General features: G+C 46.1%; 8 protein-coding genes and 1 long non-coding RNA gene across 20 annotated transcripts; 6 read left to right on the forward strand and 3 right to left on the reverse strand.

Moving 5' to 3' along the window:
• The first annotated feature begins 21,991 nt into the window (after positions 1 to 21,991).
• Positions 21,992 to 26,654, forward strand: RPL38 (ribosomal protein L38). 2 transcript variants are annotated; one of them, XM_069952443.1, is made up of 5 exons: positions 21,992 to 22,069; positions 22,235 to 22,259; positions 23,894 to 23,954; positions 25,202 to 25,324; positions 26,583 to 26,654. In XM_069952443.1, the coding sequence occupies exons 2-5, from the start codon at positions 22,257 to 22,259 to the stop codon at positions 26,606 to 26,608; spliced, it is 213 nt and encodes a 70-aa protein (XP_069808544.1). In that variant the 5' UTR covers positions 21,992 to 22,069; positions 22,235 to 22,256; the 3' UTR covers positions 26,609 to 26,654. The 2 variants fall into 2 exon arrangements, with proteins under 2 accessions (XP_069808544.1, XP_069808545.1); XM_069952444.1 differs by having other exon boundaries at positions 22,066 to 22,146.
• Positions 26,655 to 45,334: 18,680 nt separating this feature from the next.
• On the forward strand, positions 45,335 to 93,563 carry TTYH2 (tweety family member 2). Its single transcript, XM_069951530.1, has 14 exons — positions 45,335 to 45,563; positions 60,568 to 60,740; positions 69,385 to 69,496; positions 71,860 to 72,080; positions 73,137 to 73,232; positions 76,630 to 76,702; positions 84,921 to 84,990; positions 85,187 to 85,242; positions 85,325 to 85,417; positions 87,371 to 87,463; positions 88,060 to 88,202; positions 89,484 to 89,669; positions 89,799 to 89,877; positions 92,720 to 93,563. Exons 1-14 carry the CDS (start codon positions 45,435 to 45,437, stop codon positions 92,798 to 92,800), a joined length of 1,605 nt encoding a protein of 534 aa, XP_069807631.1. The 5' UTR covers positions 45,335 to 45,434; the 3' UTR covers positions 92,801 to 93,563.
• Positions 93,564 to 94,322: 759 nt separating this feature from the next.
• LOC138771662 (uncharacterized) lies at positions 94,323 to 98,599 on the reverse strand. Its single transcript, XR_011359670.1, has 2 exons — positions 98,554 to 98,599; positions 94,323 to 94,534 (listed from the first exon to the last, which is right to left on the reverse strand). It is a non-coding gene; the product is annotated as an uncharacterized lncRNA (long non-coding RNA).
• Positions 98,600 to 98,730: 131 nt separating this feature from the next.
• On the forward strand, positions 98,731 to 112,984 carry DNAI2 (dynein axonemal intermediate chain 2). Its single transcript, XM_069952462.1, has 14 exons — positions 98,731 to 98,795; positions 100,297 to 100,484; positions 102,518 to 102,679; positions 103,144 to 103,265; positions 104,865 to 105,007; positions 105,089 to 105,202; positions 107,697 to 107,836; positions 108,239 to 108,361; positions 108,500 to 108,723; positions 108,846 to 108,981; positions 109,630 to 109,776; positions 111,334 to 111,570; positions 112,292 to 112,330; positions 112,853 to 112,984. Exons 2-14 carry the CDS (start codon positions 100,302 to 100,304, stop codon positions 112,856 to 112,858), a joined length of 1,776 nt encoding a protein of 591 aa, XP_069808563.1. The 5' UTR covers positions 98,731 to 98,795; positions 100,297 to 100,301; the 3' UTR covers positions 112,859 to 112,984.
• Positions 112,985 to 123,947: 10,963 nt separating this feature from the next.
• On the forward strand, positions 123,948 to 167,572 carry KIF19 (kinesin family member 19). Of its 5 annotated transcripts, XR_011359736.1 has the most exons (21): positions 123,948 to 124,208; positions 130,100 to 130,180; positions 143,491 to 143,601; positions 149,526 to 149,613; positions 150,760 to 150,896; positions 154,275 to 154,400; positions 154,733 to 154,927; positions 157,048 to 157,194; positions 157,290 to 157,412; positions 158,064 to 158,220; positions 158,305 to 158,479; positions 158,692 to 158,890; positions 159,012 to 159,282; positions 159,525 to 159,646; positions 159,840 to 160,009; positions 160,510 to 160,615; positions 161,562 to 161,646; positions 162,129 to 162,529; positions 162,816 to 162,966; positions 163,827 to 167,051; positions 167,088 to 167,572. XR_011359736.1 is itself a non-coding variant. In XM_069952556.1 (20 exons), exons 1-20 carry the CDS (start codon positions 124,170 to 124,172, stop codon positions 163,988 to 163,990), a joined length of 3,048 nt encoding a protein of 1,015 aa, XP_069808657.1. In that variant the 5' UTR covers positions 123,948 to 124,169; the 3' UTR covers positions 163,991 to 167,572. The 5 variants fall into 5 exon arrangements, 4 of the variants coding, with proteins under 4 accessions (XP_069808657.1, XP_069808660.1, XP_069808658.1 ...); XM_069952556.1 differs by having other exon boundaries at positions 163,827 to 167,572; XM_069952559.1 differs by lacking the exons at positions 162,129 to 162,529; positions 163,827 to 167,051; positions 167,088 to 167,572 and having other exon boundaries at positions 162,816 to 162,910.
• An 863-nt stretch (positions 167,573 to 168,435) lies between these two features.
• Positions 168,436 to 176,082, reverse strand: BTBD17 (BTB domain containing 17). The gene is made up of 3 exons (XM_069953029.1): positions 175,941 to 176,082; positions 171,129 to 171,405; positions 168,436 to 169,895 (listed from the first exon to the last, which is right to left on the reverse strand). Exons 1-3 carry the CDS (start codon positions 176,017 to 176,019, stop codon positions 168,815 to 168,817), a joined length of 1,437 nt encoding a protein of 478 aa, XP_069809130.1. The 5' UTR covers positions 176,020 to 176,082; the 3' UTR covers positions 168,436 to 168,814.
• Positions 176,083 to 176,724: 642 nt separating this feature from the next.
• On the forward strand, positions 176,725 to 209,695 carry GPR142 (G protein-coupled receptor 142). 6 transcript variants are annotated; one of them, XM_069953032.1, is made up of 5 exons: positions 190,285 to 190,418; positions 197,205 to 197,795; positions 199,511 to 199,569; positions 200,032 to 200,199; positions 208,552 to 209,695. In XM_069953032.1, exons 4-5 carry the CDS (start codon positions 200,055 to 200,057, stop codon positions 209,427 to 209,429), a joined length of 1,023 nt encoding a protein of 340 aa, XP_069809133.1. In that variant the 5' UTR covers positions 190,285 to 190,418; positions 197,205 to 197,795; positions 199,511 to 199,569; positions 200,032 to 200,054; the 3' UTR covers positions 209,430 to 209,695. The 6 variants fall into 6 exon arrangements, with proteins under 6 accessions (XP_069809136.1, XP_069809134.1, XP_069809137.1 ...); XM_069953035.1 differs by lacking the exons at positions 190,285 to 190,418; positions 197,205 to 197,795 and adding an exon at positions 176,725 to 176,899; XM_069953033.1 differs by lacking the exons at positions 190,285 to 190,418; positions 197,205 to 197,795 and adding an exon at positions 187,009 to 187,069.
• A 22,134-nt stretch (positions 209,696 to 231,829) lies between these two features.
• On the forward strand, positions 231,830 to 251,133 carry GPRC5C (G protein-coupled receptor class C group 5 member C). Its single transcript, XM_069952753.1, has 5 exons — positions 231,830 to 232,053; positions 243,110 to 244,145; positions 246,072 to 246,166; positions 247,304 to 247,435; positions 249,034 to 251,133. The coding sequence occupies exons 2-5, from the start codon at positions 243,113 to 243,115 to the stop codon at positions 249,061 to 249,063; spliced, it is 1,290 nt and encodes a 429-aa protein (XP_069808854.1). The 5' UTR covers positions 231,830 to 232,053; positions 243,110 to 243,112; the 3' UTR covers positions 249,064 to 251,133.
• Positions 251,134 to 275,233: 24,100 nt separating this feature from the next.
• CCDC137 (coiled-coil domain containing 137) lies at positions 275,234 to 280,621 on the reverse strand. Of its 2 annotated transcripts, none has more exons than XM_069953059.1 (6): positions 280,516 to 280,621; positions 278,127 to 278,266; positions 277,773 to 278,007; positions 277,320 to 277,402; positions 276,881 to 276,960; positions 275,234 to 275,831 (listed from the first exon to the last, which is right to left on the reverse strand). In XM_069953059.1, the coding sequence occupies exons 1-6, from the start codon at positions 280,524 to 280,526 to the stop codon at positions 275,634 to 275,636; spliced, it is 747 nt and encodes a 248-aa protein (XP_069809160.1). In that variant the 5' UTR covers positions 280,527 to 280,621; the 3' UTR covers positions 275,234 to 275,633. The 2 variants fall into 2 exon arrangements, with proteins under 2 accessions (XP_069809160.1, XP_069809158.1); XM_069953057.1 differs by lacking the exon at positions 280,516 to 280,621 and adding an exon at positions 280,274 to 280,463.
• Positions 280,622 to 288,358: the final 7,737 nt, after the last annotated feature.

Here is a 288,358-nt window from a genome sequence, read left to right on the forward strand (position 1 = left end):
CGCTGTGCCGGCCGGTGCGCGCGTCCCTGCCTCCTAGGGCGCGCGCGCCGGCTGTCTCAGATTTAAAGGGCAAGTCCGTCCCTAATTGGAAGTTACACTGAATCACTCCCTCTAAATCCCAGCATGCCCTGTCCCTCGTGTTGGAGCCTCTACATGCTTCCCATAGCGTTTGGCCCAGCTCCCTGTTGTTCCTGACCTCAGTCCTTGTTCCTGTTCGCTACCCGGTCCCTAGTCCCTGTCCGCTGCATTCCTATTGTTCCTGAGTACTGTCTGCCACCTGCGAAAACCAGCGGCCCCTTAGACTCTGCTCCTTGGTGAGGTTTGTGCCATCGCTGGTGACGGTTCAATGGATCCACGACTCCAGGCGTTACAATCTCCCCCTCTTCCCCCTCCCTGCTGATGTAAAAAAAAAAAGAGATTCTTTGTTATGCTGGTGATGCTGGTTATTTTCAGGTCAAGTTGCTGATGAACTCACTGCCATTAACCCTCCCAGCATTACAAAGAAGCTACAATGTTGCAGATACAGCCAATCAGGGACTTGTTTACATCAGCCGTCTCAGAAGGGAGGGGGGAGGAGGGGGAGACAGAGAGAAAAACTCACACACAGATTTTTGTGTCTTCAGCAGAATGCAGCAGCTAAGAACTGGGGGAAGGAGACTGAATAGATAATAACAAGTATGGAAGGAATTGTTAGTCTCACCATGGACAGCAACATAGCAAAAGTTATGTTTGAGTTGAATACTCCTAAGGTGGAAATACCTTCAATATTTCTTGGTCAAAAGGCTACTTATCCTGGTTCCCCCCCATAAAGATGGATAATCAGCCCGGCTGAGCATTCATGTCTTCTCAGTATGGAATGGAAAGACTCCTCAGGGGGTGGTACACTTCTAGGGAGAACAAAAGTATCAGGCAGTTGTCACTGATCGCTGTCGCTCATCACGAGCCGTACACTTTATACCAGGGATTTTGCAACTGTCGCAAAACCACAATCCCTATCATGCCTGGACAGCTGGCCTGTGTGTCTCTATGGTTACAGACTACAAGCAAACCGTGTGTAGTCAGATCCACATAGTTCCAAAACATCCTCTCTCTCCTGTTCTTGTTTGCCTATAGACCAACCCTTGGCCCTCCAGCTGTTGCAAAACTACAATTCCCATCATGGCTAGACAGCCAAAGCTAAAGCTTTGGCTGTCCAGCCATGATGGGAATTGTAGTTTTGCAACAGCTGGAGGGCCAAAGGTTTCCCATCCCTGCATTATACGGTCAGTTGTCTGGTCCTATGAAAACTGTTGTCTTTGAATGACTTTTCTCTTTAAACACTTTGGTGCACTAGGTCCCAGAGGATTGTGAAATTAACCCCTTCATTGTCCTAAACCACTAGGGAATTTTTTGTACGCTAGTATTATTTGTCGCTGTATGGCGGCAACAGTTAGGTGCATGGATGGATGGATGTTTAATAAAATTAGAGGCTTCACTTATTTATGTAGATTTCTTGCTGTTATGTAAATGGCCCCCAAATCTAAGCGTGCGCAGCCTTCTATGTGAATGTATTACCAGGAGCCGGCGGTGTTACCGTTCCTTTAATTAATTACCAAGGGAACTATTCGCCCTCTGCTAGAACAAGCGAGCGGCTCCCGCAATCTCTCCGCTCTCGCAACCTTTACACAGGCATCTACCTGGTCTGCATATTTTTGGATGTTACCAGGCTAATAATTTTTTTCCCCTCGTCTCCTCCATGTCGAAACACAATTAAAATGTTTTGCCAGCTGGCTAACGACCTGCATCCGATATAACAAACCTCATTAATGAGCCGCGCGAAACTGACAAAGCCGCAAACAATCCTTTTGTGAGAGGAGGAAAAAAAATGGAAATACTGCAGAGCTATAAAAACTAACTTTTCTTTGAGTTCTGAAGATTAAAAAAATGGTGAAACTCTGCTGCCTCCTAGTGGCCAGCGTGAGATATTGCAGCTATTCTGAAAAAAATAAATGGTTTACAATTAAAGGAACGGTACGCCTAATATTAGAGGTTTATTAGAGTACAATAGTATAGGGACATCTACATATTACACCAATTAGGGCATTCTAAGTCTATAGGTATTATATGGAGTTGCTCCCCCTCCTTGCAGGTATAACGGCTTCCTCTCTTTGGGGGAGACTTTCTACAAGACGTTGGAGGTTTCTGTGGGAATTTTTGCTCATTCTTCTGTGGCGTGAGCCCCCGGTGATGTTGTGTTGGAGGATTGGTCGGTCACTTGCTAGATGGTGAGGTGTGACTACACGCCGGAGGTGGATGGCCGAGATACAGCCGGACCTTGGGGTGTTACTTTGTGACGCCAATGCAAGTTGGGCACACAGGTATGATGGCACGCCTGCTTTTATTCAAGGCCGGTTGTACCTTTTTCCCCTGTGGTCAGTGTCCTGCCGGGTTGCTACCGGGTCCCTTGGGATAGTGTTATCACAGATGGCCAGAACGGTGTAGTGACCCTCCCGGACTATTGGACGCGCCACCCACAGAAAGGGGAAGTGTCCCAAGGTGTCGGTGTGAGGCGCAGAATCACAGAGTCTCTTTACCATAGATAGCTTGGTTTTACTAGAAAAGTACGTGCTTGCAGCCAGTCACACGATTATGAGGTTTCTCTTGATAAAGCACTAGATAATACACTTGATAACACTTGTAGACAAATACTTGACAATACAGCAACCGAATCTGCGATAGGAATATAGTGTAGGATACAGTCGTGCCAACTGAGTAGCGTGCTAAGTGATACAAAGAAGCAGAGTAGCAGAGAGGAGGATGACGTGAGAGTCTTAACCCAAGTAGTACTGTGCTCTGCCGAGATGTTGGAGGATGAGGTAGAAGAATACGAAGAAGAAGAAGAAGAAGACTTGTGCCCGTGTATTGACCTTTTGTTAGTCTTCACACCACCTTATGCCAACTAGGTTTGGCTGAACCATCTTAAAGAGTAGACCAAAAACAAAAAATGCCCAAAATATATAGTCCTTAACGCATAACAAGATACAAATCAAACGAAAAGGGATCCACAAAGGGATACAAAGAATGCAGGACAATCAAAAATCAATATTATTGTAATCTTTATTTAAATAATTAATAAAATTCATTAAAACAATGAAAAAAGATGAAACAGAACCATACAATAAAGGAATTGGTGAGGGGACATACATATATACTTTATGGAATAATATATTGCACATGCATAGAGAATGCTCATAGGAAAAAGTATGGATGTTGTAATGCAGGCAGCCTCCACTAGATGGCGAACAAATACAAATGCAGGAAGAAAGACATAGAATGGCAAGAGAAAAATAGTTTTTTCTTCAAACAGGCAAAAACCTATAAAGTGCCAGGGGTACTGGAAAGGTACCACACAACAGGTGAAGTTACCCAATCATATTACATGTATACTAACCCAGGAGGATGCGTGTATTCAGCCAAGTCCCTCTCACCCACTCACCCTACGCAGGTTTCGCTTAGCTTTATCAAGGGATATCATCCCTTGATAAAGCTAAGCGAAACATGCGTAGGGTAAGTGGGTGAGAGGGACTTGGCTGAATACACGTGACTTCCTACCCCAGCGTGACTAACGTGCGCTGTGAGTGGGTGAAGAGTGCAATAGAAGTAGTAAGGAGAGTGCCGATAGGAGAGAAGAGGAACACATTCCCATTGGTCCGCAGATCCGTGTGACATGCAAGGAAACAATGACCCTTTATACACTTCAGCTGTGCAGCATCTGAACACACACAACTAATACAGCGACATCTAGTGGCGAAACTTTAGCACTACTTTCATCACCACATAAGAACAATAAGTACAGACTTTTGCAAGGGGTGTATACAGTAGAAACACCCGTGGTAGGATACCACACATTAAAAAGAGAATTAAAAAAAAAAAAATCTTACTGATTGGGTCCAACTCACTAATTGCCTTCGGGGGAGTCCAGCCTAAAGGGAGCAAACAACCTACAGGGGGCAAACTAAATACAGGGGGGGATAATCGCCAAGAGACTTTATTCCATACTGTTAAAAAAAAACAGCAGGTCGGGAAATTCAACTCTCATAAGCAATGGGGCCAACATAGTAAGGGCACCTACATACACGGAGGGCACCTGCATACAGGGGGGCACCTTTAAACAGGGGGGGGAAGCTTCATACATGGGGGGCCCTACATACAGGGGGCACAAACATACAGGGGGGCACCTACCCAGTAAGGAAATTTTTTTACTGAAGCAACATATTTATCTGATGGGGGACCTACCTGTCCCACCCCACCAACCCATTACTTACTGACTTTACTGAACATGACACTAAACAGCGAGATTATTACTGCTTTGGACTTTATAGATGGAGAGAAGGAAGGTTCTGGAAAGGAGCCCGGGGCGGCCTAATGTGTGTAATCTACATAGCTGACAGAAATCCACAGGTATGGGGCGGCTGAGACCTGTGAAGGAGAAGATAACAGGAGTCTGAGCAGTGGAGGAAGAAGAATTCTCCTCTGATAAGATATTTTACATACATGGGAAGATTTCAGCAATGTATATATTAGTTAAAGGGGTACTCCCGCTATATGTTTTTTTTTTCCTTCAGAGATTTGTAATTTACTTCTATGAAAACCTCTCAAGTCTTTCAGTACTTATCAGCTGCTGTATGTCCTGCAGGAAGTGGTGTATTCTCTCCAGTCTGACACAGTGCTCTCTGCTGCCACCTCTGTCCATGTCAGGAACTGTCCAGAGCAGGAGAGGTTTTCTATGGGGATTTGCTGCTGCTCTGGACAGTTCCTGACATGAACAGAGGTGGCAGCAGAGAGCACTGTGTCAGACTGGAGAGAATACGCCACTTCCTGCAGGACGTACAGCAGCTGATAAGTACTGGAAGACTGAATATTTTTCCTAGAAGTAAATTACAAATCTCTGGCACTTTCTGACATATTATACTAGTCATGTTTCTTACCCTAGCTACTTTCTTGCAAACCAGCGCCACCCTTGTCCTCAGGTTGTGTGATGTATTACAATCCAGCTCCATTTTGGAAGAAGGCACTGAGCTGCCAAACCGCCACACCCCAACCTGATGGAGAGGAGATGTTTCTGGAAGAAGGCGGCCATGTTTCTGGATAATGAGAGTACAATACATAGATGTATCCCAGTATATCAATAGTTAATGTAGAAAACAAACGCTGTGAGAAGATGAGCCTGTCTCTGCACATTGTGTGATTGGCTTTTGCCGCTGCAGACTGACACTGAATACAAGTCGTCTCTTCATGTCACAATGACGGCTTTAATGTCTCCTGAGGTTTTAAGAAGCTGCTGCACATCAAGCTCCCGGCTGCCAGGTCTCCTCCGGAGCCGTCAGATCTGACTAGGATGCAGAAATACTAAGATAATAAGCAGATAGAAGCTTAGCACAAAGGCTGACGGAGGCGCCGGCAAGAACTCAGAGGGTGGAAGAAACAGGATGGAAATGTTGGGACATCAATGGCGCTATAGACAGATTACTGACGTGCCCTGAATGATGACCTGGCGTAGTAAGGGTAGGCCTTAAAGGGGAACTCTGGAGAAGACTGGTGTCAGAAAGTTATAGTTCCATTGTGAAGTGAATGGAGCTTAAAGGGGTACTCCGGCAAAAATATTTTTCTTTTAAATGAACTGGTTTCAAAAGGTATATAGATTTGTAATTTACTTCTATTTAAAAATCTCCAGTCTTCCAGGACTTATCAGTTGCTGTATGTCCTGCAGGAAGTAGTGTATTTTCTCCAGTCTGACACAGTGCTCTCTGCTGTCACCTCTGTCCATGTCAGGAACTGTCCAGAGCAGGAGAGGTTTTCTATGGGGATTTGCTGCTGCTCTGGACAGTTCCTGACATGGACAGAGGTGGCAGCAGGGAGCACTGTGTCAGACTAGAGAGAATACACTACTTCCTGCAGGACATACAGCAGCTGATAAGTACTGGAAGGTTAAACATCCCTGGTCCACAGCGCAGGTTGCGCTTTGCTGATATCACCCAACAACCGCATTCATTTCTATAATGTTCCTCTGGTTTGTCTGATAATCCTCCCCATATAACACAGTTTATTCCCCATTCTGGAGTCATTTCCCATGTGTGATGGAGTGTCCTCTCCATTTATCATCATTCATGGTCAGTTTGGTCATTTATAACCATGTGTATGGGATCTGTATGGCTCTGGCCTTCTATAATGGCATCTCTGTGATGAATCTAATGTTCGGCTAGTAGCTGATTCTGCTGATGTGATATCCAGTATATAAGATGGGTCACTGTATGTCTGTACACATCTGCTTTATGTATATAGGAGTCACAGATAAGGTGATCTGTAGCATCAGATCAGAACACTATATTTGTTTGAATCATATATATATATATATATATATATATATACCCGTTCATTTCAAAGAAAAAACTTTTTGCTGGAGTGCCCCTTTAATTTCTCTGATATCTTCTCAGATAGGACTAAGTGAGCCAGGTCTTAAAGACTACATGTTCTCAGCCTGAGGAGCTGACCACCACCATCTAATCTTCCCTTCTCCCACAAACCAGAACTTTCTATAACGCAAACCACCTACAGTAATGTTAGTGAATAGGGACCTCACTCATAAGCGCTTATGAAGATTTGCCACTAGATGGCAGCATACTACCGCATTTACATTTCCAGCCCATGTCAAAAGCAAACAATAAAACACATAGGAATACACAAGGTAATAAATAATAATACACAGTAATGACCCCGCAGACCTACAACAACCATCTTGTTTTATACAGCAGGATCTGTACTGAAATACTGCACTATGAATGGTGGCTTTGATGCTTAAAAGGGGTACTCCAGCCACATTTGTTTTTTTAACTTTCAAATCAACTAGTGTCAGAAAGTTATATAGATTTGTAATTTTCTTCTACTTAAAAATCTCCAGTCTTCCAGTACTTATCAGCTGCTGTATGCCCTGCAGGGAATGGTGTATTCTTTCCAGTCTGACACAGTGCTCTCTGCTGCCACCTCTGTCCATGTCAGGAACTGTCCAGAGCAGGAGAGGTTTTCTATGGGGATTTGCTGCTGCTCTGGACAGTTCCTGACATGGACAGAGGTGGCAGCAGAGAGCACTGTGTCAGACTGGAAAGAATACACCACTTCCTGCAGGACATACAGCAGCTGATAAGTACTGGAGAATTTTATATAGTAGTAAATTACAATCTTTGTAACCTTCTGACACCAGTTACTTTGAAAGTAAAATAGTTTTGCCCCTTTAAAATGGTATCCCCCCCCCAGCTCCTTGTTCACAATAAAAGGAGAGATTTCTGTGTCGTTCTGTGATCTTGTCGCCCCCCATCTTCTCATCTTCTCACTCGTTCTGCGCCGCCATAGCTCTCATATACTTCCATCTAGTCGATCAGTCATTACGGTCGGGAATAACACAATAAAACCACCATTACCCCCTCCCTCCACTGTACAGCCAGGCCGGACTACTCCCACAACCCATGAATAAAAGAAGTGACGGCGCCCTTTTAAACAGATTCCGAGGCCACTTTATAAAGAGCTTTGTCAGCAATATATCAATCCCATTATTACTAATCCAGATGTAGCAATCAATAAAGCCGACAGCTCCAAAACATAGAACAGATAACCCAGGTATACAATTACCCTTAGAAGATGTTACCTATTGATTTCTCCCCGCCCGACTGGAAAAGTAACATTTTAAAAATCTATTAGTATCCTGAGTGCATCACTCAACAATGGGATCGCTTTATAGCGAGTCAGCGGATCCCGAGCCATGTGATTAAGCGGGCGAGTCTTAAAGGGGAACTCCACATGAGGAAAATTTGTTTTCTATTAAAAGTACATTAAAAGTTATATAGATGTGTCTATACAATGTATTACCGTATCTGTGCGGTTCTGCCACACTGGTTGCTGATAAAAATCCAGGAAGTGAAGAAAAACGGCATCTTTTCCAACTCACATTGCCTCCTGCTCCTGCTGCTCTCCCCCCTTAGGAGACAAATCTTCCATGCCTCTGTCTCACATTGTGTGTGTTTGCTGAGCACAGGCTGATGAGGCAGACAGGGGGCAGGATGTGATGTCACAGGGGGCGGGGCTGAATCCCCCAATCCCCTGAGTGATTCACCATCTCTGATGGACTGTGGTGAACAGCTGAGGGAAAGCAATGCATTCTGGAACCAGTACTGCATTCTGGGAACTGCTCAACCAGGAAGTACAGAAACACAATACAGAACAAATTGATTTTTGGTAGTTTCAAAACTGGGATAGACAGGTAAGTAATGCTTATGCAGAAGTTTCATATTTTTAACCTCTACCTGGAGTTCCCCTTTAAAGGGGTCGAATAGTGGGATCATTTTATATTTTTAAAGGGGCAGATTCTTTGAGATTCCTTATGGCCGTTCCCTATAGCTGAACTCTGCTTCCTGGTTTCCTCTTGTCACACAGGAAATGCCTGGGCAGCCAATCACTGGACGGAATGGGCCACCACCCTAGCCAGTGATTGGCCAAGCAGGCATTTCTTTCTATTTCCTGAGTGTCAAGTTTGGTTTCAAAAATGGACATCAGATTGTTAGAGCAGCAGCGGCGGTGGCAGGGGATCAGGGAAGTGAGTACCGCTTACTTTTTCTTTTTCCCCCAAAAAAGCACAAACACCCCTTCACATTGATAGGGTTTATAATCACAGGGGAACCCGCAGAACAGACCTGGCTGTAGAGAGTAGTGCAGCACAATCCTATTCAGGGGGCAGTGTCCCACTGTGAGGTGTTTGTACTGTTTTTTTTTGTTGTTGTCGGATGTGATCACACTGTAATCTGCACTTAGTGCAATGTAGTCCCCCTTCCCAGCTCTCCCTCTCCAGACCCGCAGGGTACACACAGTGCTGAGAGCCGGGTCATCACCCACCTTGTCCAATACTAAAGAATAGAGAGAAGAATCATTCTTTAAGTCAATAGAAAGAAATCCTTTAATGACCCCATTGCTATAAAATCACAAACATCACTGGTTACTATACAAAGAAACATATATATAGAATATATATATATCCATGGATCGTGTCTGGTATTGCAGCTCAATCATTGTAGCCGTCTGCAGTACCCTACACAACCTGCTGAGAAGTGTGGCGCTGTTTTTAAAAGAAAGCAGCCATGGTTTTCTTATCCTATACCTTTAAAAAATAGGCATAAATCGATGTTAAAAAGGTGGAGGTACTGGAGAATAATCTACATGACACTTTGCCCCATTGACTCAGCGGATATAAGAACCATCAGAAGTTTTCGGCTCGCAGCACAGAATGAGGCCATTGTTTACCGCTTTTGTTCGCTTATTAATTTCGAGGGCATAAATTTGTAATTTAAACAAGGGAAATGTCATGTAGAACGGCGCAGACGATGCTTCAGTCTGAAGTGTGGGGCAATAAAGCAGAACACAGAGTAATTGTATTCTACATCCAGCGCTATACGCTACAACGCGGTAAAGGCTTATTACACCGCCACAATGATGTTCTCTTTCCTAATAATTTAAGAATAACAACTGCGGAGAGTTAAAGAGGCACTCCAGGAAAATCTGATACACTGTGTTATGTCTAGAGAAGGGTCTGCGGGGAGGAGCATGAGAGGGAGGAGCCTGGGGGTGGGGAATGACACAGCAGGGTCTGCGGGGAGGAGCATGAGAGGGAGGAGCCTGGGGGTGGGGAATGACAGAGCAGGGTCTGCGGGGGCGGAGCATGAAAGGGAGGAGCCTGGGGGTGGGGAATGACAGAGCAAGGTCTGCGGGGGCGAAGCATGAAAGGGAGGAGCCTGGGGGTGGGGAATGACAGAGCAAGGTCTGCGGGGGCGAAGCATGAAAGGGAGGAGCCTGGGGGTGGGGAATGACAGAGCAAGGTCTGCGGGGGTAGAGCACGAGAGAGAGGAGAATGAAAGAGAGGAGCCTGAGGGGGTGGGGCATGACAGAGAGGAGCCTGAGAGGGTGGGGCATGACAGAGAAGAGCCAGAGGAGGTGGGGCATGACAGAGCAGAGCCTGAGGAGGTGGGGCATGACAGAGAGGAGCCTGAGGGGGTGGGGCATGACAGAGCAGAGCCTGAGGAGGTGGGGCATGACAGAGAGGAGCCTGAGGGGGTGGGGCATGACAGAGCAGAGCCTGAGGGGGTGGGGCATGACAGAGAGGAGCCTGAGGGGGTGGGGCATGACAGAGCAGAGCCAGAGGAGGTGGGGCATGACAGAGAAGAGCCTGAGGAGGAGGGGCATGACAGAGAGGAGCCTGAGGGGGTGGGGCATGACAGAGCAGAGCCAGAGGAGGTGGGGCATGACAGAGAGGAGCCTGAGGAGGTGGGGCATGACAGAGAGGAGCCTGAGGAGGTGGGGCATGACAGAGAGGAGCCTGAGGAGGTGGGGCATGACAGAGAGGAGCCTGAGGGGGTGGGGCATGACAGAGAGGAGCCTGAGGGGGTGGGGCATGACAGAGCAGAGCCAGAGGAGGTGGGGCATGACAGAGAGGAGCCTGAGGAGGAGGGGCATGACAGAGAGGAGCCTGAGGGGGTGGGGCATGACAGAGCAGAGCCAGAGGAGGTGGGGCATGACAGAGAGGAGCCTGAGGAGGTGGGGCATGACAGAGAGGAGCCTGAGGGGGTGGGGCATGACAGAGCAGAGCCTGAGGGGGTGGGGCATGACAGAGAGGAGCCTGAGGAGGTGGGGCATGACAGAGCAGAGCCTGAGGGGGTGGGGCATGACAGAGAGGAGCCTGAGGGGGTGGGGCATGACAGAGCAGAGCCAGAGGAGGTGGGGCATGACAGAGTTAGAACCATAGGGGTGGAGCTGGACACAGTCAGGCCTGATGGGATAGAGCATGACACAGGGCCTGAGAGTGGTGCAAGATGACAGAGTAGGGTATGCAGGGATGGAGCATTATAGAGCAGAGCCTGAGGGGGTGGGCAGCAGAATCTGGAGCATGACAGAGCGGAGCCAAAAAACACCTTATTGAGAGTCCCGGTGTAACTTTCCGTAGAGAGAATTCCTTTAAACCTGATTCCTTTAGCATCTATACATATAAAACATACTGATTTCATCCACCTCCCTTACATTACGGTGACAAATACAACCGCCAATTAAAATTTTTCCGTCTAATTCGCCTGGCAACCCTTAGACCCCCCCATTGTCTAGTTTCCGACTTCTATACTAACGCTTCCCACTCGCCGCATTGCGTTGCCTCCGATTCGCCTTTGTACATAGCGAGCCGCCATCTAACAAGCCCCCTAATCACCTTCCCTCTCGCCAACATAAGAGTTAATGGCCGCCTATAGGTGACGCTATATGTTTATCCAGGACCCTGTACGAAAATGAGTCTTTCATCTCAATGATATATGGAGCCCGCCGCGCATTTTAGCCACGTCCGTCGCCAACGGTTAAAAAGCCGTATTGATTTCATCCTATAATTGCATTGTGCGCTATGAATAAATTTGAATAATTGCTTTTATATTTAGTTTCACACAAGAACATAGTTAATAATATGCTGTGCGGGAAAAAAAATTAAAATATAAAAAAATTTTGCGGCTCGGCTAATTCTCCGGCGAGGAGGGGAAAAAAAATCTTTCTTTTGTGTTCGCGCACGAGTTCACCTTTAACGTATACAAAAGCATAAACCGCTATCAGCAATTTGCATTACAAAGGTCAAAAGGAGAAAAAAACCCTATAAAAAGCCACTATTTTCGCCTTTTTTAGATAAGAAATTTCCTCTTCTGCTTTAATTGTTTTTAATGTCAAGTGCTGCTACTATACCGTTAGCTTCAGCGTTAATGTGCTGTTTCCCCTACTGCTTGTTCAGTGTCTAAATATAGATATATAGATATCATACTATATATAGTAGTGCAGAAGTGTTAGCGTAGTGTTAATGAGCATGAGGTTTGAGTCTCACAATATCATAGGATCAGTATAACAGTACATCAGCAGAATGAGCCACTGCAGACACTGAACAAGCAGAATATGATGGGATATGTGAACTCTGAACCCTGCACAAGTGTTAGCATAGTGTTGATGAGCATCAGCTTTGAATCTCACAATATCACAGGATCAGTATAACAGTACATCAGCAGAACGTGCCATTACAGACCCTGAACAAGCAGAATATGATGGGATATGTGAACTCTGAACCCTGCACAAGTGTTACCATAGTGTTGATGAGCATCAGCTTTGAATCTCACAATATCACAGGATCAGTATAACAGTACATCAGCAGAACGTGCCATTACAGACACTGAACAAGCAGAATATGATGGGATATGTGAACTCTGAACCCTACACAAGTGTTAGCATAGTGTTGATGAGCATCAGCTTTAAACCTCACAATATAACAGGATCAGTATCAGTACATCAGTTGAAATGTGCCATTACAGACACTGAACAAGCAAGGGGGTAAAAAAGGAGAAACAGTCTGAAACCCACAGAATTGTAAACACAGAGGAAGAATAGGGTGATAGGAGTGGTGGGTACTGCAACATTATGAACATAACTGTTGACGAACATGAACTTTAGGACGTGACAGGATCGATGTAAGAATACAGATCAGCAAAACAAGCAGGGGGAGAGCAGGTGTGAGCTTTGAAGTCTTCAGAATTGTGACCACAGCTATTATTGAGGATAAGCTATAAGCTGCATGTTTTGATGGGTTGGAGTAAATGTCTTATAGCTCATGACATCAAGAGCTGTGTTTACAATGCTCCTGTTGTCTCCTGTCACCTCCTGCTTGTTCAGTGTCTGTATGTTGTATTCATTGATCAGAGTAAATGTCTTACTGTGGTGCACTCCTGTGAGGCTCGACCGGTCACTTGCCAGATGGTGCTGTGTGACGCCACTACTGTGGTGGTTGGTTGGAGTATAGCTCAGCCAGATGTTGTACTGTCGTGACGCCAGTGCCTGGTGGGCACTCAGGTATGGGGGCACGCCTGCTTTTATTTTCCCCTGTGGTCGGTTACCTTCCGGGCTGTGAGGGAGTCCCTTGGGTACTTATTACAGTGGTCCGTAGTGGAGTTGTGGCCCATCCGGACTATTGGTACCGCCACCCACAGAAAGGGGAGATGACCAAAGCATGTGGTGTTAACTGTGTAGGTGCTTGAGTAATAATCACTGAGTCCCATTAGCATAAATAGATCTTCTTTACTATAGAGATACTTTGTACAATAGCTGATAACAGACTGTAGACTTGATAAGACAGAAGCTGTACTGAGGACCTTTAGGAGCTGTGAGTAGTTGAGAGTCCAGAATGGTGGAGAGAAGTTTAGACTGCAGATTCAGAGTAGAGGAGAGGAGTGTGTTGTGAGAGTCCTAACCCAGGGTAGAAGTGTGTTCTGCCGGAACTTTAGAAGAAGAAGAAGTAGTAGAATACTAAAGACTTGAAAATAGACGTTTACTTGTGCCTGTGTTTCGACCCTTGTCGCTATACCACCTTTTGCCCACCAGTGTCGGGTGACCCGTCCTAGTGGGTGACGCAAGCCCAAGACCTTGTTACCTGGGTTAAGCACAGTGGCCAATATTTCCTGGTTACACCTGCGCTGTGAGATAGAGTTCGTAGGCTTCTAGCAACTTTTCTCTATCCGGATCAGTTCTTCTGCTATAGAATACTGTCCTGCACCTTTAGACTTGTTCTCAGGGTGGGTTGGGGTTCCTCTGACTTGCTTCTCCCTTGAGTAGCTTAACACTGCATAGTGTGTAGAAGTGCTGCTTTTAAGAAGAAAGTGTCTAATTCTCCCATGTGCGTCTGCTCTGCTCAACAACCAGACAAACACTACTGGGTGTAGCTCTGGAGTGGGGATCTGGACCATAGTAGGGACCAACTTGTTCTGTGTCCTCTCTGTTTAACGAACAAACCAAAACTTCTGACTAAAATGGGTGTATGCTTCATTTTCCTAGTGACAACCTCCTACAGGTGGTGTAATATCCCCTGTGAGTGGTAGAAAAAAAAGCATAGAAGAAAGGAGCTCAGAGATAGGTAGAGAAGAAGAGAAGGTCCTTATTGGTGTACAGATCACAATAAACAATAACCCTTTGGTGACCTGCAGCTGTGCAAAACAATAGTGACATACAACATACAAAAGTGACATCTTGTGGTTAAACCTAGGTACTGCTCCATTACCGCAGTTTACTTAGAGTACAGACTTTTGCGAAGGGTGCAACGATAAGCAACACCCGTGGTGGGACACCACATTACAGCTCATGCTCCTCACCAGTTGTGTTCACAGTTTAGCAGGCATCAGAGTTCACATCTTCTGTAACCTCCTGCTTGTTCAGTGTCTGTCTATATGTTGCATGCTTTGATCAGAGTAAATGTCTTACCGCTCATGCTCAAAGACAGTTGTGTTCACAGTTTGGCAGGCTTCAGAGTTCACATCTCCTGTCACCTACTGCTGGTTCTGTGCTACAGATATATGCCATGATCATGTGCTGATCTTGTGATGCCACCTGTCTTATAGCCCATCCTCTTCAACAGCTATGCTGATATTTCTCTTATTTCAACAGCTATGCTTCAGAGTTCGAACCTTCAGTCACCCCTGCTTGTGTCTGTATACAACATACAACTCATACTCCTATACTGATATTACAATGCCATTCTTGTTAAAGCTCATGCTCACCAGCAGCTGGGCTCACTACTTTGCACGCTTCAAAGTTCACATCTTCCATCACCCCATGCTTGTTCAGTATCTGCAGACAACATGTTCTGCTGATGTACTCTTATACTGACACTGCAGTGTCACTTGTTTTATGTAGCTCATGTTCATCAACAGCTGTGCTCACAATTCTGCAGACTTCATAGTTCACATTGTTCATCACCTCCTTCAAGTTCAGTGTCTGAACACAACATCCTATGCTGATGTATTCGTACTCAAACTGCAATTCCACTTATTTTAAAGCTCATAGTCATGAACCACAGGCTTAATAATTAATATTACTGTAGGCGCCTATACAAGATTAACTGCTTTCTTTCAGAAACAGCGCCCCTCTTGTCCTCAGTTTATGTGCAGTATTACAGCACAGTTCCATTGAAGGTAATGGAGCCAAGTAGTAATACCACACACAACCTGAGGACAGGGGTGGGGCTGTTTTTGTAAAATAAAAACTATGGTTTTATAATCCTGAATAACCCCTTTAAGATTATAAAAAAAGAAATTTGGTCTACGCTTGTTAGTAATAATATAAGGGCACAGCGGGCGGCTGACACGGCTGATTATGGCTGATTATGAATCGCTATAGATTACGGCGGCGGCGCTAATATGAATATAATGGAAAATTTCTCAAGGTCTGAGGTCTGCCAAGGTATAAACAACATAAAAGGATGGCTACCTGTGAGATCAGCAGTGGCAGGATGGCTACAACACACAGCATGTCTTATAGAGGCTGGTGCTCTTGGGTGGCTGGATTATAGGGGTTATCCAGGATTAGAAAAACAGTGCCTCTCCTGTCCTCAGGTTGTGTGTGGTATTACAGCTATGTTACATTCACTTTAATGGAGCTGATCTGTAATACCACACACAACCTGAGAACAGAGGTGGCGCTGTTACTGGTAGAAAGTAGTTGTGTTTTTCTAATCCTAGACTCTCCTTCAACCCCATCCCAAAGAAGCACAAGTAAGTCCGTCCGTGTCTGGTGGATATTTGCAGCTGACCAGCATTGAGGGTAACTCACACTCCAGTTGTTTAACCCCCTAGATGCCAGGATCAATAGTGGTTGTGGCATCTAGGGAGTTCGATGATGGGTGCTTGAGTGTGATAACCCTGAAATACAATCACAGAGGGCCTATTGGTCATCCTATTGATTAGGACTCCTGTCTTTAGAGATCAGCAGGGACCTGTATGATATCAGTAAGGTAAGTAATGCTGAATTAAAAAAAAAAAATGTATTGGAATGGACAATCCCTTTAAGCTAGACATATATGATTTGAAGTGTTTCTGTAATTTGTGATAACTTTCGATCCTCAGATACAGCTGGGAAGAGTGTGAGGCAACTTGTGTCTCTTTCAGGCTTACCATTAAAGGGGAACTCCAAGGGGAAATGTTTGTAAATCAACTGGTGTCAGAAAGTTATATAAATATGTAACTTACTTCTATTTATAAATCTCCAGTCTTCCAGTACTTATCAGCTGCTGTATGTCCTGCAGGAAGTGGTGTATTCTATCCAGTCAGACACAGTGCTCTCTGCTGCCACCTCTGTCCATGTCAGGAACTGTCCAGAGCAGTAGCAAATCCCCATAGAAAACTTCTTCTGCTATGGACAGAGGTGGCAGCAGAGAGCACTGTGTCAGACTGGAGAGAATACACCACTTCCTGCAGGACATACAGCAGCTGATAAGGACTGGAAGACTGGAACATTTTTAAATAGAAGCAAATTACAAATCTATATAACTATATAACATCAGTTGATAATTTTCCCCCTCAGAGTACCCCTTTAAAGAAAGGAGCTTCTCCTTTGTTTCCCCTTATTCCTATCGGAAAGCTGCCATCACATCAAATGTGTCACCTGAAGTCACTTCTTTCTTCCTGACTCTTCACCAAACCTAAAAATATACCCGTCTCTAATCCTGTGGCTGTTCGGGATCACACCAGGCGTCGCGTATCTCCAGAGATCCGTCCCAGACTTCACCTGTTCTGACAAATTGACTTCTCGTCCTTCCTGATGTGCTGCGTGGGTGACGATCTGACAATTACCTGTCTGCATGGAGATGGGGAGAACAATGCGGTGATGGCTTCCCTGTCTATGGAGCCATGAGCAGCTCCCCCGTCCTACCACACGGCCTACATAGATGATACACATTCTAGGCTGTCAAAATAAAGATTTCTGCATTGGTTTAAACTTCAGGTTTTCATATGATTTCTAAGAGATTTATTAAAAGATGGAATAACGGACGTTATTTGGCCATTAAATGACGGGCGCCTAAAAAGAAGCTGTTATTTGCCTTCACTTTTACAATGTGGGAACATGTCCTCATGGTGTATTTCTCACACTGACATCACACTCCGCAACTCCTGCACAATATAACACTGTATTTATATGACCGATTCTGTATGATAGTCATGTACGATATTGCTGTAAAACAAGTAATGACCACTAGGTGGCGGTACACTACATGCAGTACAATTACTACACACGGTATGTGTCTCAAATGTGGCCTCACAACACAACAGTGCCTCCAAAGAGAGCTACTTCAGTGCCCCCTAACAGATAACCATCTCCAGTGTCCCCCAACAGAGCCATCTCCAGTGTCCCCTAACATAACCATCTCCAGTGTCCCCCAACATAACCATCTCCAGTGTCCCCCAACATAACCATCTCCAGTGTCCCCCAACATTGCCATCTCCAGTGTCCCCCAACATAACCATCTCCAGTGCCCCCAACATAACCATCTCCAGTGCCCCCCCAAAATTGCCATCTCCAGTGTCCCCCAACATAACCATCTCCAGTGCCCCCCAACATAACCATCTCCAGTGCCCCCCAACATAACCATCTCCAGTGCCCCCCAACATAACCATCTCCAGTGCCCCCCAACATAACCATCTCCAGTGCCCCCCAACATAACCATCTCCAGTGTCCCCCAACATAACCATCTCCAGTGTCCCCCAACATTGCCATCTCCAGTGTCCCCCAACATAACCATCTCCAGTGCCCCCCAACATTGCCATCTCCAGTGCCCCCCAACATAACCATGTTGTGTCCCCCCAACATAACCATGTCGTGTCCCCCCAACATAACCATCTCCAGTGTCCCCCAACATAACCATCTCCAGTGTCCCCCAACATAACCATCTCCAGTGTCCCCCAACATAACCATCTCCAGTGCCCCCCCAAAATTGCCATCTCCAGTGTCCCCCAACATTGCCATCTCCAGTGCCCCCCAACATAACCATGTCGTGTCCCCCCAACATAACCATCTCCAGTGTCCCCCAACATAACCATCTCCAGTGTCCCCCAACATAACCATCTCCAGTGTCCCCCAACAGAGCCATCTCCAGTGCCCCAAATAGCACCGCTATAGTTTACTGTCAGTTACTGTACCCTTATCTGGGCTCCTCAATGTGTGAGATACTTGCGCACACCCCCAGGAATATGGCTACGAGTCTGCTACCCACCAGGATCGTAACATTTTAGATGGAGCTTCCTTCAAATTTAGTATATGATTACAAGTCTATATCGCCCTGTGGTGACACAATGTCCCTGTGAGGCAGCGCACACCATTTACATTTCCCATCAATCCTGATTTCTTTACACACCGTAATATTCATGTGGTCTGGCTAAAATGTGAGAAGAAGCTGCCCCCCGACCACCCAGAGAAGCCCCCTGTCCATTAGAATCCGCCATGATTGATGATTTGTCTGTGGAGAGGACGGCGGATGGATTCGGCCCTGTATTGGTTATGACAGATCATTTCGCCACCTTTACCTTCCCAGCGTCTACAGAGAAGCGAACTCCTGTCCCTGAGACACCTGGTACACATGGCGGCTGATGGAGTCTGAGGAAGGTCAGAACATTGCAGGAGGGGAGAACAGCGCCTTCATATAGATCAAGCTGACATAGGCTGCAGCCCAGACCAGAGCCCCGATATACATACAGGAGACCCCGCACCAGACCCCTATATACATACAGGAGACCCCGCACCAGAGCCCTATATACATACAGGAGACCCCGCACCAGACCCCTATATACATACAGGAGACCCCGCACCAGAGCCCTATATACATACAGGAGACCCCGCACCAGACCCCCTATATACATACAGGAGACCCCGCACCAGACCCCTTATATACATAGAGAAGACCCCTATATACATACAGGAGACCCAGCACCAGACCGCCTATATACATACAGGAGACCCCGCACCAGACCCCTATATACATACAGGAGACCCCGCACCAGACCCCCTATATACATACAGGAGACCCCGCACCAGACCCCTATATACATACAGGAGACCCCGCACCAGACCCCCTATATACATACAGGAGACCCCGCACCAGACCCCTATATACATACAGGAGACGCAGCACCAGACCCCTATATACATACAGGAGACCCCGCACCAGACCCCCTATATACATAGAGAAGACCCCTATATACATACAGGAGACCCAACACCAGACCCCCTATATACATACAGGAGACCCCGCACCAGACCCCCTATATACATAGAGAAGACCCCTATATACATACAGGAGACCCAGCACCAGACCGCCTATATACATACAGGAGACCCCGCACCAGACCCCTATATACATACAGGAGACCCTGCACCAGAGCCCTATATACATACAGGAGACCCCGCACCAGACCCCTATATACATACAGGAGACCCCTATATACATACAGGAGACCCCGCACCAGACCCCTACATACATACAGAAGATCCCAGACCAGACCCCTATATACATACAGGAGACCCCGCACCAGACCCCCTATATACATAGAGAAGACCCCTATATACATACAGGAGACCCAGCACCAGACCGCCTATATACATACAGGAGACCCCGCACCAGACCCCTATATACATACAGGAGACCCTGCACCAGAGCCCTATATACATACAGGAGACCCCGCACCAGACCCCCTATATACATACAGGAGACCCAGCACCAGACCGCCTATATACATACAGGAGACCCCGCACCAGACCCCTATATACATACAGGAGACCCTGCACCAGAGCCCTATATACATACAGGAGACCCCGCACCAGACCCCTATATACATACAGGAGACCCAGCACCAGACCCCTATATACATACAGGAGACCCCGCACCAGACCCCTATATACATACAGGAGACGCAGCACCAGACCCCTATATACATACAGGAGACGCAGCACCAGACCCCCTATATACATACAGAAGACCCCGCACCAGACCCCTATATACATACAGGAGACCCCGCACCAGACCCCCTATATACATACAGGAGACCCCGCACCAGACCCCTATATACATACAGGAGACCCCGCACCAGACCCCCTATATACATACAGGAGACCCAGCACCAGACCCCTATATACATACAGGAGACCCTGCACCAGAGCCCTATATACATACAGGAGACCCTGCACCAGAGCCCTATATACATAGAGAAGACCCCTCACCAGACCCCTATATACATACAGGAGACCCAGCACCAGACCCCTATATACATACAGGAGACCCAGCACCAGACCCCCTATATACATAGAGAAGACCCCTATATACATACAGGAGACCCCGCACCAGACCCCTATATACATACAGGAGACCCAGCACCAGACCCCCTATATACATAGAGAAGACCCCTATATACATACAGGAGACCCCTCACCAGACCCCTATATACATACAGAAGATCCCAGACCAGACTCCTATATACATACAGAAGACCCCTCACCAGAGCCCTATATACATACAGAAGACCCCTCACCAGACCCCTATATACATCCAGGAGACCCCTTACCAGACCCCTATATACATACAGGAGACCCCGCACCAGACCCCTATATACATACAGAAGATACCAGACCCATATATACATCCAGGAGACCCCGCACCAGACCCCTATATACATACAGGAGACCCCTCACCAGACCCCTATATACATACAGAAGAGCCCTCACCAGACCCCTATATACATACAGGAGACCCCGCACCAGACCCCTATATACATACAGGAGACCCCTCACCAGACCCCTATATACATACAGGAGACCCCTCACCAGACCCCTATATACATAAAGAGCAGACCCCCTAGTCTGTAGTGGTTACAGGGGTGAAGACGACAGCAAACTTGGGAAGAGGTGAGTATGGTGGGGACACGACCCGCAGGATACTGGGAGGTTTTCTATTATATGTTATTCAATATAAAGAAAAATATATCATACCCCCTCACATACAGAATGTATACTCTAATCTATAGTAGTGTAACTCTTCCCCAGCACAGCGGAGCACTATGTCACGGCACCGCGGAGCACTATGTCACGGCACAGCGGAGCACTATGTCACGGCACAGCGAAGCACTATATCGCAGCACAGCAGAGCACTATGTCACGGCACAGCGAAGCACTATATCGCAGCACAGCAGAGCACTATGTCACGGCACAGCGGAGCACTATGTCACGGCACCGCGGAGCACTATGTCACGGCACAGCGGAGCACTATGTCACGGCACAGCGGAGCACTATGTCACGGCACAGCGGAGCACTATGTCACGGCACAGCGAAGCACTATATCGCAGCACAGCAGAGCACTATGTCACGGCACAGCGGAGCACTATGTCACGGCACAGCGGAGCACTATGTGACGACACAGCAGAGAGCACTATGTCACAGCACAGCAGAGCACTATGTCACGGCACAGCGGAGCACTATGTCACGGCACAGCGGAGCACTATGTCACGGCACAGCGGAGCACTATGTGATGACACAGCAGAGCACTATGTGACGACACAGCAGAGAGCACTATGTGACGACACAGCAGAGAGCACTATGTGACGACACAGCAGAGAGCACTATGTGACGGCACAGCGGAGCACTATGTCACGGCACAGCGGAGCACTATGTGACGACACAGCAGAGAGCACTATGTCACAGCACAGCAGAGCACTATGTCAAGGCACAGCAGAGAGGAGTATGTGACGCACTGTTCTCTACTACTGCCCAGCTCTGGTCCAGAATGAGGAATAGCTGCGCACCATGGACACAGAGGGACAATTCTACAATACAATGGCATATTGCACCCCCCCCCCTTCTTAAAAAAAATGTAAGTTGTTACATGTACCTCAATTGAAAAATAAACTATAAAGAATTAACTATAAATAAGGGTTATTTCTATAAATGTTGGTGGTAGTAGTAATAATAATTATTATAATTATCATTATTTCAAATAACTTTATTCCTATATTCACAGACTAGTGTTCATCACGGATCACGTGACGCCCGGCCTGTTCACTTCCGGGTAGCTTCGCGTTTCTCCTCTGGTTTGACCCTCGCCGGCCGCCGTCCGGGGTTTAAGTCTCGGAATCCGGAAGTGACGCTCCTTTCTTTTTTGGTTCCCAGCGGCTCAGTGGTGAGTACCGGGCGCGGAGGATCTGTGTCCATCCTCGGTGTTCGGGCCCGGCGGGAGGTGGGCGGAGGCGCCCGGGGGTAGGCCGGCGGTCAGGGGGGCAGATGCGGGGGTATTCTCTGTGTGTTGTGTCTTCCCGCTGACGCCTGTGTCTCTTCTCCTCCTCAGGTCTCTGGATTACGGCTGCAGCATGGTGAGTAACGTGCAGGGAGATAGGAGGCCTAGCTCATCACTGACTGGGGATGCTGGGGGTTGTAGTCATACAAGTGTCCCTGGTGTAACATGCTGGGAGTTGTGGTACTGGGCAGATGGGTGGAGTCTTACAGTCACTACAGGGAGGCATGCTGGGGGTTGTAGTCCTGTCATAGTGCCTGATGGGGCTGATTCGTAGGTTTGTGTGGCAGCTATTGCCACCAGTTAGCAGGCATGTGGGTGGGATTCCTGGACCTATAGATCATGTGACTATTATACAGGTGTCAGAGCTGCGGCCCTCCAGCTGTTGTGACACTACAACTCCCAGCATGCCTAGTGCTCAGGTGTGATGGGAGGGATTGTTCTGCAACAACTGGAGGGATGAAGGTTTGGCTCCTATTAGGTCTCACAACACAATTTCTAGCATGGCAGGTAGCTGGCCGGCTGGGACCCTACCCTGACTGCTGGCATATGATGTACCTGTATGATGCTGGGAGACTAGGCTGCTGGCATATGATGTGCCTGTATGATGCTGGGAGACTAGGCTGGTGGGATATGATGTGCCCGTATGATGCTGGGAGTCTAGGCTGGTGGGATATGATGTGCCCGTATGATGCTGGGAGTCTAGGCTGGTGGGATATGATGTGCCCGTATGATGCTGGGAGCCTAGGCTGGTGGGATATGATGTGCCCGTATGATGCTGGGAGACTAGGCTGGTGGAATATGATGTGCCCGTATGATGCTGGGAGCCTAGGCTGGTGGGATATGATGTGCCCGTATGATGCTGGGAGCCTAGGCTGGTGGGATATGATGTGCCCGTATGATGCTGGGAGCCTAGGCTGGTGGGTTATGACGTGCCCGTATGATGCTGGGAGCCTAGGCTGGTGGGTTATGACGTGCCTGTATGATGCTGGGTATCTAGGCTGGTGGGTTATGACGTGCCTGTATGATGCTGGGTATCTAGGCTGGTGGGTTATAATGTGCCCATATGATGCTGGGAGCCTAGGCTGGTGGGTTATGTGGGTTATAATGTGCCCATATGATGCTGGGAGCCTAGGCTGGTGGGTTATGATGTGCCTGTATGATGCTGGGTATCTAGGCCATGGGTTATGAGGTGCCTCTGGAATGCTGGGACTCCATGCTGGTAGGCTGGTGGGTTAGGGTTTGCCCGTATGATGCTGAGTACATAAGCTGGTGGTCTATAATGTGCATGTACATTGCTGGGGCTCTGTGCTGAAGGATTATAACATGCATGTGTGATGCTGGTAGAATGGTGGGTGATGTTGTGCCCGTATGATGCTGGGTTGCCGGTTGGTTATGGCGTGCTCGTATGATGCTGGGTTGCCGATGGGTTATGTTGTGCCCGTATGATGCTGGGTCGTGTTGTGCCCTTATGATGCAGTGTCGCTGGTGGGTTATGTTGTGCCTGTATGATGCTGGGTTACCAGTGGGTTATGTTGTGCCTGTATGATGCTGGGTCGTGTTGTGCCCTTATGCTGGGTTGCTGATGGGTTGTGCCCGTATGATGCTGGGTCGTGTTGTGCCCATATGATGCAGGATCGCCGGTGGGTTGTGTTGTGCCCGTATGATGCCAGGTTGCTGTGATGTCTGACGTTTTGGCTCTTTATGTTTCAGCCTCGCAAAATTGAAGAGATCAAGGATTTCCTGTTGACAGCCAGGAGAAAGGATGCCAAGTGTAAGTAATGGGGAGCTGTGGGCTGCGCTGACTGGTACCTCATCTCACAGGACTGGCTTGCCATTAGTGTCTGGACAGGAGCTGTAGCAGTGAACCCTTTAAGTAGGGCTGGGCGATATTGGCCAAAATCAATATCGCTGTTTATCGCACACGTAGCCGCGGTAACGATAATTGAACGATTATTCTGACACTCCCCTTTTGCAAGCCACACCCACTTGCCATGCCTAAGTGGCAATATTTTGATTCACAAAAATGAAGAAGAAAAAACTCGCTTAGCAGCAACACAAGGCTGAGCCATGTCGTGTATAGTCATTATTATTTGTCGCAGAGTATATGGGTCCAGCACACTGTATATGCACACTATATGGGCACGGCACACAGTATAGGCACAGTACAGGGGCACCGCGCACAGGCTGGGGGGAAACAGCAGCTCCAGCACCTCGGCACTGGGCACATACAAGGAAGAGGATCTGCAGGGGCTGGCAGCTGCTTCCTTCCTGCGGGGTAGTGACAGCTCCAGATCACAGTACAATCTTCTACAGGTTCTCTCCCTTGTGCTACCGCTACCTCCGCTCTCATGGGACAGGTGCTGGGGGGGGGGGGGTAAGCTCTGATTGGACAGGTGCATGGAAGAGGGCATAGCGCGCTCTGATGGGACAGGCCGGGTGGGGAAGCATGACGCGCTCTGTCATGCCGTGCACGGAGCCGGAGGGGGGGGGGGGGCGCTGTCATGCCATGCTCTGACATGTCGGCATCCCTACACAGACGGCGCACAGGGTGGTGGGGGGGTCGTGCTGGGTGCGGAGGGGGGCGCTATGTCATGTCACACTTCACTGCTCACGGCTCAGGCGGGGAAAGTGAAAATACCGCACATACCGTCCTGGCAATGTTAAGGTCGGTTAACCGACGCCAGAGACGGTATCGGTATTTTCACGGTATACCGCCCAGCCATACCTTTAAGGGTGTGTTTACACGTACAGGATCCGCAGCATCCTGCGCCATCAAATCTGCGGCGGATCCTGTGCGTGTGAACGCACCCTGAAGAGATACTGGTGTTTCCTGTTACTGATCTTGATCCTGAGACCTGCTGCTGGTGGTAATAATAATGCTCTACCTTCCCGGCTGCCTGTACATCCGACTTGTACGAGAGTCAGATTTAGTTGACAGCTGTAGAGAGAAGCAGAGCAACTGCCCCTATGACAACCCTCCCTGTCTCTATGTATGTTTACACTCTGGTGTCCCCACAGCTGTCAAGATTAAGAAGAACAAGGACAATGTGAAATTCAAGGTTCGCTGCAGCAAGTACCTGTACACATTGGTCATCACAGACAAAGAGAAGGCAGAGAAACTTAAACAGTCCCTTCCTCCTGGTGAGTGAGACCCCCGCCATGTGCTGCCTATGCAGGGTCTAATGTAACTGTCTGCAGACGGACTCCTTCACGTCACTCAGTTCAGGTTCAGTCTCACTTCTCCGGAGTTCCCCTTTAACCCCTGAGGTCACTTCACAGAGGGTGAGAATCGGCTGCATTACTCCATTAAATCCCACAGTTTCAGGATATATGTATCCGTGGAAAGAGTGGCTCCTGTCACTGATTGATTAGAAGCACTATATTGTGGTTATGGGGGTCCTGATCGATTTCTGCCTGCCGGAGGTATAATACTCCGATCAGTGATCATCTCAGTCTGTGCAGAGCTCCAATAGCACTGATCAGTACTGTGCCATGGCATAGTTTTATAATATGTGCATGGGCATCATTGTAATCTGACCGACCAATAGTGTTGGTTTTACTGTAAAGTGCACTGTGCAAACCTTAAAGGGATGCTCCGTTTAGGTCCTGCTTTACGCTATTACATCTGCCTACCTTGCTCCAGTGCTGCCACCCACATTCAGCTACTCCGGTCCGGCAGCTTCCTGGATGTGGGCGGCAGCGCTGGAGCAAGGAAGGTGAATGTGAAAGTTTTCACCCCCTCCCTGGCGATTGTAGAAAGCCTCCTGGCTGGAGTACCCATTTAACCCCTTCCCAATTTTTTTTTTTTTTTTTTTCCTTGCTGTTTATCATTAAATCATTATAAAGTACAATAGATTCTGTAACAATAATCCCTGATACAGCGCTGTACATGGAAAATGAAGTTAACGCTTTGAGGGAAAAGAGAATGCGAAAAAGGGGGTTAAAGGGGTCTTGTCACATGTGACACTTAACTCTCTATGGGGTTTGTGATCTGATAGCATCAGTGTTATGAATGTCAGACATGTCCAACGTTTTGATTGGTTCTGATTCTAATCCTGCAGTGAGATTCTGCTGATCAGGATTGGTGCGTTCCATTCTATCGAATAGTATTTTTTTAGTAGTAGTCTAGACTGGGCTGAAACTACTGGGGTTCCCAGACCTCTTCCTGATGTCTGACCTGTCACCAAACTGGAGGTCACATCACTGAGCTGCTATTGTTTAGGATTATTACTATGATACCCTTCAGCTCTTTGTATACAGTGATCGTCGTGAGGGCGGTGTGAGGGGAAAGTGACCTCTTGCGTTTGCTGAGTTGGTGTCTGTGCAGATTTAGGCTACATGTATGAATATAGATATGTGTATAACAGTATACGTCTCTAATGATTCTTCTTTCTTGCAGGTCTGTCCGTGAAAGAACTGAAGTAAATTTTCTTCCTGGCCTCTTGTACAATAAAAATGTAAAAAAAAAGAACCCTGCTGTCCTGTGGTTATTGGGGGAGCAGTGGGGTAGGGGTCATAAGTGAACTTAAAGGGGCTCTGTAGGTGATTGGTCTATTGACGGTTCTCCATGTAATCTACAGAGAATGCTGGCCTTGTATTGTATGGTCCCACACTGGAGGCGGCTTGTTCCTTATGGAAACCAGTAGGTGTGAAATCTGACTGATGCTTTGAGTTACATAGGAATCTTTCTGCTGTACGGACGTTTGTATATAACAGAATATAGGGGAAGGTGTTACCCACCCCTGTAAAGCGTTTTCCCTGAAAGGACTCTGGTTGTGAAATTGTGCTCGAGCAATATCCCAAAGACACCGGCCTTGCTACAGAGCTTAAAGGGAATCTGTCAGCACTCAGCACTGTCAGCACTGACCCGAGTTGCTGACAGTGTTATGTTACACCACCCTATACAGGAAGAGGAGTTGTGGTTCTCTGGATGTGCCGCTCTGTCGCGCCTCATCCTTGGTGGTTTGTCCCTCCTCCTTTTTGAATATTTCATCTTTGCCTCCAATTCCCGCACCGCCGATGTTACGCACGTCCTGTGTCCTAAACTTGTTCAAGTGCCGGGCACTGACTGAAGCTTCCCTGCTTGGCACGTATGCGCTGCTCTTCTTGGCTACGTTGCTCGAACAAGTTTAGGACACAGGACGTGCATGTCATCCGCAGTGTGGGAACTGGAGGCCAAGATGAAGTAATCAAAAGGAGGGAAGAACCACTAAGGTGTGACAGTGGCCGGAGAGCCCCGACTCCTCTTTGATACTTGGTTGCACGAAGAAAATGAAGATTGTACATTTTCTGCTACAAGTACCATGTTGAGTAGGGTGTTGTGACTTAAAGTGACTGTACCACCAGGCCCAGGCTGAAGCACTGGAGGCGGGCTGACCCACCCTTAGTGGGAGGAAACCCTAGCCCCTCTATGACAGGGTTCCATTGATTCTAATGGAGTCACGTCATGGAGGGGCTGGGGCTTCTTCCCACTGGGGGTGGGTCGGCTCGCCACCAGTGCATCAGCCTGGGCCTGGTGGTACAGTCACTTTAACACTGTAAGTAACTTAGGGCGTGTCAGAGTGCTGACAGATTCCCTTTAAGGGTGCGTTCACACCTACAGGATCTGCAGCTGATTTCATTTAAATAACTGAACACAACATTAAATCTGCACCATCAAATGTGCTGCGGATCTACTGCAGATCCTGTAGGTGTGAACGCACCCTAAAGGGGTATTTTCAATACGTCCAGTCATGACAGCACCACCTGGAGATTGATCCCATTAGTCCTAATAGGAACAGGAAGCACAGAGAAGTTAAAATAGGCCCCTCCCCGGGCAAGCCTCAGTGTTTTTCCTGTTCCTATCAGGACTAGCACGGAGTTGTTACTCTCCTGGTCCAGGGGGCTGGCAGACTGGATCAGTGTTACTTGCCAGGCAGGCCGGGTCGCTCCTCCGAGGTCCCCCGTTACTCTCCTGCACCGGATCGTGGTGTCCTGGCTGCCTTCCGGTCCCGAAAATACCCCCGCTGCCGCGCTCCAGGAGTTTAAGCAGCAGGGGTGCAGCATGGACGCTGCGGCCAGTCCTCGGGCGCACATGGTGTTTCCCCTGGTCTCTTCCGGTCCCGGCGACGTGCGCAGCGTCTGACGTCACGCGTATGTGCCGCATGGAATGCTGGGACCGGAAGCTCCTCCCCCAAGATGGTGCCCATCGGAAGCGTTCAGAGGATGAGGAGGGCGGGGATGTGCTCGTTGGCGCCACGTTCAACCAGCTGATCTGGGGTCTGCTATTTAGGTAAGCTTGGCTCACTTGTTTGCTGCTTGTCAGCATGGAAGGAGCCCGCTCTGACTCTGCGGAGCACGAGTCCTCTGGTAGCCCAGTGAGTACCTGTCCCCCGGGGGGGGGGGGGGGGGGTTCATTTACCTTTAAATATATATAAGCTTACTGGGTCCTTCTCTATCCCCTTAGGGAGACAAGGACCCCCATGGAAAGCACAAGCTTATAACAAAGAGATGTCCCATGTGTAACATCAAACTATCGGACAGCTATGATAAACCCCTCTGCAGAGCCTGCACTGCCAGAGTGGTTCAACAGGAGTCTCCCTCCTTATTACAGCAACTAAAAGAGGCCATCAACGAGGAAGTTAGATCCTCGCTCTCAGCAGCCCTAACTAATCAACCCGCACCTATACCTATATATGAGCCCCCTGCCAAAAGAGCTAGGCGCATCATTATATCGGACTCTGATTCTGAGGATGTCGAGTCTGCGGTGGTTAGTGTGGAAGGATCTTTCCAGCAAACTCGAGATCCTCCGGTTGAAGAGGCAAAAAAGTTTTATTTTTCACTCGAAGATAGACATTTTACTTAATGCTGTAAGGAAGGCTATGGACATTACGGACATAGAAGAACAAATTACCAAACAAGATGCTATGTTTGCAGGCCTTAGACCTGAAAGGAAACGTGCCTTTCCCGTCCATGAAAGTATCAAAAATATGATTTTGGACGAATGGAAAGAACCAGAAACGATTATTTATCCCTAAAGAATTCAGGTCTAGGTTCCCCTTCGAGGAAGAGGACACTAAACTTTGGCTTGAATCTCCAAAAATAGACATCCAGGTCGCTAAGGTTGTTAAAAAGACATCCCTCCCCTTTGAGGATGCTTCCCAATTAAAGGATCCTATTGACCGCAAGATGGACAGTCTATTGCGCAGATCCTGGGATGCCTCAGCTGCCGCAATAAATCCTAACATTGCTGCTACTACAGTGGCCAGGTCCCTTTTTCTTTGGTTGGAAGAATTAGAAAAACGCATTGAAGATAAGACCTCCAAAGAAGAGTTACTCTCCTCTGTTCCCATGCTTAAGTTAGCTACGGCCTACCTGGTGGATATTTCAGCTGAGTCAGTCCGGTTTGCGGCCAAGGCTGCAGCCTTAACCAACTCCTCTAGGAGAGCTCTATGGTTGAAAAGTTGGCAAGGGGATAACCTTTCAAAGACTAAACTTTGTGCTATTCCTTTCGAAGGTACCCAGGTTTTCGGCTCGGTCCTGGACACTATTCTTCAACAGGCAGCGGACAAGAAGAAGGATTTTCCTAAAGACAGCGCTCCTAAAAAGAAAGGAAATTTTCGTCCCTACTCGCAAACCCAGAGCAGATCCTACAGGGGTAAAGGTAAAACCGGTAGGTGGAGCTACCCCAAAGGAGGAAAGGGGAGAGAGTTCTTACTCAATCCCAGTTCCTCCGATAAGAAACAGTGACGCCATCCCTGTGGGGGGGAGACTTTCCCATTACTACCACCAATGGGAAAACATTACAAAAAATCCATACATTTTAAACACCATCGAGAGAGGTTACAAAATAGATTTTTCCGACTCCCTGCCACAAAAGTATTGTATTACCTCTCTAGCCTCGGAAAAGTTGAACAGTCAGCTCTGGAGTGGCATCCTGGATCTGATAGATCTTCAGGCGGTCATACCAGTTCCTCAAATAGAGGAAAAACAAGGGCATTATTCCAAATTGTTTCTGATTCAGAAACCGAATGGATCCTTCAGGACCATAATCAATTTAAAACCCTTGAACCATGCTATCGCATACAAGAGGTTCAAGATGGAGACTTTAAAAACGGCAATTCCTCTAATTCCCAAGGGAGCATGGCTAGTCACCTTGGACCTGAAGGACGCGTATTTTCATGTGCCAATATACGAATCACACCAAAAGTACCTGAGATTTGCCATAGTCCACAACCTGCAAACACTTCACTACCAGTTCAAAGCTCTGCCTTTTGGGATAGCAACAGCACCTCGAATATTTACGAAAATAATGGTGGAGGTGGTGGCACATCTCAGACTAAAAGGGGTCATAATCATTCCATACCTGGACGATCTACTGTTGATCTCTCACACAAGGGACCAACTACTAAAAGACATCAATTTAACTATCTCTTGTCTCCAAACCCTAGGCTGGATCATCAATGTGGAAAAGTCCGATCTTGTCCCATCCCATTCAAAGAAATTCCTAGGAATGATTCTGGACACAGAACGGCAGATGACCTTCCTACCTCCAGCAAAAGTCGCCTCACTCCAGGGAAAATTCAAGGCGTTTACAAGGAAAAGGTCAGTCACAATCCGAGAAGCGATGTCCCTTCTAGACTCCATGGTGTCTTGCATGCAGGCTGTTCCCTGGTGTCAAAGCCATTCCAGAACTCTTCAATCACAAATACTAAGAGTATGGGACCGGTCTCCACTGTCCTTAGACAAGAAGATGTCAGTGTCACCGCAGGTAAAGGGATCGCTAAAGTGGTGGTGTCAGGAAACAAATCTAAACAAAGGTTGTCTATGGTTCCCTCAGCAGGTAGTAGCTCTGACAACGGACGCAAGCAGGTGGGGCTGGGGAGCCCACATTCAAGACCTCCTGTTTCAAGGAAAATGGGGAGAACTGACTCGACAGAACTCGTCCAACTTCCGCGAGCTAAAAGCGGTATACAAAGCGTTAAAAGCAGCAAAAGATCATCTGTGGCATCAGCATGTAAAGGTTTACTCCGACAATGCCACGACAGTAGCCTTCATAAATCACCAAGGGGGGACCAGATACCGACCGCTTCAGTTTCTAGCAAGAAAGATCTTCGGCTGGGCAGAACTCCATCTAGTATCCTTGTCCGCAGTTCACCTCAAAGGCTCTCAAAACATCGTAGCCGACTTCCTAAGCCGCCAAGAGATACACCCCGGAGAGTGGAGCCTGAACCCAGAAGTATTCCAGACCCTGATCTCAAAGTGGGGGGTTCCAGAAGTGAACCTGTTCGCCACCCAAAAAAACACAAAAGTGAAAAAGTTCTTCTCCTTAAATCCCAAAGAGATGCCAGAAGCAGTGGATGCCTTAAACCAACGGTGGACATTCAACCTAGCTTATGCATTCCCTCCACTTCCTCTGGTAGCAAGGGCGCTACAAAAAATACTGTCAGGCCAGACTCGAGTGATATTCGTGGCCCCCCTGTGGCCAAAAAGAAGCTGGTTCTCTCTTCTTCAGCATCTTCGTCTAGAGGGTCCATTCCGCCTTCCTCTAAGAGACTATCTCCTTCTACAGGGCCCTCTAAGACATCCGGGCCTACATCAACTACATCTGTCAGCATGGCTGTTGAGAAGTCCTACCTTGCCAACAAAGGACTCTCATCCAAGGTAATTGACACGATGCTGAAGAGTAAGAAAGAAGTAACTTCCTCCATATACTTAAAATATTGGAGAAAGTTCTCTTCCTGGTGTGGAGATAACCCACCTGACCCAATGAATCCAAATTTTCCACAAATTTTGGATTTTTTACAGGATGGCCTAGACAAAGGACTCGCATGCAGTACCCTTAAAGTTCAGGCGGCAGCACTAGGCTGTTTTTTTGACACGCCCATCGCAGATCACAGGTGGATTAGGAGGTTTTTTAAAGCAGTAAGCAGAATGAAACCTAAAATATCAAACCTAACACCACCTTGGGATTTAAACCTGGTACTGCAAAGTCTCACACAAAAACCTTACGAACCTCTGGAAGAAGCGTCCATAAAACATATCTCACTGAAGACAACTTTCTTAATTGCGATTACATCAGCAAGGCGGGTTTGTGAGATACAGGCTCTTTCTTCCCAGGAACCTTACCTTACAATCTTAGACGACAGAATCATTCTTAAACTCGACCCTTCCTTTCTTCCGAAAGTTGTCACCAACTTTCATCGATCACAGGACATAATCTTACCTTCCTTTTGTGATTCCCCAAAAAATGCGAAGGAAAGAACCTTCCATACACTGGACGTACGTAGATCTGTGATTGCCTATTTACAAGCCACCAAAGAATGGAGAGTAGACTCGAACCTTCTTTTACAATTTCAAGGGCCTAATAAAGGGAAAAAGGCATCCAAGGCTTCCATTGCTAGATGGATGAAATCTACAATTGCTGAAGCCTATAAACTAGCAGGTAAAGAAGTACCGGAAAATTTGCGAGCTCATTCTACTAGAGCAATGTCGGTCTCCTGGGCTGAGAAGTCATCAGCATCGTTGGAGCAGATATGTCGAGCGGCAACGTGGGCGACACCACATACCTTCTTTCGTCACTACAAGCTCAATGTAGCATCGTCTCAAGACCTGGCGTTTGGACGTAAAGTGCTACATGCTGTGGTCCCTCCCTAAGTCAGGTAATCTGGTATATCTCCAGGTGGTGCTGTCATGACTGGACGTATTGAAAAGTGGGAATTATATCTTACCGATAATTCATTTTTCAGGAGTCCATCATGACAGCACCTGTTTATTGTCCGCCCCTTGTGTGGTTGTATTGTTGGCTATGTGGATAGTAATTTATAAAACACTGAGGCTTGCCCGGGGAGGGGCCTATTTTAACTTCTCTGTGCTTCCTGTTCCTATTAGGACTAATGGGATCAATCTCCAGGTGGTGCTGTCATGATGGACTCCTGAAAAATGAATTATCGGTAAGATATAATTCCCACTTTAACACTGATTCTATAACTCTTCCTCTCCTGCAGCTGAGCTGGGGCCTGTATCCTGCAGCAATGCTGTTCTGCATAGTCCCTGCTTCCTCTGACTTGTATAGGTTACTGCTGTTCCTAGTGACTGTCTGTGTACGTTGGGGTGGGATCAGGGTAGGAGAGTATTCACACCTGTAATTCATGTAACTGGCAGCCAGTGGGTAATGTCTTGCAGCTCTGGCACAGTAGAAATTAGCCAAGGAAATCTATTAGTCTATTACAACTTACAGTAACAATGAAGAGAATTGCTGCATTAGCTGATCAGCCGACTGTCATGACTCCGTGTTGCTCTTTGTGCCTGGAAAAGCTGGATCCAGTCCTGGGAAACAGAACAAAGGGATTCAGCTTTACCAGGCACCCGGGCAGGAGCGGCAGCAGGCTGATGAGCCGATCCCTAAGCTAACAGTAATCCCTGTTACTGTAAATTCTCTCATCTCTAGTATCTACATAAGGTTTGTAGATTAGTGAGTTTCCTCCTATGTATTGCAGATAAGAAACAATAAGTGAACCCTGTGATGGATGTGGAAACTGATCTGGTATTGAACAGGTTAATAAGCAGAAACTCCTGATATGGTGAATAAACAGTAGCATAGGCCTGCGGGGACTGAGGCAGACGAGGGCCTAACATCCTGCGGCCATGTGACCTCTTCTAGGAGGTGAATCCCATTAGTGTCTCCTAATAACATAACACAGTAATGTAACTCAAGTGATCCTCATCCCATCCATCTCCTGTGTCCTATGAAAGCTGTTACAGGGTGAGGAGTGGCTCAGGTTACAGAATATCCGCTTCATATAGGGATACTCCGAGATCGGATGAGCGATTCCTTATATGTGAGCGTCTTCATTATACCCCAATAGCTGCCCTGCTGGGGTATCATAGAGAACAGCGCCATAACTGCTTATAGGGTGCATGTGGTAGTGCGCCGCTGTCCTTTTCCTATTTATCACTTTAAGGATATATCTGTCATGATGAGTCTATTCTGGATCATTGGTGAGAGTGTCTGCTAATCTAGAAGTTAAAGAAGTCTGTCTAAAATATTAAAGTATTGTATTGCCCCCCAAAAGTGTTACAAGTAACCAATATACGCTTATTACGGCAAAATTCTTATAAAGTGTTTCTTTCCCTGCACTAACTACTGCATCAAGGCTTCACTTCCTGGATAACAGGGTGATGTCACTTCCTGGATAACAGGGTGATGTCACTACCTGGATAACAGGGTGATGTCACTACCTGGATAACAGGGTGATGTCACTTCCTAGATAACAGGGTGATGTCACTTCCTAGATAACAGGGTGATGTCACTTCCTGGATAACAGGGTGATGTCACTTCCTGGATAACAGGGTGATGTCACTTCCTGGATAACATGGTGACGTCACAACCCAACTCCAAGAGCTGTGCGGGCTGTGGCTGCTGGAGAGGATGGTGGCAGGGGTAACACAAAATAAGAGAATGGTGTGCTCAGCTCACTGCCTAGTGGAATATCATATTTTTTTTTTTTTTTTACCATGGTGGTACTGTGTGCATAATCCTTGATGTATTGTTTGCTTTTTCTTGTTTACATTTTATGATGGCAGGGGGACACGGCACTGGAGGGACACTGAGCATCATCCTCTCCAGCAGCCACAGCCCGCACAGCTCTGGGAGTCAGGTCATGACGTCACCATGTTATCCAGGAAGTGACGTCACCATGTAATCCAGGAAGTGACATCACCATGTAATCCAGGAAGTGACATCACCATGTTATCAAGGAAGTGACATCACCATGTTATCCAGGAAGTGACATCACCATGTTATCCAGGAAGTGACATCACCATGTAATCTAGGAAGTGACATCACCATGTTATCCAGGAAGTGAAGCCTTGAAGCAGTAGTAAGTGCAGGGAAAAAACACTGTATAAGCATTTCCCGTAATAAGTGTATATTGGTGATTTGTGTAACTTTTGGGGGGCAATAAAATACTTTAATAAAAAAAATTGCTGGACTTCTCCTTTCAGGTCTTCATGGATAAGGAGATGCACAACCCCCATTGGATCCAAAGGAAGATGCGTGGATTATAGTCCCATTGTGTCTCCATATCCATAGAGACCCCAACGTCCAGATTATTAGATGATCCGGAAGCGGCGTGATGTGACATTAACACTTTAATTTGGGAGAAAATTTGCTTGGATTTATGCAGACAGAATACATAGAGCCCAACTGGCAACCCCCCCATTATTACCTGTAAGGTAATTGTGCCAAAACTGTACTGTACTTTATTCTGAGGGCCGTCTGCGGTGATGCAATACAGAAAACAGCCTCTAGATGTCAGTGTGGTCACAGTCCTACATTACAGTGAGAAGAGCCCATGATACATGAAGCAGTGCTGCTGAATAGATTTACTGCTAAAAGAAGTGACTTTGGCGCAGTGTATATATATATATTTGTAATCTTCTTACACGTGTTGCACCTTATTTTTAGTGCTGTAAACTTCACACAATCTTCAGACTGGTAGAAAATGGGAACAATACGTCAAGTCCCAAAAATACAACTATAGCCTCATACTAAAGAGTTACCCATAATCCTACCCAAGACAGGAGTCTGACCCCGCCCCCCACTCATCGGGAGGAAACCCCCTTTAAGAGGACCTGTGATTGCGCATTATTCCCCGATACGCTATAGACACGTGGTGTCAAAATCCAGGGTGGCTGAGCCCTTGTAGAGTGGGGAAGGAGACCCCCATAGCAAAGATTAAAGTGGTGCATTATGGTGCCAAGTGCTGAGCCCCTTATCATGCTGCGCCAGGGAATTGGCACCATGGTTGGGCCCCCCTCTCTGAGGGCCCCGCAGCAGCTGCCTGCTCTGCCTAACAGTCCCATTCACTTCATGTATCCCCCTATTGTCTGCTGGTAAGAACCATAATCCTTATGTTGTCACCGGCTAACAGACAGCTGCCTGCCGTTATAACATCCAGGCGGGCGCTGCCAGGAGAGAAGCGGGGGCTGTCCGTATAGCGTCTGTGATGTGGCTTCTTCTATATAATGAGCCTGTATCTGCCGCTGCCAGATGAAAGTCTCCAATCGCCCGTCTTGAAGTGACGTCTCGCTCGCTATGCTAATACCAAGCGCCCCAGCCTGTGTTCCTCTCCAGATAAAACCGATTGTTCCTAATATAAATGGAGGTGCAGCACCTGGCGGATCACCCCCCAGACAGCCGCAGCCGCTCATGTGCCAGGAAGCTGCTGGGAAAGCCCCCAGACTGGAGCGGGGGACGGTGGCTAATTGCTTGGCATGGTTCCTGAGTACTGAAAACGAACGGCTTGTAGGATGCTGTGGGTGAGGTGTAAATGAGGAAGACCGCCATAAGCTCACCGCCGCAACGTCTGAAGAACAAGAGAAGAGGGGACGTGGTGGAAATATGGTCACCTGGACTCGAGATATGACATGGTATTAAAGGGGAACTCCGGCGAAAATTATTTTTCTTTCAAATCAACTGGTTTCAGAAAGTTATATAAAATTGTAATTTACTTCTATTAAAAAATCTCGTCTTCCAGTACTTATCAGCTGCTGTATGTCCTGCAGGAAGTGGTGTATTCTCTCCAGTCTTCCAGTACTTATCAGCTGCTATATGTCCTGCAGGAAGTGGTGTATTCTCTCCAGTCTGACACAGTGCTCTCTGCTGCCACCTCTGTACATGTCAGGAACTGTCCAGAGCAGCAGCAAATCCCCATAGAAAACCTCTCCTGCTCTGGACAGTTCCTGACATGGACAGAGGTGGCAGAAGAGAGCACTGTGTCAGGCTGGAGACAATACACCACTTCCTGCAGGACGTACAGCAGCTGATAAGTACTGGAAGACTGGAGTTTTTTTTTTTTTTATAGAAGTGAATTATAAATTTCTGGCACTTGCTGGGACCAGTTGATTTGAAATTTATTTGCAGTTTTATGGTGCGTTTACACAGAGAGATTTATCTGACAGATTTTGGAAGCCAAAGCCAGGAATGGATTTGAAAAGAGGAGAAATCTCAGTCTTTTCTTTATGACCCATTCTCTGTTTATAGTCTGTTCCTGGCTTTGGCTTCAAAGATCTGTCAGATAAATCTGTCTGTGTAAACGCACCATTAGTCTGGGTGCTGAATTAGGATCGGTGGGGGTCCCTGTGGTCAGAAAGTGTTCGCACATCCTATATAAAAAAGGAAGATTTTTGGTTTTTTTTTTTAGCTAGTGCTACAATAACCAATAAGTGACCCATAAATGAGAAACCCGTCGGTGCCACAAGCTCCAGTAGTGACCCAAGTCCTTTCCAATGGGAGAAGAAGGCGCGGTCACCTGACTCCTCGGGTCACAAGACGCCTCTTTCTCTGTATTGCAGTTACTGGAAAAGTTGCCTTATTCTTGTTGTGCATTTATAATCAGCTGACCGCCCGGGGATTGTAGCTGCCAGACTGGCCATGGACAGCCATGGGCTGCTTCCTTATTTCAGGGACACTCACTTTAACCCTTTTAGTCAGGTATGAGAGTGTGTGATCTGCAGCCATACTCATCACATAGGACCCTGGGTACTAGAAGGGGGGAGGGGTAGAGGGGCAATAGCTGCAGAGTATATATAAGGCAGGGATGGGGGGGGTAGAGGGGCAATAGCTGTAGAGTATATATAAGGCAGGGATGGGGGGTAGAGGGGCAATAGCTGTAGAGTATATATAAGGCAGGGATGGGGGGTAGAGGGGCAATAGCTGTAGAGTATATATAAGGCAGGGATGGGGGAGGGGTAGAGGGGCAATAGCTGTAGAGTATATATAAGGCAGGGATGGGGGAGGGGTAGAGGGGCAATAGCTGTAGAGTATATATAAGGCAGGGATGGGGGGGGGTAGAGGGGCAATAGCTGCAGAGTATATATAAGGCAGGGATGGGGGGGGGTAGAGGGGCAATAGCTGCAGAGTATATATAAGGCAGGGATGGGGGGGGTAGAGGGGCAATAGCTGCAGAGTATATATAAGGCAGGGATGGGGGGGGTAGAGGGGCAATAGCTGCAGAGTATATATAAGGCAGGGATGGGGGGGTAGAGGGGCAATAGCTGCAGAGTATATATAAGGCAGGGATGGGGGGGGTAGAGGGGCAATAGCTGCAGAGTATATATAAGGCAGGGATGGGGGGGGTAGAGGGGCAATAGCTGCAGAGTATATATAAGGCAGGGATGGGGGGGGGTAGAGGGGCAATAGCTGCAGAGTATATATAAGGCAGGGATGGGGGGGTAGAGGGGCAATAGCTGCAGAGTATATATAAGGCAGGGATGGGGGGGGTAGAGGGGCAATAGCTGTAGAGTATATATAAGGCAGGGATGGGGGGGGGTAGAGGGGCAATAGCTGCAGAGTATATATAAGGCAGGGATGGGGGGGGTAGAGGGGCAATAGCTGCAGAGTATATATAAGGCAGGGATGGGGGGGGTAGAGGGGCAATAGCTGCAGAGTATATATAAGGCAGGGATGGGGGGGTAGAGGGGCAATAGCTGCAGAGTATATATAAGGCAGGGATGGGGGGGGTAGAGGGGCAATAGCTGCAGAGTATATATAAGGCAGGGATGGGGGGGGTAGAGGGGCAATAGCTGCAGAGTATATATAAGGCAGGGATGGGGGGGGGTAGAGGGGCAATAGCTGTAGAGTATATATAAGGCAGGGATGGGGGGTAGAGGGGCAATAGCTGCAGAGTATATATAAGGCAGGGATGGGGGGGGTAGAGGGGCAATAGCTGCAGAGTATATATAAGGCAGGGATGGGGGGGGGTAGAGGGGCAATAGCTGCAGAGTATATATAAGGCAGGGATGGGGGGGGTAGAGGGGCAATAGCTGCAGAGTATATATAAGGCAGGGATGGGGGGGTAGAGGGGCAATAGCTGCAGAGTATATATAAGGCAGGGATGGGGGGAGGGGCACCACACCGATGGCAGATACAAAAACCCACGCCGCCTCCCAGATGAGCCCAATATGGAGAAACTGTCACCTCCAAATTAGTTTTTTATCTCAGGTAAGCGCTATAAACTCACAAAGACTGGTAATCCAGAATATCTGATAATCCGCCAATCTGTGAGGTCCCATTAAAGTGGAACTTCAGAGTTTTTTTTTTTTTTTTTTCAAATAAAATCAACTGGTGTCATAAAGTTAAACAGATTTGTAATTTACTTCTATGTGAAAATCTCCAGTCTTGTGGTGCCTATCAGCTGCTGTATGTCCTGCAGGAAGCGGTGTATTCTCTCCAGTCTGACACAGTGCTCTCTGCTGCCACCTCTGTCCATGTCAGGAACTGTCCAGAGCAGGAGGAGTTTTCTATGGGGAATTGCTCCTACACAATGAAAGTTATTGGGGGAATAATTAGAAGCAACATAAGAAAATATTACTTTACTGAATGAGTAGTAGATGCTTGGAACAAACTTTCAGCAGATGTGGTTGGTAAATCTACAGTAACAGAATGTAAACCTGCCTGGTGTATACATATATCTATCCTAAGATAATAAGGTTCACACTGCGTTTTTGCAGTCCGTTTTTGCAGTCCGTTTTTTTGCAGAAAAACGGATGCATTTGTGTGCATCCGTTTTGATCCGTTTTCCTATAGACTTCCATTGTAAAAAAAAACGGATCAAAATGGATCCGTTTTTTTAACGGACACAAAAATAGTGTCAGCTACGTTTTTGTGTCCGTCAAAAAAACTGATCCGTTTTGATCCGTTTTTTTTTTTTTACAATGGAAGTCAATGGAAAAATGGATCAAAACGGATGCACACAAATGCATCAGTTTTTTTTCATCCATTCTTTGAAAAAAACAGATTGCAAAAACGCAGTGTGAACCTAGCCTTAAAAGGGCCGACTAGGCGGACCCAGGGGTCTTTTTCTGCCAACAATCTTCTATGTTTGTAATCTGGACAGTTCCTGACATGGACAGAGGTGGCAGCAGAGAGCACTGTGTCAGACTGGAGAGAATAAACCACTTCCTGCAGGACATACAGCAGCTGATAAGTACTGGAAGACTGGAGATTTTTTAAATAGAAATAAGATACAAATCTATAGAACTTTCGGAAACCAGTAAAATTAAACATATTTTTCTCTCTGGAGTTCCCCTTAATCAGCAGTGGAGCTGATCCCCCCCTGTTTGCAGTGTGATGGATGGGACGTTGTTATCGCTGTTTGTCCGGTACACGTTAATGATGTTCGAGGGGCCAGAGATGAGTCACACGAGCGATAGAACGAGGATTTAATTATTGTGGGGATAACAGGAAACTCCTTGTGAGTCTACAGGGTTTCCATGTCCGCAGTGCAGGGGGATGGTTCAGATATAATTAATGGCCTGATTAGAGTCCTGTGACTCTGATCGGGTCGGAGGGACATGTGACCCCACGTACACAGGCGTCCCGTGATATCATATCAGACCCTATAAGTGCCCTGAATAGTCTTCACCATCAAAATGTTATAGGAAAGACCAGGCGCAATCTGACCTGGGTACCTGCCACTATCCGGGGGCACCAGCAGCGTGCAAGGTGCCGATTATTAAAGGGGAACTCTAGAATTTTTGTTTTTTTTCAAATGAACCAGTGTCAGAAAGTTATACAGATTTGTCATTTACTTCTATGTAAAAATCTGCAGTCTTCCAGTACTTATCAGCTGCTGTATGTCCTGCAGGAAGTGGTGTATTCTCTCCAGTCTGACACAGTGCTCTCTGCTGCCACCTCTGTCCATGTCAGGAACTGTCCAGAGCAGCAGCAAATCCCCATAGAAAATCTCTCCTGCTCTGGACAGTTCCTGACATGGACAGAGGTGGCAGCAGAGAGCACTGTGTCAGACTGGAGAGAATACACCACTTCCTGCATGACATACAGCAGCTGATAAGTACTGGAAGACTGGAGATTTTTACATAAAAGTCAATAACAAATCTTTATATTTTGGAAAGTTTATTTTTTATTTTTGCCGGAGTTCCCCTTTAATAGAATGGGAGAAAGTGAAAGTGGAATGTTCTGTAGCTTTCTCTAAAGTTGTCATCTAGCCTAAATCCATCTCCATGAAGATATCACTCTCATTATTTGTTAGACCCTAAAATGTTAGTCTATGGGGGCGCTCCGCATCCACTATGTACATACTATGTAAGTCTATGGGGGCGCTCTCCATTCACTATGTACATACTATATAAGTCTATGGGGGCGCTCCCCATCCACTATGTACATACTATGTAAGTCTATGGGGGCGCTCCCAATCCACTATGTACATACTATGTAAGTCTATGGGGGCGCTCCCCATCCACTATGTACATACTATGTAAGTCTATGGGGGCGCTCCCCATTCACTATGTACATACTATGTAAGTCTATGGGGGCGCTCCCCATCCACTATGTACATACTATGTAAGTCTATGGGGGGGCTCTCCATTCACTATGTACATACTATGTAAGTCTATGGGGGCGCTCCGCATCCACTATGTACATACTATGTAAGTCTATGGGGGCGCTCCCCATCCACTATGTACATACTATGTAAGTCTATGGGAGCGTTCCCCATCCACTATGTACATACTATGTAAGTCTATGGGGGCGCTCCCCATCCACTATGTACATACTATATAAGTCTATGGGGGCGCTCCGCATCCACTATGTACATACTATATAAGTCTATGGGGGCGCTTCCCATCCACTATGTACATACTATGTAAGTCTATGGGGGCGCTCCCCAACCACTATGTACATACTAAGTCTATGGGGGCGCTCCCCATCCACTATTTACATACTATATAAGTCTATGGGGGCGCTCCCCATCCACTATTTACATACTATATAAGTCTATGGGGGCGCTCCCCATTCACTATGTACATACTATGTAAGTCTATGGGGGCGCTCCCCATTCACTATGTACATACTATGTAAGTCTATGGGGGCGCTCCGGATCCACTATGTACATACTATATAAGTCTATGGGGGCGCTTCCCATCCACTATGTACATACTATATAAGTCTATGGGGGCGCTCCGCATCCACTATGTACATACTATATAAGTCTATGGGGGCGCTTCCCATCCACTATGTACATACTATGTAAGTCTATGAGGGCGCTCCGCATCCACTATGTACATACTATGTAAATCTATTGGGGCGCTCCCCATTCACTATGTACATACTATATAAGTCTATGGGGGCGCTCCGCATCCACTATGTACATACTATGTAAATCTATTGGGGCGCTCTCCATCCACTATGTACATACTATGTAAGTCTATGGGGGCGCTCGGCATCCACTATGTACATACTATGTAAGTCTATGAGGGCGCTCCGCATCCACTATGTACATACTATATAAGTCTATGGGGGCTCTCCCCATCCACTATGTACATACTATGTAAGTCTATGGGGGCGCTCCCCATCCACTATGTACATACTATGTAAGTCTATGAGGGCGCTCCGCATCCACTATGTACATACTATGTAAGTCTATGGGGGCGCTCCCCATCCACTATGTACATACTATGTAAGTCTATGGGGGCGCTCTCCATCCACTATGTACATACTATGTAAGTCTATGGGGGCGCTCCCCATCCACTATGTACATACTATGTAAGTCTATGAGGGCGCTCCGCATCCACTATGTACATACTATATAAGTCTATGGGGGCACTCCCCATCCACTATGTACATACTATGTAAGTCTATGGGGGGTGCTCTCCATTCACTATGTACATACTATGTAAGTCTATGAGGGCGCTCCGCATCCACTATGTACATACTATATAAGTCTATGGGGGCGCTCCGCATCCACTATGTACATACTATGTAAGTCTATGGGGGCGCTCCCCATCCACTATGTACATACTATGTAAGTCTATGAGGGCGCTCCGCATCCACTATGTACATACTATATAAGTCTATGGGGGCGCTCTCCATCCACTATGTACATACTATGTAAGTCTATGAGGGCGCTCCGCATCCACTATGTACATACTATGTAAGTCTATGGGGGCGCTCCGCATCCACTATGTACATACTATGTAAGTCTATGGGGGCGCTCCGCATCCACTATGTACATACTATGTAAGTCTATGGGGGCGCTCCCCATCCACTATGTACATACTATGTAAGTCTATGGGGGCGCTCCGCATCCACTATGTACATACTATATAAGTCTATGGGGGCGCTCTGCATCCACTATGTACATACTATGTAAGTCTATGGGGGCGCTCCCCATCCACTATGTACATACTATGTAAGTCTATGGGGGCGCTCCCCATCCACTATGTACATACTATGTAAGTCTATGGGGGGGCTCTCCATTCACTATGTACATACTATATAAGTCTATGGGGGCGCTCTGCATCCACTATGTACATACTATGTAAGTCTATGGGGGCGCTCCCCATCCACTATGTACATACTATGTAAGTCTATGGGGGCGCTCCCCAACCACTATGTACATACTAAGTCTATGGGGGCACTCCCCATCCACTATTTACATACTATATAAGTCTATGGGGGCGCTCCGCATCCACTATGTACATACTATATAAGTCTATGGGGGGGGCTCCCCATTCACTATGTACATACTATATAAGTCTATGGGGGCGCTCCCCATTCACTATGTACATACTATGTAAGTCTATGGGGGCGCTCCCCATCCACTATGTACATACTATATAAGTCTATGGGGGCGCTCCCCATCCACTATGTACATACTATATAAGTCTATGGTGGCGCTCCCCATCCACTATGTACATACTATGTAAGTCTATGAGGGCGCTCCGCATCCACTATGTACATACTATATAAGTCTATGGGGGCGCTCCGCATCCACTATGTACATACTATGTAAGTCTATGGGGGGTGCTCTCCATTCACTATGTACATACTATGTAAGTCTATGGGGGCGCTCCGCATCCACTATGTACATACTATATAAGTCTATGGGGGCGCTCTGCATCCACTATGTACATACTATGTAAGTCTATGGGGGCGCTCCCCATCCACTATGTACATACTATATAAGTCTATGGGGGCGCTCCGCATCCACTATGTACATACTATGTAAGTCTATGGGGGCGCTCTCCATCCACTATGTACATACGATGTAAGTCTATGGGGGGGCTCCCCATTCACTATGTACATACTATGTAAGTCTATGGGGGCGCTCCGCATCCACTATGTACATACTATGTAAGTCTATGGGGGCGCTCCACATCCACTATGTACATTCTATATAAGTCTATGGGGGCGCTCCGAATCCACTATGTACATACTATATAAGTCTATGGGGGCGCTCCACATCCACTATGTACATACTATATAAGTCTATGGGGGCGCTCCGAATCCACTATGTACATACTATATAAGTCTATGGGGGCGCTCCGCATCCACTATGTACATACTATATAAGTCTATGGGGGCACTCTGCATCCACTATGTACATACTATATAAGTCTATGGGGGGGCTCCACATCCACTATGTACATACTATGTAAGTCTATGGGGGCGCTCCCCATCCACTATGTACATACTATGTAAGTCTATGGGGGGGCTCCGCATCCACTATGTACATACTATGTAAGTCTATGAGGGCGCTCCCCATCCACTATGTACATACTATGTAAGTCTATGGGGGCGCTCCCCATCCACTATGTACATACTATATAAGTCTATGGGGGCGCTCTCCATTCACTATGTACATACTATATAAGTCTATGGGGGCGCTCCGCATCCTTTATGTACATACTATGTAAGTCTATGGGGGCGCTCCCCAACCACTATGTACATACTATATAAGTCTATGGGGGCGCTCCGCATCCTTTATGTACATACTATGTAAGTCTATGGGGGCGCTCCCCAACCACTATGTACATACTATATAAGTCTATGGGGGCGCTCCCCAACCACTATGTACATACTATATAAGTCTATGGGGGCGCTCCGCATCCACTATGTACATACTATATAAGTCTATGGGGGCACTCCCCATCCACTATATAAGTCTATGGGAGCCATATGTCTATGTGAGGTGCTGCTCCCACCATTCTAACAATAACAATGGTGACACAATCTCCTATACGTCCCTATTGTTAGAGCCATAACCGGCCAATAACCCTGCCCCTCCCCCCTCCTGTGAGTGGTGCGCGCTGCGCGGTCACGCCCCTCCTGTGAGTAGTACGCGCTGCGCGGTCCCGCCCCCTGCTGAGTGTACGCGCTGCGCGCCCCCGCCCGTCTCCTCACACTCAGGCAGTCAGTGTCCGGCAGCGCGGGGATGTGAGCTCCGGAGCCGGGAGATCAGCGGGGGGGATGGCGGCTGCACGCGTGGAATATATCACTCCCTGGTGGGTTTACTGGCTGCACAACATCCCGCACCTGGAATTGTCGCTGAAACCCCGGAGCAGCGACTTCAACCCGACGGACCCGGGATACCGGGAGGTGAGTGCCCCAAAGCGGCAAAGTGTGAGGGGAGTGCGGGGGGCTGAGCTCCGGGGTCCGGTATGGCGCTATAGGGAGGTGGGGGTCATATAACTGTATGTCTATGTATATACCACCACAGGGCAGTGTATACACCACAGGGCAGTGTATACACCACAGGGCAGTGACTGTATATACCACCACAGGGCAGTGTATACCACCACAGGGCAGTATATACCACCACAGGGCAGTGACTGTATATACCACCACAGGGCAGTGACTGTATATACCAACACAGGGCAGTGACTGTATATACCACCACAGGGCAGTGTATACCACCACAGGGCAGTGTATAGTGACTGTATATACCACCACAGGGCAGTATATAGTGACTATATATACCACCACAGGGCAGTGACTGTATATACCACCACAGGGCAGTGACTGTATATACCACCACAGGGCAGTGACTGTGTATACCACCACAGGGCAGTGACTGTATATACCACCACAGGGCAGTGACTGTGTATACCACCACAGGGCAGTGACTGTATATACCACCACAGGGCAGTGTATACCACCACAGGGCAGTGTATACCACCACAGGGCAGTGTATACCACCACAGGGCAGTGTATACCACCACAGGGCAGTGTATACCACCACAGGGCAGTGTATACCACCACAGGGCAGTGTATACCACCACAGGGCAGTATATACCACCACAGGGCAGTGTATACCACCACAGGGCAGTGTATACCACCACAGGGCAGTGTATACCACCACAGGGCAGTGTATACCACCACAGGGCAGTGACTGTATATACCACCACAGGGCAGTGTATACCACCACAGGGCAGTGTATACCACCACAGGGCAGTGTATACCACCACAGGGCAGTGTATACCACCACAGGGCAGTGTATACCACCACAGGGCAGTGTATACCACCACAGGGCAGTGTATACCACCACAGGGCAGTGTATACCACCACAGGGCAGTATATACCACCACAGGGCAGTGTATACCACCACAGGGCAGTGTATACCACCACAGGGCAGTGTATACCACCACAGGGCAGTGTATACCACCACAGGGCAGTGACTGTATATACCACCACAGGGCAGTGTATACCACCACAGGGCAGTGACTGTATATACCACCACAGGGCAGTATATACCACCACAGGGCAGTGACTGTATATACCACCACAGGGCACTATATAGAACTGTAGTGACTCTATATACACTATACACCACTACAGGGCAATAATGACTGTATATACACAATATATCACTACAGGACAGTATATAGAACTATAGTGACTACATACATCATATATAATCCACATATATCACTATTGTATGGTATGGTGTATATAGTTACGGTGCTGCTTTTCTTACTATAGAACTGTATATATAGTTATATAATCCTTGTCTTACTATAGAGCTGTTTATATAGTTATATACTCCGTTTTACTATAGAGCTGTATATATAGTTATATGCTCCTTGTCTCACTATAGAGCTGTTTATATAGTTACATACTCCCTGTCTTACTATAGAGCTGTGTATATATATATATATATATATATATATATATATATAGTAATATACTCCTTGTCTCACTATAGAGCTGTATATATATATATATATATATATATATATATATATATATATATATATATAGTAATATACTCCTTGTCTCACTATAGAGCTGTATATATATTTATATTATATGGTTTTCTTTGCTACAATGTTGTTCAGTCCAAACCGTCCCCTGTGTGTAAAATACATGAGCAGCACCGATCTGTCTTATGCTGGTGGTCTGTTACAGTGTATAGGTGCAGGGAGTTCAGACTGCTTAAAGGGGTTCTCCAGGACTTTGATGATAATCGGATCCATCATTTTGAGCGAGGTGTACCCCTCAGCTGTCCTCATTATTGTTTATTGACCTGGGACTGAGCTGCAGTTCCTGGCACAGCCTCTACTAAAGGTACAGCGCTGTGCCCCCTAAATAGGAGGAGCATGTGCTCCAATCACCTGTAGGGGAGGTCTGGGAGTCGTACCCTCCAGTATATCGATGGCCGGTCCCAAGTCCCTGTATATTCCTGTAACTCTTAAAGGTTATCTAAACCTATGACATTTTGTCTAAACCCTCTGTGACCACTTATAAAGCCCCCAGTTGTTGGAGGTCCCCCACCAATACTGAGAATGGAGACGCTGCATGTCCTTCTATGTCGTCCCTGCTCAGCAGCTGCAGTCAGAGCCATTGACGTCAATGAACAGGAACATTTCCTTTACCTATGTATGTTTCACAGCTACGGATGCTTCAGAGCTGAGTTTGCTTGTGTAATGTCTCACTCTGTAATACTGCAGGGTTACATGCAGTCCTATGTAAGACCACAGCGGAGATTGGACTGGTGTAATGTCTCACTATACAATACTGCAGTGTTGCGCGCAGTCCTATGTAAGACCACAGCAGAGCTTGCAGTTATTCTCACTCACTGTCTCAGCTCTGCCACATCGGAGTCCCTGATAGTAAATTTCTTGATTTCTCGGTTTTCACACCTCCTGTTGGAGCCGCAGCCGTATAGTGTGATATCAGTAAATCCCCCCAAATCTGCCGAGATTCTCACCCGCAAAGTGTCAGCTCTGCTGCAAAGTTTATTGGAGGTGTTGCTGGATATATATATATTATATTATATTAATCACAATAGAGCGCACTCCCAGTTTCAGTGCTGGAGTGCCTAGCAACGGAGATTGGATTAAATCTCCAACTAAATAAATCCAAGAATTTTGCGGCACATCCGTATAGTGAAAAAAGTTGTGGTATTTTTTGGTACATCAAAAAGCAAGTGCAACGTTTCAGTCTCATCTCGAGACCTTTCTCAAGCCTTGAAAACGTTGCACTTGCTTTTTGATGTACCAATAAATACCACAACTTTTTTCACTATACGGATGTGCCGCAAAATTCTTGGATTTATATATACACATATATATATACACACACACACACACACACACACACACACACACACACATCTATCTTGTATTCTTGCACTGGCGACAAGTCTAGGTAGGAGATGTGTGGTCACCCTGCGAATCCAGGCCTAGGGGAGGAGAGGAGGCGAACAACCCCTTTAAAGCAGGACAGGACATCCCCTTTAAGCCAGTTGTGTGATGTCCAATCCTCCAACCTGAAATTTAAAGGAACTCTTCTCTCAATATTTTTATTGTCAGATATGGACAATGTTACAAGCATCGGTAAATCGCAACGTGTATGTCGCTTCCTGGCCAGTGCCTTGAAATTTCTTGGGGCAGTGTAAGGACAATAGAGGGGATGACCGGAGGAGGGTGGGGCTTAGTCAGGCTCCTCCTTGGAGCTGGAGAATACATGGCTTTGGGTCTTGCTAGCCATTTGCCCCGTGGAGGGGGTGGTAGTCACTACGAACCTTGTGATTCTAAATCTCTGGAAGAGTCCTGGTTATGCCATTGTTTGCCAGCCCTGCAGGACCTGTGTCCTGTCCTGTGGCAGCCTGTGCGGATTATACTGCCAGACCAACACAGTGGGGTCAGTGTGAGTGTGACCACTGCCAGAGACATGTCACTCACTTCAAGAAAATGTGACTTCTGACAGCCATGATGCTCGGCCGTATTGTAATCCTCAGACTGAAATAGAAACCATCAAGAAGGAGCAGCCAAAAATACTCTGCGCTATAACATAGGATTATAATCCACAAAGCAGAGTTGTGCAGCCCCCCTGCCTCCCACCAAACCTGACATTGTGAGCGGAGAGGCATTGCTGCATGCTGGGCAAGGCAAACGCCACGCTGTGTGACCTGTCCAGAGGTCATTGTACAGGGAGCGGGAGGCTGAGCTGTGAGCTACAGCTATAGTGATTGACTCTCAGCTTAGCCTCCCCCTCTCTGTACAATGACCTATCTAGACACTGGTGTCACCTGTCACTGTAATCCAGTCTGTGATTAGGAGGAGACTGCTGGAAGGTGATCTGTGCATGATAGGAGGTCTCTGCCTTTTTACAGGGGATGTGCGGCCGATAACCATAAATTTAAACAAGTCACTCAACAATGGTTTTACGGCCGCACTATTGATTGGATCTCATAAACCGCTGATTGTCGCCTGTTTGCTGCTCCCGTTATAGCCGTGTACAAGGGCCCTCAGATTTACAACTAGTGACCAGAATGAAAAGTACAAGATTATGGGATTATTTTCAAATACAGCTGATAAAATAATAATAAAAATCAGCAAAAAACATAAAAACACGATTTTTTTCGATAATTTTGTGATGGAACTTTTCCCATTTAAAAGGGTTTTACGGCCAAAATTGACAGATAAGTGATCCACAGGATGACTGACCAATCACTTACCGTGGGGAGATGATACCTGCCACCCACACCCGATCAGCTGCTCGATGCCCGCACTACATAGTGTATGAGGTCAGCATCCTCAGATCAGTCCATTTTGCCATAAAATTCCTTTAAGGTGTCAATCTAGCTTTTCTTGCCAGTCTAGACAACCATAATACTCCCAGAAAGCGTCATACATTGATCCCTCTCTGTCTCTTTGTCCCCCTCTCTATCTGTCTCATCACCCCCCCCCCCCCCCCCCCCCTCCCTCTCTGGCTCGTTGCACTACCCCACATGGATGCTAAGCTCTTCAAAGGTGACACTATGAATAACCTATATATCCTGTATGTCCTAACCCCCCTCCCCCTGTGCTGTATAATAAGGCTGCTTTACCATTCAGAGCTGCAGGGAAAAGGGTTAAAGGGGTACTCCGGCAAAAATGTTTTTCTTTTAAATCAACTGGTGTCAGAAAGTTATATGGATTTGTAATTTGTCTATTTAAAAATCTCCATTCTTCCAGTACTTATCAGCTGCTGTTTGCCCTGCAGGAAGTGGTGTATCCTCTCCAGTCTGACACAGTGCTCTCTGCTGCCTCCTCTGTCCATGTCAGGAACTGTCCAGAGCAGCAGCAAATCCCCATAGAAAATCTCTCCTGCTCTGGACAGTTCCTGACATGGACAGAGGTGGCAGCAGAGAGCACTGTGTCAGACTAGAGAGAATACACTACTTCCTGCAGGACATACAGCAGCTGATAAGTACTGGAAGACTGGAGATTTTTTAATAGAAGTAAATTACAAATCTATATAACTTTCTGACACCGGTTGATTTGAAGAAAAGATATTTTCACCGGAGTACCCCTTTAAGTGCATTAATGGTGGCCATATTGGTTGTCACCCAGCTTTCCCAGATTCCTATTACACTAAAAATGACTTCATTGGAGTTAATGTATCCGCTCGGCACATAAAGTGTTAAAGTATGGGCTAGGATGGAATACAGCGCTGTAAATTCCCACAGTTCTTAGCATTGTTAACATCCCCGCAGGTAATGGCGCAGTAATGACCGGCTCAGCTCCTATAATGGGTCCTAATGAGCGGAGAGGGAGCGAGGGCATTAATATTCAACGGTCCATCTGATCCGAGGCCGCCAGTAATGGGGGGAGGGGCTTCTGGCCGTCATTCAGGTGCTTTACCTAAAGTGAACCATTTACTGTAACCGTCTCCAGGCCACACACAGCCGTTATCCTCCTCACCATGTAAAGATCTAACAGACTGACGGGGGTCCGAACGCCCACACCCCGACTCAACCACCTGTTTCAAATTAGTTTTTTGAAGTGACAGTGCCCATTTAAAGGGGCACTCTGGGGGCTGGGCTAGAGATCAGAGACAAGAACCATCCACGGCTACTGGGTAAACAAGGATGCTGTGCTATCAGGGGGGAATTGGAGGAAACACTATATTACTAGATATATCATGGGGTGATAGTGGAGTACCCCTTTAAGCACAGGCCCAGTAGGAAGTCAGAGCACCTTATCTCCCATTGGAAAATCATGAGTTTGCAGCATCTAATGCAGCCTCATACGGAGCTGCTGTTCTTCCTTGATGGCCACCTGGACCTCATGAACTTTCTCTCCTGCGGATGTCGAACAGGGGTGGGGTGGGGGGTCAGTATATACTAAAGGTCAGCGTCCATCAGAGGGCATGAATTAATAATGTGAGGTGGTTTACATATGATGAGTTATTTATACATGATGCAGAGTGTCTCTCTGCACTACAAGATGTAGCAGAGTTTTGCAGTAACCAGACCAATGCAGCCTATATACTTGAGTGAACCCCTGGTTAGGTGGCGGAGCCGTTGTTAGGTGGTGGAGCTGTTGTTGGGTGATGGAGCCCTGGTAAGGGGGTGGACGTAAAGCCCTGGTTAGGTGGTGGACCTCTGGTAAGGTGGTGGAGCCCTCAGTTGTAGTAGTGTTGATTCTTGGAGTGGGATCCATTAATCTGGTGTCTGATAAATAGGTAAGGGACACAATAAATTCCATTGCGGGATTAAAGGGCCAGTGCACATATGGTGAGAGGTATATACAGTATATACACACACAGTGAAACCTTGGATTATAAGCAATTTGGTCTGAGAGTGTTTTACAAGACAAGCTAAGAATAATAACAAAAAAAAAAAATAGTAACTTGGCAAATGGGCAACATTTCTTAATATAAGCCCCCCCCATATCCCCAGTCTGATAAAGACCCTCATTTTAAAGGGGTACTCAGGCGAAAATCTTTCTTTCAAATCAAATGGTTTCAGAAAGTTTATGTAGATTTGTAATTTACTTGTATTTAAAAATCTCCAGTCTTCCTGTACCTATCAGCTGCTGTATGTCCTGCAAGAGGTGGTGTATTTTCTGTTCTGTCCATGTCAGGAACTGTCCAGAGCAGTAAAGATTTTCTATGGGGATTTGCTGCTGCTCTAGACAGTTCCTGACATGGACAGAGGTGGCAGCAGAGAGCACTGTGTCAGACCGGAAAGAATACACCACTTCATGCAGGCCATACAGCAGCTTATAAGTACTGGAAGACTGGAGATTTTTAAACAGAAGTAAATTACAAATCTATATAACCTTCTAAAACCAGTTGATTTGAAAGAAAAAGATTTTTTGCTGGAGTGCCCCTTTAAAGAAGCAGTCTGGGCTCAAGTTTTATTTTCAATAGAGACAGTGGAGGAGGTGGCTGAACATAAAAACATGCACCTACCTCCCCGGCTCTAGCACCAGAGTCCGCTCTCCTCCTCTCCGATTTTTGGTCCCCCCGGCCGCTGACTGGCTCAGACCAGGAAGCGGCCTGGAGACCTGGAACTGGAGCGGAGGACAGCAGACCCTGGTGCTGGAGCCGGGGAGGCAGAGCCCGGACTTCTCCTAGGACCAGCACCAGCAGGTGTGCCTCTACTTGGGGAGTTGTGTGCGGAGGGAGAGTTAACTGATTAACCCCTTCCTTACTGATAGCGTTCTGTATTGGTTCAGTCGTCTATATTGATGCAGAACACCTTACCTTATTTTTAAGTTGTCGAACGAATTGTCTGTGCTGCAAGTATTTGGATTATTAGCATGTTCCTGGAACGAATTCTGCATACGTACACACATACATGGACGTAGAGATTGTGTATAATCTAATATGGCCAATGATGTGGTGTGTAATGTGATATAGTGTATAATCTAGTGTGTAATAGGAGGCATGATGCAGCGTGTCATATCATGTGTGTAGGATGTAATAGGTGTATAATAACACACTTCCACATGCTATGTCATATGTTATTATGTAAGGTCCTATCAGACAAAGTGTTTTTTCGTTTTCACCGATAAACGATCACAAACGAACCCTTTTGCTAATGACCTAAAATAGTTCTCCATAATAAACAGAACGATAGTTGTTGTTTCGATATACTCCCAGCGAATGACTAAGCGATGTCTAGAGACACCGAAAGATTTGTGACCGATTACCAATTACTTTATCGTCAGCGCAAAAGATGCGATCAATGACCCGTGAATGACTTTTCCTTAGTCATTTGATTGTTGCCTGCATACACACGGAAAGATTATTGCTTTAGGGTACGTTCACACTTACCGGATCCGCAGCTGATTTTCTGCTGCAGATCCGCGGCAGATTTCATTTAAATAACTGAACACAGCATCAAATCTGCTGCAGATCCTGTAGGTGTGAACGCACCCTGAAGGAGAACTATCAGCAGGTCAGATGAATCCAACCTGCTGCTGGTATGTCCCTACTGTGCAGGAGTGTCTCCTGTGCCGCGTACCTTCCTCCTCGGCTCTGTTTTGATGTAGTTAGTAGTTTGTTCCATGGTCCAATAATACCATTAGAGCACCGTCCCGTCTCCAGCAGGCTCACTCAATTGATTATAATTAGAAAGGGACAGCTTCCTGGTACGGATCAGCACTATGGGGGAGGCAGAGTTCCTAATGATCTCACCGGACCATGGAACACACGACTAAATGTAACAGAATGGCGCTGAGGATGAAGGTAATAGACATACCCTCCTCCTCGGCATCTTCTCTTTACTCTTGGGAGTTGCTGTTGCTGATGGTGGGTCATCACCATAGAGGAGGGGGGGGGGGGGGCGGTGACTGCAGCTTTAAGGGGGTCTGCATGTCATGATGCTTTTTTTGCGGAGGTTAACCACTACATCATGATGTTTTTGTGGCAGTTTTAGAGCAGTAGCCATTGTTTATCATCATAGTGGAGAATCTTAATGCCAGGAGGGCGTCAGGGTGAGACATTTCGTCCTTTAGACTTTCGTCCTTTTGTGCCATCCGCTCCGAGCTGTTATTACTTGGCAGACAGTAAATGCCACACACGTTTCATGCCACGGCGGCATTTTATACCCTGCCCGCAATTACTGGGGCCATCACATCATACACCTTCAGTCTTTACACAAACGCCTGTGTAAATTAAAGGGGAATGTCAGGCTCTATAAACATTATTGTAGCGCCTGCCCATTGGTTATGTGTGTTAGTGCAGCTCGAGTCAATGAAGGTGAATGGGGCTAAGATGCAGTACCAGACATAGACAGGTGTGGTGCTCTTTTATTCTTGTAGTCTCTAGTCGTTTTTAACTCCATAAAGTTGCACTAAGCACTGAATTGCTGCTGCGTTGCATGGGAAGCCTTGATATACCTTTCAGGAACAGTGTGGATCCTCTGGTGGATGAAAACAGGTCCACAGAACTCAGGTACATAGCACTAGATAAGGCCCGACCCCACATAATTTTTTTGTGGAATGAGAACATTAATGGGGAAGTTCAGAAAAAGAAAATTATTTTCAATCAACTGGCGCCAGAAAGTGCCAGAGATTTCTAATTTACTTCTACTAAAAAAAAAAAACACATCTCGCAGTACTTATCAACTGCTGTATATCATGCGGGAAGTGGTGTATTCTTTCAAGTCTGACGCAGTGCTCTCTGCTGCCACCTCTGTCCATGTCAGAAACTGTCCTGAGCAGGAGAGGTTTTCTGCTGCTCTGGACAGTTCCTGACATGGACAGAGGTGGCAGCAGAGAGCACTGTGTCAGACTGGAGAGAATACACCACTTCCTGCAGGACATACAGAAGCTGATAAGTACTGGAATTCTCGAGATTTTTAATAGAAGTAATTTACCAATGTCTGGCACTTTTTGGCACTGACTGCCACAGAAAGCAAATACACTGACGTGTAAAGAGGCCTCATGGCTGCAGCTATCAGTTTTCTTCCCCATCCGGACTGATGACCAAGCTGTAGTGTCCTTTGACCTTCACTTTATACTGGAAAACCATAGAGTTCTGGTTATAGGTGCGGAAATTAATTTAATGGCCAGGCTAGTGAGCAGGGACTGATGGGTAATGTGTCTTCTTGAGGAGAGGGTCATAAAGAGGTGAAGACTTCTAGACCATTCATGCCCCATTAGGAATTCTGCATAACCTTTGGGAAGGGAAGGATCAAAATGGACAGTCCCTCTAAATGTTGCATACTTCTATCTCTCTCCATCTCATTCTATACATTTTCTGCCTTTTTAACTCTTTTTTTTTTCCCCCTTTCCCCTCCTCTTTCTCCTGGTTACTCTCTTGTTCTTGATATTCTGGATAAGTGAGTGCCCATCTGCTAGAGCGGGCTCGCTTACAGAGCCTGTATATGCTCCAGCATATATATAAATATTTTTGTATTTTAGCGATTTAGGCACAGCCCCTCCTGTATATAGAAAATAAAGGTTTTCTGTCCATGCTCTTCTAGCTTTTCCCTGCTGTCAGGAACCTCCGGGGATGCTTCTACACCCGTCTCTGTAGTTGACAGATCACTCAGCCTGTCACTGATCTACCAGAACGGCCCTTACTTACACACTCCTGGTTGAGCTGTCTAAGGGCCTGTTCACACTATGGAATGGGCATCGAAATTCCACCTCCCCACCTCTCCGCTCAAAGAATTGACATTAGTTTGCTCGCCCTCTTTTCTATCCCTCGTTCGCTCACACCTTTCATTTTCCCCCTTTGACTTGTGCTTTTCTCTTTCCCTCATTCGCTCGCTCCCTTCTCTTTCCCCTGTTTGCTTTCTCTTTCCCCCATTTGCTTGCCCTCTTCTCTTTTCCCCCACTCGCTCACCCTCTACTCTCTTTTCTTTACCCAGCTCGCCGGCCCTCTTTTTTTGCCCCCATTTGCTTGCACCCTTCTCTTTCCCCCGCTCGCTCGCCCTCTTCTCTCTTCTTTCCCCCGCTCGCTCGCCCTCTTCTCTTTTCCCCCACTCGCTCTTCTTACTTCTGCTCGCTCACCCTCTTCTCTCTTCTCTCTTCCCCGGCTTGCTCGCCCTCTTCTTTCTACTCTTTCCCCCGCTCGCTCGTCCTCTTCTCTTTTCCCCCACTCAGTCTCCCTCTTCTCTCTTCTCTTTTCCCCCGCTCGCTTGCCCTCTTCTCTCTTTTCTTTTCCCCCGCTCGCTTGCCCTCTTCTCTTTTCCCCCGCTCGCCCTCTTCTCCCTTCTCTTTTCCCTCGCTTGCTCGCCCTGTTCTCTTCTCTTTTCCCCCGCTCGCTCGTCCTCTTCTCTCTTCTCTTTTCCCCCGCTCGCTCTCCCTCTTCTCTTTTCCCCCACTCGCTCACCCTCTACTCTCTTTTCTTTACCCAGCTCGCCGGCCCTCTTTTTTTGCCCCTATTTGCTTGCACCCTTCTCTTTCCCCCGCTCGCTCGCCCTCTTCTCTTTAATTTCCTCCGCTCGCTCGCCCTCTTCTCTTTTCCCCCACTCGCTCTTCTTACTTCTGCTCGCTCACCATCTTCTCTCTTCTCTCTTCCCCGGCTTGCTCGCCCTCTTCTTTCTACTCTTTCCCCCGCTCGCTCGCCCTCTTCTATCTTCTCTTTCCCCCGCTCGTCCTCTTCTCTTTCCCCCGCTCGCTCGTCCTCTTCTCTTTTCCCCCACTCGCTCTCCCTGTTCTCTCTTCTTACTTCTGCTCGCTCATCCTCTTCTCTCTTCTCTTTTTCCCCGGCTCGCTCGCCCTCTTCTTTCTACTCTTTCCCCCGCTCGCTCGTCCTCTTCTCTCTTCTCTTTCCCCCGCTCGTCCTCTTCTCCCTTCTCTTTTCCCCCGCTCGCTTGCCCTCTTCTCTTTTCTTTTCCCCCGCTCGCTTGCCCTCTTCTCTTTTCTTTTCCCCCGCTCGCTTGCCCTCTTCTCTCTTTTCTTTTCCCCCGCTCGCTTGCCCTCTTCTCTCTTTTCTTTTCCCCCGCTCGCTTGCCCTCTTCTCTCTTTTCTTTTCCCCCGCTCGCTCGCCCTCTTCTCCCTTCTCTTTTCCCTCGCTTGCTCGCCCTGTTCTCTTCTCTTTTCCCCCGCTCGCTCGTCCTCTTCTCTCTTCTCTTTTCCCCCGCTCGCTCTCCCTCTTCTCTCTTCTCTTTTCCCTCACCCGTTCGCCCTCTTCTCTCTTCCCTCACTTGCTCGCCCTGTTCTCTCTTCTCTTTTCCCCGCTCGCTCGCCCTGTTCTCTCTTCTCTTTTCCCCGCTCGCTCGCCCTGTTCTCTCTTCTCTTTTCCCCGCTCGCTCGCCCTGTTCTCTCTTCTCTTTTCCCCGCTCGCTCGCCCTGTTCTCTCTTCTCTTTTCCCCGCTCGCTCGCCCTGTTCTCTCTTCTCTTTTCCCCGCTCGCTCGCCCTCTTCTCTCTTCTCTTTCCCCCGCTCGCTCGCCCTCTTCTCTCTTCTCTTTCCCCCGCTCGCTCGCCCTCTTCTCTCTTCTCTTTCCCCCGCTCGCTCGTCCTCTTCTCTTTTCTCTCGCTCGTTCGCCCTCTTCTCTCTTGGGCTGGGTTTAAAAACTGCAAAAAAATAAAAGCATAAAAAACAAAACGTTAGAAACAAGAGTTTATTGATGGTGTTTTATGAGCAGCAGAGGTTAGAAGCTGATTTGGCGGGTTTCATAAACAATCTGACGCTCCCAATACTGATGACATTATAGAATCCAGTCGTATGTAAACAAAGAAACTAAATGTGTGAACACGGCCTAACCCCCTCCTTTCCTCTCTTGTTCTCTATTACTCTCTCTTTCGTTACTTGCTTTTTCCCTGTTTTCTCTCTATCTTTCTCTTTTTCTCTTTTTTCATACGTCCTATGTGTAATTGATTATCAGTGGTTTCGGCCCCTTTAAGCCCCGGCTCACACCTGATATCTCGCCTCTTTTCCTTCTCGCTCTGTGCACTCTCTATGTGCTGCTGATGTTTTTGTGTTATTTCGGCTTTGCCCCTTTTGTTGCGGCTCTGCCCCCCGACACACACCAGGACACTGCCTCTATAATTGCCTGTCTATCCCCCCGTCTTCCTATTGTAGACTATGAAACATACGAGGAAGGTCAGGGGTCCGCACACTCAGGGCCCGGCCCTTTGATGGACCCATTATCTGCTCCTTCATCTCTTTATATCTCTGGGGGGTTCCCGGCTGAAATGACAAACAAGCTGGATTCTCTATTAGGAGCAGAATAGAGGAAGCGATGAGAGGCAGGAAGCAGGAGGAGGGCGGAAATTCTTCTAAAACATAAAGGTCTATATGTATCCCCCACCCCCCAAGACCACCGCCTTCCTCCAGATTCCCACAGACATCACAAGGTTTGGATATTTTGTGTCACGAGGGGAGGGGGGATTGGAACGAGGTCACAGGACCAAATCCTTACATAGAAGCCACAGAAAATCCCGGCGCACAAGAGATGAGCAACACGGGATGTGGTTAACGGGCGACAGCACGCCAGCGACATGAGTGGGGGCATTATTTATGTGTGACATCAGACATATATGTCCCAGTCCGACTTTATGCCATGCTTGTATAAATTTGCCGAGATTGTACCATGGTACGCCCCTGTTCCTTCATGCCACCCAGCACAAGGATCTTGTTGTTGGAGTTATTGCATTTTCAAGATCTCTCTTTGCTATGAGTGAATGTAAGCAGTCCTGATCAGGTCCAGAGGCTGAACACCCATAGGATCCTATTACACGGAGCGATTTTTAACGACGAACGATAAACGATCGCAAACGAGATTATAGTTAACCTGAAATCGTTAATCATATTACACAGAGCGATAATCGTTAGTTACGATCGTTATTGTGATCGTTACTATGATCGTTTATTCCTTCCGATCCCATCAAAACAATGAACCATGTGCAATTACACTGAACGATTAGTGAACAAATGCGGAACTTGAGCGAACGAATGTGGAATTACAGCAAACGATTAGCGAACGATTAACAATCATTTTAGGTTCAGATCTAAATCAACGACATACGAACAATTTAACAAAGTTTCCTTACACAGAACAATTATCGTTTGAATTCGAACGATTTAACGATTGTTCGCACGATAATCGTCCCGTGTAATAGGGCCCATACTGATGTCAGGCTCTGTTCATACGGTCATGGATTCCATTTACAGAAGTCACAATAGGGATGATAGATCAGTTGCAATCCCTTTCCTGTCTAGTTTGGCAATTCCCTAATCCGTTGCACAATCCATTCCCTTCATGATCTCCTTCCTGGTCAGTTGAGCGCCCCGCCCCCCCCCCCCCCCCCCCCCCCCCAGTCAGTTGCAGGATCCCCCTAATTATTATCTGCAGGATCCCCCCTTCCGTTCAGTTTCAGATCCATGCGACCGGAGAACCCCCTAACCCATCTCCCCCCCGATCATCTGCATGATCCCCCTCCTAATCGTCTGTGGTATCCCCCTCCTGTTCGGTTGCAGGATGCCCCTCCTGATCATCTGCAGGATCCCACCTCCTGATCAGTTGTGGTATCCCCCCTCCTGGTGTGTTGTAGTTTCCCTCCTGATCAGTACATCCTGTTAAGTTGCAGGTTTCCCCCTGTGGGAGCCCCCTCTCGATTAGTGGGATTCTCTTCATTGTGAGTTCCAGGTTTCCCCCCTTGTGGTCTGTTGCAGCTTCGGCTGTCTGCCCCCCTATCTTCCCCAGCCACTTGCAGGAGCCCCCATTACAATCATCTGCAGGATGTCCTTTATAGACACTTCCAGCCCCCCCCCCCCCCCCCCCCCCAGTCAGCTGTGGGACCCCCTCCTGATCAATAGATACCTTTCCCTGGTTATCTAAAAAGGAAAATAAGGCAAATCATCTTAAAAATCTGCCATTATTTTGTATCTCCAGCTCCTATGTGTTTTTATGGCAACGCACTCTGAAGAAACCCTGTGTAGTCTGATCCTTACCTCATGTATCTCTCATCTACTTCTTCCAAACACACATCTGGTAGCAAGAGGTGACATACAGGTAGAGGGGAGTACAACTCTAGCATCAGACTACACCGGATTTGGTTGTAGTCTGTTACTATGGAAACTCATAAATTTGTATTGGAACTTTTGTTTTTTTATTTTTTGATTCATTTCATCAACTAAAATTACATCACAGTTATATACTGAATATTTAAAATGAACGAGTCAGGTGACATGGAGTCCTTTTGTGTATCCAAATCCCCATCAATATCAGTATGTACATCCTCCATCTCTGTATATATGAGGACACTGATGCATTTGGTGATTTGGTTCTGCACAATGTCTGTATGACCAGATGTCAGTAGTGCAGCCTCAGGCCTTTGGACACAGTACAACCACAGACCAAAGAATGAGAACTACCCACATATTATACACCGTTTTTTTACCCTTTTTTTTTTTTGTTTCCTGCAGTCTCTGCTCTTCTGGGCACTGGTCATCGCCATCTGTGCTTTCTTCAATCTGCTATTCATCACCATCTATCTCATCTGCTTCTGCTGCTGCAAGAAGGGAGAAGACACCGAAACCAAGAAAACCGGTTCCTGTTGTGTCACGTGGACCGCCACCGTGTCAGGCCTCCTGTGCTGGTGAGACTCCTGTTTTACAGTGGCGTTCTGGGTCCGTCATCAGGAAATAAAAAACATGCTTGTAGATGTGGAGAAACCCAATGCTTAAGGCCCTAATTAAAGGAATATTCCAACCATTGACATTTGTAGTGATATTATGTCTCAGAGCTGAAAATCTTCACTTCAAATCAACTGGTTTCAAAAGGTTTTAGATAGATTTGTAATTTACTTCTATTAAAAAATCTCCAGTCTTCTAGTACTTATCAGCTGCTGTATATCCTGCAGGAAGTGGTGTACTCTCTCCAGTCTGACACAGTGCTCTCTGCTGCCACCTCTGTCCGTGTCAGGTACTGTCCAGAGCAGGAGAGGTTTTCTATGGGGATTTTCTGCTGCTCTGGACAGTTCCTGACATGGACAGAGGTGGCAGCAGAGAGCACTGTGTCAGACTGGGAAGAATACACCACTTCCTGCAGAACCCCTGAAGCAAACCGGAGCATGGAGCAGGTACAGTATGCTCCGCCCAGCGGGGGTTAACGGCCGGCATTTACATACATACATCCCTCTGCGAGTATGTCTTCTCATTCAAAATAAGTGGCAAGGGATGCGTTGTGCATGAAGCTACCCTTAGACTGGAGATTTATTAATAGAAGAAAATTACAAATCTGTATAAATTTCTGACACCAGTTGATAGGAAAGAAAATGATTTTTGCCAGAGTACCCCTTTAAAGGTCTTATCCAGGTTTGCAAAAAACACAGCTACTTTCTTGAAAAAAAAAGAAAAAGTAAAGCCACCCCTAGTCTCAGGTTGTTTGTGGTATTACAGTTCAGCTCCATTAACTTTAATGAAACCACACCCAAACTGAGGGCAAGAGTGGTGCTGTTTCTGGTAGAAAACTGTCATCTTTTTTTAAGCCCGGACGACCCTTTTAATCACAGGTTGGTCAGCACAGCACATGGAGATCCAATACATCATAGTATTAATGGGGTATACTGCTGCAGTGGAGCGCCCCCTTTGATAAAATCTAGGCGAAGCTATGTTAGATGGGTGTGCAGCGTCTCTACCCCCGGACGTCACGGCTGCAATCCCTTACTGTACACAGAGAGTCTCCCGGCCCGAGCCCACGAATCTCTTTGATTAGATTTTTGCTCTCTCCTAGGGCTTAGCGTGAGGATTGTGTGTATAATCCCGGAGCAGCCCGTGAAGCGCTCATCTGCACGTCAGGATCAGGGGGTGTGCAGGAGAAGTGACAGGGCAGCAGTCACATCATAATTCCCTTTTACACTACTGCCACAGGAATTAATCCCATCTGTCGGCGATAGGCCGGAAGGCATAGACTCCGGCCACGGTGGGGTTAATGTATGGCGCAGAATTACATTATATAATCAGGGAAAGGGAGGCCATGCTTATTTACATGTCATGTGCTTAGAGTAGCTTATATGGACGCACATTCTGCCCCCTCCTATAGCGTCCACCATTCAGCAACTTTCTACAGTCTGTATAGTCATAATCTGCACAAAAAGCTGCGTCACTTAGTAAATACATCGCATTATAGTCTAGAGCTGCAATCCTAGTTCTACTGGTTGTCAATGGAAACAGTCAGACACAAGTCCTATAGCTTTGCACATTCCCTATTACACGAGGAGCCGCACTGCTATGGAAAGATATTTGAAGGGGTACTCCTGCGAATTTTTTTTTCTATCAAATCAGCTGGTGTCAGAAAGTGCCAGAGATTTGTAATTTACCTCTGTTTAAAAATCTCCAGTCTTCCAGTACTTATCAGTTGCTGTATGTCCTGCAGGAAGTGGTGTATTCTCTCCAGCCTGACACAGTGCTCTCTGCTGCCACCTCTGTCCATGTCAGGAACTGTCCAGAGCAGCAGCAACTCCCCATAGAAAACCTCTCCTGCTCTGGCCAGTTCCTGACATGGACAGAGGTGGCAGCAGAGAGCACTGTGTCAGACTGGAGAGAATACACCACTTCCTGCAGGACATACAGCAGCTGATAAGTACTGGAAGAAGGGAGATTTTTAAATGGAAACATTTTATACCTTATAACCTCTTTAAGCAGCTCGGAATGAAGCGATTGACCGATGCTACTTTGACTTCTGAACACTGACCCTGACCCTGTTGCAGAGGGTAGTATTGACCAGTTCAAGCAATAATGGCTCTGTATTATAGGGCCCTAACCTTTCCTTCAAAAAAGACAAAGGGATGCTGGGAGTTTTTAGCGCTGAGGCCTGCAGAATTATGACACTGATGGAGGGAGGACTATGTGGGTAAAGTCCCATAGGCAGACTGTTTTCTGTTCCATGGACTGGAGCACACAACAATGACAGATCAGAGCGTGTGGAGTAAGGAGTGTTATTTTCTTGCAGAATTCTTGGCTTGCCCCCGGCCCCCCGCAGAGTTCCTCCACATGTGGGGCCTCCAGTGCTTCCTGTTGTGTGGATCATTTGTGTTCCCCACAGTAGGGGTCGGGCCGGCTGGGACGCTATCAATGAATAATAGAGTGTGGGATGTATATAGTGTGTTATGAGAGAGGACATGTGACCCACAGACCTCATAACACTGTACTGCCGAGGGGCTCATCCTTCCCCATATTCTTCTCTGTAGCTTCTGGTCGGCCTCCCTTGTCTCTTCTCACATTCTTACATTATAACATAATCCCTGTTCTTACTGACCTCATCTTCTCTGGTCAAGATTAAGATGTTGAAACACTCTGTGCTGCTGTGGGCTACTTACAGAATCAGGCTGCGATCCCACCTTTGTCTCCACTTCTCCTGCCGTCATAATGTCCGGTAATTATATGAGTGGATTGGTCAGCACAGTACAAGTGCAAGATCAGCAGAAACAGCGCCACCCCTGTCCTCAGGTTGTGTGTGTGGGGTATATCAGTTCAGCTACATTGACTTCAGTGATTCTAAGCTGCAAACCCCCACGCCCAACCAGAAGTCGTGCTTTTTCTGGAAGAAAGTGGTCATGTTTTTTTTAAGCCTGGAGAACAACTTTGTTATCCAAACCCGGGGGATAAGATGAGAGAGATAGAACATGCAGTTTGATAAGCCGTCTGAGGTGTCTGGCAGCGGCTCAGTCCCCTTTCTGTATATGATCAGCTCAGTGTATGGGGACTTCAAAAGAGAGAACAATTGTTTTAAAGCTACAGAGCGCCATATTAAAGGCGCTGTGTGTATTGTCTCTAAGGATCTATCAGCCAGGTAGGACAAGTGATGTGTTCCTATGGGCCGCCCAGTCTAGATCCCCTGCCACGTGCGCCTTTACTTTTTTAGGAATTGAGTTAACCCACTTTTTTATTTTTGCTGTGGCCGGAATCCAGGGTGACCACATGAACACAGGGCGGACATGTTACTACTGTGCACTTGGTTTCCTGGGGGGTGGCAATGTGCCGTCCTGTGAAAGTTACCTTCCTGATATCAAACTGTATGTCAGGGTCCTATTAGATGAAGCAACTTTTAACGATGATTGATTGCAAACGAGATTGTACAAAGTGATAGTCGTTACTACGATTGTTTCCTCCATCTGATCCCAGCAACTGACGGAACGATGTGGAATTACAATGAACAATTTCTCGTTCAAACGATATAATGATCATTCTCACAATAATAGTCGCGTGTAATAGGGCCCGTAGTTTATTGTAGTGTACAGCTGCCTTCACAATTATTGATATCCATACATAGCTTGCCGTAGTCACTGTACAGTAATCCGATATATGGAAACCACTTATAATTCAGCCCTGGCACTGGGACAATTGGCCAAATCCTCCTCCACCCCATAGGACCTAGTTTCTTGCAGATTCTACCAATAACCCACACCTTATTGTCCATTGCATTATTGGGGATGAGCCGAGCTGTTAGAGGTGTGACTGACAGCAGGCTTGTTGACAGTTTCCAATGACGATCGGCAGTATTATGAATGCAGCTCTGGACTATACACAGACTGAACCCCCTATTCAGGGGCCATAATAAGTGCTAAACTGGTGCACAGTGTTATACCTATTGTAGGATGAGAGGACTCTGTCATATCGTCCTCTACAGACCTAAAACTGGATATAACCCAGTGTATTAAAGGGGTTGTTCATCCCAAAAAAATTTCCTTTAAATCAACTGATGTCAGAAAGTGCCAGAGATTTGTAATTTACGTCTATCAAAAAATCTCCAGTCTCTCAGTACTTATCAGCTGCTGTATGTCCTGCAGGAAGTGGTGTATTCTCTCCAGTCTGACACAGTGCTCTCTGCTGCCACCTCTGTCCATGTCAGGAACTGGACAGAGCAGGAGAGGTTTTCTATGGGGATTTGCTACTGCTCTGGACAGTTCCTGACATGGACAGAGGTGGCAGCAGAGAGCACTGTGTCAGACTGAAGAGACTATACCACTTCCTGCAGGACATGCAGCAGCTGATAGGTACTGGGAGAATCGAGATTTTTTTTTTTCCGTATTCAGGAGAAGCAAGATTCTTACATAGAAGTAAATTACTAATCTCTGGCACTTTCTGGGACCATTTGATTAGAAAGAAAAAAATTTTGGTGAACTACCTCTTTAATGTCACCCGCTTGGTCCCTTTAAGACCGTCCTCTTTAGCGACCTTCACTCCCAGTAATTCTGTAACGTCTTTCATCATCAAAGTCCTCACTGAATCAGTCTTACTTGGCGCTCAGCGTCCACAATTCTCCTTACATTAGCGACATTACCTTATCAGTGTCTAGACAAATGCTGGAGGGGGAAGAATCGGCTGGCAGCGTGACAAGGCAGAGGCGGCAGAGATTGTGAGCTCCTGGGGGTCAGGACCTGCTTCCTCTTAATGATGCCAGGCTAATTGTGTATTCTAATATGATTCAGCCAGCGTACTGCCAGGATGGTATATAGATACTGCCCGGCCTCTGGGATGGCAAAGGAGGTCATAAAACATATGGATGTCTGTAGACAGGAGAGACCGTCAAAAGAAAGGGCCTCATTTATTTTCTCTCCCAAAAACAGCACCACCCTTGTCTTTAGGCTGTGTCTGGTATTGCACCCTTCCCCCACTGAAAGACAACACAAGACACAGCCCATAGATAAACAAGACAGACTACATACACATATACGGTCATGCTAAGCGCTACTCAGGTTGGGTAACAGGGCCAGGTTATAGGACAATAGGGAATTGACAGGTTCCCTTTTAAAGGGGTTGTCCAAACCAAGGGTACTATTACACAAAGCGATTTTTTTTTTTTGACGATTAACGAGAACTCAACGACCGCTATGGCGAACGACCTGAAATCGTTCACCCAATTACACGGAACGATGATCATTACTTATGATTGTTATTGCATTCGTCTTGTCGATGATTTGCGAACAATCAACTATAAAAATAGGTCCAAATTCTATTAAATGACCAACGATTTCTCGTTGGTCGTTTAATGGTTGTCTGCTGTTTCAATAAACGATTATCATTCAAATCCGAACGATTTAGCGGTTTTTCGAACGATAATCGTTCCGTGTAATACCACCCTAAGAAAAACATGGCTACTGTCTTCCAAAAGCAGCACCTCTCCTGTCCTCAGGTTGGGTGTGGTATTACAGCTCGGTTACATAGAAATGAATGAAGCTTAACTGTAATACCGCAAGCAACAAGGACAGGGGTGGTGCTGTTTTTGTAAGAAAGTATCTGTGCTTTATCTAATCCTGGATAACCCCTTTAAAGATCAGTATGTATTCATAGATTGTGTACATCCCTTAAAGGGGTATTCCCCTCTTAGCTAATATAGTTATACGTGTAGGACTCGTCAAGTTATATATTTTTGTATATACAATCATTTAGCAAATATCTCCTCTCCTCCTGATATGCTGCTCTAGGTTGACCAAGTTACTGACCACCACTCTGCTCTATAAGCAGTGGTCTGGCTGGAGTATATATGTGTGTATGTGTGTGTGTGTGTGTGTGTAAGATAGATAGATAGATACATATACACATATATATATATATATATATATATATATATATATATATATATATATATATATATATATATATATATATATATATATATATATACTCCAGCCAGACCACTGCTTTTAGAGCAGAGTGGTGGTCGGTAACCTAGGCAGTGAGTTGTCAACAATGGGGTTGAAAACCTACATCAGAAGAAGGTTCGCTAAAGAAACGTATTTGCAAATCTTGATGAGACCTACAAGTCTAACTATGTTAGTTGACATGGGCAATATCCCTTTAAGACAAGAATGTGGAATGTAATGTTGTGATCCCCTATTCGTAGGTAATGTGGACCCTTTATGGCGTCCTTGCCATCTAAGCACTCATTACTGTGCATGGTGGGAATATCCCTTTAAATTGCCCCAATTGCTGCCAGCGTTCAGAGATGTCAGTTCTCACACTGTAAGAATAAGAGATGGTTCTAATAGGAGAATACACAGGAAAGGATACAAAGGAACAGCAGCATCCATCGGCCAAGGCTTAATAATCCAAATGGACGGCTAAGCCCGAACCTCACCTCCTAATCTAATAAAATCATGTTTTATGGAAATGTTTTATAAACTCTGCAGTATATAGAGTCAGATTTCAGGCATTACCTAAAAACAAATAACATATTACATACTAAAAAATTAAAGTACATTTGTTGTACGGATGCAGTAAATAATGTATTTGTGAACATACCCTTACCCACTGAAAAGGAAAAAATACAGTATGTGTGTGTATATATATATGTGTATGTGTGTGTATGTATGTGTATATATATATATATATATATATATATTATTTATTTACTGTGTATGTGTGTGTTTTTTTTTTATGTATACATGTCCAGGGCTAATGACAGTTCTGGGTTTTAGAGCACATTGATGGTGGATCCTATGTGAAGGATCGTCCTTGCTCCGTCCGTCTTCTATTACCCTCACTTTGCAGTATTGATATACTGTTTTTACGCAAACCGTGTGAATTACTGGGAAAAGAGTCAGCACCATTGATTATTGTCACTTAGAGATGACAGTCGGGGACCAGTCGGAGGGAGGAGGGGTGGGAGGGTGGCTTAGGTTCACACTCCGAGCCTGTAAATGGGCTGTCACAGGGATCTTGTTATATAACAAAACCTCAGGGCGTTTTTTTAGCAGCCATTCCTTAAAATAGCCGTCTGTACAAAAGATTCACTGAGGGCTCAATTATTCAGGCAGCGCCTGAGCAGAACGGACAGGGGTGCGCGACCGGCGCAGGATGGGCAGGTCCGTTATCATTGCTGGAGAGGATCAAACACCAGAAAGGGAATAGAATACATCTCTATCATGCACCCTATGGTGCTTGGGGTAGCATGACCCACCCTCCACACCCTGCCCATGCATGGTTAACATTGGCCTTATTTCCATTAAATACTAATGGGTTGATATAAAAGCCACAGCAGGACCAAGTGACCACGAATGGCATTGTGCTCTGCTTGACCTCATACACCATATTCTTGTAGGGCACCATTATATCCATAACTAGGGAACCCTCTGGTATCCATGTAGTCTGTAAGGAATGGAATATTACATGAGATAAGTTTACTTTTGAGAAACAGCGCCATTCCATTCAGAGGTTGTGTCTGGTATTGTAGTCCTTTCAGCTAATGTGCTGGCAGGTATAACGTAGCACTGTAATCATAGGCCGTTTCCATTCATCTCTCATAATAGGACTAGATAGCAGGGCTGTCAATCAATCAGCTGTTCAGCCATGCTTAGCTCTTCACCTTATAAACATCGGGGACACAGGGAATAAATACATATACAGAGGCTTGTAGGCTCTGGCCTCATCCAGCTAAGTGGCATACCTTGCAGCAGGAAGTGACCGCTTGGGAAGCAAAGAAGAGTCTGGCTCATATGATCCAGTATGGCCAGGGGCAGATGATATGTACCCCAACTCCCACCACGGACTGTCAGCAAGACATAATGGGGGTTGTAGTCTTCTACTTGGAGAGCCACAGATTGGAGAAGACAGCCCATATAAGTGTGCCCTCCCCCTGGTAATGCTCACCCCTCTTGGCTCCTGCTGTGCTCCTGTGGTCTGGCCTCTTCTGCTCAGGTCTGCATGGTGTGTAAAGGGGGCGGGGCTAATCACTGCTTACATAGGAAGTGGCAGCACCATGAGCACAGGGCTCCCCTCCTCCTGCCAGCACTCGTCTGTTTAGTTGTATCAGAGGAGTGCTCTGCAGTGCAGCACATCACTTTGGACGATGCTCCGGTGTGTTTCCTGAGTGATGTGCTGCACTGAAGTGCCATTTTAACAGCAGTGTATTATAATGTGGGTGGTTTAGACGGCTATGGGGCCCCGGGCCACTGCCCTAACCACCCACATTATAATCCACCCCTGGCTGACAGGAAGTGGCATCTCCTGCAGCAGGAAGTGGCAGCTGCTTGTGAAGCCATGAGGAGTCTGGCACACAAACAGTTACTGTACCTGAGGATTCAGGGGGCACAGACCAGTCTTCTCTTAAAGGCATTTTATACTTAATCAGTCTATAAAAGCCCCTTGTCTGCTCCCGCAGTGACGGCCATTGTTTCATTAATCCATTGTTTGGCCTCTACCACATTTGTTTCATGTGTCCAATGTTTCAGATCACTGTAGAGTATATGAGACCACAGGGATCAATATTGACCCCCCCCCCACGCCTTGTCTTTTATACAGTGCTGCGGTTGGCATCGGTTTCTATGGCAACAGCGAGACCAATGATGGCGTCTACCAGTTGACGTACTCCCTGGATGATGCCAATCACACCCTAGCAGGAGTCGACACTCTGGTAAGTGCCAAAAAATAAATATGTGCCTCTCCGATGGCCGGCCATAAATTGCAAAGAAAACATATGTGCGGCGCTCATCCATATGTCGCTGGGTAATTTTTTATATTTTTTTTATTATTATTTTGGGCCCGGTGGAAATTAATGATACTGGCAGCTGTGGCTGGAAATGCGGCGGAGTCCAAGCGGCACAATAGCTGAAGCCACTTCTGTGAAATTCCTATGGACTGTGACTAATGGCGAGAGGAAATGTGTTGCAGAGCCGTCTATACTGAGCCATCTGTCTGTAAGAGGAGAGACAGCGAAGAGGGGGCGGCCACTTATAACTTACAGGGCTCTATGAGATTTTGGACAAACCCAAAACAACAGCGCCACTTCTGTCTGTGGTCATGCCTGGTATTGCAGCTCAGCTGCATTCATATCCCTTTAGTTGCAATACTAGATAAGGCCAGTGATTTAAAGGGGCACACTTTCTTTAGGAAATTACTAAGAATTATGTCAGAGAAGCTGCCGACTGCTTATGAGAACTGAGCCGCAATGCCTTATGTGGCCATGGACAGGAGTGGTGCTGTTTGTATGAAACAAAAGAACCTTCTTTTCTACAAACTTTTTAAAGTCGAAATGATTAACTTGTGTTTCCCTAAATAATTTGCCACCCAGCTTTTCCTGGTTCCTAAATGGCCAGGGTGGCAGTGGTGGGCACTGTTTTCAAGTCAGTATAGGTGGCAGAGTGTCACCTCCCCCACTGCTGCTGCCCTGATAGTGTCCAATCATACTGTACTGTACCAACCCCTATAGGAACTCTATGGGACCATCTCAGCCGTGTGCTTCTCCATGATTGTTCTATCTAGGGAAATTGATATGGAGATAGATAGGGAGATGGAGAGATGGATGGACAGATAGTGAGATGGAGAGATGGATGGACAGATAGTGAGATGGAGAGATGGATGGACAGATAGTGAGATGGAGAGATGGATGGACAGATAGTGAGATGGAGAGATGGATGGACAGATAGGGAGATGGAGAGATGGATGGACAGATAGGGAGATGGAGAGATGGATGGACGGATAGGAGAGATGGATGGATGGACGGATAGGAGAGATGGATGGATGGACGGATAGGAGTGATGGATGGATGGACGGATAGGAGTGATGGATGGATGGACGGATAGGAGTGATGGATGGATGGACGGATAGGAGTGATGGATGGATGGACGGATAGGAGTGATGGATGGATGGACGGATAGGAGTGATGGATGGATGGACGGATAGGAGAGATGGATGGATGGACGGATAGGAGAGATGGACGGATAGGAGTGATGGATGGATGGACGGATAGGAGAGACGGACGGATAGGAGAGAGAGAGAGACGGGCGGATAGGAGAGAGAGAGAGACGGGCGGATAGGAGAGAGAGAGAGACGGGCGGATAGGAGAGAGAGAGAGACGGGCGGATAGGAGAGAGAGAGAGAGAGAGAGACGGGCGGATAGGAGAGAGAGAGAGAGAGAGAGAGAGACGGGCGGATAGGAGAGAGAGAGAGAGAGACGGGCGGATAGAAGGAGACAGAGAGATGGACGGATAGCAGAAGAGAGAGAGAAAGGGACGGACAGGAGAGAGAGCTGGTGTGGTGTCCCCTGTTTTGTTCTGCATACAGAACCTCTGCCAGTCCCTATGATGCAGCTGTGAGTATAACCTTTAGCGGAGAGCTGGCGGCATCAGATACGGCCGCTCCGGGCTTCTCTGATTGACTCATTATATGGACGGCTGGCTCCCAGCACAAAGCCCATTTAATTCCCTGTATGAGGATGTGAAGTGCAGTATCCAGTGCAGAACCTATTAGATCTGCGGGGAATCGGCCTCACCTCTCATTTCCTCTCTCTCCAGACCACAACACATCCCCCACCCCCTCTCTCTATCGTGCCCGCCGCCGCCACGGCTTTATCCCAACAGCTGGGCATCTTGGCTCCCTCCCCCACTGCTTTCTAGCCATCAGCCTAATCCTTAACCCCTGGGGATGTTTCTATAGCTGCAGCCTGTGAATGACCCACTCTAAGGAGGGAGTGAGGATAGCCAGACGTTTGGCAAGAGTCGCCCGCTTGGTTGGCATATTTCACCTTCTATGCCAGTTGTGGGATCTTCTTTTCTTCATACCCTCTCTGTAGTCTGTGTGGCAGTGTCTGGTACAGCACACAATTGGGACTGAGCTGCAGTACCATGTACAGCCACTATGTGCATGGCGCTGTGCCTGAGTAAACGAATAACAAGTGGCACATGACGATTTAGGTATCTAAATGAAAGTTATACAGTGTAACAACTGAGCGTTACCGCACACTGTGCCATTGTTAATGGATTTCGACTCTCTCGACAGGTGTCTGGCACCAGCTACAAGCTGAAGGAAAGTCTGGATCAGCACCTGTTGCGCCTCAATGAGATCTTTGCAGCACATGGAGATTACGTCCAGACCCTGCGATTCATGCAGATTATGGCCAATAATGTCATCACTCAGCTCTCCACGTTGCCAAACTGGCAGATGACCAGCGGCCAACTTTCCCTGATAGCCCGGAAAGCCAGTGTCATTGAGTACTACAGGTAAGGGGGTATGCAGTGTATACAGCGTGTCATTGCAGGGCTTAAAGAATATCATCCCTTAAAGTGATACTGTGTCCAACCCTCCATATCAGGAGTTCTCAGCACCCTTCTTAAGCTCCCCTCAAAAATGCATGTTGTTGTTGTTAGTGGACAGTGCCGTATGGGCGGGGCTTCACGGCCGTGGTGCCCCATATCCCCACCTACAGCTGCACCGTAGGCCCCGCCACTCTGAAATGTCATCACAATGACTCTTGAGAAAGGAACCGAAGCGGTTCCGAAACGCGTTGAGTCTTTACATATATTTTATACATATTTTTTAGTTTTATCATTTTTTTTGTTGGACCTGCGCCCTCACACCCGTGTGTTTGTGGTTGGAGGAATCGTTGCTCTATTAATCCCTGGAGGATATCGGGAGTGGCTGCGATCTGTCTCGCATGTGCTTCTGAGTGTTGTGCCTCCTAGCTAGCACAACCTTACCAGGTGAGGGTTACCTAGTTTTTTCCTCCCCTTCGTTTTATCTGGTTGATCCTCGCCATGGAGCGCTGTCTCCTTCTTTTTTGTCTATCACAATGGCCCGACCTAAAGGCATAGGCCCTGCCCCTCTATGCTGGCTGAATCAGAAGGAGCGAGGCTTGGGTCTTTAGGTCGGCCCATTCCGATGATGTCATGGAGGGGGTGGGGCTTATGTGCCAATAACTTCACTAGCGACCTACTGCGCCAATGCAGGCAGGGATATAAGTCCTGCCCACACGGCACTGTCCACTATCAATAACATGTGTTTTTGAGGGGAGAGACCACCAAGAAATCCTTTATACGGTGAGATATGAAATGTCCAGAGTATAAGCTTAAGAATTGTGCTGAGACTCCTGATATAGAAAGGGGGCCACAAGATCACTTTAAACTGCAGCCCCCTCTGTTATGTAGAGCCCCCCGCACAGAGCTTTCTCCAGTCCATGTGGGCCCCCTGCAGTGAGGCACAGCACCTGCAGCTTTGGTGGTCCCCGTGTGAAGTGCCTCCAGTCCCCATATACAAGTTGTCTCCTCTTTCTATTTCAGATGGCTCGCTTACCTATTTCTATTCATCTTTGACCTGGTCATCTGTCTCATGACGTGCCTGGGGCTGGCCAAGCGCTCCAAGTGTCTCCTTATTACGTAAGTATAATACAAATGGTGTTCATCCTGATCTTCCTAGTTCATGAGTAAATAGAGGTCACTAATATTGCAGCTCATCCTGATTCATGTGAATGCGAAACTGCACTACCAGACTATGGACCGGTGTGCTGCTGTTACTGGGGGGAGGGGGGGGAGCAGATCTGAGTCTCTAACTCTGGACAACCCCTTTAATTCTACAATGTGTGGACTGTGGTCACTTACCTGTCAGCATGTGTTGCCTGAATAAGATGTACACTCCGGATCCAGGGAGTGCAGGGATCGCAGATAGTGGGATGTCTGCTCTCTGCCTGATCTCCAGATATCCCTATAGGGGGGAGGGGGAGATACGGGAATTGTTTATCAAAGAACAAACTGCGTCAGTAATGGCAAAGAGATACAATCGCTAAATTCTCCATGTTCTTTTATCTCTATATACAGTATTGATTAATTATGCTAATACTTTGCTTTATCCTCCACTCACACCCAGAGCTGCATGCAAAATTCATCTGTCTTCTCCAGGTTGGAAGCACTCGCATATTGCTACTGCCCCCTGCTGGCACAGTGCCTGCACACAGACCCCACCTGCTGTCTCCTCCTTCCATTTTAGAACAGAACAGAGATGACATACATCATAAATGAATATAATGGGGAAGTGCTGATCATTCTCTCCCCAGTGCTGCACCGCCCTACATCTCTGTCTACCAGTCTATCCATGTTCTACCAGTGACCTTAGACTAAGGCTTCTCCATATGTTAGTAATTTATCTTCCACATACTGTAGGACCCATTGTATTCTGTGTGCCTAAGGATTTCACGGTCTGCGCATTTGGCTCAAAAAAGTGCAGACATGTGATTTTACGTCCCGTTCTATTCATAAAATCTGTGAGGGCATGCTGGGAGTTGTAGTTTTGTAATGGCTAACGAGCCATGGGCTGAAGACCACTGCTGTACGGCAACACACACAGCCCTCATATGTTTCTGCATGTATTATATGTGCCGCCATATAGGGCTGCGTTACCCACCATGTAATATCCAGCAGAATATTGCCCTATTGTTTTTTTCTTTGTCTCACATTGCATGTCCTTTCTGAATAGCTCTCACAATGAGGGTAAACCCTTACAATATCATATAGCCCAAACTCATAATATTAATCTTTGGATCAGTTATGGGGATCCAGAGATACATTAGAGATTTAAAGGAATTCCTCGGCGAAAATATTTTTAATCCAAATGAACTGGTTTCAGAATGTTCTATAGATTTGTAAATTACTTTAAAAATCTCCTGTCTTCCAGTACTTATCAGCTGCTGTATGTCCTGCAGGAAGTGGTGTATTCTCTCCAGTCTGACACAGTGCTATCTGCTTCCTCCTCTGTCCATGTCAGGAACTGTCCAGAGCAGGAGAGGTTTTCTATGGGGATTTGCTGCTGCTCTGGACAGTTCCTGACATGCGACAGAGGAGGCAGCAGAGAGCACTGTGTCAGACTGGAGAGAATACACCCCCTAATGCAGGACCTACAGCAGCTAAGTACTGAAAGAGATGACTAGAGATTTTTAAATAAAAGTAAATTACCTATCTATATAAATTTATGAAACCATTTGATTTGAAAGAGAGGTTTACCCCTTTAGGGTCTGTTCACACGTACAGACTCGCTACGTAAAACTCGCACAGAACTCGCATCAAACTCGCATAAAAGTAGCTGCGTTTTTTGTGGTGTTGAACTTGACTGTGAAAATCATGTGAAAATCAAAACTGGCATGTAAAAATCGCACTAAACACGCAGCGAGAATACACATACATTGACTTGATAGCAATCAGTATCGCTGTGGATTTATGTGCGAGAAACTCACAGCGATAAATACGCAGCGAGTCTGTACGTGTGAACAGACCTTTAATAGCATTGCAAGCAGATCTCAAATATGGTGTCTAACATCAATACCAGCAATACCAGACATAGACAAGGGTGGCGCTGTTTATGGAAGAGAACGGCCGTGGTTTTGTATTCAGGGTTTCCATGTGAATGTATTCGTAGCTGTTGTTTTTTTTTTTACACGTTTGGTCTCTATACAGTTTTCTATGCATGCAGGTCTATAATCACATTTATAATACGTCTAAATATAGATATTAAAGTTAATCATAGGAGGACTCCTGCCCCGTAACGTGCCATGGGTTAGTCACGGCCAGCAGCCTATGTGACGGTAATTGCCTTGTTATAGAGGAATCCTGGAAGCCTTTAGTGTCTCTGGGAAGGAAGAAGCAGCAGATAAGGGGTTTGATGGTTTCCATCTGCTGAGGGATTCTCCCGGGAGTCTCTCATTACGAGCTCCTATGTCTTGCTGCTTTCTCTGTGCTGCACCCATTGATTTCAGATATTCTTATCCGAGATGTGGAGTGAGAACCAGGAGAGTGAAATTAATGGCCGAGGAGCCAGAGATCTGCAGCGCACATGAATAATAGAGCAGCGGCAAAGCAGTGGGCAGGACTGGCCAGACCTTGTAGGGGAGATCCATGGGGTATTGTAGGCATGTGTTCTGCAGGTGCCCAGACCCAAAATTGCTTAAAGAAACTCCCTGCTTCAATAAGACATTCTGCAGCGCTGATGCTTTTCACATCACAAAGGGGTTGTACATCTTTAGGAGCGCTGACGCTTTTCACACCAGAAAGGGGTTGTATGTCTTCAGGCGCACTAGGCTTTTCACACCACAAAGGGGTTGTATGTCTTTAGGAGCTCTGACTCATTTCACACCTCAAAGGGGTTGTACATCTTTAGGAGCGCTGAGGCATTTCACACCAGAAAGAGGTTGTACATCTTTAGGAGCGCTGACGCTTTTCACACCAGAAAGGGGTTGTATGTCTTCAGGCGCACTAGGCTTTTCACACCACAAAGGGGTTGTATGTCTTTAGGAGCTCTGACTCATTTCACACCTCAAAGGGGTTGTACATCTTTAGGAGCGCTGATGCTTTTCACACCACAAAGGGGTTGTATGTTTTTAGGACCTCCAATGCATTTCCCACCAGAAAGGGGTTTTACATCTATTGGAGCGCTGACTCTTTTCACACCACAAAGGAGTTGTATGTCTGTAGGAGTGCTGACGCATTTTATACCACACAAGGGTTGTATGTCTTTAGGAGTACTGACGCTTTTCATACCACAAAGGGGTTGTTTGTCTTTAGGAGCGCTGACGCATTTCACACTACAAAAGGGTTGTATGGCTTTAGAAGTGATGACGCTTTTCACACTACAAAAGTTTTCTCCCCCCCCCCCGTCTTTTGGAGCACTGATGCTTTTAACTCCACAAAGGAGGCACTGATTTGCAGTGGGGCGGGAGGGACAGAGCAGCAGCCTGATCCTCCGGTGAGACACAGTCCAGTAACGCAGTGCTTTTTGCTTTTTCCCCAGGATGTTGAGCTTTGGGCTGATAACGGTGTTAGTAAGCTGGGGCTCCTTGGCTCTGGATACATCATCCGCAGTGGTAAGTGATAGAGGGAACAGCATGATTATTTGTGCCGCACTATTGGAATTTTTATTTTACCTCTTTGGTCTTCCTGTTTCCTTACTTGCATTAGGACATGTTTATACGTAAGGGATAGGCTGCAGATTTTTTATAGATTGTTGTTATTGAATAATTTTCTTAGGACTAAACCCCAGTATTTGGTGCTGATCCAGATGATCAGCACTGATCCAGATGATGAGCACTTGTTTCAGGAACTTTTTACTCTACTCAATTACTTTACAGGCTGCTTGCACAAATTTCTTAATAGTTTATTAATTTTGTCATTTTTGGCTCCACGTACGTTTACACGGAAAGATTTGGGGCCAAATAGCCAATGCATTAGTGTTTAGCTCAGCTGATCGCTGGCCTTTATACATAGGCCAATTGTTCCTATGAACCGATGCACAGTAACTGCTGGGGGCTCTAAGAAGAGACTACACTGATAGTGGCAGACCTGCATTATCAGTGTAGGCTCCGTACTTAACCCTTTGAGGACCAGGCCCAAAATGACCCAGTGGACCGCACAAATTTTCATCTTAGTGTTTTAGTTTTTTCCTCCTCCCCTTCTAAGAGCTCCAGCACTTTCAGTTTTCTATCTATACAGCCTCACATGGGCTTGTTGTTTTTTACAGGAATAGTTGTACTTTGTAATGGCGTCTTTCATTTTACCATAACATGTATGACGGAATCCCAAATATATTATTTATGAAGATATAAATTGGTGAAATTGATAAAAAAGAATGCAATATGGTAACGTTTGGCGGGTTCCTGTGTCTACGTAATGCACTATATGGTAAAAGTGACATACCATTATTCTATAGGTTCCAACACAACCATATGCAGTTTTATGCAGATTCTCTAATGTTAATTTTTTTTTTTTATGAAATCCTTTTTTTTGGCAATTAATTATTAATGAAATGGGCCTATTGTGACGCATATAACTGTTTTATTTTTTCACCTACGGGGCTGTATGGGGCGTCATTTTTTCCGCCATGATCTCTAGTTTTTATTACCACCATATTTGTGAAGATTTGACGTTCTGATCACTTTTGAATATTTTTTTTTTATTTAATGTAATATAAAATCTGTAATCTGCGCATTTTTTCCCCCCTCTTTTCGTCTACGCCGTTCACCGTTCACAATGACGCTTGTTATATTTTAATAGATCGGACAATTAAACACGCTACGGTATATTATATGTTTATTATTTTTTAAATGTTTTACTTATATAATGGGAAAGGGGGGTGATTTTAACTTATTGGGGAGGGGCTTTGGGGTAGTGTATTAGTGATTTTAACTTTTTTTTTTTTTTTTTTTGTTACACATTTTAAGTCCCTTTGGGGCACTTTCACATACATTAGTTTGATTTCTACACTGATCATTGCTATGCCATAGGCATACCATCGATCAGTGTGATTGGCGATCTGCTCATTAAGCCTGCCTGTGCAGGCTCAGTGAGCAGATCGCCGATCGGACCGCACAGAGAAAGGTGAGCGACCTCTGGCGGTCCGTTTCAACAACTTCCCCTGTCACTTACACCTAAACGCCTTGGCCGAGCCACGATCGTTTAAGGAGTTAGTGACATGCTGCAGCCTGTCATTAACGGTGAGGTGCCGGCTGCTCACTGCACCTGGCCCCCACCTCCTATGAAGTGCACTCCGCTCCGGAGCGCGCTTCATAACAGGAGAAACACCCTGGCGTACAGTTCCGCCCAAGGTCATCTGGTGACAGACTTCCATGGCGTAACTGTACGTCCAGGGTCGTCTAGGGGTTAAAGTGTCACTGCCGTTTTTTGTTTGTTGTTTATTTGTGCAGAAATCAATAGTACAGGCGATTTTAAGAAACTTTGTAATTGGCAAATATGCCATTCATTCTGCATTCAAAAAGACTTTCCCCAGGTCTCCCCTCCACTTTCTCATTCACTGCTCATTATCAGGAAATCTCGACTCTTTTACATCAGTCGGGCCCTGTGTAATCTATGGAAAGGGGAGGGGGGAGATTAGTCGGCAGCAGAGAACAAAGGATTACACAGTGGGAGCTGTATGAAAGCCGTATTCAGAGGTCAGTGCTGACTTCAGAGGAGAAAGCCCGGTGATGTAGCTGTAAATTAACTCTTTGTTTTCCTGTTTTGGTGCCTCATCTCCCTCCACCCCTCCCCTCTCCATAGAGAACCATGAAGACAGGGGGGAGAACTTCAAACTGCTCTTTCATGATAAAGATGCATTTTTCAGCTAATAAACCCAATTACAAAGTTCCTTAAAATCGCCTGTTCTATTGATTTCTGCAAAACAAAATTTAAACGATAGTGACACTTTAAAGTAAATCAAGGGCCTGTGATTGTCATGGTCACATTAACATGTTCTCCCAGGTCCTTTACCCAGAGGGTAGTGCAACTGAACAAGGAGATGGCAGGGGAACAGAAGAGACTCTCCTCCCCCTATCCTACCTCCAGCATCTCCTGGGCAGAGGTGAGAGGAGCTGACCCTCCTCCTCCTCCAGCATCTCATGGGCAGAGGTGAGAGCTCCTGACCCTCCTCCTCCAGCATCTTATGGGCAGAGGTGAGAGCTCCTGACCCTCCTCCTCCAGCATCTCCTGGGCAGAGGTGAGAGCTCCTGACCCTCCTCCTCCAGCATCTCCTGGGCAGAGGTGAGAGCTCCTGACCCTCCTCCTCCAGCATCTCCTGGGCAGAGGTGAGAGCTCCTGACCCTCCTCCTCCAGCATCTTCTGGGCAGAGGTGAGAGCTCCTGACCACCCTCCTCCAGCATCTCCTGAGCAGAGGTGAGAGCTCCTGACCACCCTCCTCCAGCATCTCCTGGGCAGAGGTGAGAGCTCCTGACCCTCCTCCTCCAGCATCTTCTGGGCAGAGGTGAGAGCTCCTGACCCTCCTCCTCCAGCATCTCCTGGGCAGAGGTGAGAGCTCCTGACCCTCCTCCTCCAGCATCTTCTGGGCAGAGGTGAGAGCTCCTGACCACCCTCCTCCAGCATCTTCTGGGCAGAGGTGAGAGCTCCTGACCCTCCTCCTCCTCCAGCATCTCCTGGGCAGAGGTGAGAGCTCCTGACCCTCCTCCTCCAGCATCTTCTGGGCAGAGGTGAGAGCTCCTGACCCTCCTCCTCCAGCATCTCCTGGGCAGAGGTGAGAGCTCCTGACCACCCTCCTCCAGCATCTCCTGGGCAGAGGTGAGAGCTCCTGACCACCCTCCTCCAGCATCTCCTGGGCAGAGGTGAGAGCTCCTGACCCTCCTCCTCCAGCATCTCCTGGGCAGAGGTGAGAGCTCCTGACCCTCCTCCTCCTCCAGCATCTTCTGGGCAGAGGTGAGAGCTCCTGACCACCCTCCTCCTCCTCCAGCATCTCCTGGGCAGAGGTGAGAGCTCCTGACCACCCTCCTCCAGCATCTCCTGGGCAGAGGTGAGAGCTCCTGACCCTCCTCCTCCTCCAGCATCTCCTGGGCAGAGGTGAGAGCTCCTGACCCTCCTCCTCCTCCAGCATCTCCTGGGCAGAGGTGAGAGCTCCTGACCCTCCTCCTCCAGCATCTCCTGGGCAGAGGTGAGAGCTCCTGACCCTCCTCCTCCTCCAGCATCTCCTGGGCAGAGGTGAGAGCTCCTGACCACCCTCCTCCAGCATCTCCTGGGCAGAGGTGAGAGCTCCTGACCCTCCTCCTCCAGCATCTCCTGGGCAGAGGTGAGAGCTCCTGACCCTCCTCCTCCAGCATCTCCTGGGCAGAGGTGAGAGCTCCTGACCCTCCTCCTCCTCCAGCATCTCCTGGGCAGAGGTGAGAGCTCCTGACCCTCCTCCTCCTCCAGCATCTCCTGGGCAGAGGTGAGAGCTCCTGACCCTCCTCCTCCAGCATCTTCTGGGCACAGGTGAGGGCTCCTGACCCTCCTCCTCCAGCATCTCCTGGGCAGAGGTGAGAGCTCCTGACCCTCCTCCTCCAGCATCTTCTGGGCAGAGGTGAGAGCTCCTGACCCTCCTCCAGCATCTTCTGGGCACAGGTGAGAGCTCCTGACCCTCCTCCTCCAGCATCTTCTGGGCAGAGGTGAGAGCTCCTGACCACCCTCCTCCAGCATCTTCTGGGCACAGGTGAGAGCTCCTGACCCTCCTCCTCCAGCATCTTCTGGGCAGAGGTGAGAGCTCCTGACCACCCTCCTCCAGCATCTTCTGGGCAGAGGTGAGAGCTCCTGACCCTCCTCCTCCAGCATCTTCTGGGCAGAGGTGAGAGCTCCTGACCACCCTCCTCCAGCATCTCCTGGGCAGAGGTGAGAGCTCCTGACCACCCTCCTCCAGCATCTTCTGGGCAGAGGTGAGAGCTCCTGACCACCCTCCTCCTCCAGCGTCTCCCGGGATGTCATGGTAATATATTATTGGAGATACAACCCAGTACTGCCCTTAGGCTATGAGTGGTTTAAGTGGTGAGGAGGGGAAATAGGGTACGGACAGGGTAGCCTCCATTGGAAGCTGAGGTAATGGAGGTCTATGGGGCTTTTAGACTAGTCAGTTTTAATGTTGGCCATTCTGTTTAGCTCACAGAGGATGGTACACACTCGGTGCAACTGTATCAAACACTGAGCTGTGAAAGAAGTATCAGGTGTGTACAGGGTCTAACCTGTGGACATACAGACCAGGTACAACTCACAGCTGAGAATTTGTTATATCCAGTCTACACAATCCTATGAGTTTACCAGACAAGTAGATGTCTCTCTGGCTCTTAAAGACACAGGCACTACAGTAATCCAGACAGGAGTGAAGATTTTGAGACTAATAAGTGTTGAATTGGAGGTCACCCTCAGTAATGGGGTTACAAGCCTGTGAGCAGAGTGTAATAGGTCCAGAGATTCATCACTGTCTGTTGTCAGCCCTCTCCTGGATCATCTGCTCCATCCCAGGGTGTTAGAAGGTCAGCCACTATTATACCAGATTCACTTTGTCCTCTCTGGGGATTTCATACAGTTTTAAGCATCCATTTAATTCCAGTCCGTCACTTAGCTGAGGTCCTTGATCCTGTCTCCGAGATGTCAAGATCTGTAAAAGACGAAAGTAAGAAAAGAAATAAGAACAAGAATATAGGGAGTACTGAGAAACTTGTGAGGCCAGCGTGCAAAGCAATAAGTAAAACAATAGCAGATTTAAAGTGACGGTGCGCACACAGAGTTCACATGCAACATTATGATTATTTACATTTTTTTTTATATGGTGTTTTTTGTGAAAACTTTTGACACCTCTGCTACATGTAGCGAGCTGTGGAGGCTCACAGTTTGCAGGTGCACAGCCCAGGGTACTCTCATTCTCTCTCTCCCACCCCTGGCACATGGTATGCCTCACCCTTCCTGCATTCCGTCTCGCTGCGGCTGTAACTAAAGACAGATTTCCCCTAACAGGCAGTGAACAGCAGATTATAGAGAAGGGTGACACCTAGTGGACAATACTTTAGAGCTGTTTTTATGGGGTTAAGGGTTTGTTCTTCCTCTTCCTGAGTTGTCGTGGAATTTGAACACAAAGCCCCAATGAAAGCAGATCGTCGGCACAACATTCTGTGCATAAATTCTGCTGTGTGAACAACAGAGAGGAAATACCATAGAACACAACAGGACATAGCCCTGTACATATTGTACGGGCAGAATTTCAGGCAGAATATGCATAAAATAAAGCGCGGATTTAGCATGGACTTCCTCGCCTATTCTTCAGTGTGAACATACCCGAAGGAGATATTTTTGGTCCATGAAGTGATTTATATAAATGTAAGGAATCTTATTGGCCATCACATGGAGGGAAGTTGTATGAAAAGACAGCGACACTTTACTTTTTTTTTATTTTTATTTTGTATTTTTATATTCGTATTTAGTAGTTTACTTTGTTGCATTTATTTATTTTTTTTGTTGTAAATATTTGTTAACATGGAACATAAATAAATAAATAAATAAAAAATATTAAACACAAAATAAATAATATAATCAATATACAAAATAAAAATGAATAAAATAGATTTTGTCCTTTTTTTTATGCATTTTTTTTTTCTTTATTATAAGATGGTGAAATTTTTTGCGTTTAATGTGTAAAATGTAATTTTACCCCCATACACGACCAGGAAACATCGATATAATCGCCCCTTGAACATGCTCTTTTAGGAGGTCGTTCACCCACATTTTTTTTCTTTCAAATCAACTGAGGTCAGAAAGTTATATAGATTTGTAAATTACTTTGAAATAAAAATCTCTAGTCTTCCAGTACTTATCAGTTGCTGTATGTCCTCCAGGAATTGATGTATTCTCTTCAGTCTGACACAGTGCTCTCTGCTGCCACCATGTCAGGAACTGTCCAGAGCAGCAGCAAATCTCCTTAGAAAACCTCTCCTACTCTTCAGACTGGAAAGAATACAGCACTTCCTGCAGGACATACAGCAGTTTATAAGTACAGGAAAACTGGAAATTTTTTAATAGAAGTAATTTACAAATCTCTGGCACCAGTTAATTTGAAAGAAAAAAAAAATTGTGAACCACCCCTTTAAGGCCTTGGTCTGCTCGGGGATTTTAAACTCTCTCCAGCTGTTGCAAAACTACAGTTCCCATCATGCTTGAACAGCCAAAGCTTTAGCCTGAGTTGGACACCTGTGCTTTAGATGTCTTTGTGCAGATCAGACGGGAATATTACAGATGATTTTCCCCTGTAACATACATGCAGGTTAGTGCTAGTCATAGCGCCCCCCCCATGTGCGGCAGCTGAACTACAGCTTACTGTATCTCTCATCAATCTGCAGAAAGATAAATAAGATTTACATTCAGCCCCATCTGTGGCCACAGTCGCTCCGGTGTCCCTAAGTGGATCACGTCACCCCAGAGCCACACATCACAAACCTTTATAGCAGTAATGTGCTGCCGCGTGTGTCATGTTCTCCCCAGGGAGGTGGCGAGGACCATCTGGGTGAGAAGCCTTGAGACGTATTGATTGCACATAAAACCTTCAGCCGGTAATACATTAGTTAGATTATCAATTAACCTGTTACAGCAGCGGGGACCTTGTCATGAAGCGGCTGCCGTCATATGTCAACAACGGCCCCCTGTCAGCCATGCACACTTACTGTGTGACATACAGGATATACTAATGTTGCTCGTCTTTTTAATATTACACTATTTAAGGGGTACTCCGGCAAATTTTTTTCTTTCTAATCAACTGGTGCCAGAGATTTGTAATTTATTTCTATTAAAAAAAAATCATCTTCCAGTACTTAACAGCTGCTGTATGTACTGCAGGAGGTGGAATATTCTTTCCAGTCTGGAGAGCATGAGAGGAATTTGCTTTAGCTCTGGACAGTTCCTGACATGGACAGAGGTGGCAGCAGAGAGCACTGTGTCAGACTGGAGAGAATACACCACTTCCCGCAGGACATACAGCAACTGATAAGTACTGGGAGATAATTTTTTTTTTATAAGACGTAAATTACAAATCTCAGGCACTTTGTGGCACCTGTTGATTTGGAAGAAAATTCTTTTTTGTGAACGACCCCTTTAAGTAATGACATCTCGGCCTAGGAGAAAGACATTGCTAGGCAGCTTTCACATTCTTCTAGTACGTTTTGGGCGTTGTTGATCCGGTAGGTCAGGTGAAGTGCAGATCTGCAGACTCTGATGTATCGCATTGTGTATGTGGAACAGGACACCGGCTGTGAGGTGGCTGGCAGCGGGCGCTCTCTAGGAATACAATATGTCAGTGATATAGGCTGTGCTCCCACGTGGTCTGAGCTCAGCAGTTTTTGCCCGTTTCTCTTTCCTCCGGTCGTTACTAATTGGGTTTCTTGGTTTTCTTGAGCTCCGGACGATCCTGCATCCTTGTCTGGTTTATATTCATCTCCTTCCTCCAGAGGAGTAGATTTGTTCAGTGACATTAAGTCTTATTTAAAGGGGACACTCCTCCCCTGCCATAGGGGTAAATAGGATCCTGGGCCATGTAAGGGTGAGTTAGCGTGGGTTCTCTTAAAGCGGCCACATTGTCATTTACAGGAAGAGAAAGAGCTCTGCTGTGAATTGTATTCTGCATGGAATAACCCGTTTTGGTTCAGTGGGAATTGTATTATTTATCTGTTGTTTCTCCTGGACAATCAGCTGCTGTATGTCCTGCTGGAAGTGGTGTATTCTCTCCAGTCTGACACAGTGCTCTCTGCTGCCACTTGGGAGCCTGGCCCTAACCAGTAATACTTTGTCTTGTAGGGCACCAGTGACTTCTGCGTGGCACCTGACAAATTCATCATGAACATGACGCAAGATCACATCAGTTCAGGTAACGTCCATCCTCTGAGCAGCCAGGGACGGGAAACTTTGGTCCTCCAGCTGTTGGACAGCAAAGCTAAAGAATTGTAGTGCAAGTATGATGGGAGTTGTAGTTTTGCAACAGCAGGAGAGCCGTGGGTGGACTAGAGGATGTCTCCATGCCACCTGTGATACCCAGTCATCGTATATTGTCTTTGTCTTTACAGAAGTCGTCCATTATTACTTGTACTGCAGCCAGAGCCTAAAGAATCCTTTCCAGCAGGTACATAGAGAACACCCCAAACTAAACATCTATATATATATATATATAGCCTAAAATTACACAAGCCCATCTCTCTTTCCAGGCCCTGAACGTCTTCCAGAAGTCGCTCACCACCATGCAGGTCCAGATACAAGGCTTGCTGCAGTTTGCCGTGCCCATATTTCCTACTGCCCAGGTAAGATTCCTAAAAGTCACGCTGAGGATGAGCCAACAGTGTTACTGCTTCAGAACAACCACCCTCCCCTTTAAAGGGGTACTCCAGGCAAAATGTATTTTTTAATATGTAATTTCATAAGGAAAGTTATACAAATCACTAATATACACTTATTATGGGAAATGCACATATAGGGCAATTTCCCTCAATTTAGTACATCAGGCAGGCTCACTTCCTCAAAAAAAACGTGACGTCACGTCTCAAGTGTATGCACCAGCAGGGGGCGCATGTAGAAGTATAGAATTAGAATAGCCGTAGATGAATCAGTGCCTTTCCCTCCCTTCCTGTGCTTGCAATGTCCCATCCCACTGCCTGTCTCCCTACGTGCTTTCCGGTCCTGATACACCCGGTCCCATGCAAGGGGGTGAGCGCTCCTTATTTGCCGCTCACCTGGCTGCAGAGGCCGTCCAGGTGCCCGTCTGCTCACGCCGCCGCCTGGTCCTATACAGAAGCACTCACCCCATCCCGGTGCTGGCGGGCTGAGCACTCCTGCACCCCCTCCCACCACCTGCCTGTGTGATAGCCCCCGAGCTCTCAGCGCTCCTGCAGTTCCTCCCGGTCAGCAGCTGCCCGTGCCCGTCCTCTGAGTCTGAGATACAAAGGCGCAGCGGGGCACAGATGTGCTGTGTATCTGCCGCCGAGACTCAGAGAGGACGGGCACGGGGAGACAGGCAGTGGGATGGGACATTGCAAGCACAGGAAGGGAGGGAAAGGCACTGATTCATCTACGTCTATTCTAATTCTATACTTCTACATGCGCCCCCTGCTGGTGCATACACTTGAGACGTGACGTCACGTTTTTTTTTTAAGGAAGTGAGCCTGCCTGATGTACTAAGTTGAGGGAAATTGTCCTATATGTGCATTTCCCATAATAACTGTATATTAGTGATTTGTATAACTTTCCTTGTGAAATTACATATTAAAAAATACATTTTGCCCGAGTACCCCTTTAAGTGCTATAATCTGCCTGCGGCCACCACTAGGGGGAGTGTAGGATATCCGAGTGATCTGCCTGCTGCCACCACTAGGGGGAGTGTGAGATATCAGTGTATAATCCTGACTGCTGCCACCACTAGGGGGAGTGTAGGATATCGGTGTATAATCCGCCTGCTGCCACCACTAGGGGGAGTGTGAGATATCAGTGTATAATACTGACTGCTGCCACCACTAGGGGGAGTGTGAGATATCAGTGTATAATCCTGACTGCTGCCACCACTAGGGGGAGTATAGGATATCTGAGTAATCTGCCTGCTGCCACCACTAGGGGGAGTGTAGGATATCGGTGTATAATCCGCCTGCTGCCACCACTAGGGGGAGTGTGAGATATCAGTGTATAATCCTGACTGTTGCCACCACTAGGGGGAGTGTAGGATATCGGTGTATAATCCGCCTGCTGCCACCACTAGGGGGAGTGTGAGATATCAGTGTATAATCCTGACTGTTGCCACCACTAGGGGGAGTGTAGGATATCCGAGTAATCTGCCTGCTGCCACCACTAGGGGGAGTGTAGGATATCCGAGTAATCTGCCTGCTGCCACCACTAGGGGGAGTATAGGATATTAGAGTATAATCCCACCTGCAGTCACCACTAGGGGGAGTGTGTCGGTATAACCTACATAGTCGACCGCCCTGGTTCTGGTCATAGACATCTTGGGTAGCTTTCTTTTAGTTTCCGCTAATGTTTCTCATGAACATCCAGCACAATGGAGCTTTTGTGTCTGGTCACAGCTGGGAGTTTGTTACTTGTGACAGTAAATAAAAGGTTGTATGTAATGCATTTAGCGGATGCTGTTCCGTCTAATCACCCCCTATTGTATTCTACTATAATTGGATTTGCATGAAGCCCAAGGTATAATTTCCTGACCTGATCCATTTAGAATAAAAACACAATGCCGTCCCTCGTTCTCCTTCCAGAAAGATCTCCAGGGCATCCAGCTGCTGCTGAACACGTCGGAGTCCAACCTGCACCAGCTTACTGCCCTGCTGGACTGCCGAGGACTCCATAAGGTATGGACGGCATGATGACCACCATGGGTTGTGGGATTTATTAAGACTGATGCAAATCTAAAGAAGTAATCCCCTATACCTTGTTTCCAAAATCTACCCCCCCCCCCCCCCTTTAAAGTGGAGAAATCTTTCTTTCAAATCAGCTGGTTTTCATAAAGTTATATAGATTTGTAACTTCTATTTAAAAATCTCCAGTCTTCCAGTACTTATCAGCTGCCTTATGTCCTGCAGGAAGTGGTGTATTCTCTCCAGTCCGACACAGTGCTCTCTGCTGCCACCTCTGTCCATGTCAGGAACTGTCCAGAGCAGCAGCAAATCCCCATAGAAAACCTCTCCTGCTCTGGGACAGTTCCTGACATGGACAGAGGTGGCAGCAGAGAGCACTGTGTCAGACTGGAGAGAATACACCACTTCCTGCAAAACATACAGCAACTGATAAGTCCTGGAAGACTGGAGATTTTTTAAATTAAAAATCTGTATAACTTTCTAAAACCAGTTGATTTTGAAAGAAAAAAAAATCACTACAGTACCCCTTTAATCATTTACAATAAACCAAAATCTGTGGCCTTGTAATACATGTGACCTCTCATTCTCAGGATTACTTGGAGGCTCTTATTGGAATCTGTTATGACGGAGTTGAAGGGCTTCTTTATCTTGGCCTCTTCTCTATCCTGGCAGCATTTGCCTTCACTGCCATGGTATGTGCCGTGCCACAAGCTTGGAAGCACCTGGTCGCGAGGTGAGATGTTCAATCTATTTTTATTATACAGGTTCACGAACCTGGCATGTGACATAAGGTATGATACAATGAACACAGCAGTCCTGAGCTGGGAATATCACGTTCAGTCATTTTTCTGGGTCGCAAGACCTCCCGCTATTTTTTTTTTTCTTCATGATCCGTGGAAAATCACTTTGCGTCCATTTCCGTATCCGGAAAATGTTAACAGTCTCGTTTGCCTAGTTTATCCATGTTTCTATACACGTCACGAATGTAAAACATACGGATCCCATAGACTTAGCCCGATGATATTGTCCCAATATACCATTAGGCCTTAAATCCTACCAATAACCTAGCATAGAGAGAAAAGAGAAAAAAAGAGCAAATAGATAAGTGTCTAAAGAAGAAAAAGAAAAATATTAGATAAAAAGGAAAGGAGAAGGGAAAGAAAAGTGGGCAAAGGGGGGCTCCACCCCAGAAGTTCACCACACCAGCTCCTGGAACTCAAGGATCAGCCGCCAAGAAAACCAAACAGCCTTGAATTTAGTGAGAGCTGCAGTTCCACTATTGTCCTCAGGGGGCAGCACTGTATTAAAGCTACTGTCCTGCTGCACAAAATTATAGTGCAATGATGTGAAACCTTCGGTCCTCCTGTCCAGGCATGATGGGAATTGTAGTTTTGCAACAGTAGGAGGGTGACAGGTTTCCCATGCTTGATGTACTGTATGGGCTTGGGGCCTACATTATAAAAATAAACATACTTGCTGCCCCCCCGATGGAGCTGAATTGCAGTACCAGGCACAGCCACATGAAGATGGATGGCGCTGTGTTGTTAACTGTAGTTAAAGGGGTAGTTCACAAAAAAAAAATCTTTCAAAGGAACTGGTGCCAGAAACTGCAAGAGATTCGTATTTTTTTTTTTTTTAAATCTCGTGTCTTCCAGTACTTATCAGCTGCTGTATGTCTTGGAGGAAGTAGTGTATTCTCTCCAGTCTGGAATAAAGTACAATTTTGGGGGGGGATTTGCTGCTGCTCTGGACAAGTCCTGACATGGACAGAGGTGGCAGCAGAGAGCACTGTGTCAGACTGGAGAGAATACACCAACCAATTCCTGCAGGACATACAGCAGCTGAAAAATACTGGAAGACTGGAGATTTTTTAATAGAAGTTAATTACAAATCTCTGGCACCAGTTGTTTGAAACATTTTTTTAAATCTTCTTGACTGTTGTTCTACTATGTTCTTAGCATAGAATCCTGATATATGTGGTCCACCATGCTATGCCCATGTGTTTGTATTTCAGAGACCGAGATTACAACGACATGGATGAGGCAGACCCCTTTAACCCTCAGGCCCGTCGTATAGCGGTGCACAACCCCAACCGGGCGCAGCTGAGGAGTTTCTGCAGCTACAGCAGCAGTCTGGGCAGCCAGGCCAGCCTACAGCCGCCAGGGCAAACCGTCTCCAATGCACCGGTTGCTGAATATATGTAAGTCATTCCCTAAACCTACAGATATAGTAGAAACAGATACAGCACATACAGATATAGCAGAGCTGAGTTTGTCAGCTGGTACAACTTTTAGACCCCCAACTATTTCCCCGTTGCTTTTTCTTCCAGGAACCAGGCAGCTCTTTTTGGCGGTAACCCTCGCTACGAGAACGTTCCGCTGATCGGAAGAGGATCGCCCCCACCCACGGTACGCTGGGCCTCTGAATCCAAATCCTTCTTGTAGTCTACAGCTTGTACTACTGTCACTTAAAGAGTCACTGTCATATTTTTTTTTTTTTTTTTTTTTTGCAGAAATCAATAGTCCAGGCGATTTTAAGAAACTTTGTAATTGGGTTTATTAGCCAAATCTGCCATTATCTGCATGTAAAAAGCCTTTTCCCAGGTCCCCCCCTCCTTCCTCTTTTCCATCCACTGCAAAAAATCTGAAAATTGTGACTTGTTGCATGAGTCACACTCTGTCTATTCCTATAGAGAGGGGAGGGGGGAGGAGGAAGGAGGGAGTTAGCCGGCAGCAGAAAGCAGATAACAGAGGATTACAGGCACGGAGCTGGGTGACAGCTGTAATCTGAGCTCAGAGAGGTCAGTGGTGACTGTCCCAGGAGATAAGGGTGAGGGATTTGTAGATTAACTCTTTGTTGTCCTGTTTTGGTCTTTTCTTTAGCTCTCTCCATAGGAGAACAATGAAGACGGGGGAGAGCTTCAAACTGCTTTTTCATGATAAAAATGCATTTTTTTTGGCTAATAAACCTAATTACAAAGTTTCTTAAAATCGCCTGGACTATTGAATTCTGCAAAAAAAAAAAAATTGACAGTGACACTTTAAAGCGATACAGGATCGTGTAGCAAGGCTTCAGTGTCTCAGCACTGTATCTGAATACCTTGACCAGGGTAGAGGGAATTGTTGGCACCTCCCATTGGCACCTAGAACCATCCCCTCCCCCCTGCTGGAATTACCAGTACACACTACTGTTACCTTTCAGAAACTTTCTGTTCCCCACTCTTGTTCACATATGTATATATATTAGGAATTTACTTCATTTAATTATATCAAGTCTACTTTTGCCACAAAATGCCAGGAATTTGTAATTTACTTCTACTTAAACATTTCCGGTCTTCCAGTACATATCAGCTGCTGGATGCGCTGCAGGAAGTGGTGTATTCTCTCCAGTCCGACACAGTGCTCTCTGCTGCCACCTCTGTCCATGTCAGGAACTGTCCAGAGCAGCAGCAAATCCCCATAGAAAACCTCTCCTGCTCTGGACAGTTCCTGACATGGACAGAGGTGGCAGCAGAGAGCACTGTGTCAGACTGGAGAGAATACACCACTTCCTGCAGGACATACAGCAGCTGATAAGTACTGGAAGACTGGAGATTTTCAAATAGAAGTAAATTACAATAATATATAACTTTCTGACACCAGTTGATTTGAAAGAAAAAAATATTTAGCTGGAGTTCCCCTTTAAGTTATGTTTGTTCTCTTAGAATTTTTAATTTTATCTCAGCAACCCCAAAATTCTGACATCTCAACCCCCCCAGATATCAAATGGTTGGGATGCACAATCAGGCATCATAATGCAGCTTTGACCTTTCTGCCATATCCTAATCTGTACTATGAGGGGGTCATCTGGTGTAAGGGTCTATAGGTGACAATTTCATCTCATTACTAAATATTAAGTTCCCATATGTGCTTTAAATGTGGGTAAATCCCCACTCCCTCGCCTCAATTAGGGGGCGTTTACACAGACAGATTTATCTGACACATTATTATTGAACCCAAAGCCAGGAATGGATTTGAAAAGAGGAGAAATCTTAGTCTTTTCTCTATGACCTGTTTTCTGTTTATAGTCTATTCCTGGCTTTGGCTTAAAAAAAATCTGTCTGTGTAAACGCACTGTTAGACTTTATGGTCTTTGAAGGAGTTATCCCGGATTATAAAACATGGCTGCTTTCTTCCAGAAACAGAACGACTCTTGTCCTCAGGTTATGTGTGGTATTGCAGCTCCATTGACGTGGATAGATCTATACTGTAGTACCGCACATAACCTGAGGACAGGGGTGGCGCTGTTTTTTTTAAATTTTTTGGGGAAAATAAAACGGCCATGTTTTTCTAATCCTGGTTAACCCTTACAGAATGGTGTCCAGTATCTGAGCTCCGGGTTGTAATGGAGCTGCCAGGTATGAACTCTCTAGAACAGGTATAGCGCCTTTTCATTGATCCGTTGGATTTTCTAGTATTTTTGCTCACCCTTTGCCGCCCGCTCACATGTATCCTCTCTAACGCGTCTTTTGTTTTTGCATGCTCGTTTTGGAGCTTTGTAATGTAAAACGTAAGTTGTATCACTGTGCGTAATGTGACCCCGTCCCTCTGTGTCCATCCACCCACCCACAAGGTCTTAAAGGGGCCTCTATAGGATTGTTCAATGGGATTCAGCTACACGGGAGCCACACCTATTCTGAGAATATAGTCCTGTTAGATTATAGGGGTCCAACCTGCGGTCCTCCAGCTGTTGCAGAACTACAAGTCCCATCATACCTAGACGGCTAAACCAAAGCTTTGATGGCAAGATGGGACTTGTAGTTCTGCAACACCCAAAGCTCCTATTATACGACTGCATTCAGCACACATAGGGTGTTCCGTAGGTGACGTCACCCTGGGATGTCCTGAAGACGATTACTGAGCCGCTTCCTACCCACCGCCTCCTGTTCATTAGCTGCTCCATTAAATATATAGGACGTTAAGTGCTGCGGTATTCCTGGGGTTAAGGACAGGATGATGCAGCGGAGTAGCATATAGAGCGATAGATCACCAGCTAACACCCCCCCCCCCCCCCCACTGTGACTAGCCAGGAAGGGGGGGGGGGGGGGGGTTTCTCATGATCTTTCTGTGTCTTGGATCTCTATGGGGCCCCCATGACTTCTGTCCCCCAGTCATTACTTTCTCACAGTTTCTGTATACGCCCCCTATGTCTCATCCACGATATTTACACGTAATCTGATTTCTCCTGATTATGTATTTTTTCCCCCTTTAGTATTCGCCAAGTATGAGGGCGACCTATCTCTCTGTCGCCGATGAGCCATCCAGTATTTATGGCAATGAGTATCCAGCCTAGACCCCCCCTTGTCTACCAATGTCCGACTGATGGTGCGGCCACCCTGCCAAGAGCTAATGGAGAAGAGACTGCAGTGCTGCCTGGCTGATAACAGAGAGTAATAGTAAATGGGGCCAGACCAGAAGAATAGCCTATCCTGCAATGGATAAAGGGGAACTGGACTATGATCATCAACACAACTCGGAAGGATGGCGTATAACGGTTTTAAGGACTTTGTTTGCGGGAAGGGGGGGTGTCTGGTAGGAGGAGGAGGGGTAAGGTGGTACTACCCAATTTTGCAAATAAATATTGTCACATTGCAATATGTATGTAAAGTATGTGCGGCATACTGAGAATACTCCGGCTCCTTGTAGGTTTGTATATCCAGTTCACCCTAAAATAGTTAAGTGGTTGAGGTTTAATGGCTCTTGGCTCTATGGCCAACTGGGGTACAACCACTGAAGTTTTTTTTGTTTTTTTTTTTATCTATCTAAAATCTTACCAGTATTGCAGGGGCAGAGGAAACCCCGTCAGCTATGAAACTGATGTAACCTAAAACCGTCTGTTTTCTATTTACCACGATCATCCCCTGCTGCGTTTTTACGTATCTGGGTGGTGGTGACGCTGTATAGACTGATCGATGGTGACTACTTGTATTGTTTTTACTTGTTTAAAAAAAAAAATTGCTGCCCAATTTTTTGGGGCACCTGCTTTATTTTTTATTACGTGCAACTTGTTCTTTCTTCCAGCCCCTGGAAATAAACCGCTTAAGGACTGACTGTAACGTTGTCTATGATTTACGGAAGGGGTGGGGGGGCAGAGAACTGAAATATAAATCTAAGCTGCAGTACCCTACACAGCCTGTGCATAAGAGGGGCGCTGTTTCATGGAACATGTCTCATACAGACCCATTAGTCATTCCAGAAAAAGTGATGATATGTAGAGAGACCCAGGTTGGAGATCGCTGCCATAAAGCATAACTGTGGGTGGCCTGGGCATCCAAATATTCCAGTAGGTGCTGAGCAGCAGTACCTGATTCTTCCTGTAGAGGCACTGTTGAAAATAAATACACTAATACCAAGTTAAGTGAGATGACCTCACCTATTTAAAAATCTCCAGTCTTCCAGTACTTATCAGCTGCTGTATGTCCTGCAGGACATACAGCAGCTGATAAGTACTGTAAAGTAAATCTATAATAACTTTCTGACACCAGTTGATTTGAAAGCATGTCTTTTTTTCTGGAGAGCCCCTTTAATGCAGCCTATATTGAATCCAGAAAGGCCCCAGCTATGGCCGTAATATACACAGATTCAGATATATGTACTCTAGTCACATCCAAAGCTGAACATGGTTTGTGTAGACCAAGGGTCTCAAACTCGCGGCTAAAGCTTTGGCTGTCCAGGCCTGATGGGAATTGTAGTTTGGCAACAGCTGGAGGGCCGCGAGTTTGAGACCTCTGGTGTAGACAATGAACCAGCAGAGGCTGCAGTGAGCTGTGAAGTCATGCATAATGCTTAATGCAGCTTTGGATGTGATTGGAGGATAAGATGTAAGTGTTTATTGTAGCTTTCTTATTTTTACCATAGAAGCCGGAGAAACGAAACAATCTCATCCACGGTTATAAGATCTGACAGCGGATGAAACCTTCTGTTAGAGTTCTCCAGCTTTTCTGGAGTCCTGAATGGCGAGTTGACAGCAGAAGGATGGACGGTAGTCTTTCAGGACTGACTGTTCCTATGGTCGCCATTACTGCAACTACAGAGAGTGTCGCCAGTCAGTCCCATTGGTAACTCTAGAAAAACTACATATGGGATGAGTGCTGGAGGGTATATAGAGAGAGGAGGAGTGCTGGAGGGTATATAGAGAGAGGAGGAGTGCTGGAGGGTATATAGAGAGAGGAGGAGTGCTGGAGGGTATATAGAGAGAGGAGGAGTGCTGGAGGGTATATAGAGAGAGGAGGAGTGCTGGAGGGTATATAGAGAGAGGAGGAGTGCTGGAGGGTATATAGAGAGAGGAGGAGTGCTGGAGGGTATATAGAGAGAGGAGGAGTGCTGGAGGGTATATAGAGAGAGGAGGAGTGCTGGAGGGTATATAGAGAGAGGAGGAGTGCTGGAGGGTATATAGAGAGAGGAGGAGTGCTGGAGGGTATATAGAGAGAGGAGGAGTGCTGGAGGGTATATAGAGAGAGGAGGAGTGCTGGAGGGTATATAGAGAGAGGAGGAGTGCTGGAGGGTATATAGAGAGAGGAGGAGTGCTGGAGGGTATATAGAGAGAGGAGGAGTGCTGGAGGGTATATAGAGAGAGGAGGAGTGCTGGAGGGTATATAGAGAGAGGAGGAGTGCTGGAGGGTATATAGAGAGAGGAGGAGTGCTGGAGGGTATATAGAGAGAGGAGGAGTGCTGGAGGGTATATAGAGAGAGGAGGAGTGCTGGAGGGTATATAGAGAGAGGAGGAGTGCTGGAGGGTATATATATATAGAGAGAGAAGTGCTGGAGGGTATATAGAAAGAGGAGGAGTGCAGGAGGGAATATAGAGAGGAAGAGTGCTGGAGGGTATATAGAGAGAGGAAGAGTGCTGGAGGGTATATATAGAGAGAGGAGGAGTGCTGGAGGGTATATAGAGAGAGGAGGAGTGCTGGAGGGTATATAGAGAGAGGAGGAGTGCTGAAGGGTATATAGAGAGAGGAGGAGTGCTGAAGGGTATATAGAGAGAGGAGGAGTGCTGGAGGTTATATAGAGAGAGGAGGAGTGCTGGAGGGTATATAGAGAGAGGAGGAGTGCTGGGGGGGTATATAGAGAGAGGAGGAGTGCTGAAGGCCCTTCAGCACTCCTCCTCTCTCTATATACCCTCCAGCACTCCTCCTTTCTCTATATACCCTCCAGCACTCCTCCTTTCTCTATATACCCTCCAGCACTCCTCCTTTCTCTATATACCCTCCAGCACTCCTTTCTCTATATACCCTCCAGCACTCCTCCTCTCTCTATGTATCTACCCTCCAGCACTCCTCCTCTCTCTATGTATCTACCCTCCAGCACTCCTCCTCTCTCTATATACCCTCCAGCACTCCTCCTCTCTCTATATACCCTCCAGCACTCCTCCTCTCTCTATGTATCTGCCCTCCAGCACTCCTCCTCTCTCTATCTACCCTCCAGCACTCGAGAGAGAGGAGGAGTGCTGGAGGGTATAGAGAGAGAGAGGAGGAGTGCTGGAGGGTATAGAGAGAGAGAGAGAGAGAGAGAGGAGGAGTGCTGGAGGGTATAGAGAGAGAGAGAGAGAGGAGGAGTGCTGGAGGGTATAGAGAGAGAGAGAGGAGGAGTGCTAGAGGGTATAGAGAGAGAGAGGAGGAGTGCTGGAGGGTATAGAGAGAGAGAGGAGGAGTGCTGGAGGGTATAGAGAGAGAGAGGAGGAGTGCTGGAGGGTATAGAGAGAGAGAGGAGGAGTGCTGGAGGGTATAGAGAGAGAGAGGAGGAGTGCTGTAGGGTATAGAGAGAGAGAGAGAGGAGGAGTGCTGTAGGGTATAGATATAGAGAGACAGGAGGAGTGCTGGAGGGTATATATAGAGAGAGAGGAGGAATGCTGGAGGGTATAGATATAGAGAGAGAGGAGGAGTGCTGGGTATATACAGAGAGTATATTGGCCATCACTCCGCCGTCTCTCTACCACCCGTTCCCTATAGTGAAATCTTGGAGGAAATACAGATGTGCGGTGGATTTGCCCCCAGGACCCCAGAGGCTGATGGGAAGTGACGTTGCCCAGGACGGAGAATCCTCAGCCATAGAGGGATGCTGGGGGGCAGGGGAAGCATGGGGGGCGCCCCCAATGCCTACAGGTCACATGGTCACCATTGTGTAATGTGGGGGACGCCGCATGTGCCAGAACAGTCAGTGTTTGGATGAACAAGAAAAGTGCTACCGACAGCGAGGAAAATTCTCATCAATGTGTGAGGGGTCTGCACAAAAAGCTGGAGTGACCCCATAACACTGACCATAACAGCTCCCTATTACAGTGATGGCTAGAGTGACCTCATAACAGCACCCCATAGCAGTGACAGCCATAGTGACCCCCACAACATCAGAGGCCCCTGTAACAAGCGCCGTGACAGTCCCTATAGCATGGCTAGCCGCAGTGACGGTCCCTATAGCATGGCCAGCCGCAGTGACGGTCCCTGTAGCATGGCTAGCCGCAGTGACGGTCCCTATAGCATGGCTAGCCGCAGTGACTGTCCCTATAGCATGGCTAGCCGCAGTGACGGTCCCTATAGCATGGCCAGCCGCAGTGACGGTCCCTATAGCATGGCCAGCCGCAGTGACAGTCCCTATAGCATGGCCAGCCGCAGTGACCGTCCCTATAGCATGGCTAGCCGCAGTGATCGTCCCTATAGCATGGTTAGCCGCAGTGACCGTCCCTATAGCATGGTTAGCCGCAGTGACCGTCCCTATAGCATGGCCAGCCGCAGTGACAGTCCCTATAGCATGGCCAGCCGCAGTGACCATCCCTATAGCATGGCCAGCCGCAGTGACAGTCCCTATAGCATGGCCAGCCGCAGTGACAGTCCCTATAGCATGGCCAGCCGCAGTGACCGTCCCTATAGCATGGCTAGCCGCAGTGACAGTCCCTATAGCATGGCCAGCCGCAGTGACCGTCCCTATAGCATGGCTAGCCGCAGTGACCGTCCCTATAGCATGGCTAGCCGCAGTGACAGTCCCTATAGCATGGCCAGCCGCAGTGACAGTCCCTATAGCATGGCTAGCCGCAGTGACCGTCCCTATAGCATGGCTAGCCGCAGTGACCGTCCCTATAGCATGGCCAGCCGCAGTGACCGTCCCTATAGCATGGCCAGCCGCAGTGACGGTCCCTATAGCATGGCTAGCCGCAGTGACGGTCCCTATAGCATGGCTAGCCGCAGTGACGGTCCCTATAGCATGGCCAGCCGCAGTGACCGTCCCTATAGCATGGCCAGCCGCAGTGACCGTCCCTATAGCATGGCCAGCCGCAGTGACCGTCCCTATAGCATGGCCAGCCGCAGTGACCGTCCCTATAGCATGGCCAGCCGCAGTGACGGTCCCTATAGCATGGCCAGCCGCAGTGACAGTCCCTATAGCATGGCTAGCTGTAGTGACGGTCCCTATAGCATGGCTAGCTGTAGTGACGGTCCCTATAGCATGGCCAGCCGCAGTGACAGTCCCTATAGTTTGGCCAGCCGCAGTGACGGTCCCTATAGCATGGCTAGCTGTAGTGACAGTCCCTATAGCATGGCTGGTCTTGGATCTGGGGTATAGTCGCCCATGTGTTTTTGTCCCCATGTTTTGTTGCCCGTATAATAGAGTCCCGTATAACAGAGTCCCGTATAACAGAGTCCCGTATAACAGAGTCCCGTATAACAGAGTCCCGTATAACAGAGTCCCGTATAACAGAGTCCCGTATAACAGGGTCCCGTATAACAGGGTCCCATATAATAGAGTCCCATATAAGAGTCCCATATAAGAGTCCCGTATACCTGGCGCCTCTCACAGCTCTCAGTGTTAGAGACATTTACAATCAGCCATGAGACATTTTGAGCATCGCTCATATGAGACATAGAAGAGCCTGATCCTGTCGCAGTCTTCCTGGCAATTATTCTAAAATGTCTCCAAAATGTTAATCTCATCCCAGAATAAACCTGTCCCCAAATCTCCTAATCCTTCCCTCTACAGTGCTAGCCCTATGATCAGTGTACATACACTGCCATCTAGCGGCGCATGCTGGAACTACACGCAGTAACAACCAGCGTTTACCTGAACGCTCTAAATCAGCGTCAAAGTCGTATGGCACGTGTCTGACAATCGTATGAATTATATTATGCGTTTTATGGGCGTTTTTAAAAGTACACGTTCCCTACTGCCAACATTCAAAATGGCGTCTGTAAGGGCGGAAGTTCTCCCATGAGCATGCGCAGAGGAGTATGTAGGCATTTCCGGCGTTTGCATTGCTAGGATACTGTACACACCTGATCTACAAAAGCCAGAGCACAGCAGAGGTAATGGAGATAGCGGGGTACTGGTGATATTTAGGGTTTTTTGGGGGCCTCATCAGCTCAGGAGCCCCTCACCCTCCAGCATCTTGGACTGTGACACCATAAGTCCCAGCAAGCATGCAGGGTTATGCCATATGGTCAGATAGGTTACACTGTGGCGCCTATGAAACATTTGACCGTCGCAGTGATCACATGATCGCTGGAATACCGCCACATATAGATCGCAGCGACTCCGCCCTGTGGTTTATATTGGTTTATGTGTTTCTAATGGTCACCCAGCTTTTCCAGACTCCTGAATGACCAGAGTATATAGAGTCACATGGCTGCAGAGCTTAGCGGTTTCAGTGCACAGGAGTCTGAGGGGTGTCGGTCACTGTGGCAGCCATTGCAGCTGTCACTGCGCTGTCACCCAGCTTTCCTGGAGGCCTCAGTGGCAGATCTGTGTAGCTGTGCAGTCATCCACCTGTTCCTATATCACTGTGTTACTCAGGAAAGCTGGGTGATAAGATTCAATGGAGGGTACATACTTAGATGGTTATCACCCAGCTTTCCTAGACACTGAAGGGAATCTGACCCGAGAGAGCTTGATGACAGCCAATATGGCTAGGGGTGCGTTCACACGTACAGGATCCTCAGCAAAGGGGCACCCAGGCTAAATGTTTTTTCTTTCAAATCAACTGCTGTCAGAAAGCTATATAGATTTGTAAATGACTTCCATTAAAAACCCCCCAGTCTTCCAGTACTTATCAGCTGCTGTATGTTCTGCAGGAAGTGGTGTATTTTCTCCAGTCTGACACAGTGCTCTCTGCTGCCACCTCTGTCCATGTCAGGAACTGTCCAGAGCAGCAGTAAATCCCCATAGAAAACCTCTCCTGCTCAGCAGAGAGCACTGTGTCAGACTGGAAAGAGAACGCCACTTCCTGCAGGACATACAGCAGCTGATAAGTACTGGAAGACTGGAGGTAAATTATAAATCTCTGTCACTTGCTGACACCAGTTGGTTTGAAAAATTGTTTTTTTTTGTTTTTTTTTTGTGGACAACCCCTTTAATGTAGAAGTAGGCAGATTTGTCTGCAGCCTAGAAAAAGCTGAGTGACCGACTTCCATACAGCTCCTGCAGAGGATCCACAGTGACAAGCCCAGGAAAGCTGGGTGACTATTAATATGGCCGTCATCACAACGTCACCCAGCTTTCCTTGACTCCAGAATGACAGATTGGTCCAGTTCTGCAGCGCTGTATACCAGAGAAGCAGTGTCAGACCCCAGTGACAGATGTAAGCAGAGTTCTCAGGAGTTTGGAAAAGCTGAGTGACTGGCGCCCATTACACCTTCCACACAGAATACTCAAGGAATTGTAAAAAAAAAAAAAAAAAGCTGGGTGACAGCCCCTGTTGGCAGCCATATTGGATGTCACCCAGCTTTCCCAGTACTAAGCATTACATGAGTTGTCATTGGCGGAACAGGATGAATCAGTGATCAGTATATCCGCTTTCCTTCCCTCCAGGCATCATGGAGATCGTGTACGTCTACACGCGGAAACGCAGCGAATTTGGGCGACAATGCAACTTTTCGGATCGCCCGGCGGAGCTGCACGTGGACATTCTCCCCGATCCGTCACAGGCACTGAACTTTATAGAGAGGAACCCGTGTGACATTGGCATCCAGTGCGCCCACGACATGTCCGAGCACGAGGTAATCAGCCGGACGGTCTCAGTGAGGCGTCATATGCTTATTAGCCTGCAGGTGTCACTGCTGTATCCATCTTTCTATACGGACATACTTGTGTGTTTATATATATATATATATATATATATATATATATATATATATATATGGGCCAGTAATATTTCTAGCCTAATTTGCCATGTAATAGTATGATTCCCTTATACCCAGTGCTCCTATAATAGTGCCAGCCTTACTGTGACTATAATAGTGCCCACCGTTGTGTCTGTGTAATATTGCCATTATAGGGACTGTATGAACGTATAAAGTCCGGTGCCTATGTAATTGTGCCAGACTTAGGGCCCTATTACACCGAACAATTATAATTGAAAAATCATTAGATTGTTCCGATAAACATTTAGTGTGACAGTCCGTTTACGCGGAGCGATAATTTGCCCAATCGATCGTTTAACGATTTTGAAGCAACAATTTGGTTTTTATAACGATCAGCGTTTACATGGAGAGATCAATCGTTAGGCAAAATAGTTTTAAGCTCACTTAAGTCTGTCTCACACATAGGGTGATTCTGTAAAAGATTGTTTACACGAAGCGATCTGCAAATTTTCAGCGAATGAACAACAGTGATTTGAAAACATGTTGAAAGATCACGATGAACGATTTCTCGCTTGTTGCTTCATCGTTGGCTATATTTACACTAGCCGATTATCGTTCAAATGCGATCGTCATCGCGAAATTCAAACGATAATCGTGATAGTTAAAATTCAAACGATAATCGCTCCGGAATTTGGACCTATTTTTATGGTTGATTGTTTGCAAATCATTCGCATGTAATAAGTCGTTATCCGGTCGTCGCAGTAGCAATGACAGGACGACTGCAAAAGCGATCATAATTAATGATCATCGTTCTGTGTAATTAGGTGAATGATTCCAGGTCATTTAAGATCGTTTATCGTTAGTCGTTGATTGTCGAAAAATCACTTTGTGGAGTACTGCCAGCCTTAGGGTGATTATAAGAGTGCCCACCGTAGTGTCTGTTATATTACCAATGAGGTGCCCGGGTGCCTATATAATAGTGCCAGCTAGAAAAATCAATAAAAAGAAAGTTGATAAAAAAAAATAATAGTGCCATCTATAGTGGCCATACTATATTGTCAGCCCCAATGTCCATATATGCCCTTGTGTCCATCTAACAATACCATCCCTAATGTCTGTATAGTTGTGTCAATTACAGTGGCCATGCCATGGTGTCCGTATAATAGCTCTGGCCCTATAATAGTGCCCATAGATTATTGTTACCCACCTGTATCACACCTACCTGCTTCTGGAACATTGGATGTTCCCTTCCTGTGCCGACTGTGACATTGTAAAAGGATGGACTACAGGGTGAACTGAAGTCATGTGCTGTCCATGCCCCTTTGTTATACAGGGATCAGCCACTAGGGGGCAGAGGAGCCCCCCCCCCCCCCCCCCTATTGCCAGCTCTGACTCCGAGCCGCTGGCAGCCTCATGTTATCTAATGCCAGGGGGACGAGATTACAGAGAGACGGGTATAAATCAGGCCGAGGACTATGTAATTGATTGGCGAAAAGCAATTAGAGGAAATCCTAATTAGGGATGTTAATAAGTTAATCATCATTAAGTCGCTGCCGCTAATTACACTATAGAGAGTTTTCTTAGTCGGCCGAAACCTCCAAACGATTGGTTTTCTGTTTACCGAGGCTGAGATTACCGGGGGGGGGCGGGGGGGGGGGCGGTGCTGCCGCTTCTGTGGTGCACGCCACACGGGGGCCCCTAAGTGTGTACGATCTGGGGCAACAACTGCAGTGTGCCCCCCCCCCCAAACATCCCGACATTGGCCTCCTGTCACAGCGGCCGTTCATTAACTGGGGGTTATCCAGGATTAGATAAACATAGCTACTTTCTTGCAAAAACAGCGCCACCCTTCTCCTCAGGTTGTGTGCGGTTTTACAACTCAACTCCATTCACTTCAGTGGAGACTTCATAGAGTATAGACTTTCATACTAACCTTCCATCGTCTTTAGGTGAACACCGAAAGGTTCGAAATGGAGGCGCGAGGGATAAACCACGTGGAGGGCGGCTGGCCGAAAGACATCAACCCGCAGGAAATGGAACAGACCTCACGTTACAGGAAGAAAGTGGAGAAGGACGACCATTACATCACCACCATCACTCAGCTGGGCAGCGTAAGGATCTTCTATCACATCTATGAGTTATGGGACGCCATGTCAGGAGACTTGTGGTCACTTTACACCCCATACACATGCGTATTCTGCTCGGCTGAGCGTGCATGTGTCTCCATTGGGCAGAGAGGAGGAGATTGCAGTGAGACATTTTTAGCAGCAGCTGAGAACTGGGGGAAGGAGACTGAATAGATAATAACAAGTATAGAAGGAATCGTTAGTCTCACCATGGGCAGCAACATATCAGAAGTTTTGTTGGAGTGGAATACCCCTTTAAGCTTAAAGCCCCATAGGAGCTGATGCTATAGGAATAGGAGGCATAAAAGCTTGTTAGGTTTCCTGGTAGATATATCGTAGCTGACACGATGGGAAGTCCGTCCACGTTCATTCCTGCAGACCACAGAGTGAGGAGTCGGGAGGGGAGGAGAGTCATGGCTCCTGATTTACAGGCCATCTTGTCATACTAGGTGATGGAGCACTGCATCAAACAGAACAACGCCATCAATATTTATGAGGAGTACTTTGAAGAAGAGGAGGAGCTGGAGGGGATGGACGAGGCGCCTTCTGCAAAGACCATTAATGTCTTCAGGTACGGCTCTGGGCTCTCTCGCAGCTAATAGACGCTAATAGGCAAGGTGTAAGAGCGTAATCCACATCGCATCGGGAGAGGAAAGCTTTAACCCCTCAGAGAACTGTGGATATCACTAGCAAGATTCCTGCTATTGCAATGGGGTTAGGGCATAGTTAAAGTACAAGTCCAGCAAAAAAAATTATCAAAGTATTGTATTGTCCCCCAAAACTAATACAAATACCCAATATACACTTATTACGGGAAATGCTTATAAAGTGTGTTTTTTTCCCTGCACTTACTGCATCAAGGCTTCACTTCCTGGATAAAAATGGTGATGTCACTTCCTGGATAACATGGTGATGTCACTTCCTGGATAACATGGTGATGTCACAACCCGACTCCCAGAGCTGTGCGGGCTGTGGCTGCTAGAGAGGATGATGGCAGGGGGACACTGAGGGACACAGGGCACTGGAGGGACACTGAGCATCCCCCTGCCATCATCCTCTCCAGCAGGAACAGCCCGCACAGCTCTGGGAGTCGGGTTGTGACATCACCATGTTATCCAGGAAGTGACATCACCATGTTATCCAGGAAGTGACATCACCATGTTATCCAGGAAGTGAAGCCTTGATGCAGTAGTAAGTGCAGGAAAAAAAACACTTTATAAGCATTTCCTGTAATAAGTATATATTGGTAATTTGTATAACTTTTGGGGGGCAATAGAATACTTTAATAAAATTTTTCTTGGACTTCTCCTTTAAAGTGTACCTGTCATGTAAATTTTCAGAAATCAATAATTATCAATAGTACAAGCGATTTTAGGAAACTCTGTAATAGGTTTTATTAAGCAAAAGAATTTCCTTCTGTCCTCAGAAAGCTGTTTTCCTACCTCCCCCCCCCTCACTTCAGAAGAAGCAGGATTTCTGAGTCCATTATGGTCTATGGAGGGGGGAGGGGCCGAGGAGGATGAGGGAGCACAGAGAGGAGAAAAGGCAGCCCTGAACAGCACAGTATCCTGTAATCTTCTCTCACCAAGCTCCCAGATAAGCACTGACCTTTCTGACCTGTGAACCTGCGTTTTATGTGCCCAGACAGTCTCCAAACTGTACAGCTGCTTGTCTGCTCTCCCTGCTCACTCCATAGGTTATAAAGGACTCAGCAGAACCTGTTTTCACTTTGCTCCTCTGTAATGAAGACGGATTTGTCTGATAATGAGCAGATTGCAGGGGGGGGGGGGGGGCTTGAAAACTGCTTTTTGAGTACAGAAAGGGGCTTTTTTGCCTGATAAAACTTATTACAGAGTTTCAGAAATTCACTTGTAGTATTGATTTCTGCCAAAAATTTTTAAATGACAGGTTACACTTTCAGATGTTGATTGGTCGGTGCCCATATATGTCACCATACGGCACAACCAAACTGAGCTACAACAAGCCATGTCTCCTGGCTCTGGTCAGTGCTGTACTTCTCATTGCCTGAGGGATAACTAATATACCCACCTTGTATCCCGCAGACCTCCCAGTAGGTGGGCACTGCCAATGGAGATCTGAAGGGAATGAATCTGTCAGGGAATTCTGGGGATTGTAGTTTTATTATTATTATTATTGTTTTTTCCCACAGAGACCCAAGTGAGATCAAGCGCACTGCCACCCATCTCTCCTGGCACCCTGATGGCGGCAGGAAGCTGGCAGTGGCGTATTCTTGTCTGGAGTTCCAGAGGGCCCCCAAAGACTTGAGCTACGACTCGTATATCTGGGATATAGGTGAGGAACGTTACCTGACTCCACAACCTGCATAATACTTATATCTATTCATGTTTCCATCCTCCTTTATGTATGATACAGAGAATCCGAACAGGCCGGAGCTGACTCTGAAGCCGGTGTCTCCGCTGGTCAGCCTGGAATACAACCCCAAAGACTCCCACATCCTGGTCGGAGGCTGCTACAATGGGCAGATCAGTAAGTGAAGTACTGTTAGGACTTTCCATAGTCTGACTGTGTAGCTGCTGCCCTCTAGTGGTGGAACAGGAGAACACACACAATAATAAATCACATCCCCTGGGGACCACAGCCAATAAGCTTCATGGAGTGCATGGAGACGCTGACATTAACACATCGCTCCCTGTTATCAGCCAGTTTAGGCTGACCAAGATCTTTTTCAATAAATGGCTGCTACCTTATCCTATAAATATCCAGCAGAGAACATCTGCAAACATTTAATTTCCATCCCATGCAAATGTTTAGGCCTTGGAGTATCACTGGCTCTGTTTTATTATTATTATTATTATTATTATTACTTCATTACTTTTAATTTGGCGTGTAAAAAAAGGTGGAAAACATCATCAAGTAGGTTAGATGCTCCCAGTGTATGAATAAGTTAAGCTGATTACTCCCCGCTGCATCCAGCACCACCGCCCCCATCCTTCCCTTCCCTTTGTTTACATGGCCGCAGCAATGATATACCCGTATACCCACATCAACTCTGCTTCCAGAGGTCTCGTGCTGTATACTGTAGAGGTCATGTGAGGTGGTATATAGGCATGTCCTTGCCACAGCCCGTGGTCTCATGCTGTATACAGCAGAGGTCATGTGAGGCTGTATATAGGCATGTCATTGCTGCATCCAGAGGTCTTGTGCTGTATACTGCAGAGGTCATGTGAGGTGGTATATAGGCATGTCATTGCTGCATCCAGAGGTCTTGTGCTGTATACTGCAGAGGTCATGTGAGGTGGTATATGGGCATGCCATCACTGCAGCCGGTGGTCTCATACTGTATACTGCAGAGGTCATGTGAGGCTGTATATAGGCATGTCATTGCTGCAGCCAGAGGCCTCGTGCTGTATACTGCAGAGGTCATATGAGGCTGTATATAGGCATGTCATTGCCGCAGCCGGTGGTCTCATACTGTATACTGCAGAGGCCATGTGTGGTGGTATATAGGCATGTCATTGCTGCAGCCGGTGGTCTCATACTGTATACTGCAGAGGTCATGTGAGGTGGTATATAGGCATGTCATTGTTGCAGCCAGAGGCCTCGTGCTGTATACTGCAGAGGTCATGTGAGGTGGTATATGGGCATGTCATTGCTGCAGCCGGTGGTCTCATACTGTATACTGCAGAGGTCATGTGAGGCTGTATATAGGCATGTCATTGCTGCAGCCGGTGGTCTCATACTGTATACTGCAGAGGTCATGTGAGGTGGTATATAGGCATGTCATTGCTGCAGCCAGAGGCCTCGTGCTGTATACTGCAGAGGTCATATGAGGCTGTATATAGGCATGTCATTGCCGCAGCCGGTGGTCTCATACTGTATACTGCAGAGGTCATGTGAGGTGGTATATAGGCATGTCATTGTTGCAGCCAGAGGCCTCGTGCTGTATACTGCAGAGGTCATGTGAGGTGGTATATGGGCATGCCCTCGCTACAGCTAGTGGTCTTGTGCTGTATACTGCAAAGGCCATGTGAGGTGGTATATAGGCATGTCATTGCTGTAGCCGGTGGTCTTGTGCTGTATACTGCAGAGGTCATGTGCGGTGATATATAGGCATGTCATTGCCGCAGCCGGTGGTCTCATACTGTATACTGCAGAGGCCATGTGCGGTGGTATATAGGCATGTCATTGCTGCATCCAGAGGACTTGTGCTGTATACTGCAGAGGTCATGTGAGGCTGTATATAGGCATGTCATTGCTGCAGCTGGTGGTCTCATACTGTATACTGCAGAGGCCATGTACGGTGGTATATAGGCATGTCATTACTGCAGCTGGTGGTCTCATACTGTATACTGCAGATGCCATGTATGGTGTTATATAGGCATGTCATTGCTGCAGCTGGTGGTCTCATACTGTATACTGCAGAGGTCATGTGCGGTGGTATATAGGCATGTCATTGCTGCAGCCAGAGGCCTCGTGCTGTATACTGCAGAGGTCATGTGAGGTGGTATATAGGCATGTCATTGCTGCATCCAGAGGACTTGTGCTGTATACTGCAGAGGTCATGTGAGGTGGTATATGGGCATGCCATTGCTGCAGCCAGAGGACTTGTGCTGTATACTGCAGAGGCCATGTACGGTGGTATATAGGCATGTCATTGCTGCAGCCGGTGGTCTCATACTGTATGCTGCAGAGATCATGTGCGGTGATATATAGGCATGTCATTGCTGCAGCCATGTTGAGAGGACAGATGTGGCTGCACTGGGCACATAGAGAATAAAACAGGTGAGTATGGCTTCTGTCTTTATTCTGACACAAGGAGTCAGGGGCCAGACTATAAGATAATGTAGACAACCCCTTTAAATGACTACAGAGGAATCATTGGTGTTGCTTCCCAGGGTTACTGCCTCTATTGCGTTTTGGGATGTGGTTGGCAGTCATTGGGCAGGCCAAGGCGTCTGCTACACAATGGACTTCTATTGGCTTCTTGTTATCTCTATAATGTCCTGTCCTTCTCTTCCAGCTTACTGGGACACCCGGAAAGGGGGGCAGCCAGTGGAGCTGTCTGTCATCGAACATAGTCACCGAGATCCAGTGTACAAGGTGATATGGCTGCAGTCAAAGACCGGCACCGAGTGTTTCTCTACTTCCACAGATGGACAGGTGACTTTCTTATACAGAAACATGGAGGTTCATATAGAGGTGTACATGGTACTAAGGACGCCATAGTAAAATCAACACTGAGCCTCCTGGTGGCGGATCACACATCTGCATGAAGGAGAGAAGAACAACATGGCGGTCTAGGCCTCTCTTGTAGTTTATGGGGAGGAAGATGTTGAATTGGTTCTTATATAGGAACGAGGAGGAGGCCGTCCTGGGCTTCTGTTATCCCCGGGTCTGTTACCAGCAGCAGAACCCACCTATAGTCACCTTAGATACCAGCCACATTAAAGCGGTTATACATAGTGGACAGCCCCTTTAAGACCTCACCTCATGTAATTGCCAAAAAAATAATATCCAGAAATCGATTTATGTTTTTTTTTTTCTTATGAATTTTGCCTACAGGTCTTATGGTGGGACATCCGAAAGATGAGCGAGCCGACGGAGAAGCTGATCCTGGACATCACAAAGAAGGGGAACCTTGACCTGGCTTTAGGGGGCATCTCCCTAGAGTTTGAGCCCACCATAGTAAGTGCATGGTACATGACTGGGCGGCAGACAGACACTTCGGAGACTATTTCCAGGACATATGTGTGGTTGTCACCTTACTGACATGATGCTAGGCACCTGCTCAGTGTGTCACTCCTCTTCTGCTATTTATCATAGCCGACCAAGTTCATGGTGGGGACAGAACAAGGCATGGTGATATCCTGCAACCGAAAGGCCAAGACCCCTGCCGAAAAGATTGTGTGCACTTACAGTGGTCACCATGGCCCCATCTACGCAGTACAGAGGAATCCATTCTTCCCCAAAAACTTCCTGACGGTCGGAGACTGGACAGCTCGGATCTGGTCAGAAGACTCTCGGGAGTCGTCCATCATGTGGACCAAGTAAGCTGAACTGTGATGCTGAGAGTACGTTAGGGGGCCCTGCCCGCAGCTCCAGTCCTGCCAGGGTGTCCTTAGAGGAAAGTCGTCCATCTACCCAGAGGATCTTGTTTTCTTCCCTCCAGGTATCACACAAGTTACCTTACAGATGCCGCCTGGAGTCCAATACGACCGTCTGTGTTCCTGACTACCAAGATGGACGGCACCCTGGATGTCTGGGACTATTTATTCAAGCAGAACAATCCCTCCCTGAGCCTGAAGGTACAGACCAGGTGCTGGGTACACAGCGGTACTTATGGGAACAACCACGCTGCCCCCTCCTACTAATCCTAATACTTCATTACCATCTAGAACAGGGGTAGGGAAGCTTGTCTCTCCAGCTGTTGCAAAACTACAACTCCCATCATGCCTGGACAGCCAAAGCTAAAGCTGGAGAGCCAAGGTTCCCTACCCCTATTCTAGAAGGATATCATTCACAGGGATCCTGACAAACAACACCTTATACCTTAGCATCCCAGAACTCTGTAATTGTGCTCTATGGGAATGAGTAGGATATAGAGTTTAGTAAAGGGGACTCTGCAGTGCCCCCATTGAGCCCCCAGTCCCCGAAACTGAGGAGTAAGTGCAGGGTTAGGTGCTCTCCTGTTGTATAGATGAAGATGCCAACCCTGTCTGTGCCCCATTTTGGGTTCCATGCTAGTACTAAGAGGCACCAGTGCCAACCACAGAGTCACAGCTGGGACCTAATGGTACAGAACCCCTGACTGACATTTTATATGTGGAGATTAGGGATACTTGCTGTATTGGGGGCATACTGTCTATCTATAGTACTTGGTGTTGGTGGTCACTCTGACCCGCTACCCTCATTATAGGCCCCCATTGACTGTGTCCTCCGTCTTCCTCCCATAGGTGTGTGATGAGGCGCTCTACAGTCTCCGCTTACAAGATAACGGGCGCTTTGTAGCTTGCGGCTCTAAGATGGGTCTCACGAGTCTGCTGGAGCTGTCTCCTGGCCTGTGTACAATACAAAGGAACGAGAAGAACATTGCCACCGCGGTGAGTTCATTCAGCTGGATTCACAATTCTTCAGGCTCCAGGGCTGAAATCTCTGAGCATTCCCTGCTTGTTCAGTGTCTGTGCAGCCTGACACCAGAGCCTGTATAGTCATCTGATGCAGGAAGCCCAACTGTCCCACTGTATTATGGGAGCTGATAAGCTGTTACAGGTGACAAGCTTGCTGACTGTTTCCAGCGATGGCGAGCAGAGCCGTGATGACTGGCGCTTATTTGTTGTTATGATATATTACCAGCCGTAGGTTCTTTTTCAATGTCAGTTTTTGGGACTTGAAGGTGAAACTCTGACCATTAACATTATGGTAAACAGAGTCAGCGAAGCCTCATTTAAGAGTCTTGAAACACAGGACTAGCCTGATATCCCACAAGGGAAGAACCTAGCCAAGGGGTGGCTCCTGTGCGGAGACCACCATATTAAGTGGTCCTTTCACTTATTGTCCAACTCAATTACTAGTCTAAGGATATCACTAGGAAAATACCAAAGCCAGATATCTGTCCACAGACAGCTGTTTCGGGATGTTGCCCCTCATCAGTAGGATTCTGGCTAGGCAGGAGCAATGGCTAGTAGACTACCATGGTAAAACGATCACTGATCTTAGGGAGACCAGCTAAAGAAGACACCGTAGGCCACTAGTAAAAGCGCTCAATGCAGTGAAAACCTAGGTGCATTGACCCACGGGAAATACAAGTATGCAAAAGAGTCCGCAGAGCCTCATTTAAAGGGAACCTGTCACCAGGACAATGCTATCTAATCTATCACCCTCATGTTATAGAGGAGCAGGAAGAGATGAGCAGATTGATATATATCATTGTGGGAAAAGATTCAGTATAAAGGCCCTATTACATGAAGTGATTATTGCCCATTATGGCCGATGATTGCTTAGTGTAATAAAAGGCAACAGTAGCGGCAGCAGACCACCGCTATCTTCTATGGGCTCCTCCCTCCCCCCTCACAGCGCAGCTAATGGGGGAACGAGGAGCAAGCAGGTGGCATGAGGAGGATCCCAGAGCTAGGTGGGCTATTAAAATACAGGTGATCAAGAACAACCTATAGATTGCTTACTGAGGTACTAGAATCAGAGTCCTCTAACCACAAGGTGGCAGTATTATACTGTACAGCCACTATACTTTTGTCAGTCTGACCTAAACTAAGGCAATTTTTAATTTTTTTTTTATTTCAAATCAACTAGTGTCAGAAAGTTATACAGATTTGTAATTTACTTCTGGTTAAAAATCTCCAGTCTTCCAGTTCCTATCAGCTGCTGTATGTCCTGCAGGAAGTAGTGTATTCTTTCCAGTATGACACAGTGCTCTCTGCTGCCACCTCTGTCCATGTCAGGAACTGTCCAGAGGAGGAGAGGTTTTCTATGGAGATTTGCTGCTGCTCTGGACAGATCCTGACATGGACAGAGGGGGCAGCAGAGAGCACTGTGTCAGACTGGCTCTGGTTCTCCTATAGTCTATGAGAGATATAGAAGCAGCCAGCAGATAGATAGATATATATAGACAAGTTGCAGACGTTCTCACTCCATGTTCTTAGATGTTTGAACGAGAGACAAAACGAGAGAAGATCCTGGAGGCTCGACACCGAGAGATGCGTCTGAAGGAGCGGAGCAAAGCTGAGCCGGGCAGAGAGGAGGAGGCCAAGGACGATAAACCTGAGGAGAACATGGAGGAGCTGGTCGCCAAGGCCGAGAAGGATTTCTATGAGATGATTGAGGCTGAGCGCAAGCGGAGAGAGCAGGAAGCCAAGAAGCAGGAAGGGGAGGAGGAGCAGGTAACACCATCACGGCTTCTCATCATGATCCGGTTGCAAGAGCTCCTAGTTTTCTTATTTACTCTGTGCAGGATCGGTCATGTCTGCTGTGTATTCGGAAGTAGGCACAACCCTTCCATGTCGAGTTTCTAAAAAGGGGCAGACAGGACAAAATGTTTGGCCTTAGGCCTCACCTGTTTATATGAGACCCCCCCTCCCATCTAAAGTACATATCACACCTGAAATAAATAGAGACCCCCCCTACATGAATATATACTCCAGACCCCCACTAAAAATATAGAAACCCCACCTTCATGTGGATCCCAAACGAAATCACCAGATCCCACAGACCAGACGTATGTACAGACACAGGATACTCACCTCTCCCTGTTCCCGCATCCTCCTCAGTCTTGGGCACCTCCACAGACAATGTCCTCTGCTACTGTGTCTGGGTCTGTAGAGGATTGCAGGAATTGGGAAGAAGCGTCAGTGTCACATCACGAGTACGGATCGTTCAGGGTCTCACGATGACTACAAGACAGAATAGCCAAGCACATACCAAGCAAAACTTTTGACAAGTCTATATATCATGTCCAATTTAATGTGACTAGACGGGTGACTAGAAGCCGGCCATTGCTCCATTAGTCAGCCATACCATCCCGAGTCTACACGGATCTCTCCCCCCCCATGGTGGCTTCTTCATCTCTATCTACAGTCATGTACATGTTTATATCTTTTACAGGAGAAGGAAGTGTCAGAGGAGAAGGATATACTCACCCAGGTCAGTTCTACATACACATCGCTGATCACACTCACAGGTTATCAATAAGGCGGCATTCACACATCCGTAATCACGAACCTGCAGTAGCTATGGTCAGGACTACAGATGTAAAGCCACCTGTCTGCAAGGGCACCGACCCCTTCATTCGAGATACGGATGTGTGTATGGGGCCATAGAAATTAATGGGTCTGCAAAATTAGAATTAGCAGATGTGTGAACACTGGATACATATGTCTGTGACAGAGAAAGCAGGGTCGCCATTGCTTCTCTTACTAGAGTTTCTCACTCAACTTTACCTGAATTCTAAAATCTTCCTAATTGTACAGTGATGTGTCCCCTGCACCCTGGGGGTGCTTGGAAAGCTGGGAGACATCTGGGAAAGCTGGGTGACAGCTGGGAAAAATCAGAATCACATCTAGGAAAGCTGGGTGACATCCATTGTGTAAACTGTAATTCCCATGGATTACCCATGCACACTGTGTCCATTACCCATATTAATCCCTATGACTGATTTCTCTACAGGCCTGAGCCCACATGTGATGCCACAACCGAACCATAAGAGACTGCAATCACCTCGTCTTATTTTCTATAGGACATTATGTTTTTCTCTTTTTTTGTATTTCAAATGTGAGAATAAATAATTTATTGCAATAATCTGTGACTCCATCCCCGATTATTATTATTATTATTATTATTATTATTATTATTATTATTATTATTATTATTATTATTATTATATGCCTTCTCTATATCTCTATCTTACATCTCTCTGCCGCCCCCTGCTGGTTCATGTTTGTAAGAAGCGTTTCAGCAACCTACTGCTAAAATTTCTTACATCTGTTGGCTCCACCTCTTTCTTGTCCGGTGTTATTTCTATTATAAAGGGTGATAGCTATAGGGTGCAGTATATGTATAGGGGGCAGTATATGTATAGGGGGCAGTATATCTATAGGGTGCAGTATATGTATAGGGGGCAGTATATGTATAGGGGGCAGTATATCTATAGGGTGCAGTATATGTATAGGGGGCAGTATATCTATAGGGTGCAGTATATGTATAGGGGGCAGTATATCTATCTATAGGGTGCAGTATATATATAGGGGGCAGTATATGTATAGGGGGCAGTATATCTATCTATAGGGTGCAGTATATGTATAAGGGGCAGTATATCTATCTATAGGGTGCAGTATATATATAGGGTGCAGTATATGTATAGGGGGCAGAACAAACAAGGCAAGAGGCGGCACTCCAAGTTTTAAAGTGAACAAAAAGTGGTGTTTATTCACCCAGTATGCAACGTTTCAATCTACTCATTGAGATCTTTGTCAAGCACCCGACCGGAGCCTTGAGCCACGCAGTGCCGTTTAGCAACTATACACATTTCTGTATAGGGGGCAGTATATCTATCTATAGGGTGCAGTATATGTATAGGGGGCAGTATATCTATCTATAGGGTGCAGTATATGTATAGGGGGCAGTATATCTATCTATAGGGGGCAGTAGAGATAACTATAATAAAGGGGTATTCCACTCAAACATAACTTTTGATATTTTGCTGTCCATGATGAGACTTCCATACCTGTTATTATCTATTTCCTTCCCCCAGTTCTGAGCTGCTTCTTTCTGCTGAAGACGCAATGAGCTTTTCTCTTTGTCTCCCTCTTCTCCCCCATCTTCTGAGACGGCTGATGTAAACAAGTCCCTATCTGCAACTTTGTCAAAACTTTGTAATGCCGGGAGGCAGTTCATCAGCAACTTGACCTCAGAATAACCCTTTCAGCATTAGGATATGTGCACACTACAGAATCCCGACAAAACAATTGTCACAGATTCCACCCCCCACCCCCCCATGCTCGCGGCCCGCGCTCGTGCCCATCTCTCCTGCTTCCATAGGCTTCATTCTGTGGTTTGCCAGATTTCGCCGTCCTCCCGAAGAATGAATCCGCTTATTCTTTAGACGGACGGCAGAATCTTGCAAATCACAGAAAGCAGCATGGTCACCAGAATCCGTTAGTGGGTTGGAGCTGCGGAATCCACGATGGGTCTTCCGTCAGGATTCTGTAGTGTGCACATACCCTTACAAAGAATCTACAATGTTGCAGATACAGCCAGCCTGGGACTTGTTTACATCAGTCGTCTCAGAAGGGAGGGGGGAGGAGGGGGAGACAGAGAGAAAAGCACAGATTTTTGTGTCTTCAGCAAAATGCAGCAGCTGAGAACTGGGGGAAGGAGACTGAATAGATAGTAACAAGTATGGAAGGAATTGTTAGTCTCACCATGGGCAGCAACATATCAGAAGTTATGTGTGAGTGGAATACCCCTTTAAGCTCCAATGGCATTTTATGATTTTCAGAAAGTTTCATTGTTGTATAAGGAAAAACTCTGCAGCTATTTCATATACTTTGTATCTTGGTTTGTCACCATTTTCAATATCTCTTCTTGCTTTCAGTGAGGCTGAAAACCTGTACAGAAGTGATGGTTCTCAGAGCTGAGGGTTTGTTACAGATGCATCCAGCTATAGGGTGGCTCTCTAGATGTCGCAGAACTACTACGGCTCCTGACACGCTCTGACTGTCATGATGGGAGTTGTAGTTTTGCCGCAGCTGAGAGCGAAAGGTGGAGATAACAATAATGGGGGATGCGGAGGTAGTAATCACATCTGGGTCCTAGTGCCTCTGCCACAGAAGAAGACACCAAGGAACATGGTAGCTGGAGGCCTATTAAAGGGCTTAGAAGTTACTGGTACATATGGGGCAGAAATAACTCACTATGAAGCCTGAAGAACTTTCCCCGGAGTTTCCCTTTAAGCCGTGTTGTGCTGTTCATCCTTATTACGGCCTCAGCTCTCTGACCTTTGTGTGACATGTTAGAGTCTATTCTGAGACAATCTGCTTTACTGTACCTGACACCGACACAAGGCTCTTACCCACCGCGCTAATACCGTCTCCATTCACAAGATAAACAATAACACGCGGCCTGCGTCATGCCATCTGCATTGTGCCGGGTGCCATCCGCTGGGGACCATCTGCGTCTCTCCTGGCAGGAATGATCACACACGCAGAAGAGAACAAATTGGAAATACCCCATTATAACTGGATTTTAGCATAAATTTATATATACCCTGTTTCCCTGAAAAGAAGACCTAGTAGAGGTTTTGCTGAGTTGCTAAATATAAGGCCTCCCCCGAAAGTAAGACCGAGCAAAGTTCTTGTTTGGAAGCCGCCGCACATAACACCAGGACATGCAGCTGGGATTCTTTTTTAACGCAAGTTGCGTCATCAAGATGGCGGCGCCCGGCCTTGCTTACACAGAAACAGAGGATTAGGTAAAGTAGAAGACTGTAAAGGCAGTCTGTATCTTCATGAAGTCTATTTATGAAGATACAGACTGTCTTTACAGTCTGTATCTTCTACTTTACCTAATCCTCTGTTCTGTGCAGCAAGGCCGGCGCCGCCATCTTCATGACGTAACTTGCGTTCCAGCGGTGGAACGCAAAGACGCAATCAAGATGGCGGCGCCGGCCCTGCTGCACCGGCACAGAGTAGTAGGTAAGGCATAAGATACAGACTGCAAAGGCAGTCTGTATCTTCATAAATAGACTTCATACTCTTATAGTCTTATACTTTACCTAATCCGCTTGTTCCAGCGGTGGAACGCAAGTGACGTCATCAAGATGGCGCCCCCCCCCCCCCCCCCCCCCCCCGGCCTTGCTGCCACTCTGCATGACGGGAGTTTCCTGTCTCACGCCGGCTCTTTTGAAAAGAGCCGGCGCGAGGCAGGAAAGTAAAACGGGAATATTTAAAAAACGCAGCTTTAAAATTACTTAATTATATTTACAAATATTGTTAAAATTAGGATTTACCTCTAATTAGGGAATAAAAAAAAAATTCATTTTCGCCTGTGATTGGTTCCCTTTAAAGGGGTAGTGCGGTGGTAAAGAATTATTCACAGAATAACACACATTACAAAGTTATACAACTTTGTAATGTATGTTATGTCTGTGAATGGCCCCGTTCCCCGTGTCCCCCCACCCCCACCCGTGTACCCGGAAGTGTGGTTCGCTATACATTACCTGTCACGTGCCGACCACGGTCTCCGATCTTCAGTCAGTGATGTCTTCTTCGGCCGGCCGGCGAACAGCTCCGACTGTTCCGAATACCGGCCGCCCTCTGCAGCGTCATCCGATGCTCAGCCGCGATTGGCTGAGCATAACTGTGCTCAGCCAATCGCGGCTGAGCGGCTGAAGACGCGGCAAAAATAAAAAATATCCTGGAGAAGAATTGGTCTATTCTACAAAGAGATCTCTTCTTACGTGAGTGTGTAGGGAAAGGTCCGAATATGAGATATAGAAGAGCCCAAATGGTAGGACAACAAATAGCTCCCTCATATCCAAAATTAAACTAAAAAAAAAAAACAGGCAGAAAATAAGATACAAAAAGGTAACAATGGGATTTTTAAATGCAATAAAAAAAAAAAAAAGCACAGTGAGTACAGTGTCCAAAGTGAAAATAGATATCTCAGACCATCTAGATTGCGGTTCAGATTATGTTATATATGTCCCGGAGTGCCCATGTGGCCTCCAGTACGTGGGTAGGACAAGTCAAAATCTGCCAAAAAGATTTAATATAAGACACAAATTTGCTAAACATAGCGCGTCCCGACACTTTGCGCAATTCCATAATGCTGATGATAGTTTATCCACTAGAACAAATTCATTTTCAGTTACATAGGTTCACCAAGCACCAAGAGAGAAAGTTTTTGGATTTTTAAATTAAATACTTTAGTGCCCAACAGATTGAATGAAATGTTAGAGAGGGTATAGTGCAATAAATGCTTTTATTAGTGTAGTTTTAGGCCCCCTTCACACGTCCCGAAAAACCATCCGGACAGATTTCCGGACCCATACACTTTAATTAGTCACGGACACCCTTACGGATCTTTCCAGAAGGGTGTCCGTTCCGGAAAATAGATCCGGAAAAAAAAATAGGACATGTTCTATTTTTATCCGGAATTCCGGCCTGGACGCCCCCATAGAAGTCTGTGGGAGCCCCGGAATCACGGGCACTTTCCTGATGTACATCAGGAAAGTGCCCGTGATTCCGGATAAGTGAGAGCCTGCCGGCCCCCGCAACCACTGGCGCCCCTACCTCCCCCCCGGACCGGACAGCTTCCACTGCCCCCCTTCCCCGGACCGGACAGCTTCCGAACCCCCCCCGGAACTCACCACTTTTCTTCTTCCCTGCACCTCCGGACCGGACAGCAGCCGCCCGATCGCCCAGCTCGCCATTCTTCTCTGCACCTCCGCCCGCCCGGGACTCACCACCAGCTGCCGCCGCCGTCATGTGAGTTGAAGCATACCGCGCCCCCCCCAAGAACTAAAACTCCCATCATGCAGGCCATGATGGGAGTTGTAGTTCTGCTGCCTGTGGCTATCCAGGTTGCAGAAGTACAACTCCCATCATGCCTCTGCTGGCAGGCCATGATGGGAGTTGTAGTTCTGCAGCTTGAGGCCAGCCAGGTACACTAGGGGCTGTGTGTTGGCATACTAGACCATTTTTTTTTTCTCATCAGGAAATCCTGAAGGTTTTTCCTGATGGTTTCCTGATAGTAAAAAACGGATTACTGTCAGGAAATCCTGATACTTTCCTGATGACATTTGAGGTCTCCTGATCAGGATTTCCTGACAGTAAAAACTGACACGGACGTGTGAATGGGGCCTTATAGTGTTATAATGTAAAAAGAAAAATGTGGAGAAAAATAAATAAATAAATCCCGCAAATGAAGTCATAGGTGGGAGAGTCATACATAATCGTACGTGTAAACGCAGCGAACGATCAAACGACGAACGAGAATCGTCGTTGATCGTTCGCAAAAAATTTGCAGATCGTTCCGTGTGTACAGTCGTTCGCTGATATAACCAATGTGTGAGATAGGCTTAAGCGATCGCAAAACGAATTTTCCATACGATATAGCGTACCGTCTAAACGCTGATCGTTATGAAAAAAAATCTTTACTCCAACATTGTTAATTGTACAATCGGGCGAATTATCGTTTCGTGTAAGCCAATTCAAGGAGTGATATCAGTGTTCTGGGCGACGGCGGGGAGTAGGTCCATCTCCGAGAAGTGAGTAGAATTATATGCAATATTTCATGGTTTAGAGTCGGTATTAAGAAAAAGAAATCGCTCCCCATTTTTCTGGCTTTTTATTGCTTTTTTCTCTGCACACCTGCTGTGCATGTGACTTTTCAATTCTTCTATTTAGAAAAACTTTTTTAGGATTTTTTTTTTATTATTATTACAGATTACAAATTTGTAATTTACATGTATTTCAGAATCTCCAGTCTTCCAGTACTTATCAGCTGCTGTATGTCCTGCAGGAAGTGGTGTATTCTCTCCAGTGTGACACAGTGCTCTCTGCTGCCACCTCTGTCCATGTCAGGAACTGTCCAGAGCAGGAGAGGTTTTCTATGGAGATTTGCTGCAGCTCTGCACAGTTCCTGACATGGCAGGTGGCAGCAGAGAGCACTGTGTCAGACTGGAGAGAATACACCACTTCCTGCAGGATGTACAGCAGCTGATAAGTACTGGAAAACTGGAGATATTTAAACAGAAGTAAATTACAAATCTGTATAACTTTCTGACACCGGCTGATTTAAAATAAAAGCATTTAAAATCACCTCTCAGTTTAGGTCAGACTGAAAGAAGTATAGTGGCTGTATATTACTGCCACCTTGTGGTTGGAGGACTCTGATTCTAGTACCTCAGTAGGCAATCTATAGGGGGTTCTTGATGTGCCTGAAATGCGTTGTGATCACCTAGCTCTGGGATCCTCCTCTTGCCTATAGGGGTCTCTTCAGCAATATTGGAGAATAGCAGTACCATAAGGAACCGCTCATAGCTCAGTCTCCTCCATGTGAATGGCTGCAGTACCAGGCACGGCCACAACACTTGGTACGGCGCTGATGAACAATCAGGGGACATGGTGCTGGCTCTAGTCGGACTCTCACAGATAACAGACCAATAAGCCATTAGTGTTAAAGTCCTGGAAAACCTAATGAAAGTTTCACCTCTGATTCCGGTCCATCAGGTCAGAAGCCAAACGTCTGGGATTGATATGATGATGGCGCCAACCCTGTGTGTGGAGAAGCCGTCGCCATTGTCTGAGATGTGTGCACTGTGCAAACACCAGACCTGATTTATGGCTCATCCCAGTGATCAGCCATGGGAGCGGCCGTTCTTCTCACCATGAGCAGCTCACAGGACAGATACTCCGGCCGTCGGCTGCGGCACAAGCATTGTTCCTGATATCTGTAGCAACCGGCACGCTGAGCGCCAACATGAGGACGGGGAGGGAATGGGAGCGTGAAGTCACCCCCAAATATACTACAAAGATGGTCAGAGTGTAATCCACCAGGAACAGAGGCCTCCATTCACATTACACACATTACACCTGCTGATTATGGTAGGAACTTAAAGGGGAACTCCTGCAAAAAGTTATATAGATTTGTAATTTACTTTTATATGAAAATCTCCAGTCTGACACAGTGCTCTCTGCTGCCACCTCTGCCCATGTCAGGAAGTGTCCAGAGCAGCAGCAAATCCCCATAGAAAACCTCTCCTACTCTGGACAGTTCCTGACATGGACAGAGGTGGCAGCAGAGAGCACAGTGTCAGACTGGAGAGAATACACCACTTCCTGCAGGACATACAGCAGCTGGTAAGTACTGAAAGATTAGAGATTTTTACATAGAAGTAAATTACAAATGTGTATTTTTGCCAGAGTACCCCTCCAGTACACATGAAAGCTGGACAAAGCCAAAAAGCCAACTGATTGATAGAGCGAGAGAGAGAGAGAGAGAGAGAGAGAGAGAGAGAGAGAGAGAGAAGATAGATAGATAGATAGATAGATAGGAGATAGATAGATAGATAGATAGATAGATAGATAGATAGATAGATAGGAGATAGATAGATAGGAGATAGATAGATAGATAGATAGGAGATAGATAGGAGATAGATAGATAGATAGATAGATAGATAGATAGATAGATAGATAGATAGGAGATAGATAGATAGGAGATAGATAGATAGATAGATAGGAGATAGATAGATAGATAGGAGATAGATAGATAGATAGATAGATAGGAGATAGATAGATAGGAGATAGATAGATAGATAGATAGATAGATAGATAGATAGATAGATAGGTGATAGATAGATAGATAGATAGATAGATAGATAGATAGGAGATAGATAGATAGATAGATAGATAGATAGATAGATAGGAGATAGATAGATAGATAGATAGATAGATAGGTGATAGATAGATAGATAGATAGGAGATAGATAGATAGATAGATAGGAGATAGATAGATAGATAGATAGGAGATAGATAGATAGATGATAGATAGATAGATAGGAGATAGATAGGAGATAGATAGATAGATAGATAGATAGGAGATAGATAGATAGATAGATAGATAGATAGATAGATAGATAGGAGATAGATAGATAGATAGGAGATAGATAGATAGATAGATAGGAGATAGATAGATAGATAGATAGATAGATAGATAGGAGATAGATAGATAGTAGATAGATAGATAGATAGATAGATAGATAGATAGATAGGAGATAGATAGATAGGAGATAGATAGGAGATAGATAGATAGATAGGAGATAGATAGGAGATAGATAGATAGATAGATAGATAGATAGATAGATAGATAGATAGGAGATAGATAGATAGATAGATAGATAGATAGATAGATAGGAGATAGATAGATAGATAGATAGATAGATAGATAGATAGAAGATAGATAGATAGATAGATAGGAGATAGATAGGAGATAGATAGATAGATAGATAGATAGATAGATAGATAGATAGATAGGAGATAGATAGATAGATAGATAGATAGATAGATAGGAGATAGATGGATAGATAGATAGATAGATAGATAGATAGATAGATAGATAGATGATAGATAGATAGATAGATAGATAGATAGGAGATAGATAGGAGATAGATAGATAGGAGATAGATCGATAGATAGATAGATAGATAGGAGATAGATAGATAGATAGATAGATAGATAGATAGGAGATAGATAGATAGATAGGAGATAGATAGATAGATAGATAGATAGATAGATAGATAGGAGATAGATAGATAGATAGATAGGAGATAGATAGATAGATAGATAGATAGATAGATAGATAGGAGATAGAAGATAGATAGATAGATAGATAGATAGATAGATAGATAGATAGATAGGAGATAGATAGGAGATATATAGGAGATAGATAGATAGATATATAGATAGATAGATAGATAGATAGATAGATAGGAGATAGATAGGAGATATATAGGAGATAGATAGATAGATATATAGATAGATAGATAGATAGAAGATAGATAGATAGATAGATAGATAGATAGATAGATAGATAGAAGATAGATAGATAGATAGATAGATAGATAGGAGATAGATAGATAGATAGATAGATAGATAGATAGGAGATAGATAGGAGATAGATAGATAGATAGATAGATAGATAGATAGATAGATAGATAGGAGATAGATAGATAGGAGATAGATAGATAGATAGATAGATAGGAGATAGATAGGAGATAGATAGATAGATAGATAGATAGGAGATAGATAGATAGATAGGAGATAGATAGGAGACAGATGATAGATAGATAGATAGATAGATAGATAGATAGATAGATAGATAGATAGGAGATAGATAGATAGATAGATAGATAGATAGATGGATAGATAGATAGATAGGAGATATAATGTGGAGGAGCTATAGAACTTTCTAGATTCGTTCTAGATATGGCGTTGTATTCCTGTGATGTTGTTGCGATTATTTATCTGGTGCGGATCCGGCGCAGTCCCATGTAAACCCCCTTCAGCCCTGTGAGGAGCCCACGTCCTGGATGACATCAGCCGCCCATCTGCTGTTACATTAATATCTTGATTTTTGGCAGAATGTGAATCCCCGGTGTCTGCGCCAAAGAGAATGCTGTGATATCATTAGAAGTCTGATGGTGGCGGCTTATATGAGAAGATACAGGAAAGGGTCGGATTTCCTTCACCAGAAACAGCGCCACTCCTTCCCTCAGGTTATGTGTGGTATTACAACTCAGCAGTCCATAACCAAAGAAATTGTGTGGTACAAAATAGTAGTATAATCTACTAGGCGATATTACCTTGTCTTCCCGTAGTTCCCGTTAAAAAGCCAAGAAAAATAAAAAGCAACAAAAGTGCCCACTGAGTATGTGAGGGACACCGCACTAACGTGGAACTACGGGAAGACAAGGTAATATCGCCTAGCAGATTATACTACTATTTTGTACCACACAATTTCTTTGGTTATGGACTGCTGATGTTGCGGAGTCGTGGAGTCCGTACTGTGTGGGGTTGGATTGTTATCCGATGCAGTGCGAAGTTGGTTGGTTGATAATAGTATTACAACTCAGCTCCACTCACTGCAGTACCAAACCCAAAATGAGCCAAGGGTGGCACTGTTTTTGGAAGAAAGCGGCTACGTTTTTTTCTCATCCTGCATCACCCCTTTAAAGAAGTACTCCGGTAAAAATGTTTTTTCTTTCAAATCAACTGGTGTCAGAAAGTTATACATATTTGTAATTTTCTTTTATTAAAAAATCTCCAATCTTCCAGTACTTGTCAGCTGCTGTATGCCCTGCTGGAAGTGGTGTATTCTCTCCAGTCTGATATAAAGCACTGAGCCATGTTACAGTGAGAATCCTTATAGCAACTGGTTTCAGAAAGTTATATAGAATCGTAATTTAAAATTTAAAAATCTCCAGTCTTCCAGTAGTTATCAGCTGCTGTATGTCCTGCAGGAAGTGGTGTATTCTCTCCAGTCTGACACAGTGCTCTCTGCTGCCACCTCTGTCCAGAGCAGCAGCAAATCCCCATAGAAAACCTCTCCTGCTCTGGACAGTTCCTGACATGGACAGAGGTGGCAGCAGAGAGCACTGTGTCAAACTGGGGAGAATACACCACTTTCTGCAGGACATACAGCAGCTTATAAGTACTGGAAGACTGGAGATTTTTACATTTTAAATTACGAATCTATATAACTTTCTGAAACCAGTTGCTATAAGGATTCTCACTGTAACATGGCTCAGTGCTTTATATCACAGACTAGGAAGAAAACTCTTCCTTTTGGAGGAGAGCTACTTTCCCAGGGTGCATTGCATGACCTTTCCTTCTTCCTAAAGAGAAACGTTACCTAAATCTTTAAATTTCGGATAACCCCTTTAAGACCCATTTCCAATTATATGGTCATACCGGTCTAGCATTACTTAAAGGGGCCACACGCCTCATGTCCGCTGCATTGGGTATATAAAGTTATGATTATTGGAAACGGCGCAGAATCTTTGTTATCCTATTTCAGGCCATATTACGGTCAGCATAAGGTGGCTGATACCAGAGAACAATAGGCAGCATCAGTCCAGGTATAAATGAGATGGGCTGCAGTACCAGGATTGGACACCAGGGGGAGCCTGTGAGCACTGCAGTGACAGCTGGGGTTGGTTTGTTGTGTTGGGTTTCCAAATCTCCAGGGAATCCATGAGAGAGATGAAGGAGTGAGAGGAACCTGGTGAGGTGCTCGTCCCCTGCAGCCCTGCACACACATGACTGCCCCCCGCGCCTCCATCTTCTCCTCCTCCTCAGACATGTGCTGTTATTCCACAGGAGCTGTAAGGGGGGCTTCTAGCTTCTGGGGGTCACATCTCCGCCTGGAGAACCTGCTGTGAACTGTGACATGTACGGATAAAGCCCCTGCATCGCATCCAGCCATGAAGGACGGAGGCGAATCCAAGGACCAGCAGCTGACGGTAAATCCATACGTCCCCCATAGCCCTATCTGTATACATGGCCCCTATATACACTGCCCAGGGGTCCGCCACTGTCAGGTGCGATGCTCTGCAGCCCTGGGGGTCACCGGCTGCCTCACACTTCACATTGATGGGAGATATAACTCTATATACTGTGCGCTTTCGTATATATATATATATATATATATATATATATATACTGTGCGCTTTCGTATATATATATATATATATATATATATATATATATAAATAAAATTACACTGTATACATATACGAACCATATATACAGACATTATGCACATTCGTATATATATATATATATATATATATAGTAGTGATAGTGGCTACAATTGTATATAATATATATATATATATATATATTTACACTGTATACATATACGATTACGTACTATACATACAGACATTATGTGCATTTGTATACTGTATATATATATATATATATATATAGTAGTGATGGTGGCTACAACTGTATATTATATATATAATTACACTGTATACATATACGTACAGTATATACAGACACTGTACGCATTCATATATGTATATAGTATTGATAGTGACTACAATTGTATATACCATATACTCTCATATATATATTTCCACTGTATACATATGTAGTTAGAGACACTGCACATGTGTGTGTGTGTATATATATATATATATATATATATATATACTGATATTTATATTGACGTACCTATACACACAGCAAGCCATACTTATACACATACTGTATACTATATATTATAGGAGCTATAGATCTGCATATACATACTCACATATCCTCATATACACACAATTCCACATGCTTACACTTCCACACATATTTACACTTTACTGTATAGACACGGTCTTATGTATACTGTATATATATGTATTGTGCTGGACAATTTATTTTGTATTTCTCTCTATATATAGTCACATATATACTGGAAAAATCCTCCCATTCTCATATACACACAATGCGAAACATATTCAATACTTACAGTATATACAAATGTATACAATATATGTCAGATATATACTCTCATTTCCATATATATGTGTCTTTATACATACATACATAGATAAACATTCATACTCACACTTCCACACGTGTGTATATATATATCTCACAGGTCACCTATGTCTTCTGTATATTCCCATATATTCCTTATATAACCCCATAGGTCGGCGGCACCATACAGCTCAGGGGGCACCGTCACCGCACTTCACGTCCCTATGTGACTCCGTTGTGCGGCCACTCTACACTTGTCAAACCATTCCCTCATATCCTGGTGTCATATAGTCATATCCCTGCATGGTCCCTGGTGTGGCGGGGGCCCCAGTCATATCCCTGCATGGTCCCTAGTGTGGCAAGGACCGGGTCATATCCCTGTTTGTTTTTATTTACTCTTTTGTTTGTTTTTATTTTTTAGTCTTCCACCTCTCATTCAGACTTGCCAGTAAATCTGGTGCCTTTTTTTTTTTCTGGTCAGGTCTGGTATGGCAGTGTTATCCAGTCACAGTATGGCGGTATTGGTCAGGTCTGGTATGGCGGTGTTATCCAGTCACAGTATGGCGGTATTGGTCAGGTCTGGTATGGCGGTGTTACCCAGTCACAGTATGGCGGTATTGGTCAGGTCTGGTATGGCGGTGTTACCCAGTCACAGTATGCCGGCATTGGTCAGGTCTGGTGGTGTCCAGTCACAGTATGGTGATATCAGGTCACAGTATGATGATATCAGGTCGGTTATGGCGGTGTTATCCAGTCACAGTATGGTGGTATCAGGTCTGGTGTGGCGGTGTTATCCAGTCACAGTATGGCGGTATTGGTCAGGTCTAGTATGGCGGTGTTATCCAGTCACAGTATGGTGGTATTGGTCAGGTCTGGTATGGCGGTGTTATCCAGTCACAGTGTGGCGGTATTGGTCAGGTCTGGTATGGCGGTGTTATCCAGTCACAGTGTGGCGGTATTGGTCAGGTCTGGTATGGTGGTGTTATCCAGTCACAGTGTGGCGGTATTGGTCAGGTCTGGTATGGCATTGTTATCCAGTCACAGTATGGTGGTATTGGTCAGGTCTGGTATGGCAGTGTTATCCAGTCACAGTATGGCGGTATTGGTCAGGTCTGGTATGGTGGTGTTATCCAGTCACAGTATGGCGGTATTGGTCAGGTCTGGTATGGCGGTGTTATCCAGTCACAGTATGGTGATATCAGGTTGTGTATGGCGGTGTTATCCAGTCACAGTATGGTGGTATCAGTTCTGGTGTGGCGGTGTTATCCAGTCACAGTATGGCAGTATTGGTCAGGTCTGGTATGGTGGTGTTATCCAGTCACAGTGTGGCGGTATTGGTCAGGTCTGGTATGGCGGTGTTATCCAGTCACAGTATGGCAGTATTGGTCAGGTCTGGTATGACAGTGTTATCCAGCACAGTATGGCGGTATTGGTCAGGTCTGGTATGACAGTGTTATCCAGCACAGTATGGCGGTATTGGTCAGGTCTGGTATGACAGTGTTATCCAGCACAGTATGGTGGTATTGGTCAGGTCTGGTATGGCGGTATTGGTCAGGTCTGGTATGACAGTGTTATCCAGTCACAGTATGGCGGTATTGGTCAGGTCTGGTATGGCAGTGTTATCCAGTCACAGTATGGCGGTATTGGTCAGGTCTGGTATGGTGGTGTTATCCAGTCACAGTATGGCGGTATTGGTCAGGTCTGGTATGGTGGTGTTATCCAGTCACAGTATGGCGGTATTGGTCAGGTCTGGTATGGCGGTGTTATCCAGTCACAGTATGGCGGTATTGGTCAGGTCTGGTATGGCGGTGTTATCCAGTCACAGTATGGCGGTATTGGTCAGGTCTGGTATGGCGGTGTTATCCAGTCACAGTATGGCGGTATTGGTCAGGTCTGGTATGGCGGTGTTATCCAGTCACAGTATGGTGATATCAGGTTGTGTATGGCGGTGTTATCCAGTCACAGTATGGTGGTATCAGGTCTGGTGTGGCGGTGTTATCCAGTCACAGTATGGCAGTATTGGTCAGGTCTGGTATGGTGGTGTTATCCAGTCACAGTGTGGCGGTATTGGTCAGGTCTGGTATGGCGGTGTTATCCAGTCACAGTATGGCGGTATTGGTCAGGTCTGGTATGGCATTGTTATCCAATCACAGTAAGGCGGTATTGGTCAGGTCTGGTATGACAGTGTTATCCAGCACAGTATGGCGGTATTGGTCAGGTCTGGTATGGCGGTATTGGTCAGGTCTGGTATGACAGTGTTATCCAGTCACAGTATGGCGGTATTGGTCAGGTCTGGTATGGCAGTGTTATCCAGTCACAGTATGGCGGTATTGGTCAGGTCTGGTATGGTGGTGTTATCCAGTCACAGTATGGCGGTATTGGTCAGGTCTGGTATGGTGGTGTTATCCAGTCACAGTATGGCGGTATTGGTCAGGTCTGGTATGGCGGTGTTATCCAGTCACAGTATGGGGAAAATTTGTTTATGTTTTAAGCAGTTAAAAACAATGAACAATCCAATTCAGACAATGTTTCTACAGGGGGCATCTTCAGGTTTAATGCCTATGGCAGCAGCAGCTGTTAATACGGCCCTGGTCATATCCCTGTATGGTCCCTTGTGTGGCCCGGTCATATCTCTATTGTCCCTGCTGTGGCGGGGCCCGTTTCATATTCTTGTATGGTCCCTGGTGTGGCGGGGTCCTCAGTCATATCCCTGTATTGTCCCTGGTGTGGCGGGGGCCCCGGTCATATCTCTATTGTCCCTGCTGTGGCGGGGCCCGTGTCATATACTTGTATGGTCCCTGGTGTGGCGGGGGCCCCGGTCATATCTCTATTGTATCTGCTGTGGCGGGGCCCGTGTCATATACTTGTATGGTCCCTGGTGTGGCGGGGGCCCCGGTCATATCTTTATTGTCCCTGCTGTGACGGGGTCCTCGGTCATATCCTAGTATGGTCCCTGGTGTGGCAGGGTCCTCGGTCATATCCTAGTATGGTCCCTGGTGTGGCGGGGTCCTCGGTCATATCCTAGTATGGTCCCTGCTGTGAGGGGGTCCCCGGTCATATCCTTGTGTGGTCCCTGGTGTGGCGGGGCCCCGGTCATATCTCTATTGTTCCTGCTGTGGCAGGGCCTGTGTCACATTCTTGTATGGTCCTTGGTGTTGCGGGGGCCCCGGTCATATCCCTGTATTGTCCTTGCTGTGACGGGGTCCTCGGTCATATCCTTGTATGGTCCCTGGTGTGGTGGGGGCCCCGGTCATATCCCTGTATTGTCCCTGCTGTGACTGGGCCCCGGTCATATCCCTGTATGGTCCCTGGTGTGGCGGGGGGCCCCGGTCATATCCTTGTATGGTCCCTGGTGTGGCGGGGGGCCCCGGTCATATCCCTGTATTGTCCTTGGTGTGGCGGGGGCCCCGGTCATATCCCTGTATTGTCCCTGCTGTGACGGGGTCCTCGGTCATATCCCTGTATTGTCCCTGCTGTGACGGGGTCCTCGGTCATATCCCTGTATGGTCCCTGGTGTGGCGGGGGCCCCGGTCATATCCTTGTATGGTCCTTGGTGTGGCGGGGGCCCCGGTCATATCTCTATTGTCCCTGCTGTGACGGGGTCCTCGGTCATATCCCTGTATGGTCCCTGGTGTGGCGGGGGGTCCCTATCTCCTCATATACAGGTGGATATGTGAGGTATATTAGGGAATTGTCCCCTATAGGTCCAGTGCTCATTCCTGTAGAGACTTTAGCCCGGTGGTGAATGGGTTAATCTCGGGGTTACACGGTGGTGATACGTTCTCCTTGGCGAGTCTGAGCTGTGTTAGTGCTTGGCACAGCTCCGTCCGCTGCCACGGCTCTGCACAGTCATTGTGCCTGGTAATCCCCCGCTGGGGGTCTCACTATGGGATTAGTAATGACATGGAATTACGTCTGAGCTGTAATTACCGACCGAACCGCTAACCTGGACAAAAGGGGATTATCTGCTCCTGGGAAAGCTGGGTGGCATCGGGTATATGGCCGCCTTATAGTGGGGGATACCGAGTGCTGAGGGGACAAACCAGTACATAGAAAATATGGCTGCTTCCTTTACAAACAGCGCCCCACCTGTCCACAGGTGGGGTTTGGTACTGCAGTTCAGACTTATGTAGAGCCGAGCTGCAATACCAGAAACAACTCATGAACAAGGTGGCACAGTTTTTAGCAAAAAAAAAACTCCAAATCAACTGGTGTCAGAAAGTTTTTTTTAATTTGTAATTTACTTCTGTTCAAAAATCTCCAGTCTTCCAGTACTTATCAGCTGCTGTATGTCCTGCAGAAGTGGTGTATTCTCTCCAGTCTGACACAGTGCTCTCTGCTGCCACCTCTGTCCATGTCAGGAACTGTCCAGAGCAGGAGAGGTTTTCTATGGGGATTTGCTGCTGTTCTGGACAGTTCCTGACATGGACAGAGGTGGCAGCAGAGAGGGCTGTGTCAGACTGGAGAGAATATACCACTTCCTGCAGGATGTACAGCAGCTGATAAGTACTGGAAGACTGGAGATTTTTAAATAGAAGTAAATTACAAATGTATAGAACTTTCTGACACCAGTTTATTTGGATTTTTTGTTGCTGTTGGAGTTCCCCTTTAAGAAACCGTGATATATGATTACGGAAAGTACAGTGGAGAGTTGTATAACTTTATACCTATATAACTAACTTTAGACCCCAGTGTAACCATTATTTTAGGGGTTGTATAGTAATACTGTATTATAGCTATGCCCACTGATTGGTTACGTTGGGTTTTGTAGTCTTCTATAGAGTAGAATAGAATTGTGTTATGACCATGCTGGGAGTTGTAGTGGTTACGCCATTTGTTCCACACCATTAACACTACTCCTTTACTACCACAGGTTGCTCTCCGCATCCGTCCGATCAATGAGACCGAGCTGGTGGAAGGAGCCACCATCACAGCGCACAAGGTGGATGAACAGGTGAGGCCTATATTGGGCAGTAGTCCTGGGGTATATATCGGGCAGTAGTCCTGGGGTATATATCGGGCAGTAGTCCTGGGGTATATATCGGGCAGTAGTCCTGGGGTATATATCGGGCAGTAGTCCTGGGGTATATATCGGGCAGTAGTCCTGGGGTATATATCGGGCAGTAGTCCTGGGGTATATATCGGGCAGTAGTCCTGGGGTATATATCGGGCAGTAGTCCTGGGGTATATATCGGGCAGTAGTCCTGGGGTATATATCGAGCAGTAGTCCTGGGGTATATATCGGGCAGTAGTTCTGGGGTATATATGGGGCAGTAGTCCTGGTATATATCGGGCAGTAGTTCTGGGCTATATATCGGGCAGTAGTTCTAGGGTATATATCGGGCAGTAGTCCTGGTATATATCGGGCAGTAGTCCTGGGGTATATATCGGGCAGTAGTCCTGGGGTATATATCGGGCAGTAGTCCTGGGGTATATATCGGGCAGTAGTTCTGGGGTATATATCGGGCAGTAGTCCTGGTATATATCGGGCAGTAGTTCTGGGCTATATATCGGGCAGTAGTTCTAGGGTATATATCGAGCAGTAGTCCTGGTATATATCGGGCAGTAGTCCTGGGGTATATATCGGGCAGTAGTCCTGGGGTATATATCGGGCAGTAGTCCTGGGGTATATATCGGGCAGTAGTCCTGGGGTATATATCAGGCAGTAGTCCTGGGGTATATATCGGGCAGTAGTCCTGGGGTATATATCGGGCAGTAGTCCTGGGGTATATATCGGGCAGTAGTCCTGGGGTATATATCGGGCAGTAGTCCTGGGGTATATATCGAGCAGTAGTCCTGGGGTATATATCGGGCAGTAGTCCTGGGGTATATATCGAGCAGTAGTCCTGGGGTATATATCGGGCAGTAGTCCTGGGGTATATATCGGGCAGTAGTCCTGGGGTATATATCGGGCAGTAGTCCTGGGGTATTTCAGTATACTGAGAACCCACCATGATATCCGTCCTCTATACATATATATGGTCATTGACAGGAACGGCTCCACATTCTCCCACCAGTCCGTGACTTGTGAAAGATGCCTGATCCAACCAAGGTTGTGCCACCATCTCCTCGTATGGAGGCCGCCATCTCCTCGTATGGAGGCCGCCATCTCCCCGTATGGAGGCCGCCATCTCCTCGTATGGAGGCCGCCATCTCCTCGTATGGAGGTCGCCATCTCCTCCTATGGAGGCCGCCAACTCCTCGTATGGAGGCCGCCAACTCCTCGTATGGAGGCCGCCAATTCCTCGTATGGAGGCCGCCAATTCCTCGTATGGAGGCCGCCATCTCCTCGTGTGGAGGCCGCCATCTCCTCGTATGGAGGCCGCCATCTCCTCGTATGGAGGCCGCCATCTCCTCGTATGGAGGCCGCCATCTCTTCGTATTGGAGGCCGCCATCTCCTCGTATGGAGGCCGCCATCTCCTCGTGTGGAGGCCGCCATCTCCTCGTATGGAGGCCGCCATCTCCTCGTATGGAGGCCGCCATCTCCTCGTATGGAGGCCGCCAACTCCTCGTATGGAGGCCGCCATATATCTAACATCTGTTGGGATCTATGGGGCACAGGAAGCCCCAGTAAATACTTCAGGTCAGTTGGAACAGGTGAAACCTGCCGGATGGGAGTGATGGGAGTGATGGGAGTGATGGGAGTGATGGGAGTGATGGGAGTGATGGGAGTGATGGGAATGATGGGAGTGATGGGAGTGATGGGAGTGATGGGAATGATGGGAGTGATGGGAGTGATGGGAGTGATGGGAGTGATGGGAATGATGGGAGTGATGGGAGTGATGGGAGTGATGGGAGTGATGGGCGCCTGGTAGACATAAGATCAGAGCACGGGGTCTCCCTGAGTTCAGCTATCTGTTTCTCTTATGGCTCTACTAGGCATTGCTCCCACCTAGCCAGAATCCTGCTCCACACTGATGAGGGGCAACACCCCGAAACAGCTGTATGTGGATGGATACCTGGCCTTGGTTTATCCCTTGTCATTACATTGACTTATAGGGCCACTTAATATGGTGGTTTTGGTGGTTTCCTAACAGGAGCTGCCCCCTGGCTGGGTCCTTCCCGGAGGGATATCTGGCTAGTCCTGTGTTTTGAGACTCTTCAATGAGGCTCCACGAGCTCCTCTTTTGCAGAGCACGGGGAGAGGCGCAGATGGCGGGAGTTTTCTGCAGCGCACAGCATTACTATGGTTACAACCTGGACAGACGGCTGAATGAATTGTCTGAAGATGAAAAAGATGGTCAGATATAGTCTGTGCAGTGAATAGAGCTGCCTGCGACAGGTGCCGACCGCCCCTCCCCCACCGCCAGCTATCAATGGTGAACAAATCACATAGAACACTACTGAAAAAGATACCCCAGACCAGACACCAGACCGGACCATAAAAAATAATACAGACCCCAGATGGGACCACCGAAAATATTACAGACACCAGATGGGACCACCAAAAATAGTACAGAAACCAGACGGACCACCAAATATAACACAGACACCAGATGGGACCACCAAAAATAACACAGACACCAGATGGGACCACCAAAAATAGTACAGAAACCAGACGGACCACCAAATATAACACAGACACCAGATGGGACCACGAAAAATAACACAGACACCAGATGGGACCACCAAAAATAATACAGAAACCAGAAGGGACCACCAAAAATAATACAAACACAAGACCGGACCACCAAAAATAATACAGAAACCAGACCGGACCACCAAAAATAATACAGACACAAGACCGGACCACCAAAAATAATACAGAAACCAGACCGGACCACCAAAAATAATACAGAAACCAGACCGGACCACCAAAAATAATACAGAAACCAGACCGGTACACCAAAAATAATACAGAAACCAGACCGGACCACCAAAAATAATACAGAAACCAGACCGGTACACCAAAAATAATACAGAAACCAGACCGGACCACCAAATAACATAAAGACACCAAACCAGGCCACCAAATATAATACAGACACCAGACCCCTAAACTCTTATATTTATAAAGTAATAGACACAGGTCCCCTAAGCAAATACAGACCACAGACCAGACCACCCCAAAATACACATAGACTCCAGACTGGACCACCAAAAATAATACAGACACCAGACCAGACCCCTAAACTGGTACATACATAGAGTAATAGACACGGGACCCCTAAGCCCTAAAGTAATACAGACCCCCTAAAGTAATGAAGACACAAGACCCCTAAGTTAACATAGACACCAGACCAGACCCCTAAACTGATACATACATAGAGTGGTACAGCTAAGACAGACCCCAGACTAGACTCCCTAAAGTAATAAACTCATCTGTGAAATAAATATACGGTAGAAACCAAACCAGAGTCCTAAACTGATACATATGCCAGAGCAGACCCCCTAACGTAATAAGCGCCAGGCCCCTAAGATAATACAGACCCCAGACCAGACACTATACCAGACCTGTAAAGTAACACAGACTGTAGTATAGACCCCCCTAAACTAATACAGACCCCATAAAAAATACAGAACTTAAATCAGACTCCCTAAACTAATAGAGACACAAGACCCTAAATAACTAGACCCCCCCAAAGTAATGCAGACCCCAGACCAGATCCCCTAAAGTAACTTAGACTCCAGAGCAGATCCAAAACTAGACCCCCCTTAAGTAATACAGACCCCAGACCAGACCCTCTAAAGTAATACCGACCCCAGACCAGACCCTCTAAAGTAATACCGACCCCAGACCAGACCCTCTAAAGTAATACCGACCCCAGACCAGACCCTCTAAAGTAATACCGACCCCAGACCAGACCCTCTAAAGCAATACCGACCCCAGACCAGACCCTCTAAAGTAATACCGACCCCAGACCAGACCCTCTAAAGTAATACCGACCCCAGACCAGACCCTCTAAAGTAATACCGACCCCAGACCAGACCCTCTAAAGTAATACCGACCCCAGACCAGACCCTCTAAAGTAATACCGACCCCAGACCAGACCCTCTAAAGTAATACCGACCCCAGACCAGACCCTCTAAAGTAATACCGACCCCAGACCAGACCCTCTAAAGTAATACCGACCCCAGACCAGACCCTCTAAAGTAATACCGACCCCAGACCAGACCCTCTAAAGTAATACCGACCCCAGACCAGACCCTCTAAAGTAATACCGACCCCAGACCAGACCCTCTAAAGTAATACCGACCCCAAACCAGACCCTCTAAAGTAATACAGACCCCAGACCAGACCCTCTAAAGCAATACCGACCCCAGACCAGACCCTCTAAAGTAATACCGACCCCAGACCAGACCCTCTAAAGCAGTGCTTCTCAAACTTTTTCTACTGGAGCCTCACCCAAGAGACAAAATGATGCCTGGGCCTCACCAGACTGACCGAGAGGAAGCAGGGGCCTCAATATCTATGGTGAAAGTCCATAAAAATATAAAAACTATTGCTCAGTCTACCCTTCCTTTGTCTTCTAAACTCCGTATACCATAAAAATAAGTATAAAATAGGTCAATAATGTTCCTAAACCAGAGGATGTTGCAGCCAGGGAAAGGGCTGTGCAGTGTTTAGTCACTTCTGTGAAAACTGCCTCCCCAGCTGCGCCTCACCAGGAACTAGGGGGCGCCTCACAGTTTGAGAAGCACTGCTCTAAAGTAATACAGAGCCCAAACCCTGTAAAGTAATACAGAGCCCAGACCAGACCCTCTAGTAATACAGACCCCAGACCAGACCCTCTAGTAATACAGACCCCAGACCAGACCCTCTAGTAATACAGAGCCCAGACCAGACCCTCTAGTAATACAGACCCCAGACCAGACCCTCTAGTAATACAGACCCCAGACCAGACTCCTAAACTAATACAGAGCCCAGACCAGACCCTCTAGTAATACAGACCCCAGACCAGACCCTCTAGTAATACAGACCCCAGACCAGACTCCTAAACTAATACAGAGCCCAGACCAGACCCTCTAGTAATACAGACCCCAGACCAGACCCTCTAGTAATACAGACCCCAGACCAGACCCTCTAGTAATACAGAGCCCAGACCAGACCCTCTAGTAATACAGACCCCAGACCAGACCCTCTAGTAATACAGACCCCAGACCAGACCCTCTAGTAATACAGACCCCAGACCAGACCCTCTAGTAATACAGACCCCAGACCAGACCCTCTAGTAATACAGACCCCAGACCAGACCCTCTAGTAATACAGACCCCAGACCAGAGTCCCTAAACTAGTACAGACCCCAGACCATTTAAAGTAATACAGACCCCAGACACTAAACTAATACAGACAGCAGGAAATAACACACACACATATATATATATAGTCATGGGACTGGGCAATTCCTGCAGTTGCTTCCAAGCAGAATGAATTTTTTAGCATCTTAATCAATGAAAGGCGAGGTCTGATTCCCCAGCACAATGATGAGGGTGTGAGTAGCCGTGTGCAGATCAGCCTTCCTTCTGTCACCACGGGCACGCTCTAGTGCCCCACCACCCCTCCATAACAGGTATAAGACCCTTAAGGTGTAAGACTCCAGACGGGATTACACAACCACCCATGTAACAACCAGATGGCTTCTTGAGACATCTTACAACCACAGCTCCTTGTCATCTGCAGAAGGATAATTAAAGAGATAGTATCTAGCGTAGGCTTATATATCGTTTACCCAAACTATATAGGATATGGAATATAGGGAGGGTATAAGAATAGAGGGATGATGCCAGGTCAGGCTGGTCATACAGGCAGCAGGAGGGGGATCCTTGGTGACTCTATACGGTTGGAGTTAGATGTGGACCCTTTGTGTCTCTATACGGTTGGAGTTAGATGTGGACCCTTTGTGTCTCTATACGGTTGGAGTTAGATGTGGACCCTTTGTGTCTCTATACGGTTGGAGTTAGATGTGGACCCTTTGTGTCTCTATACGGTTGGAGTTAGATGTGGACCCTTTGTTTCTCTTTACGGTCAGTGTTTGATATGGACTCTTTGTATCTATAGAGTTGGAGTTGATGTGATCCAATAATGTCACTGTAAGATTAGTGTTGGATGTCGCTGTAATGTTGGATGTGAAACCATTGTGTCTCGATAAGGTCTGCATTGGTTTGTGGACCTTTTTGTGTCTCTAAGATGGTGTTTTAGGACCACTTGATGTTACAAGTGATGTAATGGATCCTGTTTGTCTGTATAGTTGACCTTTGATTTGGGGCTCTTATTTCTCTCTGGTGTAAGATGTGGACCCTTTGTCTCTCTATATTGTTGGTGTAAGGTGTGATTGGTGTGAGGTATGGTATAAGGTCAGTAAGGTTGGTGTTCTTCACCCTTGACCTTCACAAGGGGACATGGATTAGTCAGATGCCCCAGTTGTTCTCTAGTAGGGCAACAACTGGCATGGTATCAAGCCTAAGGGGGAGATTTATCAAAGGGTGTAAAATTTAGACTGGTGCAAACTGCCCACAGCAACCAATCACAGCTCAGCTTTCCTTTCAGCACTGCCTAAAGCTGAGCTGTGATTGGTTGCTGTGGGTAGTTTGCACCAGTCTAAATTTTACACCCTTTGATAAATCTCCCCCTAAGGGTTTAGCTGGTTACGAGACTAAGCTTAGTGCATGATGTTTGATCAAGGTGTAACAAAGTCTGAGGTTAATGTTAATGGAGCTTGGTTCATGTCTGGAACTAGTAAGCCAGTACTTGGTGCTAATAAGTCCCATCTCTGAGATCATAGACCTTCAGACCTTGTCTTTGCACCTGGTGTCTACCTACCTGAAGCCCACCTACCCCATTGCCCACTTTCAGCATAAACGTAGGCAGCAAATCAGTCACTAAATGGAAAATCTCCCAAAAATTCCTCTGTATTTCCTCCGCTAACAGCTGGGGTCGGGTTGTATAGTTGCTTTTGTTCGAAGTAGAGCTGAGGTAACACCATCTGGTCTGGAGTGAAGGCGGCCATTGTCCGGTTACCTGCTCTCTGGCACAGAACTGTGTCTGTGTGAACTGGCATCATTTCTGGAATAATCCCTTATCTGAATTAGAAGAATTTAGAGACGATAGAGTCTAATGCCATCTGCTCACAGAGTCCCCACTCATCCCTTGACGTGAGGCTTTCCTCTGAATAATAGATGGTTTGGGCTGGAGGAACGCTTGACGCATTATATCTGCATCTTAAAGGAGCAGAATGTGAAAGTATTCAGGCTGACAGTAGAAAGAGACGGACTGTCTACTCTTAAAGGATTCTCAAAGGTAGCAAAGGAACCTTGAAAGTGGGTGAAGAGTAATGTTGAGTGGGCTTGCCGAGCTGTTCGGGTTTGGCAACGTTCTTCGAACCCAAATGCTCGGTATTTGACTCCTGGTGGCTGGAAAAGTTGGATATTGCCCTAGGGATGCCAGGAAAACATGGATAGAGCCTATGGCATCCAACGTCTCCAGCCGGTGGGAATCAAATGCCAAGTGTTCGTGTTTCTTGCCGAACCCGAGCAGTTCGACAAGTCTGCTCAACACTAGTGAAGAGGAAAAATTTGCAGAGACGTGGCAATGCAGAAATATTGGGCACTGGATTGATTTAATTGGTTGGCAATACTAATTAGATGGGCAAACCATCCCAGTTGACTAGAACCAGTAGAACCAGTTGACTATGTAAAGTTAATGGACTTGGTCCATCCCTTACCCTAAAAGCACATGTTGGGGGAAAGAAAGATTGGGCATGCTAATTTGATATACCTGAGTCTTCGTTCCTGCGGGAGATAATACCTAAGTGAAATATCTTGCTCACCTTTCCCTGTCTATCCTTTCCCCTATATACCTGCCATGGGAGTGGCCAGTTTTGGCAAATGCTGCCAAGTTGCATAAATGATTCATCGTCTTAATAAAAGCGGAGATCTGATTCCCCAGCACAATGATGAGGGTGTGAGTAGCCGTGTGCAGATCAGCCTTCCTTCTGTCACCACGGGCACGCTCTAGTGCCCCACCACCCCTCCATAACATATGGCAGGTATAAGACCCTTAAGGTGTAAGACTCCAGACGGAGATTACACAACCACCCATGTAACAACCAGATGGCTTCTTGAGACATCTTACAACCACAGCTCCTTGTCATCTGCAGAAGGATAATTAAAGAGATAGTATCTAGTTCTATTAACATAACTACCAGGTAGGGTACGATACTGACTATCTATAGCAGCTTTGCCAGGCAAGTCTGGTCATACATTGGGGTAGGATGTGGACTCCATAGGGTTGGTCACTCTATAGGGTAGGGTTGACGTTGTATGTTTTGTGTCTCTATGGGGTCTTTTATTGGATGTGGACCCTTTGTATCCCACTAGGGTTGATATTTGATGTGGACCCTTTTGGTCTCTTAAGGATTGGTGTTGTATAAGAGTTAGGGATTAATGTGGTCCATTTGGGTCTCCATACTGGTGGTCTTAGGCCTCATTCACACGTTCAGTAATTTTTCTGGACTGCTATTTTTACTCTGTTGTCCGTATAAATCAATCCGTATTGCATCCGTTTCAGTAAAATGTGAACAGTACTAGTTTGCATATATCTGATCCGTGTTTTTTACGGACGTCACGGGATTGACGTCCATGAAAAATATGGATCCCATAGACTTCTATTGGTAATGCGTTCTGAAATCTGCACTCTGCAGAATCTGCACTTGAGCATGTCTTTTTTTTTTAAGAAACGGAATACGTATCAAAATTGAAACTGACTGTGTGAATAGCCCAATATAAATCAATGTGATCTAAGTTGAACCGTGAAAACGGATTCGCAATTACGGACAACTTTACTGATCGTGTGAATGAGGCCTTAGAAGTAGAATCTTTATCCCTGTTAGGACTCGGGCTGTACATTCGGCTCCATAGCAGCTGGACTGCTTCTCAGGTTTTGCATTGCTCTGCTATTCCTTGTTGTAGCAGTGGCCAGTGTGTTACTCCCTGGCCGATCAGCAGAAGGTGTAGGGAATTTACTGATTGTTGATTGACAGCTAACACAGCCGTCGGTATCTGGCCAGGTTGCACTTGCTTAGGTTAGGGAACGCCGCCCAGTTGTCCGCTGCCATTTTAGGGCTGATGTGGCAAGTAGGCAGGGACGGCTGGGGCGGGTGCAAGTTCTAGGGCTGCACTTATTCATTGTCTTCCCTGGTCCCAACCTGACATTATCACAGGCCAATACAAAAGTCACTCTCGGCGGTTCGGCATGAACTTCGATTGCCGACCGCCTGAACGTGATGGATACCCGACTGCAGGGAATTTCTGGGTTGGTATCTCAATTATCCAACCAGGTGGATACCCTAACCCAGACTATCCCCCAGCCGTCTGTGTCACTTGTCTTGGTGTCTGCACCAGTTCAGCTAGTCTCTCACAGACCTAGTTCTAGGGCTGCACTTGTCTATTGTGTTCCCTGGTCCCAACTAGGGATGAGGTTGGGGTTTGTATGAACCTGAACTCTCGGCTTCTGATTCCCGCTGTCTGCCTGCTCTGTGGAGAGGGTGGATACAGCCTCAAGGTTGTATCCACTCTCTTCACGGAGCGAGCAGACAGCAGGAATCAGAAGCCATTAGTTCAGGTTTATACGAACCCGAAACTCGGCCGTTTCGCTCATCCCTAGTCCACACCTGACAATCCCTCTATAGCAGCCCTGTCAAACTCTGGGCCATGGGCCAAATCTGGCCTGTGCCATTATTTTTGGCTTGCCATGCTTTCCCATTGCTGTGTTAAATTTGGCCCACCTGACGTTGCAGCAGATTATAATATGGACCACCCATATTATAATCTTGTAGGCCGCAGGCAGTTTTTAGCCCGTGGCCTAGAAGTATCTCAGTAGTGCCCCAACGCTGGCAATGTGGTGAAGTCATTGCGTGCAAGAGACTGTTGGGGAGGACTGGCTACTATATAAGACTATTGGAGAGGGCTGACTACTATAAAAAAACAATTGGGGTGGGCTGGCTACTATATTAGAGACTATTTTAGGGACTGGCTTCTTTATAAGACACAATTAGGGAGGGCTGGATACTATATAAGAGACTATGAAGGAGGGCTGGCTTCTATATAAGACACTATTGGGGAGGGCTGTCTTCTACATAAGAGACTATTGGGGAATGCTGGCTACTTTATAGGACACCATTGGGAGGGCTGGCTACTTTACAGGACACCATTGGGAGTGCTGGCTACTTTATAGGACACAATTGGAAGGGCTGGATACTATATAAAACACTATTGGGGCCTGGTTACTATATGGGACACTATTGGGAGGGCTGGCTTCTATGTAGGTCTCTAATAGTAGACCTGGCTAGTATGTGGGGCTCTATTTGGGGTGGCTACTACATGGGGCACAATTATGGGATTACCTACTGCTTGAGGGATATAATGGGTAACTTTCATGTTGGGAAAATTACTTTAAGATAGACCGTGCCAGAAACGCTGCATGCAATCTTCATTAAATATTAGGGTTGGCCCGCGACTTTGTCCAATTTTTTAATTTTGGCCCACTGTGTATTTGAGTTTGATACCCCTGCTCTATAGGGTTGGGGTTGGATGTGGGCGCATTGTGTCTCTGTAGATTGGCATTGGATGTAGACTCTTTGAGGGACGTTTATTAAGGAGTCTAATGTGTGCAACTTTTCTAATGTCACAAAAATTGTGCAATTCTATTAACCTGATACTGACCAGACGTACGCCAGCACCTGTTTGTGCGACTTTTTAAAAAGTTGCAAATAATAAATTGGGAACTAATCACGGATTATGTGAAGTTGCATCTAAAAAATAGTCACACGTCGAATACTGGCTCATAAATAGAACTTAGACCAAAAATAGGCGAAAATCCAAATATTCACCTAAAAATAGGTGCTAAACCCTTGATAAATTTATCCCTTTGTATCTTTGAGTTGAGGTTGGATGTGGAGCACTTGTGGCTTGGTGTTAGGTGTGGACCCATGTTGTTTCTACATGGATGATGTTAGATATGGACCCTCTGTGGTGGTGTAGGGTTTGACGTAAGAAGTGGACTCTATATGGTTGGTCTAAGATGTGGAGCCCTTGTGTGTCTATAGGGTTAGTGTTAGGAGTCTTATTTCTTTACAGGGTTGGAGTTGTAGCCCCTTTAGATAGGCCAACCCATGAAAATTACACAGATTGGCACTCGCCTATGCTACTTCTTACATGGCCGACTATGGCATGGGCAAGGCCACACACACATGATCACTTTAAGAGGTGAGTTCCTCACATCTCTTTACGATTGGAGGTGGCTGTGCACTCTTGGTCGCTATTGGTTTAAACTATATGTATTCTTAACCCTTTTACCTTTACAAGGGGGCATGTAGTTTTCAGATGCCCCGACTGATGGGCAGGTGTCTAAAATATGGGATCAAGTCACAAGTTGGTTGCAAGACTTAACGGGTGGGTTGTGTTTGATCAAGGTGGAATAAAGGCCAATAACATGGTAGAACCTGGTGCCCAGGTCAGAGATCAAGGGGAATGAATATCAAAAGTGGAGTCAAAAAGTCAGAGGATCAGTCATTGCCTCGCTCTTAATAATAAATGAGTATGTTCTCACGAGTCTGCACTCAAAGCTAATAAAGTCATTCTCTGAGCTAAGAAGTCATTGACCAACACTAATAAGTCAGCACCTAATGCTAATAAGTCCATTCTGGGAGCAACGTCAGGGCTTGGAGCTAATGAGTCGTTGACCAAAGCTGATAAGTCAGCGCCCTGTTTCTAATAACTCAGTTCCTACAGCTAAGAAATCCATATCCAGAGCTAATAAATCCATGTACAGAGCTAATAAGCCATTGACCAAAGCTAATAAGTCAGCGCCCTGTTGCTAATAACTCCTACAGTTCCTACAGCTAAGAAGTCCTTATACAAGTATGGAGCTAATAAACCATTGACCAAAGCTACCTTAGGTCTGTATCCAGAGCTGACACGGCCATAAGCCCATCTTTGTAGTTAATAATTCAGTGCTTAGAGCTAATAAATCAGTGTCTGGAGCTAAAAAGCCCTTCTCCAGTCAGCACCTAGAGCTAATAAGTCCATACACAGCACTAAGAAGTCCTATAGCTAACAAATCTATACCTGGAGCTAATAGGTTCCTGTAGAGAAACAATAGTCAGTTCTTGGAGCTAGTCAGTCAGTGCCTAGTACTAGTAAGTATTTATGAGCGAACTTGCTGAACATTCAGGTTCGTCCAAACCTGATCTCTCGGCATTTGACTCCCAGGGACTGGAGAACTTGGATGCCGCCCTAGGGAGTCATGGAAAACATGGAAACAGCCTATGGCCTATGGTTCTGCTGGCAACCCTACTATCCTTGCACCAGGAGTCAGTTGCCAAGCGATGAACGGACCCGAATGTTCGTCAGCTTTGCTCATATTGAGCTTCTGACCTTATTTTTGAACCTACTTGTAGTGTACCGATCCCATGGCACACCTGCATAATCTAGCCAAAAAAAAATTTTTTTCAAAAATTCCTCCATGTTTCATCCGCTAACAGCTGGGGTCGGGTTATATAGTTCAGGGCTGAGATAACACCATCTGGTCTGGAGTGAAAGCGGCCATTGTCCGGTTACCTGCTCTCTGGCACAGAACTGTGTCTGTGTGAACTGGCATCATTTCTGGAATAATCCCTTATCTGAATTAGAAGAATTTAGAGACGATAGAGTCTAATGCCATCTGCTCACAGAGTCCCCACTTAACCCGGACGTGAGGCTTTGCGCTGAATAATAGATGGCTTTGGCCTGAGCAACACTTGACGCATTATATCTGCATCTTAAAGGAGCAGAATGTGTAGAATATCACGGGTAGAAGGTAGATAAAGATGGACTCTTTCCCTCTAAGGGTGTCCATACATGAGATGGGATTAGTGCTAAAATGGCTAGCCCTAATTGACTATCTTGACTACTATGTGTATTGGGAGGCCCATCTACCCTGATAGCAGATATCAAGGAAGAGAAGGATCAGGCATGTTAGATTTCATAAAACCATAGCGTTGTTCCTTGAGGAGATAAACGGTCACCCCCTTCTCCCATAAATGCCCCAAGAGGGCCATCTATATCCTCTGTTGTCACCCCCTGTAGATCATCATACGTCACTTCGCAAGGAATAATGTAAAAAGTAAGACTCTGCTCTTAGGGGAAAGGCATGGTTGGCCTTTAGACAGCCCATCAAAGGAGATTTACAGGTCATTTGGAGCATATATTGTCTTCTCCAATGGTCCATGTGGTAGAGAAAAATCATCAAAAGGTTTCCCATGATTCAATGATCTGTCTCTTTGCAGATGGTGGTTCTTATGGATCCAATGGAAGACCCAGATGACATTTTGAGAGCCAACCGTTCCCGTGAGAAGACCTACATGTTTGACGTGGCTTTCGACTACTCTGCAACCCAGGTACAGTGCTTAGATTTTTGTATAGATGTCCAGAAGAGGTGTCTATGTAGAAATATATCAAAGAATTAAATCTTATAGCTTCTGGGTGTCCCCAATATAGTGAAAAACCAGTGATTAGTGGCCCAACGACCATCCCGAAAGTAACTCCCAAATGAGAACCATCCGCCGGGCTGGCCTGTTGCAGTTTCGTGGATCATTCTTTAGTTTTGTTTGGTTTTAGTGAATATTTTGTATAGTAAAAATAGGTGGTTCTAACCACCACAGGCCAAAGAATGGAACCTACCAGAGCTGGGCCCCCACTCTCCAAGGGCTCTATAGCATCCACATTACTTACTCCACTGGTATCTATATCCTTGTATCTCAACGTGTTGGTGGTAACGATCTGTCAGAAAGTCTTCTATGTCCAATGGTATAACTGACCATGAACGCCCTGAACCTTGCTTTGTTACATTCTGTAAATTGTCTATAGAGAGCATGGTGCTCAGGTGGCAAGTACAAAGAGAGCGCACATTAGACGTGTCTTTCAGGAATGAATCCTCAGATGCCGCCTCCCTGGTGTCTCCATGGCCGGTAATTATTTGTTAGCTGCTTCAAGGCTTGTACTGAACTAACATGTCTACTAGCCGAATAATAACATCAAATAGGCAGTATTATAGTACTTATATTCCTGTACATAGGAGCAGTATTATAGTACTTATATTCCTGTACATAGGAGCAGTATTATTGTAGTTATATTCCTGTATATAGGAGCAGTATTATAGTAGTTATATTCCTGTATATAGGAGCAGTATTATAGTACTTATATTATTGTGTATAGGAGCAGTATTATAGCAGTTATATTCTTGTATATAGGAGCAGTATTATAGTAGTTATATTCCTGTATATAGGAGCAGTATTATAGTATTTATATTCCTGTATATAGGGGCAGTATTATAGTAGTTATATTCTTGTACATAAGAGGCAGTATTATCTTTTGGGCAGTTCATACTTGGTAAATTAGACAATAGAAGGCAAGAATGAGAACACTCTGATTAAAGCTCTGGGGTTAGAGGGGCACAGCAATTAGTGGGTTATAGACAAAGGTTGATGTCACCAGTAAAGCCAGTAATGCGTTTCATTGCTCTTGGTTATTGTTATTTTTGGCCCATTATGGTCACAGGCCAACAATAAAGCCTAAGAAAAAGCTTGGTGCATACCTGTGACAGTAGTGGGACATCAATGTCTGTGTGTTGTACCATCCATTTGCCATCACAGTCGACTAGTCTGGTGGTGACCATGTACAGTCAAACCTTCCAGAAGGACACGCCGTATCTTTTTCAGGTCACTTCTCATAATATCCTCTGTCCATTAGTCTTTTACTTTCAGAGGACCAGAAGGTCATTGTTTATAGCAATTTTTGATGGACACGTCCAAGTGTAATTCTTTTGTATTGTCTTCATGTTTCTCCTTAGCCTTGACACTTACTGCTTTGTGACCAGATCCTTATTCTTGCCGACTGCCTCTGACCTTGTAACTGGACATGACCTTATTTTCTCTGACACCTTTAAACCTACCCTTGGGCTTTTCTTTTCTGTATCATCTATTGTTATCTGCCCCTACTCTGCCATTAGGATTACTTGAACAGTAGCAATAGCGGGTTCCAAATGCTTTGGGCATGACCAAAGACACAGTTACCATATGGCAGATGTCAATTGACAGATGGCGTGGAAGCTTGTAGAGGTCCGTGGACATCTGATAGTGAGATGTCTACCTGTTATTACCCGCCCTAAGAACCTATAGCTCAGGTCAATACTGAAGTCAAGAAGTCTCCATTAGGAATGTTGGTCCAGTCTACATACTGATGGTTTCCCAGTCCCAGGTGACCACTCATACCTCTTAAATCATATCAACGAAGATTTACAGTCAACTGTCCACTGTGCTCTGGAAGCTACAGGGATTGGTGGGAGTCCAAAAATGTCTGAGTACCACCACATCTTATTTATGTGCCCCCTTTAAGACACACCCTTTAAAGAACTCGTATCCTGTCTAGCTTTACATGGCGAGTATTTTCAACTTTTTGTGCCGCTTATATTTATTGCTGTTGGCCAACTTCAGCTGGACCGTTCACTTATACATCTTTCCGGCCATTAACCTTACATAGGCTTTAGAAATTTTTTGATGAGTGGACACTCTCAGATTTGCAATGGTAAGTCCTGCCTAAGTCACTTCTGCCTCTATGTATTTGGATATTCTAGAGAATTACTAGAGGCGTAAAGTATCTCCATAGAGGCGCTCCACCGGCAATGACTCCCAATCTGGAGGTTGCCTTTGTTTTTGTGTGGGCTCATTCATGTGTAGAGGTGACCTCTTGATTTACAGGTTTGCCTCCTGTTGTCTTCAGTCACAGGTCACACATTCCCTGATCACCCCCCCTGCTTGGTCATTGTCCTCGTCATTATTTATGGTCCTACCCGCTGGCCCTGCTTTCCTTCATTCCTCTTCACTCTCACAGTAGCCTTCGCTTTTACTTTCCCCTGCTGCCTTCTTGAGGCGTCTTTGCCCTTTGAAGCCTGTGAGCTAAGAAAGAGGACGGAGGAAACACAAGACCGCTTGGAGATAGTGTTACCTCCTTGATGGGATCGTGTTGCCTCTTTGTGCTTTGGGTTGTGTTACCTCTTTACCTGCGCCTTGATGTATATGAGGTTGTCATTGGGTATTACTGGTCAACTGAGAATGCAAACAAATCTGTCACTCCTAAGATTACTGCCGTGACGTAGTCACTTTTACTGCTTCCTCCAAGCAATGGTATATCGAGACACATGGACATGGTCCAACCAAGAAATATTACCCTGGTGGCATCAGTAGCTTCCATGGCTGTTTTTTTTAGGATTAAGAGATAATAGAACCCATAGAATCTGTATGTTCTTGTATAGCATCACTTCTGGAGCGTCGTCATCAGAAAGCCCTGGTAAATATGAGTCAGGAGGCTCCAGTGAGCGTTAATGGCCCTCACATACAAATGGATAAGCTCCGATAACATCTTAAGTACATAATAGCTTGGAGATTACTTCCTTATGCCGTGTGCCTGACGTGTAATCATTACATTAAAGAATTCTCCAGGATGGACCATGCCAAGATGCTATATGAATCTATATGAACGTCCCCGAGTCATCTGTTCTTGGTAAAGTTTTTATTCGGCGATTATTTGGTTGTAATATTTCTGGATATGGCCCTCAGGGTTATTGGAAGAGCCTGAAAAGAACAGGACTAAAGGTCCAAAGGCTTGTGTAGTGTATGGAGTGCTTCCTCTGTATACAGTGCCTTGGTTAGGTATATGGTGACCTATGAAAGACATATAGTACCCAGTGGTATGGCTATAAGGGTCAAAGGGGTTGCAGCTGCATCAGGGTGGTATATAAAGAGGTCATGAACCCCCCCCCCCTCCCTCACCTATTTACAGTGGTCTGCTATAATGCCTGATCAGCTCCAATGCTCAGCAGTATATGTAGGTCTGTGCAGCAGCACTGACAGGAGCAGAGGTGTCACAGGTTAGAGGTCAGAGAAGTAAAGCCATAGAAGAGGCAACACTGAGGGGAGCAGAGGAGATGAGTGGTGTATTAACCCCTTCCTCTCAGTTTATCTGCCTGTTCACCCACACGAGCTAAACATGAATTATTTTTGTCTCTTCATTGTATAGATTGGTTTTACAGATCATGGCAATGGAAGGGGCAACTCACTGTCTGTCGGACACGATATCACTTTTGGGGTCACTTTCTGTCGGACACTTTATCCCTTTTGGGGTCACTGTCTGTCAGACACTATATCCTTTTGGGGTCACTGTCTGTTGGAGACCATATGCCTTTTGGGGTCACTGTCTGTCGGACACTTTATCCCTTTTGGGGTCACTGTCTGTTGGAGACCATATGCCTTTTGGGGTCACTGTCTGTTGGAGACCATATTCCTTGTGGGGTCACTGTCTGTCGGACACTTTATCCCTTTTGGGGTCACTATCTGTCGGACACTATATCCCTTTTGGGGTCACTTTCTGTCGGACACTTTATCCCTTTTGGGGTCACTGTCTGTCGGACACCATATCCTGTCACAGTGAGTTTCGCTTTCCTCTCATTTCTCTGGTAAAATGAAAGCAGCAGAGCTGTGATTGAAAGATACTCTTACCATAAGACCCCATAGCGTCCAGTAGACCGTAAATTCCCCCCAGGGGTATCGGGGAGAGGTATTAAAGTATAGTGTCCCTATGTTGCCGGTAGCAACCAATCACAGCTCAGCTTTCATTTTACCTGAGTAGTATGAGCGATGAAAGCCGTGATGTTGCTATGGGCAACAAAGAGAACCGTACTATAAGAGAGAGCGATACATCTCCCCCATAGTTCCTCACAGCAACCCTAAAAGCTATATCACAGCCTGAAATAGTACCAGACAGTGACCCCAAAAGGGACATAGTGCCTGACAGACAGTGACCCCAAAAGGGACATAGTGCCTGACAGACAGTGACCCCAAAAGGGATATAGTGTTCAACAGACAGTGACCCCAAAAGGGATATAGTGCCTGACAGACAGTGACCCCAAAAGGGACATAGTGCCTGACAGACAGTGACCCCAAAAGGGACATAGTGCCTGACAGACAGTGACCACAAAAGAATTATAATGCCCGACAGACAGTGACCCCAAAAGGAATATAGTGCCTGACAGACAATGACCCCAAAAGAGATATAAAGATTGTGACCCCAAAAGGGACATAGGGCCTGACAGAGAGTGACCCCAAAAGGGATATAGTGTCCAACAGACAGTGACCCCAAAAGGGACATAGTGCCTGACAGACAGTGACCCCAAAAGGGATATAGTGTCCAACAGACAGTGACCTCAAAAGAATTATAATGCCCGACACAGTGACCCCAAAAGGAATATAGTGTCTGACAAACAGTAACCCCAAAAGGGATATAGAGATTGTGACCCCAACAGGGATATAGTGCCTGACAAATAGTGACTCCAAAAGGGATATAGAGATTGTGACCCCAAAATGGATATAGTGTCCAACAGAGAGTGACCCCAAAAGGGAGATAGTGCCTGACAGACAGTGACCCCAAAAGAATTATAATGCCCAACAGACAGTGACCCCAAAAGAATTATAGTGCCTGAGAGACAGTGACCCCAAAAGAATTATAGTGCCTGACAGACAGTGACCCCAAAATAAATATAGTGCCCGACAGACAGTGATCCCAAAAGGAATACAGTGCCTGATAGACAGTGACCCCAAAAGAAATATAGTGCCTGACAGACAGTGACCCCAAAAGAATTATATTGCCTGACAGACAGTGACCCCAAAAGAGATATAATGGTCAACATATAGTGCCTATCAGATAGTTTTATTAAAGGGATATAGTGTGTTATGTGGACCCTAAAAGCTATGTTGCACTCCTAAAAGGAATATAGTACCCACCAATTAGTGCCCTCCAAATGGGTTATAGTGCCCACATATGACCTGTATGTTCTGCAGCCTCCTCCTCTCCAGATTCCTGTATTTGCCGCAGGCCGCCACCTTCCCCTCCATACAGGCTTGTGTGTTTGTCCCAGTCAGACATCAATGGTTTCATACATCCAGTCTGTACAGTGCCGGTGTCGGAGAATTCCTTTGCCCTCAATTTAGTTTTCATAAGGATCCAGCTGCATCCAGACTGTCGATCCAAAGATCAGAGGTGTGTAGGCCCAGAGGTCGGATGCTGGTGACACCACAGATGGCCGCCATTGCAGCAGGTCGTTGTTCTCCCCGTCTCATTGGCCAGATTACCCATTATTAGCCTGATGTCACTTTTTGAGAAACCCCAAAAGGAAAACTTTTTAACAACTAAGAAGACTTGAAGACATCTACCTACAATCTTTCATCATTTTAATTGTGTTTTATTCACATATGATTTCTTCCTCTAATAGGACACTGTGTACCGCCTCACCACCAAAGGGTTGATAGAAGGAGTCATCTCGGGTTATAATGCCACTGTGTTCGCCTATGGCCCCACCGGTGAGTTTTATCAAGAAGTGCTTGACTGTGCTTTGAGGTACCTCAATGGGTTAAGTGCAACCTTTTGGCACCAATGGAGGTAGACCGGCTGGATCATAGGTCAGCTGGCATCGGCGAGGTTAGGCTGGGTTCACACTACGTATATTTCAGTCAGTATTGTGTTCCTCATATTGCAACCAAAGCCAGGAGTGGATTAAAAACATAGAAAGGCTCTGTTCACACAATGTTGAAAGTGAGTGGATGGCCGCCATATAATGGCAAATATTTGCTGTTATTTTAAAACAACGGCTGTTATATTGAAATAATGGCCATTATTTACTGTTATATGGCGGCCATCCACTCAATTTCACCATTGTGTGAACAGAGCCTTTCTGTGTTTTTAATCCACTCCTGGTTTTGGTTGCAATATGAGGACCACAATACTGACTGAAATATACGTAGTGTGAACCCAGCCTTAAACAAGAAGCTTATTCATGTGTGTTTTCTAGCCGAGGTTACCTGCATCTTCTGTTACTAAGACAACAGGACAGACGATTCCTGAGGGATCTGTATTTTTGTGACTAAACGGGGAAACTGTGTATCTCATACAATAGTCCACCCTAGAAGGTCAGGTTTACCATTGTCGTTAAATACTTCCCCCCTAGATGAGTGGGCGCCCATTGAAAGGAATCAAAATGGGGCAAATCTTCAGGTTGCGGAACCTCTTGGCCAAACTTGGCCCAACCAGGTGCCAATTGTCTAATTATTGCATCCCCCCCCCCTATATAATCCAGCTCTTCCCCTTTAAGTCAGGGCCAGATTGTCACCACTTGACCATAATGTGGGCTAAGCTGACTACTAAGCCAAGAACTGATTTTGGGGTAGAAAATATTGACGATGTATCTCCAGGGGTGCACGTAGAAGACAGAAAGCCCGAATGTGGCCCCCAATGGTACTGGATAACATAGGAAGGCTGAATATCTTAGCACTTGTTTGCACCATCTCTTCCATCTTTTGTGAACCTTGGGTCAGGTCTTCCTTCTGTGCAGATAACATTGATGTAGGGGCTCCTGTACTATGGTGATGGAGTCGACCTTCTCTGTATTATGTTTTAGGTATGTCTTTTGCCTTTATAGTACTCAATGTCCAATTACTTTCTTGTGACAGGATGTGGCAAGACCTACACCATGCTGGGCACAGACCGGGAGCCTGGGATATACATCAGGACCTTGAATGATCTCTTTAAAGCCATTGAGGAGACCAGCGATGATATGGAGTATGAAGTCCTCATGTCTTACCTGGAGGTTAGTGGCGACAATGATAAAATCTGAGAAAATTTTACAGTGAATTTAACAACAAAACAAATTCTGTGTATATATAGGACTGAGGAGGCCATAGATGTGAACTCATTGGGGTCCAATGGGCTTATTCGTAAGGGGGATGACTATGGACAATCCTAGGCAGTGACTTCTCTGGTCATTCTATCTCTGTGTTTCTTAGGTATGAAGAAGCCATGGGCATATGAAAAAGATAGAGGGGGTCAGAGAAAAATACAAATGGGTGTTCACTTGGTCCTCATTCACACAGGAACCGTCTGTGATTTCCTCCTCAGAAAGCTGTGGTGTTAAAATACAAATAAGTTCCAGTTCTCTTCCATCATTTAGCCCTCACTCCCCGAAGTGATAACAGAATGGTAGACATCTTTACTTTATTGAAAAGGAAAAACTAAAATCTCCCATGACCGTCGGTATTCGGAGAGGTTCCTCTGCATTACGTAAAGCCTCTTTGCCAGTAATTCGGCCTCCAGTCTTCTTGGCGATGAGGCCACAAGGATTAGAGCTGGATTTTGGGATTTCTTCTATTCTTCCCTGCAGATCATCTCACAATTTGTCAGGATGGATGAGGCCGGTGGTGGACACCATTGTCAGGTCTCTATAGAGATGATTAATTAGGGTCAGGACCAGGCTCTCTCTGGGCCACGCAAGGACATTCACAGAGTTGTCCTGAAGCCGCTCCTGCCTGTCCTGGCTGTTTGTTTAGGGTCATTGGGGGAATTTATTAAGACCGGTATACCCGTCTGTTGGTTTTAAATAAAGCCCCGCCCCTATGCACCCCACCGGCGGAGCGGCAATCGCAAAAATCTACCCTGCTAGCAGGCGTAAAACCTGATCAATCGGGCACGGGAGGAGGCAGAATGATGGGGGAAAAGTTACCGGGTGCAGAATGATGGGGGAAAGGTTACCGGGTGGGGAATGATGGGGGAAAGGTTACCGAGTGTAGAATGATGGGGGGGAAAGGTTACAGAGTGGAGAATGATGGGGGAAGGGTTACCGGGTGGAGAATGATGGGGGAAAGGTTACCGGGTGGAGAATAATGGGGGAAAGGTTACCGGGTGGGGAATGATGGGGGAAAGGTAACCAGGTGGAGAATGATGGGGGAAGGGTTACCGGGTGGAGAATGATGGGGGGAAAAGGCTACCAGGTGGGGAATAATGGGGGGAAAGGTTACCGGGTGGAGAATGATGGGGGAAAGGCTACGAAGTGGAGAATGATGGGGGAAAGGTAACCAGGTGGAGAATGATGGGGGAAGGGTTACCGGGTGGAGAATGATGGGGGGAAAAGGCTACCAGGTGGGGAATAATGGGGGGAAAGGTTACCGGGTGGAGAATGATGGGGGAAAGGCTACGAAGTGGAGAATGATGGGGAAAAGTTTACCGAGTGGAGAATGATGGGGGAAAGGTTACCGGGTGGAGAATGATGGGGGGGAAAGGTTACCGAGTGGAGAATGATAGGGGAAAGGTTACCAGGTGGGGAATGATGGGGGGGGGGGGGAAAGGTTAGCGAGTGGAGAATGATAGGGGGAAGGTTACCGGGTGGGGAATGATGGGGGGAAAGGTTACCGGGTGGGGAATGATGGGGGGGAAAGGTTATCGGGTGGGGAATGATGGGGGGGAAAGGTTATAGGGTGGGGAATGATGGGGGGGAAAGGTTATAGGGTGGGGAATGATGGGGAAATTAGATTTTTTTAAATAATTTTTAGCTCAAGGTTGCAATATAATAAAATGTCTAAAAAAAAGGATTGTAAGTTTATCTGAGTGCATTGTATAATGCCGAGACACCCCTGACTTATACCGCCATATAGCATCCAAAGAGTACTTCCTTAAAGAGCCCATATGGTTCTCACATAATACGACAATTGAATGATGGAATAATATGCCCTTTAAGACTGTAGTTCCTGTATGCGTACACGGCTGCCATGCCCTGACATGTTACCGCTATATCAGGATGTATACAGAGTACATAACATAATGTACTGCAGCATAAGGACATGGCGTCCACATGAAGACTAATGGGGATCAGATTTACTAGATAAACACCCATCCCTGTGGCTTATGGAGCTGCTATCTGCCTTCTCCCTGCGCCTCCGGCTTCTCTTGTTTCGCGGGCAGCGGTGATAACATTTACTGCTTGTTTGGCTGCATCTTCCATGTGAGCGGCACAGATAATTCCCATGGTGACGGATAGGCCAGGCCTGGTACATGCGCCATCTCATCTGGCCGAGATGACTTTATGAGCTTGTACACTGTTTGCACAATACACGATCTGCAGCAACCAAGACGACAAACATGGAGCCGGGAAACCGCAAGAAATTAGTGATGGCCTATCCTGGTACCAAAGGGCATATAGACTGTCGGAGGGCATATAGACTGCCAGAGGTCATATAGACTGTCATAGGGCATATAGACTGCAGGAGGGCATATAGACTGCAGGAGGGCGTATAGACTGCAGGAGGGCGTATAGACTGCTGGAGGGCATATAGACTGTCGGAGGGCATATAGACTGCAGGAGGGCGTATAGACTGCCGGAGGGCATATAGACTGTCGTAGGGCATATAGACTGTCGGAGGGCGTATAGACTGCCGGAGGGCGTATAGACTGCAGGAGGGCGTATAGACTGCCGGAGGGCCTATAGAGTGCCGGATGGCGTATAGACTGCCGGAGGGCATATAGAGTGGAGGGCATCATGGGCTCTGTCTCTACTGACATGCCACCCAGAGGGGCACAAAATCAAATGGAGCCCGTAGTACAATGTATACACACATATATATAATACACACACACACTTATACACGATATACATATATACATAAACACTAACACATACTCATTTATACAAAGACATATGGTACACACATATATATATATATATATATATATATATATACATTCATACAAACATACATACACACACTGATAGATACACTCATTTATGCAAAGACATATGATACATATGGTGTAGTAGATGTAAGACCCCCACTATCCACATATACACCTATACACTATCCACATACACATCTATACACCTATACACTATCCACATTTACATCTATATACCTATACACTATCTCCATACACATCTATACACTATCCACATACACATCTATACACCTATACGCTATCTCCATACACATCTATTCGCTGTTCACATACACCTCTATACACCTATACGTTGTCTTTATACACATATGTACCATATAATATATACATACTATGGTGTATTGCTGCCTACATATGCACATTTGCCACTCAGGGGTCGGGGAAAGTTGGGTGACAAGAGAGTAAATGGCGCCTGGTTAATCAGCGTTGTGTCTTAGTGGATCAAATAATTTTATTTATTTTACAGATCTACAATGAAATGATCCGAGACTTACTGAACCCAGCCCTGGGCTACCTGGATCTACGAGAGGACTCAAAGGGGGTCATTCAAGTAGCCGGCATAACGGAGGTGTCCACCATTAACGCCAAAGAGGTGCCAGGATGATGCTCTGTGTAGTAATATTTTTGACCTGCAGAGGGCGTAAAGACTTCACTGTGCATTTTATGCAGTCTCACTTTACAGCTGTTGAAAATCGTTGTAACCCATTATATATATATATATATATATATATGTATATATATATATATATATATATATATAATATTTATTTGCATAGCGCCAACAAATTCCGCAGCGCATAATGTGCTATATAGAATCCTCTCCTGATGTGTCGGTCCTCCCAGCCCCATGGTATCATGCACACACCGCAGTTGCCCCTTTTGCCCTTCTATATTGGGAAGTCTTATATCTTCTTATCCATTCAGATTATGCAGCTGCTGATGAAAGGAAACAAGCAAAGGACCCAGGAACCCACTGCGGCTAACAAGACCTCGTCCCGCTCACACGCCATCCTCCAGGTCACCGTAAGGCAGAAGAGCCGCGTCAAGAACATCACACAGGAGGTCCGTGTAGGCCGACTCTTTATGATAGATCTGGCCGGGTCAGAAAGAGCGTCCCAGGTAACTCTCTATAGTGCCCCCATAACAGAGGCAGCCATAATGACCCCCATAACAGAGGCAGCCATAATGACCCCCATAACAGAGGCAGCCATATTGACCCTCATAACAGAGGCAGCCATATTGCCCCCATAACAGAGACAGCCATAGTACCCCCATAACAATGCCAGCCATAGTGCCCCTATAATAGAGCCAGCCACAGTGTCCCCATAACATACCCCAATATAGTGCCCCTATAACATACCCAGATATAGTGTCCCCATAACAGAACCAGCCATATTGCCCCCATAACATACCCATCAACAGTGCTCCTACCCTCCTAACCATACCAGCTGTAGTGTAACTCAAGTAACCCAGGGTCCCTTAGGGATATATGTAATGGAGTGTTCCTCATCCTATGGCTTTATAGCGGTTGCAGAACTACAACCAAACCATTTTTACCAAATCTGCAGATTTTACCGTTGACTTTAGAGCAGCTTTACGTGTTCTATGACTATAGAGAAGCGCCTTCTAATAACATTGTTGCGTGGCATCCCCAACCAACAAAAGGCTTTGAGAATTCGCTCTGTTCCTCCGTAACAAGGGCCGTCCAGGCGTTTATTGAACGTCTCCTTTTATTTGAAACCTGACACCTTGTTCAGGACAAAGAGGCTCTGCTGCTCGGTGTAATCCTGAGCGAGGTGACTGCACCTACACTGCCAGAGAGCGACACCTGCTGGGTCTAGGCGGTACTTCTCTCAGCTGTGTGAGAGTGTTAGTAATATATACATGGAAGCACTGGGCGCAGGATGGAAGAGGTTACATTGGTTCGAGTATACAGTATTTCTGTGCCTGCATGACAGTGCCAGCCATAGTACCCCCATAACAGAACCAGCCATAGTGCCCCCATAACATACCCAGCCATACTGTCTCCATTACAGAGCCAGCTAGAGTGCCCCCCACAAAAGAGCCAGCCATAGTGCCCCCATGGCAAAGCCAGCTATAGTGCCTCTATAACAGTACCAGCTAGAGTGCCTCCATAATAACAGTCAGCCACAGTGCCCCCATAACAGAGCCAGCCATAGTGCCCCATAATATACCCAGCCACAGTGCCCCCATAACATACCCAGACATACTGTCTCCATTACAGAGCCAGCTAGAGTGCCACCCACAAAAGAGCCAGCCATAGTGCCCCCATAACAGTCAGCCATTATGTCTCCATAACAGAGTCAGCCATAGTGCCCCCATAGTAGAGCCATTAATGTGTCTCATAACATGGACAACTACAGTGTCTCCAGAGCAGAGTCAATTACAGTGCCACCATAACATAGCCAACCAATGTACCCCCATACCAGAGCCATCCATAGTTCTCCCTCAACAGAGCTACGGTGCCGTCATACAAAAGTAATTTATTGTGCCAAAAAACAAAAAAACAGTGTCTTCAATGCCCTCCTAACCATAACAGCTGTAGCGCCCTCATAACCATACCAGTTGCAGTGCTCTCCTAACCATACCAGCTGCAGTGCCCTCCTAACCATACCAGCTGTGTGGCCCTCCTAACCATACCAGCTGCAGTGCCCTCCTAACCATACCAGCTGTAGCGCCCTCCTAACCATACCAGCTGTATGGCCCTCCTAACCATACCAGCTGCAGTGCCCTCCTAACCATACCAGCTGCAGTGCCCTCCTAACCATACCAGCTGTATGGCCCTCCTAACCATACCAGCTGCAGTGCCCTCCTAACCATACCAGCTGTGTGGCCCTCCTAACCATACCAGCTGTGTGGCCCTCCTAACCATACCAGCTGCAGTGCCCTCCTAACCATACCAGCTGTGTGGCCCTCCTAACCATACCAGCTGCAGTGCCCTCCTAACCATACCAGCTGTATGGCCCTCCTAACCATACCAGCTGTAGCGCCCTCCTAACCATACCAGCTGCAGTGCTTCTATAACAGTGTCAGCCTCAGATATGTGTGCCATGGCAGATTATTTAGTGCATGCCACAGAGCCACCATAACCGTGCCAATCACACTGGCCTCATAAGTGACCTTGTCCTGCAAAGATGAACCAGCCACAGTGCCCCCATGGAGGTCCCTATGATTTTACCATTTTTTAACCAAGCAAATTATTATTTTCCCTGATGCAGACTCAAAACCGAGGTCAGCGGATGAAGGAAGGGGCGCACATCAACCGCTCCCTGCTGGCACTGGGCAACTGCATCAACGCCCTCAGCGACCGAGGAGGCAATAAGTACGTCAACTACAGGGACAGCAAGCTGACCAGACTTCTGAAGGTACGTTCCATCCATTAAGGTCATCCACCAGCAGTGGCTGGGGTCCAATATGGATTCTCATGGTAACGTTTTCATGCTTGCTCTCTCGTCATCAGGACTCTTTGGGTGGGAATAGCCGCACTGTGATGATCGCTCACATAAGTCCGGCCAGCAGTGCCTTCGAGGAGTCCCGGAATACCCTCACCTATGCTGACCGTGCCAAAAATATCAAGACCCGGGTAAGTACAGGTGCCTACACTAAGAGGGAGAGTCCATCAGTATCTACTATTGTCCATACTATGATGAAGAGGGATGAAGATCTGCAGAACAATAGTAACTCTTGCTGGTCCATGTAGACTCCTCAGGAGCTGAGCGAGTGTCACTATGTGCCAGGTGCTGATGGAAAGACGTATCAGCTGGAGTGTAGAGACGAAAGGAGTATGGTAGACAGCAGAAGTCTAGAATGGCAAGGTAAACCAGTTGGTGCATAGAGACAGCTGGAGCAGAGTAGATAGGTAGATTGGTTGACACACTGGGGTCGCTCTCGAAGACTGGTGAAGTATATGATTTGCAGCAGAAGATGGAAGTCCGCAGTGTTGGGCACACTAGAGTGGCACCCACAGATTAGTGAGGTGAACCAGACAGAGCAGAGCCAGGTGGAGCAGAGTAGATAGGTAGAGTGGTTGGCACCCTGGAGTAGCACTCATGGGATGGGGAGGTGTATGAGTAGAGTATGGTAGGCAGCATTGGTATCCTTCGGGATTGGTACTCATGGACCGGTGAAGTATACCAACTGGAGCAGTGTATGATAGAATGCAGCACCAATATTAACGAAAATCCCATGGTGCACTACAAAGACATGACATAGTATTCCTTTCCCTATCCACCAGGTAAAGCGGAACCTTCTCAATGTCTCCTATCACATTGCCCAATACACCAGTATCATATCGGACCTGAGGAATGAGATCCAAAGACTTAAGGAGAAGATTGATGAGCAGGGCCTGAAGCAGATGAGGAACGAGAGGAGCGATATTCGCAACATCCAAGGTAACTTTAGGATTATTCCAGGAGGTATGTCCTATAAAGTCCAACCATTAGGTGCCCTAACATCTCCGATTCTACGTCCACCAGCTGAGGTCCAGCTCCATACATTACCCTATGACCGACGGGAGATGGACCAGCTCAGGGAACAGCTGATCCGGGCTTTTAGGGAACAAATGGACATTCGTAAACAGCTGATGGACCTGGAGAACAACCACATGGAGATACAGATGGAGACCTCCCGTCACTTCCTCATCATTGCTGAGTAGGTGAAGACTTACATAGGATTCTCTTTGTACGCACACAGGAGCCATTTTGTGGTCATCCTAGTGAGCTCCTTGGGTCTTTAAACCAATTATATTTTAGTAGTTTTGGCAACTATTGGTTAGGGGATTATGTAAATGACACTGTATAGGTGAGGTCCATAGCAGAACTTAATAGGGGTCACAAATAAAAAAAATGATCTTATGGTTACAGCTGGGAACAAGAGAAGTCACGTCGAGTCCGCAAGTGGCGAGAGGAGCTGAGGAGGGAATCTTACGTCAAGGACGATAGCGAGAAGGACTCAGACACTGGAGATGACCAGTCTGACATCATGGAGCCACCAGAGGTGATGGCAGCCAGAGAGAACGTTCATGCCCTGGTGGTGGATCAAAGCAAGTTACGTCGCCAGAAGGTATCAATCGGAGCATCGCTAAGTCACTCCATTGTGGTCACATTTGGAGATACATTGAGAAATTATATTGGGCATGTGTTGGGATAGAGACTTCCTTCAGCTTCTGTCTTGTCATCTCTAGATTGAGTTGGAAAAGCGATTTAAAGAAATCCGTCAACGAGCGAGGAGACTGGAGGAAATTCTACCGAAACGAATCAGCTCGGAGGAGCAGCGGGAGGTCTTAAGTCTCTTATGTAAAGTCCATGAACTGGAGATTGAGAATACAGAGATGCAGTCCCACGCGTTGCTAAAAGACAACATGATCCGGCAGAAGAACTACATGGTGCAGAGATTTGAGCAACATCGGTGCCTCTGTGATGAGATCATCAAGCAGCAGAGACGCATCATCGCTGGTAAGGATTCCCATTGGGTTCTAAGTATGAATACAACCTTTACCCTAGCACCTAGGTTTTGTCTTTGGTCAACCAAAGCGGAACAAGAACATTCTCAAAAAGTGATGATTGATCTGAAATTAAGGTCACCAAGTTCTTGACCAGATTCATTCCACCGTAAGTTGCAAAAGATACTTGTATACTCATAGATGATAGGGGATAGGTCCTTGTTGGGTTCTCACTAATGGTTACTTTGTTTTCAGACCACAACCTGACTGTTCCTCACCGCCTTGAGGATCTGTATGAGCTCTACCTGCGAGAGCTGGAAGATGGCACTTTGGACCGAATAACTATAATTGACCGAGCTTCTGTTATGGCCCTAAAAGTAAGTAAGGCAGGGTTGTGTTCCCCTTTAGGTTACTGGGTAATGATCAAAGGGCACCCAGCTCCTTTAATTCTACAAAGTTAGTCAACCATTAGTGAAGACACCTGAACTTCCTCCTTTCATAGCATCCTGATGAAAATTGGTTGTAAGATATCCCATATTTTCTTATAACCACTTTTCTTATACCGTGCAGGACAGTCAGAACTCATTGCCGAAAATTCCTCAAATCACAGCAGAAGAGACATCTCAGGAACCAGATTCAGACCAAGAAAGCGTCCAGACGTTTGGATCAGACAACAGAAATCTGAATCAAAGAGAGTCCTACAGGAGAATACTTCCCCGACTACTATCCGAGACCGAGAGGTTGGAGACTCTTTTTATTGCCCGTACCTTATAGATCCTGAGTCAGGCAAATGAGACCTCTCTGATCCTTCTTGATCCTTATGTAGGAGATGGAGACCAGTAATGGAACCCCTGAAGATCTCAGTTGGTGCTCAGCTGGTTTATCAGTGTGTCAATGGCTTTAGTTTGGTTCCACCAGTAAGCATACTGGAAAGGACAAGTTATCTAAGATGCAGAAGAACTGGATAATCAATATTGACCACTGGTAAAAGCAGTGTACAGTTTAAGAAGAACATGGCTGCTTTCTTCTTAGCTCCACGCTTGACCTTGGGTTGTGTCCAATTTGGCAGAAGAAAGCAGCCATATTTTTCTCATTCTGCACCATCCCTTTAAGAATCCCTTTAAGAATGTTCATCATCTATTTGATAGAATGATATGATGGGGGACAGTTTTAAAGTTACAGTCATACTTCTCGGATGAGAAGTGTAACCTTTTGTTACATATCTTTTGTTTCTTGTTAGTGATGCAAATAAAGTATTTAAGACCAGTCCCCGCGCCCGGCACTTTAAGAACTCCACAGTGGTGACTCCACCTCCAATACATGTTAACGGGATGGTCAGCAAAGAGGTAGGTAGGAAGGTTCTCACCTTTGCGGTTGCTTATTTGGGGTGTGGAAACATGAGGGTTTAGTTTCGTAGTTGCACATATATGTTCACCTGTAACAATGGTTCGGCCAAATTCCTATATCATTTTGTAGCTTCCATAGACTTCAATTTGGAATGTCACTATGGGGGTTGGTAGGGAAGGAAGAGACCCAAAGAATACTTATTTATAATATTGGGCACAATTTGCCAATCATATAATAAAATGTATCTTTTATTAGTAAACAGTCACTAAAACTTTAAAAACCCCGTTATGTATGTGTAGATATAGCCCACCAGGAGGGTGCGTTTATTTGGCTTTTTATTTGGATGACTAAATGCTGTGCTGATATTTAGACCAATGGCAATGCCCAACACGTTTCACCGTCAGCACAACCTTTTCAGGGGCTAATGAACCTTCTTGTTTTTTAAACTTTTAAAAACGGTTAGCTAATAAAAGTTAGATTTTGGTATATTGTGGGCACTTAGTTGGGACATTTATCCACATAGGGTCTAAGTGGTGCACTTCACACGGATAGGGAATGTATTATTGTGTCAGCACTGGGATTGTGATTATTGTCTGGGAGGGGGAGGAATCCCAAGGATTGTATCTGTAAGGGGAGCACGTTTTTGCTTCCATTGAAAACCATAGTGATGCTTCCATAAGGACATGATATAGTGAAAGCTGAGCAATCTAAGCAAGGTGGTAGTAGGTGTGATGTAAATAGTGATGGGTAGTTGATTTCTCACCACCAGGTATATAAATAATTGTATGCATCATTGTGTTATATGACCTGATGAAGAGGGAAATTAGTCGAAACACGTAGGGAAGCCCCTATAGGTTTGGATGGGGACTAGCACTGTTTTTGTACCGCAGGCTTGTATAGCTCCTATAGGTTCAGATTTATGGCTCCAATGTATTAATCTTTCAGTCTTTTCCACGGGACAGTCTAATAAGAAGCAGCCACATCCACTCTTCTCCTGATAACAGTGACAAGGTTGCGTTAACTCGGAAAGGTAAGTGACATCGGATGGGGAATAAAAGGACAAGTCCATATAAACTTTTTTTCAAAATGCAGGGACATGGTGGAACATGCAAAACTATGCAGACTCACCTTTCCCCATGCCTCTCCAGCGTCTGATCACCGCTCCAGGACCCCCGCCATTCTTTGGAATCTCCACCAGAGTTGTCGCCAAAATCCGACTGATGGACTGGCCGCTCATCCAGTCAGTGACTCAGGCGGGACGCCTCTCCAGTCACTGATTGGCTAAGCGGCCATTCCATCAGCCGGGGCGAGCTGCCCTTCCGGCAGGGTCCCAGGGCCAGTCCTGGGACCTACTTCTCTAGTGTCCGGTCCTGGAGATGATACAGTACTGGGGTTACCTGGTAGCCTCCCATGGTCCTGTACTGACCCTATTCCAGAACATTTGGAGCAATGTCAGGAGGTTATAGGAGCTTTGATGGTGACAAGTTGCTAATATAATTTTTCTTTAATCAGAGAAAAAAGAAATCCTAAGCAGCATTAAAAGTATTTCAGTGAAGGCCGCCCGGAGACGTTCTCGGGTCATTGAGGGTGACCGGCTACAACTACTTCAACCTATGAAAGAAAGAAGTAACCTGTCAGTCCATTCTCTGAGCGAGAGTGAGGACAATCCTTTCAGAGATCAGCAGATCCTGAGCTCACCGCTCCACCATGCTGCCAGTGAGGACAACCTTTCCACCAGCACTGGTGAGATGGTGACGGCCCTGGTAAGAGGAGGCGTCCAGCCGAGAGACTCTCCAGGACTCTGGAACCAAGCACAGAAGAAAGGAGCCCAAAAGCTGGAGAAAAGGGAGGAGTCTTTAGAGGTTAAGCGTCGAAAGAAGAGGTCAAGGTCATTTGAGGTCACCGGCCAAGGGGTAAGGGCAAAAAAGCATAGGAGCCCCTCCACCCCAACAACCAATTTATACCTTCCAAGGGAGAGAGGAATTATTGGTAAATGCCCTGGTGGTCTAAGGAGGTAAAGGAGTCAAGTAAATTCATTTTTCATTGCTCTTGGGGATCCTTTCTGCAGATGGGGACCCCTGTCCCCATCTTGGCCCTACCTAGCCGGTAGTATCCAATGTAGTCCCAAGATTTAGCTTCATTGATCAGTGCTGAAAATGGCAAAAGGAGTATATTTATTGTCCCTTCTTGTTTCTGTAGCTCGTGCGACCTAAAAACCATCCTTCTCGAAACAGAGCCCTCGAGAGCAACTCGGACCACAAGATCCAGAGTAACATCCCTCAGAACATCAATAGCCGGGGAAAACTTGTGCTGCCTATAGCACAGGTCAAACTTCCTCAGAACCAAGCTGGTGAGTGTTACGTAAAGCCCAGAAACACCTTCTTCTTAAGGAGTATGGATGTTATAGAGTCTCTGAATCCACTCTATGACTTAGAAATAGCGTTAAGCGGACTTGCTGAGCACTACGGTTCAGAGATTGTTGCCGAATCCGTACAGATCGGCAAATCTGCTTAACACAATTTAGCAATCTCAGACGATCAAGTAGCTGTATTCATCTGTCGGTCCATCTGCATGGGGAAAAAGGGTAAGCTGTGGACCCCTCAGCTATCTTCAAGGAACCCTAGCCCCTGGGGTATACTTTTCGTCTACCTGTAGGAGGGTCAGCTTCCTTGTCTGCCTGTTTCTAACCCTGGAGAAACCTGTACAAGCTGTAATGTAAATATAGAAACTGTTGTTTGGGGAAGTGGGCATGGAATCCAATAACCTAACGCCTTTATAACCTTGATGTGATATGATAGTGATATGATACTTACCACATGTCATTTTGGAATGTTTTCTTCTAAAACAAGCTTATGGCGGAAGTGGCATGCAGCCCTATGGCTGGTTGAAAACATGGATACAGCCTATGATCTATGGCTGTATCCATGTTTTCCCTGACTCCCTAGGGTGGCATCCAGTTTCTCCCAGGAGTCAAATGCCAGGTGTTCAGGTTTGGAAAACATTGCCAAACCTGAACAGTTTGGCAAGCTCGTTCAGCACCACTTAAGAAGTAAGAATTTATTTCAGTTCTTTCATTTGGGCCCAGAAATCCCTAGTGTGGGTACCCCTATTCTTGGGGTCTCAGTGGTTAACCTCCTGTCGGTCAGAAATTGATCAATATGTCATTTATACTAGTGCTAAAAACCCTTTAACCTTCTTTAATGTGCACAGGAAACATGGCTAAAGCTGGAGACCATCAAGGAGCAGGATCCCAACACAACCAACCTGGTAATACCAAGAAGCAAAACTCCACCAACCAGAGGCCACGCTTTAACTACAACACTGGAACCACTGGTGGCATCAATGGGAAGGAGATTCGGGTACGGAAACATTAATGGGTTGGGACGTTCCTATGAGGCCGAGCAGGTAGTCCCAATACAAGTCTTTGAGTAGGCGTTTTTGAAAATGGATGACCACTGAACTTCACGAGGAGGCGTCAGTAGGGCGCCTGGTCACCAGTATGGACATTTTGTATTCCGGAAGGTATTTCCCACCACTCCTTAACCTGACAGATCTGTATTATACCTTACCTGCTATCTGCTATGGGGATAACAATGCAGAATGGCTGAGATCCTACTTGGGCACCGCTGGAGACTCTGACTTGCTGCTATGTAGAACTGACCGACTATTCTGTTCCATAGAGTGCCTGCTGCTTCTCATTGGATTTCACAGTAATATTCAGGCAAACCTTTTATTAGAGCTTCATCCTTTGTAGATTTTTTGTGCACTTTTTGTATTATCACTGGACTGTTCCCGACTACTGTATTTCACCAGAACTCACCAGGGCACTGACCTTTGATATTGGATACTTTGGGCATTATGGTATTACCACAAGAAGCAACTTTTTCCCGCTGTGAGCCTTTGTGCCAATGTGTTGGAGGGCACACAATCCCAGGATGATGCAGCTAAGCGTCTCATATATGCAATGGATTGAGGCTTGTGGAGATGATGATTGAACTACAGTGCGCACCGTGGGCAACCATTGGCTAAATACCTCCGCAGGGTCTAGGAAACCTTGATACTATGCAAATTCACTATAACTTTGCTGTGAAATGTCTACTTTTCTGGTCAAAGTTTTTGCAACAATGGGTCACGGTAACAGCCGTGTGGTCCGTTATAGGAGGATATAAACTTTAACCCATTGTACTTATATATGTTCATATTTAGTCTTTATACACACACTTTCATGGAATGAGGTGGAGGGCTGATCTCAGAGTTGCGGCATGTACTACAGGTGGTGCAGTGTGGTATAGTATATGTCCTCGGAGTATGATGGTATTGTTAGGCAACTGAAGCCTTTACCACTGATCCCAGGTCTAAACCACACTAAGACACCAGGGATATTATAGGCTAACTCATAAACCATCACACCTACACATGATACTAACCCATAAACCATCCTACACCACCAAGGATTCGACCCATAAACCATCTCACACCACCAAGGATACCGACCCATAAACCATCCTACACCACCAAGGATACCAACCCATAAACCATCCTACACCACCAAGGATACCAACCCATAAACCATCTCACTCCACCAAGGATACGACCCATAAACCATCCTACACCACCAAGGATACCGACCTATAAACCATCCTACACAACCAAGGATACCGACCTATAAACCATCCTACACAACCAAGGACACTGACTCATAAACCATCCTACACCACCAAGGACACTGACCCATAAACCATCCTACACCACCAAGGATACCGACCTATAAACCATCTCACACCACCAAGTATACCAACCCATAAACCATCCTACACCACCAAGTATACCAACCCATAAACCATCTCACACCACCAAGGACACTGACCCATAAACCATCCTACACCACCAAGGATAATGACCAATAAATTATCCTATACCACCAATAACACTGACCCATAAACCATCCTACACCACCAAGGATACCGACCCATAAACCCTCTCACACCACCAAGGATCCACCAAGGATACTGGCCCATAAACCATCCTACACCACCAAGGATACCGACCCGTAAACCATCCTTCACCACCAAGGATACTGACCCATAAACCAACCTACACAACCAAGGATACTGACCCATAAACCATCCTACACCACCAAGGATACCAACCCATAAACCATCTCACTTCACCAAGGATACTGACCCATAAACCATCCTACACAACCAAGGATACTGAACCACAAACCATCTCACACCACCAAGGATACCGACCAATAAACCATCCTACACCACCAAGGACACTGACCCATAAACCATCCTACACATCCAAGGATACTTACCCATAAACCATCCTACACCACCAAGGATACCGAACCATAAACGATCCTACACCACCAAGGATACTGACCCATAAACCATCCTAAACGATCCTACACCACCAAGGATACTGGCTCGTAAACCATCCTACACCACCAAGGATACTGACCTATAAACCATCCTACACCACCAAGGATACCGACCCATAAACCATCTCACACCACCAAGGATACCGACCCATAAACCATCCTACACCACCAAGGATACTGACCCATAAACCATCCTACACCAACAAGGATACCGACCCATAAACCATCCTACACCAACAAGGATACCGACCAATAAACCACCAAGAATACCGACCCATAAACCATCCTACATCACCAAGGATACTGACCCATAAAGCATCCTACACCACCAGGGATACTGACCTATAAACCATCCTACACCCTTAAGGATACTGACCCATAAACCATCCTACACCACTAAGGATACTGACCCATAAACCACCCTACACCACTAAGGATACTGACCCATCAACCATCCTACACCACTAAGGATACTGACCCATAAACCATCCTACACCACTAAGGATACCGACCCATAAACCATCCTACACCACCAAGGACACTGACCCATAAACCATCCTACACCACTAAGGATACCGACCCATAAACCATCCTACACCACCAAGGATACTCCGAACCAACTTCTAAACCACTCTGTATTAATGCCTACTCTTGATGGTGCCCTTTATATACCACCAGTAGTATTAATATGAACAACTAAACAATGCTAAATCACCAGGGATCTTCTAAATTTGCCTCTAAATCACTCTACATCACCAGGGCTATTAATGGTAATGCCTGAGCCACTATTATATACCAGGGATGTTATGGATTAGCCCCTAAACCACTTTTATACACCTATAGATTAACCACTGTACCAGGAGTATTACCCCCCCCCCCCCAAACAACCCTAAACTACCAGGGATTTTCTGTATTCACCTCTAAACAACCCCTCACCACCAGGGCATGTATTAATACCTAAACCACTATATACCACCAACAGGTATATCATGTATTAACCCCTGAACCACCCTATCTTACTAGAGGCAATTTAATTCTTTATACCAGAGGTATACTCTATACCAGAGGTATACTCTATACCAGAGGTATACTCTATACCACCAGGAGTATTAGAAACCTAGAAACACCATAACCACCCAACACCTCCAGGGATATTATGGATTCGCACCATCAGAGGCATTTCTATTAACCCCCATCCCACCAGTATTGATAGTCACATCTGAAGCACCCTATACCAACAAGACTTTTCTAGAGGAGGAGATTTCTAACCAGACAAGCCCTTCAAGATACCTTCTGTACCACCTTAGACCACAATGCTGTTAATATTGACATCTAAGCCCCACTAGACCACCAGGGATCTCATTATGTTATGTTCAATGACTTCACACCATTGTAAACCAATGTGTTTAATGATAAACCACAATCAGGATCTCTATTATGCGAGAACGGACGTCCGTACAGTGCGAGCACTTTGATTGTCCTCTCCGGTCGGAGGGGAATAAGGTTCCCATAGGTTTTCTTTGTATTCTTTGTACTGATTTTTTTTTGTTCACTATCTTTTTATATAAATTAAATTGGAATAAAATAATTTCAGTGACATCATTGGACTGAACCTTATTTTTTTTTAATCTTAAAACTATATATACACACTATATACTTAAAGGGGTAGTCCAGGATTGGAAACTTCCTGCAAGTGAATACAGTTGATGGGCAATACCACATACAACCTGTGGACAGGCGTGGCACTATTTTATTTATAACCCTGAACTTTCCCTTTAACTTACATTAAAATAGCTTTGTCAATATAGTAAAGTCCTCTACAGGCCAAAATGTTATCCTTTTACCTTGAAGGGGTCAGGGTTTATAAACCAAATATCGAAGCTACTTTCATCCAAAAACAGCGCCACCCCTGTCCTCAGGTTGTGTGTGGTATTACAGCTCAGCTCCATCCATCTCAATAGAGCTGAGCTGCAAAACCGCACTTTACCTGAAAACAGGAGTGGTGCCATTTTTGGAAGACCGCAGCCATGTTTTCTGAATCGCGGCTAACTTTACAGGGTAAGTGGTCCTGTATACATTATCTATCTTTAAAGGGGAACGTCTGCAAAAAAATTTTTTTACATGAACTGTTATAAGATTCATAATTTACTTCTATTTAGTAATCTCCAGTCTTCCACTACTTATCAGCTGCTGTATGTCCTGCAGGAACTGGTGTATTCTCTCTAATCTGACACAGTGCTCTCTGCTGCCACCTCTGTCCATGTCAGGAACTGTCCAGAGCAGGAGAGGTTTTCTATGGAGATTTGCTGCTGCTCTGGACAGTCCTTGACATGGACAAAGGTGGCAGCAGAGAGCACTGTGTCAGTCTGGAGAGAATACACCACTTCCTGCAGGACATACAGCAGCTGATAAGTACTGGAAGACTGGAGATTTTTAGATAGAAGTATATTACACATCTGTATAACTTTCTTTTTTTGCCAGAGTTCCCCTTTAAATTGGTTAGGGTTTATTAGCCAAGACTGTCACATCTAGTGAGTGTGAATAGCATTATAATTAATGGGACTATAAACCCCATCATCCTCACCCATGGGGCATGTTGTCCTATGAATTGATGGTGGTCCCAGCTCTCAGCTTCCCACCTAAAACACCTGTTAGAACATGTAAGGTTCACAAGCCCCTTCAAGTTTCGGGATCTGGTAAATCTGGGGTTTCGATAGGTGGCCGATCCTAGCCAGCTGTATTGTATTGAATAGAGCGTTCACAGTAACGTCCATTACGGCCCAGATGAGCTGACTATTACAGTAGGTGGCTATCACTTGGCCTTGATTATGGAATGGTAGATAGGCTTGACGATAATGTGGAGATGTAGGGAGTTGTCGATCAGATACTCTGATGTCCGTTTCTGCAGATCAGCATGGACCAGGAAGTCCGACACCTCGTCCGTGCTCTGGTGGACGCTGTAGACGTGTTTCACAAACACCTTGCCTTGCTGCCTCCTCACTCCAACCAGTACAGTTTTCTGGAAAGTGACACCTGCAAAATCTAGACCGCTCATGGCCGAAGTGACCACCAGCCGCGGCCTCCCCTCTTCGAGACGGTTGGATTGAGAACCGCTGGACACCGACTCGGAGTAGACAGGACGGAGACTGACGGGAAGCCACCGGGGAGAGAAGAGGGCGTTCCAGGTGATCTTCTTACTGGAGTCATAGTTGCTTGGGCCGAGCTGGGTCTGAAAGCTGAGGCTTCGATCGTCCCTGGCCGGGTTGTTGATGATCCATTGGGACCCCCAGGAGGAGGAGAGGTAATTCCGAGGGATGAACATGCTGCAGTTGACCTCAAAATACTTGGCGAGATGGAGAGGGGAAGCTGAATGAAACTGGAAGGCTTGGAAGAGGAGATCCTGGACAAAGTGTTGGTGGGACATCAGTAACGCGGACTGCTTCTGGATCTGGAAGAGTTGGCTTGGAGGAATCATGGGGTAGCGGATGGACCTCAGGACCTTCTCAATGATGGAGACGTTGGGATTGTTGCGGTTCACCCACTCTTCAACCGCAGCAAACAACTCTAACTCGCTCTGCAGCACCAAGTCCGACCTCTGTAGAAGCGAGATCATGAGGTCGTCGCTCACCGTCACCCACTCGTTGCTGCTCATCACGGTGGAAAGGTTCCAGGCCAAAAACTTCAAGCAGCTTTCCTGCAAGGTTTCATCGCCAGTCCCTACCGCGTAATGGTACCAGCTCACCACGTGGCCCTGAGACGACTCGCTGGCAAGATGGGTCTTCATGTAATCGGTGACGCCTTTCTGTAGGGCTGAGACCCGGTACTTGCTGGCCAGACGATGCAGCGGTATAGCTTGGTTTAACTGGAGCGTGATCTCCCCACAGTAAAAATACCTACAAGACAGACATCATTACTGAGATAGGAGTTTACTGTGCATGGCCTCTGTTACCTACGGTAATTATTTATCAAGACCCTTAAAGCGGCACTCCGTCAAGAATAAAAATCTTTCAAATCAATTGGTATCAGAAAGTTGGGGTATTCTTTCCAGTCTGACACAGTGCTCCCTGCTGCCCCCTTTGTCCATGTCAGGAACTGTCCAGAGCAGGAGAGGTTTTCTATGGGGATTTGCTGCTGCTCTGGACAGTTCCTGACATGGACAGAGGTGGCAGCAGAGAGCACTGTGTCAGACTGGAGAGAATACACCACTTCCTGCAGGACATACAGCAGCTGTTAAATACTGGAAGACTGGAGATTTTTACATTGAAGTAAATTGCAAATCTGTATAACTTTCTGACAGTGACAATTATCTCTACCGATCCTTTTATGTGTGTATATATATTGTTAGCGAAGTCCGTGAAGCTCTTGCTGTATATAGTAAATAAAAAGTATATCCGTTACCTCTCCATGCTCCTGGTGTTCCGCTCGCTTCTGCCCACTGTCCATAGCTGCTGCTGGAACTTCAGAGCTGGTCTCCGCAGTGACAACCTGCTCAGCCAATCACTGGCTGAGACAGGACAGCACTGTGGCCAGTGATTGGCTGAGCGAGCTGTCACTGCAGTGAGCGGGCAGGAGCAAGAACAACATTGGGGGTGTGCAGAGGTATGTATAAAGTTTTTTTTTTTACATAGTCATCAGCTGTGCATCGCTATTACACTGTGATGCGCGGTCAGCAGGACCTAAAGACGTGATCAGTCGCTGATCGTTGTCTTTATTACTTGGAGCGATAATTGTAGCAGATTATTGTAATAGGGCCCTAAGGCTATGTTCACACTGCATTTTTGTAGTGGTCAACCACTTTTTGTGTACATTTTAAAAAAAACAAAAAAAAACTTTTTTCAAACTTTTTTTTTAATAAACAGATGGAAAAAAAAAAAACAACCACAAAAACACAGTGTGAACCCAGCCCTAAGTCCCCTTTAAGCTCAGGACCTGAGCAGCTCAGGAGGCCATGGACTGTCTGCAATATGAATGGACGCCATGTAATTCTACGCTACCCCTTTAAGATGTGGATGGGACCAGTACAGACTGAAAGTATTACTCCCTGTAACAGAATAACAATCTGACCCGTCAGCAGCAGCTTGCTGATGGTTTCCATCTCTTTTCCATTGAAGTAGATGGGAATTTACCTTATAAATTTCTCAAACAGAATGGCGCACTCCGGGGGCTCCTGCAGGGTCACCGCACTCTTATTTCCTAGCAGTCCCTCGAAGACGTCACTCTGCAGGGTGAGCAGCAGCTGGTGGGTGTGGATGACCTTCACCTCATCCGAGTTGCTGGTGCGGATACGTAGCGTGCTGTCGCTGGCGTTGCCGTTCTGTAGCAGCTCCTGGAGGCGCTGGATGACCATGGAGGAGTGATTGATGAGGGTGGTCGCAGCATCGCCCCCTGTGTCAGATTTGTGAGCTGCAGGAGGAAGAAAACAAAGATTTATTTGGGTATTTGGATATTTTCACACCTTGAGATTTCTAGGTTACAGGGGAACTCCGGCGGAAAAAAATTATTTTAAATCAACTCGTGTCAGAAAGAATAGATTTGTAAATTACTTCTATTAAAAAATCACCAGTCTTACATGTACTTATCAGCTGCTGTATGTCTTGCAGGAAGTGGTGTATTCTTTCCAGTCTGACACAGTCCTCTCTGCTGCCACCTCTGTCCATGTCAGGAACTGTCCAGAGCAGCAGCAAATCCCCATAGAAAAACCTCTACTGCTCTGGACAGTTCCTGACATGGACAGAGGTGGCAGCAGAGAGCACTGTGTCAGACTGCAGGACATACAGCAGCTGATAAGTACTGGAAGACTGGAGATGTTTAATAGAAGTAAATTATTCATCTCTGGCACTTTCTGACACCCGTTGATTTAAAAGAAAACCATTTTGGGTGAACTGCTCCTTTAAAGAATATGTCCTGCTTCCTGGAAACCATCAACAAGTTGGGTGTGTATGCCTGTCCTGTTGGTCAGTATGGCTTCTATACCCCTGAATACTGGGTTGGTGATCACTAGTAGTCGTGTTATATTGAGATAAGTTGCCTAACAACTGATAAAGCAGCTGCGATGAGATCCCTGACAGGCAGCTGTCAGGCTTGCTGATGGTTTCCAGGTAGGACAGGCAGCAATGAATGAAATGTGTGAAACAGGAGTGACTGCAGTAGGGTGGATGCCGCCACCTAGATGCCCTGTGTCATACCAGGGCCCACAAGGTCTCCGGATTTATATGCTAGTTTGGACAGGAGCATAAACAAGTGGGGTGCTACAGTGGTAACACGCTTCTGTGTTTGCTAAACAGTTTGGTACTAATGAGTACAGTATGGCGGTACTATATGGTAAAATTACTATTATATAAAATATGGCAGTATTGCAGGTTTGGCGTCAGCACAGGGATTACACGGGCAAGTGTCGGGGCCCACAGCGCCTCCAGGGGCCCAGAGAGGGAAAGGGGCCTCGTCTTCTTATGTGCAGCCTGATCATCAGAACGCTGAACATCAGAAGACACAGAAGGACCTGCACAGAGAGAAAGGGTGAAGGACCTGATCACATGACCTGAAGGTCCTCAACCTCAGAGTGTGGAGAGAAGCCTGACAGAGAGGAATAGGGAGAAGACTGAGCTGTAACTGCTGTGTGCCAGTGTCTGACTGTGTCAGTGTCAGTCAGTGTGTGTGTGTGTGTGTGTGTGTGTGTCAGTCAGTGTCAGTCAGTGTGTGTGTGTCAGTCAGTGTGTGTTTGTGTATGTTAGTGGTGTCTCAAGTGATTGTGCATAGTGGATGGATGATGGGTGCATGGTGGATGGATGAGGGGCCCGCTGAGGCTTTGTCGCCTGAGGGCCCGCATAAACCTAGAGCCGGCCCTTCAGTAATGCATGGTAGAATTAGTTATGTTGTGTACACTATGGCAGTACTATATAGTAGAATTGTTTGTGTACACTATGGCAGTACTATATAGTAGAATTGGTTGTGTACAGTAAGGCAGTACTATATAGTAGATTTAGTTGTGTACAGTATGGCAGTACTATATAGTAGATTTAGTTGTGTACACTATGGCAGTACTATATAGTAGATTTAGTTGTGTACAGTAAGGCAGTACTATATAGTAGATTTAGTTGTGTACACTATGGCAGTACTATATAGTAGATTTAGTTGTGTACACTATGGCAGTACTATATAGTAGATTTAGTTGTGTACACTATGGCAGTACTATATAGTAGATTTAGTTGTGTACAGTATGGCAGTACTATATAGTAGATTTAGTTGTGTACAGTACTGTATGGAAGAATTAGCTACTGTAAGTTATGTACAATTTTTCAACATGTACACAACTGTGAACATGTTAGTCTGCATACAGTAAAGAAGAAGTATATGATATATACTAGATATGTCGTGTACAGTATGGCAGTTCTGTATGGTGGAATTAGTTATATATGATGTGGCAGTACTTTATGGTACACTTAGCTGCGTACAAAAAGGCAGCACTGTATGCTGTGTACAGTATGGCAGTATTGTATGGTAGAGTTATGCTGTGTACAGTATGGCAGTATTGTATAGCAGAATTAGTTATGCTGTGCACAGTATGGGATTATCGTATAGTAGAATGTTATGTTGTGCACAGTATGGCAGTATTGTATAGTAGAGTTAGTTATGCTGTGTACAGTATAGCAGTATTGTACAGTACAGTTAGTTATGCTGTGTACAGTATGGCAGTATTGTATGGTAGAGTTAGTTATGCTGTGTACAGTATAGTAGTATTGTACAGTACAGTTAGTTATGCTGTGTACAGTATGGCAGTATTGTATGGTAGAGTTAGTTATGCTGTGTACAGTATAGCAGTATTGTACAGTACAGTTAGTTATGCTGTGTACAGTATAGCAGTATTGTACAGTACAGTTAGTTATGCTGTGCACAGTAGAGCAGCATATTGTATGTGCACTGTATGGCGATATTATTTACTACTATGTAGGCACTGACAGGGATGTGCTGGTAGGTTTGGCCTCCATTTACCTCGTTGTGCCCCTATCAGCCCTGTAACACCTGCCGGGTGTCTCCTTCAGCGGTTATGGAGCTTAATTGCAAACCGCACCTGAACTGGAGACAAGAGATGGGGGAAAAGTGGCCATGTTTTTGTAGCGCTGGATAACCCCTTTAATGGGACTTTGGAGTCTCCACCTGTAACACCTGACTGCAGAGAACCACCAAACCTGCAGGAGCGTCCCTGCTATACGGCCTGCTGGTGATAATATCGGCCAGACAGCTTCCCGCACTGCCGTCCACTGAGGATGACCATGAGGTGAGGGCGGCCTTCAAGGCTCTGGGCCATTTAACCTACTGAAAAAAGTATTGCTTCTTATCAACAACCAGCAGAACTACAACTCCCAGCATGTCAGCACAGCTGCCTTTAGAGTCTTGTAATAGCTGCAGGTTGGTGATCATTCCTATAAGTTGTTGGTTTAGTGTCAGGTGTTGAAGGGGTTAAATCTCACCTCTAAGTTCTGTTTAATAGATGATCAGAAATAGCGCCCCCCAGTCATTCAGTTTGGGGGTGGTATTGCAGGGGCATAAATCTCCCCAAATATATCTCCGTAGCCCTTAATCGGACACAGAGCCCGCCCCCCCCCTCGTATACGATGACCCGCTACCCCATGACCAATGGCATCAATGGCCAAACAATATTCCAGGCCGCACAATCCCCTCTCCAGCTCCGACTCATTTACATCCTGTAAGTGACAGCTCAAAAGAGGTTCCCAACCCAGTCACCCATCACATTCAATGAGTCCTTCTCATGGAGGAGCGGGCACCCCCCCCCATCCTGCCCCCCCCCCTCCTGCCTGCCACCACACTTCCCTTCCTGCCCGCCTATCCTCACCCCTCGCCCCTTGTTCCACTTTCTCAAAATTTGGCTTAAAGAGTCAACTGGGCATCATACAAAGCCTGACTGAGCATCTATTCACTGCCCACCGGGCCCGTCCCCAAATCCCATTCTCACTGGCGGATAGATGGCACAATGCAATGGCGTTGGGATTAACCCCTTCCATGCTATAGCGAGAAAAATAGTTGGACAACTTGCTATCACTCCATTCTATTACAGATGCAATTTTGCAGTTAAAAATGTGGTCAAAGTCGCAAGAAGGTGTCAGTCATGCTATTAAGGTCGATGGTGGAAAAGTTGCAGGCTGCCACTAATACAGAGGTGGGGAACCTTGGCTCTCCAGCTAAAGCTTTGGCTCTCCAGGCATGATGGGAGTTGTAGTTCAGCACCAGCTGGAGCGGCAGGTTCCCCATCCCTGGACTACAAGATGGATTTTTGCATCTGTCGCATGTTGCATCCCGACCGCATTCAGTAAGATTGATGTTACGGCGCAATGCTGCGCTCTCTGCATCATGCGGCTAAAGTCGCCGTGTAGCCCGAGGTACATGGACGACTATGTTGATGCGGTCGCATTATGTGACGTATTGCAATCCCATCAGCAATCAACATACAGAATGCGACGTTACATTCTACATGTGAAACGGAAAATAGACGCAGCATTTCTTATAGTTTAGTGTGTGTGTATATATGTATATTTATAAATAAGGTAAATTAAGATATAAAAAAAATAAAATATAAAAAAAATTAAATCTACAAATGACAGTTCCCCTTTTTATAGACAAAAACAAAATAAATAATTTTATTTTAAAAATATTTATATATATTTTTTTAAGATATTTAACTTTTCTATATAATTTTAATAAAAGCAAAATGTTATAATATCTAATAAAAAATGTTGCCGTGACCACAATATAACTTTTTTTTTTCCTTTTAAAAACTAAAATGTTTAAAATTTTTTACATAATGAGAATGAGCATAAGTTGATATAACGGGGCTGGGGGGCAGATGACGTATTCATGAAGCTGGTTATTAGGAAGGATTGCTGAGACTTGTAGTGCCCATGCTAGCAGTGCGGTGGTCTTACCTGCGTGCGCTGTGAGGAGAAGCCATGGCAGCAGGGTCAGCCACCTCCGTCCTGGGTGCAGGCGATGTCCCCTCTCCATCCTCCTCTCTGATCATCTTCTGCCAGGGGACTGGGCGGGGGCCCCTTATATAGGGCGCTGGTCCTCCCGGGTTGTCCCTCGGCAGGGATTGGTGCCTCTGCCGGTTGCTATGGAGACCAGTGTTTGTGTTCAGGCGGCCATGAAAGTTCTGTTTTCTCATCCTCGTGCCCCCTCCCCGCCGGGGGGATTAAAACTCATCAGCATTATGGACACAGTTCTAAGAGAGTCCATTTAAAGAGATACAAACCCAAATCTGTGCTGTGAATGTTCTTAGCACTGGAAGCAGGCAGGGATATGGTTCAGGATTTTGGGTGATAACAGGGAACAATAGATACAAGGGGACAATAAGCAAGCAGTGAGGCGGATGTTATATCGCTGTGTCAGTCCTCATTGTATCTCACATTCTCTTCTCTTATGGCTGGGATACCCCTTTAGCTGGCACCCACCACAGCCCTGTCACAGTAAAGACTGATGGACATTAAATTACACAGTGATAGATGTGGAACAGATACAGAATCTGTCACTAGGTTTGTACTCCGGCATATATATATATATATAAAATATTATTATTATTATTAGTAGTAGTAGTAGTAATTTATTTATTTTTTTCAAATCAACTGGCTTCAAAAAAATTATACAGATTTGTAATTTCCTTCTATTTAAAAATCTCCAGGCTTCCAGTACTTATCAGCTGCTGTATGTCCTGCAGGAAGTGGTGTATTCTTTCCAGTCTGACACAGTGCTCTCTGCTGCCACCTCTGTCCATGTCAGGAACTGTCCAGAGCGGGAGAAGTTTTCTATGGGGATTTGCTGCTGCATAATGGAGAGGACTACTTATTGTCCATGTTATTCAGGAGGAGATCTCTGGATCAGCTGCACAGTAAGTGATGCATCATTCTGCTCAGCTTCTCTGTCACTGGTTTATTCTACCCTGAGATAGGACACTATAAACCTACTGATAGAGTCCCTTTAAGGCAACTCCAGTGATACGGGCCAGGCATAATCATGAGTATATACATGCCCTTTAAGGGTCTGATAGGAGGGCTATGAAAAGGAGGCAACCAGTCTTGCAGTTTAACAATGCTGTACGTGGGCTCGTCTTATGTGAGCACTATGGGGTGACATCACAGGTAGTTGGTGACATCACAGGTAGGTGGTGACATCACAGGTAGGTAGTAACATCACAGGTAGTTGGTGACATCACAGGTAGTTGGTGACATCACAGGTAGGTAGTGACGTCACAGGTAGTTGGTGACGTCACAAGTAGGTAGTGACATCACTGCAGCCAACAATTGGCGAGCAGGTCTATAATACCTCGTCACCAAATCCAGTAGCCTGCTGCCGCACTAAATTGAAAAAACCCTTTAAGGCCAACCAAATCTGAGGGCTCAGTCTAAACTCACTGCAAACATAAGACCCCATTTAAAAGAAGATAAGTGCAGACTAGAGATGAGCGTGACTGCGGCATACTCCAGGTTCCATCGCTCGGCTTGTGATTACCAGTGGCTGAAGAAGTTGGATGCAGCCGTAGAGAGTCCCGGTGGATACAGCCCTAGATCAGGTGTAGGGAACCTTCAGCCATCCAGCTATTGCAAAACTACGACTCCCATCATGCCTGGAGAGCCTAGACCCAACATGGCGCCACATCCCACCGCCGTGCGTCACCAGTAACAGATCAGGAGCGATCGCTAATATGGTGTATCATCACACATACAAGTATATACAGAAATGGGCTCCATAGCTGCACCCCTGACTGGCACAGGGTCACCCCTGTGTATATAGAGTGCATTATAAGGTCAGGAGGACACGGTGGTGGTGGAGTAGTTATAGCAGGGCACAGCTGCACATGGGAGGCGGCGGCAGCAGCAGATGGAGCGCACCCCCGGGGGGCAGTCTGGGTCAGCTTAGGATCATTGTCTCCTGGGAATGAGCCGCCCTCCTCACAGACAGAGCTGGCAGCGTGCTCAGGGGGGCGCCACGTCCCATGTCTCTAGCCAGAGGGAATGTCACCCAACCAGAGAGATTTACTCTGCCATTAACTCTGCGCTCCAGCCGGCCGTGAAGATCCAATCAATTTCCCCTCCATGAGCAGCGATGTAGTAATGTAAGGGGGGGGGGAATCGCTCCACGACCCATCGTGTGTGTAATATATACATATATGTATATGTATGTGCGTGTGTATGTATGTATGTGTGTGTGTGTATATATATATATATATATATATATATATATATGTGTTCTCCTGTCCTTTAAAGGGTTACTCCCACTTTACCATAAACACAGTGGGGGAGATTTATCACACATGGTGTAAAGTGAGACTGGCTCAGTCGCACCCGGCAACCAATCAGATTCCTCCTTTCATTCCTCACAGACTCTGTGGAAAATGAAAGGTGGAATCTGATTGGTTGCCGGGGGCGACTGAGCCATGGTCACTTTACACCAGGGATGGGGAACCTTCGGCCCTTCAGCTGTTGCAAAACTACAATTCCCATCATCCAAATCATCATCCAAGGCTGTCCAGGCACGATGGGAGTTGTAGTTTTGCAACAGTTGGAGGGCGGAAGGTTCCCCATCCCTGCTTTACACCATGTTTGATAAATCTCCCCCAGTATGTACATATCCCAGAGAAGCCTTGCAGCTTCTTTCTCGCTGCTCTGAAGGGGTTAATGGCGTCTGGCGCCCTCTGTTGCCCTCTAACGCTAAGCGTCCTGCTTTCCATTGATCGGGCGCTGTCAGATGCGGCCGTCCTGCGGGCACTGTTTGTTATGCCGACCCGAAGCTGACAGCTGCTCTCAGTGTCTGTGTGCCTCCCTGCCATCAGAGATGCCAGCTGGTGAGACGGGCAGAGCCAGGACGGATAGAGGGGCACCGACTCCTACAGACACCCCAATATACAGCCGTAACCTCACAATCCTATGTGGGGGGTACCCAGGGGTTCCCAACCTCCAGCTGCTGCAAAACTACAACTCCCATCATTCCTGTCCTATAGCTTTAGCTTTGACTGTTCAGACATGATGGGAGTTGTAGTTTTGCAGCAGCTGGAGAGCCGAGGTTTCCCACTCCTGGACTTTGATCAGTCGGGGTCCGGGGGTTCAGATCCCCATGAATTGTTAGATAGAACAGGAGAAGCCACTCTTTTCTTCCCTCCCCGGATGTCGGGTCGTGAGGCTGGAGACATTCTCCATAGACAATGAAGCCCATCTCCTGCAGGGAGTGAAGAGCCTAGTCAGGTGCTTTCCCCATCTCTAACAATCAGTGGGGTCTGAATACCCACTCCCTGATCAAAACATGTGATATGTCAATTTTTCCCCCTTAAAGTGACAGTGCCCATTTAACACATCCATAACCCATTAATGGGGGAAAAAAACTGGTGTCAAAAAGTTATACAGATTTATAAATTACTTCTATATAAAGATTTCCAGTCTTCCAGTACTTATCAGCTGCTGTATGTTCTGCAGTAAGTGGTGTATTCTCTCCAGTCTGACACACTGCTCTCTGCTGCCACCTCTGTCCATGTCAGGAACTGTCCAGAGCAGCAGCAAATCCTCATAGAAAACCTCTCCTGCTCTGGACAGTTCCTGACATGGACAGAGGTGACAGCAGAGAGCACTGTGTCAGACTGGAGAGAATACACCACTTCCTGCAGGACATACAGCAGCTGATAAGTACTGGAAGACTTCAGAGTACCGATTTGAGGGTAAGGCTAGGTTAAGGTCTGCGTTGCAGAGTGTGCTGCGCATATATATATATATATATATATATATATATATATATATATATATATATATATATATATATATATATATATATATATATATAATATATATATATATATACAGAGCCCTCCAAACAGCATCCTATATCTCAGCTTGAATTATCAGTGTACCATAGGTGAGGGATATTTAAAGGAATCTGTGCTTGTAAAATCGATGGTCTATCAATATTATCGTTGGATCCCAGTCGATCAGTTCCTGAAGAGGCTGCCGCGTTCTCAGCTGTAATATACATGTGACCACCAGATGGCAGTAGCTGCTTGGAAAACACATTTCAGAGGCCTGAAGGAGAATATTAGGTGACAGTCTAATCACTTGTAGCAGACGCTTAAAGGTGAAGTATCATCAAATGAGATTATCTGGAAATTCTAATCATTAAATTACCCAGATTGGCTTCTGTGAAGAAACACTGTGTTGTGTTACCTCTCCTACGGGATTATGTCATGAATAATGCATATACCAGGATGCTTAACTTATAAGGTATACTGTGTGGTGCCCTATCCCCTCATTCCTGTATATGTTGTATTGTCATATGGCGTAAGAATAACCATGATGTCTAGTTAACATCTTAAAGGGGAACTCCAGAAGAAGAAAAAATCTAATCAACTGGTATCATCAAGTTATATAGATTTGTAATTTACCTCTGTTTAAAAATCTCCAGTCTTCCAGTACTTATCAGCTGCTCTATGTCCTGCAGGAAGTGGTGTATTCTCTGCAGTCTGACACAGTGCTCTCTGCTGCCACCTCTGTCCATGTCAGGAACTGTCCAGAGCAGGAGAGGTTTTCTATGGGGATTTGCTGCTGCTCTGGACAGTTCCTGACATGGATAGAGGTGGCAGCAGAGAGCACTGTGTCAGACTGGAGAGAATACACCACTTCCTGCAGGACATACAGCAGCTGATAAGTACTGGAAGAAGTAATAGAAGTAATACTGACACAATGACAGACATGACAGCTGACCCAATGTTGGCGTGATGTGGCTTCCCCTCTAAATTCAGGGCCTTGGATCACAGGAAAGTGGCATATTCAACTGTTTTTGCCTCTTCAGGGTGCAGACACAGCTAAAATCTATAACAGAGCTGGGAGCCCAAGGCTCCCCGTCCTGCCAGGATGCTATTCTGCAGCCAATAAGATTGTGAGATGATGAAATCACTACATTAGGCCGTCGTACTGTGACTGTAAAAACTAGGAGGCTGTAGAAGAGAAACTAAGTGTAATTTTAATAAAGACAACAAGTACAAAGAATCCATAGCATTGGGCACAGCTGCCCACCATACAGCCATGAGGTCACATCTGTGCCCCGTGCCACCTCATAAGCCACATTTAGAGGGTCTGCAGAACCAGATGTGATTACTGACAGATGCCAGAGGCTTAATGTGCGGCCATCAGGCACCAGGGCTCCTTACAGACCGCCCATCATGTCACATGTCACCAGAACAGAACCTTGGAATGAAAACAAAGAGGAGTAAATTGAGTTTCCATCACATTTGGTGACCTCAGCGCTGGTGACGCGGTCCGTCCAGGAAGAGTTATTATATCTCAGATCCTGGTCTGCTGTGTAACACAGGGAACATCTCCTCTCTGCTCTGTAATTGGGAGATGATAGATAAGATGGTCCAGGGACGGAAAAGATCAAAGCCACAGATCTGGTCTTATCACTGAAAGCGGTATAGCAGTATTATGGAGGATGTATATGGCAGCAATATAGCAGTATCATGTTGGCTGTATGTGGTCCTATCATAATGAATGGCAGTCCTGGGTGGATAATATATGGCAGTGTTATAGGGGTATTATATGGTGGTAGTATGGATGGATACTACATATTGTATGGCAGTATTATTTAGGCACTGGGTGGAAATTATTGGAAGTATCAAATTGCGTTCATACTGAGCAGTGATTTCGTATGGTCGTCGGACTCCTCTCTGTTTATTAGCATAGTGAGCGCAAAGACGAGCGCTGGGGATTTCTTGGCAACGCAAACGGCATTCAGAGCGTCACCGGGAGGAGAGGGTTAGTAGCAAAAGCTTTATTACGGGGTAGAGTGGGTTTTCCTGCATGACTGGTTCCCTTTAATAGATAAGAAGATCACATAATACCACCATACTGTAACCATACAATACTACTGTACTAATACAAATAAAACATACTGTACACAGACAAATATTACCGCCACATAGTGGTACATACCAGTCCTGTACAGGCTTTGCAGATCATATAGGTGACAGTGCGCTGCACTCCACCTGTGTCCGTTCTCTGTTCAGCCCTGACTACCACAACTTGTCTTTGTTTTCCATGCAGATGGCTTTGCTTCTAAGAAACTTTACCTACTCCACACAGTAATATATGTCATAGTAGTAATAGTGCCCCTTCTGTACCTCCACACAGTAATAGCATGTCATAGTAGTAATAGTGCCCCTTCTGTACCTCCACACAGTAATAGCATGTCATAGTAGTAATAGTGCCCCTTCTTTTCCTCCACACAGTAATAGCATGTCATAGTAGTAATAGTGCCCCTTCTGTACCTCCACACAGTAATAGCATGTCATAGTAGTAATAGTGCCCCTTCTTTTCCTCCACACAGTAATAGCATGTCATAGTAGTAATAGTGCCCCTTCTGTACCTCCACACAGTAATAGCATGTCATAGTAGTAATAGTGCCCCTTCTTTTCCTCCACACAGTAATAGCATGTCATAGTAGTAATAGTGCCCCTTCTGTACCTCCACACAGTAATAGCATGTCATAGTAGTAATAGTGCCCCTTCTTTTCCTCCACACAGTAATAGTATGTCATAGTAGTAATAGTGCCCCTTCTTTTCCTCCACATAGTAATAGTATTTCATAGTAGTAAGTGTCCCCATGCCTCCACACTGTAATAGTATGTCATAGTAGTAATAATAATAATAGTAATAGTGCCCCTTCTCTGCCTCCTCACAGTAATAGTGTCATAGTAGTAGTAGCAATAATAGTAATAGTGCCCCTTCTGTGCCTCCTCACAGTAATAGTGTCATAGTAGTAGTAATAATAATAATAATAATAATAATAATAATAATAATAGTAATAGTGCCCCTTCTGTGCCTCCTCACAGTAATAGTGTCATAGTAGTAGTAGTAGTAGTAATAATAATAGTAATAGTGCCCCTTCTGTGCCTCCTCACAGTAATAGTGTCATAGTAGTAATAATAATAATAATAATAATAATAATAGTAATAGTGCCCCTTCTGTGCCTCCTCACAGTAATAGTGTCATAGTAGTAATAATAATAATAATAATAATAGTAATAGTGCCCCTTCTGTGCCTCCTCACAGTAATAGTGTCATAGTAGTAGTAGTAATAATAGTAATAGTGCCCCTTCTGTGCCTCCACACAGTAATAGTGTCTTCCTTTTTTGCCCTCATACAGTAATAGTTCTCTGAATACATGTAAAGTGCCCTCGCACACAGTCAGTGCCTACACGTTACCCGCACAGTCAGCGTTAATGGCGGCCATGTTGGCTATGAAGCAGCTTTCCTAGAAGGAGACATAATTAAGCAACAGCTCATTAGAATCTTCACCATATCGACAAGCTGCCAGCGGAGAGATGATGCAGTGAGCGCCATTGGCCGTGTACTCCGCAGCCTCCGCCGGCCTCTCATCTTACAGCTCGGATACTGATGGCTGAGATACTGTGATCCACTGATATCACCGCAGGGATTTGATACGTTAATTAACTTGGGGTAGAGGAGCTAAGGGGTGAGAATCTAATCCAAGAGCGGCGTGAAGGTGACCGGGACATAACCAATCCGCCATCACCGGGAAACATAGGAGAGCTGGGATGTTCAGCCTTATGAGATACCATCCTCAGCACAAGAAGAGTTAAAGGGATTGTTCACTAAAAAATTTCACATCAACTGGTTCCATAAAGTGCCAAAGATTTACTTATATTAAAAAATCTTCAGTCTTCCAGTACCTATCAGCTGCTGTATGCCCTGCATGAAGTGTTGTATTCTCTCCAGTCTGACACAGTGCTCTCTGCTGCCACCTCTGTCCATGTCAGGAACTGTCCAGAGCAGGAGAGGTTTTCTATGGGGATTTGCTGGTGCTCTGGACAGTTCCTGACATGGACAGAGGTGGCAGCAGAGAGCACTGTGTCAGACTGGAGAGAATACAACACTTCCTGCAGGACATACAGCAGCTGATAAGTAATGGAAGACTGAAGATTTTTTAAATAGAAGTAAATTACAAATCTGTATAACTTTCTGGTACTATATCATTTGGAAAAAAGGATTTTTTCCCGGAGTATCCCTTTAAATTCGGACTGGTTCCAGACTTCACTCTTCCGTCCGGTTCCTGATCTTCCAGCCTAATAACAGCGACCTGTAGATTCGGGTCAGAGAGGCGGCCATGTCATCTGGGATTCCCGTAAGCCACAAAGACGACACTTGTGATTTCTAGAAGAATAATAATTAGAGGATTCCATGTTTGGCGACTCCGTGTGGAGCGGGGGTGAGTACGGGGGCGGGGGTGAGTGCGGGGGCGGGGGTCGCACTAAACACTACTACAAACAATCGCGGTTGCGGAGACATATTTCACTCCAGGCTCCATGACAACCCATCAGTCCCAGCAGGGGATCCATCCGTGTATCATTTCTGTAGGTGCAGGAATACGTCACATTTGTTTGGCCTGTATTTAAAGGGCACGTCCACCCTGGAGACTGTGTGCTGACATATTATACAAGAAGACCATAGGGCATCCAACTACTTCAGCCACCGCAAGTCAAATGCAGAGTGTTCAGGTTCGGATGAATCCAAGCGTGCTGGAGGCGCACTCATCTCTACCCCTAGTACTTGGATTGGTCGGACATTGCAGGGAGTGAGCTGATGGGACTAACAGCCAAAGAACCCAGGAGCAACTGTTCAATATCCCCACAGTGCCCCCACAGGAGAAATGAAGTATTACACTCTTACTATTGAAATCTGAGTAACGGATGGAGCTTCTCTTTCCACTATGGCCAATAGATGAGGGTCCTGAGATAGTAACCTACCTCCCCATGTGTATATAAAGGAGAATCAATGAGAAATCTGGACTGCTATATGCTGCTGACCCAACAGGTGTGGACACTGAGACCTCCAGTGATGGTGGCTTTGGTATCTGGGCCCATCCATCCTCCCTTTGATACAGTGCAGTCGTCCTGTTGGAGGTTGGAGTGTGATGAGGTGATTATTATACAGGTGATGAGATGAAACAGGTGCAGGTTATTCTTACTGAGACACTGACCGCTCCGTGAGCGTCTGGTCGGTCGCTGATCAAATCCTTATTTCATGTGATAAAAAATCAATTATTTATAAATTCTACAATGTGACCATCTGGAATGTTCTATAGATTCTGCCTCTCAAAGGTGAAGTTACCGACCCCCTCTCCATTCTGTGTAGGTGGTCGGCAGTGGATTAGATACACATTTACACAGAAAGATTATCTGCCAAAGATTTGAAGCCAAAGCCAGGAATGGATTTGAAAAGAGGAGAAATCTCAAGCTTTCCTTTATGACCTGATCTCTGTTTATAGTCTGTTTCTGGCTTTGGCTTCAAATCTTTGGCAGATAATCTTTCTGTGTAAATGGACCCTTATCCCCACCCCTATATATACTAGATCCCCTGTGAGTAGCAAAGTCTCTACACTTATGGTACTTTTACACGGAGCGATAATTCGCCCGATCGCACGATTAACGATTTGGAATGAACAATGTTTTTTTCTATAATCATCAGCGTTTAGACGGAAGGATACATCGTACGGAAAAATCGTTATGCGATCGTTTAAGCCTATAGGGGAAATCATCGAAAGAATGTTTACACGGAACGATCTGTGAATTTTTTGTGAACGATCAACGATGATTTGAGAACATGTTGAAAGATCAAAATGAACAATTTCTCGCTCGTCGTTTGATCGTTCGCTGCGTTTACACGTACGATTATTGTTCGAATTCGATCGTTATCGTGCAAAAACGAACGATAAATCGTTCCGTGTAAAAGGACCATTAGGGTCCTGTTACATGGAGCGATTTGTTATGATTAAAGACTAATGGTGCGTTTACACAGACAGATTTATCTGACACATTTTGGAAGCCAAAGCCTGGAATGGATTTGAAAAAAGGAGAAAGCTCAGTCTTTCCTTTATGACCCGTTCCCTGTTTATGGCCTGTTCGCAAACGAGATTGTTTATCGTTAACCTGAAATCGTTCATCAAATTATACACAGAACGATAATCTCTAGTTATGATCGTTACTATGATCGTTCTTGCGATCGTTATTACGATCGTTTATTCCTACTGATCCCAGCGAAACAATGAACAATGTGCAATTACACTGAACAATTAGTAGAAAAAATGCGGAACTTGCGTGAACGAATGTGGAATTACAGCGAACGATTAGCGATAATTTTAGGTTCAGATCTAAATCAGCGATCAACGACATACGAACGATTTTTTGATCGTTGCCTGCAATTACACAGAACGATTATTGTTTAAATTTGAATGATTTAACAATTTTTTGCACAATAATCGTCCCGTGTAATAGGGCCCTTAGTCCCGTCAGGTGTATGGTGGTACTATAGTCAGCCAGGGGGTCACCATATAACAGTCTCTTCCAGATGACTAACAGTCTCTGCTTCGGCACCACTGAGGTCTGTCTCCAGGAGACATCACCACCACCTCTGCGTGCGCTCTCTGACATTCATGGGAGTCCCAGTCTCAGAGTCCTTACACAATCATCCTCCTCATTGTGAACCATGGGGGTCTCAGTACCCCGACCTTCAAGGTCAAAGGAATGACCCTTTAATTCTGAGCACGGGAGAATGGGTCCCCCTATATCACCATATAACTCCATAGAGCTGGGGTAGGAAACCTTAGCTTTGGCTGTCCAGGCATGATGGGAGTTGTAGTTCTGCAACAGCTGGAGGGCTGATAGTTCCCCATCCCTGATATAGAGGGTTATATGGTATCAGACACCTCGTCTGCTCTTATACGGGGAAAGTTGGGTGAAAATCAGTAAGTTAGTAATGTGAGAATACAGATAGAGCCGGGAGGCCAGTGCGGAGCAGCTGTGTGTGCGCTCCATGTATCCGTATATACAGGGATGGAGGAACACACCTCCCCCTGTCACACACCTCTCTGCTGTCACTACCCCCAGCATCCACATCCCGCAGCCTCTCTGCTCGCAGCATGCCCAGGAATAATGTGCAGCTCTGCTAACCGGCAGCTCCAGCCAGACAGCAGCCACCGCCAGCATGGAGTGACAGCCGCAGCCAGGTGAGGGGAGCCCTGCCAGGTACCATGTCTATACGGGGGGCAGCGGCTTATACTGGGGGGGCAAAGTGAGGTACAGGGGGCATTGTGTACTGATGTTATACAAGATGGATAATACAGGGTAACATCTATCTATCTATCTCCTATCTATCTATCTATCTATCTATCTATCTATCTATCTATCTCCTATCTATCTATCTATCTATCTATCTATCTCCTATCTATCTATCTATCTATCTATCTATCTATCTATCTATCTATCTCCTATCTATCTATCTATCTATCTATCTATCTATCTATCTATCTCCTATCTATCTATCTATCTATCTATCTATCTCCTATCTATCTTCTATCTATCTATCTATCTCCTATCTACCTATCTATCTATCTATCTATCTCCTATCTATCTATCTCCTATCTATCTATCTATCTATCTATCTATCTATCTCCTATCTATCTATCTATCTCCTATCTATCTATCTATCTATCTATCTATCTATCTCCTATCTATCTCCTATCTATCTATCTATCTATCTATCTATCTATCTATCTATCTATCTCCTATCTATCTCCTATCTATCTATCTATCTATCTATCTATCTATCTATCTATCTATCTATCTATCTATCTATCTCCTATCTATCTATCTATCTATCTATCTCCTATCTATCTATCTATCTCCTATCTATCTATCTATCTATCTATCTATCTCCTATCTATCTCCTATCTATCTATCTATCTATCTATCTATCTATCTATCTATCTATCTATCTATCTATCTATCTATCTATCTCCTATCTATCTCCTATCTATCTCCTATCTATCTCCTATCTATCTATCTATCTATCTATCTATCTATCTATCTCCTATCTATCTATCTATCTATCTATCTATCTATCTATCTATCTATCTATCTCCTATCTATCTATCTATCTCCTATCTATCTATCTATCTCCTATCTATCTATCTATCTCCTATCTATCTATCTCCTATCTATCTATCTCCTATCTATCTATCTATCTATCTATCTATCTATCTATCATTCTCTGCATGTTTGCATATATATCTATACTATATCTATTCTAATAATAATATTATTATTAAGTATAGTCTTTATATTGTGCAAATAAAATGCAACATAGTAATAAATGTATCAATTCAAACAATAGGAGCTGACACTCTACAAGGAATTATGGGTGATGTAAGAGGGGTGAGGGTCCTGTGTACAAGAGAGCTTGATAAGAGACAGCAGGACCCTCACCCCTCTTACATCACCCATAATTCCTTGTAGAGTGTCAGCTCTTGTACACAGGACCCTCACCCCTCTTACATCACCCATAATTCCTTGTAGAGTGTAAGCTCTTGTGCACAGGACCCTCTTACATCTATCTGTAGTTTACAATCTATATGGAATCAAGGGTGATGTGTGAGGGTCCTGTGCACAAGAGCTTACACTCTATGAGGAGCTCCGCTTGGGTTGTATTATGCACCGGCTATGTATTATTATCCAGGCTGGTGCATACAATGCTGCGGCCCCCGGCCTGTACCTGTGTAAGTGCATGGAGTGCAGGACAGCCGATAAGTGACGGGGTCGGGGTCTTATAAGGGGGGGAGGGGGGCAGTAGGAATAGGAATCTGTTGCCCCATAAACCCCTCATACTGCTGTAATGGCCGCTGGAGAGGTAGAAATGATAGGATTGGAATCAGTGTCTCTGTCTATGACAGATCATGCGCCAGATGCTGATGAAGCACGTACAGAGCCCCCCCCTATCCACAGCTGAGTGGTGGGGGTCCGACTGCTGGGTCCCCACGAATCCACAGATCAGGGACATAAAAATGGATAAAGTGCACCACACGGCCATCACTCCACTGCTGCTCTAAGGGGGCTGCCAAACATTTTCTAGTGTTAATGAGTTTAAAGGGGTATTCCAGCTCTCTGCTGCCACCTCTGTCCATGTCAGGAACTGAGGAACTGAGCACAGAGAGGAGAAAAGGCCGCCTGCACAGCACAACCTGCAATCTTCTCTCGCCAAGATCCCAGATAAGCTCTGACCTTTCCGACCTGCGAATCCAGTGTTTTATGTGCCCAGACAGTCTCCATACTGTACAGATGCTTCTCTGCTCTCCCTTCTCACTCATCCCCCTCAGCCCCTCAGACTTACTTTGCTCCTCTGTAATGTAGACGGCTTTGCCTGATAATGAGCAGATTGGGGGGGGGGGGGGCAGCTTTTTGAGGACAGAAAAGGATTTTTTAGCTAATAAAACCTATTACAGAGTTTCTTAGAATCACTTATACTATTGATTTCTGTAAAAATATTTTGGATGACACTTTCAATCTTTGATCAATTGATCTAAAAAAAGAAACTTTCTCTATTTCTCGAAGTGTGAGGTGAGGATAAGAAGCTACGTCACCACAGGAAGGTTCGTATAATCAATCAGAAAGTTATATAACATGGGGGGGGGGTAACCTTTATCCCACTTATTGTGACATGGACAAGTGCAGGGGCCCCCTGGTTGCTATGGATTTGGCTTTGGGTTAAACCGGGGACTAGAGTCTAAGGATTTCACATTCTTTACCCTTAAAGGAATTGTTCACCAAATTTATTTTTTTTTCAAATCAACTGATGCCCAAAAGTGCCATAGATTTCTAATTTACTTCTATTAAAATCTCCAGTCTTCCAGTACTTATCAGCTGCTGTATGTCCTGCAGGAAGTGGTGTATTCTCTCCAGTCTGACACAGTGCTCTCTGCTGCCACCGCTGTCCATGTCAGGAACTGTCCAGAGCAGCAGCAAATCCCCATAGAAAACCTCTACTGCTCTCCAGACTGGAAAGGATACACCACTTCCTGCAGGGCATACAGCAGCTAAGTACCAGAAGATTGGAGACTTTTTAATGGAAGTAAATTACAAATTTCTGGCACTTTCTGGCACCAGTTGATTTGAAAGAAAATAGTTTTTGGTAAACAACCCCTTTAACCCAGGGCAGGTATAGGGCTATAGGGAATCCCAGATTATTGCCCCAGAAGTGGTATCATTTGGTGGGTCTCGCGTGAGCTTACACTTAGGGTCCTATTGGATGATATACCGATTTTTTTTGCACAATAATCTTTCCATGTAATAGGACCCTCAGTTGTCAGGCAGAAGTTGTCAGGTGACGCACGAGTTGTTGTAGGCGGTGTTAATGATGGTGGACGGGCAGAAGGTCGGGGCAGGTGGCGCACATATCGGGCTTAGTCAGACAGAAAAACCAGGTCAGAGACATCCAGCCAGGAATAGTACACCGCCGCACACATGGAGTAAAAGTGTGGACGTGAGGAAATAACGGACTATTTTTAAGTCCTGGCCTGACAGGTGTGAATCCGGCCTTACTCTCTATGAGATCCTGGGGTCTAGATGATATAATGATCAGGATGCACTATACCACTCTGCCCATCGCTTACTAGGGCTATTCACATGGTGAGAACACAGTATGGCAGTGCTATTACTTGAGCACTTCATTGCGGTATTATGGCCCAGTACACTCAAGGCTATCCTCATCCACTGTCCTGTATACTAACAGCACAGCAAGAGGACAGGGGTGTCAGCTATTAGTAGACTGTTGCACTCTGCTGGACTGCTATATGGCGGTATTATTTAGGAATGATTATTTATGATTTTAAAAGCCTGTTATTTGAGCACTGTATGGCAGGATGATTCAGGCACAGTTACTGTAATCTTATGGCAGCTTGTGAGCACTCTATGAAGGTATCTGACAGCTGTATGGCAGTACATAGAGCACCACTGGCAGTGATTATTGTACACTATTAGAGCACTGTAGAGCAGTATTATTGGAGCACTTGTTTCTGCAGCACTCTATGGCAGGATTCATCAGGCATTGGTGTTTCCATTGTATAGTAGTATTATGAGGCCCTGCTGTGTTATTTTGGTATTGTTACTGTATAGCAGTATATCTCGGGCGCTGTAAGGCTCCATTCAGTACATGTATACGTTCACACACAACTCCAGGACAACAATGCACAGGATTCTTTTCAGTATATATGTATAACTAGTACTGCATATTCTTTTCTCAACAGTTGAATGAGATTATGCCCATAGAAAGTTTCGCCCCTGGACCCTAAAGCCCTGTATATGTACAGTGCGCTATATATTTATATACTCCTATATGTACATAGTGGGCTATATATTTATATATTTCCATGTTCCTATATGTGTACAGTGAGCTATATACATATATATGTTCCTTTAAGTGTATAGTGCACTATATATATTTCCATGTTGTACAGAGTACTATATAGATATATTCCCCCCCCATGTTCCTATATGTGTACAGTGCGCTATATATTTATATACTCCTATATGTGCATAGTGGGCTATATATAATATATATATATATATATATATATATATATATATATATATATATATATATATATAATATGTGTATATTGCGCTATATATGTATATGTTCCTATCCATGTACGATCAATCTCATCGATTACTGTGGCTCTTGTCGGGGAGGACTGGTCGGGATTTCAGTAGTTCGGTTCTCACACGTGTATATAAAATTTCACGGCACATCAGCTCTGGGAGATATGTGAGCGGAGTCTATTCCTGCAGACTCGGCACTTAATGAGAACATATATAAGAGTGGCTGTCACCGGAGATCTAGGCAGTGCAGGCTGCCCGTCATTACTCCTGTACAGTGGGGAATATGGAGACCGCAGGACTGGAGCTTAAACAAGAGACGACATTCTCCAACACCATTTGGTTATTTCCAGGAAAGATGGGACAATCCTTTAAAGGAACAATATCACCTTCTTTTATCTGGTTGTAATTTTATTTCATTTTTCTGTACATTTTGCTTGAGCTGTATTTTACAGCATTTAGTGGTATGCTTTACGGCAAGCCCCATGGACCCAGGCAACAGTGGACACAGTGGCCATTGGGAGGGGGAGGCTGAGCTGTGAGCTTACTTACTGTCTATCTACTGGTGTCACCTATCTGAGAGGATCCCTAGCTCCTGTATACTGAGAGGATCCCTAGCTCCTGTATACTGAGAGGATCCATAGCTCTTGTATACTGACTGTGTCCATAGCTCCCATATACTGAGAGGATCTATAGCTCCCGTATACTGACAGGATCCCTAGCTCCTGTATACTGAGAGGATCCCTAGCTCCTGTATACTGAGAGGATCCTTAGCTCCTGTATACTGAGAGGATCCCTAGCTCCTGTATACTGAGAGGATCCCTAGCTTCCGTATACTGACAGGATCCCTAGCTTCTGTATACTGAGAGGATCCCTAGCTTCTGTATACTGAGAGGATCCCTAGCTCCTGTATACTGACAGTGTCCATAGCTCCTGTATACTGAGAGGATCCCTAGCTCCTGTATACTGACAGTGTCCATAGCTCCCGTATACTGAGAGGATCTATAGCTCCCGTATACTGAGAGGATCCCTAGCTCCTGTATGCTGAGAGGATCCCTAGCTCCTGTATACTCAGAGGATCCCTAGCTCCTGTATACTGAGAGGATCCCTAGCTCTTGTATACTGAGAGGATCCCTAGCTCCTGTATACTGAGAGGATCCCTAGCTCCTGTATACTGGGAGGATCCCTAGCTCCCGTATACTGACAGGATCCCTAGCTCCTGTATACTGAGAGGATCCCTAGCTCCTGTATACTGAGAGGATCCCTAGCTCCCGTATACTGACAGGATCCCTAGCTCCTGTATACTGACAGGATCCCTAGCTCCTGTATACTGAGAGGATCCCTAGCTCCTGTATACTGAGAGGATCCCTAGCTCCTGTATACTGAGAGGATCCCTAGCTCCTGTATACTGAGAGGATCCCTAGCTCCTGTATACTGAGAGGATCCCTAGCTCCTGTATACTGAGAGGATCCCTAGCTTCCGTATACTGACAGGATCCCTAGCTTCCGTATACTGACAGGATCCCTAGCTCCTGTATACTGAGAGGATCCCTAGCTCCTGTATACTGAGAGGATCCCTAGCTCCTGTATACTGAGAGGATCTATAGCTCCCGTATACTGACAGGATCCCTAGCTCCTGTATACTGACAGGATCCCTAGCTCCTGTATACTGACAGGATCCCTTGTTCCTGTATACTGAGAGGATCCCTAGCTCCTGTATACTGAGAGGATCCCTAGCTCCTGTATACTCAGAGGATCCCTAGCTCCTGTATACTGACAGGATCCCTAGCTCCTGTATACTGACAGGATCCCTAGCTCCTGTATACTGACAGGATCCCTAGCTCCTGTATACTGGGAGGATCCCTAGCTCCTGTATACTGACAGGATCCCTAGCTCCTGTATACTGACAGGATCCCTAGCTCCGGTATACTGACAGGATCCCTACCTCCGGTATACTGACAGGATCCCTAGCTCCGGTATACTGACAGGATCCCTAGCTCCTGTATACTGACAGGATCCCTAGCTCCTGTATACTGACAGGATCCCTAGCTCCTGTATACTGGGAGGATCCCTAGCTCCTGTATACTGACAGGATCCCTAGCTCCTGTATACTGACAGGATCCCTAGCTCCTGTATACCGCTGCCACTATAATGGACAGATCATGAAAACAACAATTTTCCAGTTCACATTGAGGATCTTGAAAATAGTCAAAAATTATAACCCAAACCCCCAATATACAGGATATATATATAAATAAGTATATTATGTGTCTCCAAGAACAGGTCGTTCATCAACATATAGGGGGAGATTTATGAAAGGGTGTAAAGGTGTAAATATACATCTGGTGTAAACTGCCCCCAGCAGCCAATCACAGTTCAGCTTTCAGCTCTGGTAAAATATAAGAGGAGCTGTGATTGGCTGCTGGGGGCAGTTTACACCAGGTGCATATTTACACCTTTACACCCTTTCATAAATCTCCCCCTATATGTTGATGGTATATGGCAGTGGTATCCTGACACTATATGGATTGTATATGGCAGTGGTATCCTGACACTATATGGATTGTATATGGCAGTGATATCCTGACACTATATGGATTGTATATGGCAGTGGTATCCTGACACTATATAGATGGTATATGGCAGTGGTATCCTGACACTATATGGATTGTATATGGCAGTGGTATCCTGACACTATATGGATGGTATATGGCAGTGGTATCCTGACACCATATGGATTGTATATGGCAGTGGTAACCTGACACCATATGGATGGTATATGGCAGTGGTATCCTGACACTATATGGATGGTATATGGCAGTGGTATCCTGACACTATATGGATTGTATATGGCAGTGGTATCCTGACACCATATGGTGATAGTATATAGGCTGTATATGACGGTGGTACCTAGATACGTTATTGATTGTAAATGTCAGTATTTATACTATGAGTTGTAAATAGAAGTGTTATTATGGCACTATATGGTGGTATAATATCGATTGTAAATGGCAGTATTACCTTGGCACCATATGGTGATAGTATATAGACTAATTTGGCATTGGTACCTTGAAACTTAATGGTGGTATAATATAGATTGTATATGGCAGTATTGTTGTGGCACTCTATGGTGATAGTATGTAGGCTGTATATGGCAATGGCTCCTTGATAATACTATATGGTGGTATAATATAGATTGTATATGGCAGTATTGTTGTGGCACCATATGGTAATATGATATAGATTGTATATGGCAGCATTATTGTGGCACTCTATGGTGATAGTATGTAGGCTGTATATGGCAATGGCTCCTTGATAATACTATATGGTGGTATAATATAGATTGTATATGGCAGTATCATTGTGACACTATATGGTGGTGTAATATAGATTTTATATGCCAGTATTATCTTGGCACCATATGGTATAATATAGATTGTATATGGCAGTATTATCTTGGCACCATATGGTATAATATAGATTGTATATGGCAGTATTATCTTGGCACCATATGGTTGTATTATGTGGATTCGGTAAAAAGCGAGCAGGGCCTCACTTCCTTTAAAACCATCCCTGTCCTATAATTGTCACTGTGTAAAACAGCACCTCATATCTCAGCTTCCAGAAGATTTACAAGTTTTTGAGGGTGAAGGATTCTCTGACCCCCCCCCCCCCCCCCCATATCCTGATCACACATAGGGAACGTGAATCTATTGACTGTCCCCCTCCCTGCGGGCCGCTTCTGGAGCGGAGAACACACATATTAACAGCATCAATTATTGCTAATGTCTTTATTTACTCCCAGCGGTCGATAATAATTTGTGTATTGGCTTTAATGAGATCAGCCGAGTGCAGCGCTGTGTGGCCGAGTTAACCGCTTGTTTCCTGGCTGCTGGCGTATTAATGGTCAAAGAAATATATGAAAGCCCATATATGCAAATAACTCCCCAATAGATGATAGAAACAGATTTTAAAGGCATACTTCAGCGAAAAACGTTTTCTTTCAAATCAACTGGTTTCAGTAAGTTATATAAATTTGTAATTTACTTCTATTCAAAAATTTCAAATACCAGTACTTATCAGCTGCTGTATGTCTGGTGTATTCTCTCCAGTCTGACACAGTGCTCTCTGCTGCCACCTCTGTCCATGTCAGGAACTGTCCAGAGCAGAAGAGGTTTTCTATGGGGATTTGCTGCTGCTCTGGACAGTTCCTGACATGGACAGAGGTGGCAGCAGAGAGCACTGTGTCAGACTAAAATACCCCACTTCCTGTAGCACATACAGCAGCTGATGACCTTCTCTGTCCCTGAAGCTATCCCTAAGGAAAATCCTGACCCTAAACACTAACAGGAGGGCACTAGGACCCGGAGTCAAAAACCAAGGAGGAGGTTCCAACTGACACTGATCTGACTCTTCCTTTAATATGTTTACTTTGATCTCCCATTAAAGGGGATCTCTAGCATTGAATAGATTGCCCTATAAGTGGGGTAATATTATAGAGCAGGAGGGGCTGAGCAGATTAATGTATCATTTAATAGAAGAATAATCACTATAACTCGTAATTCAAACATTTAAATCCCTAATTGAGTCTGGAAGGCGGAGTCTCCCATAAGGGGATAACTGTCAATCATTCCGCAGGACCACCCACCAGACTTTTATTAAAATTAAATTAAAATGTAACCGTTTTTTCCCCACACACAACAGACCTATATATCAAACCGCTCAGCTCATCCGGCTCTAGAAGGTGGCGGGCAATATCTTCATGATTCCCTTTAAGAGAACTGGAAAGCATTTTTACTGCAGACAAATTTTCTTCTCATAGTAGGAAACCATAGCCATGGGCAATTTGCAGGAGCGATCGTCCTAAGCTTGTTATGGCGGAGTCATGCTATCTGGTCGGTCATGTGGACATCACTTTAATGAGGATAATATGATTTGCCTCCATTCACGCCCCATATAGAGCCCATCTTTACATAAAGCAGAAGAGATAGACATTTAGGCTTATTAGAAGGTTTGAGGAAATGAAGGATCTTCTTAAGACTTTTTGTGTGATCTTCTTCTTTTCCACATAATGAACAATTCGACATAGAGGAAAGGAATGGGAAGCGTCAGGGGCACCTTGTACAATGGGGGAGAAATTCTCGAATCTTCGGTAACCTTACTATCATTTATTCTCTCAAAGTTTTCTTTGGACCCTACAAAGCTTGGGTTGGTCATTGAGGTACTGGTATCATACAACATGGAGCCATGGACCTCCAGGAGAAGCAAGAATACCAAGAAGCCACCCCTTGGCTGGGTCCTTCCCTGGAGGGAGATCTGGCTAGTCCCGTATTTCGAGACTGCTAAATGAGGCTCCACAGACTCTTTTTGCATACCATGACTTGGCAATTATTAGTAGTGTTGAGCGAATTTCCCGAAAGTTCAGGTTTGGAAACGTTGGTCTGAACCGGAATGCTCGGCATTTGACTCCTGGAGTCTGGAGAAGTTAGATGCCTATGGCTGTATCCATGTTTTTCAGGACTCCCTTAGGCGGCATCCAACTTCTCTAGATGCCAGGAGCCAAATTCAGGTTCAGACGACCATTGCCAAACCTAAACTTTTGACACGTTTGCTTAACACTTATAACCAGCTATTGTAGACATAAGGAGCTTAGTGTGGTCATACATCTTTACCCCTTGCTTTCCTCTTTTTTTTCTCTTGCTCTGTCTGTCAGTCCTGTGTGTGTTACTCCCATAGTCACGGATTAGTACACAAGAAGAAGATCCAACACGTTGAGGTTGTAATGTAATAAAATCTTAAACTACATGTGTACATATAGGAGTGGTACTGCTAGGTGGAAGACCATATCTCATACGGTGGTGAAGATGGAACTTCTAAACCAATGCATGCTGGGAAATAGTCAATTTGAGAAGTTCAGGATTAGGTGAGGATCAATGACTGAACAGACCCTGGGGCCTGGTCATAGGTACTTTACAGAATCAGCCTGACAAAGCAAAACTTCATCTAGTAAGTCCATGGTAATGGTTTGGGGTTTAGGGTTTTTGATCTTAAGAAGCAGAAGGTCTTGAGATGGGAATGCAGATAATCTCAAGTCTCATTTTATGTTCCTTTAACCATAAATCCTTTAAAATTTAAATAAAACCCGACTACACATTAGAGCTTAAACTTTCTGAGGTTTATATATGTTCTTCAACCACTTGGCTTGACTTGATAATGGAGCCCGGATACAATGGCCGGTGAGGACAACCTCAAGTGAACCTGACTTTGAAGCAGATCTCTTGCTCCTTGGGCCGAGAACATACAGGTCAGCGGTTATCCAAATAACCTAATTGAGTTGTTATGGGTGAAGATAAGTCAAGGGTGTTCAGCTCCGATTATAGGTACCATAGTATTATGTAGAGAACCAATATTGTACAGCAGTTCCATCTTCTCTTTGGTGGCCTCTTGTATACATCTACCATGTCGGGAAGAAAAGAAGTGGTGAAGGAGCAGGTATGGGTAGATTAGACCTAGTAGACTCCATGGCTGGTGGTAATGCTGAGGCGTAACCTGTAGGCCACCACCCTCCCCATTGTCCACTGCATGATGGGGGTATAGGGCTTGGCATCCAGCACCGAGCCCTGTTCATCAATTAGGCAAGACAGGGAGTGTTGGGGGAGGGAGGAGGCGTGCATTCTGCTGCTCAGCACCACCTCCGTTACACTTGAGTTTTTAGCATGATCTAGAACTTACATATTCCCTTTTTATTGTGGCTCTTAGAGGTCACACCCTTGTCCGACAATATGGCCTTCTTACTAGAAAAGGATGTGAACCCCAAACTTCCATTGGTCGATGGCTGGCTGGTTGGTGCTCTAGGTTGGTTCTCAGGACTCTATGCAGCGCTCCGCTCAGTATTGGCTATATTTTGCCTCTATTTGAGCATCTATGTGTAATTGGGAGTAAAGTGGCGGTAATATATATAACGCTATCTCTACTAGTACTATTTTTACCCGTCAATTGATTTTCACATTTAGCCGGCCTGTAATGTGAGGTATTAATGGAGGCCAGCCAATTATAAAATCACTACTTGTAATCTGAAGATATCGTGAAACAGATGGGCGGTGAATGAAATGCAAACACTCTTAGGGTAGCGTGTGGGACTGTGCACTCTAAATAGCAAAGACATGATAAGATCCTCGTCGGAGCACTTATCAGGGGTTTCCCAGTGAATAGCTTTTACAGCACCCTTGGGTGCACTCGATGGACGTGTTTTTTGTCAACCATACTCTGTAATCATGTAACTACCTGTAAATCGGAGGTACAGGGATACAGCTGGGATCCTTATAGCCAAGTTTGGTGATGAGGTGGCCACTCAGGATCATTCTCCATTAACCTTATGGCCATTTGCCATGAACAAGAATAACCGCCCTTTAAGAGTTAGTGGTAGACCAAGCCCTGTGTTCCCCCAAGGAGAAGTATATGGTGGTATTATTATACGTCATCAGCGATAAGTGCAACTGGCACATGCTCAAGTCCAATCTTTTGGTATTTGAATACTGGTGGATGAAGATGTTGGATGCAGCCTTAGGGAGTCCTGGTGGATACAGCTATAGGCCATAGGCTGTATCCATGTTTTCCCGGATTACTTAGGGTTGCATCCAACTCCTTCAGCCACCGGTATTCAAATACTGAACCATCAGACTCGAGCGTGCTCCAAGTGCGCTTATCTCTAATGGTGACGTATAATAATACCACCATATACTTCTCCTTGGGGGGACAGGAGCATGGTCTACCACTTGAAGGGTGGTTATTCTTGTTTATGAGGTTAATGGAGAAGGATCCTGAGTGGCCACCTCATCACCAAGCTTGGCTGTTAGGATCCATTCCCAGCTGTATCTTTGTACATGCTCAAGTTGTGCTTATCTCTAATGCCCATGTATAAATTGTTGTACTGCCCAACCGTGCAGACTGATATACTATATATATAGTATACTATACTTTATATGTGGAACTATCATTTTGAAGTTTTTATCTTTACAGCACTGGGAAAACTAGACTTCAAGATGTGACTGCAGATCTGAATGACTCTATTTTACATGGTAAGAAAGCTTGCGGGTCAGTAGATCGCTCCATGAATCCAGGAGAACATGTCTCAGTTCCTCTGTAGATTGTGGTCATATTACTTGATTCTGTCTATGTGTAATATCCAACAAGGGCTGCGAGGAGCCACCACCATTTGTATAAACTAAGTCTATGTGTTTCGAGTCACTCTCCTTCTTCTCCAGAGAAAAGTTAGGACCAGTTGGAGGGTTCCATTCTCTATCACGTCCCTAATGCTTCATGAGTAGATGATAACCTAAGAGCAGTTTCCTCTTGGGATTGGTTAAAATTCTGTTGGCTACTCAGGCTAGTCTAGTTTATTCCAAGTAGACATATGTGTGTTATAGTCCAGAAACATAAGGTGGACCTCCTCCACTAAATTCCTTCCTAAGGATGAGATATGGTATTAGTTATAGATTTTGTCGGCAACAACGCCAACATCTCCATCTTTCTCTTCCCAGGGCTGCACCTATGACATCCAACGATGATCCCTCTACAGAATAACAGCGAAAACAAAACCTCCTTGTTGGCAGTTGAAGATGAAGGCCAAAAAACAGACCCTTCCCCCTGTGTACTTGGCTATATACCAGTTATATATTATAGCATACTACTTGGTCTTGGCTTACCAGGTGAGTGTAGTTGTACCCACACACTAACACCTTTAACTCTGATAACTTCTACAATTTGGCTCCATTGTTGGAAGAGGGTTCAGGGGTTGGCGAAGTTTGCAAAATATTCTACAAAGCCGACTGGCTACTCACCAAACCAGACCATGGAGGTTGCTGTACCTCACTGACTAACACCACCAAATAGTCACCACACTGTCCACCATGGTGGACCTTCATGCTTAGTCATGGTTCCATCATACTCAGTTGTTTCCTATTCTCCACGTGAGACATCTTCCCTCCAATGAATTCTCTGGAGTTTGGATGCAAATGCTGAGCCTTCACCCAGAGTGCCCATCCCATCCCACAGACTCGTACCCCAAATATCTTTACACGTGTAAGAAACAGAAAACAGGATGGAGATCCTATAGTATACCTAATCCTTCTTCTTGCTCTTTTTTCTCCTCCCTTCTGATTCCTTTGTCCTTTTTTACCTCCTTCCTTCCTAATTTCTTTACTTCCCTTTTCTTATTTCTCATTTTCTTTCCTTCCTTTGATTACTTTCTTTTCTTCTGCCCTTTCTTCCTTCCTCTCCCATTCTCTCTTCCTCTTACCCTTCCTTCCTTTTTTTTCTTTCTCCATTCCCTTCTTTCTTTCTTTCTTTCTTTCTTTCTTTCTTTCTTTCTTTCTTTCTTTCTTTCTTTCTTTCTTTCTTTCTTTCTTTCTTTCTTTCTTTCTTTCTTTCTTTCTTTCTTTCTTTCTTTCTTCCTCTTTCCCTCTCTCCCTTCCTTCCTTTCCCCTTTCCTAACTCCCTCCATCTCTCCCTTCCTTCATTCATTTATTCCTCTCTTTTCCTGCCTTCTTTCCTTCCTATCTCTCTCTTCCTTCCTTCCTTCCTTTCTTCCTCCCTCTCTCTCCCTTCCTTCCTCTTTTTCCCTGCCTTATTTCATTCCTTCTTCTTTCCTTCCTCTCTCTTCCCCTGCCTTCTTTCCTTCCTCTCTCTCTTCCTTCCTCTCTTCCCCTGCCTTCTTTCCTTCTTCTCTCTTCCTTCCTCTCTCTCTTCCTTCTTCTCTTCCCCTGCCTTCTTTCCTTTCTCTCTCTTTCTCTTCCTTCCTCTCTTCCCCTGCCTTCTTTGCTTCCTCTCTTCCCCTGCCATCTTCCCTTCCTCCCTCCCTCCCTCTCTCTCTCTCTCTCTCTCTCTTCTTTCCTCTCTTTCCCTGCCTTCTTTTCTCTCTCTCTCTCTCTCTCTCTCTCTCTCTCTCTCTCTCTCTCTCTCTCTCTCTCTTCCCCTGCCTTCTTTCCTTTCTCTCTCTCTTCCTTCCTCTCTTCCCCTGCCATCTTCCCTTCCTCTCTCTCTCTTCCCCTGCCTTCTTTCCTTCCTCTCTCTTCCCCTGCCATCTTCCCTTCCTCTCTCTCTCTTCCTTCCTCTCTTCCCCTGCCTGCCTTTTTTCCTTTCTCTCTCTTCCTTCCACTCTCTTCCCCTGCCTTCTTCCCTTCCTCTCTCTCTCTCTTCCTTCCTCTCTTTCCCTGCCATCTTCCCTTCCTCTCTCTCTCTCTTCCTTCCTCTCTTTCCCTGCCATCTTCCCTTCCTCTCTCTCTCTCTTCCTTCCTCTTCCCCTGCCATCTTTCCTCTCTTTCCCTGCCATCTTCCCTTCCTCTCTCTCTCTTCCCCTGCCTTCTTCCCTTCCTCTCTCTCTCTTCCTTCCTCTTTCCCTGCCATCTTCCCTTCCTCTCTCTCTTCCTTCCTCTTCCCCTGCCATCTTTCCTCTCTTTCCCTGCCATCTTCCCTTCCTCTCTCTCTCTTCCCCTGCCTTCTTCCCTTCCTCTCTCTCTCTTCCTTCCTCTTTCCCTGCCATCTTCCCTTCCTCTCTCTCTTCCTTCCTCTTCCCCTGCCTTCTTTCCTTTCTCTCTCTCTCTCTCTCTCTCTCTCTCTCTCTCTCTCTCTCTCTCTCTCTCTCTTCCTTCCACTCTCTCTTCCCCTGCCTTCTTTCATTCCTTTCTCTCTCTCTCTCTCTCTCTCTCTCTCTCTCTCTCTCTCTCTCTCTCTCTCTCTCTCTCTCTCTCTCTCTCTCTCTCTCTCCCTTTCTCTCTCATTTCCTTCCATGACTTCCCTTTTTCTTATTCCTGCTTTTCCATCCTTCCTTCTTTTTCCTTCTACTTTTATGTCTTAATTTTTTTTTCTTAGTTTTCTGCTTTCTTCTTCCTTTCCTCTTTTTCCCTCTTTTTCTTCTTCTCCCCTATCTTCTATTTCAATTACTTTCTCCGGTTTTCCACCTTCATCCATTTCCTCTTCTCCTCTTTCTTCTTCCTACTTTTTTTTTTACTATTTATTTTCTTCACTCTTCATTGTTTTACCTTTCTCCTATATATTCTGCTTCTTCTTTTCTTCCTTCATCTTTTCTACCTATTTCACTTCCTTTTTTATCTTTTACTACTTTTCCTTTATTTTTTCTTCTTCCTTTCTTTTCATTTTACTCCGCCTTTCTTATTTTCTTTTTTCTCCTAATTTTTCTTTACATTACCAATGACTCCACTATTATTATTAACTTCTATAAGTTTAATATATAATAATGAGAAAATATTACCATAGTGAAAGAGTAGTAAATACATGGAACAAACTTCCAGCAGATGTGGTAGGTAAATCTACAGTATGTGAAGATAACCTGCCTGGTGTACACATCTATCTTCCTCTTTCTTCTGTCAATCTTCTCTGTTTCTCCAACCTTCTCAGCCCCATCCCGCTCTCTTCCTGCGCACGTTGGTGTAATTGTACATTAATTCAGCTACATTTCCCCGGTAACGCGCAGCTGATTACGAGGAGGACGCCCGATAATTATCACATTATTCCTAACTCCTTTATTAAATGCCTGTAAAACATCTGAGGGCGAGGGCAGGAGACATGCGTCGCATTATTTATCAGTTCCTGCAGGAAGCACGGACCAGTTGCATCAGCCTTGTTAACCCCTTTAAGAGTGGTAATTCGGGGCACTTAACCTGCAGTCTGAATGCACAATGAGTGTAAGGGTCATACAGAACCACAGTGAGCGCCGTGTACCATGCCCCGAGCACGCCTCACACATTACATAGAGGGAAAGGTCACCTATATGTCTATATGTATACAACATTGCACAACTGTATAGATATAAAGGCAGCGGCAATACAAATCTATTATACCCGTCACTGCCGGGGGCTTTAGGGACATAAACTGGCCTATAAATTATCTGAAACTGAACACCTTGTTAAAGGGGTACTCCGGAAAAAGAAATCTCGTATATGTCGTAATGTCACACTTTATAAGGATAACCATGATGCCTAGTTAAAGGACAACTCCGGCCAAAATGTATTTTTTTTATATGTTATTACATAGGAAAAGTTAGACAAATTCCTAATATACACTTATTATGGAAAATGCACATATATTGCTATTTTCCTCAATTTAGTAGATCAGGCAGACTTCAATTTCGCTAAAAAAAACGTGATGTCACGAATCAGAGCAGGGCTGGGTGTAATTCCTATGAAGCGTCCAGCAGGGGGCCCAGTATATGGAGAAATTACATTGTAATTTCGGCACAGGTTGCAGTTATCCATAGCAGCTTGTGCACTCACCTGGTGGCAGGAAGAGGCTCTCCATCCATCCCACACCAGCTCCCCTAGCCCCACAAGGACCCCCTGTCCTGTGTGTAGCAGGGAGAGTGCTGCTATACCGTGGTTCCCGCTGTCTCTCTCGAGCCACATAATCATTGACTGCAGCGGGAGAGAGAGAGGGGAGGGCGGCCGTTGGGATGGACGGGTGCGGGGGGGCTAGGGGAGGGTGGTGGGCGGCATGGACGGGTGCGGGAGGGCGGCCGGTGGGATGGACAGATGCCAGGGGCTGGGCGGCTGGTGGGATGGACGGGTGTGGGGGGGTCCTTGGGGGCTAGGGCAGCTGGTGCAGGATTGGCCGCCCTCCCCTAGCCCCCGCACCCGTCCATCCCACCGGCCGCCCTCCCCTCTCTCTCTCCCGCTGCAGTCAATGATTATGTGGGGACCACGGTATAGCAGCACTACCCCTGCTACACACAGGACGGGGGTCCTTGGGGGGCTAGGGCAGCTGATGTGGGATTAATGGGTGCCAGGGAGCCTCTTCCTGCCACCAGGTGAGTGCACAAACTGCTATGGATGACTGCAACCTGTGCCGAAATTACAATGTAATTTCTCCATATACTGCGCCCCCTGCTGGATGCTTCATAGGAATTACACCCAGCCCTTCTCTGATTCGTGACGTCACATTTTTTGGGAGAAATTGAAGTCTGCCTGATCTACTAAATTGAGGAAAATAGCAGTATATGTGCATTTCCCATAATAAGTGTATATTAGGAATTTGGCTAACTTTTCTTATGTAATAACATATTAAAAAATACTTTTGGCCGAACTTCTCCTTTAACATCTTTAAAGGGGTACTCTGGAGATAAAATGTTTTCAAATCAACTGGTGTCAGAAATACAGATTCTATTTAAAAATCTCCAGTGTATTCTCTCCAGTCTGACACAGGGCTCTCTGCTGCCACCTCTGTCCATGTCAGGAACTGTCCAGAGCAGCAGAGGTTTTGGGGATTTGCTGCTGCTCTGGACACTTCCTGACATGGACAGAGGTGGCAGCAGAGAGCACTGTGTCAGACTTGAGAGAATACACCACTTCCTTCAGGACATACAGCAGCTGATAAGTACTTGAAGACTAGAGATTTTTAAATAGAAGTAAATTACAAATCTGTATAACTTTCTGGCACCAGTTGTTCTGAAAGAAAAAACAATTTCGCAACTCATCACTTAACACACGCAAGAACCTTCATGTGATTGTCTATAAACCTTGGAATAGGTTACATTTTATTCAAACTATTTTTCCCCCCCTAAAGGCAGTGAGCACAGGGTCTAGTAATGTCAGCGCGGTCCTCCTATAGGGTCACATTACATGTGTACCAGGTCCGTGTGACCACTTAAGGTCGGCGCTATATACATATATCGTGAGTTTATTACGTTTGCAGTTTTATTGCTCCATCTTGAAGCCGAGCTGAGAAGAACAAATCTACTTAAGTAGAAGAACAGCACCAGCCTGGGGCCACACACTCCAAGACAAGGCTTTATTGTCTGATTACGATGCCTAAGCGCACGCCGCGTGTTTATTGCTGATTCAGTTTAGTCCCCTAATTTGGTTACATGATGCAGCAGTGACAGCTGTCCGAAGAATGACAGGTGACGGCCATGACGGACAGGGCGACTACATCTGCCCCCGAGCAAGTGCAAGTGGCAATATATCCCCTGTATAGAACTGGCATTGTATGTCTATAAAATAACTGCAGCATCATTATAAACACAAATATCAGTACACTGCAAGGATGCAAAAGATGCTGCAACGGCGGAGGGGCGTGGCATGATGGGAGTTGTAGTGTTGCTGATGGAGGGTCAAGGCATGATCATTGCATTAATGGTGGAGGGCTTCTGTTTGCTGTGTATGAATAAAAAGCGCCGGGGTTTTGGTTTGCTGCTGGGTCAGCTGGCATGGTGGTGTGGTAGCTGCGTGGGTCTAGGGTCATTTGGACACTTGTCACGGTAGCCTGGAGTGGTGTAGGATCCACCTTGGACAATTTGGCGCCCTGCCTGCAAAAGGCTTAACCCAAGGGTAGGTAAGTATACGTGCGGTTGCGCAATGATAGTCCCGAGTCCAACACTTGAAAAGCAGAACAGTTTACTTTTTTTAGAAATTCAGTGCAACACAGGTGTACTTGGCAAAAAAATACTGGAGGTTACTCAGGTGCTTGTGGTTGAGGTAGAGACAAGGTGCTTGCAAGAGAAAGTTTTGCAGAAGAGAGAATAGAGTAGAGAGGGGGCCTGAAGGGCCTTGTCCAATTAGTATTTTACTCTGCCTGGAACAACTGAGATGTTGAAGAGATAAGAAGAGAACACTCGTACTCACGTATAGAAACAATCTGACTGCCTTCTGCCCTACATATGCGGCTACCCGTCCTGCAGGGTAGTACGAGCCCCAGGCCTGTCTTGCAATGTGCAGTAGAATACCTAGACTATGATAACTTTGTTCCACTGGGTTCAGTTCCTGAGACTCCTAGGTAACTTCCCTGCACGTTTTAGAGAGGTTCCTGGCATGGACAAGGTGAACCTTCTTCTGGCTTCTCTCCCCCTTTGTACTGTCTAGCGCTGCATAGTTGCTGTGTCTTTCATAAAGAGAATCTGTAGCTTGCTGGCTGGTGTCCCTGACTTGGGACCTGGCCTAAGCCAGGCCTTGGCTTAACTTTAGCAGAGATTGGTTCTTTACATCTTCCTCACACACTGACTAGAACCAGTTAACTAACTCCTCCCACCAGGAACTAACTCCTTCCTACAGGGTCTGACCAAACCCTCCTGTGACTGGTGGGGCTTTGTGGGCAAAAATAGAGAAGACAGCAGATAGGATAAAGACTAGAGAACAAGCACAAACAACCCACGAGTCTCCTTCAGCTGTGCTTCACATAGAGCATAGAATACAGAGCAGCACCTAGTGGGGAAAATACTAACTACAGTGAATACCTCATTCCCATCTGTGTGAACCTGAGGGAGTAACCTTACTCAGGTGCAATAGAACTTAGGGGCCCATACCGGGTCACTACAAATACAGTGGCTCCCCTGATCTGCACCCTGCAACTACAGATGACCCATTCTGTGGACAGGCATCAATGTTATAAACCTCAAAAACCCTTTTAAAGTAGTAAAGTAGTAGTTTTCTTTCAAATCAGCTGGTTTCAGAAAGTTCTATAGATTTGTAATTGACTTCTATATAAAAATCTCCAGTCTTCTAGTACTTATCAGCTGCTGTATGTCCTGCAGGAAATGGTGTATTCTCTCCAGTCTGACACAGTGCTCTCTGCTGCCACCTCTGTCCATGTTAGGAACTGCCCAGAGCAGGAGAGGTTTTCTATGGGGATTTGCTGCTGCTCTGGACAGTTCCTGACATGGACATTGCAAAGAATACACCACTTCTTGCAGGACATACAGCAGCTGATCAGTACTGGAAGACTTGAGATTTTTAAAGAAAAGTAAATTACAAATCTATAAAACTTCCTGACAACCGCTGATTTGAAAGAATTTTTTTTTTTTACCGGAGTGCCCCTTTAAGTGATATGCCTTTCAACTGTTTATGACACAAATATTGCATCTCAAGATACATTCTAAATTTAAAAAGCTCTTTTGGGGACTCTAGGTTTTGCTGTTGCCCGAAAAAAACCCACAAATACAAAAACAACCCCCCTGTGCTATGGGCCACACCGTGGTTTATTATTATTCCTGACCTCTGTGATATGCGGATGCCGGCTTTATACATGTATTTTTCCATTGAGAGGAGGTAAGAAGCGCTGTCCTTCAGAACGGCCCTGATGCGTGTTCAGTCCAGCCAAGTGTGCACAAATGTCCTCAAGCTGTTTGCCATCTTTACATGGGCACCTGGTCGCGGACATTGGTTATCGCTGTGCGTATTTACTTTACACAACATCCAGACTGGCCCATAGCTGTATCTCCATAGTGAATGGTGCAGACGTGACCGCGATCACAGCGCCGACAGATGCTCGGTGCAGCCACAATGGTGGACAGGAGGAAATGGATGGGTCTGGACGTTAATGCTTGGACACACTCATACATCTTACAGTCATCTGCACGGCCTCTACGGGAAAAACTCTAATGTTCTTGCGAAACACTACGCTATTGTTTGTAAAGCTATAAATTTTCAACGTACTATTATAAATTTTCGTACGCACTATTATCCATGACCGGCCTTACAGTAAGAGGAAGCTAGAACCTATTCTCTAAGTGAGGTGTCCAACCATAGCAGAAGAAGCCCCTCCATCCAGGTTATACTTGACCTCAATGGCGTTGAATTATCTGGACATTGGTCCATGTGGCTCCTCGAAGGTTCCCCAGATGTGTTGCTCATGAGATTTATGACTCTGGTTCCTTTCCTTGTATATAGAATGGAGAAAATTTGGCAACCCACAATTTTTGGATATGAATCCTGGGCTGTTTTTTTTTTAACCCAACAAGAGACGGCCAACCATGGTTCTACTGAACCAAACTGATATCACTACAGGGTTCTACTGTCCAGGATTAGTAAAGCCTGGCCTATTGTCTAATATTGTAGCTCAACTCTACAAGTTGACAAGTGGGTGTCTGTTTTTGGACGTAAGCAGCCATGTTATTCCAATTCTGGACAGTCACTTAGTTCTTGTTCTTTAGAAAAGGTTATTCTTCATAGTTCATCATTGTGAGGAAGACTAGAACATTGTCCTGACACAATATAGAGAAATAATCCTGAAGCTCTATATTATTCATGATTTGCCATGTTCTTCTCTTCCAACAGTGAACATCTTAACGGCGGTGGCCCTCTCGAGGCTGGCATCAAGGAGCAAGAAATCCTCCTACTTCTACCTCCTGGCCCTCACCACTTCTGACATCTTGACTCAGATTTTTATCATCTTTGTAGGCTTCATTCTCCAGACTGCTATCCTCCATCGCAAGGTGCCCAATGCCTTCATCCACATGGTCAGCGTCCTTGAGTTTTCCTCCAACCATGCCTCCATCTGGATCACCGTCATCCTAACTGTGGACCGATATGTAGCCTTGTGTCTTCCCCTGCAATATCGTTCTCTCTCCTACCCAGAACGTACACGTAGGGTTATCGTAAGTGTCTTTCTAGCGTCATTTGTGACCGGCATCCCTTTCTACTGGTGGAGCGATGTTTGGAGGGACCCCCGAACGCCAGGTTTGCTGGACCGTGTCCTTAAATGGGTCCATTGCTTTATAATTTACTTCATTCCTTGCACTTTCTTTTTTCTCATCAACTCCATCATCATCCTTAGGCTTAGAAGGAAATCCGAGGCCAAGAGGTACAAGCTTAGAATAGGCAAGACCACCGCCATCCTCATAGGCATCACAACTGTGTTTGCTGTTCTGTGGGCTCCTCGGACCATTGTCATAATCATCCACATGTATGTATCCTCCGTCCACAAAGACTGGAGAGTCCACTTGGCTATGGACATTGGCAATATGTTAGCTCTACTCAACACCGCCGTTAACTTCTTCCTATATTGCTTCGTGAGTAGGAGATTCCGGGATACGGTCAAGGAGGTTGTTGGGTTGCAAAGACCCTGCCGGGCAATTGAGGGGAGGAAAACCCAAAGTGACAACTTCTCCGACTCTCTGAAGCCCATGGAGATTCCACAGGCAACAACAATATGAGTCAAGTGATGCTACCACACAAGAACGGCTTGTATTCCACCCAACACTTGATCATGATGATTGCATGTCGACCAACTCATGAAAACGTGCATGAGGGGAAGAGCTTTAAGATGGTGACCATAGAAGAGTGGAGGGTCTCCATTTGTCTCCTATAGTAAAGAACTATATGACACCGAATGTATCCTGGTAACCATACACTGTATGTATAAGGTCTGTGCTATGACCGCAAACAGATAATGTGAATGTAAGAACAAATAAAGAAAACTATGAGATAACTGTGAAATGGCGTCCAGGTATGATGGAGTCTAATGAGCAGAAGATAACTACTACCATGCATGGTCTTCCCTATGGGATAAATCAATTGGTGTCGGTTAAGACCAGAGATTTGTAATTTACTTCTATTTAAAAATCTCCAGTCTTCCAGGACTTATCAGCTGCTGTATGTCCTACAGGAAGTGGTGTATTCTCTCCAGTCTGACACAGTGCTCTCTGCTGCCACCTCTGTCCATGTCAGGAACTGTCCAGAGCAGGAGAGGTTTTCTATGGGGATTTGCTGCTGCTCTGGACAGTTTCTGACATGGACAGAGGTGGCAGCAGAGAGCACCGTGTCAGACTGGGAAGAATACATCATTTCCTGCAGGACATACAGCAGCTGATAAGTACTGGACGACTGGAGATTTTTAAAATAGAAGTAACAACAAGTTACAAATCTATATATATAAAAAAAAATTGGTTTCCACTAGTGAGATCGAATGGGAAGGTGATCATGGCTGACCACCCTTATCCCCAACACTCACATTTTTAGATGCATCCTCGTCTGCACATGGGGGGTCACAGCAATGTTATGGGGGCCCAGGCACCATATACAATATTAAATCTACATTCCAATACTCTAACCAGTCCCTCTCTTTCTATGTCATTTATAACCTGGTTTTGTATTCTCCACTATTGGTCAGCGGGGTGCTGCCGGAGCTGATCTCTGTGCAGGCTGGTGCAATATCATGACGTCAATGTGCTCTCCTGCACCTGCCCCCCGGGATCCCATCCCAGCATCTCAGGATCAAAGGGACAAACCAGCACTGTGATGCTGGGAGGGTTATTCTGAGGCCAAGTTGCAGATGAACTCACTGTGATTATCCCTCCCAGCATTACAAAGAAGCTACAATGTTGCAGATACAGCCTGCCAGGGACTTGTTTACATCAGCTGTCTCAGAAGGGAGGGGGGAGGAGGGAGAGACAGAGAGAAAAGCTCACACACAGGTTTTTGTGTCTTCAGCAGAAAGCAGCACCTGAGAACTGGGGTAAGGACATAGAATAGATAATAATAATGGAAGGAATTGTTAGTCTCACCATGGGCAGCAACATATCAAAATTTATGTTTAAGTGGAATACCCCTTTAATAAGGGAATAAGGACCAGGTGGTCTTTCTCTGCTCATCTTCTATGTGTCATATGTAGCTTGGAAAGTACTAGAGATGGTGTTACAGTGCGAGGGGGGCACTAAGGGGGCAGCAATACTAAGTGGGGGAAACCGAAGACTACCCATTGCTGAGGCAGACCCTATAGAGCATCTATGCTGAACGTGGGAGTGGGAGGGAGAGCTAAGTGGGGGCACAGAGGGGTCCTGTTATTAAGTAGGGGCACTAAGAGACATTATTACTGTAAGGAGCATCATTACTGAGATGGAACATTAACTGCCCTGATTAGGGACACTAAGGCAAAGTCCTTATGGTTTGGGGGGCACTAAGGGGGGGCAACTACATGAGTGACAGTTCTACAGGGCACAAGTACTAAGTTGGGTATTATTAAAGAGATTCTGTCAGCAGGTGTATGGCGTCCTATCTCAGGGTGACAGAGAAGCTGAACAGAATGATATATGACTTATACTGTGCAGCTGATCCAGAGATCTCCTCCTGAATAACATGGACAATAAGTAGTCCTCTCCATTACGTGCATGAGCTCAGTAGTCCTGGATATTCATAGGCAGCAGAAAACTTCGCTCAACAGCTACTGGCAGTTATCTATCCATGCTGTGTATAGGCAGCAACTGTCAAACATCAACTGGAGGGCGGGGAAGGGGTGTGGCCAGAATCCTATTCTGCATATTAGGAGAACGGCTGAGCAGAATGATGTCAGTAATACACCGATCTGTTCAGTATTTCTGTCACTAGTTTATGCTGCTCTCATTTAAGGTGGAATAAACCTAGTGACAGATTCCCTTTAAGTAGCAACTTAAGGCTTATTATTGAGTAAAGCCACTAAGGAGCGCTACTAAAGAAAAGGGCACTTAGAGGGCACCATTAGTTTAATGGGGCACTAGGTGAGACAATTTTGGATGAGGGCACCAGGAGGGGACACTATTTTGTGCATTACACGCTGTAGATATGTCCTTTGGCTAATCGGAGCACAGAGAGAGTGAGGGCACTAGGGGGCATCAGTACCAGGTAAGGGTACCAAGGAAGCACAATTTATAAGTGGCAGCACTAGGGAGCACTGTTCAAGAGTAAGGCACTAAGGGTACGGAGTAGGGGCATCATTACTGTGTGAAAGGCACAAACACCAGGCAATGTAACTGTGTGCGGGCATCAATACTGTGTGCAGAACTCGTAACTGGCACCATTACTATGTGTGGGACACAAAAGGGGCACTAACATTGAGGGGGAGGAATGAGCCACTACTGTTGTGAGGGTCACAAAGAGAAGAGGAAAACTGTACAGAGACGGATTGTGTCCAGGAGACGTTCTCAGAGCTGGATGGAGAAGAAAAGTGGATGACTCCAATCTGAGAAGACGCCATCTGTAATCACTGGATGGAACTGCACTGTAGTGACTGGATGGAACTGCACTGTAGTCACTTATATCAGGTCTACACTGGTATGTGACCACCATATGGGCACTGTAAGCTGATATTATTGGTTGTATTGGTATCTCTGGTAGATTATAATAAAACTGGGTGGTATACACCGGGGCATTACTATTGGTTTGTGGCCTGGTTCCACATTCTCCCAGAAACCGCCGCCATCAATTGCATCATCGTCCTACAGAATGCAATGGCGGAGCAGGGAGCGGTCAGTAACACCAGTTTGTTTTATCCAACCATAGACCGGAGCAATGATTGTGGGTATTGTGCCTACCCTGGCATCCTGTAGGGGCATCACTACTATGGCATTATTATCAAGGGAGGTTAATATTGGGGGGGGGGGGGTCATTACTAATGGGGGTGATTAGTAACAGGAACTAGGAACCACTAGTACTAAGGTGGATAAAAAAGGGGCACTATTACTATGGGGGCGGAATAGAAGCACTTTTTGCAGGGGATGCTCAAGACGGCACTATTACCATGGGGTACAGTAAGGAGGACACCTCAGGAGATCATATTATAGTAACTGCACTGTAATCACTTAATGTCTACAATGGCATTTTAGATATATCATTGTTTATATGGGCGCTGTATAGCGGTACAATTGTTTATATGGGCGCTGTATGGAGGTATCATTGTTTATATGGGCGCTGTATAGCGGTATCATTGTTTATATGGGCGCTGTATAGAGGTATCATTGTTTATATGGGCGCTGTATAGAGGTATCATTGTTTATATGGGCGCTGTATAGAGGTATCATTGTTTATATGGGCGCTGTATAGCGGTATCATTGTTTATATGGGCGCTGTATGGAGGTATCATTGTTTATATGGGCGCTGGATAGCGTTATCATTGTTTTTATGGGCGCTGTATAGCAGTATCATTGTTTACATGGGCGCTGTATAGCAGTATCATTGATTACATGGGCGCTGTATAATTGTTCATATGGGCTCTGTATAGTGGTATCATTGTTTATATGGGCGCTGTATAGCGGTATCATTGGTTATATGGGCGCTGTATAGCGATATTATTGTTTATATGGACGCTGTATAGAGATATTGCTTATATAGGCGCTGTATAGAGATATCATTGCTTGTATAGGCGCTGTATAGTGGTATCATTGTTTGTATGGGCGCTGTATAGAGGTATCATTGTTTATATGGACGCTGTATAGTGGTATCAATGTTTATATGGGCGCTGTATAGCGGTATCATTGTTTATATGGACGCTGTATAGCGGTATCATTGCTTATATGGGCGCTGTATAGCGGTATCATTGCTTATATAGGCGCTGTATGGTGGTATCATTGGTTATATGGGCGCTGTATAGCGGTATCAATGATTATATGGGCGCTGTATAGCGGTATCATTTATATGGGTGCTGTATAGCGGTACCATTGGTTATATGGGCGCTGTATAGTGGTATCAATGTTTATATGGGCGCTGTATAGCGGTATCATTGCTTATATAGGCGCTGTATGGTGGTATCATTCGTTATATGGGCGCTGTATAGCGGTATCATTGTTTATATAGGCGCTGTATGGTGGTATCATTGTTTATATAGGCGCTGTATAGCGGTATCATTGGTTATATGGGCGCTGTATAGCGGTATCATTGTTTATATAGGCGCTGTATAGCGGTATCATTGCTTATATGGACGCTGTATAGCGGTATCATTGCTTATATGGGCGCTGTATAGCGGTATCATTGCTTATATAGGCGCTGTATGGTGGTATCATTGGTTATATGGGCGCTGTATAGCGGTATCATTGTTTATATAGGCGCTGTATGGTGGTATCATTGGTTATATGGGCACTGTATAGCGGTATCATTGTTTATATAGGCGCTGTATGGTGGTATCATTGGTTATATGGGCGCTGTATAGCGGTATTAATGATTATATGGGCGCTGTATAGCGGTATCATTTATATGGGCGCTGTATAGTGGTATCATTGGTTATTTTGGCCTCTGTGATAGATTACAAGATTTTTTTTTCCTTTTTTGTTACTTTTGTAGGTTTTATTCTTCATGTCTTCTATAATTTCACCCCTAGAGGGAGCCCTACACACAGGTTTGGTTGTACTGACTATAGGAACAATGTATTACTGTTTCCCCATCAGCCCTTGGCTTTCCCTTGCCCATTGTACTCAGCCACATTACAGCTCCCATAGGCGCCATCACCCAGCTTTCTCTGACTCCTGATGAGCAAATCTGCCAGGAATAACAATGTGGTCCCTCAAGTCCTGAGAAATTGTTCAGCAAGAGTCGGGTGACTGGGCCTATGAGAGGCGTCAGCCGTACACTGTCAGTAGATGCTCTATGAGAATATACACTCATTGCTAGATAGAAACATCATATCGCTATGTGTCAGGCAGACATGTAATTACAGATGTCTGGTTGGGATCTGATGGTCGAGTTGGAGTATGAAACCTCATGGTGAGCACACTGCCCCCTGATGGTGAGATTATGTGGAGGACACACTGCCCCCTGATGGTGTGATGATGTGGAGGACACACTGCCCCCTGCTGATGTGATGATGTGGAGGACACACTGCCCCCTGCTAGTGTGATGATGTGGAGGACACACTGCCCCCTGATGGTGTGATGATGTGGAGGACACACTGCCCCCTGCAAGATGTGATGATGTGGAGGACACACTGCCCCCTGCTAGTGTGATGATGTGGAGGACACACTGCCCCCTGCTGGTGTGATGATATGGAGGACACACTGCCCCCTGCTGATGTGATGATGTGGAGGACACACTGCCCCCTGCTAGTGTGATGATGTAGAGGACACACTGCCCCCTGCTGTGACCCTTAGTAGTAATACACTAACAGCTCAGTGTTATGTAGAGGACATAGTGCGGCCACATCCCATTCCTTGACCTCTCCTCCTTACTGTGGAACTCCCCCAACAGTTTACGTCCCACCATGTCTTCTCCAGGAATACCCCCCTCAGCCAATCAGAGGAGTGAGACTGCTGCGGTATAATACGGCGAGCTGCACTGGAGCCAGGGAGGTGAGTACATTTTTATTATTATTATTATTATTATTATTCACCCCTTCCCCCGGCATCTAATAGTATCCTGTCTAGAGAACCCCTTTAAATTTCCATCATGTTCTGGGTAATCTACACTAATCCCGGCAGTCACGCTGCTGTGTGTCACCTCTCCATGTTGCTGTCTCATTCTGACACTTCCAGGAACGGTTGTAGCGATGATTCGTGTTTTCGGCGTATACCTGTGGTTATACCGTGACATTCGCCGTCATCCCTCACATGCTGAGACTTGCTGAGCGGGAAGGTGAGGTCGGTCTGGATGAAGATGACGGAGGATTGTACCGACAGAGAGCGGCGGCCTGTTCCCATAACAGCCGGACCAGTGACTGTACACAAACATTCCCTGACCCGGAGGTCACTGACAGCGTCTCCGCACCTGCAGGGGGAGTAAGGCGTCCTTAAAGGGGTCCTCTGGTCTCTAAAAACGAGGATCACAATTATTAGCAGGAACGGCCGGTAATCAACCAATTACAGCCGATAAATGTTTGGTGTAATAGGACCCTTAGCCCTGGACTCATCACAACCACTGACCAGCACAAAATCTCACAGATCCTGATACTGATCTTAAAGGGAAAATGACTTATTGTATAAATAATGTTTTTATGTTAAACAAAAATTTTTTTTTTTAATTTTTGGTGAAATTTTTTTTCTCATTTCCCATTTTTCTATCTATATTATTAAATAATCCTGATATTCTGCAGTTCTCATTCTCACCACTGGGGCTAAAATTATTCTGAGACTTCCTGTTGTGTCTGGGGTGATAAGGAGGAGCTGCAGTAAAGTAATCTGTACAGCATTGCAGCATCATGTGACACCAGTAGGTAGAGGGGACAATAGCAGCTCCCTGTGGAATAACCTCCTCACAGGTCACAGAGCGCGCTCAGTAATGTCTCACATTCATCTCAAGGGGACAGAGTCTGTCTATTGTAGTCTATGTCTATGAGTCTTGCTGTAAGGCATGACACTAAATGCTGTTAAAGGGGTTATCCAGTGCTACAAAAACATGGCCACTTTTCCCCTACTGTTGTCTCCAGTTTAGGTGGGGTTTTGAAACTCAGTTCCATTGAAGTAAATGGAGCTTAATTGCAAACTGCACCTGAACTGGAGACAACAGTAGGGGGCAAAGTGGCCATGTTTTTGTAGCGCTGGATAACCCCTTTAAGAACAGCCCAGGCAATATGGCCGCCCACATAACACCGTACAAAAAGTGAAATAAATAAAAATTACAGCCAGAAAATAGAAACAGATTAGAAAAGAAGAAGTTTTAGTATCTGACTCTAATCAGTGAGAGAAAATGTAGGTGACACAATCCCTTTAAATCTGACAGATCCTCCTGGCTGTGAGATCTGACCCCGTCCTCCATAACAGGACTACCAGTTTCAGGGCAGTGCTGTCAATCATTCTATAGTCCCGCCCACGCGGAGCTGCCCGGCAGTGTAAGCACTGGACACAACAAAACCACTGGACGGCACATAATGGTAAAGATGTCAGAGAGGTTGGCAGCGGGTACGGCCGATAATGGAGGGGTCCGCCAACCATCCGATCACTCTAGGCGGACTACATGTTACCATCCTGCCCTCTAGATGCCCTCTCAGTGCACAGGGTGGGGCACTTCCCGCTAACTCATTCAATCCTATTATATAATTAGTGATGGGGACGGGTCAGAGTCCCTCTCCTGTTGTGGATGTCTATGGAGGACAATGGCGGGCAGATATGGGGACGTATTGTACTGGATTTGGCAGGCAGGAGGTATGCTATATGAATGGCGTCGGCCGCTCCCTGCCTCATGTACAGAGGTAGTGACCTCAGGTGAAGTTTACACAATAAGACACACCCTGTACTTACACAGCGGAGAAAGCATCACAAAGGTGTCCCGAGGTGCCGGAGCCTCCCTATAAATAGATGAGGAGGAGAGAGGCTAAAAGGAGCTCACAATGACTGATAGGGCACAATGCACACTGATAAGGGGGTCACGTGCAGGGAGCCGCCCTATGGCCCGGAATATCATTCCTCTACACTGACCCATAACCCAGCATGCAATGCTCTATATATGACTGGGCACTGTATATGTCAATGACCAATTGTGATGGGTAACAGATATACTACAGGTATATATATCACTGACCACCAGGGCCTACATACTGTATATACCACTGACCACCAGGACCTACATACTGTATGTACCACTGACCACCAGATCAAACATACTGTATGTATCACTGACCACCAGGGCCTACATACTGTATGTACCACTGACCACCAGGGCAAACATACTGTATATACCACTGACCACCAGGGCCTACATACTGTATATACCACTGACCACCAGATCAAACATACTGTATGTATCACTGACCACCAGGGCCTACATACTGTATATACCACTGACCACCAGATCAAACATACTGTATGTATCACTGACCACCAGGGCAAACATACTGTATATACCACTGACCACCACATCAAACATACTGTATATACCACTGACCACCAAGGCAAACATACTATATATACCACTGACCACCAGATCAAACATACTGTATATACCACTGACCACCAGGGCAAACATACTGTATATACCACTGACCACCAGGGCCTACATACTGTATATACCACTGACCACCAGATCAAACATACTGTATGTATCACTGACCACCAGGGCCTACATACTGTATATACCACTGACCACCAGATCAAACATACTGTATGTATCACTGACCACCAGGGCAAACATACTATATATACCACTGACCACCACATCAAACATACTGTATATACCACTGACCACCAAGGCAAACATACTATATATACCACTGACCACCAGATCAAACATACTGTATATACCACTGACCACCAGGGCAAACATACTGTATATACCACTGACCACCAGGGCCTACATACTGTATATACCACTGACCACCAGATCAAACATACTGTATGTATCACTGACCACCAGGGCAAACATACTGTATATACCACTGACCACCACATCAAACATACTGTATATACCACTGACCACCAAGGCAAACATACTATATATACCACTGACCACCAGATCAAACATACTGTATATACCACTGACCACCAGGGCAAACATACTGTATATACCACTGACCACCAGGGCCTACATACTGTATATACCACTGACCACCAGGGCCTACATACTGTATGTACCACTGACCACCAGATCAAACATACTGTATATACCATTGACCACCAGGGCCTACATACTGTATATGCCACTGACCACCAGGGCAAACATACTGTATATACCACTGACCACCAGATCAAACATACTGTATATACCACTGACCACCAGGGTAAACATAATGGATATACCACTGACCACCAGGGCCTACATACTGTATGTACCACTGACCACTAAGGTCTACATACTGTATATACCACTGACCACCATGGCCTACATACTATATATACCACTGACCACCAGGGCCTACATACTGTATGTACCACTGACCACCAGGGCCTACATACTGTATGTACCACTGACCACCAGGGCCTACATACTGTATGTACCACTGACCACTAAGGCATACATACTGTATATACCACTAACCACCAGGGCCTACATACTGTATATACCACTGACCACCAGGGCCTACATACTGTATATTCCACTGACCACCAGGGCAAACATACTGTATATACCACTGACCACCAGATCAAACATACTGTATATACAACTGACCACCAGGGGTTGCGTAAAAGACCTACTACTAACCATCAGGGCCTACATACTGTATATGCAATGGCTACCAGGAATTGGGTAAAGTATATACCACTGACCACCAAAGCCTAAATACTAGATATACCACTGACCACCTGGGCCTACATACTGTATATTCTAATCTGGAACCTCTCAGGCCTACATACTGTATATACCACTGACCATCAGGGCAAACATACTGTATATGCAATGGCTGTCAGGAATTGGGTAAAATATATACCACCAACCACCTGGGACTACATACTGTATATACCACTGACCATCAGGGATTGGATAAAAAAAATAAACCACTGGTTCACCCCACCCTACATACTGTATATCCAATGGCTGGGTAAAAAATATATTTATTACCCAGTCCCTGGTAACTAGTGATATTCATATATAGTATTTAGTCCCCGTTCAAGTAGTATACACTTTATCCCGTCCCTGGTGGTCAGTGGTATACACAGTATTTAAATGGGCAAAAAAACTGTTGACATGACCCGAGAGATCAGACCCCCACTAGTCGTCAGATAAAGAGAAGCGCTAAACAGGCTAAAATTCATCCTGGCCAAACATTTTTCCCAGATTTTTAAGAATTGATTGATAACAATTGATGATTTCCAATAAAAATGTGCCCACTCTTTGCTACGTGTGGCTGTGGCTTCCTGGCTGTGTCCTTGGCTGCAATGCTGGAGACCAGGGTTCTAATCCCAATAAAACCAGACTGGGTGCGGACGTTACTCATAACCTTTTGTGAGGCTGTTTTTTACACGTACAAAACAAGAACATTCCAGCAAGATTGTTCCGGTGATTGCTGAGGATGTGGCTCTTCGGTCACCAGAAGACACTTAACGTCAACCATGCAGAGATACCGGTTCTATCCCTGCTTCTAGCACCTAACCTGCAATTTATAAACCTGGATGGAAATGGAGTGGTTGGTCAAAATAATCTTTTCCCAAAAATCAATAATTTTGGGGGGGATTTTATATAATTTTAGATGATTTTAACAAATTTCCATACAATCACGTGATTTCAGTTGAATTTACCTGATTTCAAATCAGTTAGGCTGATTTCTACTGATTTCAATGAATTCAAGGAAAAAAGCAAAATAAACCAGGACAGGTTCCCCCAACAGGACTGGTCAGCGAATTGTGTTTAGGACATCCCGTCCTGTTTTTTTTACCCATTTCTGCTAAAATCAGGGAAAACAGTGGTGCTGATTTGAAATCAGACAAAATCACCCCAAATCAGGGAAATTCACCTGTCAGTTAAAATCATTAAAAATCACACACAATCATAAATTATTATTTTTTTTATTTTTTTTTTTGCATTAGTAATTCAAAACAATTGGTGTAAATTAGTGCAAATAATCAAATTTGTTTTGATGAAGGAAGCCACCAGAAATGGGATTTGAACCTGGTAACACAACTAGGAACAGAGACTTGGATCAGACGTTGACACCTCAAGGCCAGACCCATTGTACAACATGTCCCAGAACTATTTCCTTGCAACTTCTAAAAGACGTAAGATGGTAACAAAAGAAGTTATAATCACTGACCCCCTTGGGATTGGAACCGGGGTCCTATGGCCCATAGTGCAAGGAGTTACCAAGTAGTCCACCTCTGCACCGTCCATCTACCTGGCACTTAGGAATCATTTGGTTGTCTTTCAGCTGTGGTCACTTCTATGAGTAATAAGTTGGTGTGATGACCACCACCATTTATTGGGTAGGATTTCATGATGATGATGACTAACCCTTCGCGGGAACTCCAACCTGGGTCCTTGATTAATCCATCTCCTGAGATTGGAGCAGAACACTCGCTGGGATCCACTGGATGTCAGGATTTGTGGTCGTCTCCAGTAATAAGATGGTACTCTGGCCATGACTACAAAAACACCCACTGGTTCAGGACTAGAACCTGTGGTTCTCAAGACCAGCGGCTGAGCAGCTCTCCATTAGTCCATCTCACCATAACAGCAGCTGGGATTTTTGTCAATAATTCTTATTGGAGTAAGTTATTTCTTGGTTTGGTCATCAGCACCTTCAACTCAAGACGGTAGCTTCACCTTCCCGGGACTAGAACCTAGCTTTCCAGACCTGCGGAGTTAGTTATTAGTCTTCCTCATCGGCCTAAGGGCCCTATCCCACAGTAACGATAATCGGCCCCATTTGGCCCGATTCGGCCGATTATCGTTCGGTGAAATAGAGAGAACGATCAGCCGATGATCGTGTCATCGGCTGATCGTTCATTTAAGGCCAGACCTAAAATCATCGTTCCCCCACCGCGCATCGTTACGGTTGAATAGCGGTGCATGGCGGGCGACCGACCATTTGACAAGCAGCAGCAGCATACATTACCTGTCCAGGCTTCTTCTCCGCGCTGTCTTCATCTCCGGGTCCCGCGCGCTCTATCTTTCGAATGGCCGGTAAGCTGACGGAGCGCTCAACCAATCACAGGCCGGGACCGCCGCGGCCTGTGATTGGCTGAGTGAACATTCGGCATGACCAAAAATTCATAGATAGAGGAGGAGGAAGCTGCTGCCAGACTCCTCTGATGGCGTCCTATCTCTTTGAGAACAATAGGATTGGGCAGTTGAATTGCCATATGCCCAATCCTTCTCTTCCCCAACATCATCTGTTGGGGAGAGTCCGGAGGATGACTATTAACTAAAGTATATGGGGAGCTGAAGCCCTCCAAGTCATCATGTATTAAACCCTCATGGTGGTCCATAGTACAGAAGGGACCTCACATGGGCAATGAGAGCGTTAGCCAGCTGACCAGTACATTGGTGGCCCTCAGGTCCTGCATAGACGTTCACATCTGATTATGTGTATACTGACTGGTATGATTGGAGGACCACTTTATATGGCTACTTCTACACTACATGGATTTTACGCTGAACTCTTACTATATACTAGTATAATAAGATTTCCACACATAGCCTACCTCTAACCATCTAGTTTATTATGGGTCAGTCCCCCGAAAACAAATGGGGGGAGGAATATGCCACACCCTTAGGATCCTTGGGGGCGGTGCCTTGTTACCAGGAAGAGACAGATCGTCCAATGACAGGTCTCCATTCAGGTGTTATATAGATTTATAATTTACTTCTATATAAAAATCTCCGGTCTCCCAGTACTTATTATCTGCTGTATGTCCTGCAGGAAGTGGTGTATGACACAGTGCTCTCTGCTGCCACCTCTGTCCATGTCAGGAACTGTCCAGAGCAGGAGAGGTTTTCTATGGGGATTTGCTGCTGCTCTGGGCAGTTCCTGACATGGACAGAGGTGGCAGCAGAGAGCACTGTGTCAGACTGGAGAGAATACACCCATTCCTGCACGACATACAGCAGCTGATAAATACTGGAAGACTGGAGATTTTCAAATAGTAATATATACAAATCTATATAACTTTCTGAAACCAGTTGATTTAAAAGAACAATATTTTTGCTGGAGTTCCCCTTAAGGAGATTACTCAGTGACGTCTACACATAATTCTTGATTGGCTTTCCATTAGAAGACGATTGATTATGGGTGAATGTATAGAAGGAATGTATCTGGGGTGTGTACAGGGCACAGAGGGCGCCACTATCAGTGCCCAATGTCCAATCTATGGCCTATGTGAATGTCATAGAGTATCCGCCAGGCTGTAGAAGGTGCTGATATAGTCACTGTGTAAATATTGGACTGATATCTATATTCAGGAGTACGTCAGGCCGCTCAGCATTATCTCACTGTGCAGGCGGCTCTCCCCCCCCCCCCCCCCCCCCCCTTCTTGTGTCATTGTCGCTGACTAACATGTTATCTTGTCACCTCATTGTTCTGGTTTAAACAACCTGAAAGGTTTATAGCCCCACGACCTGAGACAAAGAGGACTAAAGGGACACAGGCGCCTTCCTGCAACATTAACACCTTTGTTATCTTCTTAAATGGGAAAACGTGACACAGAATGACGTCGTACTTATTGCTTAGAGTGTATAATCTATGTGGCCTCTTCAATGGTTGTCACCCAACGTTCCCTGACCCTGTAGGAGAAAGGGCTCTGTATCATTAATAGGTTTATTTAAAGGGGTCACATAAGCTTAAAGGGGTTGTTCACAAAAAATTCTTTCAAATCGGCAGGTGCCAGAAAGTGTCAGAGACTTGTAAATTACTTCTATGACAAAATCTTACTTATTCCAATAGTTATCAGCTGCTGTATGTCCTGCAGGAAGTGGTGTATTCTCTCCAGTCTGACACAGTGCTCTCTGCTGCCTCCTCTGTCCATGTCAGGAACTGTCCAGAGCAGCAGCAAATTCCCATAGAAAACCTCTCCTGCTCTGGACAGTTCCTGACATGGACTGAGGTGGCAGCAGCACTGTGTCAGACTGGAGAGAATACACCACTTCCTGCAGGACTGCAGGACATACAGCAGCTGATAGGTACTGGAAGACTTGAGATTTATTACTACAAATAAATTACAAATTAATATAACTTTTTTTTTTTGGGGGGGGGGGGGGTGAACAACCCCTTTAAATATAATTTACTATAATTTTCTTACCTGTACAGGTTGCTGGGAAAGCTGGGTGACAACTTCAGTCTCCGCTATCAGCTTTACTAAACTCTGGAATAGAACCGTGAGGTGTGATAGATGTATTACTATGTAACCAGGCAGAATGTATTGTCAGGAGCCTGGGAAAGCTGGGACATGCTGTGTGGGAGCCATAATGAAGGAACTATTATGGGCCAGTGAATTCTCCATAAATTCTCCACTCTTAGCCGTATCTGTCCCCGGGAAAGTTGGGTGACAACCAATATGGCCTCCATTCCAGCCCCCATTTGGTTGTCAATGAACATTTCCAGACAGTAATATATCGATGAAAGAGACAGCAATGTGTCACTATATAACTGGGCAGAGTTCCCCTTTAGGGATTTGGGAAAGCTGGGTGACTATTCCTATGGGAAATGTAAAGTGGGACGCTATTCGTCCTTTCTTATCTGTATTGATTTTGGGGAAAGCTGAATGGTAACCAATATGGCCGTCATTACAACTGGCAGAGTTACCTTGTCACCCAGCTTTCCCAGATTCCTGAACGCCCATCTGCTTCTTTATCTCTTTATACCTACTCCATTGACTAGCCACACAACTATGGCTGCCATGATGACTCCTCCCCAGCTTTCCCAGGGTGACTCCCTGCGGCAGCCATATTGGTTGTCACCCAGCTTTCCCACAGACAGATACCACAGGAGGTTTGTGATGATAATGGTGCAGGTTCCTGGTTGGGAGCGGCTGACATCACCCAGACGGTAGAGACATGAGGATTACAGCGTCTGCCCGCCGCCAATGGCTCAGGACCTGGAGTGGCGGATTAGTCGGGGGATTTAGGAGGAAGGGGCACTTATACATAACACAGACGGCTCGGGATCCTGTGATCCACATCTCATGACGAGTGTTAACATGCCACAATATTCCTATAGGATGATCAATTCCTTTAACTTTGATACTGAGAAACCTGCTTGCTGCCAGTGACTGGGATCATTCTTAAAGGGGTAGTTCACAAAAAAATTCTTTCAAATCAACTGGTGCCAGAACATGTCAGAGATTTGTATTTTACTTTTAAGAAATACTAAAAAAATCTCCAATCTTCCATTACTTACCACCTGCTGTATGTCCTGCAGGAAGTGGTGTATTTTCTCCAGTCTGACACAGTGCTCTCTGCTGCCACCTCTGTCCATGTCAGGAACTGTCCAGAGCAGCAGCAAATCTCTATAGAAAACCTCTCCTGCTCTGGACAGTTCCTGACATGGACAGAGGTGGCAGCAGAGAGCACTGTGTCAGACTGGAGAGAATACACCACTTCCTGCAGGGCATACAGCAGCTGATAAGTACTGGAAGACTGTTTTTGTTTTTTTTTAATAAAAGTAAATTACAACTCTGTATAACTTACAGCAAGCACGCTATTGATAAGGGAGAGAAATAGAGGATATCAGAAAAAGACAAAGAAAGTTAATCATCTATAAGGGGGATACAGGGGGGAGAGACCATGTATAAGGGGGATACGGGGGGGGGGACCATCTATAAGGGGGATACAGGGGGGGCATCTATAAGGGGGATACAGGGGGGACCATCTATAAGGGGGATACAGGGGGGAGAGACCATCTATAAAGGGGATACAGGGGGGACCATCTATAAGGGGGATACATGGGGGACCATCTATAAGGGGGATACATGGGGGGACCCATCTATAAGGGGGGATACATGGGGGACCATCTATAAGGGGGATACATGGGGGGACCCATCTATAAGGGGGGATACAGGGGGGCCCATCTATAAGGGGGATACATGGGGGGACCCATCTATAAGGGGGGATACATGGGGGACCATCTATAAGGGGGATACATGGGGGACCATCTATAAGGGGGATACATGGGGGACCATCTATAAGGGGGGATACATGGGGGACCATCTATAAGGGGGATACATGGGGGACCATCTATAAGGGGGATACATGGGGGACCATCTATAAGAGGGATACAGGGGGGGACCATCTATAAGGGGGATACAGGGGGGACCATCTATAAGGGGGATATGAGGGGCATCTACAAGGGGGATAACATGGGGGACCATCTACTGTATAAGGGGGATACACGGGTACCCATCTATAAAGGGGATACATGGGGGACCATCTATAAGGTGGATACATGGGGGACCATCTATAAGGGGGATACGGGGGGGCATCTATAAGGGGGATACAGGGGGGCATCTATAAGGGGGATAACATGGGGGGGCATCTATAAGGGGGATAACATGGGGGGGCATCTATAAGAGGGATAACATGGTGAGCCATCTATCTGGGTGACAACACAGGGGGTATCTAAAAGGGGGACTACACGGGGGGTGTATGCAATAGGGCATGTACTATAGTGGACCACACAGAGGGGAGCATATACTATAGGGGATACACAGAGGGGGACCATCTATAAGGAGGCTACATAGAGGGGGACATATACTATAAGGGGGGTCACATAGAGTCAGCCTACCCACTAAATGAGGGTGTAAAGGGGCCAATACAGATGTGCAGTGTGTAGAGAGATGAGGATGGTGCCAGAGTGAGGAGCCTAAAATGTTTCTCTGGCAGATTCTGTGGATTTGTGGATCGGAGAAGTTATGATGGCCCAGGGCAGATGGAGAAGATGAAAAGGGAAGAACTGCAATCAGACAAGACGTCCCCTGTGAGTCACCTGATATAACTGCACTGTGATGTATATGGAGTAGAGAACCTGTGTAGCTGCGTCCACCTCTATATGACTGGATGAGGTGATAGTGATCTGTGTACAGTGGATTAGTCAGTATGCGGTGGTTTTAGTCAGTATGTGGCGGTGTAAGTCGGTATGTGGTGGTATTATTTGTCACTTGTAATCTGGTACTGTGTTTTATTGGATTTAGTATACTGGATTTGGTCAGTAACAAAATGATGGTGATGGTTATATTCCCTCCTTGTGTACTGGTATTATTGGCAATATTGGTCTCAGTATTCAGGATTTGGTTAGTGACAATATGGCGGTAATATGTATGATGACAATATTTCATGGCTTCTGCCATGAGGCGGAATAAGCCTTCCGCCTCAGGCAGCAGATTTTGCAGTCCGGCAGGGGGCGGCATTATGTCCCCCCTGCTGTCATTTTTGTTAAGTATCACTTAACAAAAATGACAGCGGCCGCTCACCTGTCCCGTCGCCCGCGCTCTCTACATCCCGTCAGGTCCCGCGACGTCACCCTGCAGCTGTCACAGACCTCCAGGCTGTGGTGAGTGCCCGGGGTCGGTGGGGGACGCGCTGGGGTGATCGGGTCGTGCTCACCCCACTCACTCACCACAGCCTGGAGGTCCGTGACAGCTGCAGGGTGACGTCGCGGGACCTGACGGGATGTGGAGACAGCGGAGAGCGCGGGCCGGCTGCGGCGTGGGACAGGTGAGCGGCTGGCTGGGGGGGTGGGGGGAGTTGGGGGGTTGATGCCGGCCATCACTCGGGGCGGCCGCCTGAGGTTTGCCTCAGGCGGCAGAGACCCCAGAATCGGCCCAGTATATATATATATATATATATATATATATATATATATATATATATATACAGTATATAATAGATAGGAGATAGATAATAGATAGATAGATAGATAGATAGGAAATAGATAGATAGATAGATAGATAGATAGATAGATAGATAGCAGATAGATAGATAGATAGATAGATAGATAGATAGATAGTAGATAGATAGATAGATAGATAGTAGATAGATAGATAGTAGATAGATAGATAGATAGATAGATAGATAGATAGATAGATAGAAGGTAGATAGATAGATAGATAGATAGATAGATAGATAGATAGATAGATAGGAGATAGATAGGAGATAGATAGATAGATAGGAGATAGATGGGAGATAGATAGATAGATAGATAGATAGATAGATAGATAGATAGATAGGAGATAGATAGATAGATAGATAGATAGATAGATAGATAGATAGGAGATAGATAGATAGATAGATAGATAGATAGATAGATAGGAGATAGATAGATAGATAGATAGATAGGAGATAGATAGATAGATAGATAGATAGATAGATAGATAGATAGATAAATAGATAGATAGAAAGGAGATAGATAGATAGATAGATAGATAGATAGATAGATAGATAGAGATAGATAGAGATAGATGGATATTTCCGTCCTATGATTCCGGCCCCTTAGTCACAGATACAGGTAATACTTCCTTGTGTTGCGCTGTCGCCATGGTTATGAAGGAACACTTGGAGCCTCTCAGTCCCCCCTGAGGTTGTAGTATCAGGGTGTGGCCCCCGCTATTACATTCTAGAAACTTTCTTAGCTCGGCCGGTCCGTTCTCCATGAATCAGATTGTAAACATTAGTCAATAAGGAGACAGGTCAATATTTAAGGAGAGTGAGCGGGAGTCATGCGGTGAGGTGCGGCCCTGGCTGTGCTATGGGAGCGGCTGCCAGGCCGTGTCTATAAATATTTTATCCTGCCCCGGGGTATCACTTTAATTACCCACAGTCACTCACTCCGGAGCCATTACTAGTCAATGGATAACATAGAGGCGGGCACATGAAGTATACCGGTGCCCACCTAATGCCCAGGTCTAATGTACACGGCAAGCTTAGTGGATCCGGCCTTTGGCACAGATCTTTCTGGAGCGGTGTGGGTTTGGTGCTATGTGTCAGTGCAGGAGAAGCAGCTGTACACCTATAATAAGTACACGTATGTTACCAATGTAGGCCTGGGGACATCCGGGTAACACTTCCTATATATATGGGTGGGACCTGGGGGTGCAGGGAAACCACATTCCACACAAGTCACTTCCATTACATTAGGGTCACATAGTCACCTGTCTGTTCTCCAGGAAGATGCGATGCTCTGCGGTTCCTCAGAAGCACATACTGTCATCTCGCCCCCCATGCTGGCCTGGTAATATACACATTAGATTTATCTGACAGGATCGCTCGACCATCTAATATGTATGGAGGCTCCTCACTCTATCCCTGTGGCATTAGTCGGGCAGGCTAGAATTTAACATGCCCAGCCCTTTTGTTCTTGGGGAGATAACCTGCCACCATAGGAGCTTGGCAGCGGCTTTCTCCCCTCTCTCTGCGTGCAGGTGTATGGAGGGGATCAGGAGACATCGCTGGTGACAGAATGAACCTTTGACCAACACTTATGTGAAATATATTGCTGGTCTATCTATCTATCTATCTATCTATCTATCTATCTCCTATCTATCTATCTATCTATCTATCTATCTATCTATCTCCTATCTATCTATCTATCTATCTATCTATCTATCTATCTATCTATCTATCTCCTATCTATCTATCTATCTATCTATCTATCTATCTATCTATCTATCTATCTCCTATCTATCTATCTATCTCCTATCTATCTATCTATCTATCTATCTCCTATCATCTATCTATCTATCTATCTCCTATCTATCTATCTATCTATCTATCTTCTATCTATCTATCTATCTATCTATCTATCTATCTATCTATCTCCTATCTATCTCCTATCTATCTATCTCCTATCTATCTATCTATCTATCTATCTCCTATCTATCTATCTATCTATCTATCTATCTATCTATCTATCTATCTATCTATCTCCTATCTATCTATCTATCTATCTATCTATCTATCTATCTATCTCCTATCTATCTATCTCTCTCTATCCATCTCCTATCTATCTATCTATCTCCTATCTATCTATCTATCTATCTATCTATCTATCTCCTATCTATCTATCTATCTATCTATCTATCTATCTATCTCCTATCTATCTATCTATCTATCTATCTATCTATCTATCTATCTATCTCCTATCTATCTATCTATCTATCTATCTATCTCCTATCTATCTATCTATCTATCTATCTATCTATCTATCTATCTATCTATCTATCTATCATCTATCTCCTATCTATCTATCTATCTATCTATCCATCTCCTATCTATCTATCTATCTATCTATCTATCTATCTATCTATCTATCTACAAAGCAATGGTCTGCAGCACACCAGCATAGATGAAAAAGTGCTATTTATTGCAGAAAAAAAAGCAAAAATACAAAAATAGATGCAACGTTTCGATTTTCTCACAAAATCATTATTAAGCTTGATCTATCTATCTATCTATCTATCTATCTATCTATCTATCTATCTATCTATCTCCTATCTATCTATCTCCTATCTATCTATCTATCTATCTATCTATTTATTTATCTATCCCCTATCTATCTTACCCATCATAACCACCCATCCTGACACTGAATACCCCGCTTCATCTCTCCACCCCAGCCCGGGATCTGGTGACAGGGGATGCAAACTCCGGCCTGGCTGCTTTGCCTCTGACCGGGATCTTTTCTCTTATCACAGAAATAACTGAAAAAAAATTTGCAATGGAAAACCTGGAAGGCGACCTCCCCATCCAATCACTATGGGGGACATGCATCATCCGGCGTACTGATTATTTTCGGCGTAAAGTGCCGATATGCGAATGATTTTATTCTCAAATGGCCGATTTGCAAATAAAATATTCGCATATCGGCACTTCCCGCCGAGTACGCCGGGGGGTGGGGGGCGTTACGGGGGGCGCGGACTCAGAGTCCACGCGATTTATCATTTTTTCAGCGCAAAGATACGCCGAAATCCTACTCCACCTTTCAGGTGGCGTAGGTTTTCGGCTGTGCGCACCGAAGCGCACGGATTAATGTAGAGGCAGTCTGTCTCTACATAAATCTCCGTAGCGCTGGAGATGCGGGGACATTTATAAGTCCAGCGTAAAAAACGCCGGACTTAATAAATGTCCCCCTATGTGTCTAGTGAGGATGGGTCCCTGCCCCCCACAGACCCCCAACAATCTCCTCTGGTGGGACCCTGACTGCAGGGACAGGACCAGCCACTTGTCAGGCCAGGAATGTTTGTCATTGGGAAATAAAATTCTTTGGGGGAGATTTATCAAACTGGTGTAAAGTGACCATGGCTCAGTCGACCCCGGCAACCAATCAGATTCCACCTTTCATTTTCCAAAGAGTCTGTGAGGAATGAAAGGTGGAATCTGATTGGTTGCCGGGGGCGACTGAGACAGTTTCACTTTACACCATGTTTGATAAATCTCCCCCCCAGTGTGTAAGAATCACACTCAGCCCCCGGGGATTTATCCTTCCTGAGGGAACAATAATTGTTACATTATAACTAGAGATGAGCGAACCGGGTTTGAGCGAGTCGATCCGAACCCGAACATTCGGCATTTGATTAGCGGGGGGCTGCTGAACTTGGATAAAGCTCTAAGGTTGTCGGGAAAACATGGATACAGCCAATGACTATATCCATATTTCCCACATAGCCTTAGGGCTTTATCCAACTTCATCAGCCACCGCTAATCACATGCCGAACGTTCGGGTTCGGATTGACTCCAGCTGCTCCAGGTTCGCTCATCTCTAATTATAACGTCTCCCACCCTATAAATATACAGCAGACCCCCACTACCCATCTTTATCCTAGCTCCTTTCCCCAGTAAACATGATGTAATAACCTACCTAGTACCTAGTGTACACACTATCCCCACTATAACCAATTGAGACTTAAAGGGATTGTCCATATTAACTAATTTGTATATACTCAGTAGGGGGTCTAAGTACTATAATTATTGCCCTCATCACATCAATACGCCCTCATAGGGGGGATCTCAAACAGTTCTATGATTTTGAGAGAAGAAAAGTTCCAGGAAACGGTTAAAACTTTTTGAAACTTTTTTTCCCTCCAGGGTGCGTGTGTGCGCTGTGTGTGTATGTGCTCTGTGTGTGTATGTGCTCTGTGTGTGTATGTGTTCTGTGTGTGTATGTGTGTGTGTGTGTGTGTGTGTGTGTGTGTATGTGCTCTGTGTGTGTGTGTGTTTATGTGTATGTGTGTGTTTATGTGTTCGGTGTGTGTATGTATGTGTGTGTGTGTGTGTATGTATGTGTTCGGTGTGTGTATATATGTGTGTGTGTGTGTGTGTATTTGTGTGTGTATTTATGTGTATGTGTGTGTGTATGTGTTCTGTGTGTGTGTGTATGTGTTCTGTGTGTGTGTGTGTGTGTGTGTGTGTGTATGTGTGTGTGTTCTGTGAGTATGTATGTGTTCTGTGTGTGTGTGTTTATGTGTATGTGTGTGTGCTCTTGTCCTTTCACTGTGTGCACAGGAGCCAGGCAGGGAGAAGGAGTGGCTGTGTACCTGTAAGCTCCTGAGGGGAGTCAGCATGATGTCACTCTGATGTCAGCAAACTTGTGCAACCTCGAGAGAAGGAGGAGAAGTGTGAGCAGCAGATTGTCCAGCAGTCATCCAGCTGCAGCCTGTGCCCAGCACTGCTCCCCCTTCTCCTCCTCAGGGATACAGTCCTCCTTGGTCTCTGCTCCCCACCTGGAGAGGCTCTCCCCCCAAATAGTGACAGGTAAGAGTAATGTGTGTCCTCTACATCGCCTGCAATGCAATGCAACTGTCCTGCTGGAGACTGGATTGTTTCATCTGTGCTGCACGATTTTCCCTTTGGTGCATTGTATCTCTGCTTGCTGGATGGGAATAGGTTAGGCATGCTTTATTATTGTTGCTGCATTGTAACTAAGCATGCATTATTTTTCTATTGTTGCATTGCTTTGTATTGTTGTATTGTAACTAAGCATGCATTATTAGCTGACTATTTATGAGTGTTGTCAGTCTCTTCTAGCTTCTGGCTCTTATTGGGTTAACACTACCTATTATTGCCCATGTAGTTTGCAGGGGAGACCTGCATGTATTATTGTGAATGTACCTGGAAACAAATGGGTTAAGAATGCAGGATGGTTGTGTTTGGACAGGAATGAGTTAATTCTCAGCAGCACTGGTGGATGTAAGAAGTTCTGCAGCTTTCTATTATATAAAGTTCTTGACTGTAACCTCTCTGCTTGCTGTCAGTGTATGGGGATACATTATATAAAGTTCTTGACTGTAACCTCTCTGCTTGCTGTCAGTGTATGGGGATACATGCTATAGAGCGGCAGTCATATCCCATAGGGGATCTGGTCCTGGCAGCAGAAGTTTCCATACTGCACTGTCTCTAGATGGAAGAAAGAAGGTTCCATCCACTGACAGCAAGAAGAGATCTTATGTATCTTATATACTATAGCACAAGGTATATTAGAAGATGGCAATGAATGGCACTTTATGCTTAGATTATATATATATATATATATATATATATATATATATATATATATATATATATATGGTTTACACCAGGTTTTCCCTCACCTGCAGCAGTTCCAGCTTTCTGCCCTTCTCCAGTATCTGAATCCCCTGGCATGAAAGCTTGTGTGCCCCTCCTGCCCCCCGCACCTGTGGCACATGCCCCCTGCAGCTATGCCCGTGGGGAAAACTAGTAGACAGGGATAAACACGTCATTTTGGGAGAAGTTGTTGAGGAAGGGGTTAAAGTGGCAGCGGATTTCTACTTGGCAGGCAGCGTATGTGTACTGGAAGAAGACTGGCAGTATATATATATACACAGGGGTGTAGGCAGGCAGCGTATGTGAACTGGAAGAGGACTGGCAGTATATATATATATATATATATATATATACACACACAGGGGTGTATGCAGGCAGCGTATGTGTACTGGAAGAGGACTGGCAGTATATATATATATATATATATATATATATATACACACACAGGGGTGTAGGCAGGCAGCATATGTGTACCGGAAGAGGACTGGCAGTATATATATATATATATATATACACAGGGGTGTAGGCAGGCAGCATATGTGTACTGGAAGAGGACTGGCAGTATATATATATATATATATATATATATATACACTGGGGTGTAGGCAGGCAGCGGATGTGTACTGAACGAGGACTGGCAGTATATATATATATATATATATATATATATATATACTCAGGGGTGTAGGCAGGCATTATCTGTGTGGAGCTGAAGGGGTTAAGCAGGCAGTATATGTATGGAGGGGAAGGGGTTAATCAGGCAGTATATGTGTGGAGGAGAAGGGGTTAAGCAGGCAGTATATGGATGGAGGGGAAGGGGTTAAGCAGGCAGTATATGGATGGAGGGGAAGGGGTTAAGCAGGTGGTATATATGTGTGGACGAGAAGGGGTTAAGCAGGCAGTATATTTCTGTGGAGAAGGGGTTAATCAGGCAGTATATGGATGGAGGGGAAGGGTTAAGCAGGCAGTATATATGTGTGGAGGAGAAGGGGTTAAGCAGGCAGTATATGTGTGTGGAGGAGAAGGGGTTAAGCAGGCAGTATATGGATGGAGGGGACGGGGTTAGGCAGGCAATATATGTGTGGAGGGGAAGGGGTTAAGCAGGCATTATCTATGTGGATGGGAAGGGGTTAAGCAGGCGGTATATATGTGTGGAGGAGAAGGGGTTAAGCAGGCAGTAAATGTATAGAGGAGAAGGGGTTAAGCAGGGAGTATATGGATGGAGGGGAAGGGGTTAAGCAGGCAGAATATGGATGGAGGGGAAGGGGTTAAGCAGGCATTATCTGTGTGGATGGGAAGGGGTTAAGCAGGTGGTATATATGTGTGGAGGAGAAGGGGTTAAGCAGGCAGTATATATGGATGGAGGGGAAGGGGTTAAGCAGGCAGTATATATGGATGGAGGGTTAAGGGTTAAGCAGGCAGTAAGGGTTAAGCAGGCAGTAAGGGTTAAGCAGGCAGTAGGGGTCTGTCTGTCTGGGGAAGCACAGAGCTATAGTGTTTGGTATTTATGTTTCCCTCATTGCCTGCACATCCCATATTCCCAGCAGACGGTATACAGCCAGAGAGTCCGCCACGTGCACCGGCTGGGGGGGGGGGGAACTTTCCAGAGGTGGAATATGTACAGTATACAGGGAGGAGGGGGGAGGGGGTGCCCACTGTGATACCTGTCTATTAGGAGGAGGAGGGGGTGCCCGCTGTGATACCTGTGTATGGGGGGGTGCCCACTGTGATACCTGTGTATTAGGAGGAGGAGGTGCCCACTGTGATACCTGTGTATTAGGAGGAGGAGGTGCCCACTGTGATACCTGTGTATTAGGAGGAGGAGGTGCCCACTGTGATACCTGTGTATTAGGAGGAGGAGGTGCCCACTGTGATACCTGTGTATTAGGAGGAGGAGGTGCCCACTGTGATACCTGTGTATTAGGAGGAGGAGGTGCCCACTGTGATACCTATGTATGGGAGTGGGGGTGCCCACTGTGATATCTGTGTATTAGGAGGAGGAGGGGGTGCCCACTGTGATACATGTGTATGGGGGGGGGGTGCCCACTGTGATACCTGTGTATTAGGAGGAGGAGGGGGTGTCCACTGTGATACCCGTGTATTAGGAGGAGGAGGAGGTGCCCACTGTGATACCTATGTATGGGAGTGGGGGGTGCCCACTGTGATATCTGTGTATTAGGAGGAGGAGGGGGTGCCCACTGTGATACATGTGTATGGGGGGGGGGTGCCCACTGTGATACCTGTGTATTAGGAGGAGGAGGGGGTGCCCACTGTGATACCCGTGTATTAGGAGGAGGAGGTGCCCACTGTGATACCTATGTATAGGGGGGGGGGGTGCCCACTGTGATATCTGTGTATTAGGAGGAGGAGGTGCCCACTGTGATACCTGTGTATTAGGAGGAGGAGGTGCCCACTGTGATACCTGTGTATTAGGAGGAGGAAGTGCCCACTGTGATACCTGTGTATTAGAAGGAGGGGGTGCCCACTGTGATACCTGTGTATTAGGAGGAGGAGGTGCCCACTGTGATACCTGTGTATTAGGAGGAGGAGGTGCCCACTGTGATACCTGTGTATTAGGAGGAGGAGGTGCCCACTGTGATACCTGTGTATTAGGAGGAGGAGGTGCCCACTGTGATACCTGTGTATTAGAAAGAGGAGGTGCCCACTGTGAAACCTGTGTATTAGGAGGAGGGGGAGGGGGGGTGCCCACTGTGATACCTGTGTATTAGGAGGAGGGGGGGTGCCCACTGTGATATCTGTGTATTAGGAGGAGGTGCCCACTGTGATACCTGTGTATTAGGAGGAGGAGGTGCCCACTGTGATACCTGTGTATTAGGAGGGGGTGCCCACTGTGATACCTGTGTATTAGGAGGAGGAGGTGGTGCCCACTGTGATACCTGTGTATTAGGAGGAGGGGGTGGAGGTGCCCACTGTGATATCTGTGTATTAGGAAGAGGAGCCCACTGTGATACCTGTGTATTAGGAGGAGGAGGGGGTGCCCACTGTGATACCTGTGTATTAGGAGGAGGTGCCCACTGTGATACCTGTGTATTAGGAGCAGGAGTGGGGGGTGCCCACTGTGATACCTGTGCATTAGGAGGAGGGGGTGCCCACTGTGATACCTGTGTATTAGGAGGAGGGGGTGCCCACTGTGATACCTGTGTATTAGGAGGGGGTGCCCACTGTGATACCTGTGTATTAGGAGGGGGTGCCCACTGTGATATCTGTGTATTAGGAGGAGGGGGTGCCCACTGTGATACCTGTGTATTAGGAGGAGGAGGTGCCCACTGTGATACATGTGTATTAGGAGGAGGAGAGGTGCCCACTGTAATACCTGTGTATGGGGGGGGGTGCCCACTGTGATATCTGTGTATTAGGAGGAGGAGGAGGGGGTGCCCACTGTGATACCCGTGTATTAGGAGGAGGGGGTGCCCACTGTGATACCTTTGTATGGGGGGGGGGTGCCCACTGTGATACCCGTGTATTAGGAGGAGGGGGTGCCTGCCCACTGTGATACCTGTGTATTAGGAGGAGGGGGTGCCCACTGTGATACCTGTGTATGGGGGGGGGGGCCCACTGTGATACCTGTGTATTAAAAGGAGGAGGGGGTGCCCACTGTGATACCTGTGTATTAGGAGGAGGAAGTGCCCACTGTGATACCTGTGTATTAGGAGGAGGAGGTGCCCACTGTGATACCTGTGTATTAGGAGGGGGAGGTGCCCACTGTGATACCTGTGTATGGGGGGGAGTGCCCACTGTGATAGCTGTGTATTAGGAGGAGGGGGTGCCCACTGTGATACCTGTGTATTAGGAGGAGGGGGTGCCCACTGTGATACCTGTGTATGGGGGGGGGGTGCCCACTGTGATAGCTGTGTATTAGGAGGTGGGGGTGCCCTCTGTGATAACTGTGTATTGGGGGGGGGGGCATCTCTATTAGGACCCCTATATAAAGTCGTGTATGTTGCTGCCCATGGTGAGACTAACAATTCCTTCCACACTTGTTATTGTCTATTCAGTCTCCTTTTCCCCAGTTCTCAGCTGCTGCTTTCTGCTGAAGACACAAAAATCTGTGTGTGAGCTTTTCTCTCTGTCTCCCCCTCCTCCCCCCTCCCTTCTGAGATGGCTGATGTAAACGAGTCCCTGGCAGGCTGTATCTGCAACATTGTAGCTTCTTTGTAATGCTGGGAGGGATAACACAGAATCTACAATGTTGCAGATACAGCCAGCCGGGGACTTGTTTACATCAGCTGTCTCAGAAGGGAGGGGGGAGGAGGGGGAGACAGAGAGAAAAGCTCACACACAGATTTTTGTGCAGAAAGCAGCAGGACCGCTCTCTTCCAGTTCACGTTGTCAGCTGGGATTCTCGGGGTTAACGTTCACGCTTGTTTGGTGTTTTTGGTTGCAGTGTTTACAGTAAGCAGCCGCGTCCTGTGACTGTGACGATCCCGCGGGCAGCACCTGTACAGGACACGGGCAGCTTGGTGTGTGTTCGGATGACTTCATCTGTGGGTATAAATGTAATAACAATGTCACATAGCGCCCCCCACTGACCCGGGCACACAGACCCTGCCAGCTGCCGGACCACCGACCGTATTTATGGCTGCACATATTGGTGGCATACGTGGTGGTCCTGGCATCTGCCCATTATCAGATGGGCAAAAGTTTCTACAACCTACAAAATACTCCTGTTTGGTTGTAGTGTTGAGGTGCTGATGTTAGGAGTACCCCTTTAAGGCCCCATATACACTAAAGCCGCCCATATACATATGATGCGGCCCATAGAATGGTGTCTATGGAGCCGGCGGAGGGCGCGTGGCGTAGTGTGAACCTAGCCTGACAGTATATGCACGCTCAGCTGAGCTCAGCAGGGCTGACAACTACTGAAGGTGTATGGAGACCCCCTGAAGAAGGCGGCCCCTTAGATGGGGGGGTCCCAGTGTCTCGGCCCCATTGCTGATCTGATGCATCTGGGGACTCTTCCCATCATACTTAGAGGGATTAGACAAGGAAGACGGTAATGAAGGTGTCTTGTCTCCTCTTGAGGAAATTAGAAGGGATAAGAGGTGACGGCCTGCGTTATATGTCCATCCTCCTCTGTGTACTCATTATATAGATAAAGAACGGCCGCAGGGACGTCCCCTCCCCCATCACATCCTTCCTGCCTCCAATACTAATTACCAGCTCTCAATCCCACCTGTTCACTTTCCCCCCTGGGCGGCGTCAGGTTTGGCCGAGCCCGGGCCGTTCTGGGCAGAGTTACCTCCCTTTTATAACTCCCCACAGGATCCTCCAAAATAGAAATCACAACTACCTGACTCTTTCTGTTAAAGGGATTGTTTACCAAAGAAAAAAAAATCTTTTAAATCAGTTGGTCCCAGCAAGTGCCAGATTTGTAATTTACATCTATTAAAAAATCTCCAGTCTTCCAGTACTTATTAGCTGCTGTATGTCCTGCAGGAAGTGGTGTATTCTCTCCAGTCTGACACAGTGCTCTCTGCTGCCACCTCTGTCCATTTCAGGAACTGTCCAGAGCAGCAGCAAATCCCAATAGAAAACCTCTCCTGCTCTGGACAGTTCCTGACATGGACAGAGGTGGCAGCAGAGAGCACTGTGTCAGACTGGAGAGAATACACCACTTCCTGCAGGACATAAAGCAGCTGATAAGTACTGGAAGACTGGAGATTTTTTAATAGGAGTAAATTACAAATCTCTGGCACTTTCATTTGATCTCCATCGATATCTTTATCTTAGCAGGCTGGAAATATGCTACCTACCGTAGGTCAGCACTGATCTTTTCCTGCTGGATCAGCTGGATGTCTGCCATTACATTTCTGGGTGCGACCACCATAGCTGCCTTCATTTAGACGATACTAGTCTGATTTCTTAGGCTTCTCAAGAAGTCACCACATCCATCAATATCTACATCATATCTGCCGTTACCATCTTCATCAATATCTATTTCATACCTGGTTTGAATATTGAAACAGACGTGTGCTGGGTGCTGATAAGTATGGCCGTGATTACGGTGTATGAAGCTGTTGTTACCTCTGTATTCTATACTGCACCATCTCCATCAATATTTACACAGATCTGGGTATGGAAAGTTATGGTGCAGCCCCATCCCTTTCTGAATAGTGCATGGAGTGCATGGAGAGAGTGCATGGTCTACAGTGCATGGAGAGAGTGCATGGAGTGCATGGAGAGAGTGCATGGTCTACAGTGCATGGAGAGAGTGCCTGATCACAGTGCCTGGTCAGAGTGCATGGTAAGAGTGCCTGGTCACACTACATGGTCTGCAGTGCCTGGTCAGAGTGCATGGAGAGAGTGCCTGGTCAGAGTGCATGGTAAGAGTGCCTGGTTACAGTACATGGTCTGCTGTGCATGGTCTGCAGTGCCTGGTCAGAGTGCATGGAGAGAGTGCCTGGTCAGAGTGCATGGTAAGAGTGCCTGGTTACAGTACATGGTCTGCTGTGCATGGTCTGCAGTGCCTGGTCAGAGTGCGGTGGGCTGCACAATCTTTCATGACGCAAAACAAATGTGAGTGGACGATGGGTGGGGTAGAGTTAACAATAACACCTGTGATAAAATCTGTTTCCTAGGTAACATGGCAGTAAACATCACTTTAACAAATACCAGATCATAAGACGTTCACCTGGCGGGGCTTAAAGGGGAACTCCTGTAAAAATGATTTTAGATGTGCTATCAGATTCATGCAAACACGGAGCTAGAAAGACAAATGACCAGATGTGTTGTAGAACTGCCTATCCAGCTTAAGGCTTGGGACTTGTACAGACTATCATGGTGGCCACCATTTTTAATTTTTTTTTGTAAAAACCTCTGTGGTTATACTAGCGCTTTGCTGATGGTTCTTATTGCTCACGCCCCTGACATCTTGTTACTCAGGACTCTACCTGTGAGGCACTGGGCCACCATTTTTCTCTGTGTTAGTGGTTTTCATATTTGGGTGTGGCCTAATTTGCATAAATATGAATATATTTATAAAATACATACAAGCTAGAGGTGACCACCCGGATCTCAATGAGAGAAAGAGGCTCGTGCACCTGGTGGTGCCAATGTCTTGAGCTAACTCATATAGGATTCTGTTGATCTTTGGAAGTAGGTGACATCATTGCCAGCAGGGTGTGACATCACAGAAGGGGTGTGACATCACAGAAGGGGTGTGACATCACAGAAGGGGTGTGATATCACAGAAGGAGTGTGATATCACAAGGGGTGTGACATCACAGAAGGGGTGTGACATCATCTAAGGGGTGTGACATCACAGAAGGGGTGTGACCTCACCTAAGGGATGTGGCATTACAGAAAAGGTGTGACATCACCTGAGGGGTGTGATATCATCTAAGGGGTGTGGCATCACAGAAGGGGTGTGACCTCACCTAAGGGGTGTGACTAGGAGAACCAGAAGGGCTGAGTTGACCCGTAGCCGTTACAGAACAATGCTACCACCCTTGTGTATCTTGCCCGTTCTCCCCGGGTGGGCACGGCAGCGTTGGAGGTGACAATGCCATGAGTTTCCCATGCTCCGGTATTCCGGGAAGCTGTTACGTCTTCTCTCTTCCCTCGCACATTCCGCAGGCGGCCGCTTACACTACATGACCCCTTCAGCCGCTTCCTGAAATATACAGGAAAACACTCAGCAACTCTCTGCCCAGAATTCCCCTCATGATTGGATTGGTTATTGTATAGGAGCTATAGGGGAAGTGGCTGTGAAAATACTCCATTGTAGGTGGAAGGAGGGGAAGGGGCCCTGGACCAGAGGGCCCCCATAGGGTCAGGGACAAGGAGCTGCGGCTTGCCAAAGCTGAGGGAGAGATGTTTGTGTTCTGGCTGCGATGCCAAACATAGACCGGACTCACAATTCCAGGTCTGGGTCTGGTCCTTGAAGAACCGAGGCAGAAGAAGGGCCCCTCATCTATCAGAAGTCAGGGGGGCCTATCCTGCCACCCTAGTGCCCCTCAGAACTCAAAATGTAAGGCTGGGCCAGGTGGGACATGGTGAGGAACCTAATGGCCACACAGTCCCACCATCGACTCCCCGGAGGGCCACCCGTGGGGCCACCACACCTTGAGAAATCTGAGGGACAAACTACACAGTGATGTAATAAGGATCAGCTCCACCGGCCCTTAGTCACTAGTGGTTGTATCATCTCCATGTAATTCACAGGTGTCCGCGGTACCACCCTCGGGGCAACTTCCTCAGGGCCTCTAACCAACCTGCCTAGCGGCATCAGTCATGTTACGCCCATGGGTAACAATGAGGCCAGGCTATGTGTTTACAGTTCTTATATGATTCATTGGAAATGTATGAACACCATTCTCCTATGGTTGTCATAGCTCCACCCATATCACCGACATGGCTTAAAGGGATGTGTCACCTAGATTTTCTTTTACCGATTAGTCAGATACTAAAACTTCTTCTTTTATTCTAATCTGTTTCTATTTTCTGACTCTAATATCTTTTATTTTCCTTTTTGTACATTGTTATGGGGGCAGCCATCTTGCCTTTTCTATTTTTAACAGCATTTAGTGACATGCTTTACAGCTAGCCTCATGGACATAGACGACAATAGACAGACTCTGTCCCCTTGAGATGAATGTGAGACATTACTTAGCATGCTCTGTGACCTGTGAAGAGGTCGTTCTACAGGGAGCTGCTATTGTCTCCTCTATCTACCGTTGTCACATGATGCTGCAATGCTTTACAGATCACTTTACTGCAGCCTCCTCTTATCACCACAGACACAACAGGAAGTCTCAGCTTAGTTTTAGCCCCAGTGGTGAGAAAGAGAACTGCAAGATATCAGGATTATTTTATATTATAGATAGAAAAATTTAAAATTATTTTTAAAAAGTCAACAAAAATCCTTTTAAAAAATCTGTTTTACATAAAAATAATAGTATGTAGAGAGGTTCACCAGCACTGCTCCTACTATATGGTGTGGGAGAGCAGTCGGGCGTGCTTGGGGCTATTGCCAGTACACATAGGGGGTGCTCCTTTTAAATGCACGTTTGGATAGCAATATATTCTTGTGTATAGAAGAAAAGATAAGGGCACTCACCCATCTGTAGTATACAAACTTTAATCTTTATTTCATGGTGCGGTTAAAACATCCAATGCGCGAAATGGCCATCGTGACCACGCTGTGATTATAGTATGGCGTCTGCTCCAACTTAGTGCGCTAATTGGATGTTTTAACCGCACCATGAAATAAAGATTGAAGTTTGCACACTACAGATGGGTGAGTGCCCTTATCTTTTCTTCTATACACAAGAATACATAAAAATAATATTTACTCCATAAGTCATTTTCTGATGACACTGTCCCTTTAAGGGATTGTTCACTGTAGACAAAACTTTTTCGAAATGACGTGAAATATCTTGGTGGGACCGTGTCTATCAGCCGCAGCGCTGGTCTCCGCTCTGGGAGGCGACTGGTTAAATTTTAACCATTTTAATTACCGTGTAAAGTGTAAGGCTTCCTCGTCACTGGTTACGGTGTACGCTCTCAGTTACAGATTTGTTGAGCGATCTCTGTGCAGTCATGTGTTACCTCCTCGGATACGCTGGGTGCTGACGCTTTCTGTCATACCCTGAAAAAGCTCCTGACACTTAAAGGGTTACTTCTTTCATTAGATCTGCGGCAGATGGGGAACATGGTGTCCGCAATCATCCGGGTGTGATATGGTGGATGTTACGTGAATAGTGTTATCTTGATGGAAACATAAGTCAGCTGTTGTTGTCCCTGCTACTGAAGCTTGTGATCTTGTTGGGGACTACAACTCCCAGCACTCTGCTCCAGGGCGCGTGGCCTTGTATCTGTGATGTCACCTGTAATATCATTCAGGCATGGGGTGACTTCCCTATTAAAGGAGTTGTTCACCAAAATGTTTTCCTTTAAATCAGCTTGGGCCAGAAAGTTATATAGATTTGTAATTTACTCCTCTATAAAAATCCTGAGTCTTCCAGTACTTATCAGCTGCTTTATGTCCTGCAGGAAGTGATGTATTCTCTCCAGTCTGACACAGTGCTCACACACCTGTCCATGGTTGTGTCTGGTATTGCAGTTTAACTCCATTATAGTAAATGGCACTGAGCTGCAATCTCACACACAACCTGCGGACAGGTGTGGCGCTGCTTTACCTATGATTCCCTAAGGAAGTTGTTCTTGTTGCGTATTTCAAGGGGGACTCCTCTAATAACTTTGTTTTTCTTATTTGTTTTTATAGGAAATGGCGCTAATCAATGGTTTACGCCAGGTTGGCACCATCTTAGCTTCTTCATGGCTTTTGTCCATCTTTATCACCTTGGTGGAAGCTCAAACCCCCCCTACGGGCTGTGGAAGTGGATTGGACCCAATCTACTATTACTTATGTGATTTGTCGGCAGCGTGGGGCATTGTCCTACAAGCCATAACCAGTGCCGGCATTGTCTCTTCCTTCATCCTTACCATCGTCTTAATAGCCAGCACCCCCTTTATTCAGGACAAGAGGAAGAAGAGCATGCTGGGAACTCAAGTCTTCTTCCTCATTGGCACGACTGGACTCTTTTGCCTTGTGTTTGATATGGTGGTCCAAAAATACTTCTCCACCTGTGCATCTCGGAGGTTCCTCTTTGGGGTCTTGTTTGCCATCTGCTTCTCCTGCCTGTGGGTCCATGCGGGGAATCTCAACTACTTGGTGAGGAAAAACACCGGACCAAGCGGCTGGTGCATTTTTGGCCTTGCAGTTGCCCTGACACTGGTGGAGGTGATTATCAATACGGAGTGGCTGATCATCACCATCGTACGGACCAGCAGTACCGTGGGACAGCCGTGCCTTATCGGCAACGCCGACTTTGTCATGGCATTGATCTACGTCATGTTCCTCATCCTTGCCGGATTTGTGACCGCCTGGCCGGCCCTGTGCGGACGTTACGGTCACTGGAAGAAGCACGCCGTCTTCATTCTCCTCACGCTTTTCCTATCCATTTGCATTTGGATTGTGTGGATCGTTATGTACGTCTACGGAAACATCCAGGTGGGAATCCCTGCCTATTGGGATGACCCAACGTTGGCCATCGCTCTGGTGTCAAACGCCTGGGTCTTTTTGTTCCTCTATATCATCCCGGAAATCTCTCAGTTGACCAAGCCAAGTCTAGAGCAGACATTTGAAGAAGAGCTCTACCCTTCGAGGGGAGTTGGTTACGAGACCATCCTCAAGGAGCAAACGTCTCAGAGCATGTATGTGGAAAACAAGGCCTTCTCTATGGACGAGCCACAGGCTGGTAAGGACTTATGGTTGAATTCCTGCAGTTCAGATGTTATCCACTCCCGAGTGGTGCAGTGGGGTTAGAGGGTTGGAGTTCGACCACCATCTCACAATCTCAGGGGGGGATTCCTAGGGTCTATACTACCTGGGAGACCTAGGGGCTCTCCACTACCTAGAGGACCAATGGGGTAACTTCACTACCTGGGAGACCTAGGGGCTCTTCACTACCTGCAGGACCAATGGGGTAACTCCACTACCTGGAGGACCAATGGGGTAACTCCACTACCTGGGAGACATAGGGGCTCTTCACTACCTGCAGGACCAATGGGGTAACTCCACTACCTGGAGGACCAATGGGGTAACTACACTACCTGGAGGACCAATGGGGTAACTACACTACCTGGAGGACCAATGGGGTAACTACACTACCTGGAAGACCAATGGGGTAACTCCACTACCTGGAGGACCAATGGGGTAACTCCACTACCTGGAGGACCAATGGGGCCTCTGCCATCCAAGTTCCCCCTTTAAATCCTACACAATAATGAGGGGTGCGTTGCGTTGTTTCTATTGTTAGCCTAAGATCTATGACAAAGAGTATATCAGCCCATTGTTCCCACCTCTGCCATGGGTCTTATCTGCGAATACCAATACTGCTGAAAGTGGCACTCCCTTGGGGCACCAGATGCCCGGTACTAGAATCATCACCTGTAGATGTAAGATGAGGCCCCACTGGCTATTTGGCAATGGTGGCTGCTGTGACGCCTATGGCCACACTTTCATAGGGTATGTGCACACTGCGGAATCCTGAGGGAAAACCAGTCACTGATTCCGCAGCTCGCATCCGCTTGTGGACTCTGCAGTCCGTGGGCAGGTGCGAGGTGCGGAATCCACAATGGGTAACTTCTGTAGTGTGCCCATACACTTGGAATTCTGACGTTCCTGCTCTATGTGAACGGGGCCTAATACCCCGACCGATTGCTAGAAAGAGCTGGGAGAAGCCCCTGGCTAAGCGCTTCTCTCCATGTCTACCATGTGCCATGTGAGATTCTGGGGATCTATAGGGTACTGCAACCACCATAGATCAGATTTGAGCTTATTGGGTCACACTAATGATGTCTTATATACAGTCCAGGCCCGTATACGGATTAAGCTCAATGGCAACTTTGTATGGCAGCCTGTTGTATGGAGTACATAGGTTCCTTAGTTATATCTGTGTCTGGATGCCAGTCACCCAGCTAGCCCAGACTACCACATATCCTATCTGGTCAGATACACAGATTTGCCATTGGGCCTGTATGATGACCCCCATGCGAGTCAAATAGGCAGCCATAAGCACAGAAAAAACACAAGGTAATAATAGCATCTCACAGGGTTAAAGGGGTACACTGGTAAAAAAATACTTATCAGCTGCTTTATGTCCTGCAGATAGTGGTGTATTCTCTCCAGTCTGACACAGTGCTCTCTGCTGCCACCTCTGTCCATGTCAGGAACTGACCAGAGCAGGAGAGGTTTTCTATGGGAATTTGCTGCTGCTCTGGACAATTCCTGACATGGACAGAGGTGGCAGCAGAGAGCACTGTAGCAGACTGGAGAGAATACACCACTTCCTGCAGGACACACAGCAGCTGATAAGTACTGGCAGACTGGAGATTTTTAAATAGAAGTAAATTAATTTTTTTTCTCTGGAGTACTCCTGTAAGCGTTGTCATAGGGACACTGACCCTGTTAGGAACCAATAATATTTCTTTGTTCAGTATATTTACCAATACAGGGATTATTAAAGCTGCATACTGAGTTGCTATGAGGGTTAGGCTATGAAAATACTGCCACAATATAAGGGCAGGAAGTGTTGTCATGGGGACACAAATACAGTTGCTCATAAATCCTAATGTATACTTGTTACTTAGCTGACCTCTTATCTGTCTCTTTCTCTTGCCAGCAAAGCGGCCCGTATCTCCGTACAGCGGATACAACGGACAGATCAGGAGCAGCGTATATCAACCCACAGAGATGGCGTTAATGAACAAGAATACGGTAAGAGCCGAGTGCCAGGCTGCCGGGAGGCCTCCTTCTCCCAGATAGTGGCTACACTGCGGCTATTCATAGTATACCGGGGACTCATCCAAAACAGACACTGCCTCTTAAAGTCACAGAGCGCAATTAAAGGCGCTGCAAATTGACTTCTCATTGAGTCGTCTCCAAGAAGATGGAGAGCTTGGATTATGTCCGCTACATCATGTACACTGTGCCAGACCTCACTCTATCTGGTTTCTGTAAAGTTGTCATAGTTAAAGGGGTTGCTCCCCAAAAAGTTTTTCTTTCAAATTAACTGTTACCAGAAAGTGCCAGAGATTTTTAATTTACTTCTATTAGAAAATCTACAGTCTTCTAGTACTTATCAGCTGCTGTATTTCCTACAGGAAGTGGTGTATTCTCTCCAGTCTGACACAGTGCTCTCTGCTGCCACCTCCGTCCATGTCAGGAACTGTCCAGAGCAGCAGAGGTTTTCTATGGGGATTTGCTATTGCTCTGGACAGTTCCTGACATGGACAGAGGTGGCAGCAGAGAGCACTGTGTCAGACTGGGGAGAATACACCACTTCCTGCAGGGCATACAGCAGCTGACAATTACTGGCAGACTGGAGATTTTTTTTATAGAAGTAAATTACAAATCTCTGGACTACTGAACTACTCCTTAAAGGGTTGTCCAGGATTATAAAAATTAAAAACCATGGCTGAATTCTTACAGAAATAGCACCACCTCTGTACACAGGAGGCATGTAGTATTGCAGCTCAGCTCTAATGAGGTAAATGTGGCTGAGCTGTAATACCAGACACAACCTGTGGACAGTAGTGGTGCTGTTTTTGTACGCAGTCGCAATGTTCTATAAGTGCCTGTTAAATGAGGAAAATACTACCTTAAGGCAGCAGTATAATAAGCGATTCTTACTGTTGGCACCATGTAGAGCTGGCAGCTTTTTTTGTAGCAGTCACAGAGTTCTGACTTTAGTCCCTCAGTTCCTGGACGCCTGCAGCTCTGTGCACACAATAAGCAGGTTTATCTGCCCGGATGTGACATGCGCCCTCTTGATTCATTTCCCCTTTTTTTGCTGTTAATTAGCTGATAAGCCGCCACCACACGACTCATACTTCTCCTTTCCTTCTGCCATAGTCGGAAGTTCCGTATGATGTAATCATACCCAGAGCCACTGCCAACACTCACCCAGCAGCCAGCGGAAACTCCACACTGAGAGCCGAGGACGCGCACGCTGCACAGAACCGGCACAGCACAAATAATGGACAGGTATAATTACACACAGTGAGGAGCGGGGCAAATATAACAAATTACTGATCCTGTGGCTTCAGTTATTAGACTCCAGAGCTGCACTCTCTATTCTGCTGGTGAAATCACTGTGTACATACATTACATTACTGATCCTGATTGTAATATACTCAGAGCTGCACTCACTATTCTGCTGGTGGAGTCACTGTGTACATACATTACATTACTGATTATAATATACTCCAGAGCTGCACTCACTATTCTACTGGTGGAGTCACTGTGTACATACATTACATTACTGATCCTGATTATGATATACTCAGAGCTGCACTCACTATTCTACTGGTGCGGTCACTGTGTACATACATTACATTACTGATCCTGATTATAATATACTCCAGAGCTGCACTCACTATTCTGCTGGTGGAGTCACTATGTACATACATTACATTACTGATCCTGATTATATTTCTATATGTTTGGGATCAATAACGTTATCTGAACCCAAACGTTTGGCATTTGTTTTCCTGTTGGATGTCGCCGTAGGAAGTCCTGGAAAACATGGATACAGACATAGACCGTAGGCTGTCTGTATGTTTTCCTGGAAGCCCTACAGCAGCATCCAACTTCTCCAGCCACAAGGAATCAAATGGATAACTTGGCCAAACCCAAACATTTTGACTGATCCGCTGTACACCAACACTTGGGTAACGCTCCAGAGCTACACTCACAATTCTGCTGGTTCAGAGTGGAAATCTCTCAGAATCCCCTGGTTCCTCAGTGTTTGTATAGGACTTAGGGTTATATTACACGGTGCGATTAACACAGTAAGCGAGCGCTGATCTGCTACATTAAATGGCTTGATTATCGTGAAGCAAGGACTGTGTAATATAAATAAATATATATATATATATATATATATATATATATATATATATATATATATATATTGTTACCGATGTTCTGACAGCCCTTGTTTTAAATAGAAAGTAGTAAAGATTATACTTACCTGTTCAGGCTTCCGTATGTCCTACTCCCTGTTCCCCGCTCACTGCAGCTGCCGTTAGAGCTCTGTGTAGTGACACGTCACTCAGCCAATCATTGGCCAAGACGGGACAGCCCTGCAGTCAGTGATTGGCCGGGTGGCTGTCACCGCAGAGAGCTTCAACAGCGGTTGCAGTGAGCAGGGAGCAGGGAGCAGGACATACAGGAGCCTGAATAGGTAAGTATAATCTTCATTATATTCTTTACACTGTCATCAGCCCATGAATCTTAAACTTGTTGAAAGACAAAGACAAGAGGATGATCGGCTCTTAGGTTAACCGTTGTTTTTATTTATATCTGCCCTAATCGTTCTGATTCGTCAGATGATTGCTCCGTGCAATAGAACCCTTACGCCAGGGATTTGCATTCTGGGAAGTGTATTCTGCACTGTACAGAAAGCTGAGCTAGGAAATGTAAAACGCTTTGCCACTTCCAATATATGTAAATATAAGTCTTCCCAGTCAGTGTCGTATGCATGTATATATGTATATATATATATATATATATATATATATATATATACTGCTGTGTCTATGCGTTACCTAATACTTATTTTCTTTTAATTTCCATTTTAGACAAACTCTTCCCCGTACAGTCAGTGGTGAGGTCTGGAACCCCCCTGCTCCTCCTTACACATACCATCCAGTATAGATGACTACAGAAGAGTCTCGTCACACAGCTGACACTCTAATGACGGAGCATCGTCCATCAGTATGGAGAAGAAGCATCATAAGTGTCATTGCAAGGTCAAATTTGTAAATTAAGGTCACCGTGGCGTTACGTAACAGAAACCACGTGCGATTTTTATGCTTTATTTGCACAATCCTTATGGAAGCGGCCATTTTGTGCTCAGGTCTCAAAGATATCACTAGTTCCCTAGTGTATCACTAAACTGAATCCCCATAATGGCAAAATGGTTGATTCTATACTAGGTCCTATAGGTACTCTGTAACTGGATAGTATAATGCAGTGGTCTCTAACATGTGGTTCTCTGGCTGTAGTGAAACTACAACTCCCAGAGTGCACTGGTGTAGACAGCCTATGGCTGGGGTTCAGAGATAGGGTGAGCTGCCAGCCAAATTACAGGACAAAAGTACAGCTCCTAGCATTGCCCGATACATTGCCGATATACTGTGCAGATAAAACCCACAATAAATCAGGACCCCAGAACAAACCTCAAAAAGTGTACTAGATCAGACCCCCTCCCGCCATATGTACCCCTGCGATCCATTATGTTAGCAAATAATATACTGTAAAAACACGACCCTGAAATAACATATGAGCCCAAAATAGCTCTCAAAATTATTCTAGACTCCAGATCAGACCCCTAAATGAATACAGACACCATCTTTCCAAATAAGTTAGACCCCAGACAAGACAATTCCTTGTCCTAAAGATATTGGGAGCTGCGATATTTGCTGATACCCCATATAGACAATACCCCAGAATAAAGTAAAGTAAATTAGTCTAGACTCCAGATCAGACCCCTAAATAAATACAGACCCCAGATTAGGCCTTCAAATTAATTTAGACTCTGAGATCCACTATGTTAGCAAATGATATACCATGCAAAGAAGACCCCATAATAAAGTAGGACCCCAGAAGAGACCTCAAAATTAGTCTAGACTCCAGATCAGACCCCTAAAGAAATACAGACCCCAGACCTTCATATTCATTTAGACCCCACATATGTGCCTGATATACTGTGCAGGTAAGGCCCCAAATAAAATAAGACCCCAGAACAGGCCCCTAAATTAATATGCCCGGCCCCCAGTGTGGCGAAACCCCCTCCCCTCTGTGACACGGTCCCATTAGAATCAATGGAGCTGCCTCACAAAGGGGAGGGGCCCCTGCCACCAGACATCGGTTCAAAAAAAGGACCGCGACACCAGCATCCCCGCACCGGCGTCAATCTTTACATGTAAAAAACCTAGTGGTACCTTCACTTTAAAGTTAGTTCAGACCCAAGATTGATCCTTTAACTAATCTAAATTATAGATCAGACCCCAAAACTAATTGATGCTACTATGGCGGTAGTTATGACCCTGCTGGGAGTTGTAGTCTTGCAATAACTGGAGAACCACACTGGTATAATGCAATAGGCCTCATATATCTGAGCTGCTAGAGGTCGTTTCCATAGCAACCAGAGTTCAGCTTTCATTTTCTGCACTGCACTGGAAAACTGTGGTTGCTATGGGCAACAAGAATGCTTCTCCCTGTCCAGCTCTTCTCATACACGAGGCCGTGGCAATAACGTCCGTACTGCCCCTGACTATGTACCAGTGCCTTGGAAACAATAAATCTCTTCATTTCACCGGTTGCTTACGGAGCAGTGACGGGGAACTTCTCCATGTTTTTTTTGTATATTCTTATTTACCTGAAGTTCTGTATAGAGAATGTTATTTTTACACTATTGTTTTGCATATGAGAGTGCGAGTGACTGGAGGTTGAGTGTGCGCGTGTGGTTTCGCTATGGGGGGAGTCATGTGATCTTCTGTCGCCGCGTTTGAAGAAGACTAAGCGTGTTGAAATCGCCGAAGACAAACAAAACTTCTCACTTCACGCGGCTTCATAGCTGAATTTATGTTTAAAAGAAGTAAATATTTAAATTAAATTTGTTACGTTGTAATTATTTGTGAATATATTGAAATAAAATTGTACATTTCATGACTGAATCGGACTTGTTTCTTATATTTACATGGCGGCCTTCTTTCAGAAACTGCGCCATTACTTTTTGTGTTATTACTGCTCAGTGGAGCCGAGCTGCAATACCGGACACAAACACTGCTCACGTCTGGCGCTGTTTCTGGAGGAAACCAACTAAGTTTTTCAAATTCTGGAAATCCCTTTAAGTTAAAATTTACCTTGTAAACATTTAGAAAAACAATGTGGTGACGAACAGGAGGAGTGGAATTTTCCATTGACTCAGCTTGGAACAACATGGGGCAATTTTCCATTTTGCAAATACACTTCTGTGTGTTCGTTGAAGTGCGGTATTTGTTCTTCCTTAGTCTCAGCCATAAATTCTCCAACCATCCAGGTGATGAGACAGCAGCCTGCGGCTACTTAGAGGATGACACCAAATTCCATCCATTTTTTTAACTGACTTCTTTTCTCTTTGGAGGGGGGGAGGGCAGTATTAATAAATGGTCGTGTCTGAATCTCTGATTGCTGTCAGTGAATGGGGACACTGTTTACACCCAGAGGACGAGAACCCTTCTTGAACCCATCCAGCTGGCACTGCTGCATAGCCTGTCGCTATGTGTAAGCTGTCTGTTATAATGGCCCATGCACCTATGTAAGCGGGATATGACAAGGATGGGGATTTTTAACCTATGGACCTAATATATACAGCTCTGTACAAGGCAGAGTATAATATAGGAATGTCCCCATTCATTGACAGCAAGCAGGTTGTGCTTTAGTAATGCCAAACCTTACGTATCCTCCACCCAATGTTGGCCAATAAATTTAGTCTACTTGTACTAGAGAAGTTGTACATTCTTGACAACTTTCTAACTTTTAAAAAGACAAGTCAGACTCACCCTATACCTGCCCATTACTATAGGGCATGGGTCTCCAAACTGCGGCCCTCCAGCTGTTGCAAAACTACATTTCCCATCATGCCTGGACTGCCAAATCCAAAGCTTTAGCTGTCCAGGCATGATGGGAGTTGTGGTTTCGCAACAGCTGGAGGGGCCGCAGTTTGGAGACCCATGCAGGGCATCTGAATCACAAATAGTGCATATTACTCATTTTATCACACCCCCAAAACTGCATACAGGCCCCAGACTAGAACCGAACTAAACCAAAGACTAAATTATTACAGACCCCAGAATAGATCTCTTAACTATTACAAACACCAAATTAGACCCCTAAACTAATACAGACCCCAGACACAACCCCTAAACTCATACAGACCCCAGACACAACCCCTACACTAATACAGAACCCAGACCAGACCCCTACACTAATACAGACCCCAGAACAGATCCATAAACTAATACAGACACCCGACCCCTAAACTAATACAGACCCCAGACCAGACCCCTAAATACAGACCCCAGACACAACCCCTAACCTAATACAGACCCCAGACCAGATACCTACACTAATACAGACCCCAAACCAGATCCATAAACTAATACAGACACCCGACCCCTAAACTAATACAGACCCCAGACCAGATCCCTAAACTAATACAGACCCCAGACCAGATCCCTAAACTAATACAGACCCCAGACCAGACCCCTAAATACAGACCCCAGACACAACCCCTAACCTAATACAGACCCCCGACCAGACCCCTACACTAATAAAGACCCCAGACCAGACCCCTAAACTAATACAGACCCCAGACCAGACCCTTACACTATAACAGACTCCAAACTAGATCCCCCAAATAAATACCACAGACCCTAAAAACAATGAAAGAGCCCAGACCTGCTTAATAGATATAGACCCCCTCAGATGAGACCCCTAAACAAAAGGCCCTATTACACAGAACGATTACCGGACAATTTCGTCCTTTACAGTCGATAATCGTCCCGTGTAATAGAAGGCAACGATCAGCTGACATGAACGATGAAAGACAAAGGACTGTGATAGCAGTGAACTGCTGTCATCTCCCCGTGGAATAGGAGACAGCAGACCGCTGCTATCCGCTATGGGCTGCCCGGACGATCTAGCGATCACCCGTTCAGCTCCCCGCGGCCTGGGGACTGACAGCTCCTCTGTGTCGCCCTGTGTAATAGGGGATTTATATGGTCCCCAGACCACAACTCTAAACATAACTAATTGCTCATCACCAAGTCTGTAACATATCATATGCTTGTATAGCAGAGCTTCACCTTATTATCTAGCTAAGCAGTAAATAGTGCTGCGGGATGGTGGAGGGAGCGTGTCTGTGCAGGAAGGAGGAATCAGGGAGAGGTGAAGCAGCCACTTAAAAGGAAACGGTTGCATTTCAGCGACTCATTTAGCTTTATGAGTTATTAAGAGGCTACAGTTGTACAAACAGCCCATAGGCCAGAGGAAGCGCGCTGCCCGAGGGGAGACGGCTGCCTGGCAACTTGTACAATGGGGAATTTGTTGGTACGATTTGAGGAAAGTTTATGGAGCCTGAAGCTTCGGGCCTCGCTGTAATCTACCATTGCCAGTCCTTCTTCCCCTCACAGGGGACAATCCCATATACAAGAGATCACAAGGTAATGTATAGGGGGCAGGACGTGACTACAGGTGACACCTGCGGGAGATCTCTGCCAGTATAGACAGGGAGGAGACAGACGGTATATATACCACAGCTACAGAGGCTTACATTGTATTCAGCAAACAACCAGCGTAATGACTGATGGAGAGCTGATGCTAAATCCCAGTATGTGGGGAGCACTAAAGGAAAGTTCCTGGATTGGCCCTTAAAGGGGTACTCTGGCAAAAAATATTTTTCTTTCAAATAAACTGGTTTCAGAAAGTTATATAGATTTGTAATTTACTATTACTTAAAAATCTCAAGTCTTCCTATACTTATTAGCTGCTGTATGTCCTGCAGGAAGTGGTGTATTCTTTTCAATCTGACACAGTGCTCTCTGCTGCCCCCTCTGTCCCTGTCAGGAACTGTCCAGAGCAGCAGCAAATCCCCATAGAAAACCTCTCCTGCTCTGGACAGTTCCTGACACGGACAGAGGTGGCAGCAGACTGGAGAGAATACACCACTTCCTGCAGGACATACAGCAGCTGAGAAGTACTGGAAGACTGGAGATTTTTTTTAATAGAAGTAAATTACAAATCTCTGGCACCAGTTGATTTGAAAGAAAAAAAAATGATGAACAACACCTTTAAAGTTCTGAGCAGATCCTAAGCAAGAGACAGCTTAGCACCAAAGGACATGAGACTCTCTTAGCCAGTATTGGTCTAATATCTTAGCGGACACCACCTTGAACGTATAACAAGACATTGACAAACACTATTCATACCCCTACAGTCCGCAGGGATACAGGGCACGTCCATTATCCAAGGTCCAAATCCTCAGAGATCCCGGGAGAGGTGACCGAGTCCTCAGCCTGCCATTAATATAATCATTTACTGACCGAGCGCACAGTGCAGACCATGGGAAACCACGTTTTTATTGAACGTATTCTTGTATAGAGGCACAGCAATCTTAATGGTTTCCAGACCTCAGGAACAGGTGAAATCCCTTTATTTTATAGAGCACCAACTTATTCAGCAGCACTTTCCATAGCTTGTCATTGCTCGGACTGGTCCCTGTCTCCATTACTGATGGTGTTTTTGAGTGTGGAAGGAAACCAGAGGACCTGGAGACCATCCAGACAAACACAGGGTGCGGATGTTGTCCTTGGTGGGATGTGGACCCAGTTCAATAATGCTAACCACTAAGCAGCCGTGCTGCCCACATACTCAGAGGTTCAGAATATTTTTAGGCTGTTCCCTCTGTTAGTGCCTGAGGCCTGGGCACAACTTGCATCCAAACACAGCTAAGGTAATAGGCAGGCATAGACGGATCCCCCTCCCAGGGCCTTGCCGTAGCCCACTGCATCCACCAGACCCTACATGGTAGACCTCACTACAGGCCTGCAGGACAACCAATTCTGCCAGCCCACCAAAAATAACGACTGTATACTACCACTGCTGTATACTGCTACCTTAGCCCTTTTAGGCTTTTAGCCTTCTACTGTTTGCCTCCCATAGGATACCCATACGAGGCTAACCATACCATCTGCCTTGGCCTAGCTACCAACTACCCGACTACCTTTGGCCACCTTCCTCCATGGTGGTTAATTTGGTTAATTCACTAGTCACTGGCCCGGATATACCGATGTGCCTGCAGCGGAATGCCGTCCGGTGAGCGGTGGACAGGACTTTTCTCCATGCTTATTATGTGTTTCAAGATGCCTAATCCTTTGTTCCAACAAGACAAGTCCCTGCCTGAGGGCTCGTGCCGGGGCCCATTTCTTAACTTGGAGACGGCGGCAAAGCTTGTCAGCTGTCAACTATTTTTAGCCGCCTTACTCATTGACTACCTTGTAATCAGATTTCTGATGAAAGAGTTTATCTCAACATGGCGGACCTAGCATTTCCCTGCAGCGGCCACTACAGGAGAAAGATGGACTTGTGGGGGAAATTTTAAAGGGGCTGTTCACCCCAAAAAAATTCTCTTCAAATCAACTGGAGTCAGAAAGTGCCAGAGATTTGTAATTTACTTCTATTAAACATCTTCGGTATTCCAGTACTTATCAGCTGCTGTATGTCCTGCAGGAAGTGGTAACTGTCCAGAGCAGTAGCAAAAGTAGCAAAAAAACTCTCCTGCTCTGGAAAGTTCCTGACATGGACAGAGGTGGCAGCAGAGAGCAGTGTGTCAGACTGGATAGAATACACCACTTCCTGCAGGATATACAGCAGCTGATAAGTACTATAGGACTGGAGATTTTTAAATAGGAGTAAATTACAAATCTTTGGCACTAGATTTTTTGGGTGAACAACCCCTTTAAGTATGGACAATCATGTAACAAATGGAAGGGCATAGACCCCCAAAGTGGTAACCACTATTTTTAGCTTGGGTCCATGACAGAAATGAGCCCTAAAAGGGGATATGGAGAGGCAAGATAGTTAAATTATCCTCATACTTTTCCCAGCTCTCCGCCTCCTGGCTATAGTCATTCCATATCCCATGTATTCGTGCATTTAGACTTCGGCCCTGTGAGCCAGTGTATCCAGAATTAGCATCCATGCCCCCCCCCTCCCTATAAATTATAATATCCCAGGGATAACAGAAGACATGTGAAGTGTATGTGTGTATAAGAGATTTATCCCCAAGACATCTCCTTTTCCTGTTACATATCAGCCTCTCGGCCTCAGGCCTCCGCATATACATAACTAAACATCCTGATATATACCCCCCCCCCCCCCCCCCCCATATAAATGATCCCCCGCCTCGGCCCCTCCGCTGACCTCTCCTTCCTTGGCAAAACAAATAAGGGAGAAATAAGATTTCCTCCTCCTGACCGGGGATGTGCGGTTGGGAGTGAGGCCTCGTTGCCGCTTTCCCTGAATAAAACCCCTCTTCATAGGTTGAGGATCAGGTTAAAGCTCCTTGGCGTCTCGGCAAACCTCAGTATCTCATCTCCCTCTAAGTCGTTCTCATAGGAATCTCAGAAGATATGGGGGGGGTGTTTGGTGGGACCCTCATACTGGTGCAAGAAATGTTTAAGATGGGAATACCCCTTTAAGATGTTATAGAGGGCCCCACCCCCCAGTGACCATATAACTATATGGGCCCTGAAATTCCTAATGGTGACCCTTCTGGCCATTGCAGTGTTTCCACAGGTAATTTTAAAGAGATTCTGTCATTCCAAAGTGCTGCCCGTGTTACAGGTCTGAGGAACGAATACACAGGTTATCCTTCATTTAGCTGTATGTGACTGCAATCTGCTAAAAATTGCTGCTTTATGCCACACTAAAGTGTCATAGAGGCGTGGCCCAGGTATGTCACAGTTCTGAACTCCCTGGGCCACGCCTCTTTGGCACATAAACTGAATTTCACAACTGAATTTTTTATAGCTAAATGAAAACAAATCTGTGTATCCTTCTCCCGAGACCCGTGTAACGCTGCCAGGTTTTTCCAGGTGACAGGTTCACTTTAAGACTTTACAATATAAGGACCTCACCAGTCAGTACCCCATATCTCAGCTTCCTGGTTGTCACTCTACAATATGAGGACCTCACCAGTCAGCACCCCATATCTCAGCTTCTTGGTTGTCACCCTATAATATGAGGACCTCACCAGTCAGCACCCCATATCTCAGCTTCTTGGTTGTCACCCTACAATATGAGGACCTCACCACTCAGCACCCCATATCTCAGCTTCCTGGTTGTGAGAGGTTAGATATCTTTCCTATTCTAGCACTTGCTCCTTATGGGCAAATATATGGATTTTAAGAAATGAATTGGGTTCCCCTCTGTGTCCCGGAACATGTAAGAAATTACAGAGAAGCAGAAGGGATTTCAGTCTGATGGTCGGACGCCAGGAGGTGACCCCGGGATCTGGCAGCAAATCTGAAGGGAAACCTGATAAGTGTGGGCAGAGAGCCATGACGGCCGGCAGTCACCAAAATCACATGGAAGGGATGAAAGGATCTCAGCCGGAGTAGATACATGGGATCTCAGCCGGAGTAGATACAAGGGATCTCAGCCGGAGTAGATACATTGGATCTCAGCCGGAGTAGATACATAGGATCTCAGCCGGGGTAGATACATGGGATCTCAGCCGGGGTAGATACATGGGATCTCAGCCGGAGTAGATACATGGGATCTCAGCCGGGGTAGATACATGGGATCTCAGCCGGGGTAGATACATGGGATCTCAGCCGGAGTAGATACATGGGATCTCAGCCGGAGTAGATACATGGGATCTCAGCAGGGGTAGATACATGGGATCTCAGCAGGGGTAGATACATAGGATCTCAGCAGGAGTAGATACATGGGATCTCAGCAGGAGTAGATACGCGGGATCTCAGCCGGAGTAGATACATGGGATCTCAGCCGGAGTAGATACATGGGATCTCAGCAGGGGTAGATACATGGGATCTCAGCAGGGGTAGATACATGGGATCTCAGCAGGGGTAGATACATGGGATCTCAGCAGGGGTAGATACATAGGATCTCAGCAGGAGTAGATACGCGGGATCTCAGCCGGAGTAGATACACAGATTGTTATATAGGCTGTATGGTTGCTCTTATTAGCCATGTTATGGGGGTACTATGGCTGCCATTGTTATACAGGCTGTATGGTTGATCTGTTAGGGGGGCGCTATGCTGTTTACTGTTATATAGGCTGTATGGTTGATCTGGCTGCCATTGTTATACAGGCTGTATGTTTGATGTGTTATGGGAGCACTATGGCTGCCATTGTTATATAGGCTATATGTTTGCTCTTATTAGCCATGTTATGGGGGCACTGTGGCTGCCATTGTTATACAGGCTGTATGTTTGATCTGTTATGGGGGCACTATGGCTGCCATTTGTTATACGGGCTGTATAGTTGCTCTCATTAGCCCTGTTATGGGGGCGCTATGGCTGGTATTGAAACAGAATAGTAATAAAATGAGTTAGGTTCTCCGATTCTGTGGAGCACTGCATTAGTAGCCCCCCCCCCCCCCAGGCCGTTCCTTGAAGCTGAGGTGCAGGAGGGAAAGGTCATTGATTTTTGCATTGTATTACAGGACAAAGCTTCGTAAGCTTGAATTTAACTCCGCGGTATCATCCACCAGAGATACGGCCCGGTCACCAGTCCCTTCAAGTCCTAACATTCCTTACGCAATATAAAGATCTGGTTACGGAGACAAACTCGGCCTTAAAGGGCTACATCCACACTGGTTCAGACTTATTTTTTAAACTGTTTTTGCATCTTGTCTTTGATAAATCTTTTCCTTCAAACATTTTGTAGCCAATTTTACAGCTCTTTTGGTTCCTTAGGAATTAGGAATCAGGGAGTTCTGTTCGGCCTCACACTTAAAGTGGAACTGTCAGAAAGTCTAAGAGGTAAAACTGCTGACAGCCCGATAAAGAGGTCATGGAGGGCAGAGGAGATATACCAAGTCCCTGGGCCACACAAGAGTCCAGGAGGAGGGATCTCGTGCTCTGCATTGAGAGTGTTCCAGCCCTTCCCCTAGCAGTCTCCTGATTGGATGCTAGGGCTGTCAGCCATAGCTGAGGGGAGGGGCCAGGAGAGTTCTGGGCACCTAACAAAAAGATCCCACCTCTTTGGCACGTGTGGCAGCCAAATTAGCCACAAGCTGTGTTGTTGTTGGCTTCTTCAGTTATTATGATACTATGATCGTCCGCTGACTCTAAAGGGGGCACTGTAGCCGGTTCTGTAATGGAAAAAATATGATAGGCATCACCTGTCATTAGTGTCTAGCGGACTTGCCTAACTATTCGGGTTGGACAACGTTCTTCAAACCCTAACGTGGAGCATACATGACCTGTCTGGGGGTAGTAGCTTTGTCTGAGGGCAGTGGCTTTGTCTGGGGTTAGTGGCTTTGTCTGAGGTTAGTGGCTTTGTCTGGGGGTAGTGGCTTTGTCTGGGGTTAGTGGCTTTGTCTGGGGGTAGTGGCTTTGTCTGGGAGTAGTGGCTTTGTCTGGGAGTAGTGGCTTTGTCTAGCTTTGCCCAAAGCTTTACGCCCATTAGATAATATGAAAATTACCATTATACCAATACGATGAAGTCATACATGAATACATGCAGTTTACTATTGTCTGATTTGTATTGAACACAGAGTATGGAAACATGTAAAACAACTAGTTTCTTTTGTTTGAATTGGCTTCTCCTTTTCTTCAAGCGTATGAGGAACATAAAGCCATGGCTACACGATGAACATCAAGGGAACAAGGTGACACAGACGTCAGACATCTACCAGGTAACGGTGGGGTGAGGCCTACATGAGGACATCCCGGAAGCCTCCTATTGGAGGATATATGATATATGTGCATGAAGCCTCTATCTGTGCACCGGTTCAGTAAACATGCGCCAAGGATACCATAGGCCTACGGGACACAATGATGGGTGTATGGTGACTAATCAAATACCTGAAAGTGTAAAATCACCTACTAGAGCCTCTACCATTACTATACTGGTGGGTATACGCTATGAATGATATGTGCATACAAGAGGCAAATTCCACTTGGGGGTCCCACAGATCACCTGGGCCTTCTGCTGTCCACAAGATACGTCTCCTGGTTAAACATCAATGGGTACCACCAGTTACAGAACACGTGTGTCACAGAGACATATCTGATGTTCTCATTGACAGGAACCCCCATCATCTACTAGAATAAATAAACAATGAAGGAATAGAACGGCACTGTGTAGACTTCCTGGTGCGTACCACCAGTATGTCAATGAAGATAGGGAAGAGACGGCTCTCCAGGATAAAGTGAAGGTGTGGCCACACGTGTTGGGTGAATAAAACTTACACCTTCACTTTATCCTGGAGTGCCGTCTCTTCCCTATCTTCATTGACGTACTAGAATAAATAGATGGCTCCTATAATTATTTCCACAGCTTTACCCCAAAGACTATAATGTACGTTTACAGTCCATGTAAGTCCCCATTGGCCTAAGCTGCTATGTGACCACCATACAACAGAATGGTTGGGTGGACTCCACCAATGACATCTTTTGATGTGTTTCTATGCAGATGTTTCCTGTAACTGAAGGGTTATTCCAATATTACGGCAACTTATTATTGTCCGTATAATGGATAATGGCTTTCCAATAATAATAATAATATGGCTTTCCAATGTTCCTTACTTCGTCTCTGCTTCTGACCCACACAGTCCTGGACCATACTCACTGCCAATGAGTAACTACTCTGGGGACTATCACCTGGTAACCCAACAGCGAGTCACCTTATTGCCCGCGCCTTCGTTTACTTAGTTTACTTTCGGGATTGTTTGCCAGACCCCCCAAAAAATCTGATTTCAAGGAGGTCTTGTAGCCCTCCATATGGGGATGTACCAACAATCCAATGTGTGCAGTGGGGTGGGTTGGTAGATGTCGTAAAACATTATTGGTTTCGCTCTTGAGGTGTTTCCATTGTTTCAGTATTTGCGCTGAGTGTTTGTTTATTGCACCTAACAGGTTCTCCGATAATGAAGACGTATCCCTCCCTGAGGAGCGCTCCACCGGGGCCCCCACCCCCTATAATGAAACTCATTCTCCGCAGCCTGGGGCCAATTAGTTCTCTTATAGGCGTCTTAAGGCAGAAGCTGATGACAAGTCCAAACACAACCTGGAACTCAGCTGCGGATTAACCGTTCAGCTGCCCGAAAAGACGTGACTCACCGTATAACAGGCGACAAGTGAGATAGCAGAACAATGGTCTCCTTGATACAGGAGAAATTTGGGTCACAAGGCCACCTTCACACCCGTCTATGTACTAAACACCACTTTGTTGTATTAGAGAAATATCTGGCTTCCTGTGGGAAAAGGTTTTTGCGTTTGTCCCCATGACAAACCTTCTTGCCCTTGTGATCTGGATCACAGAGTAAACAATCTGATCTAAAGAAAGATTTGTAAGAAAATGAGCAATAGTGACTGGTGACTATGAAGTCCGGGGTCCCTATAAAGACAATGGGGGAGATTTATCAAACATGGTGTAAAGTAGATGTGGCCCAGTCGCCCCCGGCAACCAATCAGATTCCACCTTTCATTCCTCACAGGCTCTTTGGAAAATGAAAGGTGGAATCTGATTGGTTGCTAGGGACAACTGTGCCAAATCTACTTTACACCATATTTGATAAATCTCCCCCAATAAGTTGAAAGTTTCATCTAGGGGACACAGACATGGAAACACTTCTGTTTTTATAGACGGCCTATAAGATATTCAGTGATTGTCCTCTCCTCCACGTTCTGGGTGTATTGCCTGATATGTTGTCACTGCCTGAGTGTCTATGGGTTCCTGCCTCCAGCCCTGACCCCCCCTGGTTGTCCCTGATCCTCCGCTCCATACCTGGTTCTTCCTTCTCTTCTTCTTCTTGGCTGTAATATCTTGACGGCCTACTTCTTATCTTAGCCTCTGTTGACGTCTATGACTTTGCCGCTCATCTAGTATCGATGACACCTCATCTTTGGCTTGACCTGTGATGGGGCTTCCTGATCATTCTGCACCGATCCATGATATGAGGAGTCCATATACTGCTACAGATCTGGAATATACCTTAAACCATTTACACCAGTATACAAAGTCCTTGGTTATTTCCATGAAGCTAGAGCTGCCACCAAGGGCATATAGGGGGTGCTGTGGTAGCAGTTGCCCCTGGGTCCTGGAGCCTTAGGGGACCCCTAGGCCTCTCTTACCAGTAATATGAATGGCTTTGGGATCCAGGAGTTTTCATTTGGGCCTCTTGTTGCCACCATGGTGGACCTTATGAACATGCCAGCTGGCCAGACATATTAGATCTCTGTAGGTGGATCTCATGGGATTGAATTGGGACAGAACAACCTTACCGCACTTTGATGTCCGCCATTGGTTATACAAGGATAACGGACTATGTAAAAGGACCCTGAGGCCATTTGTAGAGGAAACACTGATCCTAAAGCCTTTCAGGAGGCTTCAGGAAACCATCAGTAATTCCTGACCAGAAAAATGGAACAGGAAAAAAAAGCCATACTCACCTGCAGCGATGCTCCCCTATGGCTTCTCCTTCTTTTTTCCAGCACTGTGAGTGCACCGCAACGCTGGGGAGGGAGAGTGGCCTCTTGTGGTCGGAGGCCACAAGTGTGATTGACAGGCCCAGGAGCCAATGGCTCAAACACTGACCTGCTCTGGCTAGCAGCACATCCGAAATTCTGTACAGTTTCAGGATACGCATTTATAGCTGTCCAGAGGGTTTTAAGGGGCATCAGTGGTGCAATTTTAGACAATTAGAATAATTTCCGAGCCTATTTTCCGACATGCACACCCTTCAGGAAAAATCCTATAGGGAGTCCATGCCCAATAGAACCCTATGGGTCAGGAAATCTATCTGTAAGACTTTAACCCAATAGTGTCTGGAACCTGCTCCCTTCTATGGAGAAGACTCGCCCCTGGATGCCACCTTCATGCTTGAATGCCTCCCTGTATCTTAGGTGGAAACAGTCTTTACACAAACACTACACGTAGAGTGACAGTGAGCGTTGTGCCAGAGCCGGACCCGATACACATCTAAGAGGTCTGTGGGGTTGGGCCGTAGACATTCCTGGGCCCCAAGTCACACAGAACTTCTTTTGTTCTAGATCAGCAGGTGAAGCAAATATATTCCTGTGACGCCACATGCTACAGCATTCCGAGCATATCTGACTATATGGACACCTACAGCCTGGACATAGAATGTGTGTCTGTCTGCCGCGGAGATGAGAGCACATGGCCTCAGGGTGTCAATGGTTCATACCTTCTGGTGTCCTAGATAGGTGCCAGGAGCATGGTGGTTGTGGCCGACACTGGACACTAACATCCATGAAGTCTGATGATGACACATTGGTAGTTGTACAGGACGCCCATGCCTATCCCTTACCTCCCATTTTGGTAAATAGGGGTGCCATAGTGGTTGAAATTTTTTAAATATGGGGCAACATACTTTTTTTTGCTTTTTTTGGCTTTTCGACCATCACAATGGATATCGGTTTTCTATTCAGGGTTACTAAAGGGTTGTGTGTGACCTCCATATACTGGGGGGATGTTAAGATCTTTGAATACAGACCCCCCCCCATAGATGCAACAATACACCAGACCCCACAAACTAATACAGACCCCAACCCGGACCCCTAAGTACGTTCATACCCTTACAAAGAAATAGCCCTAAAATGCCTTGGAGTGCAGGAATGGGAATGGTGAGTATATTGTAAGAAGTGAATTATATCAGACACCAATAGTCCTGTCCCTCCCAGCCCCGTCCCCACCATGCCCAGTATCTGTCCTCCCATAGCTTCTCCCCGGCACAATCTGGTAATCATTCCTGTAATCCCTCTCACCTGGCGCTCTTGCTCGGTTTCTTTAGGTGGCGACAAGGATCTGTCACCACTCTAAGTTTACATAGAACCATGGTGATTTTTCCGACAAACATCACCCTAAATCCTGTCTGACAACATAATCCAACAGCGGCAACACATTAACCCATTCCTATCAAGGGATAACTCATAGATAGATAGATAGATAGATAGATAGATAGATAGATAGGAGATAGATAGATAGATAGATAGGAGATAGATAGATAGATAGATAGATAGATAGATAGATAGATAGATAGATAGATAGATAGATAGATAGGAGATAGATAGATAGGAGATAGATAGGAGATAGATAGATAGATAGATAGATAGATAGATAGATAGATAGGAGATAGATAGGAGATAGATAGATAGATAGATAGATAGGAGATAGATAGATAGGACATAGATATATAGATAGATAGATAGATAGATGATAGATAGATAGATGATAGATAGATAGATAGATAGATGATAGATAGATAGGAGATAGATAGGAGATAGATAGATAGGAGATAGATAGATAGATAGATAGATAGATAGATAGATAGGAGATAGATAGATAGATAGATAGATAGATAGATAGATAGATAGATAGATAGTGTAGAGTCACCCATGTATTGTGCTCATAAAGCAGATGAATACAGTGACATTCGGTGAAGGCCGTGATGACTGATAAACTACAGAGGATCCGCACCGGGTGGAGGTCCCTGAGCCAGGACTACAATACAGATATAGAGCTTTATGTAACTGGAATGTGGATGGTGGATCCAGTACATGGCCCCAGTTATTCCCCAGTGAGAGCCCCCCACTAGGCGCAGTGCTGGGATGGTGTATGAGTAGTGGCCCTCAGCTCCCTGCACTCCATATCAATGTTCCTGCCCCAATGGGGAATATACAGCACAGCCGGACCTGGACGACACGTATTTGTTTCCTCTTTACACCAGTGGAGCCAAGATTTCTCTTTATAGCACATTCTATATAATACAAGTATCTGCCCCCTGTGTGGGGATCCAGGTGAGACCTTCTCCTCCTCCTCGGCCATGGCGTCACTCAGGCCTCATCTATGCGGCGCTCCCACCCTAACCACATCTTGTTTCCTCTCACATCAATGGGGGCTTTTTAGGAGATGAATGCGTGATCTGTCCCTCTAAGACAGGAGGGGGGGGGCTGCGACACAGCGGGAACATAGAGACTGAAGCTGCAATGTCACTAGGAGCCCAGCATCACATGTATATACTGATATGTATGGGAACAGAGTCATACAGTCCTTTATATACCCACTATCAGGGGAATTCTGAGATAATTAAAGGGGATCCCCACTCAGGACCAACCTCTATCACCCCAGGATAGGTAACAACTATCTCTAGAGGTCTGGAGGCAATGAAATTCCCTGGGAGTGCTCCCCCCTCATCACCATCATATCCTTTACTACATCTGTATTCTATAAATGGAGGCAGAATAGGCATAGTAGTCGCACCAGGAGTCACATGACTAATAGAGATATATGAAGCAATCGCTCATAGTGCAATTCCCTATCCAAATAAAGTGGCGGAGCTTCATATAATAGTGTGGACAGCCACTCTGGAGTCTTGGAAAGCTTAGTGACAACCTCTGTGTGACCTTCTCTACTGGGAATCACCCAACTTCTCCACTGGCATTTCTTCTGACACCTTCTATGGACAAATACTTATTTTTAAAGGAATTGTTCACCGAAAAAAAAAAAAAATCTTAAAATCAACTGATGCTAGAAAGTGTCAGAGATTTGTAGTTTACTTACTGTATTTAAAAAAAAAAAAATCTCCAGTCTTCCAGTACTTATCAGCTGCTGTATGTCCTGCAGGAAGTGGTGTATTCTCTCCAGTCTGACACAGTGCTCTCTGCTGCCACCTCTGTCCATGTCAGGAACTGTCCAGAGCAGCAGCAAATCCCCACAGAAAACCTCTCCTGCTCTGGACAGTTCCTGACATGGACAGAGGTGGCAGCAGAGAGCACTGTGTCAGACTGGAGAGAATACACCACTTCCTGCAGGACATACAGCAGCTGATAGGTACTTGAAGACTGGAATAGATTTTTTTATTAGAAGTAAACTACAAATCTCTGGCACTTTCTGGCACCAGCTGAATTGAAAGAATTTTTTTTGGGTGAACAACCCCTTTAAGGAAATGTTTGGGCCAGTATCTGTTTTTACCAGTAGGACCTGTCTTACCAGCAGGTTTTACAGACATCTCTTAAGCTTTCGGCTTCTGTGGAATTTTGTTTTGCAATTTCCTAAAAATATTTGCATTTCCGTTTGTCACCATTGTCATACTCTTTGCTTGCTGTCAATGAATGGAACCACTTTGGCTCCTATGCTGGGGCTTATAGCGCTGGCATGGTCATGAGGTTGTGGCCAGTCCCCCAGGGTGCTTCCATGCACCCACTAATACACAGAATGTAGTCAGCCTGACTATAGCTGTACAGACTATAGGTGGCGCCGCGCACCCTTTACCCCACAGCACATGGGGCAGTATTGAGGTTGTCACCTGCCCCACTAGTTTGTCACCCGCCAGCCATGGACTGTGCTGCTCTGAACATACAATGTGGCTAGAAAACAGAAGGATTGCACCAAGAAGCAGAGTTTTCCTTTGATCTGGTGCGTCTTTATGCGACTTTTACACTCCTCCTTATCATCACATGGTATGGAGCAGCACCCTCCTGGACTGGGGCCTCTCTGCAGTCAGGTTCGGGGTTTCCTCCGGTCATCCTGGGCAGCATGGTTGGAATTCTATCTGGTTAGAAGCCGAGGTCATGGAATGTGGATTAAGACGTCTTGGGCCCTTTAACCTACTTTGTCAATGTTTTCTAAGACTCCGCGTCCGATCTGAAGCCTCCTGCCGCTTGGCTCCTATTCACACACTGCTTGTCAGGAACTGTCCAGAGCAGCAGCAAATCCCCATAGAAAACCTCTCCTGCTCTGGACAGTTCCTGACATGGACAGAGGTGGCAGCAGAGAGCATTGTAAAAGACTGGAGAGAATACATCACTTCCTGCAGGACATACAGCAGCTGACAAGTACTGGAAGACTTTGAGCTTTTTTTAATAGAAGTAAAATACAGATAAATATAACTTTCTGAGACCAGTGTTGTAAGTGTTGTCATAGGGTCCGGAGGGTTCTCTAGTCAGCTGACTGGCACTAAACTTAGGCCTTGTTCAGACTGCCATAGTTTGGTCACAAGATACCCCATATCTCCCCTATCCTTGTGTCATATGGACTAAAATCACTTGAACAGACCCGACCTGCAATACCGGCCACAACCTATGGACAGGTGTGGTGCTGTTTCTTAAAGCCACAGTTTTCTAATCCTGGAAACCCTTTAAGCTGCATATATAAGGGCAGAAACAAGATAGGAAATGTTCTATGTATGTATGTGTGTTCTATGTATGTTCTATGTACGTATGTGTGTTATATGTAAGTATGTATGTTCTATGTATGTATGTGTGTTCTATGTACGTATGTGTGTTCTATGTACGTATGTATGTTCTATGTATGTTCTATGTACGTATGTGTGTTATATGTAAGTATGTATGTTCTATGTATGTTCTATGTACGTATGTGTGTTCTATGTAAGTATGTATGTTCTATTTATGTTCTATGTAAGTATGTTCTATGTATGTGTGTTCTATGTAAGTATGTTCTATGTATGTTCTATGTAAGTATGTTCTATGTATGTTCTGTGTGTGTTCTATGTAAGTATGTTCTATGTATGTTCTATGTAAGTATGTATGTTCTATGTAAGTATGTTCTATGTATGTTCTATGTATGTTCTATGTAAGTATGTATGTTCTATGTAAGTATGTTCTATGTATGTTCTATGTAAGTATGTTCTATGTATGTTCTATGTAAGTATGTTCTATGTAAGTATGTATGTTCTATGTAAGTATGTTCTATGTATATATGTTCTTTGTATATATGTTCTTTGTATGTTCTATGTATGTATGTATGTTCTATGTAAGTATGTTCTATGTATGTATGTAAGTATGTTCTATGTAAGTATGTTCTATGTATGTATGTATGTTCTATGTAAGTATGTATGTTCTATGTAAGTATGTTCTATGTATATATGTTCTTTGTATGTTCTATGTATGTATGTATGTTCTATGTAAGTATGTTCTATGTATGTATGTAAGTATGTTCTATGTAAGTATGTTCTATGTATGTATGTATGTTCTATGTAAGTATGTTCTATGTATGTTCTATGTAAGTATGTTCTATGTAAGTATGTTCTATGTATGTATGTTCTATGTATGTATGTTCTATGTATGTATGTTCTATGTATGTAAGTATGTTCTATGTAAGTATGTTCTATGTATATATGTTCTTTGTATGTTCTATGTATGTATGTATGTTCTATGTAAGTATGTTCTATGTATGTATGTATGTTCTATGTAAGTATGTTCTATGTATGTTCTATGTAAGTATGTTCTATGTATGTATGTATGTATGTTCTATGTAAGTATGTTCTATGTATGTATGTTCTATGTATGTTCTATGTAAGTGTCAGCAGGAAATACAAAGTTGTTATTACAGTCACTCAGATACTTCTTTCCTTTCTGATTTGGAAAAAAAAAAAAATCTACAATTCTACACTATAGCTGGCAGGTATAACTGGATGGAGTTCAGAAAGCCAGGAAGAGAAATGATGCACAGAGGAACTCTGCTGCTCCCTGCTGGTGTGTAAGGGGTATGACATGCACACAGGAGTAGATGGAACATGTTCTCAGCAAGGCAATCCTGCATACAGAGAGAACCTCTTAGGGTACAAACACACACACCGTATATATGCAGCGTATTTTCTGCTGCGATATGCAAGAGATTAGATCTAAATAACTAAACACACCATCAAATCTGCTGCAGATCTCCTGCGTATACGATGTGTGTGTTTGTACCCTTAAAGTGATATTGTCGCCCCCTTTCCATCTAAGTTCTCAGCACCCAGGGCCGATTCTAGGTTTTCTGCTGCCTGTCCAGAATATCAGCTTAACCCCTTCGTGCTGCAGCTAGTTTGGGCCTTAATGACCAGGCTAATTTTTCAAAATCTGACCTGTCTCACTTTATGCTCTTATAGCTCAGTGATGCTGTAACGTATGCTAGCGATTCTGAGATTGTTTTTTCGTCACATATGGCACTTTATGTTAGTGGCAAAATTTGGTCACTACTTTGTGTGTTTTTTGTGAAAAACATCAAAATATCATGAAAATTTTAAAAAATTAGCATTTTATGAACTTTGAAATTCTCTGCTTCTAAAAAAAGAAAGTCGTAGCACATAAATTAGTTACTAAGTCACATTACCAATATGTCTTCTTTATTCTGGCATAATTTGGGAAACATATTTTACTTTTTTAGGGTGTTACGGGGCTTAGAAATGTATCAGTAAATTATCACATTTTCGTGAAAGTTTCCAAAACTGATTTTTATAGGGACCAGTTCTTTTTTTAAATGGATTTAGAAGTCTGGTATCCTGAAAACCCCCATAAGTGACCCCATTTTGGAAACTACACACCTTAAAGAATTAATCTAGGGGTATAATGAGCATTTTAACCCTACAGTGGCTGGAGGAAAGTATTCACAATTAGGCCGTAAAAAAATGAAAAATTAAAATTTTCCAATAATATATACGTTTAGATTAAAGTTTCTCATTTTCAAAAGGAAAATGAGAGAAAAAGCACCCCAAAATTTGTAACGCAGGTTCTCTTGAGTACAACGGTACCCCATATGTGGGCGTAAACCACTGCATGGGCACACAGTGGGGCTCAGAAGGAAGGAGCACCAATTAGCTTTTCCAATGCAGATTTTGCTGAAGAAGTTTCTGAGCGCCAGGTCCATTTGCAGCGCCCCTGTAGTGTCAGCAGAGAGAAAAAACCCCATAAGTCACCACATTTTGGAAAGAGCACCCCTCAGAGAATTCATTATGGGGTGTGGTGACCATTTTTACCCCACAGGTATTAGAGGAAAGTATTCAAAAGTAGACAGTAAAAATGAAAAACTCAAATTTTTCCAATAATATGTTGGTTTAGTTTGAAATTTTTCAATTTGACGAGGAACAGGAGAGAAAACGTACCCCAAAATCTGTAACTCAGGTTCTCCTGAGTACAACGGTACCCCATATGTGGGCATAAACCACTGTATGGGCACACAGCAGGGCTTAGAAGGGAAGGAGCGCCAATTTGCTGGAGCAAAACCGCAGCTAGTAATAGTTATTAGAATAGCACAGTTACTAAAATAAAATAAAAAAAATGAGATTACAGGTAATGTGGGGTGGTTACGGGCAACCTGCGGCGGTTACGGGCAACGTGGGGTGGTTACGGATAAACTGAAGTGCTTATAGGTAATCTCGGGTGGGTACCTGTAATCTGGCATGGTTACCGCAATCTGGAGAGGGTCATTGGCAATTTGGGGTGGTCGGAGGCAACCTGCGGTGGTTGGAGGCGACGTGGCGTGGTCAGAGGCAACGTGAGGAGGTTACGGGCAACGTGGGCTGGTTACGGGCAACCTGCAGTGTTTACAGACAATCTGGGGTGGATACGGGCAACGTGGGGTGGTTACGGATAAACTGAAGTTCTTATAGGCAATCTGGGGTGGATACCTGTAATCTGGCATGGGCACCGCAATCTGGAGGGGTCATTGGCAATTTGGGGTGGTCAGAGGCGACGCGCGGTGGTTACGTGCAATCTGGGGGGTTACATGTAATCTGGCATGATTACGGGGAACCTGGGGGGGGTTATGTGCAACCTGGAAGGGTTACAGACAATCTGGGATTGTTACTACTAAACTAAAGTGCTTATAGGTAATCTGGGGTGGGTACATGTAATTTGGGGTGGTTACAGGCAATCTGGAGGGGGTCACTGGCAATTTGGGGGTGGTTACGGGCAATGTGCAATGGTTACGGGCAACGTGCGGTGGTTACGGGCAACGTGCGGTGGTTACGGGTAATCTGGGGAGGGGTTAGGGGTAATTTGGGAGTAAACTGCAATTATTACTATAATAAAAAGTGTGTGTTTTATTTTTTTGTATGTTTGTCACTTTTTGTACTTTACATATTCATTTTCACTGTATTACTATGATTACTGTGATATTTTCTATCTCAGTAATCATAGTTCAGTGACAGAGACCAAATTGGTCTCTGTCACTTTAAATTTTCAGAGTTGGCTGGTTGTGAAGCGCATGCGCACTTCATAACCAGCCAGGACGTCGAGGAGGAAGGAGCTCCAGGATCAGGTGAGTATATGGGGAAGGGGGGGTGACTGGGGGACGGGGGTGACAGGACATCACTTTTTATCCCCTGTCACTAATCATTTATGGTGACAGGGGATAAAAAGTGCCGGCGGCACATGGTACAAGCGATCAGCGGTATATAGTATATACCGCTGATCGCTTGTACCGGGACCCCACAGGGGGGTCCCTGATGACTGCCCCATGCTCTCCGCTACCTCTGGTGGCAGAGAGCATGGGGCTTTGATTGATTTAAACTTTTCCATCCCTGCGAACAAACATCGTTTGTTCGCAGGGATGGCGGCGGCCATCTTGGAAATGATGGCCGCCGGGGGAGGGGGGTTAGTTATCGGGGCACTAGGGGGGTCTGATCTGGGGTCTGATATACACTTATTTCATCTCTTCCCGCCGTGGATTCACGGCGGGGGGAGATGAAAGGCGGCAGCGGCACCGGTAATCCCCTTTACCGACGGCCGCCGCTATAACGTTAATAGCGGCGATCGTCGGTAAGGGGGGGGGGGGGCCGGGACGGACCCCACACACTGCCCCAACCACTCAGCTACCTCCGGTAGCCGGGGGGATGGGGTGGGGGCCGTCCCGGCCCCGCAGCCTTATTCTCTGCCATCGCCGTAAAAAGCTGATGGCAGCAGAATAAGGCCCATTAGTGACCGCCGGAAAAAAGCCGTATCGGCGGTCACTAAGGGGTTAAGAAGGGTGCTGATATCCTGATATGGAAAGGGTTATTCAAGATTACAAAAAGCACATCTACTTTCTAGTAAAAAGAAAAACCGGCGCCACCCCTGTCCTCAGGTTGTGTGTGGTATTACAGTTCAGCTCCTTTACTTCAATGCAACTGAGCTGCAAAACCCCCGCGCCCAACCTGAAGCCAGGGCAGGTGCTGTCCCTAGAAGAAAGCAGCTATGTTTTTATAGGTGCCGATAACCCCTTAAGGAGCGTTCACACCTACAGGATCTGCAGCAGATTTGATGGCCCAGAGTTACTTCGCATTGAATCTGCAACTTCAAATTTGCGCCATCAAATCTGCTGCAGATCCTGTACGTGTGAACGCACCCTAAGGGTTGCTTCACACGTACCACATCGCAGCGGATTTTATGCTGATGAAGCGCAGCAGATTCGCAGCAGGTTTGACAGTGCAGATTTCATGCTGTGCTCATTCAGTCAAATCTGCTGCGGATCCGCAGCAGAAAATCCGCTGCAATGCGGTACGTGTGAAGCTACCCTTAGGGTTACAATGCTGAAGAGTCAATTCAGTAGATAGATTGGCCAGTCTGGGCACATATTCTAGTGAGAGCGGCGAGATGGTTAATACTGACACAGAGAACAATAATGAGAATAGAGATAATACCCACAAACCTTAGGCCCATACTGGAGGAACCCCTGGCTGCATATAGAATTGTTAAAGGGACACAACCTTTAACTTAAAGGGGTAGCCAGTTTAAAAAAATTAATACTGTTTTTAGGTAATACTTAAAGGGGGTACTCTAGTGAATATCCTTTTTCTTTCAAAACAACTGATTTCAGCAAGTTATATAGAGTTGTAATTTACTACTAATTTAAAAAAATCTCTAATTTTCCCATTCTTATCAGCTGCTGTATGTCCTGCAGGAAGTGGTGTATTCTCTACAGTCTGACACAGTGCTCTCTGCTGCCACCTCTGTCCATGTCAGGAACTGTCCAGAGCAGGAGAGGTTTTCTATGGGGATTTGCTGCTGCTCTGGACAGTTCCTGATATGGACAGAGGTGGCAGCAGAGAGCACTGTGGCAGACTGGAGAGAATACACCACTTCCTGCAGGACATATAGCAGCTGATAAGTACTGGAGGACTGGAGATTTTTTTTATAGAAGTAAATTACACATCTCTGGCACCAGTTGATTTAAAAAAAAAAAAATGGGGGGGGGGGGGGTGAACAATCACTTTAACTGTATCACAGTCAGCTGCATATATCCTGTATACAGAGGAAGATTTGCAGTCAATTTTAGCACCTGCAGAAAAGATGCGATCAGCCACTGAGCAGGCACTTTCCTGCCTCTCTGCTGATCACGGACGCTTTTACACAGGACTATTATTGTCTGAATGAGCATTTTATTACTATTAATACTGATGGTTTCCTGAAGCCTCCTGATCAGTAATGACACGGACGTGATCATCCGGCCTCAGTCTTCCAGATCTAAGGACCTAAGGACTGAGCTTTCCTCCCTTGTATCTATCAGCCACATGTTCCTGACTGATCTTGTTCTGCATCCTTCTTCTCCTGATTCCCTGGATATAATGACATGTATGATAGCACTGGGGTCTCCGCAGGTTATGTACTGTCACTACCTTACAACCCACTTTGGTCTCTTTACCTTGTTGGCCGTTCTTTTAGAATAACCAGCAGAGTAATAAACGCGGCTCTGACCTATAACAGAAGATGTTACTCAGGATCAGTACATGATCAGTAACGTTTCCAGGAAGCCCCTATAGCTTGTGAATGGGGAAGGACGCTTTATCCCTGATCAGTGCTGAGTGCAGGCGGCCCTGGGATCAGCCGGGGATCTCTCCCTGGTCACTGGTGAGTGCAGGCGGCCCTGGGATCAGCCGGGGATCTCTCCCTGGTCACTGGTGAGTGCAGGCGGCCCTGGGATCAGCCGGGGATCTCTCCCTGGTCACTCGTGAGTGCAGGCGGCCCTGGGATCTCTCCCTGGTCACTGGTGAGTGCAGGCAGCCCTGGGATCAGCCGGGGATCTCTCCCTGGTCACTGGTGAGTGCAGGCGGCCCTGGGATCTCTCCCTGGTCACTGGTGAGTGCAGGCAGCCCTGGGATCAGCCGGGGATCTCTTCCTGGTCACTGGTGAGTGCAGCCAGCTCTGGGATCAGCCGGGGATCTCTCCCTGGTCACTGGTGAGTGCAGGCAGCCCTGGGATCAGCCGGGGATCTCTTCCTGGTCACTGGTGAGTGCAGGCGGCCCTGGGATCAGCCGGGGATCTCTCCCTGGTCACTGGTGAGTGCAGGCGGCCCTGGGATCAGCCGGGGATCTCTCCCTGGTCACTGGTGAGTGCAGGCAGCCCTGGGATCAGCCGGGGATCTCTTCCTGGTCACTGGTGAGTGCAGGCAGCCCTGGGATCAGCCGGGGATCTCTTCCTGGTCACTGGTGAGTGCAGGCAGCCCTGGGATCAGCCGGGGATCTCTTCCTGGTCACTGGTGAGTGCAGGCAGCCCTGGGATCAGCCGGGGATCTCTCCCTGGTCACTGGTGAGTGCAGGCAGCCCTGGGATCAGCCGGGGATCTCTCCCTGGTCACTGGTGAGTGCAGGCAGCCCTGGGATCAGCCGGGGATCTCTCCCTGGTCACTGGTGAGTGCAGGCGGCCCTGGGATCAGCCAGGGATCTCTCCCTGATCACTAGTGAGTGCAGGCAGCCCTGGGATCAGCCGGGGATCTCTCCCTGGTCACTGGTGAGTGCAGGCGGCCCTGGGATCAGCCGGGGATCTCTCCCTGATCACTAGTGAGTGCAGGCAGCCCTGGGATCAGCCGGGGATCTCTCCCTGGTCACTGGTGAGTGCAGGCGGCCCTGGGATCAGCCGGGGATCTCTCCCTGGTCACTGGTGAGTGCAGGCGGCCCGGTGATCTCTCCCTGGTCACTGGTGAGTGCAGCCAACCCTGGGATCAGCCGGGGATCTCTTCCTGGTCACTGGTGAGTGCAGGCGGCCCTGGGATCAGCCGGGGATCTCTCCCTGATCAGTGCTGAGTGCAGGCGGCCCTGGGATCACCCGGGGATCTCTCCCTGATCAGTGCTGAGTGCAGGCGGCCCTGGGATCAGCCGGGGATCACACTGTGACATGGAGGATTCTAGAGAGAACAGGGCCATGCCCAGTGTGATGGATCCTTGGTGGCAGAGGAATCATTGTTACCCTGTATATATGTGCCGACCCCCATGAATATAAAAGGTCATGACCCTGGAAGTGATAAAATAACACCAATATACAAGGATAGTATAAATCCAATTAAAATCCTGACTTTACTCCGATACACTCCATTGGTTGAGTATATGTCTTATGTGAAGAGCTCAGAGGAGTCTTCTTGGGGTCAAACGGAACTATCGCCTGGAGGTGGCAAATAAGATGTCTGCTGGAGGTGTAGGGGGGGGATTTCCAGGTCTCTCACCAGTTATATGGATGACACTTGACAACAGGGCTGTGGTTCCACCAGGGGTCAGCTCCAGATCTGCTCAACCAATCCCAGCTGACAAGGATTATGTGACCTGTGCCAGTAGTAAAGTCAATGTCAACCAATCTGGCTTTGGTCATGGCATCCACCAAAACCCATCCATGACGCCCCTTGCTGTAAGATTCCCAGTACAGTATGGTAAGTCTCCAGTTACGGCCACAGGTCATGTATGTTGAGGTTTGGAGGGTTTGGCGTTCTCACTCTGTAACAGTTTTCTCTTTTTAATGTCGCGGTAAGCCTGGACCACGCGCTCTCGTTCATCCTCCAATAGTCTCTTCCTGGCTAAGGACATGGCGGGTGGGGGTGCTGCGCTGCTGGATCGGTCCAAGAGACTTTTCAGGAGGAGCTTCTTCTCGCCCGGCTAGAGATGGTAAATGAAAAGAACGAACAGCGATAAAACATGGACGGAAACACAAGCAAGAGGCCCCCTATCCCCAAATCTGGACCGATCCATAGACACCACCAAGGGAAGGGAAGGAAATGGGTTCTCGGGAGTCATCTAGGGTAAGTGGCTACATGAAGGCTTCTCTCTGGATGTGTGGTTGGGTGGGACACCGATGGTGAGAACTTATCCCAGAACATTGCTGCCTAACATCACTACCTAAGGCTACGTTCACACGTAGCAAAACTAGCAGAGTTTTGCGGCGTTAGCCTCCCTCTCATAATGGAAGTCTATGGGAGGCGCGCGCTGCTGCTCTCCCCGCTCTGAAGAATGAACACTGTGAGAACAGCAGCGCGCGCCTCCCATAGACTCCCATTATGAGGGGGAGGCTAACGGCATTCCGCCGCGAACAATTCTGCTGCAGAATTCCGCTAGTTTTGCTACGTGTGAACGGGGCCTAAGGCCTACGGGAAGAGCAGATCCAAGAATCCAGGTGCCCAACTCCATGTACGTTTCCAAAACTAAAATGTTCTCATGTCCATATACTTTAGCCAAGTAGGGACATTTCAGAAGATAACACTGATGGAAGCCACATACCCATGATTAGTGTTGAGGGGAAAGACTCAGCTCAACATTACCCATGATCCTCTGCACTGATCCTATATTTTCCAGGCAGCTCTATGGCGACATCCAATGTCTGCAGCTGCTGGGAGTAAAATGCTGGGCATTCGGGTTCAGAGAATGTTGCAGAAACGGAACAGTTTACCAAGTCCATTAAACATTACCCATGATCCTCTGCACACCACATGCCATAAAGGCCATGGGGCTCTAAAGTGCTCCAACCTAGTTACTTAATCTCCAACAATCTGAAGAGCAGAACTGGAGATTCAGCAAAGAGATGAAGATGTTTGACTCTGGTGGAGACCAACCACATAGAGACCCACCAGTGTCATCCTATAGAGGGAAAGACTTCCAGACCTTTATAACCACCAACTCAGCCATAGGGAATGGCCGCCACATTGCCTCACCTTAGTCTCAGCTGCGCTCTTCCTTGGCTTTACCGTGAGGGATGGCGGCTCCATTACCACTTCCCCAAACATCACTTTATCTGTTAATGAAACAAAAAACGATAAGATATTGTCCCCCTGCCTGACTGCTAGATACCAGGTGCATTTGGGATGTTATGTGGACGGTTCTACTAGATCAATACAAAGGGGGTAAAGGCTCTGTAACCCAATCCATTGGGCGTCATGTAGCACAAGAGCATTGCCTGGCACATCCTGGGCTGGTAAGCGTTTCTTTTCAACACAATACAAGTCAATGGTCTATACAGTATCAAGGACTGATCCCGACATATCGCTCGATGGAAGCAAAAGACAAGATGGGAACAAACATGGATAATAGAGAGAGTATATGTGCAGGCAGGTGGGTGACAGACAATGGTGGCCACTGTTCTGTATACGTCACCTGTGAGCAGGTCTTTCTCTAGGCGAGTCTCTTTCTTCTCCTCTTTCTTCTTTAAGAATTTATCTAGTCGTCTTCGGTCAAACCTGAAACAGAACACAATGATTGGACGACACTTCATCTAGCGGCAGAAGGTCGTGTCCTGCAGGAAGTGGGCACAGTGCTCTCTGCTGCCACCTCTGTCCATGTCAGGAACTGTCCAGAGCAGGAGAGGTTGTCTATGGGGATTTGCTGCTGCTCTGGACAGTTCCTGACATGGACAGAGGTGGCAGCAGAGAGCACTGTGTCAGACTGGAAAGATTACACCACTTCCTGCAGGACATACAGCAGCTGATAAGACCTGGAAGATGGAGATTTTTAAATAGAAGTAAATGACAAATCTATATAACTTTCTGATACCAAATGGCTGGAAAGAAAAGCCTTTACTCCGGAGTACCCCTTTAATCATTCACTCACTCTTTCTTCTTCTGTGACTTCTCTTTCTTGGCAGAGTCTTTCACTGGCTCCCCCTTCTCATCCACCTCCTTCTCCGGCATGCGATCCGGCTGGTTCTTGCTGAGGAACATGACGTGTTGGGTTTCTCGGTTCATTCGCCCCAGGTAGGAGTACTCAGATTCATGCTGCTTCCGCTTGAAGGTGGGGACCGCGATGTCCGTCTGCAGCTCCTCACTGTCTGGACCTTGTTTCTTTACTGGAGGATAAAACCAGCACTGATAAACGGAAGGTTATGTGCCTGGGGACGTCCTGCTCAGTAGTAACAGGTGTCGTTCAGACTGACTCCCCCCCATCCCCCACCACCACCTCACCCACCTGGCCGCTCTTTCTTCTTCTTCTTCTTTTTCTTGGGATTGTTCATCTCCAGGCGGCTTCTCATGATCTCTCGAAGCTTAAAGGGGATTTCCTGGCTGTCCAGGTCCTTCGGTTTACTATTTGTCTTCTTCTTTTCATGTCTGGATATAAACACACAAGAACATTATAACGGGCTCACCGTATACATGATAACAGAAGCCCGGAGATTATACAATACTCTATATTGTTATCAGACTATGTCAGAAAATGATCCAGGGTTAAAGAGTTTAAGGGGTAGGCCACTCAGACAGAACCTTTGATATGTTGCTGCTCATGGTGAGACTAACAATTCCTTCCATACTTCTTATTATCTATTCAGTCTCCTTCCCCCAGTTCTCAGCTGCTGCTTCACACAAAAATCTGTGTGTGAGCTTTTCTCTCTGTCTCCCCCTCCTCCCCCCTACCTTCTGATGTAAACAAGTCCCTGGCAGGCTGTATCTGCAACATTGTAGCTTCTCTGTAATGCTGGCAGCCGGCAGGGTTATTCTGAGGTCAAGTTGCTGATGAACTCACTGTGATCAATCCTCCCAGCATTACAGAGAAGCTACCTGGGGGAAGGAGACTGAATACATAATAACAAGTATGGAAGGAATTGTTATTCTCACCATGGGCAGCAACATATCAAAAGTTATGTTTGAGTGGAGTACCCCTTTAAGGTCCCCAAAAGTCAGCCAAATGTCTACTCTAACCCTTTCTGTGCTGCAGCATGTAAGTGATACAGAGCTTGATTACTCAAGTGCTGTCACCCCCTGCCCCAATAGTCCCCTATGCCTTTGGAGCTCTAATAGTTAAATACAGCGCCCCTCACCCTGCCAGGCAATCTTGTGGCCGCTACCCTCCCCTTTTCCCTGGTTCACTTGTGCTTGAGGGAAAAGAAAAAGAAGGGGGACAGCCCAGGAGCCAGGTGAATATGGTAGTGACTAAATCCCATACTGTACGGGACCTCGCTGGGGGCGGGCACACAGCTCTCCATACAAGCCCCGCCCTGGACGGATTTCATTGGCTGCTCCACTCCGGGCTTCTTAGCAGTCAAAATCAGACCCTGACGGACCCCCCCGACCCTAATCCGAATGTTTACTGTTAGGGGGTCGGATAAGGGTTACGTCCCACTGATTTGTCCCCAATCTTAACCTTCCTGATTAGTACCAACCCCGAGGGTTAGTGTGTGGGAAGGGGATAGTTAAATAGTTTGGTAGTAACCCTATGACAACCCCCAAACCTCACACTAAACATTCAGATTAGGGTCGGGGGTCCGGCAGGGTCTGATTTTGGCTGCTAGGAAGCCCGGAGTGGAGCAGCCAATGAAATCCGCCTGAAGAGCTATGCGTGCCCCCAGTGAGGTGCCTGTACGAGATGTGGGGTGTAGTCACTAGCAGGTGAGTATATGTATTTATTCATTTTTACAAAGAGTAATAGGGTGTCTACACAGGAGAATCGCCTATAGAGGGGGGATTACCAACCGGGGAGGGGGCTTACCTACAGAGGGGGGGAGGGGGGGTAACTACAGGGGGGTATAGGGGGGGGGGGGGGTTTACCATCAGGAGGGATTGCCTAAGGGGGGTAACTACAGGGGGGTATAGGGGGGGGGGTACCATCAGGAGGGATTGCCTAAGGGGGGTAACTACAGGGGGGTATGGGGGGGGGGGTACCATCAGGAGGGATTGCCTAAGGGGGGTAACTACAGGGGGGTATAGGGGGGGGGGGGTTACCATCAGGAGGGATTGCCTAAGGGGGGTAACTACAGGGGGGTATGGGGGGGGGGTACCATCAGGAGGGATTGCCTAAGGGGGGTAACTACATGGGGGTAACTACAGGGGGGTATAGGGGGGGTTTACCATCAGGAGGGATTGCCTAAGGGGGGTATAGGGGGGGGGTACCATCAGGAGGGATTGCCTAAGGGGGGTATAGGGGGGGGGGGTACCATCAGGAGGGATTGCCTACATGGGAAATACAAATAACTGGGGGGGTCTGTTTACATGGAGGAATTCCTATCAAAGTCCAGACAGCTTCTGGCTGTGCAGGCATGCTGGGAATCGTAGTTCTGCAGCTGGTGGGCCCTGTCCTGAAGCATCTGAAGCCCACTGCACCTCCACAAACCCGGTACAAACCTCTGGAGCTTCCCGGGGGCTGCACCAGGACCGGAGGAGGCCTTGTTCCCCCGCCGCCTGCCTGCACCCTGGCCCGGGGTCCCCGCTGCGGGTTTCATCGCTCCCCGCTTCCCCATCGCGCTGTCAGAGCAGTAAACACACGTGCAGCGCACACAACCTACAACTTCCGGCCACTACATTCTACGTCATCACGAAACCGCCGCACTCTGCCCTCTATAGTCAGACCGGGCTAATGACGTCACCTAGCCGCCATATTTGTCACTGGAAGGATTTGCCATCAGTGCCTCTTTGCGTCATTTCCGTTGTTTAATGTCAGCGGACCGGAGCGGAGACTCAAACGGAAGGTGGGATGGGGGCCCTACGCGGTGCCGGGAGGTGTAGCACCATGGTAACCCCCCGGGGACACGTGATCTCTCACTTTCTGTTGCACCTTCATTGTCTCCATGTGTCATTTTAGGGACGTCATCATAGGTGTCCGGAGAGACCTTCACAAATGGGAGGGAGTGGCCTGTGCAGGAGGCGTGGTCAGATACATATACACCCCCTATAGTAAAATCAGACCCCAGACCAGACCCCTATAGTAATATCAGACCCCAGACCCGACCCCTATAGTAATATCAGACCCCAGACCAGACCCCCTATAGTAATATCAGACCCCAGACCAGACCCCTATAGTAATATCAGACCCCTATAGTAATATCAGACCCCAGACCCGACCCCTATAGTAATATCAGACCCCAGACCCGACCCCTATAGTAATATCAGACCCCAGACCAGACCCCTATAGTAATATCAGACCCCAGACCAGACCCCTATAGTAATATCAGACCCCAGACCCAACCCCTATAGTAATATCAGACCCCAGATCAGACCCCTATAGTAATATCAGACCCCAATAGTAATACCAGACCCCAATAGTAATACCAGACCCCAATAGTAATATCAGGCCCCAATAGTAATATCAGGCCCCAATAGTAATATCAGACCCCAAACCCCAATAGTAATATCAGACCCCAGATCAGACTCCTATAGCAATATCAGACCCCAGACCAGACCCCTATAGTAATATCAGACCCCAATAGTAATATCAGACCCCAGATCAGACCCCTATAGCAATATCAGACCCCAGATCAGACCCCTATAGTAATATCAGACCCCAGACCCGACCCCTATAGTAATATCAGACCCCAGATCAGACCCCTATAGCAATATCAGACCCCAGATCAGACCCCTATAGTAATATCAGACCCCAGACCCGACCCCTATAGTAATATCAGACCCCAGCCCCGACCCCTATAGTATTACACCCCAGACCTGACCCCTATAGTAATATCAGACCCCACCCCTATAGTAATATCAGACCCCAGACCAGAACCAAATAGTAATATCAGACCGCAGACCCGACCCAAATAGTAATATCAGACCCCAGACCCGACCCCTATAGTAATATCAGACCCCAGACCCCTATAGTTATATCAGACCCCAGACCCGACCCCTATAGTAATATCAGACCCCAGAACCCAATAGTTATATCAGACCCCAGACCCGACCCCTATAGTAATATCAGACCCCAGACCCGACCCCTATAGTAATATCAGACCCGACCCCTATAGTAATATCAGACCCCAGATCAGACCCCTATAGTAATATCAGACCCCAGACCAGACCCCTATAGTAATATCAGACCCCAGACCAGACCCCTATAGTAATATCAGACCCGACACCTATAGTAATATAAGACCCCAGACCAGACCCCAACAGTAATATCAGACCCCAGACCTGACCTCTATAGTAATATCAGACTCTAGACCTGACCCCATAGTATTACACCCAAGACCAGACCACAATAGTTATATCAGTCCCCAGACCAGACTCTACACCACACTTTGATGTCTTTATCCAAGGAGGATGGAGGAGAGATGAGTACACAGGTTTCTGTATCTCCTCACCATTGTGTCTTGCAGCTATTGAGTTGCCTCCTGAGAAGACTTCCCTCTTCCGACTCCGCAGCCTCCATCTTGCTCACTAGAGAAGGACTTTATTCAAGAAGATCCCTGAGAACCTATAATGGAGGTGAAGGGGCAGAGGACTGTAAATCTCCACCAGCCTCAGGGGACACCAACCCCATGAAGACCCCGGATCGTCTCCTTGGAGATCCCCCCCACCCCACTGAGTCGTCCCTACCACCTCCTCCCGCCCACTGCTGTATGAGCGGCTGCCATAACTGTGTGTGGATCGCTTATGCTGAAGAACTTCTGGAACTGTACAAAGATGGAGGAGAGCGAGCGCTGGAGGTCATGGAGAAACAGATAGAGGACGAGAACATTAAGATGTTTATAAGGATGGAGATGAGATTCCGCATTAAGAACAAAAGGCATCCATAGGGATCGGGCCGGGGAGGGTATAAAGCTTCCTCCTGGTCACCTTGGAGCCCTACGTCGCCTTTGCACAACATCCTTGTGACAACTGCATGCAGTCACATGACCATAAACACGCCCCCTTAGGAGATCCAATTTTTCTATGGTAAACTCTACTCGTCTCACGGTGGAGGAAGCCATTTTCAGAATTTAAAGGGATGAAAACAAAACAGAACTGGAGATGTGTGAGCTAAAGTAGTCACTGAGTGTAATTGTCCAGGATTGGAAAGACGTGGCAAAAATAGTGACACACCTAGAGGTTGTGTGTAGTATTGCAGCTCAGTCCCATTTACTTTAATGGAGTGGACCTACAATACCAGACATTGACAGGTGTGGCGCTGTCCATGGATTATGGACAGTTATGTTTTTTTTTTTTTTAAATCTTGGACGACACTTTTAATGGCTATGGACACCGTTGTACTGATATTTTTAGTTGGTGATTTGTTTCCTGAATGCAAAATGAAGCAAGTTTCTAAGTCACCTTCGTTAGAAATTCCCTTTAATTTAGCTAATACTCAGAGAATGATAAAATGAAACAGTCAGGCGGACTTCCTCCTCCCTCGGTGCTCAAGATAGCAGCAAGAAAGGGGAGGTAGTTACACTTCAAGAAAAAGTGTGCACAGGATGGAGAGAATCCTTGGAGGACAGCTCACACAGGCTGTAGATAGAGAGGAGAGCAGATACATGGCAGACTACATTGTTTCTATACTTGTACTGTGTATATATAAAAAGAGAGAAAACTGAGCTCACAGAACAGAAGTTGTACAAGCAAAACTAAGCAAACCTTTTACTATAACCCTATGGAAAATGGGTTTTGCACCATGATAAGAACAAAGCAAGAATGAAAGAATCTGTGTTTTATAGGTGTCCATAGCCTTTAAATCTTTCTTTATCAAAATTTGCATTTAATAGATTTCCTATTTGTTCAGTGTTTTATGTAAATTATATTTATTAAAAGTAAATGAGCATTTTATGGATTTCTTTCTACAGTAACATAACAAGTCCCCCCGCTGGCTGCCAGCTGGGCTGTGTCAGGGTGATGTCATGCAGCTACATGGAGGGGCAAGTCACCCCTAGCAGTAATGGCTTTGGGGGCTTATAGTGATGGCAAAGCTGCTGCTAGTGGGTTTGGCCATCAGTGTAAGGTGTATGGGGGCCTCCCGAGTCTCCATTGTTAGATTCGGTGTGACGGAATTTTACTGCCTGACCCCCTTGTTCTCAGAGACATAAACCTGTGCCTGTGACCTACCCCAAACCTATTTAGAAGAATGTTCTAACCTGCTTGCATATGGGAAAGACAGGATAGATAACTGTTGGTTATTGAAGGGGTATATAGGCACCTTCAAGCCATTGTATACGCAGTAACCCTTATATTACGTTTTCATATGTCGCCACACAGATTCCGATGCTTCGGTCCTTTTTTTAATTCGATTCCTGAGATCTGCACCAGATTCTGATTATGCAAATAAAGTCTTTTGGCGCTATTGTTGCGGGTCCAATGCCCCCAGTGCACCAAAATATCCTCCCCTTCAGCACTCACCCAGTCCGGCCTTCTGTGTCATGTCCTACAGTAGGACTCATACCCCGCCCTGACAACCGAGCTCATAGGGCGAGATCACACCCTGAGCCAGGCTGGACTTGAAATAGAAGAAGGGACTGTGTGAATACAGAAGCCGGCGGAGGAGACATCTGTGCACTGAGGGTGCTGGGCCGCCTCCAGTGCACCAAAAGACCTTATTTGTATATATAGAAGGTGGAGATTTTGGGAACCAAGCGGCAGATTAAAAAAGGACGGCACCATCGTAATCTGTGCAGCATCGGCGGGTAGAGGTTGTATGAAAAGCCTAATATAGGGGTTGAAGTGGTACATTCCCTTTAAGACTAATTAGTATGGGCACCTTTAAGGCTCCAATTAGTTGAAAGTCAGCTGCACGTACGGTTTTTGGTTTGACTGACTGATTGTGTAATGTGTAGTGAGGTCTCTAGTGAGGGCAAAAAAGATTGTCATGCTGGGTTTCAACTACCCTGCTCTTGGGATAAGCCGCCACCTAAGGCGTCTCTGCTTGAAGAACGCTTGCATGTTCAGCTGAACCAAACTTTTAGGTGCATGGTGGGATCAGGTGAGCGCAGCTTTAGCCAATGGCTTTTGAAGGTGTATGTGTACTTTTAGAGTGAAGCATCTAGTTAAAGGGTGATTGTGCTGATATGGTTCCCAGCAGCAGAGTATAGATCTTCTGTACAGCTTATGGAGCATACTGGCCGCGGCTGCAGCAGTAGCTGTACAAAGGGGAAAAAGAACATGAGGCCGGGAGATGGGCAGCAACTAGTCATGTGGGCAAGGAGTCACCTGTGACTAGTCATCGCTATCTGCCTGTCAATCATCCCCATCTTTTTCCCTGATGTAAAGCTACTGCTGCAGCGTTATGCTCTGCGGGCTGCAACGTAGACCTATACACTGCTGCTGGGAACCATATCAGCATAATTGTTTTGATTGGTTTCCTTTAAAGAAGCAGCGCAGCTTTTTTTTTTTTTTGCCCCCACTGTAGGCTGGCACATATAGTTACCGATGATGATCGGTGTCCCATGGCGCGGCTGTGTTCCAGGCCTGCGGCATGGCTCGGATCGTGCCGGCGCTGTTGTGGCCTCTTTAGCTTTAGCTCTGCAGCTCAGAAAGCCAGAAGTCAGGTTCTCCAATGCATCTGTACAAGAGCGCTCTCCTAGAGATGCATTGGAGACCCTGATATCCTTCCTCCAATAGACCTGTAGAAATAAGAAGGGTCAGAAGAGCCGTGACGTCACCACCATCGAGTTCTGAGCAGCGCCATGGGACACCCATCATCATTGGTAACTGTATGTGACAACCTGCAGTAGGGGGAATGATAGAAGAAGAAAAAAAAAAACCTGGACTGCTACTTTAAGTGAAGTGGAGTTTCAACAAGGAGATCTGCACTGGTGGGAAGATGTGATTGTCCAACAGTGACATATTGCGTCAATGGTGCTGGCAGCCACTCATCTCTTCTTACTTCTATAGGTTATGTACAGTCATAATAATAAAAGGAAGTGATGGATGTGATGGCAGGGAAGGGTCACAGCTCTTTACATCATTACACTATCCATGTCCTCATGTGGGCTATCAGATTACCATGTGCGATAGAGAAAGGTAATCCTATTACTCCTAAACCTAATAAATCCAGAGCCTCGGAGGTGGGGCGGATCAGTGTACTCTCCGAGGAGAACACATGAGGAGCCTGACCACCGAGCGCCAGATACTGCTGCGTCTGGATATGTGAAAGCTGTTTACATAAGGTAAGACGAAGGGAAGAAGCCAGATGTAGCAGTACGGTAATGACTTTTGGGCCTATTGTGCCATATCCATCTGTTATTTGCCCTACTCTATTGACATGTTTAGGCTCTACTTGGCTGGTCTGATCCATGTAAGCATATTTAGGGTCTTGGTAACAGTTTTACGTCACCTTCTGGTTGGCATCCTTCAACAATTTATGGGATAATGAATTGTGTTGAGAGACTTACTGAACTGTTCAGGTTCGACAACGTTCTCTGAATCAGAACGCTTGGCTTTTGACTTCCAGCATATGGACAAGTTGGATGGCGCCCTAGAAAACATGGACAATACAGCCACAGATAGAGAAATGCTGTCCTCAGGGGTGACTTCAAGGAAATGTTAAGGGTGAATATAAGTCATATAGTGATCAATACAAAGAAATGTGTTTAGAGAACTGTCCACATTTATAGTTAGCATAACCTTAATAAAGAAATAAGACATGGAGAAAACTTTGCCGTAAGGACGATCAAACCTTTGGGCTCTCCCCATAATCTGAGCCCAGATTGAACTAGCTGCATTCACGTTTTCCATGTCTGCAGCTGCTGGGAGTCAACCGCCAGTGGAGAACGTTGCCGAACCTGATCTGTGCTCAACACTAGCGAGGACATATCTTCTAAAACTGGTGGGAGATGCCTTGAATGAGGGAGTTGCCATCTTGACTACTGTAGTTTGTAGTTGCGGTGTTACCTATCACCTCATACAAGGTATTGGTCATGTTGTTCAGTTTCTGCAGAATGGCTCGGCACAAAGAATTTGCCAGGTTGTCAATTGCACAGTACGTAAGAGTTGCTGTTACGGTTTATGGTCTGGTACTAGGGCGTTGCTGTGTGGTTTGTGGCTTGTTATAGGAGAGTCTCCATATTTTCTATTGGCATGCATCAAGAGGGTTGCTATGCTGTCCGTTGAGCTGGTTCAAGTTAGTTGTTGTGTTGTCTATAAACCTGTTAAAAGGAAGATGCCATGCTGTCTGCTGGCCTTGTACACGAGAGCTGCCATGTTGTCTTTGGTCTGGTACAAGGGAGGAGCTGTGTTGACTATGGTCTACTACAGGGATGGGGAACCTTTAGCCCTCCAGCTGTTGCCTTTGGCTGCCCAGGCATGATGGGAGATGTAGTTTTGCAACAGCTGGGGGGGGGGGGCAAAGGTTCCCCATCCTTTGTCTACGATGAGGCAGTTGCCATATTCATTATAACAAAGGTACAAGGAAGTTAAAGGCGTTCTTCAGCATTAGAAAGACATGGCTACTTTCTTCCAGAGACAACACAACTCTTGTCTTCAGTTTGGGTGCAGGATTGCAACTCAGTTCCATTGCAGTTAATGGAGCTTAATTGCAAACCACACCTGAACTGGAGGCAAGAGTGGTGCGGTTTCTAGAAGAAAGTGGCTATGTTTTTCTAACGCTGAAAAACCCCTTTAATGTGGTTTATGACTCATTACAGGTGAGTATCCATATTTTCCATTGGCCTGCATTGAGAGTCACCGTGTCGTCTTTTGAGCTTGTTAAGTTTAGTTTCTATGTTGTCCATCATCCAGTTCTACAATCCCATACAATAGTGGCCATCATTGGACTGATAAAAGGCAGATGCCAGATTTTTTACTTAACAAATAAATACAAAGCAGTGTCTGTCTTGTAGACATGAGTTTCTAGGATACACACGGCCTCGGTGGGCACATGTGTCTGGTATTATGGGTCTCCAGAAGAACTTTCTTGAAGTGACGACATTGTAGGCCGATACACGAGGCTACAGGTGCACACTGCCGGGATAGGCAGATCTGTTAGTGTTATGGATTTGTGTCACCCATAAGCCGCTTGCCGGGAAGCTATTTTGCCGCCTCAGCAGAATGTCCCTCTAATCCTGGACATCACCTGGAGCCTATGGAATAGCTCAGGTTTTTCTAGAAATGAATTACGTCTACAGATGATCAACCATGACTAAACTTTGAATATTACGTATTCCTTTATCTAAGCCAGGGCTAAGTCATAATCACCACACGCCGGTATCGCCCAGAATGGCCATCGGCCAATGTCAAGGCTCACTGACTCTTGATACTACTTCGGCCTGGAACATCATCATTCTATCGAAGCCAGAAGATTTCCATTGATATTGCGAACCATCAAAGAAACAGTATGAAGTTGTGTCACCGCTGATCACTCACAATACTTTAGGATATTAACATGTTAGGTATCAGAATTGTTCAATGTATTTTGAAAACGATCCTTTAGAATATCATCCACATGGGACACCTTGGACTATGGGGGACCTATCTTACCGCTACATAAAGCATACGGACGTCCATTCCTACTGCATTATAAGGACTAGGCTT

Source organism: Dendropsophus ebraccatus, chromosome 14, assembly GCF_027789765.1.
Source record: "Dendropsophus ebraccatus isolate aDenEbr1 chromosome 14, aDenEbr1.pat, whole genome shotgun sequence".
NCBI lineage: Eukaryota > Metazoa > Chordata > Amphibia > Anura > Hylidae > Dendropsophus > Dendropsophus ebraccatus.

Bases quoted from the DNA above. Each gene is read 5' to 3' on its own strand.
- BTBD17 (XM_069953029.1), bottom strand. From the start codon at position 176,019: ATGGAGAGGGGACATCGCCTGCACCCAGGACGGAGGTGGCTGACCCTG. The intron at 171,406-175,940 runs GTAAGACCACCG...TTCCTCCTGCAG, and splicing joins TCTCCTCACAGCGCACGCAG to CTCACAAATCTGACACAGGG. The intron at 169,896-171,128 runs GTAAATTCCCAT...TCTGTCTTGTAG, and splicing joins CTGTTTGAGAAATTTATAAG to GTATTTTTACTGTGGGGAGA.
- KIF19 (XM_069952556.1), top strand. From the start codon at position 124,170: ATGAAGGACGGAGGCGAATCCAAGGACCAGCAGCTGACG. The intron at 143,602-149,525 runs GTACAGTGCTTA...TTCCTCTAATAG, and splicing joins TCGACTACTCTGCAACCCAG to GACACTGTGTACCGCCTCAC. The intron at 158,221-158,304 runs GTAACTTTAGGA...TACGTCCACCAG, and splicing joins CGATATTCGCAACATCCAAG to CTGAGGTCCAGCTCCATACA.
- GPRC5C (XM_069952753.1), top strand. From the start codon at position 243,113: ATGGCGCTAATCAATGGTTTACGCCAGGTTGGCACCATCTTAGCTTCT. The intron at 244,146-246,071 runs GTAAGGACTTAT...TTCTCTTGCCAG, and splicing joins TATGGACGAGCCACAGGCTG to CAAAGCGGCCCGTATCTCCG. The intron at 246,167-247,303 runs GTAAGAGCCGAG...CTTCTGCCATAG, and splicing joins CGTTAATGAACAAGAATACG to TCGGAAGTTCCGTATGATGT.
- DNAI2 (XM_069952462.1), top strand. From the start codon at position 100,302: ATGGAGATCGTGTACGTCTACACGCGGAAACGCAGCGAATTTGGGCGA. The intron at 102,680-103,143 runs GTAAGGATCTTC...TTGTCATACTAG, and splicing joins CCATCACTCAGCTGGGCAGC to GTGATGGAGCACTGCATCAA. The intron at 108,362-108,499 runs GTAAGTGCATGG...TATTTATCATAG, and splicing joins TAGAGTTTGAGCCCACCATA to CCGACCAAGTTCATGGTGGG.
- RPL38 (XM_069952443.1), top strand. The intron at 23,955-25,201 runs GTAAGTAATGGG...GTGTCCCCACAG, and splicing joins CAGGAGAAAGGATGCCAAGT to CTGTCAAGATTAAGAAGAAC. The intron at 25,325-26,582 runs GTGAGTGAGACC...TCTTTCTTGCAG, and splicing joins TAAACAGTCCCTTCCTCCTG to GTCTGTCCGTGAAAGAACTG.
- TTYH2 (XM_069951530.1), top strand. From the start codon at position 45,435: ATGGCGGCTGCACGCGTGGAATATATCACTCCCTGGTGGGTTTACTGG. The intron at 60,741-69,384 runs GTGAGACTCCTG...TCTTTTATACAG, and splicing joins GTGTCAGGCCTCCTGTGCTG to TGCTGCGGTTGGCATCGGTT. The intron at 87,464-88,059 runs GTATGGACGGCA...TCTCATTCTCAG, and splicing joins ACTGCCGAGGACTCCATAAG to GATTACTTGGAGGCTCTTAT.
- GPR142 (XM_069953035.1), top strand. From the start codon at position 200,055: ATGATCCCTCTACAGAATAACAGCGAAAACAAAACCTCCTTGTTGGCA. The intron at 200,200-208,551 runs GTGAGTGTAGTT...CTCTTCCAACAG, and splicing joins ACTTGGTCTTGGCTTACCAG to TGAACATCTTAACGGCGGTG.
- CCDC137 (XM_069953057.1), bottom strand. From the start codon at position 280,389: ATGGGGAAGCGGGGAGCGATGAAACCCGCAGCGGGGACCCCGGGCCAG. The intron at 277,403-277,772 runs GTGAGTGAATGA...GTTCTGTTTCAG, and splicing joins AAGTCACAGAAGAAGAAAGA to GTTTGACCGAAGACGACTAG. The intron at 275,832-276,880 runs GTGAGGCAATGT...TACCATCTCTAG, and splicing joins AGAGCGCAGCTGAGACTAAG to CCGGGCGAGAAGAAGCTCCT.